At 42.9% G+C, this 288,358-nt stretch overlaps 13 protein-coding genes across 22 annotated transcripts; 6 read left to right on the top strand and 7 right to left on the bottom strand.

Annotated features, from left to right (window-relative positions):
• Positions 1-5,564: 5,564 nt before the first annotated feature.
• On the bottom strand, positions 5,565-6,821 carry LOC119660100. Its single transcript, XM_038068478.1, has one exon. The coding sequence runs from the start codon at positions 6,819-6,821 to the stop codon at positions 5,565-5,567; it is 1,257 nt and encodes a 418-aa protein (XP_037924406.1).
• A 1,845-nt stretch (positions 6,822-8,666) lies between these two features.
• LOC119660146 lies at positions 8,667-22,598 on the top strand. Its single transcript, XM_038068546.1, has 3 exons — positions 8,667-9,090; positions 9,320-9,571; positions 21,564-22,598. The coding sequence occupies exons 1-3, from the start codon at positions 8,961-8,963 to the stop codon at positions 22,097-22,099; spliced, it is 918 nt and encodes a 305-aa protein (XP_037924474.1). The 5' UTR covers positions 8,667-8,960; the 3' UTR covers positions 22,100-22,598.
• An 11,988-nt stretch (positions 22,599-34,586) lies between these two features.
• Positions 34,587-46,462, bottom strand: LOC119659158 (cysteine-rich hydrophobic domain-containing protein 2). Its single transcript, XM_038067108.1, has 3 exons — positions 45,637-46,462; positions 35,765-35,975; positions 34,587-35,549 (listed from the first exon to the last, which is right to left on the bottom strand). Exons 1-3 carry the CDS (start codon positions 45,756-45,758, stop codon positions 35,382-35,384), a joined length of 501 nt encoding a protein of 166 aa, XP_037923036.1. The 5' UTR covers positions 45,759-46,462; the 3' UTR covers positions 34,587-35,381.
• Positions 46,463-46,705: 243 nt separating this feature from the next.
• LOC119659159 (short coiled-coil protein B) lies at positions 46,706-58,015 on the top strand. Its single transcript, XM_038067109.1, has 2 exons — positions 46,706-46,892; positions 57,196-58,015. Exons 1-2 carry the CDS (start codon positions 46,832-46,834, stop codon positions 57,531-57,533), a joined length of 399 nt encoding a protein of 132 aa, XP_037923037.1. The 5' UTR covers positions 46,706-46,831; the 3' UTR covers positions 57,534-58,015.
• A 9,463-nt stretch (positions 58,016-67,478) lies between these two features.
• Positions 67,479-107,358, top strand: LOC119659074 (zinc finger MYM-type protein 3). The gene is made up of 11 exons (XM_038066986.1): positions 67,479-67,999; positions 80,832-82,169; positions 82,239-82,277; positions 85,659-86,307; positions 86,411-88,585; positions 88,762-89,189; positions 89,330-89,455; positions 89,662-89,783; positions 106,060-106,189; positions 106,251-106,347; positions 106,414-107,358. Exons 2-11 carry the CDS (start codon positions 80,855-80,857, stop codon positions 106,589-106,591), a joined length of 5,259 nt encoding a protein of 1,752 aa, XP_037922914.1. The 5' UTR covers positions 67,479-67,999; positions 80,832-80,854; the 3' UTR covers positions 106,592-107,358.
• LOC119660099 (tigger transposable element-derived protein 6-like) lies at positions 70,936-72,670 on the bottom strand. The gene is made up of 2 exons (XM_038068477.1): positions 71,326-72,670; positions 70,936-71,271 (listed from the first exon to the last, which is right to left on the bottom strand). The coding sequence occupies exons 1-2, from the start codon at positions 72,421-72,423 to the stop codon at positions 70,936-70,938; spliced, it is 1,434 nt and encodes a 477-aa protein (XP_037924405.1). The 5' UTR covers positions 72,424-72,670.
• A 9,044-nt stretch (positions 107,359-116,402) lies between the features above and the next one.
• Positions 116,403-117,984, top strand: LOC119659130 (protein unc-50 homolog). Its single transcript, XM_038067055.1, has 4 exons — positions 116,403-116,818; positions 116,883-116,948; positions 117,300-117,662; positions 117,719-117,984. The coding sequence occupies exons 1-4, from the start codon at positions 116,560-116,562 to the stop codon at positions 117,853-117,855; spliced, it is 825 nt and encodes a 274-aa protein (XP_037922983.1). The 5' UTR covers positions 116,403-116,559; the 3' UTR covers positions 117,856-117,984.
• Positions 117,985-128,728: 10,744 nt separating this feature from the next.
• On the bottom strand, positions 128,729-129,931 carry LOC119660149 (39S ribosomal protein L19, mitochondrial). The gene is made up of 3 exons (XM_038068549.1): positions 129,772-129,931; positions 129,404-129,718; positions 128,729-129,342 (listed from the first exon to the last, which is right to left on the bottom strand). The coding sequence occupies exons 1-3, from the start codon at positions 129,833-129,835 to the stop codon at positions 128,798-128,800; spliced, it is 924 nt and encodes a 307-aa protein (XP_037924477.1). The 5' UTR covers positions 129,836-129,931; the 3' UTR covers positions 128,729-128,797.
• A 10,936-nt stretch (positions 129,932-140,867) lies between these two features.
• LOC119658972 (transcription initiation factor IIA subunit 1) lies at positions 140,868-166,884 on the top strand. Of its 2 annotated transcripts, none has more exons than XM_038066851.1 (6): positions 140,868-141,414; positions 158,525-158,722; positions 164,828-165,097; positions 165,166-165,373; positions 165,498-165,742; positions 165,847-166,884. In XM_038066851.1, the coding sequence occupies exons 1-6, from the start codon at positions 141,391-141,393 to the stop codon at positions 165,952-165,954; spliced, it is 1,053 nt and encodes a 350-aa protein (XP_037922779.1). In that variant the 5' UTR covers positions 140,868-141,390; the 3' UTR covers positions 165,955-166,884. The 2 variants fall into 2 exon arrangements, with proteins under 2 accessions (XP_037922779.1, XP_037922778.1); XM_038066850.1 differs by lacking the exon at positions 140,868-141,414 and adding an exon at positions 152,340-152,396.
• A 4,654-nt stretch (positions 166,885-171,538) lies between these two features.
• Positions 171,539-174,782, bottom strand: LOC119659783 (DNA replication licensing factor Mcm2). Its single transcript, XM_038068049.1, has 5 exons — positions 174,611-174,782; positions 173,486-174,511; positions 172,736-173,422; positions 172,272-172,676; positions 171,539-172,207 (listed from the first exon to the last, which is right to left on the bottom strand). The coding sequence occupies exons 1-5, from the start codon at positions 174,614-174,616 to the stop codon at positions 171,683-171,685; spliced, it is 2,649 nt and encodes an 882-aa protein (XP_037923977.1). The 5' UTR covers positions 174,617-174,782; the 3' UTR covers positions 171,539-171,682.
• Positions 174,783-188,849: 14,067 nt separating this feature from the next.
• Positions 188,850-189,609, bottom strand: LOC119658913 (zinc finger CCHC domain-containing protein 10). The gene is made up of 2 exons (XM_038066729.1): positions 189,449-189,609; positions 188,850-189,385 (listed from the first exon to the last, which is right to left on the bottom strand). The coding sequence occupies exons 1-2, from the start codon at positions 189,493-189,495 to the stop codon at positions 188,917-188,919; spliced, it is 516 nt and encodes a 171-aa protein (XP_037922657.1). The 5' UTR covers positions 189,496-189,609; the 3' UTR covers positions 188,850-188,916.
• A 117-nt stretch (positions 189,610-189,726) lies between these two features.
• LOC119658911 (synapse-associated protein of 47 kDa) lies at positions 189,727-285,958 on the top strand. Of its 9 annotated transcripts, XR_005250301.1 has the most exons (9): positions 189,727-190,590; positions 227,458-227,745; positions 238,985-239,064; positions 239,129-239,229; positions 240,701-240,978; positions 247,497-247,618; positions 248,813-249,073; positions 260,349-260,411; positions 260,470-261,084. XR_005250301.1 is itself a non-coding variant. In XM_038066723.1 (8 exons), exons 1-8 carry the CDS (start codon positions 190,403-190,405, stop codon positions 284,262-284,264), a joined length of 1,428 nt encoding a protein of 475 aa, XP_037922651.1. In that variant the 5' UTR covers positions 189,727-190,402; the 3' UTR covers positions 284,265-285,958. The 9 variants fall into 9 exon arrangements, 7 of the variants coding, with proteins under 7 accessions (XP_037922651.1, XP_037922650.1, XP_037922649.1 ...); XR_005250302.1 differs by lacking the exon at positions 248,813-249,073; XM_038066723.1 differs by lacking the exons at positions 260,349-260,411; positions 260,470-261,084 and adding an exon at positions 284,053-285,958 and having other exon boundaries at positions 227,458-227,643.
• Positions 265,320-271,788, bottom strand: LOC119658912 (protein PIEZO homolog). The gene is made up of 2 exons (XM_038066728.1): positions 270,448-271,788; positions 265,320-266,359 (listed from the first exon to the last, which is right to left on the bottom strand). Exons 1-2 carry the CDS (start codon positions 270,904-270,906, stop codon positions 265,742-265,744), a joined length of 1,077 nt encoding a protein of 358 aa, XP_037922656.1. The 5' UTR covers positions 270,907-271,788; the 3' UTR covers positions 265,320-265,741.
• Positions 285,959-288,358: the final 2,400 nt, after the last annotated feature.

Genomic DNA, 288,358 nt, shown 5'->3' with positions numbered 1-288,358 from the left:
ACCTTTTCATTCATCAAATACCTTAGGCCGCGAATTTATCAGCCATTCCCGTAAAGTGGAAAGAGCGTCCATTGCAATTTTTGAGGGTTGAGTTCTCGATATTACATGGAAGCGTCAACAGGACTTTGTTCGGATTTTTCGATTAGATAATTTCTGAAAACGAAGTTTATTACATTTTAAAAGAGGGTAACAAACGAAATTGGAATGTGAACATACGCCCCCGTATCACAGCCAAATCCAGAGTATAAAATTTAAAGGGGACGAAGACGGCCTACGGTTTCGTACCAGGGCAGAGGCAACTCATCAGATGCTGCCTCACCTCGACCTTGGGAACAGCGTAATCGAAGTGATTCGCAGATGTTATACGCTCTTTTTTAATTTTTGTGTGAAACAAAACCTTATTAGAATCGATACGGTGTCTGTCTGTCCATCTGTCTGTCTGTCTGTCTTTTTTTTGTTTTTCCCGATGGAAGGTGGGAAGCTTCAAAAGCTACCGCAGGTTCCTGCCACACGGTTATGTGGGACTCTTACCCACTAAAACCACCTCCTTCTCCTTCCACTCTCCCCGCGGGACTCCCATTTGGTATTACGTCGCGGGGCTGGATCAGGATTTATTCTGCACTCAAGTCAACATTCGTGTTCCTCTCGCGTTCATTCTTTCGGATGACTTCCTCCTGCCTAAGCTTCTTTCCGATGGCTGTAATCAATTTTTCAACTTCGGTCCATATCCCCTTGGCTTTCACCATAAGCTCCATGGTATTTTCGGGTGTAAAGTGCTCCCCGGTTATAGCTTCTAATGTAGTCCTTTGGGTTTCGAATCTGGAGCAGTGAAGAAAGACGTGTTCTGCGTCCTCAGGAACGTTTGCACACTGTGGGCAATATGGCGAATCATCACGCCCAAATCGATACAGATATGCTCGATAGTCTCCGTGTCCGCTCAAGAATTGAGTTAGGTCGAAGCCTACTTCGCCGTGAGGTCGCTCGATCCATTTCCGGATGTCCCATATGATTTTGTGAGTCCAACGGCCTTTTTCTGACTCGTCCCACTTCTCTTGTCACTCCGCGACAGTTTCAGCTCGTGCGAACTATCGCCGACGGGCAGGAGATTCTCCGGTGAGGTACGTTCGATCGTAAAGTCGTTGTATTTCTTTCGCCAGAATCTCAATCGTGACCATTCCTGCTATCACGCAAGCTGCTTCATTGGAAGCGCAACATGTTCGGAGTACACTTATGCAATACGCAGCTCCAATCTTTTTCTTATTTATTATATTTTCCAGTGCATCTGCCCATACTGGGGCTGCATACAATAGGATCGAACTGACCACCCTTGAAATAAGGAGTCGACGGCTCGGCCTTGGGCCACCTATATTTGGTAGCATTCTCGCAACCAGCGCTTCGATGTTATATGCCTTGGTTGTTGCACCCTCCGCATGCAATCTGAAATTCAACCTCTGGTCAATCATTACACCTAAGTACTTAAGTGCAGGCTTGGAATAAATTGTTTGCGTTCCAACTTTGATCTTCATGGAAGTGCACTTTCGCCGCTTGGTAATAAGTACTACTTCCGTCTTATGCTCTGCGAGCTGTAGACCAGCATTCTCTAACCAGGATTTAATCTCATAGACTGCTTCATTTGCATAGAGCTCGGCGTCCTCGAGAAGGCGTGCAACAACCGTCACACCAATATCGTCTGCGAAACCAATGGAGGCCACACCAGTAGGAAGGTCTAGGGTCAGTACCCCGTTATACATAATTATCCACAAGAGTGGCCCTAGGACAGACCCTTGTGGAACTCCGCATGTCGTTTGGTAGGATTTCATTCCTTCATCTGATTCGCAGCACAGAATCCTATCGATTGGAAAGTCGGCAACGATACGCACCAGGTACTTCTGTCTGTCTTTTTTTTTTTTTGAGGAGGTGGAAATCTTCAAAAGACACTGGTCTGGACACACCAGCATGTGAGATTTTTACCCACTAAAACCACTCTCCTTCGACTCCTTCCCTGCCCCGCAGAACCACCATAAGGTATTACATCACGGGGCGGAGTCAGCTCACTCTAGCTTAGTCACCTTTCTTCTATACGCGGCGCACGTGACCGCGTTTTTCTCCTTTCCTCTGCCTTTCGCAATTTATCTTGAATCGATGCGATGGAGTTGACCGCATCCCAATTCTCTTGATGTGCTAGCATTTTCGGCACCAGCACCTCTCCTAGAGTCTCCTCTAGATTCCTCCTTTCTTCCACAAATCTCGGGCAGTGGAAGAATACATGCTCTGGGTCCTCTGGGACTCCATCACAATTTGGACGGTCGGGTGAGGTCTCCAATTTAAACTTGTGAAGGTATTGGAGATATCCTCCATGTCCTGTGAGAAACTGGGTGAGATTATAATTAATCTCACCGTGTCGTCTCTCCAACCACTCCTTGATGGCAGGAATGAGTCTATAAGTCCACCGACCCTTTCCCGAGCGTTCCCACCGCTCTTGCCATCTATTTATGGATCTCTCCCTCTCAGTGTTCTTCGTCTGCAATAAGGGAGAGATTGGCTTCGCATGGTATATATTCGCCATCTCATCTGCCAAGATGTCAATCGGCATCATTCCATAGATGACGAATGCTGCATCATCTGAGACAGTCCTGAAGGCAGAGCATACCCTCAAGGCTGTCCTCCTGTATACTGCACTCAGTTTGTTAGTGTTAACTGACATCTGCAGTGCCTCCCTCCAAACTGGGGTCGCATAGAGCATGATTGAGGTCACCACCCTGGCTATAAGCAACCTAGAGGTATGCCGTCGCCCTCCCACGTTCGGCATCATCCTCGCCAGGGCCATACTAGCAGTGGACGATCTATCGCAAACATACTGCACGTGTAAGTTATAAGCAGAGCTTCCCGTCTATCACCACCCCCAAGTATTTGATGGTCGGCTTGGAAGTGATGATATGATTCCCGATTCTTATACAGGCGTAGTTTCTCTTCCGGTGCTTCGTGATAAGGACCACTTCTGTTTTTTCCTCCGCCAGTGTCAGACCTGAGCTCTTTAGCCAACTTTTAACAGCACTGATTGCTTCGCTTGAGTATAACTCAGCATCTTCGAGATGCTTTGCGACAACAACCAGTGCAATGTCGTCAGCGTAACCCACCACTGTGGCTTCCTCCGGAAGGGGAAGATTAAGTACATCGTTGTACATGATGTTCCACAGTAGTGGGCCCAATACGGAGCCCTGCGGGACACCCGCGGAAACGACGTACTCCTGCGGTCCGTCATCAGTGTCGTACCAGAGCCTCCTTTCAGTTTAATAACTATCGACAATTGCGGCGAGATAGGCGGGAATACCAACCTTCGCCTTATTCGGTACTTCGTCCAGACCCGGTGCTTTATTGTCTCCTACTCTGCCGCAGATCTCCATCAGTTCGTCTCTGGTGACTGGAGGAATTGCCGTCACATTCAGAGGTGGTTGGAATATGTCGGTGCTCTCCTCTTGCTGGGGGAATAACCCCTGGATGATTTTCAGCAAGAGGGTGGGGCACGTGATCTGCGGTGAGGAACGCCCTCTGAATCGTCCCATCACGATTCTATAAGCACTCCCCCATGGGTTTATGTCGGCTTCTGAGCAGAGCTCTTTAAAGCATTTCCTCTTGCTTCGCTGGATGGCGAGCTTGAGGGTTTTGTGGGCTGCTTTATAGGCGCACTCTTTCTGCCCCTGACCGACACTACCTATCGACCTCTGAGTCGCTCTTCTGGCTCGGTGGCAGGCTGATCGAAGACAGGTCAGTTCATCATTCCATCAGTAGTTTGGTCTTCTATTGGCGAATGAGCACCTCCTAGGCATGGACGCGTCACATGCTTTGGCGATGCATTGAGCTAGATGGACGGCTCTTTCGGTAGAGGCGCCTGCCTTATCAGATTGATCTAACCACACCTCTATGAAGGTCTGCTCATTCAAAGATTTTGCAGACCAGCCTGACATCTTTTCCGGTTTCGGGCATGATAGCCTTTGCCCTGTGGCTCGACTTCTGTCTGTCTGTCTGTCTGTCACACCCGATTTATTCAGAAACAGCTTGATCGATTGTCACGAAAATTGGTGATAGTATGTGATCTGGTGTTCCCTTTACATGCAGTGAGTGGTGCCATCTTGTGTTAAGTTTAAGGGGGGGCTCTCCATACATGTGAATGGAGGGTGCAAATTTTTTTTCGCAGAATATAGCCGTGTGGAGTATCAAATGAAAGGTCTCAATTAGTACTTTTCGAATTTGGTTCGATATTTGATATTGGGTGAAACATAGGGGAGTGAGGGCTCAAAACATGACCCCCAAAAAGTGTAACAGGTCTCGTTCTCAGAACCTATCCACCTGAAAAATCTGAAAAAAATCACAGTGGTGCATCTCTACGAAATCTAGACCTCAAAATATATCCGGTTTCGATATCTGCACAAATAAAGTTAATAATAGTATATTTCCACATTTTAGAAATTTACTCGACACCTTAGGGTGAGCGTAATATCTATGGCTGTAATATGTACGTATGTCTGGTAGTTTGGCAATATTTTGCCAGGATTATGTTGGATTTGTAGCTATATACGGATAGAAAAATGTGCGTTGAAATTTCTTCCATAAGATGAACACAAAACCGTTATACCCGAAGCGGGAGCTTCCGACTTGTTTTAATTCGCAGACCACAACATGGGTGCGAATTATCATCATCATCATCAACGGCGCAACAACCGGTATCCGGTCTAGGCCTGCCTTAATAAGGAACTCCAGACATCCCGGTTTTGCGCCGAGGTCCACCAATTCGATATCCCTAAAAGCTGTCTGGCGTCCTGACCTACGCCATCGCTTCATCTTAGGCAGGGTCTGCCTCTATAAAAATAAAACTAGGTAGCTTGCTCCTACTACAATATATTTTAATAGTTAGTAAATACGTATTTCGAAAGCTACTTACTCTCTTCCTCAGTACTTAAGCTACTAAATCATTGGGAAGTTTTTCCTGATTTTTAAATAAAACAAATTAAAGGTCTGTGGGGACAGATTATAAAAAGTTGCTTAAAAGCTAAAGATCCGTATGTGGGTACAAATTCTAAAAGGTAAAGAGAAAAACGTAAAAAGGTCCACATGAAGGTAGGGATAATATTATAACTTTTGGGTTGATGGCCATCAATTATCAATAGTTAGTGGGTGGTGCGGTCCCTGTGTTTGTCAGCGAGTTTTTTGATTAGCCTTGATGCACAATTCCCTCCATCTGTTTTCATCAATTTTGCCGCATCCTTCCGCAATATTTCCAAGCTCTCCCATGCGTCCAAGGTGTGTGGCTTATTCACTTGTCGTACCAGCTCGAGATTTGCCCTCGTCACAGAATGCCCCTCCTCTATGACGTGCATCGCAACCGGAGAACGCACTGTGTTGGCTCCTCGTCTTTCTCCCTTCTCTACTTCCTTTAGGTGTTCTTGGAACCTAGTCGTGATGAGGCGTTTTGTCTGGCCAATGTAGACCATCTCGCAGTCATTGCAGCTGATCTTGTAAATCCCACTTTTTTCCCCTTCCGTTAATGGGTCCTTTTCGCTCCCTAGTTATCTTTTAAGGGTTGCGTCTCTGCTTGATCCGACCACTTTTATATCGTATTTTCCTAGGAGGGATTTTATTCTATAAAAGTCTTTGGATAATGATATGCTCACCCATTTTGTATCAGCTAGAGTGCTTTCTTGCTCGAACAATGTTGAATGTTGGTTCTTCCATATCTGCTCTTGCTTTCTCTTGATCAGCTTTTCGATTATTTCGACCGTGTAACCATTCTTGATAGCTGTATCAAGTATGAACATTCTTTCTTTATGGAAGCCATCTTTGTTTAGGGGGTATGTGCAGAGACGGTGCACCATTGAATTGTAGGCAGCCATTTTTTGTGTTGCGGTATGAGCCGAAGTTGCTGGTATCATTCTTTGGGTTGCCGTTGGCTTCCTGTATATCTCGAATTCGAGTTTTCCGCTATTGTTAGTTACTCGTAGGTCCAAAAATGGTAACGATCCATGTTCTTCTTTTTCTATTGTGAATTGGATCTTCAGGTGTATCCTATTAATTTCTGTTAACGTGTTGTCTACCCTGTCCTTTTCAACTATGGCAAATATATCATCGACATACCTGAACCAAATCCTCGGCATTATCCCCTTTTCTTCGATGATTGTTTCCACGTATGCCATAAACATTTCCGTCACCAGTGGTGACATTGGGTTGCCCATGGAGACTCCCGCTGTGGTTTTATAAAATTTTTCAGGAAATGTGAAATAATTTTCACCCATGCATAGTGATGCCAATTTAGGGTATTGTCTCACTTTGGCCCTCCAATCAATTGTGATGTTCAATTTATTCAGCCAAATTTCTAGTTGGTGAATAGCTGGTTTGATCGGAGTGTTTGGGAACAAGGATTTAACATCGAATGATACCATCATTTCGTTTGTGTTTATGTGCCCTGCTTCTTGTAGTTTGCTAGTGGGTTCACCCGTGTTCCTTATTGCGTATTTGCTCAATGTGTTTCCCAGGACTGAAAATTCGTGGACTAACCATTTCGCAATTTTGAAGGTTGGTGAGTTCGAGTCGGCGATTATCTCACGCATTTCGTGTCCTTCCTTATGTATCTTGGGCTGGCATCTGATGCGTGGTAACGATGGATTAGGCATTCTTAATTTAGTGATATCTTTGAATATTGTACTGGCTTCTTTGAGGGCTCGATCTACGCGTTTGATGGACTCGGGCATCGAGTCCTCACGCAGTTCAAAAAAGTTCCCATTTCTGAGTTTCAATGATACTGCGTCGTCGTAGTCGGTTTTCGCCATTATAACGACATTGTTCCCTTTGTCCGCTTTCAGGTAATATACTGGCTTATCTCTTAGTTGGCGGATCATTTTAAAATCATCCTGATACTCGTTTAGTTTTTTTCTTTTCTGTCTTTAAACTAATTTTTGATATCCCACTTCGAATCTCTTCTTTAGCCTCGCTGCTAAGCCATTTTATTCCTGCTTCGATGTTTACGATGGTTTCGTCTAATCTAGTTGTGGCTGATAACGCGTACCCTAGTCCATTGTTCAAAACTGTCAATTCTCTGGGGGTAAATTCTATCGATGATTTGTTAACCACGTAGTTTGCTAGTATAGGCAAGGGATTTTCCTTCTGCGTTCTGTGTTGTGTCAGCCGAGTCCATTTAATTTTATGCGCTTTTTGCTTCTTAGCTATCTCACATTCGAATGCTCTCTGGATTTTTACCAACATTTGATCCAGCGGGGCTCCAATTGATGTTGCTTCTTTGACCAATTTTAAATGGGTGCTATATGCCTTTAAGTTATGTTTTGCTTGTTGCGCGTAGAGACCGGAAATCGTGATATTCAGGGCCTGTAGTTCCATTCTTAGGCAGGGTCTGCCTCGTCTTCTTTTTCTACCATAGATATTGCCCTTATAGACTTTCCGGGTGGGAACATCCTCATCCATACAGATTAAGGTCCAATTATATCGAACGTAAATGTGCCCACTCTTCAAACCAAAGCTTAACCGGAGCTAGAACATTTTTGTTAAATGGATACGGACTTAGGACTCCTCAATCTCAAAATAAAAAGGAAAATTTGTTTATAGAAATACTAATTTTTGCCATTTAGAGCAGCTTCACATTCACAACTTCCAGAGTTGACGGTTGTTCAGCAAAAGAATCATCGGAAAAGTCGTTTACTAACGTCACTTACTGTACGAAATGCCAAACCAGCAAATAATCTCAACCACTTAGCAACGAACGTGTTGGAAACTCAGTGTCGAGCTCAGCCACTTATCGACTCATCGTAGTCAGGTTCGTTTTCGGTACAGCGCGGCGATGGAGCCCCCAATGTAAATATACGAAGCAGAGTTTCAATACGGAAAGTTTTTGACATCGCCAAGCATGCATTTGTCTCCACAATTCCCCGGCAGAGTTACGAGTAGCATGTCCGCCTGCAATGACTCCAATCATGCACCCGCTGCTGTCGTCCTTTCTTTGGGGGGAAACGTCAATTGCAAGGGTGCATTGCTTGCAACCCCAACTACCGCTGGAGTTGGCCAAAATCGGGGCGCGGACGAATGCAGCAGGAGCGGTGCTGTGGATGTAATCAACACCACTCGCGCTCGATTCGACACAATCCCATTGCAGGCATGAATGCACGCCATTTGGTCTTTTTCAATTTAGCTGATTACGACTGTCGAATCGCAGTCGTTATCGGACACCGAATTGGGCTCTTGGCAACACTCGCCTCTCGCCGCTCACCCGCTCGCCGTGTTCTCGGCCAGGAACGCGTATTGAATACAGCAACTGTATTCAATACACTCGTCGCGCCGTCCGCCCGCTCCGTCCCCGCGGACGGGGTGCGGGCACAGGTTGTTGACTGGTTTTTCTATGGCCGTTCGCGACGGCGGTGCTTGACATGGCAGCTTGGTCTAGAAGACGAAGACGCTGGTCCGGCTGACTCTGATGGCAATTGCCGCGCTTCCATGTGTGCGTTCAAAAGAGTATGTGAATTGGAAACGAGGCGACCAGCGAGCGGCGACGGTACCGTTTCTTCTTCTGTGTTGAATCGAGTATTGAAAATATGGCATTTCCACCGCTGCCTCGCTCGGGCTCGTGGCGACGAGCGTATTCAAACTCAACTCACAAAACTCGTTCAGAAACGCGAGCGTTTGTGTCGTGTCGAGTTGAGGGGCGAATGACTCGCGTCAGCACTCTGAAAACTTTGATTATTTTCCAAATTTGCGGGCGAGGCTTGCTTTCGTGCGGATAACAACCGCGATTTTGACATCCGGACGGAACTGCCGGCGCTTTTTTGAGCCTCTCAATCTGCATTTGCAATTGCGAGATCGGACGCAGAGTTGGATTTCAGGCTCTGACCCGGACAGTTCTCAGAATCGTTTTTGCAAGCGTTCGTCAGACCTTTGTAGCTTGGATCCAGATTCTGGGCAAGATGGAGCGCAACCTGTGGCGAGACGCCGAGATCAAGGCCCTCCTGGACATCATCGAAAAGGAGAAAATCCTGAACATGATAAACGAGAAGAAGTTCCGCAACGAGCAGATCTTCCGCTTTGTGGAGTCAGGTAACTCGCCGAGTACTTAAAACTTGTCATTTCTCCTGCTGCCAAGCTGCGGCGGAAATTCCAAACGCTATTTGCTAACTCAATGTTTTTGTTCGTTACTTCCATGTCTCCCGCCTGACGTCTGCTGCTTCGACGCCACAATTGACATTTGAATTGAATTGACCGGCCCCGCCGCTGCGCTGCGCCCGTCTTTGACGCTATGCAAATGGGCTCCCGTCCGCGCCCGCAGAAATGCACGCCCGCGGCTTCACCAGGAAAAACTACCAACAGATCTGGACAAAGTGGAAGTTTCTGAAGTCGTCGTACGTGACAACGACCCGCCACAATTCAGTGCCGGGAAACACGCCACGCACCTGCGACTACTATTTTCTGCTGGATCGGATTCTGCATGACGACTGTTGCCCGTCCGTGGTGGCTTCCGCCGCGACGCCGGGCCTTGACGTGAACGGCGGCATCGAGATCAAACAGGAAGTTGTCGACGGTGAGTACGCGAATTTCTGCGAAAGTTGAGCAATTGTAAATGAACAGCGAATGAATGAGTGCGTAATGAATGGACGCGGGCGGTAGCGGCTTGGGCGAGTTGATTGATAAGTTGAAGGCGATTGCCGGCTGATCAGTGGACTGTCGCGAAGGTGACAAGTGGTCGCGATCGGGTCGGAGGTTGGGGTCGTCGGCCGACTTTGTTGTGTGCAACTTGTTGCACAGCGACAAGTTTTGGGTCGCTTGCATAGCAACATGCATCGATGCAACGATGCGTGCGTGATAACTCATTTGTTTTCGGCGGCAGGTGCAATAGTTAAGGGAGTAGTGACGGATTGAGATTCGTGAGTGAAAATTTATATTTTTCCTATAATTTTTTTTGTATTTGCATTGATTGTGTTTGCGGAATAAGTGGTCACCATTTCGAATTGAAATAAAAATGCCAAAATTTTAATATACGGTTTTGCGAACAATAATTTTGTAAAATATTGACTAAAATTTTCCAGAGCAAAAGTAGGAATGGGACTGAAAAATAATCCTCAGAACTTTGTTTCTATCCCGAGGCAATGGAGTGCATTCAATGGAATTATTATTCTTCTGTTAAGGGAAAGTCGCACCGCGTCCTTGAAGAACTATTGTGCCCCTTTTACTGGTTATAGTGTACCTATTGATCATAGTATCTCAAGCAGGCCTGTAACCGTTAGGAACTTTAGTATGTTCCCTACTTCCAGATCTTTCAGCTTTGCATCTGGTATTAAGTGTTCTCCCAGATGTATCGACCTACTTTGCACAAGTGCCGGACACTGTCCCAGGACGTGTATAGAGATTTCGTCCTCCTCCTCACAGAACCTGCAGGCAATGTCCGTAGATATCCCTAGCTTCCCTAGGTGGTAGTTCAGCCGACAATGACCAGTGAGAATTCCCACTATGATTCGGAGGTTCTTTTTGGTGAGGTTTAAGCAATCCTTTGTGCGCATGAGTTCGTATCCCCCAATAAGCACCCTGGACTGCTCCATCCCTGGTAGGCCCGCCCAGTATAGTTCCCTCAACAGTTCCTCTTCTCAGATTCATAGCCATGCAACCGTTTCCGATTCCACAGAAGGATTCTGGCCCGTGTCCCTGCTTCCTTCTTGGATAGTTCATCCACTGCCTCTTCTTCTTTTTCTTCAGCCTTTATTCCGTTCACAAGCGGGGTCGGCTCGTCGTGATCGGCTTCGCCATTTGGCTCTATCGAATGCTTGATCTGGGTGCAATCTCGAGGCTTTCAAATCCCCATCCAGCGTATCAAGCCACCGTTGCTTAGGTCTACCTTTTGGTCGTTTACCATCGACGACGGTGTTCAGACCAACCTTGGCAAGTGAATTCCCGTTTGCACGAATTGCGTGACCATACCATCGAAGACGCCTCTCTCGCAACTTTTCCACGATCGGTGCAACCCCATAACGATCGCGGATATCCTCATTTCGGATGTGATCTAAACGTGTGACGCGACTAGTCCAACGTAGCATCTTCGTCTCCATTACCGCAAGACGCGGTTCATTGTCTTTTATGGTCGGCCAACACTCAGAACTATAGAGAGCGACTGGACGGACGACATTGCGGTAAATTTTAGATTTAAGACGTTCGTTGATACGTCGATCACAAAGAACACCAGTTGTGGAACGCCACTTCATCCAGGTTGCGTTAATGCGTGAAGCAATTTCATAACGCAGCTCTCCATTGGCTGATAGCGTTGACCCGAGGTATTTAAATTGCTCAGTTCTGGGCAGATCACTGCCGCTGACAGTGATTGTGCCTGTTTCATGGGGATCTGTCGTCAAAAATTCAGTTTTGTTTAAATTCAATCTGAGACCGTGTTGCATGAGGCGATCATTCCATTTTTAGACAAATTGCTCGAGATCATTTTTGCTATTAAATGCTAGGAAAACATCATCTGCATAAAGCAGTGTGTAGGACGCTGCACGTTGGATATCCCGTATGACGGTGTCCATAACAAGAACAAAGAGGAGTGGTGAGATGGCACTTTCTTGATGAACACCAACAGAGACACGAAGCGGTTTTGATACACCCGCCATACTTTACTTACATACATACTTTACTTTTCGGATCGTGGTAGAGCAATTGAACCCAGCGCACGAGTTCTTCTGGCACGAAGTGTCGTAAAGCATACCAGATGAGTTCGTGTGGTACACGGTCAAACGCTTTCTCTAGATCCAGAAAGGCAATGTAAAGAGGGCGATGCTTCTCACGGTGTTTCTCCATGAGTAACCGCTTGGCGTGTATTGCGTCAGTAGTTCCGCAGTTCTTGACAAATCCGGCTTGATTCACGGTTATTTCAACGATTTCGCGAATACGGTTGTCAAGAATGCGTTCAAAAATCTTCATAGTATGGGAAAGTAACCGGATCGGACGGTAATTTGAACATTTTGCTGGAATACCTTTCTTTTTCCATATTGGAACAGTGGTACTTTCTTGCCAGTCAGATGGTGTTCTTCCTTCCTGTATAACCCGGTTAAAGAATTCACTGAGCCACAGTGTTGGGTCCTAGCTCTTCGCTTTCCAGAGCTCAGATGTGATGTCGTCACGTCCTGCTGCTTTCCCCGATTTCATTTGTTTTATTGCCTCCTCGACTTCAGTTGCGCTGACTGGTGGAACTGCTCCAAATGTCGGCAATGATTGTGGAAGTGGAGAATGAACAAATTCTTCAGTTGAAATCTGCTCGAAGTATTCTCGCCGTCTATTCGTCGCGGCTCGACGATCAGTAAGCAAAGTACCGTTCTTGTCATTAACACAACAGAAATGTTCGATATCCTGTGTGCGTTCATCACGGCTTTTAGCAAGTCGATACAGATCTCTCTCGCCATCCCGAGTGTCCAGTTTATCGTAAAGATTTTTGAAATGGTTCGCTCGGGTGACAGCGACCGCTTTCTTTGCTTCCCGGTTGGCATTCTTATAAATTTGCCAATTAGCAGGCGTTTTATCGTCGAGAAATTTGTGGTAGAGGCGTTTCTTTTCACGGACCTTCATTTCAACATCATCATTCCAAAGCCAAGTATCTCGGTTGATGTACCGCTTACCCGGCTTGGTGACCCCGAGGGTTGCAGAGGCCGCTTTGTGGATCGTGTCTTTCATTTGGTTCCATGATTCTTCCACATTCGTAATGGTTGGCAATCGTATGAGTGAGACCGTTTCTTCTTTCTTCTCACCAAATCGCCACCATTTAATGCACGGCGTTCCTCACGCTGTTTTATCTGTGGCTTAATTCGCAGGACGGCAATCAACGGCCGATGTTGAGGTGCGATGGTCTCATAGGGAACGACTTTGCAATCAGTGACAGTGGTAAAATGTTGACGTCTTATGAGAATATAGTCGATTTGCGTTTTATTGTTCCCACTATAAAATGTGGGAAGATGAGACAATCGTTTGATGAACCATGTATTCATAAGTACAAGGTCATGGGTGTCCGCAAAATCGATTATACGCTCGCCACCTTCATTGCGCGCTCCGAACCCGTTTCCCCCATGGCACCTGTTACCGTCTGCCTTTTCACCCACATGACCATTAAGGTCGCCGGCAATGATTATGTAATCGTCAGCAGGCACGTGACAAGTCTTTTCATCGAGAAGTTGCCAGAAGGCATCTTTCTCGGCATCAGGTCGGCCTGTCTGTGGTGCATACGCGGTGAAGAGGTGAATAGTGCGATCAGCTGATATAATGGTGAGCTTCATCAGCCGATCATCAAATCGTTCGACTTCTTTAATGGCATCACGGAAACCCTCTGAGATTTATTTATTTATTTATTTAATGAGGACAATACACAGAAAGCAAATTTCTTATTACATATTGTCCTCAGAGGGAGGAGCAAGTAAATAACATATTTTGCGCTTAAAGCTAGAGAGGGACATAGAGTCAAATGAACCAAGCTGTAGGGCATTGTACGACCGGCAAAATCTCGGGATTGGAGAGTGAAAGTAAATCTCAAGCTCGGCGAAGGGCACATCAAAAATGTCCGCATTACGTGTGTCATGAGACGAGGCGATACGGAGAATAATATCCGAGTTGGCGGAGCAGTCCATCAGACCATTGCATAGTTTGAAAAGAGTACACATATCAAGGAAAATACGGCGTTGCTGTAGGGAGGGGAGATTGAGGGTGCGGAGTCGTGACGGATAATCAACCCGTGGAAGGTTCTTTTTGTAAAAGAGGGTTCGGGTGAATTTGCGTTGTACAGCTTCAAGAGCGCGGCCGTCACGGATGCGGTAGGGGGACCAGACTACAGAGCAGTATTCAAGGATGTTTTTGACAAGGGAATTGAAGAGTGTTAAGGAGGGCTGGATTGAGGTAAAGTCGGACGAGGAACGTAGGATAAAACCAGACATTTTGGAAGCTCTATTGATGATGTCAACGAAGTGGGAATTGAAACGAAGTTTATCGTCGAATATTACACCCAGGTCTTTGAAGGAGGTCAGTAGTGAAAGGGGTTGACCACTGAGAGAATAGGAAAAGGATGATGGGGAGGGTTTCAGGGAATAGCGCATCCAGTGGCATTTGTTGACATTCAGTGTTAGCTTGTTGAACGAACACCAACGGGCTAAATTATCAAGGTTGGATTGTAAGAGAGCACAGTCCAATGGAGAGGAAACAGAGGCAAACAATTTAAGGTCGTCTGCGTAAAGCAAATACGGACAGGTGAGGATGGAGGCGAGGTCATTGATAAAAAACAGGAAGAGTAGCGGGCCAAGTATAGAGCCTTGGGGAACACCAGAGGAAGGAGAGAAGGAACCAGATGAGTGACCATGAAAAGAAACTTTGCATGAACGGTATGAGAGATAGGAGGAAAGCCAGGAGATGACTGAGGGAGGGAACTCTAGCGAGAGATGGCAATGCCAACACCATATAGAGATGGCAATGCCAACACCATAGAGATGGCAATGCCAACACCATATTGAGTGTGTGGGTTACCAAAATAGAGAAGTTTGTAGCCATTTTTACCGCGTTCGCGTTCAATGTCGCAGCTTTTGGAACCAGACCATCGGGTTTCTTGCAGAGCGCAGATGTCAATGCACCTTCTCCGAAGGGCTCTTGCGAGTTCCTCGGTCTTTCCAGTTAGGGTACCAACATTTAGCGTGCAGACACGTATTTGTTTTGTTCGTTGTGTTCGGACTAACTTGCTTACGTCCTGACGCCGTCCATGCGTCAAGAACCCTTGCTCATTTCTCGACAGGACCGGGGCCCGTCCTGCCGCAACTGAGGTGGACGCCCTAGCATTTCTCCGAGGCTTGTGACTCAATCCGATCATCATGTTTGTAACGACATTGTATGCATTTTCTTGGTCGACCTGTCGCGGGGCCTGTCACCAAGAGAGATCAGGTAGGATTTAGCATAGTAGAATAATTCCAACTATACTCTATTTATCTCTTTCCCTGATCTCAGCATTTTATTTTTGTTTCACTGAGGATAGTACAGAGTACGTTGCCACAAACCCGCTTTGGCCTTCCCCACTGCGCGGGTCCAATTGTCTCTTACCTCGACGAAAGCTAGAAAGATTTCCCGCTACGCAATCCTTCTGAAGTTCCTGAAAGACAGCTGCTCTGCCTGAAGGAGAGATTTTAAATCCACACCCCACCAGAGTTTCTAGATCGAGCTCCTTCCATTTGATTTAAAAGTTGAAAGCGAGATTTGATTTCTTGATATGTTTTCAATACCAGTGGGAAAGTTAATTCTGGAAAGCCTATGATCTAGGTGAGAATGTCCGATTCTACACGCTCGTCTACTTTAGATAGGAATTGGCCAGTGGTGGACATTTGGCATCTCCTCTTCTAAAGCGTCCCAGAACCAGTTGGTCGAAACTGAATTTAAGATTTGTATATCCAGAAAGCGTAATTTCTGCCAACGCATAAACAACGCTAGATTCGCTTTCGCTGCCTTGTCTAAAATGTGGAAATGCAGTTATCTCAACACCAAGATCCAGTTGAGACTGTTCTGTGCTGATGTTCTTTCTATGTTGCTATATGGAAGTATTATAACATATGGGAAGTGATCTCCACTATTAATCAAAGCTCCGAAGTACGCTGACCTAATACTATTTCGAACAAAGAAGTTGGTCGGGGCACAGTGGGTGAGTACAATTTTCGTTAACAGACACTGTATCATTACTTCCTGTGTTTATTTTCCACGTTATTGTTCAGCTTTTCTTCCACTGCTCTGGCCGTTGCTAAAGTAAAATTTGGCTTATCATTTAACTGGTGGACGCAACCACAACCCCCATGAAACTTACAGTAGATCGCCAACCGCTAATAACCTGGCTGACAATACATGCCCAGGAATTCTCCTGAGACATTTGAAGTCAGAGGTTTATCCCAGTTCCCATAATACCAGATAATCTCTGGTAAAGCTTCGGGGTCGTGCGGACTCGGTTCTGATTGCACAAAGTCTTGGAGCATTCGCCTACTGCATCACGACCAGCCATCATTATAAATACAGCGTTTCCCGGTGTCACCACATGGAGGCCCAACATACGTTTAATGCGACATTGATGCAAAACAATCGGAAGTTGCAGAATTTAACTAGGATGGGAACCAACTATAGTCAATCTATTTGAAATCTGAGGATTAAATTTGATCAAGTAATGAGTAATATCCTAAGTGTGGGTTTCGATCTTAATGATTTTATTTATTATAAGGCCTACAAATAAGTTCTGTCGGTTTTCACAATAGATGGCGTAGCTTGTTTTTTATTCCATTGATCCACATTTCCAAACATTCATCGGAAAGCTACTGTCAATAGGCACAAATGTCAGTATAAATTATTTAATTGAAATGTAAACAACAATACTTTTTTCATCAACGAAAATGGCCAATTTTGTACCAAATAATGTGTTTTTGCGGGGAATTCTACTTCACTATTTCAATATGAAGAAAAAAGCAACCGAAAGTCATCGCATTTTGGTGGAAGTTTATGGTGACCATGCTCTATCTGAGCGAACGTGTCAGAGGTGGTTTGGACGGTTTAAAAGTGGCAATTTTGACTTGGAAGACGAAGAGCGCGCCAGACGGCCAACAATTTTTGAAGATGAAGAATTAGAGGCATTGCTCGACCAAGATCCATCGCAAACGGAAGAAGAACTTGGAAAAACACTTGGAGTCACTCAGCAAGCCATTTCCCACCGTTTAAAAGCAATGGGAATGATCCGAAAGGTCGGAAATTGGGTTCCGTATGAACTGAAGCCAAGAGACGTCGAACGCCGTTTTTTCACGTGCGAACAACTGCTCCAACGACAAGAAAGGGAGGATTTTCTGCATCGAATAGTTACTGGCGATGAAAAGTGGATCCATTACGATAATCCCAAGCGTCGGGCAACATGGGGATACCCCGGCCATGCCTCATCACGACGGCCAAAGCGAATATTCATGGTGAGAAGATCATGCTGTGTATATGGTGGGACCAACTGGGTGTGGTATACTATGAGCTGCTAAAACCGAACGAATCGGTCACGGGTAAACTCCACCGACGTCAAATGATGCGTTTGAAGATCATGCTGTGTATATGGTGGGACCAGCTGAGTGTGGTATACTATGAGCTGCTAAAACCGAACGAATCGGTCACGGGCAAACTCCACCGACGTCAAATGATGCGTTTGAGCCGCGAACTCAAGAAAAAAAGGCCGCAGTACCAGCAAAGGCATGATAAAGTTATTTTGCAACATGACAATGCTCGTCCACATGTTACACAGCCCGTTAAAACATATCTTTTTTTTTTGTGCGTACACGGAGGTGGAAAATCTTAGAAAGACACGTCCGCCACAGCTCCGCCGCCCGAACGCCGGAACTACAGCGGGCGCGTGTGGGATTCACACCCACTAAAAACCACCCCCGGTCTCTCCAGCCCCAGCCCCGCGGGACCACCATTCAGGTATTACTTCGCGGGGTAGGTTTGCTCTTAGGCACTCATCCTTCACTCATTTGCAGCTTTCCTCCTTCTCTGTTCCTTCAGCAACTCCTCCTGCATTTGGATGATTGCGGAGCTAACCGCAAGCGTTTTTGACATCCAACGCCACCACGGCACAGTAGCCGCCAGAAATCAGTGCACCTTTTGCCAGGTTTACCACCATGCCAATTGCGTCCACCGTAGAGTGGGCGCGTCGGAAACCAAACTGGCGTTCCGACAAACCATTGCTGGCTTCGACGATGGGCAGGAGTCTGTTGTAGATGACTCTCTCCATCATCTTCCCCATTGTATCCAACAAGCAGATAGGACGATAAGACGCTGGGTTTCCAGGTGGCTTGCCAGGCTTCGGAAGCAACACCAACTTTTGCTTTTTCCACTGGGCAGGGAATATTCCTTCTTTTAGGCACGCCTCGAAGGTGTTGGCGAAAAGGTCGGGCCTAGTCTTCACTGCCAGTTTCAAAGCTCGGTTGGGGATGCCATCCAAACCTGGGGCGTTGTTGTCACCGAACCTACCACATATTTCCCGCAGCTCCTCCACATTTACAGGCGGTATTATGCCGTCATTTAGCTGGACAAAAATTTGCCTTCCTCTATTTTCGTGGTGAGGGAACAGAGTGGTAACAATCTGTTTCAGGAGGCGCGGACAGGTCACCTGGGGTGATTTCCGCAGCCTTTTCATCACCACTCTGTAAGCCTCGCCCCAAGGGTTTATGTCGGCATGGTCGCACAGCTGTTTGAAGCAGTTCTTTTTGCTCCTCCGAATGGCTTCCTTTAGGCGGCCACGCAATTTGCTTGTGTGCCTCCTCTCGACCGTCGCCACCGGGTTTTCCCCTGAGCCTCTGGCAAAGCCTCCTTGCCCGAAAACATGCGGCTCGCAAACTTGCGATTTCGTTGTTCCACCAGTAGTTGGGTTGCCTACTGGGGAGCAATCGCCTTCTGGGCATAGTAGCATCGCATGCTTCCGTCACCCATCGAGTGATCTGCCTGGCTTTCTCTCCAGCCGTACCATTCAGGGATATGTCAGATTTGAGCACCGCGGAAAACGTCTCCCCCTCGAAAGCTTTCACTGTCCAGCCAAGCATACCACCCGGCATTCTGCGAGAAGTTTTTTTCGAGCTCGATCCGCCCTTGATCTCTATGCAGATTGCCTGGTGGTCGCTGTGAGTATAGTCCTCACTGACATGCCAAGCGATTCTACTGGCTAAAGTGGCACTCACGTATGTCAGGTCCACTATAGACCCCAGGCCCCTTCCCCGGAAAGTGTACGAAGACCCAACATTCGCCAGTACCACGTCCAGCTCCCCGAATGCCTCGAGGAGAACACGTCCCCTGACATTAGTTATCCGGCTGCCCCATTCAAGAGCCCACGCATTGAAATCGCCTCCTATTATGATCGGCCAACGCCCTCTTGCATCCAAAACAAGAGCAGCAAACATCCGCTCATACTCGACGAGTGTAGCGCTGGGTGGAGCATAGCACCTGTAGATGTGGATGCCCTTCACCTTCGCTCTGATGAAGCCCTCCTCCGGGTGCTCCATTATTTCCTGGAAGGCTTGTTCTCCACAAGTCCACAGCGCTGCTTGGCCCGTTTGGTCTTTGACCCAAACGCTACCACCGCGGTTTCGGTATGGTTCACTTAGTATGGCCACATCGATGTTTTTCTCGCGGATGTTTTGCGCGAGTAGATCCTGCGCCGCCTCGCAGTGGTTGAGGTTGATTTGTGCTAAGGGCTCTTCTGTATTCTGGGCACCTGCTGCTGCCCGCAATGTGCCGATGGTCCACACCCTGCTTTCCTTTGCACAGTAGACAATTTGGGTCAGCTCCGCAGTCCTTGCTGATATGGCCTTCCACTCCGCATCTCCTGCATTGCTTTGACCTGTCATTTGGGTTAGTGCATGCCTTCGCAATGTAACCAAAGCCAAGGCATCTAAAGCACCGTTTTAACGCCACCTGTTCCCCCTAAGGCGACACATAACCCAGCCTATTCTCACTCTCCCTGCTGCTAACAGTTTGAGTGCGTTCTCTACTGGTAGGCTGATGATGGCGGTTTGTGTTCCCCCATAGGCTTTCCTTAGCGTTTTCACCACTGACTCTTGTAGTCCGGCAAGAGCGAACTGTTTCTCCAACGCTTCGCGAACCTCCTCCTTCGTCGTGATTTCATCTATATCTTTGCAGATTATAGTGATCTCCTGCCTGCTAGCTCTTATGTCGGCTTCTTGCCCTAATGTCTTCTCGATTTGGCTTAAGAATTTGTCCGCGGTTACATCCTTGGATTTCCTAAGTTCCAACATAAGATCTCCCTTCTGGGACCGTCTAATGCGGCTGACATTGTCTCCCAAATTGGTGAGTTCGGGGTCTGCCTTCACTTTCCTGAGAATGTCGGCGTATGACCCTTCGCCCCGTTTGGAAATGAAAATCACCTCCGGTCTAATCTTCCTCCGATAATTTCTTTTCCGCGGTTCTATCTTCCTCCAAGCTTCCGCATCCGCCTTTGAAGGTTCGATCCCTTTTCTCGAGGTAGCCACTGCAGTATTTTCACTGGCAGCTTCGGACGTACTTTTCATGAACTCCGCTTTTTTGGGAGTTGGGTCCTTTTTTCTTGTCGGGGTTTGCTGGCCTGTTGAGTCATTCAGCTTCTCGCGCAACCTCTTCCCCGGTTTCTCCCCTTTTGTGTTTTGAACCGGCGTTACTTGAGTTGCCTGGTTCACTTTTCCAATCGGAGACTTTTCTACTCGTTCATCCTGGCCTTGCCGTTCGTCAAACGGATGCCTCTTATCACAGCTCCATGATCTTTTTACCGAGGGCAGTAAAGGCAGCTCCAGACTGATCATTGCCCAAAACATCGCTCGAGTGAAGCGGCGTCAGTGATTCTTCCTCATCCAAAACTCCCGCTATACGCTTCCCACTGGGGGTAGCGATCGTGGGGGCTTGTGCCCGTGTGGGAGGGGATCTGCGAAAAATCAAGCTCCTTCTGAACGGGTCCATCACTGGAGCCAGTTCAAGTTCCTCCCGTACCCTTGTAACATTAGGTGCCACAGTAGCCAAGGTTCCCACTACTGAGGCACTGCAGTCGTTGGATATCGACGGCCGGGAGCCCGTTTGCTCACTCCCAAAAACCGCCAGTACTGGGTTTCCGAAGCCCTGCACCGTAACTTCATTCTTCTTCTGTTCCTCCATGTTTGGTTTTATTTCTGGGTATCCTTCCCATAGCCAATTTTTATCCACGGGTGGGCGATTACTTCCCACCTACCCGGCCTGCGCATAAACATGCCCATACACGCACATCTCCGCATGCGTGCATGTGCATGGCCATGACACATTCGCCGAGTATTCCCTTATCCGCACGAAGGGACGCGCCTGATGGGAGATTAGGCAACTCCACACATATTAATGGTGAGAAGATCATGGTGTGTATATGGTGGGACCAGCTGGGTGTGGTATACTATGAGCTGCTAAAACCGAACGAAACGGTCACGGGCAAACTCTACCGACGTCAAATGATGCGTTTGAGCCGCGAACTCAAGAAAAAACGGCCACAATACCAGCAAAGGCATGATAAAGTTATTTTGCAACATGACAATGCTCGTCCACATGTAGCACAGCCCGTTAAAACATATCTAGAAACGTTGAAATGGGAAGTCCTACCCCACCCGCCGTACTCTCCAGACATTGCTCCTTCTGATTACTATTTGTTCCGGTCGATGCAGTATGGCCTGGCTAACCAGCACTTTTCCAATTACGACGAACTCAAAAAATGGCTCGATGAGTGGATAGCGACCAAGCCGGCCAATTTTTGGCGCGATGGTATCTATGAATTGCCTGGATAGATGGAAGAAAGTTGTGGCTAGCGATGGGCAATACTTTGAACAATGAATGTATAACCAATTTTTCACAATAAAGCTTCAAAAAGTTCGAGATCAGGTACAATTTTCGTTTACTTTTTTGCTGCACTTTACTCATTACCTGCCAGCATTTAATGTTCTAAACTATAAAATAAAATAAAAAAAATATTTCAAAATAAAACTATTCAAATTAATCTTTTTCAGAGCCTGAACCAGAGTCCATTTTGCCTGATCCCGAAATAGTTTCTACACCCGTACTCTCTCCAAAAGCAATCATACCTGAAATAATGACAAACGGTCATCTAAAAAGAAAACTAAACCACACCGTCCCCATTGTTAACAACAATAGCACAAACAACCATATCAACAATAGTATGAACAAAATGCCCACCCCGCCGTCACCTAAAGAAGAATATCCAGATCAGCTCTCATTCGAAGATCTAAACGGGGGTCTAGATGACGAGCCTTCCTCCAAGCGGAAACCTCTTCAAGGAAGCTACTTCCGTGCAATGAAAGAGCTTGCCAACAATCTAAGACAAATGCAACGGGATCTAATCGACGAATTCTTCAAGAAGCAGGAAGAGTTAATGCGCGAAGAACATGAATTTCAGAAGCAGCAGGACGAAGTGCTGTTACGAAGTTTCGAGGAGCAAACTAGACTTCTGCTGGATGGGGCTCGAAATTTGATTTCAAGTGGAGTCACTGAGATGCCTGATATTGTGTATATTAATGAAGATTAGAGTTTTTCTATTTAAAATTGAGATTTTAGTTTAGTTTCTTTTTGATTAACAGCTGAATAGGTACAGAAAACGTAATAATAAATTCTAGTAAATATAAGAATGTATATTTAAGCAGCCAAAGTGAAAGTATTGACGTTCCTAAGTGAGGAAAATAGAACTGAACTGAAAGTGTCGCTTCGCGATTTATTCAATCAACAATCAAAATTTCCATAAAATAATTTAGATAGGAACATTTGAAAAACTGTTGAGTTTGTATTGCTTCGGAAATTATCTCAATAATTTTCCATTGAATTCAGACCTAAGTTCGACTTTATTCTCATAACAAGAATAACTGCGTACCTTTTAGTAGAAACAATGCCCGCCTGGGTACTAATCGGAGAGCTTTACGATTATTGTTTTTTTTTTACTATGTCAAAGAGTTTACTCCCAAGAAAGTGATTTAGTTAAAACTAAGATTAATATAAAAATATAATAGAAATAAAAAGTTTCAACATTTAAATACATTCTACTGATTTACAAAAAAAAACCTACAAACCTTTACCTTTTTTCTTCAGCCTTTGTCCCGTTCACAAGCGGGTTCGACTCGTCGTAATCGTCGGTTTGGTTCTATCAAATGCCTGATCTGGATGCAATCGCGACGCTTTTAAATCCCCATCTAGCGTATCAAGCCGCCGTTGTTTCGGCCGCATTTTGGTCGCTTTTAGTTTAGTTTAGTTAATTGGGGGGAGCCGCAGCTCCGAGCACTCAGGCCATTATTAGGCCCATTGTACTATCCCCGTAAGTTGCCTATTCAATGGCTTCCCGCCTACGGTGTTCGCAGGCTTTAGCGAATCTTAGAACATTCTCCAGAGGCAGAAAGTGTGCAGATTCTTCATTGAAGAAAACCTTGCCAAGGTATCTTCGTCTGAGATCTGAGGATGCCGGGCAGCTGCATGAAAAGTGCAGGGCTGTCTCCTCCTCCTCCTCACATTGGCTGCACACATCCGAAACCACTACCCCAATCTTTTCCATATGGCAGTTTAAGGGGCAGTGTCCCGTCAAAAGCCCTACTAGGGTTTTCATGTCCCACTTCTTAAGGGACAACAAAAATGTCGCTCGAGTGGCCCTAGGCTCCTTCACAAGGATTTTCGCTTGCCGGCAAGAGTCCAAATTTCTCCACTTGGTTGCGTGAATCCTTGCAATTTCACCCTTCAGAGTAGACTTGGCAGTAGATGATCGGATTCCAAGAGCTGGTTCTGGCCCCACCATTGTGGATCCAGACCCTCGACGAGCCAGTCTGTCAGCCTTCTCATTACCGGCGATGTTAGAGTGCCCCGGCACCCACATCAGGAATGTTTCGTTCAGTCGGCCAAGTTTCAGCAGTACCTGATGACAACTCCACACCAACTGGCTTGATATGTTGTTGCCATTTAGTGCCGATAATGCCGCCCGACTGTCGGAACAGATTCGAATGGTGCGACCCCTCCATTCTTCCATTCTTCTGTTGCCAATGAAATGGCATATATCTCCGCCTGGAATATGGTCGTCATTTTTCCGAGGGGTCGGGCGAGTTCTATAATCGGATTCTCCGAGAACACCCCTGCGCCCGATCCATCCTCCATGACTGACCCGTCGGTGAAGATTATTAAGTCTGTAATCTGAAAAGACTCATGGCCACTTGTCGACCATTCTTCTCTTTCGGTGATTACGACAATGTATGTCTTTTCAAAGATGAATCTGGAAACCATATGATCGGTCGGCATCAGGGCTACCTGATGTTTTTCAAGAAATTTCCAGATAGACGCATGACCGTTTGATTGGCCGCCTTTCCACGCCCCAATGGTATCGAGCCTTTATGCGTAGTTGGTCGCTTTCCGTTTCACCTCCAAGTGAATGGGGAGTAAATTTAGGATAGCTTCAAGTGCCGCAGTCGGCATAGTACTCATTGCTCCAGTAATACTTAGGCAACCAAGTCTCTGAATCTGCGTTAGCAGCTTCCTGCTATTAGCAAAGTTCAGTCTTGGCCACCAGACGATGCATGCATACATCAAAAATATAATAGTTTTATTATGGATGTATACGTCCAATATATCCGTTTGGGTAAAAGTCCCCAGGTCTTACCTATCGCATTCCTACAGCACCAGAGCAATCTGCAGGATTTCTGATATTGTTCCTGGATATGATGCTTCCACGCTAACTTGGAGTCGAAATGTACTCCTAAGTACTTGACTGTTTGTGTCAGCTGGATTCCCGCCCCTGCTAAGGTGGGTAGCATATAGCTGCCCCACCTGACGTTCCTAGTGAACATAACTAGTCCAGTCTTCCTAGCGTTCACCGTGAGTCCATTGCGGAGGCACCAGCTGTGGATTACATGCAGAGTTGCATTCAAGTGGTCACATACTGTGTCCGCAAACTTGCCGGTAATTATTACGGCTAGGTCGTCCGCAAATGCTTGCGCGAAGACTTTTTTGTCCTCCTGGAGCCACAGCAGGGTATCTATCACCAAGACCCATAACAGTGGAGAGAGAACCCCTCCCTGTGGGCAGCCCCTGAGATATCCTGCTTCAATAAACTTCTGGCCGACCGATATGTGGATCTTTCTCCACTCTAGCATGTGAAGGATCCAACTGATTAGCAGCGGTTCGATTTCATGCTGTCTTGCCGCATCACAAACTGCCGCGAATGAGGCATAATTGAAGGCACGTTCGATATCCATGAATGCCCCTAAGGCGTATTCTTTTTCGGACATCGCCTTTTCAATTTTTGCCGTAAGTTCATGGAGTGCTGTCTCCGTGGATTTGCCTTTCTGGTAGCCGTGTTGCCTATGGCGAAGTGGCCACTTAGGAATATGTGTATCCCTTATGAACCGATCTACTAGTCCTTTTAGCAGAAAGGACGTTAGGCCGATCGGTCGAAAGCTTTTTGCGTCTGTGTAGATGGGTTTTCCTGGTTTGGGAATGAACAACACCTTCAGATCCCGCCATTTAATTGGAATATAAGCGTGTGCTAGGCATATATATTCCGAATGTGTAGACCCAGGGCATCCATTCCTTCTATTACTAGCGCAGGGATGATGCCATCGGGACCTCCAGACTTGTATCTATGGAACGAGTTAAATGCCCATTTCACTCGCTCCAGTGATACCACTTTGCATGCCAGATTCCAGTCTCTCGGTTGAGAGCTGTATGCACCTGTTGGCCCCGAGACTAGATTTTGGATACTGCCTGGGAAGTGTACTTCAAGCAAATGATTTCCCGTTTCTTCATCGCTTTCTGTATACTTCCCATTCTGTAAACGTAAATAACCCAGTTTCTGGCTACATTCTTTGACCAGAATCCGCTTCAGCTTTGAGGTTACCTCAAGAGAATTAGTCTCTTCGCAAAAGCGTCTCCAAGATGATCGTTTGGCCGATCTTATGCTCTTTTTTAGAGCCTTCTGTGCCTCTTTATAGCGATTCCAGCTAGTGCTTGATTCACCCTTCAGAGCACGATTGAGGAACATCCTTGTCGTTCTCCTCTGTTTTGCCAAATCCGAGTTCCACCATGGTGTTTTATCCTTCTTTGGCATCTTGAGTGGACAGCTTTCTTCGAAAACTTCTCTCATGCTAGTTGTGATCATCTGGGTTGTCTTCTCAATTCCAGCAATGGATTTGATGCGCTTCCCAGGGATCGTGACTCGGGCGCTCAATTCTGTTTGATACATTACCCAATCTGTCTTCCTCGGATTCCGAAATGGAGTGGGTGGAGGTAGATCCATGCCCATAACGAAATCAATGCCTCTGTGATCCGAGAGTGTGATATCGTTTGATACTCTTCACTCTCCGATCAGAGCCGCGATGTTAGGAGATGCCACCGTGATGTCGATGACCTCTCGCCTGACCACGTTGAAGAAAGTGGGTTCATTACCCACATTTAGGATCTGCAAATCGGTTCCTACTAGATACTCCAGTAGTCTCGATCCTCTTGCATTGATGTTCGAACTTCCCCAGCATATGTGGTGAGCGTTGATATCACATCCTGCTATTACCCCCATGCCTCTACTTTTGGCATATTGGATAGCTCTGATGAATGTTCCACTGGGAACATCTTCTGCATCGTAGGGGAAATATGCCGAGCACCATAGTATCTCTTTATCTCCCTGTTGACTTTTTATGGTTAGCTTAGCCGATGTGGTGTCGCCATCACAAAGGTCGTTAACCAGGTTAGCCTGGAAGTCTTTGGAGACTACCATGCAGGTGCGGGGTCGCTCGCTTCCATTGGCATACAATAGGTCAGCATGTTGAAAGTTTAGGCCCCTGACTGCCCCACCAACATCCCACGGTTCTTGTATGAGGTCGCTTACCATTGACTTCGATGCTCAGACTAATCTTGGCAAGTGAATCCTCGTTAGTGCGAATTACGTAACCATACCATCGAAGACGCCTCTGTCGCAGTTTTTCCACGATCTGTGCAACTCTATATCGATCGCGGATATCCTCATTTCGGATGTGATCAAAACATTTCACGCCACTAGTCCAACGCAACATCTTCGTCTCCATTATCGCAAGGCGCCGTTCATTGAAACAACCTTACAAACTGAAAAGTAGAAAACTCGCAGGTCAAAAACGCTTAATGTGTCAGTTGTGTCACAAAAAAGAATTAATAGAAACTGGAGCTCTTTTGTATGGGATTCCAGTTAATTTCTATTTTTATTGATTTTCAGTCTGTTCAGGCGCAAAGTTACCATTTTCTTGCAGAGACTTCTCTCATTTATGGGTACAAATTTGAAATTAAATTTGTCAAAATTCTAATGGTTTCACTCAAGAAAACTATACACAGGAGGCGAAACGGCCTAAGCAAGCCTTGAAGTTTTGCGGAACAAAAAATATAGCGTCCGGTGGGCGAGGCTTTTCAGTCAATATTGCAGTTGCGTTCTGCGCATCATCATTGGTATAGGTTCCCATTTGTGTGATGATGTTAATGCATCTGGGCACATTTGAAAAAATTGTTATATTTCCAGCTTGGTGCCAAAACTAATCCTAGACTGACCTTGCGTGATCGATATTTCATCAGTCTGCCACAAATCAATCCATCAAAAATGGACTGACGAACGGACGTGGTTAATATTGTTTAGTTTTAGCCCAAACGACATGACAAAAAAAAACATTCTTGTTGGATGTATTTAAAGATCCGAACTATTCAGAAGTCATGTTTCGATTAACAACACAATGACAGCTGCATTGCAATCAACTTATCATCAGTCCAGCCAGTCTGGCCGATTTTATTTAATAATTTCAAATTTTCATCAATTCATCAGTCATTACCATAAAAGTACACTAGACTTTCAGTCTGCCATAATTTTGTCATTCAGTCTGATTATTCATTTTTTGTCCAGCTCATCACCCTGCCTCATCTCTGCTCTGGAGCAGTCTGACCGAAAAAGGTTGGGGCAAAACAGTAGAGGAGGAGTGCGGGCGCCTCAAGAAGTCGTAGGGGATGCTGAAATGCATTTCAGGTAACCGTGAATGGTGAATTGCAACCATATAAGCTCAAACTTACTTAGGCTCTCAGCGCTGTTATATGGGCCTAGTACATGAAAATCGACCATCATTATTGCTTAGAAAGTTTCGAGCATTCATCAACTCATGTCTGCGTCGTGTTATCATGATACTCTGACCTAATTCAATAGCAAATGACGAGCTGCTCCCGTCGTAAGGGTTAAATGTCCGTGGACGTGTTAGTGAGAGGACGGAAATGGCGATTGATAAGCAGGATCATTAGGCCCCGGGACTAACGCATACATTAGCCCGCGATTACCATTCTACTGTTTTTATGTAGAACCAACTTTCAGAGGATACGTGTGAAAATTTCATGGCACTCGGTTTAGTAGCTCTTGAAATATTGTAGGCTAAGAGACGATAGATTTGTTTGATTAAACGACGGAAAAATACTGGGGGGAAAATCCCGTTCGAGCTGAAAAATGGTTCAAAAAGTCTTACCCAGAAAAGTGCCCGTCGAAAGCGGTCATTTTCCGATGATATGCGAACTTTAAACGTGGCCGAACATCTACCGAAGACGCAGCGTGCCCAGGTGGTCCAATTGCGCCTGAAAACATCCAAAAAGTCCTAAAACTCGTTATGTCCGATTGTAGAACGAGGTTGGAAGACATAGGTAAGATCCTGGAGATATTAAAGGACAGTGTGTCCAAAATTCTGCATGATATTTTGGATATGAAGAAATTTTGTTCCAAGTCGGTGCCGCGTTTGCTCACAGTGGAGCAAAAACAACAGCGGATTGATGATTCAGAGCGCAGTTTGCGCGGGATAGAAAGGATTTTTTGCGTCAGTACATAATAATGGACGAAACGTTGCCACTAAAGTAAAAAACCGTTTAAACAAAATGACGAAAGCGTCCGAAGATACAACAGCCAGCAGGCAAGATCATGGCCTTTGTGTTTTAGGACATTCACGGAGTTTTGCTTTTGGACTTTCCTTCGAAGGGCCAGCTGATGGGACTACTATATTGAAATATTGGATCAATTGGTTGACGCAATTAAGCAGAAAAGGCTTCACATGACAAAGAAAAAACCACTGTTTCACTAGGATAATGCGTCGATTCACAAGTCGATGAAAACGAAGAGGAAATTGCATGATTTCCGATTCGAATTCGTCCCATACCCCCCATATTCACAGATCTGGCCCCATCTGACATCTCAAAAGGAAGCTCCATAGGAAGAAATTCGGCTTCTATGGTGAAGCTATAGCCGCAACTGAGGTCTATTTTGAGGCTAAAAACACAGTGTTTTATAAGAAAGGCATCAAAAATTTAGAAAAACGCTGCAATGATTATATCGTTATGGAAGGCAACTATTTTATGGTTTTCATTGGTTAGTCTCGGGACTTAATGACCCATGTGTTAAAAAATTGAGAAAGGGCAACAACTCCACTGTGAGTTATGCTAGACAGTGTTACGCACTATCAAGCCTGAAACTACGTAACACAGGGATAATGCCTAGGTACGGTTGAGGCCCTACGCCCCATATAGGTGATTTCTGGGGATAATTTATATCTTTAAAGCCGTCCCGAAAGCAACAAAGGCTAAACAAATCAAGACATATACATATCTCTTTACATTTAGCTCATCTATCAGCGTCATATTCGGCCATCTATACCTAGATGTTCCCCCACCCTTGTCAAAACTGAAGGCAAGTTGGTGATCCTCCCCAAGAACAGTTATCCATGATTTGATATAGCCAGCAAAGGTAGATACGCCCCTGTACAGGTGTATTTTGCAGTCATAATTTATAGTTGATATACTCACGAAATATTGTATGGCGACGTTTGGTGGTTTCAGAAATATATCTGCAGTAATGCATCAAATGACGCAACACTCATTCTCACATAACCGAAAAATGTATCCAAGTGCTTTCTCAGTTCTTGAAAACAGGTTGCAAATTGACCAGATTCGTGACTTGCTTGGAGTCAAAAATAACTCCAGCATTTCTTTCTTTCCTTTTCTCCTTTTAAACGGTAGTATAAATAGATACTATCAGCGAACTCAACAAACAGAATGTTCCTCCCCTCCCCCTCTATTTACGCGGTTGGACAACTGCCAATCATTTCAATCGCGTCTCATGACTAGCCGCGGTACCACATCCTTAAAAAGTAAAAAGTAATGGCCGGGAAACATAGAGGATATAAAGATGAAAGAAGTTCCGCCTTTCTAATGCCTTTCAAGAATTGTAGCGGTCTTTCCTCTTCAAAAAGGCATGGCACCTCGAAGTGGGGCTATTTTTATGTCAAAACAGTTGGGTTTAAAGGGAAGATACGATCTGTACAGTGGAAGAAAAGACACTTTTTCAAACATTTTTTTTACAAGATATGAGCATTCCATATTTAATTAAAATATTACAATATTAAAGAAGCACAAGCTAAGAATATTTGCTGAAAATTTCAGTGAAAAATATTAAAATTTAATCCATTGGCAGCAAATCTCTCGACATGTCTCCACAAATGTTGATTTGCGGTGGCGGCTGTAACTGATGACTCGATCGTCTTGAGCAAAAAACTAAAGTGATCCTATTGGTATATAAGTTCCCCCCCCCCCGCTGTCGAGTTTTTCTTTTTGTAATGATTTCTCGATTTTTGGTAACATCTGAAATTCAAAAACCGCGATTTTCGCTTAAAAAATCGCCATATTTACTACTATAAAATAAAAAATAACAAATTTAAAAAAAAAACTCGGCATCGTTACCTCGTGAATTATACAGGAAAAGTGTGTACCAAATTTCATAAGGATCGGTGCAATAGAATATAGACTACAGCGATCACCGGCTTTGAAAATGTGAAGTGTGGGATAATCACTTTTAAACTTCAACAGATCTGGCGGAGCGACTCAGTTCTTCGAATGGTTAAAATATCTTCATATCTTCGTTAGTTTTGTTCCAATCGCTCTAAAGAATTTATCATAAAGAAAATTTTTAAAAATATGGGGAAAAAAATTCCAAAATCATACATTGAGCCCCCCACATTCCCCAATTTCGAACCCCAACCTCGCAAGGGTAAAAGAGGGAATGAAGGAAGAAGTATCTCTAAAGCTTCGTTAGAAAATCGCGGCGGTCAGCCCCCCTTAAAAAGTTATGACGTCTAAAAGGGGAGCGGGGAGGGGGATCATATCCGTGTTTGTCGCTAATCAATAAAGTACAGGCAAAACAATTCTTTTATCATTATATCATTTTTCACATGCTGACGTCCACTTCATTTGTGAATCGATTATGCATTGTTCGGCAATTTGACCGCCCTATTACGCAGTTAGACAAACGCCAGTCATTTCAACCGCGTCTTGGGGCTAGCCGCGCCACCCAACCGCGTCTGGTAGTTCGCCGCCCATTTTAAAAAAATATTCAACAGAACGAAAACGGTGAGTCATTCTTTGATTTTATTATTACTTCAAATCTATCGGTGTGTAACAGGGGCAGTACACCAACCTTCCATTTCCCCTGCTCGGAGAACTGTGACGGTTGTGAGGAGGTCCTTGATATCACCCTAATAACCGACAATGAGATTCTTAGGGTGAAGGACTGGAGAGTGTCTGACCAGAGATCCTTCTCTGACCACAGTTGGATACTCTTCAGTTTAGATCTCGCCGCAGAGGTCTCCAAGCCCTTTAGAGACCCCAGGAGGATCGACTGAAGAAAATTTGGTCAGGTAATCAAGAACAATCTCTCCGGTGCGCAAATTGGTAGGATTGATTGAAGTAATAAAAACTTGTTGTTTCTTTTTCGTTGGTGTGGGTATTTATTCTTGCAAATACCGATATTTCGGGAACCATAAGTGGTTGGTGGTAATAAGTTTTTATTACTTCAATTAATTAATCGTTGGAAACACCGCATAATTTCACTCTGATTGGTAGGATTGGCACGACAGACGAACTGGAGTCAAAGGTCGGGGCTCTGGAGAAGGCATTTGATACCGCCTTTAACGTCTCGTGTCCTACTAAGTACAGCAAAAAGACCCTACCACCGTGGTGGAATGAAGATCTCTCTCGTTTCAGGAAGCTGACAAGAGAAATCTTCAACATCTGCTACAGGCAAAAATACTGGCAGCAATACAAGGACTGCCTGAAGAAATACAAGTCAGCCATCAGGACCGCCAAGAGGCGGTCTTGGCTGGACTATTGTCAGAAGATCGAAAACACTAGTGAATCCGCGAGGCTCAGTAAGATTCTGTCCCAGGAACATAAGATCCCATTCTTCCTTAAAAAAGTCGGAAGGCTCCTGGACGGAATCTTCTAGCGAAACCTTGGAGCTGTTGGTTCAAACGCACTTTCCCTCCAGCGAAGAGGACTGTGAGTCAAAACCTTGCTTGGAGGGTTTGTGGCAACCCCAGCTGTGCCAGACTATCAAATCGGTAATTACCGAGGATAGGATCGGCTGGGCTATAAACAGCTTCTCCGCATACAAGTCTCCAGGCCCAGATGGCATAATGCCAGTCATGCTACAGAAGCAGCAGGAAAGGGTTGTGCCGTGGCTTGTTGAGATTTACCGGAGCTGCATCTCTTTAGGATACGTACCGCAGTCCTGGAGGCGCGCATAAGTGGTTTTCATACTGAAAGCGGGCAGGCGCGGTCATGAGTCTGCGAATGACTTTCGACCAATCAGTCTGGCCTCTTTCGTGCTGAAGACCCTAGAACGCGTCCTGGACATTCACTTAAGGACGATTATGGAAAGAAAACCTTTCTCTAAGTCGCAGCATGCCTACCTCAAAGGAAGATCCACAGAAACCGCCCTCCACGAGGTAATTGGCACGGTTGAGCGGTCACTGCAGTACAAGCAGTATACCCTTGCTGCCTTCTTGGATATAGAGGGAGCTTTTAACAACGTCAGTACCAATGCCATCAAGGAAGCCTTGACCGGTATTGGATTGGAGGGTTATCTCACGCATTGGATTATCCATGCTGAGTACCAAGATAATCCAGTCCGATCTGGGAGGCAACCACTTGACCAGAACTGTGAACAGAGGCACGCCCCAGGGTGGCGCCATCTCACCGGTGCTCTGGTTAATAGTAACTTTTACGTACATTGGACAGCAGCGGGGTGAAGGTGGTGGCGTATGCCGATGACTTGTTGATATTAGTATCAGGGATGTTTCTGTCCATTATGAGCGACATCATGGAAGGAGCATTGCGAAAGGTGTGCCTGTGGGCCGCAAGATGCGGACTCAGCATAAACCCAACCAAAACGCGACTGATGCTATTCACCACCAAGCCAAGGATACCTGAATTCCATCTACCACGGCTGAATGAACAAAGATTGGTTCTTTCCTCTAATGTAAAGTATCTGGGTGTAATCCTGGATCCTAAGCTAAATTGGAGGTTGAACATAGAACTGAGGGTTAAGAAGGCCTGTATAGCCTTGTATGCCTGCAAGAGAACTTTGCAAAGAAATGGGGTCTCCAGCCGGGGATAGTTCTCTGGATGTACACCGCTGTAGTGTGTCCGATCCTAACGTTCGGCTCTATTGCATGGTGGCAGGCTTTGAAGAAAAAATACAATAGAACGAAACTTAATAGGATTCAAAGAACCGCATGTGCAGATGCTACTGGGGCTCTGCAGTAGATGCTCTCAATATACTCCTGCATCTCCTCCCCCTAGACCTCCACATTAAATATGTTGCAGCGTGCAGTGCCGTCAGACTACGTGAATCTGGATGCTAGACAGCGAAGTCCTACGGCCACAGCAACATCCTAGATGATATACCTCGGAAAATCTGAGCATCTCCCACGGACTATGTCACACGCAAACTGAACTTCACACGAAACTTTGCTGTGGACCTTCCAACCAGGGCAAAGTGGAAGACCGGCGGCGTGTTGCAAGACTAGAACACGGTATTCTTTACGGACGGATCAAAGATGGCCTATGGAGTCGGCGCGGCGGTTACACACGGTGTATCCAAGTTGTATGGTCTCCCAGGTTTGGCCAGTGTATTCCAGGTGGAAGTACTGGCGATATTGGAAGTCTGTCGATGACTGGAGCGTGATTCGAGCCCCAAACGTAACATAGCCATTCTGACTGACAGCCAAGCGGCCATCAAGGCCTTGTACTCAACGCCGACATCTTCCCGGCTGGTGGGGCAGCGCAGAGACACGCTCAACCGTCTGGGCGGCACGCTCAAGGTCACTCTCCTCTGGGTTCCCGGGTATAGGAACATAGAGGGGAATGAGCGGGCTGACGGATTGGCCAGGCAAGGCTCTGCTCTTGACAGTCCCTCGGCGAATACAGTTGGTGTTCCGCTGGCGGCTGTCGGGGGCCGAGTCTACTCGCACTACCTAGCAGCCGCGGGCCTGAAATGGCGAAGGCTTACAAGCTGTACCAAGTCAAGGAGAATTTGGCCCGCTTATAACATAGCCCGATCACGAGAGCTCCTGTGCCAGAGGTGTGCAAATGCATTCGAGATTACGGCGGTCTGCACGGGGCACTGGCACATAGTGAACCATGCCGCTAGGCGCGACATACCCTACAACTCGCATTGCCGAAGCTGCGAAGAAGGAAAGGAAATCCTCATGCATTTTCTCTGCGAATGCCCAGCTCTGGCTAGAGTCAAGCTGCGGACACTGGGTAAACTATTCTTTGGGGACCTCAGAGAGATTTCTAGCTGCAGGGTCGGAGAGCTGCTTTCCTTCTTGAATGCTACGGACTGGCTCTGAAGATCCGAGCCGACTGGACTTTGCCTCCCTGCTCCCATAATAACAGTCATGGTCTTAGGAGTTTGTGGCATCAAAACGGCTCACCAAAGAGGTAATTGGGCTCCTCGGAGCGGCCACTGATACCTACCTACCTACCTACGAAAAGATTTCTTGTGATTCGTTTTTCAGTCTTTGTGAGGAAGTGAAAAAAGAACTCAAGCAAAGTTGACCCCCGACTTCGACTTCATGAATGCTACATTTAGGACACATGCAATATCGAATCGTTCTTCAATATTTGGCCAAACATAACATTGATTTAAAATGAACTTAATTGAAAAGTTTTCCATGTCATTTTTTCTCAATTCTCTTCTTTATTTTTACGAAACATATTCAATTTTGTCTCTTCAATTTCTTGCCCATGATCTCTCCTGCGATCACTCCGCTATAACTAATTTTACAGATTATTTTCTTCATCACTTGTTCGCTTCACATAAGTTACTAGTAAATATATACGTTCTATTTTTGTACAATAACAACTAAACCACTTAAAACGCAGGAATTAAAACGATCCCTTAGTAATTCTCATCCTCAGTTCTCTCTACTTTTTTTGCACTATCACCGCCTGCTCTCTCCCATTCGCATCACACATTCATCGTACAAAGAATTCATCGCATTTAGTCCTGCACTTAACGCTCCATTTACACACGTACTACACTTTATCTTACTGCTCGTGATTCAATTGTGTTACTTCAATGCGTTATCTATACACAATGGGTAAAATGTTTGTTGCATATCTTAAAATTAACACGATAAAGAATTCGATAAAATCGTTCTCACGCTAACGGAACAGGGGTAGATATAATTTTTTCATTTATTTCTTTTTTACAATTGCATGAATTCATAAAATAATGGACAAGATTCGGAGCACCACAGAAACTCCGCCATGAAAAATGATTATTAAAACTTGAAAGATAAAAACGCAATCTACACTTGTAGGAAAACCAAATAGAGATAAATAAAAAAAAAAGATATTTTCTTAAAATGCTACGTTTTGTAACTCTTAAACGACTATTTGAGGCATGCAAGCATGCGCGACTTCACTTGCTTAAAACCAATTACATTACATTTTTGCGCTTAGCTACTTTAGTCGGGTCGATAAATGGGCGTTTTCGGTATAAACTCGATCAAAATAACATATTCCATCATGGAACTCGTATCACATTGTTGTTTCGTCAGCCGCCAATGCAAGCCCAGTTTATGGTACAAATGGCTGTTTTCCCATTCCAGTAATTTATCTAAGGTTAGTTGTGTCTGAAATAGAAACAGCGAGCAGTGTTAGGATGGGTTGGAAATGGTGCGAGTAGCGATTGAATAAATTGATTGCGTGCTTGAGATAACAATTGGGCAAACGTACTATCGTTCAATCGATCAATGATGTTGATGTGAAATTTATATGATTTCGAACTATCAAATACGCTTACCCGCTCTCCTTTTAGTTATCTTGAAAGAGCGACAAAGACACTTACTCTTTTACTAAGGCATATCACCGGCCACAATGAGCAACCTAATGTACAACAACAGCAGACACAGCCGCAAAACAACCATTTTACATTAACTGGTAGAGCTTTCTTTAAAATACCATTTATCCGACCGATTGTGGCTTTGAATTCTTCAGGTGCTACACGCGAAACCAACCCCGAAGGAAACTCTGAATTGAAGCGATTGCTTAGGCCAAACCTGCAAATAGAAGAAACATTTCAGTTAATAAAGGCTGCGTTATCCAATCCTAATTAAAACTACCGACTCCGCCTTACAAATTCAATAAAAACGAATCTATATATATAAAAGAAAGTGGTGTTAGTTACACTATTTATAACTCAAGAATGGCTCCCCCCTCGGACACCACCTTGTCGTGGTGGGGGAGCCTGTAGTAGTTTACTACTACACTAAGGGTGTCCAAAAATATGAATATGGAAACGATGGATATAAACTCTCCAAGTGGTAGGAAGTCACAGACTTCGAATCCACCCGCGACCATGAGCAATCATGTCGCGGCCGAGGCGCGGATTTTGGAGGCCTCACCACATTCATACTCGCCCATAGAGCAATCTGTAGAAGGCATGCTTTCCGCCTCAGTGGAAAGTATGCATTTAGTGCCTACGGCGAAGTTAGCCAGAAAGGAAAGTACGGAAACTCTCAAATTGGGAGAAACTGGAAATCCGACTACGGCCGGCCCGTCCGCGGTACTACAGCCCAAATCTACCCACAAGCGGAAGAGGAAGGCCCGGCAGAAGGGAACTTCGGCCACTAAGGAGGAGGGGACTATAGGCTGAATCCTGCCTGTCAGAACCTTCTCCGCCATCCTTACCGGGAAAAGTGGAAGAACAGGAAGCTGGTGACGTGGACGCTACTGGTTCAACGCCAGTATGTGGAAATGGATCCAAGCGGTCCGAACACCGTGAACCTGGAAAGGCCCTAAACCGACGGCAGAAGAGAGCACTGCGAAGGAAGATGAAACACCTTGGGAATGAGGACATGGACGTGGCTGTACCACTAGACGCGGCAACGCCCAGAGAAATCGGACGCAAGGAAGCGGAATCTCCGGCGGAAGGAGGGGATAAACTGGAAACCCCGGTAAGATCCACACTGGACGCACCAGACTCTTCAGTCAGCGGTAATTCGCGCAAGAAGCGTAAGACCAACACATCTGCTGTGGCCGACGCTTTATTGTGCTCCGCACCAGGGCTTACATCCACGCGTCTCGCGGGGATTAGGACCGATGTGCCGGAAGGTGATCAAATCAGCGAGAGAGATCTCAATGAAGCTGGTCCCTCCCACAGGAATACGAACACGAAGGCGGAAAGGAAGAGGACGTATGCGCAAGCGGCGGCCTCTGTTCTGACTGCTGCCGTGGGAGTTTCCTCCAAGGATGGCAAAATGTCAGAGGGACAATTTACCATCCTCCAGGAATGCCTGTGGAAGAAAATGATGGAGCCTGGAACGAAGCCACGATTTAACGATCAAGGTTTTCGTGATGGGCTTCTCCATTTGGAGTGCGCTGACGAGGCTGCCTTAAAGTGGCTCCAGCAGGTAATCCCAACTTTGAGTTCCGGCGGTCGGCCCAAGTTCACTATTGTGAACACTGAGCTACGCAGGACAGAACATGTCGGATGTTGGCTACCGGGCCCTCGAAGGAAGGCAGAGGACATCATCCGCTTGCTGGGTGAACAGAACCCGGGCATTGACTTTGGGCACTGGAGGGTAAAGTTCATGAATGCCAGGAAGGACCAATATACAAACGTGGAGGGCTTCAACTTGGTATTCGAACTGGACCAACAGAGTCTGAATGTGCTCAGGGGAAGTCACCATATGGTGCTCCACTTTTTCCTATATAGACTGAAATTCAGTCATATCAGGAAACTGTAGGGCATCATCTCCATTTTGAGAGCGAAGAACAATGATGGTCTTCGACTCACACAACATAGAGCAAATTGCAGCATCTTCGGTACGCTCTCCCACAATGGAGACGTGCGCGGAGGATAGTGTGGGGGCTCGCACTGGGGAAGGGACTACAGAGTGAATCCTACCTGCTAGTAACTTCTCCTACACCTTCCAAGGAACAGGCGGAAGGAAGGGAAGCCAGAGACGTGAACGACACTGACTTGATGCCAGTTCGAGTGATCGAATCTATGCAACCCGGACACCGCAAACCAATTAAGGTGCTAAGTGGAGAAAACAGACGAATTCTCTGCGGGATGAGATGAGATCTTTCGTGGATGAGAACATGGGAATTGCGGTACTTCCAAGTACGGCTTTTCTCAGAGAAATCAATCACGAGGGGATCGAGTCGCTGGCGGTACGGTGTGGGGGCAACCCCGCCATACGCGGACTGCCGCATACGATTCTAACTGTTTTCCATAAGACAATAGACTAAGTTTATGTCGAAAAACATAAAGATTGGTCAAATCAACCTGCAGCATGCCAAAGCCCCCTCCTACCTGTTGGCAGAGAGAATGACAAAGCTACAGGATTTCCCCTATATCTTTCTGGTGCAAGAGCCGTGGGTTCGATTTAACAGAATCTGTGGCATTGGATCAGTAAAGGGGGCTAGGATCTTCTACGACGAAAGATCCATAAGACCGAGAGCTTGCGTCCTGATGTCAAGACGGTTAGAGGCAACTATGCTGAGAGAATATTGTTACCAGGACGGTCATCATACAATACCAGATAAATGGCGAGAGGAAAAACATCATAGTTGCCTCCGCTTATTTACCCCATGATTCTTTGTATCCTCCACCGACGCAAGAACTTAGGGATCTGGTGGCGTATGCAGAATCAAGTGGTCTCGAACTCTTAATAGGTTGCGATGCGAATGCTCAACATATTTGTTGGGGCAGTAGCAAATGCAATCCAAGAGGAGAGAAGCTATTTGATTTCATCACTTCAGCTGGTCTTATGACTGCAAACGTAGGGTGCGCCCCTACGTTCGTGGGACCGAGAAGAAGCGAAGTAATTGACCTAACAATCTGTACCCCAAAATTGTTAGAGTTGATTACACACTGGCGAGTGCTAGACGATGTCTCACTGTCAGATCACCGATATCTAGAATTCAATCTGACTATTGCGGGCGAACAGTCTGCAGTACAAAGACGGAACCCTAGGAAAACGGATTGGGCAAAGTTCAATGAACTTCTTGGCAATAAAGTACAGTTCCCTAGGCGACTAAGGACTCCTTTGGTGCTGGGAGATGAATTGAAAACTCCGAACTGCACACTTCTAGAGTGCTATGAAAAGGCTTGTCCTATTTCCCGAGGCCAAAGCGGTAAAACGGTTCCTTGGTGGAACCGAGAACTGCAAAAACTCAGGAAATCAACCAGGCGACTTCTAAATCGTGCTTGCAAAAGTAACAAGAACGAAGCCTGGTTAAATTTCAGGAACTCACAACGTGAATATAAGAGGCTCGTGAGGTGCTCGAAACGAGACTCCTTTAGAGCGTACTGTGAGGAACTGGAAGGCTAAAGGGAGAAGTCAAGGCTGAGCAGAATCCTCAAAAGGGATGAGTCGGCCAAGTCAAGTAGGGAAGGAGCCCGTATTCAGGCGATACATTGGCTCCTATAGCTTACACGGAAAAACAAATGATAACGGACTGCGGATTATTCAATTAGCAGGCTCACACGAAATGGTTGTTAGAAGTACCTGGTTTGCGCGGAAAGCGGTCCGCAAACATACGTGGGACTCTCCAGACGGGACCACTTTCAACCAAATTGACCACGTGTTGATCGAATGCCGTCACCTCTCAGCCTTGATGAATGTCAGGAGATATAGGGGGGCCAATATAGACTCGGATCACTATCTCGTTGGCATGGTGCTCCGAGCTCGAATAACAATACCACCTAGAATCCCCTCTGACAATCAGGTGAGAGTGAACACTGAAGCCATCTACAACACAGTCCTCCGCGACACCTATAAGAGGGAAATGGATGCCGCAATAACCGCAGTTAACAAAGGTCCTGGAGATGAAGCATCAACAAATGATCTTCACAACCACCTGAAGAACGTTATCATGGATACGGCCACAGACATACTTGGCCCCAGCCGCAAAAGGAGTCGGAACGGTTGGTTTGACGATGAATGTAAGCTAGCAATGGAACGGAAGAATACCGCATACCGAGTAATGTTGCATTCTCAAAGAACGTGGGCACACGCAGAGACTTATCACGAACTCCGTCGAGCGGAGAAGCGACTTCACAGACGGAAAAAGGAAACCTGGAAGAACCAACAAGTCTGTGAACTAGAAAAGTACAGGGAGCAACCGCACCAGGCGCGGAAGTTTTACCAACAAGTCAGCAGGATGAAACCTTATACACCTCGATGCTCATCTTGCCGAGACAAAGAGGGAAATCTGATTTCCGACAGAGTGCGCATATTGGAGCGATGGGTTGAGTACTTTGATGAGCTACTGAACAACCAGAACATCGGCAAGTTGGAGGTCCCGCCAACTGAAGACGACGGACAAATACTGCCACCACCAAGTTTAGGAGAAACAGTCCGTGCAATTCATCGGCTAAAAAATCATAAGTCGCCAGGAACCGATGGAATTACAGCCGAATTGGTTAAATATGGAGGCGACCAGTTACACCAAGTGGTTCACCGAGTTGTGCTCAAGATATGGAACAGCGAATCAATGCCTGATGATTGGCAACGAGGCATTATCTGTCTTATACATAAAAAGGGATATATCACACAGTGCAGCAATTATAGAGGTATCACGTTGCTGAGTACCATCTATAAGATATTCTCCACTATCTTGCTAGGCCGGAAAAAGGCCCCATACGCCCAGAACATCATTGGCCCAGACCAAAGAGGCTTCACTCCAGGCAAATCAGCAACAGATCAGATTTTCTCTCTGCGGCAAGCGATGGAAAAACGGTTGGAATATGGACAACAGTTGCACCATCTGTTCATCGACTTTAAAGCCGCCTATGATAGCATAGCCAGGGTAAAACTGTACACGGCCATGAGAGAATTCGGTATCCCGACGAAATTAATAAGACTGACTAGGCTGACAAATACAATAGAACGAAGCTTAATAGGATTCAAAGAACCGCGTGTGCAGGTGCTACGGGGGCTCTGCAGTCCTGCCCGGCAGATGCTCTCAATGTACTCCTGCATCTCTTCCCCCTAGACCTCCACATCAAATATTAGGTTGTTGCAAATGAAATGTCGGATATTTGAGTAAAATTTCAAAAAACTATAACTTTTATGAAAATTAATTTTATTAGTCAAAATAAGAACCAGCAGCTTCAATGCACTTCTCCCAACGAGATACAAGGGCATTTATTCCAGTTTCGTAAAAGTCTGGGTTTCTAGAGCTAAGAAATTCTTCAAAGGCACTTTTGACAGCTACTTCATTGCTGAATTGTTTTCCCGCCAAAAAGTGATCCAAATGCTTAAAAAAGTGGTAGTCGGTTGGCGAGAGGTCGGGTGAATATGGTGGATGAGGAAGAGTCTCATATCGTAATTCATTTAATTTTTGGACCGTCATTCTGGAAACATGAGGTCGGGCGTTATCATGGAGTAGTATCACTCCATCTCTGTTGACCAATCTAGGCCGCTGAACACGTAATTTCTCGTGCATTTCATCAAGTTGGGCACAATATTTCTCTGCATTAATTGTTTCACCACGCTCCAAAAACGAATAATGAATAATTCCAGATGCAGACCACCAAACAGTTACCATTACCTTCTTCGGGTGAAGGCTCGGTTTTGGCATGTGTTGTGGAGGCTGATCGGCATCTAGCCATTGCGCTGATCTGCGACGGTTGCCGTACAATATCCACTTTTCATCGCATGTCACTATTCTGCACAAAAAGGGATTGTTCCTGTTGCGGTTGAGTAGAGAACTGGATATTTCCATTCGCAGCGCCATGTTTTGCTCGTTGAGTTCATGCGGAACCCACTTATCAAACTTCTTCACCTTTCCAAGCTGTTGTAAGTGCCGAGATACTGTCGAATAGTGTACGCCTATTTTCTCTGCAATGTCACGAATCGATGATCGGGGATCAGATTCCACTATCAAACGCAACTCGTCGTTGTCGATCGATGGTCCTGGGTGTCCACGAGGTTCACTTTGGAGGGTCATGTCGCCTGATCGGAATTTTTCGAACCACCGCTGTGTCGTTCGTTCGTTTGCTGCGTCAGCTCCAAATGCTCTGCAAATGTTTCTGGTTGCCTCCGCTGCGTTGTGACCAAGTTTAAATTCATATAGAAAAAGTAGACGTTTTTGACTCCCTTCCATGCTTTTTTCTTTGAGTTTTACTTGGAACTTCAATGACGATTGAAACTGAAATGACTCCTTGATCGAACGAACGACTATTTATACTCAATTATCCCATACCACCAGAGTCACCTTGCGGCAGTTTTAAACATTAAAATCATAACTAACTTCACTTCATTGAAAAATCCGACATTTCATTTGCAACAACCTAATATGTTGCAGCATGCAGTGCCGTCAGACTACGTGAGTCCGAATGCTGGGCAGCGAAGTCCTACGGCCACAGCAACATTCTAGATGAAATACCTCGAGAAATCTGAGCATCCCCCACGGACTATGTCACACGCAAGCTGAACTTCACGAGAAGCTTTGCTGTGGACCTTCCAACCAGGACAAAGTGGAAAACCGGCGGCGTGTTGCAAAACTATGACACGGTATTCTTTACGGACGGATCAAAGATGGCCTATGGAGTCGGCGCGGGGGTTTTCTCGAATACACACGGTGTATCCAAGTCGTATGGTCTCCCAGGTTTCACCAGTGTATTCCAGGCGGAAGTACTGGCGATATTGGAAGTCTGTCGATGGCTGGAGCGTGATTCGAGCCCCAAGCGTAACATAGCCATTCTGACCGACAGCCAAGCGGCCATCAAGGCCTTGTACTCAACGACGACATCTTTCCGGTTGGTGGGGCAGTGCAGAGACACGCTCAACCATCTGTGCGGCACGCTCAAGATCACTCTCCTCTGGGTTCCCGGACATAGGAACATAGAGGGGAATGAGCGGGCTGACGGATTGGCCAGGCAAGGCTCTGCTCTTGGCAGTCCCTCGGGGAATACAGTCGGTGTTCCGCTGGCGGCTGTCGGGGGCCGAGTCTACTCGCACTACCCAGCAGCCGCGGGCCTGAGATGGCGAAGGCTTACAAGCTGTGCCAAATCAAAGAGAATTTGGCCCGCTTATAACATAGCCCGATCACGAGAGCTCCTGTGCCAGACGCGTGCAAATGCATTCAAGATTACGGCGGTCTGCACGGGGCACTGGCCCATAGGGAACCATGTCGCTAGGCTCGGCTTACCCTACAACTCGCATTTCCGAAGCTGCGGAGAAGGAAGGGAAACCATCATGCACTTTCTCTGCGATTGCCCAGCTCTGGCTCGAGTCAGGCTGCGGACACTGGGTAAACCATTCTTTGGGGACCTCAGTGAGATTTCTAGCTGCAGGGTCGGAGAGCTGCTTTCTTTCGTGAATGCTACGGGCTGGCTCTGAAGATCTGACTCTGCTTCCCTGTTCCTATAACAACAGTCACGGTCTTAGGAGTTTGTGGCATCAAAACGGCGCACCAATGCGCTAATTGGGCTCCTCGGAGCGGCCACTGATACCTACCTACCTACTAGGCTGACCCTGACCAATGTGCGAGGCCAGATAAAAGCATCAGGATCACTCTCAAGACCATTCGACATCAACAACGGTCTACGACAAGGGGATGCGCTATCATGCGTCCTCTTTAACCTGGCCCTCGAGAAAGTGATCCGTGATGCTGAGGTAAATGCAAGAGGTACGATCCTATGCTGACGATATCAACATCATGGGAAGAACCACCCGAGACGTACAAACTGCCTTCATTCAGATCGAGCAGGCGGCTAACGGGGCGAGATCTTGGACTGCACATCAATGAAGGCAAGACAAAATATATGGTGGTAACGTCAGCACCAAAGACGAATCAACCAACAACATCAAGCCGCACTGGTCAAACAGGAAGAATAAGGATAGGAGAATACAACTTTGAGACCGTTGACAATTTCTCCTGTCTAGGGTCGAAAATCACAACCGATAACAACTACGATGATGAAATCCGCGCACGGTTGTTGTCAACCAACAGAGCCTATTTCAGCTCACAAAGACTGTTCCGCTCGAAACGTCTCACCATAGGGTCAAAGCTCTTATTGTACTTGCCAGTCCTTATCTATTCCTTCGGGACTTGGGTTCTTAGCAAGAAGAATTGTGAACTCTTGGCCACGTTCGAGAGAAGAATCCTCCGAAGAATTTTTGGCCCCCTACAGTCGCTCTCTATGGTTCTGAGTGCTGGCCGACCATAAAAGACAACGAACGGCGTCTTGCGGTAATGGAGACGAAGATGCTACGTTGGACTAGTGGCGTCACACGTTTAGATTACATCCAAAATGAGGATATCCGCGATCGTTATGAGGTTGCATCGATCGTGGAAAAGTTGCGAGAGATGCGTCTTCGATGGTATGGTCACGCAATTCGTGCAAACGAGAATTCAGTTGCGTCGATGGAAAACGACCAAAAGGCAGACCTAAAGAACGGTGGCTTGATACGCTGGATGGGGATCTGAAAGCCTCGAGATCGCACCCAGATCAGGCATTCGATAGAGCCAAATGACGAAGCCGATCACGACGAGCCGACCCCGCTTGTGAACGGGACAAAGGCTGAAGAAAAAGAAGATGAGGATGGACGATTCCGTAGCCTACACAATGACGAAATCTATGAGGGATACCATGACCGTCCGGTTGTGGATAAAATCCAGCTCAATAGGTTACGGTGGGCGGGTCACTTAATCCGTATGGATGAGGATGATCCAGCCCGGAGTCTATAAGGGCAATATCTATGGTAGAAAAAGAAGACGAGGCAGACCCCGCCTAAGATGGAGCGATGCCGTAGGTCAGGACGCCAGACAACTTTTGGGAATTGGTAGACCTCGGCGCAAAATCGGGATGTCTGGAGTTCCTTATTAAGGCAGGCCTAGACCGGATACCGGTTGTTGCGCCGTTGATGATGATGACAAGTAAACGAAAGACGGCTGGGCGCCTCATCCAGCAAAACTATACCACGTAAAACATCTAAATGGCAACAGTAACTACGGACAAAAGCTAAGAAAAGCAAAATTTTCCGAAATACAACTCTCTTCCAAGCAAAGACACGCATTTTAAACTGTGTAATGCTTGACCTATCAAGAAGTAACGCATTAATCGTCCTCGAAAACTTAATTACAAAATTACTGCTGAGAAATTCATTTGAACTCGTCTCTTCTAAGAAAGCTCATCTAAGCAAGGAATTTCCGTCAGAAATCAATCGTGAGGCCGCCTCAGTACCCAGCCCACGGCCATATAAATAAAATATCAGAACAACTAAGCAATCGATTAATTCATTGCATAGAGCAACTAGCACTTTACAGCCTACGCACGGGCCGTCCATTACAAGAGGGGATCAGACAGCCCCGCGCCGCGGCTCTATCAAGAATGAAGACCGACAAACCAATTGGGTAGGCCGTGTTATCGCCCTACATCTCCCCGATAACCCTCTGACAGGCAGCGAACTGCGCCTATTCTCATCGGCTTCATTCGAGTGACATCCAAACATCCCACTGACCTAGTTCTTGTTTATTTTCGCGTTTCTGGACGTTTGCTCCACTCACGGGTTATCTCGTTCGGAGCGAGCAAAAACACGTAAATATTGTTATCTGCTTGACGTGACGTTGTGATCCCAACAGCTCTGGGGTCTCTGCAAGGCACTCGCCTAAACGTTCTTAGTGGGTGGGTGGGAGGTTCCTGGGCTTTCTATAAACCGAGGGTTTCCTGCTTCAAAACAAACAAACAAGGGGACCTACACTGTCATATTTCCAGCGCCTCGTATCAAAATCGGGTCAGGAACTGTTGGCACGACGGCGTGCTCGTCCAGCGGCTCATTATCCAATTGTTCTTCTTCGTAAATTGCATCGAAATCAGCCATGGTTGCGGGTATCAAACAATTCAAAGATTCCTCACTGTCGGGCGCAGAAAACCGAGCTAAGTCCCAATGTGTCACGCACGTCAAACTGTCAAACCGATGACATTTCGAAACGACTAAGCACCGACCACGGCTAAGGACGAACTTCCCAAATAAATCTCACACTTCCTAACGGCGCACTGCCCGCATTCCCCTGTGCCGCCCGTTTCTATCCTAAACTCGTCTGAATTAGCTTTTCACTTGCACTCCGACTCACGACAGGACCGTGCATCACTTTTCCTTGGAGTTTTGCTTTGTTGCTGCTGCGATCGCTCCTCGATGGGATTATTACAAAACAACAACAGACTCGTAACCACACACGTGCGACGGAGCGATAGCGAAACCAGGCAGGAGTGAGCGAAACGACGTGATGTCTATGTGCATATTTTTGTTTTTCCACACACTACTCTGAATGCCAAGTCCCGAGTGAAATTCGCGATTTAGATTCCATGCAGCGATCCAGCATTGTCACGGAAAATTCAATCGTAACGTCGCACTTTTTCCAGGAGTCACTTGCCAAACGATAGAAAACTTAAACTAGGAACAGAAATTCAAGAGAAAAGTGGGAAAATCGTCGATACGCCTCCACCGTCACGACAAAATACACAATGGAAAGTGAAGAAGACGAGCGAGACCACTCCGCGACGGACGACAGTTCCTTATGATTGTGTGTACGTCCCACTGGGCCTTTTGCGGGGTAATGTTGGCAAGAAGCTAGTTTGGGACAACAGGAAAAATGAAATGATCTACGAGTCGGAGGCGAATTGATAAGGTAGAAAATCCGCAAAACTATCTTAGGGAAACTCTGCAGCAAACAGACAACTCACTTTGACCGTTTCTTATCATAAATAAGCTATTATTTCGCATAACAAACATTTCAATCTGGCAATTAACCAATGAAATGCATCACTTTTCCCCTCTCCAATCGACTGTCAACCTGACAGCAAAGTACTTTGTCACCGTCGAATTCCAGTGTACAATCACCAATAATTTTCCTAATCGTAATACTCTTTTAGTGTCAGCAGTACTTAGAAAAGATGTCCTTAATCGGGAAGCTTCATGATGACAGCATTCCGCTGGCGGATGACGATCCACAAGGTAAGTTTGAAAAATGCTGATTTGACCGACCAATGTTTTCTTGGCTATTTACATCTCGAAAAAGTTTCTTGTTGGGGCCCCAATGGACCCAGAGGCCCTTTTATAATTTTTACTGCTGAAGTCGTATCTTATGGGCAGCATTTGTGTGGAGGCAATTGTGTTGAGCCCTAATCCCATTACCAATAAATATACACAAAGGCAGAGACCCTACGTGGGCAGTACCCTACATAATCACCGCAAAGTCGAGAAAATTTTGATACAAATAATGGTCTTTTTTTGGGGGTAGGGTAGGAGAATGCATTTACGCACACAGTGTTGGACTCCCGATTCGGTACATCGTCGGACTACCAACTAAACACCTCCCCATCGTCAGAGAGCTAGCCTGGAACCGTTTGTCACATTACTTCGGGCTAATCCCCGAACTCTCCCGCCTTGTGGAGCCTTCAAATCAGGGAATTCCTTTCACCAACGGGAGGGGAGAGGAGGAAGGGAACTGTCAGTTCAAGGAACCCCCTGCCATCCGGCTCCTCCACCGGTCGAGTTCTATCTTCTTAGCAACGAAAAGGGCCCGAACATAATGGGCAACACCGTTCCAGCTATCAGCAGTCCTCAGCATCTCTTCGACAATGTTGTCTGGAGAGAGATCCCCTGTGTTTAAATAGAGCTGCTGACGAACACCATCCCACCTTCCACAAGAAAAACAAGTGTGGTGGGCATCATCCACAACTCCATTGCAAAACACACAATCCGGAGAACGCGCCTTTCCAATCTTGTGTAGGTAAGACTGAAAACCCCCATGTCCACTTAAAAATTGGGTAAGGAAATAGTCAATCTCACCATGCTTCCGATTCAGCCACGCACCTAAGTTGCCAATGAGCCGCGCAGTCCATCTGCCTCTAGTTTCATTTTGCCACGAGAGCTGCCACTCGTCTAGAGTGCGTTGGCGTTCTTCGCGGGCAACCACCTCCCTTGCGCTCCCTTGGCCTAACGGTACGCAGACGCCACCCGCAAAGGTCCCCGTCTCTGTACCTGCACGAGGCGTTTACGATATACCTCCTTGTTAAGAGCGTCAGCCCATACCTCTGCGCCATAAAGCAGGACAGACTGCGTTGAACTCATCAGGAGTCGTCACCTGCTAGACGTAGGACCCCCAATGTTTGCCATTAACTTACTTAACGCCGAAACTCCGGCTGCTGCTTTGATTTGCTCAGAAAAGCTCATCTTTGAGTCAAGAGTCAACCCGAGGTACTTTACCGCTGATTTTGACTCGATTATCGACTCGCCGAACGATATGGGACGCAGGGTCGGAATTCCCTTTTTAGTCAGGATGACTACTTCGGTTTTTTCCAGTGCAAGGTTGAAAACATGAGTAGTCTTCCATCCGCTTACCCGTCGCATCAATATGCCGAGTCTGCTTTGCGCCTGTTCGACAGTGCGTCCAGCAACAAGCGCTGCGACATCATCTGCATAGCCGACCAGGCGCGACTCTTCTGGCATGCCGAGTTTAAGTAGACTGTCATAGGTAGCGTTCCAGAGGTCCGGCCCTAGGATGGATCCCTGTGCTACCCCCGACGTGACCTCCATCCACCTTTGACCCTCTAGTGTTTCATAGAGCTGGGAGTGGTTCCTCAGATAGTCCCTCAATATCCGTAAGAGATAGTTCGGCACGTTGAAAGTATTGTCTAGTGTGCCCAGAATGTCTTTCCATCTTATGGAATTAAAGGCGTTTCTGACGTCAAGCGTTACGAGTTCGGCGGCTATGTGCCTCTGCCCGTCGAACGACGTCCACGACTTGCATGACAGCATTAATTGTCGATCTCCCTGCTCTAAAATCAAACTGCCGGGGAGATAAATCTCCGGCAGCGGGTATCGCTTCAGCGAGTCTATTTCTGATGAGCTTTTCGAGCACTTTCCCAGCAGTGTCAAGCATACATAGTGGGCGGTATGAAGACAGCAATTCGGGATCGCCTTTCCCTTTAGGGATCAGCGCAAGCCTCGCAACTTTCCAACGAGCAGGGAAAATGCCCTCTTTCAGGCAAGCGTTGAATGCGCCAGGCAGTAGGTCTGGCCGGTGTTGGAATACCAGTTTGTACACCTCTGCTGGAATACCATCGGGTCCTGGCGCCTTCTTGTTTTTCATAGAGAGGACTGCCTGTTCCGACTCTTTTACAGAGAAAAATGGACAGTCCTCTGCGCTCTCCGCGCCGACGACGTCATCACCCCATACGGGGTGCGCAGGGAAGAGTGCCCTTACAATGCAGTCCATCTGCTCGGCCTTAAGTGAACAGGGTTTCCGCAGATCTCCATTCACCTCGTCGAACAAATCTTGCCAGCAGCGAGCTTTGCTCTTTTTTATTGCGCTGCGGAGTCTCCTTTTTGCTGATTTCTGCTCCATCATTATGGTACATGCCTCCTCCCGTTCGGCTAGACGTTGTGTTAAGCGGCGGAGCCTGTGACACTCCTTCCGGAGCTCTGTGATTTCCACTGTCCACCAATACATGGAAGGTTTGCCGCGTCTCGATATCTTCCTGGGCATGGAGGCTCCGCAGACCGTCGTTATCAGGTTCATAACTGAATATACGACAGTGTCAGCTGCGGCGCCATCGCCCCCAGGAATACCCTCCAGCGTGGCCCCACCTGTTCCCAGAGTTTCGACAAACTTCCCGGTGTTCACTTTCGCGACGTTCCATGCACAGAAAGATCGCCGGGGTGGCGTACACCGAGAGTTTGTGTCCACCACTTCGAAAGAAATGTATTGGTGGTCACTTGCCGAGAAGTCTTCCAGAACTCGCCAGCCGTCCACCAGCGACACCAGTGATTCCGACGCGAAGGTTACGTCTGGAATGCTTCCCTCGCAGCCCGGGCACCGGAACGTTGGAGTGGATCCGGTGTTTAGAACTACCAGTCCTGTTTTCGCCGCCATTTCCAGAATTCGTTTCCCTCTGGAATCTGTGTGTGACATGCCCCATTCAAGTGCCCTAGCATTGAAGTCACCCCCGACCAGGATCCGCCCATCCATGCTTAAGATAGCGTCCTCCAAAACATCAAGCCTCGGACGGAAGTCCGGCATCGTCTCATTCGGCGTAAGATAGACACTAAAAAATGTTATCCCTGAATACCGAATCCAGACAAAGCCGTCCCCTCGGCTCCGGTGCATATTGATTTGTAGGATGCGAATCATATTGACCGTGTCCTAGCTCTTTCCAGTTCTGCTCTGAAAACTGGACACCGCCCCGATCCGCAGTATGCGCAACGCTCTCATCAGTCGCGCCACGGTCCCTGCATAGGACGCAGCTTTCCTTTTCATTGCTCATGGCTTTAACGCTTTATGGCCTGCCTGACCGCATTTACGGCATGTTGCTCTTCTGTCAGGTCCCCGACAGTTTGCAGATGTTTTCCCATAATCCGAACATCTGTAAGATTTGGTTGGGGCGGCCCGAATTCGTATCCTACACACTACCCAACCAATTCTTATTTTCCCGGTGTTTAGAAGCTTCCTCGCGGATTGCTCGGCAACTTCCACCATAGCGAGTCTTTGGCCTCGAAAATTCGCGGAGGTGATACCAATCCGGACATTGGTTACCTCCAAGCATTCGTGTTTGATGGCCTCTTCTACCTCGTTCTTTTCCGGGAGACAGTCAAGGTCTCAGATTTCCAAAGAACACGTGGGTTCCAGGCTGGAAACCAAAGCTTTTTCTCCCAGAAGCCCCTTGACTGCTTCACAGAACGTGACTTTTTCTATAGTCTTCGGGCCTAGTTTGACTAACACTCCACCACCTGGTCTTTATTCAACCTCAAATGTACAATTTCAGAGTAAATGGGGCTTCGATTACTCTCTCAAAGTAATTTAGACGAATTTCCCAATACATGTTTTCTTAGAAACTTTTTGCTTCGAAATTTGCCCACTATCGATTACTTGCCCCCGATTGGCTTTGTTGCCTGAGCCCCTCGAGAAAGATTTTCATTTTCTTCCCGTAGTAACGTAGTAATGAAGCAATTATCGTGTTGCGCATGACATTTAATGTTCCTTCCTATTCCCTCTGCGAATGGGATGTGTTGCACATGTTTTCACATTTCGTCCTACGGAAAAAAGGAACGCAAGGAAGAGCTTCCAGTGACTTTAAAAGGACTTAATCTCCTTATTCAGTCTCCAGATTGTTATCTAGGCAATTATCCTTTCATTCTCCTTGAAAGTCGCGGCTCTCATATTTACAATACCTAAATCAGCTCGTTTGGGACCTACTTCGCTAACTGCACTCAAGCGATTTTCCATTGTTGGAAGTTGGACTAACACTGACCAACTAAGATTAAGCGAATATCTAGCAGCAAAGAAGAGCTGTCTCAGTCGTAAATTTGACCCTCACTCGTTCTTTGCTCGAAGGTAGTATCTTTTAACGTCCATAACCGCCCTCATGATGGTTATATGACTTGCAATTTCGTTCAGGGCAGAGGCAACTCATCAAACGCTGCCTCACTGCTACCCTGGGAGCATCGTGATCGAAGTCGCTACAAGAGGGTGCTCCCTTATATAAATTCAAAACAAATTCAGGCCGAAGCCTAACTAGATTGTTGTTTAAGAGATTGAGGGTATCCTAAGTCCGCCATCCAGATATTGGCGGCTGGATCAGTTGGGAAGCAACATACTTCCAACGTTGTGGTCCACGTGCTCCCCTTCTTGTTAAGTTTCAAAGGGAGCAAATACAACTTTGTAGACACTTCTGTCGGGCTGATCCTAAGGCAGAAGTGAGGCAGCGTCTGATGAACTACCTCTGCCCTGGTCAAAACTGAAAGTCATATAACTTTTGCAGCTCCGGTGCTTGCGAAAGAATGAGGGGTCCATAAACCCCAACGTTGAAAGTATTTTGCTTTCCAACTAGTCCGGTCCGCTATCAACTGTTATTACCCTCATATTGGACATTAGTACACAAACATACTTGGGCCTCTTCAGGCGAGGCCATTTTCAACCAAATTGACCACGTGTTATTAGAACACCGCCACCTCTCAGCCTGAATGAATATCAAGACAAGGAGGGGGACCAATTTAGACTCTGATCACTACCTCCTTGGCATTGTGCACCGAGCTCAAATAACAACACCGTCAAGAATCCCCTCTGACAATCAGGTGATAGTGAATACTGTCCTCCACAACAAAGACCTCCTATAAAGGGGAAATCGATACCGCAATAACCGCAGATAACACAGGTCCTGTAGATGAAGCATCGACAAATGATCTTCACAATCACCTGAAAAACGTTATCATTTGTACGGCCACAAACATACTGGACCCAGTCGCAAAAAAAAACTGGTTTGACGATGAATGTAAGCTGAAAACAGAACGGAAGAATGCTACTGCACCTCAAGGAACGTAGGAACGTCCGTCCAGTGAAGAAGCGACTTTGCAGACAGAAGAAAGAAGCTTGGGAGAACACAGAGGTCTGTGAACTAGAGTAGTACAGGAGACATCCGCACCAGGCGGAAGTTTTACCAATAAGTCAACAGGATCAGGCCTTATACACCTCTTTGCAGGATCCGTTCCGTTCCCAACTAAATGAAAGATGTGTTCTCAAATAAACTTAACTAATTTCACTTCACGCTAGTTGAATACAACTCAGTTAACAGTTAACATTTTAACAACGGGTGTGTGTGTGAGAGTGAGAAATGTCATTGTTGACATTTTTCCGCTCAGGTTCAGCGGAGCAAACCGGCGACGTGACCCCGCCAATGTGTTCAATGAGTGAATCTGACACTTCGCGGGCCCTTTTCTGAAGCTCGTCGGGCTCGTCAAACGCTTTCAACATCGACAAAGAGACCCACTTGGGTCCGCCTCGGACGTCGAGTTTGAACGAGTGCTCGCCTCGTTCCAAACCCCTAAAAGGGCCCTCGTATGGTGATTGTAGCAGTCTTCAAGGGGGGTCCACCCGAATAAGGACCTGTGAGCACCTCTCCAGATCCCGAGGGTGTTGACCTCCGTTGTCGCATGTCGGGAAGATGGAGTCAATAGCAGCTTCGAAACCGCGTCCCTGAGAAAACGCAGCATCCCAGAATCGCTTAGCCCTGCTCTGATATCAGCACAGGGTCACCGGGAGGCGCAGATTCTCTCTGTAGACAATCTCCGCGGGGCTGGCCCTGAACTCCTCTCGGTAAGCAGTGTGCGGAGGCCGACGAGGACGAAAGGCAAGGACCGCGACCACGACGGATCATCGCGAGCCATTAAGGCGGCCTTTAGCGTCCAGTGTCAACGTGCCAGCATACCATTGGACTGTGGGTGGTATGCAGTAGTCCTATGCCGTTTGAAGCCAAGGAGCTTGCCTAACTCTGCGAAAAGAGTAGACTCGAATTGCATTCCCGGGTCCGTGATGATTGTGGCTGGTACACTAAAGCGCGAAATCCACTCTCGACAAATGATTGCGCCGTAATATCAGTCAGAGATATTTCCTCAAGCAACTACGTAAACTTATCCATAACTGTGAGCCAATACTTGTACCAGTGCGAGTCTCGCAAATGGCCGATAATGTCGAGATGGATGGTGTGGAAGCGCTTGGTTGATCTAGGGAATACGCCTACTTCCTTTCGTACTCGTTTGTTGAACTTACACTTCTGGCACGCAATGCATTGTCTGGCCCAGGAGTTTAAGTCCTTACTCATAGACTGCCAGAAGTATTTTCCAGTGACTAACCGGTTCGTCGTCCTGATGTCTGGGTGCATAAGATCGTGTCTTGCGTGAAATGGGAAGCATTCATTTGCGAAAATTGGCCTGGGTCCCTTATCTGAGGTCTCGCAAAGTAAATAAGAGTTTGAGCCGAAAGTAAGAAACTCCTGGAACTTGTAGTTGGCATTTGCCTTCAGGCGGTTCTGAAACTCTGCTTCGTCTTTTTATGCCTCGGCGATTGTTCGACCCCGGCGGGGACTGTGACCTCAGAGATTCGAGACAAAGCGTCTGCGACATTGTCTTTTCCAGACACGTGTTGGATATCAGAAGTAAACTGGCTGATATAACTCAAGTGCCGAAGTTGGCGAGGGCACGATTTGCCTATGCGCGAAAGTAAGGGGCTTGTGGTTCGTGAACACGGCGAACGGCCTGCCCTCAAGGGAGAAACGGAAGTATTTTTTTGCGAGGTAACCGGTGAGTAGCTCACGATCGTAGACGCTGTAGTTACGTTGACCTGGGTTCAGTTGCTTTGAAAACAAGCTCAACGGTTGCCAGATTTGATTCACTCATTGGTGAAGAGCGGGACCTACCGCTGTATCTGAGGCATCGACGAACACAGCTAGGGGTGCATCTGGCCGAGGAAATGCCAGTAGTGTTGCGTCAACAAGCTGTTGTTTGACTGTGTCAAACGAATGGACGGCCTCAGCAGACCACGTAACCTCGCGGGAGTCTTTGGTTCTGGGCCCAGACAAGTAGGCATTAAGGATCGCTTGGTGGTGAGCGGCCTTGGGCAAGAAACGGTGATAGAAGTTTAACATGCCCAAAAACCTTCGCATCTGCTTCACCGTGGTTAGTAGAGGAAAGCTCTTAATTTCTCTTAATCTTGTCTGAGTCAAGTTGGATACCGTCAGAGGTTATCCAGTGGCCGAGAAGTTTTACCTGCATTTTTCAGCATTTAGGACAAGTCGGGCCTCAAGATGTTGAAAAATGCACTCGAAATGGTCCAAGTGCACAAATTCAGACGAAGAAGCGACCAAAACATCATCATCATAAACGAAATAAAAGTTCAAGTTTCGCAAGACAGGTAGGTTTTGCAGAATTAAAGTGTTCGGACGCGGTACAGGGAGAACCGACACCTCAGCACCCGTGTCGACCAGGAAGCAACACCTGCTCAGGGGGTCAAAGATCCGAAGGCGACGTGGTACTGCCCTTCGAGTAGCCGTCGCCGAGGCACCCAGCTGGCTTAATTTTTTGTTGCGTTTAACGTACATCCAGTGGTACATTTAGTGGGAAGCAGATCTCTATCGTGATTGTGATCGAGATCTACCCGCCGAATGCAATCTACTGTCCGCCGCTGTGAACTTTGTGATCGCGTCGTCCAGACTACGGAATCGCCCATCCTCGTGTAGGGGGCCAAAAATTCTTCGGAGGATTCTTCCCTCGAACGTGGCCAAGAGTTCGCAATTTTTCTTGCTAAGAACCCAGATCTCCGAGGAATACATGAGGACTGGCAAGGTCATTGTCTTGTACAGTAAGAGCTTTGACCCTATGGTGCGAATTTTCGGGCGGAACAGTTTTTGTAAGCTTAAATAGGCTCTGTTGGCAGCCAACAACCGTGCGCGGATGTCATCGTTTAAGCTGTTTCCTTTTGTGATGTTCGACCCTAGATAGGAGAAATTACCAACGGTCTTAAAGTTTTAGTCTGCAATCTTTATTATTCTCGTTTGACCAATGCGATTTAATGTTGTTTTTGGTTGGTTTTTGGTGCTGGCGTTGCCAGCATTGCTGTGCAGCCTATGATCTCGCGCCGCCTGCTCAATGTGGATGAAGGAGAAGCTTCACAATATCAAATGGAGACTACAAACTTTTAGAGAAGAATACTCTGAAAAATTTTTGCAACCTACATGAAGATGGACGATTCCGTAGCCCATATAACAATGAAATTTATGAGCGACACCAAGGTTGCGGTTACTAGGGGCTACATAGTTCGTATGGGTGAGGATAACATCGAATTGGTGGAACATAGGGTTAAATTGCTCTACCACGATCCGAAGGAAGAGCCCTCTCACCACTTCTCTTTGTTCTTGTTATAGAAACTGCCACATAGGACATCCAAGGTCCTGCGCCCTATACATATATTATGCAACTCAACGGGTGATCAAGCTCTTAGCATCTTTTAAAAATATCCGATCTGATCTCCTCCTGTTATGTCCCTTCTTCTCCTGCTTTCCTGCGTTCGTACCCAACTTGGATCACAACAGAGCTCCTTAATAACATTCGCTTGAAACATGCACTGCGGAAGAAGTTTTGGGCTTCTAAGAATGACACCGACCTTGCACACTTTAAGGCTATGGATTCCACTGTGAAGTGCATGATTAAAAAGCGCATAAAAGGTACTTGTTGAACATCGAAATTGCCTTTGCCCGCGGTAACCTGAAACCATTTTGATCTCACATTCGCTATTCCCGTAATTCCAGTAAAATCTCTCCCTTCTTTCATTTGTTTTGCTGACTCCAGTGTAAAATCCGCACAATAATCCTACAACTTTCTCTACTCTTACTTCTCTTCCATGTTTTCACCCTCGACCACTCCACCCTCTACACCTCTTCTAGCTGCAGACTGCTCCGAATCTTTGCCCATTCCTCTCCTTACGCCTTCCTTGGCTGAGTTTCCCATTGATATTCTTGACGCCTATGTCAGATCTGGTTCTGATGAGCTTCCTAACCTCTTCCTTCTTAACTGTAAAAAACACTTTTCTGCCCATCTCGCTTCTCTTTTTGCTTGCACTAAAATCCTCAATAGATACGTCAACGACTGGCTGACCACACACTTCGGTTGCCTAATTGTCAAACAGCAGCATGGTTTCTTGAAACATAGATCCACGGCTTCAAACCTTCTGGTCTTTACCAATTTCATTAATAAATGCTTTAATTTACGACAGGAGGTGCATGCTATTTATACTGATTTCTTCAGAGCCTTTGATACCGTTGGTCATAATATTCGCCTCTTCAAACTCTCTCTACTCAATTTCTCTCCGTCAATCATCTCCTGGCTTTCCTATCTCGCTTAATGTCAACAAATGGCACTGGATGTGCTATTCGCTCCTCAAGATCCTTCTCCTATTCTCTTAGGGGAGCACCCCTTTCAAGACCTGGGTGTAATATTGGATGATACACTTCGTTTCAACTCCCACTTCGTTAACATCATCAACCGAGCTTCCAAAATGGCTGCTTTTACCCTACGTTCCACTTCCGACCTTCTTAACACTCCCCAGAAACATCCTTGAATATTCCTCTGTAGTCTGGTCCCCCTTCCGCATGCGTTATTGTCGCGCTCTTGAAGTTGTACAACGTAAATTCACCCAGGTCCTTTTTTTTTTCAAAAAGAACCTTCCACGAGTTGACTATCCGTCACGGCTTCGCACCCTCAATCGCCCTTCCCTGCAGCAACGCCGCATCTGCCTTGATATGTGTACCCTTTTCAAACTCTCTGACCACTCTGATATCATTTTCCGCACCGCCTCTCATAATATACGTGGTGCGGACATTTTTGAAGTACACTTCGCGGAGTTCGATATCTTTACTTTTGTACCATTTAGAAAAGATACAAAACCCAATTATTTACAAATAACCGATTATTTTCTCTTCCTTTCCAGTGATCATCAACGATGAAAACGATCCCCAAAACATTCCAAACGGCCGCTCAATGGATTCGCTCCAATCATCCTACACAAATCGTAGCTCAAGCCCAGACATCCCGCACTCACTTGAACCCGATATCAGCCCCGACGAGAAAGAGGAAAAAGCTCGATTGATCTCGCAAGTTCTCGAGCTGCAAAACACTCTGGATGATCTGTCGCAACGCGTGGACAGTGTGAAGGAAGAAAATCTCAAACTACGTTCGGAAAATCAAGTTCTCGGACAATATATTGAAAATCTCATGTCCGCATCGTCCGTTTTTCAATCAACAAGTCCAAATGCTAAGAAGAAGTAAATGTAGGCGCAAGGCTAGCAGTAGCAAATCGATGTATATGAATTTATATGATATGAAAGGAAGCGCGCTCGTGCTGATCGTGCCAGGGAGTATTTAGATTGGAGCAGAACATTACAGTTATAAGGGAAATTTGAAGGTGTTATCGATGTCGCTAGGAGCTGAATAATTTTTCTTCACATCTCGAATATAATATAGACGCAACAATGCTTAAATTCCTAGGCGGCGGAACCTAATCAGTTCTGTGCCATGACAAATGATTGCTTTGGATGCACCGTCATTCTATTAGTGAGACAACAACTTTCAGCGACAATATTATTTCGTCTTTTACAGCGTTCAAATGCACTTCATGATATATACAAACATGATATTGTTCGATTTTTTTCTTATTTATTAAATGATTAAGTTATTATTCACTCTAGGTCTAACATTTGTAATCATATTGCTTATTTTACACGTTTAAAATATATACATTAAAGCTTTAATTGCCGCTAGAATTCCTTTCGATGTTAACGGGCCTCTGTTGATAACTCATAATAGCCTTTCGAGGCTACCATTTCAGAGGCATCAGGGGGACTGAAGTATTGTCTTAAAAATTCTAGGCCGATTTAGAAAAAGTTTACAGGACACGCTATACAAACAGTCCTTTCACTAGACTTGGAACGTTCAAATCGTCATCCCGGGAATGCGTATATATATAGTACTTCAATTTGATCGCAAAGCGCGAGTCAGGGTCGAGCGACCGAGACGATCGGACGTGTTGGCAAGTGTTTATACCGCGCGGTAATAACAGTGAGTTTTCGTGTGTGTGACATTCTGTCCACAACAAAACAAAGTGAAACGAATTGAAATAACTAAGAACAGTGAATAAGCAAGACAATCAGTGGAAAACAAGAACGGTGATCTTAAAGACTATGAGTGAGACCGAGTCAACCGGGTTCACGAAGGTGACTCGGAAGAAGCGGCGCAAGGCTACGGACAGCCCGACTAACGAAAATCAGCCGCTAAACTCCGACGACGGAATAGAGACCGCGTCGGAAGTTACACTCTCCAGCGACTGCGAGTCCGACTCGCAGACGAGCTCAGACGGGACGGTCCGAAGTTCCGTATCCGTCGGCGCGATCCGCGAGTCAGTTGCTCTGCGCAAGCAGAACAAGTTGCTACTGAGGCAACTCAAAGAAGCCCGCGAGGAGAACCGGCATCTGGCGACCGTCATCAAGTCGCTGGAAGCAACCATCGCCCGAACCTTCGGGACTCCCAGCGCCCCTCCGGCGCCTGCCGCGCCAACAGCGCCTTCCGAGGTGATGGACACCACCACCGAGGAATCATCACCGGCACCACTCGCCCTACCATCCGGGTCAAGCCCGGCGGCGAAGCGAAGAAGCGGTAGCCCGCCGTCGTACCGAAACCGCCAACACCTAAGCCGCAACAACAACAACAACCAAGGCCAGCCACTGCAGCCCCCGGAAAAAAGGAGGTAAGTCGAAAAATTCCTCCATTAGTGGTAGTCGAAGACGCGGCTAAATTCAAAAACATTAAATCAAATATATCCCGTGCCCTCCCCAACAACTACCTGATAAAGAAGTCAGGTAGTTCCCATCAAATACTGACCAAAACACCGGAGGATTACAATACCGCAAAGAAGGTCCTCGTGGAGAACAACAATAAGTTCTTCACTTATACCCTCCCATCGGATAAGACGACCAGCCTCATCCTACGAGGCCTCGATTCGACGTTCTCCCCTCAGGAGATCAAGCAAGTGCTGCAGTGCAAGAACTGCCAGCGCATCGGGCACGCGGCAACCAACTGCCACCTCACCTATGGGTGCGTCAAGTGTGACCAACTACACGGCCCTGGCGAATGCGCCAAAACGGTGGAGCAGGCACCGAAGTGTGTCAACTGCGGGGGCAATGATCACCAGGAAGTGCCCACGGTTCATCCAGGTGGTGGCAAGGAGGAACGCACAAAAACGTGCCCGTCCCTCACGCCCTCTACCCTCAACTACCTCCCGCCCCGCTGGTCGTCCTATCACGAACCCAGCCTTCACCCGTCCGTCCGTGTCCTTCGTCGACGCCGCACGAAGCGGAACCTCTCCCCGGGCACCCAAAAACGTTGCCCAACCCACCACCATCTCCAACCCAGACTTCCTTGAGTTCGCCAGGAAATTGCAAGAATTCTTGCAAATGTTCAACTCAATGGTCGGTATCTTGACATCCATTAATGGACGTTAAGATAATTGAGTTGAACATCAACTCAATCATCGGCCGTGCCCGCAGACATGAGTTTGAACTGTTCCTTGGCGAGCACAAACTCGATATAGTTCTCCTATGTGAAACTAGGTTGAACTATAGATACAATCCTTCCTTTCCCAACTTCAACCTCTTCCGGACTGACCGACCTCAGTCCAATCCTCAAGGCCGCGACACCTGCCCGCGTTTGGGCAAATCAGTCCAACAAAACGCGATCCTTCCCCAAAACATCCCACCCACAGAAAAAGTGAAAGTCCTCGCTGACCACTTCCTGCAAGCCCACCACTTTACCCTCCACTTCCGTGAACCAAGTTTCGATAACGAGGTAAACGGAAAAATCTCCCAACTCCTAACCCACCCTTCCTACCTCATTTCACAACCCACACAAAATCCTTTCACCCATGCCCTCGCCGACCCAAGTCAGCGAGAGAATATCCTCCCCATCCACTTTGTCAGTCCAGACTCCGTCAAGGCGGCCACCGCCGCCTCCAAAAACAAGAAATCAGTTGGGCTCGACAAAATCCCTCCATCGTCCTTAAGAAATGCGCCCCAAGCATTGCCCCCATTATGTCCTCCATCATCAACCACTGCCTCATCAACGCCGACTTCCCAACAGATTGGAAGAGTGCTCGAATTGTTCCTATCCCCAAAAAAAACCAAAACCCACTAAATCCCGATAGCTACAGGCCTATCTCAATCCTCTCATCCTCCGCCAAGATTTTCGAGCGGATAATCAAAGTTACTATCGACGAGCACTGTGACTCCAACCATTCAATCCCACAATTCCAATTCGCCAACCGTCCCAAACACTCAGTCGAGCATGCACTTCTCGTGCTCAAATCGGACGTCCTCCTCGACCTCAACCGGAATGCTCCGACCATAGCCTGTCTCCTCGACATAAAGAAGGCTTTCGACTCCGTATGGCAATACGGACTCGCATACAAGCTTTCTGAAGTCCTTTAGTTCCATCCGCACCTCTGCAAGCTAACTCTTAGCTTTCTTGATGGGCGGAAATCCCAAGTCCAACTCCGTAAACACCTCTCCTCCCCATATTCTAGCCCAGCTGGCATCCCTCAGGGGTCCGTCCTCTCCGCTACCCTCTTTTCCCTGTTTACCGCAGACCTTCCTAAACCAACTCCACACCCAAATCCAATCCGAATCTTTCAATACGCGGATGATCTCATCCTCTACACCTCCACCAGAAACATCCCTGCCGGTGAAGCCCGGCTGAATTCCTATTTGGACGAGCTCTACCGGTATTTCACCCGCTGGAAACTGTCCCTAAATCCACAAAAATGCGAAACCATCGTATTCTGTGGTACCGCTAGGATGACGCCGAAAATGAGGAACGACATTTCAACCCTATCCCTGAAGATCCACAACGACACCATCCCAACCGTCAAAGAAGTCACCTACCTTGGGGTGACAATCAATTCCCGCCTATCCCACGTCCCACACATCACGAAGGCACTGAACCGTGCAACAGATGCCTTCAAATCCCTCTACCCAATCCTAAAATACACTAGTCCAACTCCTCAGAAAGTCAAGCTGTTTTGCTACAAACAGCTTATCCGTCCCCTCCTCGTTTTCGGCTTCATCTTCTGGTCCGACGCTTCCCCTCACCAAATCGAATGAATCCGCCTCAAAGAACGCAGAATCCTCCGCCACTGCACCAACATATACAAGAACGAAGACCGCTCCAAATACATCTCCAACCAGATCCTCTACGACTCCTCTCAAACGCCCCGCATTGACGCCGTCCTAGCCCATCATGCCCTCAAATTCCTGGAAAAATCCATATCCCACCCAAATCCACTCATCTCCCAGGCCATGCAGATCGAGATCGTCGAAGAGAATCTTCTACGAACTCATCTGTTTCCGCAAATCCTCGTATCTCTCCAGGCCCGTAACCTTCTTTTCGACCCCGGCGGTAGAGTAATCTTCTACAACGGTGACCACTCCTCATCCCAGTTTACAAAACCTACCCATCCTTAGCGCCACACCTAGCTTCCTTTCCCAAACCCCTCCCGCGTGCCCTCCATCCCAACCCACATCCTAATTCCTTCCCCGCCCGCCCGCTTTTATAAAAAATTCAACTAATGGAGGTTTTTTTCGACTTTTCCTCCAGAGAACATGTCATATATTTTTTCATTTATTCTTTAGTGATAAGTTAGTTTAAGCCATAGATTGTACCTTAGATTAAGCTAGGCTGTTAAGGTAGTACATAAGTTAGGTTAATTTAGGTTAATAGGTTAATAGGTTAAATAAAAATTGTTGTTTTTCGATCGCAAAGCGCAATTGCCGTCCTTTGCGATCGACGTGTTTACGAGCGTCTCCAACTCAAAATTCAGCCTAGCGTCGCTGACCCTGTAGCCCCCTCGAGCTCCAAATGCTGACCGACCACCGATAGAATGAACCCCTCCTGGTAATAAATGTGAAAATGTTGCTCTTGATCAATGGCATAATGCGCTATAATCAAGTCCGAAATAAAGTATGGACACGTAGCCACCGCTAAGGCTAACTCGCTCGCTAAGATTGTCTGAAAATTTAAGTCGAATTATCGAATTGGTAGACCTCGGCGCAAAACCGGGATGTCTGGAGTTCCTTATTAAGGCAGGCCTAGACCGGATACCCCGGTTGTTGCGCTGTTGATGATGATGATAATCCTTTACGTGTAAATTGTGAAATTAAACGATTTCACTCTCAAATTGGACATTCCGGTTAAAACGGTGTACTGGATATAGCGACCAACTTTCCCGGTCCCTTCCGCGCTACTATATCCGCTTTTCACTGTATATCCTTTCCAATCAGATGGTAAGGCATGGCACTGAGAAAGGTCCACTTGAGAAACCCATCCACCGGCATTTGAGGAAACTGTGGAGCATCAAGGAATGGACCGCATACTGTAAATTTCGCGTTTTAAAGTAGCATGTACATACCCCGGATTTGAATCCTATAGAGAATTGAGAGATAACCCCAACGAAACACATTAATGAGCTGTGAGACTGCATATTGGATATATGACAATCGATATCGCCAGAATATGTTGCCAAACTCCATGATTCTATGCTAAATAGAACATTTGAAAAAACTAGGGAGGTATTTCACAAAGTACTAAATTTCCTAATCACTAAAGGTTGGTGCAAAACTGGACCAATGCCCTTTGATAAGGATTGTTCTGTTTTATGTAATGTCAGGCTTTGTTGGTTACTTAGTGCCAGAAGAACTCGTGCGCTTGGTTCAATTGCTCTACCACGACCCGAAAAGTAAAGTTCGAAGTATGGCGGGTGTATCAAAACTGCTTCGTGTCTCTGTTGGTATTCATCAAGGAAGCGCCCTCTCACCACTCTTCTTTGTTCTTGTTATGGGCACTGTCACACGGGACATTCAACGTTCAGCGGCCTATACACTTCTTTATGCAGATGATGTTTTCCTGACGTCTCATAGTAAAAATGATCTAGAGCAACTTGTCCAAAAATGGAATGATCGCCTCATGCAACACGGTCTCAGATTGAATCTAAACAAAACTGAATTTTTGACGACCAATCATCATGAAACAGGCACAATCACTGTCAGCGTGATCTGCCCAGAACTAAGCGATTTAAATATCTCGGATCAACGCTATCAGCCAATGGAAAACTGCGTAATGAAATTGCTTTTCGCATAAACGCAACCTGGATGAAGTGGCATTTCACAACTGGTGTTTTTTGTGGTTCGTATCAACAAACGCCTCAAATCTAAAATTTACCGCAATGTCGTCCGTCCTGTCGCCCTCTATGGTTCTCAGTGTTGGCCAACTATAAAAAACAATGAACGGCGTCTTGCAGTAATGGAGACGAAGATGTTGCGTTAGACGAGTGGCGTGACACGTTTTGATCACAACCGAAATAAGGTGCCCAGTGGTGGCGGGGAGGAGGACGTCAGCGGAACCAAAACCAAGTGACCAAGGAGAACCTCCATAGTGGTATAACCGGTAGACGCTGTATTGCATCAGCTTGGCAGCCGTGATGCAGTAGGCGAATGCTCCAAAGTCTGCACGGGGACTCATCTGAAGTGGCAATATTCACGAAACCTTACCAGGAGTTACTGGTACCATGGGCACCGGGATAGCCCCTGGACTCACATACTTCAGAAGAATTCCTGTTGTATGTGCGTTCAGCTCGGTTGTTTGCGGTTGGCCCCCTAGTGGGAGCTTCATGGGGGTTGTGGTTGCGTTCAAGCAAACAGAGACTTTCGGGTCTCAGCATGGTGTAGCGCTTCAACACGGGTGCCGAACTCCTTAGTTCGGTAGAGATTTAGGTAGGTCTTGCATCCACCAGTATGAAAGCTGAGCCATGCACTTGGTATAGGCTGCTACCGTTGTTGTTTGTCACCGCGGAGCTCTGATTGTGGTCACAAAATCAATCCGTGTCTTAAGAAGACTGTGGGATTAAGTCCACGAGACAGGTACTCACGTAAAAACCCCTAGGACTCAAATCCGAAATGAGGATATCCGCGATCGTTATGGGGTTGCACCGATCGTGGAAAAATTGCGAGAGAGCCGTCTTCGATGGTATGGTCACGTAATTCACTTGCCAAGATTAGTCTGAACATCGAAGTCGATGGTAAACAACCAAAAGGCCGGCCGAAACAACGGTAGCTTGATACGCTGGATGGGGATTTAAAAGCTTCGAGTTTGCACCCAGATCAGCCAAATGGCGAAACCGATCACGACGAGGCATACCCGCTTGTGAACGGGACAAAGGCTAAAGAAGAAGAGGCTTTGTTGGTTGAAAATGTAAATTATTTATCAATTTAACCTAGAAATCGCAACAACCATTTGTTTGGATTTGGGATATGGTAGAACCTGAGTCAACTTGATGTTGGACCAATATCTTACGTTTCTGATTCACATACCCCTTGTTTGGAGCATAGCACCCAAGCATTCAAAAATAGGCGCTAACGGTCATTAGACGCTGGCTCACCTCTGCCCTGGAGCAGCGTGACCGAAAGTGGCAACAGGTAAACCAAAAAACCTGGGAATAAGTTGAGAGTTAACTTTGAAGACGTGTAGACTCGAGCTTCCCCTGCGAGAAGGGTTAATTTGTTAGTCCAGGCTGATAAACCATCGAAAACCGTATCCTTTAAGTGTTATAAGGCTGAACCGCACAGGCAAATGAGATTGATACAAATCAATCTCAATCACTGTGAGGCAGCTCAGGACCTGCTCTCGCAAACCATTCGAGAGTCGAACGTCGATGTCGCGGTTATTTGCGAGCCGTACAGAAACTACGGCGGTGCGACTTGGGCGGTGGATGCGTCTGGCAACGCAGCAATCTGGGCGTGCGGAAGACAGGCCATTCAGGAAGTCATGGCCCCCCCGGCAGCCGGTTTTATAAGGACGAAGGTCAACGGGGTCCATATTTACAGCTGCTACGCTCCTCCTAGTGCAACCTTAGCACAATATGAGGAGATGTTAGACAGTCTGGTGTTGGATGCTAGAGACCGCAGCCCTAAAATCATTGCGGGCGATTTCAACGCGTGGGCCCTGGAGTGGGGAAGCCGATCGACGAACACCAGAGGTCAAATTCTGTTGGAGTCATTTGCGGAGCTGGACATCGTGCTGGCCAACGTTGGATGCGTGCCCACCTTTCGAGGAAGAGGGTCGGGTTCGATCGTTGGCCTGACATTTGTTAGCACTTCACTGGTGAGGGGGATGGCTTGGCAAGTGAGTGAGCACTACACCCACAGTGACCACCAGGCCATCTTCCTCCACATTGGGAACCGGGGAAGCAGTCAACGACGCTATGGAGGTGGAAAGGCTAAGGCGGTTGGCTGGTCTATCGGAGCTTTCGACGAGGAGACATTCCTGGCCGCATTGGAGGGAGCCCATGATCCGGATGGAACAGCGGTGGAAAGGGTCACACAGCTGTCTCAGCGTGTAACCGAAGCATGCGACGCTACGATGCCACGACGACGTTTGCACCACGGCAAGAGGCCAAACTACTGGTGGAACACGGAGATTGCTGCCTTGAGATCCTCTTGTCTCCGAGCGAGGAGACTTTCCCACAGGACAAGGGGAAGACCGGAGCACCAGGAGCGTGAGGAGGAATACAGGGATATGCGAAGCAACCTTAAGAAGGCCATTCGGAGAAGCAAGCGGGAATGCTACCAGAAGCTCTGCATGGAGGCTAATACGAATCCGTGGGGTACAGCCTTCCAAGTTGTAATGAAGAAGATCCGCGGGCGAAAATCACCTCAGGTGACACGCCCACGGCTCTTGTTGCAAATAATTGCAACTCTTTTCCCGCAGCAGGAGCAGGACGAAAGAGAACCCCAACTGGCAGCTCAGCAGGACGTCTTCTCGATCCCTGATGTTACCGAAGAGGAACTTTGGGAAATCTGCAGGCGTATTGGGGACAGCAAGGCTCCCGGATTGGACGGAATTCCGAACAGGGCTCTGAAGGTGGCGGTCAAGGCCAGACCAAGGTGGTTCGCAAGCACATTCGAATCGTGCATGGCGGAAGGAGTGTTTCCCGCCCAATAGAAGAGGCAGAAGCTGGTCTTGCTACCGAAGCCTCGAAAACCACCCGGCGTGCCCTCTTCATATCGCCCTATTTGTCTCTTAGACACCATGGGGAAGATGTTGGAGAGGGTGATATACAACAGGCTGCTTACGTTCATCGAGCTTGCGGGTAGTCTTTCAGAGCGGCAATATGGGTTTCGGCGAGCCCGTTCTACGGTCGATGCAGTAACAAAGGTTATAAGGCAAAGATACCATAGGGTCAAAGCTCTTACTGTACAAGACAATGATCTGCCCAGTCCTCATGTATTCCTCGGAGACTTGGGTTCTTAGCAAGAAAAATTGCGAACTCTTGGCCGCGTTCGAGGGAAGAATCCTCCAAAGAATTTTTGGCCCCCTACATGAGGATGGACGATTCCGTAGCCTAGACAATGACGAAATCTATGAGCGATACCATGACCGTCCGGTTGTGGATAAAATCCGGCTCAATAGGTTACGGTGGGCGAGTCAGTTAATCCGTATGGATGAGGATGATCCCACCCGGAAAGTCTATAAGGGCAATATCTATGGTAGAAAAAGAAGACGAGGCAGACCCTGCCTAAGATGGAGCGATGGCGTAGGTCAGGACGCCAGCCAGCTTTTAGGGATATCGAATTGGTGGACCTCAGCGCAAAACCGGGATGTCTGGAGTTCCTTATTAACGCAGGCCTAGACTGGATACCGATTGTTGTGCCGTTGATGATGAGGAAGGCAAAGATGCAAACCTGGATTCACGTTACCTTGACTTGTTGTATAAAATTCCTCCATAGTTTAACGGGATCCCTACTGCATACAAAACTTGAAAATAAAATCCAATGCAATATAAGTGCATCACTCTCGAATCTCCCTCAATCTTGTTTGCAAGGCAAACCCATTATGCTAATCAATCAATCAATTACGAAGGAACGTCACCTAATCTACCAAACGATGGGTATTCATTAACTTTACTCCACACCAACATATTCAATTCACACTTCCTATTAAGCAACCATATCGGGAGCAATAATTAGAATATTAGCCATTTATAAAAATCTAGGACATTTCAAATAATCTCAAATGTCAATGAAAAATACCGAATAGATTATGACTAGTACAATAGCGATGGCAATTTTGTTTCAAAAGGGAAATCACCAAACTCCGAATAGTAAAAATTATAATTTTGTAAGCATAGAAAATGGTTCCACGATAAATTTATCTACAATTAATAAGATAAAAAGTTATATTTTAAACAATTTATATCTAGATGACACTAAAACAAAGTCCTAGATGAACCATTTACTTCGTACTAGTTCATAAAATGGCTCGCGTTTGTTTTTGGCGTTTATTTTACGGTCGCAATTAGAAGGCAATTTTCTGCTGTCGCAAATCCAGACAGTAGCCTAAATTTCATCCAATTTAATTCTTCCGTAATTAAACTTTGCGGTCATACTATTTACCACTATCGCCGTTCGCGGAATAAACCGAATAAAAAGTCCGGGACAGTGACGTTTGGCGTGAAGAACGCGAGTGGAAAAAGGCATTTTTTGACGCATCATTTTGATGAGTGCCTGTTGTGTGTACAGTGCACATTAGAATTTTTACCTCGTTAAATATTTTCAGCGACAGTAATTCCCATCAGAATCCACATTCAAGCGATCCCCGGCTAATTTCAGCGAAAGTAGCCGGTGTTGATTTCAGTTGTGAGTTCGCCCCCTTGATTTGTTTTATTTGTACTGAATTGCCGGCGCTGGAAAATGGCAACGACGACAACGGCGACGGCGGCATTGGTGATAATCCCGCGCGATTTTCTCGTGTGGTATTTTAACGTATGGGCGATCGTTGGTGCCGCCGTTGACGGTGTCGCGTGCGAAGAATGCTTGCAGGGGGTGGGCGACTGAGCGATGGAAGTGAAAGTGATTCTATCCAAGATGCACGGGATGCAATAGCTGCGGGCGGGAAGTGGGCATGGCGGAAGTAGCCGAGGGTTTGGCTAGTCCAAGACAAGGTGAAGTAGTTCAGGCAGCACAATGCGGGAAGAATGTTGCTTGAGGCGTCTGCTCGTTGGTCGTTTCATGCGTTTATGTGTGCAAGAATTTGGGGACAGGTAGTCGCGGCTGTTCGTAAATACTCTCAGAGTATCGCGGAACGTAACGATTGCACTTTAAATTTGAAATGAAAATACAGTTGCAATCTTAGGGTTTTGTAGTCATCTTAGAAATTTTTTCAGTGCAGAAGGTACTCAAATATGGAGCACATGAGAAGCATGGCATTCCTCTATAAAGGTCCAAAATAGTACCATACCCACAGGAATGTTCAATCCTTAGTGCAGCAATTTCCTTGAAAAAATCCTCGAAGAACGAGTATTTCTCCACTTTTTGCCTAAGTTGAAACCAAAATGTTGCCTTTCAGTTCAACTCATGAATTGCATACCTTAACACATCGTTCAATAAGTCCCGGGACTAACTATGAAAACAACATTTTATCGGCAAAATTCTTTATTATTCATCAACATAATCCCCTTCAAGAGTTATACAATCATTCCAACGCTTCTCTAACTTTTCAATGCCATGTTTGTAGAACGATTTGTCTTTTGACTCAAAATAAGCCTCAGTAGCAGCGATCACCTCCTCATTTGAGCCAAATCTTTTTCCCTGGAGCATCTTTTTGAGATCCGCAAAGAGCCAGCAGTCGCTGGGGGCCAGATCCGGCGAGTACGGAGGATGAGGAAGCAGTTGGAAGCCTAATTCGTTGAATTTGGCTATCTTTTGAATGACTTGTGGCACGGTGCGTTGTCTTGATGAAAAATGACTTTCTTCTTCTTCATGTGTGGGCGTTTTTTCGCTATTTCGGCCTTCAAACGATCCAATAACACCATGTAGTAGTCGCTATTGATGGTTTTTCCTTTTTCGAGGTAGTCAATGAAAATTATACCATTCACATCCCAGAATACTGACGCCATCACTTTGCCGGCCGACTGTTGTGTTTTTGGACGCTTCGGGCGGCTTTTACCGGTCGTACGCCATTCAGCTGACTGCCGACTTGACTCCGGATTGAAATGGTGAATCCATGTTTCGTCCACAGTCACATATCGACGCAAAAAATCCTGTTTATTGCGAGTAAACAGTGCCAAACAGCTCTCCGAATCATTGATACGTTGTTGCTTTTGTTCCATTGTGAGCAAACGCGGCACCCATTTGGAAAAAACCTTTTTCATAGCCAATTTTTGGTGCGAAATAGTAAATGCACTACCAGTTGATATGTTCACCATCTTAGCTATCTCGCGCACTTTCATTTTGCGGTCACCCATCACGATTTTCAATACTTGCTTGGTGTTTTCGGGAGTTACTGCCTCATTTGGCCGACCCGAACGTTCCGCATCATTTGTATCAGCACGACCGCGTTTGAAGTCAGCATACCACCCACAAATGGTTGTTTTCGACGGAGTAGAGTCCGGATAACGTTTTTCAAGCCATTGCTGAGCTTGAACAGTGTTTTTTCCCCATTAGAAAACAATGTTTTATCAACACACGAAACTCGTTTTGGTCCATTTTTTTCACGATTGCAAAGGTAGCGTCACTTTAACCACTATAGCTTTCTTGGTTATGTTTCGAATTACATCAAATTTTGACACATCTTATCTGAAGGTTGGTACTTCTGAACCTTGGTATATACAGTATTTCCCGGTTAATTGAGCCAGCAAAATTTCACTAATTTCAACCCTCTTAAGCGGGGAACGCAATTACGGAAATCCCGGTTAATTGCGTACCTAACGCAATTACGGAAATCCTGGTTAATTGCGTACCTGATGCAATTATGGAAATCCTCGTTAATTGCGTGTCTAACGCAATAAACAACATTTTCAATAAGGTCACTGGATTTGAAGTAAACTCGCTTCTTCTCGCCTGTATTTTATTTTATTTTATGAAAAAAATTAACATAAACAAAAAGGAAAGAAATCCAATAACAAATCATTAATTTTAAACTAAAAAATTTAAAAACTCAAAGACATAAAAATTCATATTAAATAAAGGAACTCAAAAATCATAGAAATGGATATGAAGATTTAATAAAATAAAGGAGAATGCGTCAAAAATTTCATTCTGAGGAAGGAGTTTCTTTAAAATAATCAGTAATTTTCGACTGAGTAATTTTTTTTTCAAATAGTTTTTATAAACATATTCCTCAATAAAAAAAGTCAAGCGACGACGGCTTTACGGTTTCTTACCAGGACAGAGGCAAATCGTCAGACGCTGCCTCACCTCTGCCCTGGGAGCAGCGTGACGGTAGCGGCTCGCAGATGTTGAATGCTCCTTTATATAATTCGTAGAACACGACATGCCTACGAATTATATTGGCATGTCGTGGCATGTCGTGTTCTACGAATTATATAAAGGAGCATTCAACATCTGCGAGCCGCTACGGTCACGCTGCTCCCAGGGCAGAGGTGAGGCAGCGTCTGACGATTAGCTTCTGTCCTGGTAAGAAACCGTAAAGCCGTCGTCGCTTGACTTTTTTTAAAAAGTTTGGGTGCAAGCCCTAAGCTCGGGGTCCGTGGACCAGGAAAGAGGAAGTAAGTTGCTCCCCATTTGATCCGGTCCTGCATTAAGTTGATGCGGACTTAGGACCCCCTTCATTCTCAAAACGAATATTCCTCAATGTTTTCCAGCTCCTGTATGAACTCATTTTGAGGCAATAAAAACTTTCGGACGGTTGTTAGGGAATTTAGCACATTCGGAAGACTAGGAATTTCATCCTCTGCATCACTACCGGAGTAGTCTTCATTGTCTTCCTTTTCCAATGAAATTTCTTTAACTATCTCTTCATCTGTAAGTTGTCCACAGCACACCAAATTGTCGTCACAACGGATGTAGTTGTCGAATTCATCCCCTGATAAGTCACTGATGGTTTCAGTGATATCCTCCTGCTCATTTTCTGCAGATGGTGCTGCGTCACATTCGGAAATGAATTTAGCCTGAAAGTATAATACTTAGCTAATTCAAATGCACAACTTACTGAAATTATTTACCTTTTGGAAGCACCTTGTTATAGACAATGGTCTGACTAACCACCAAGCATGTTTAATTATATGCAATGCATTAAAAATATTTATAGATTTCGCAAATTCTCCAATAGTCTTTCCACTTTCAATAGCAGAAATCTGTTTTCGTATTATAATTTGCCTATAATACGCTTTAAAAGAGTGTATTATCCCTTGATCCAATGGTTGGATCAAGGAGGTAGTATTGGCCGGTAGATACTGAATATTAATGTTTTTCAGAATTTTTGTTCTTTTGTGAGATGCAGCATTATCCACGAACAGAATAATCTTACGGTTTTGTTTGGCCATCTCCTCGTCTAGAGAAATTAGAATACTTTCCCAGATTTCCCTCGTCATCCACGCTTTTTGGTGGGGATAGTATTTAAGAGGCACAATTTTATTTTTAAAACAGCGTGGATTTTTCGGTTTACCTATGATAATTACTTTTTTATAATCACCGGTGGCATTACATATGAAAAGCAAAGTTAAACGATCTTTTGACGATTTAAATCCATTATTATGACTTTCTTTTCTGCTTAGGGTTGATACCGGTAAAGCTTTAAAAAACAAACCACTCTCGTCGGCGTTAAATATATCTGATGATTTGTAACCTTCAATCAAATTCGGGAAAAGTGTGTTGATGAAATTATTTGCACTTTCCGAATCGGCAGATGCAGCTTCTCCATGAATTTTTTTCAAGGATATTCCCTCACGTTTCTGCCAACGCCACAGCCAGCCGGTAGTGGGATTAAAATCCTTGTTCAATGTCACAGCAAACTGTTTTGATTTTTCCAAAATCATATTTGTTGAAATGATTGCACCCGATGCTCTCATTTGATCAAACCAAATTGAAACAGCTCGGTCAACATCGTAACATGCACCATTTCTAATTCGCTTGCTTGACAGGTTATGCATTTTGGAGTTTTCTAAAATGTTTTTTTCATTTTGGATAATTCTATTGATCGTAGACATTGAGCATTTGTATTTGACACACACTTCCTGTTTGGTTTTTTCCTTACACTTGATTTCCTTAATGATTTGCATCTTTTGTTTTAAAGATAAGGTTACGTGTCTATTAGGACTCATTCGTTTCTGAAAAATATGCAAAGTTTTGCACTTTAGATATTATCACCATGTGTACATTTCTTAAATGCGTACCTACTTTAGATTTTTCCGTTATTTCACAAGAAATTTAAACACTTAACTTGCTTTATGAACTTGCAGAATCTTTATAAACGCTGGAAGCTTAAGTGACACATTTGACAGAAAGAAAACAACATTTCAGTGATGCCATATACATTTGTTGGGTTTTCTGTATTACAACTAATATTCATTTAAGTCTATTACGATTTCTTCAACCAATTTTTAGCTGTGCATTTAAGCGAGAAGACATGTGGACATTTTCTTAGGGACCAAAATTTGCTCTTACTTTTAATGCAATAAAAAGGGAAAATCAATTAAAAGGGACGCAATTAACCGAGAAATACTGTAAATGGCATTATTAGCGCCATTTCTACGCTAGTCCCGGGACTTATTGAACGATGTGTTATACCTCCTACTGTCCTCAAGTAGAGACTGTTTAAAAAACTTTGGTTCTGCTTGTGAAATTTGTTTATTTAATTCATTAGAATTTTAACTTCATTGAAGACCGTAACAGTACACTGTAGGAGGCAATGTGGTCAGCATTGCGCTCGCCCGAGATTTTTATACCACTTAGTAACTTTGAGCCAGTGCAGTGGCTCTTCGGTGCCCCGGAAACGATTATTTGTGTTTATTCACGTAACCACTAAGATGGCAATGAACCTCATCGCTCATAATAATTTTCGATAAAATATCGTCCTCCTCTTCGTTGATATTGAGGCTGGCTTGAACGTAGTTTGTACGCGATTGACGGCCAACAGATAACAAATGATATCTTCAAATCTTCCACCAAAATTCTGCGTATGGGACGTCGGCTAATATCTAATTGCGTCGCACGTCATCTGGTCGATATTCCGGGTTCCTTTTCGACAAATTGTTGTATAAAAAATGGAAACAATTATTCCGCGTTCTTGCAGAGTAAACTGATTCATGGCTTGTCGGTTTGTATTCTGCATATGTTGACCTCACAAATGTCAAAACCGAATTAACTATTGGCGCCATTGGCCCCCCCCCCCCCGCATACTCAGAATTATCCGATTTAAGTCGAATATGCGCCATTTTGTTCGCAAACTTGTTGCCATTTAGAAGGCAACTCCCGTATCCCCCCCTTATAAAACCCACCCTCCTTATTTTCAAAAAAAACTAAGACACTTTTCGTAAGCCTCTTTTGAGGCCAACTTAGTAGCGCCAAGAGCGTTTTGCATGGACCGGAAGAGATGGTAATCACCGGACTATACGGTGGGTGCGATAGGACATCCCATCCGAACTCCCGTAGCTTCTGGCGAATTATCAAAAATGTGTGAGGCCAAGCGTTGTCCTGGTGGAACACAACACTATTCCTATTGACCAATCCTGGCCGCTTCTGGTCAATCTCCTGCTTCAAACGGTCGAGTTGCTCACAGTAGAGGACCGAATTGAGGGTCTGGCCATAGTTGAGCAGCTCATTGTAGATGATTCCCTTCCAATCCCACCAAACACACAGCAAAACCTTCCTGGCCGTCAATCCGGGCTTGGCGATGGTTTGGGCCGGATCGCCGCGCTTCGACCACGATCTTTTTCGCTTGAGGTTGTCCTACGTGATCCACTTTTCATCACCAGTCACCATCCGCTTCAAAAATGGGTCGAATTCATTCCGTTTCAGCAGTGCATCGCAGGCGTTGATTCAGTCCAAGAGATTTTTTTCCATCAACTCTTGTGGCACCCAAACATCCAGCTTTTTTTTTTGGAATTCAATCTTCTGCAAATGGTTCCAAACGGTTTTATGGTCCTTACCCAGTTCCTGGCCAATCGAGCGAGTGCTCACATGCCGGTCTACTTGGATAATTTCGACGATTTTATCGGTTTCTACAACGATTGGCCTACCAGTACGGGGTGTATCTTCGACATCCACTACACCAGAACGAAATCGATCAAACCAACGCTGTGCTGTGCGAATCGTTACAGTATCGGACCCATAAACTTCACAAATTTGTTTGGCCGCCTTCGTTGCATTTTTACCTCTCAAGTAGTAAAAATTTAAAATATGACGAATTTCTTCCTTGGTGGACTCCATTTTTGACGCGCTATAACATGAGACTGAAACGTACGATCATAAAACTATCAAAGAGACGCCTGTAGCCCAGATTGTCGTCTTCAAATCGTCGTATAGTATGACCCAATGCGATAAGTACAACACAAGATATGTTTAATATAAGTGTCGCCATCTATTGACAAAATACGACATTACTTTTTCCCCAACCTAATATATACATTGCTCCCAGCATATTTGATACAGTGCTTTTTGAATTTTTTTTTTTTTTTTCAAAAGTTCAAAAAGGTTTTAATGCCATTTTAAAGAAGGTTCTTTTTTAATTAGGCATTTTTTAACTGTGTAAGAGCTCGAAAAACGTGCGACGTGCGACCAGTTTCAAATCAGCCAAGCTTGCACATTTTCGGAATTGTGCTTCGGATCATTATCTTGGTAAAATCGGATATTTTCCTGCACACCCAGTTTTTCGGCACTTTGCACTACATTTTTTAAGGTTTTCTGTGAAACAAAACATTAATAAAATCAATTCAACACCTGTCTGTCTGTCACACCCTTTATTTCGAAACTGCATCGATTTTTAAGATTTTTGGTGAGAACATGTGGTATGTATGTCTTTTTACATGCAGCGAATTTCAAGGGGGCCCCATGCATTTCTAAATTTTTTTTCACAGAATATGGTCATTTGTGTATCAAATGAAAGAGCTCGATTAGTACTTTTCGAAACTGATATTATTTCTGACATTAGGTGAAACATAGGGAAATGAGGACTCAAAATGTGTGCCCCAAAAAGTGAAAGAAAAGTGAATTCTCAGAACCTCTTATGTGTATGGACGGTGGGGTCTCTGGAGACAGTTTCACTTTTCTTTTCTAGCTTTTTTTTGGTTATCTGAATATCAGTATCAGTTACTGTAGACAGAGGTGTGTGTGTATACGTATATGCTAATGAAATTTCCCGGTAGTGTATATGTATGTATACTTTCGTGCACAGAGTAAAGTGGAAATGCGTGAATATGCGTTAGATTTTTTTTGTGGGCAATATTTATGTCTTTAATTTCTACGCACATACGCAATCATCATCATCAACGGCGCAACAACCGGTATCCGGTCTAGGCCTGCCTTAATAAGGAACTCCACACATCCCGGTTTTGCGCCAAGGTCCACCAATTCGACATCCCTAGAAGTTGTCTGGCGTCCTGGCCTACGCCATTGCTCCATCTTAGGCAGGGTCTGCCTCGTCTTCTTTTTCTACCATAGATATTGCCCTTATAGACTTTCCGGGTGGGATCATCCTCTTTCAATACGGATTAAGTGACCCGCCCACCGTAACCTATTGAGCAGGATTTTATCCACAACCGGACGGTCATAGTATCGCTCATAGATTTCGTCATTGTGTAGGCTACGGAATCGTCCATCCTCATGTAGGGGGCCAAAAATTCTTCGGAGAATTCTTCTTTCGAACGCGGCCAAGAGTTCGCAATTTTTCTTGCTAAGAACCCAAGTTTCCGAGGAATACATGATGACTGGCAAGATCATAGTCTTGTACAATAAGAGCTTTGACCCTATGGTGAGACGTTTCGAGCGGAACAGTTTTTGTAAGCTGAAATGGACTCTGTTACATACTTCAAAGTTTTTTTCGAGCTATTCAGCCGTTTCAATCAAGTTGCGCAGATGGGATTGCTTCAGAATTGCACGACTTTCCCGGTTCATCACGAACCTCACTAGCCAACTTTGGAGCAGCTAGCTTGGGGCTAAAAATTTAGTTGGGCTATTTTCTGGTTTTATTTTCAAATAACTCTTTGTGTACAAAATGCTCAATTATGTCCTGGACTTTAGAGGTACTAACATTGACAACTTCAGCAATTTTGCGAACACTGCATAAACAACAATTTTTGGGATTCCTCTTATTCGAAACTCGTTTATTGAATATGATCTGTTGAAGAGACGGGCTAAGTACAACTTCGATGACCTAAGTAAATTTTGACTGCCGTTAGGGCAAAGGACACAGCATAGTCGTCCACGAAAATTGATGAATATTAGCTGTACAGGTATGTCAGCATCTATGTACAGTTCAGCTAAAATGTGCCGTCAATTGAGGTCTACGCAAATATTCAATTACAGCGCTACATATTTATTCGAATGTTGAAAAGCTCCCTAATTTTAATTATGATTTTTCTGTCGAATAATGCCGGATAGCCCCATACGCCCAGAACATCATTGGCCCATACCAAAGAGACTTCACTCCAGGCAAATCAGCAACAGATTAGATTTTCTCTCTGCGGCAAGCGATGGAAAAACTGTTGGAATATGGACAACAGTTGCACCATCTGTTCATCGACTTTAAAGCCGCCTATGATAGCATAGCCAGGGTAAAACTGTACACGGCCATGAGAGAATTCGGTATCCCGACGAAATTAATAAGACTGACTAGGCTGACCCTGACCAATGTGCGAGGCCAGATAAAAGCAGCAGGATCACTCTCAAGACCATTCGACATCAACAACGGTCTGCGACAAGGGGATGCGCTATCATGCGTCCTCTTTAACCTGGCCCTCGAGAAAGTGATTCGTGATGCTGAGGTAAATGCAAGAGGTGCGATCCTCTTCAAGTCCACCCAACTACTGGCCTATGCTGACGATATCGACATCATGGGAAGAACCACCCGAGATGTACAAACTGCCTTCATCCAGATCGAGCAGGCGGTAATCGGCGCGAGATCTTGGGCTGCACATCAATGAAGGCAAGACCAAATATATGGTGGCAACGTCAGCACCGAAGACGAATCAACCAACAACATCAAACCGCACTGGTCAAACACAAACACGAAGAAGAATAAGGATAGGAGAATACAACTTTGAGACCGTTGACAATTTCTCCTATCTAGGGTCGAAAATCACAACCGATAACAACTACGATGATGAAATCCGCGCACGGTTGTTGTCAGCCAACAGAGCCTATTTCAGCTTACAAAGACTGTTCCGCTCGAAACGTCTCACCATAGGGTCAAAGCTCTTACTGTACAAGACTATGATCTTGCCAGTCCTCATGTATTCCTCGGAAACTTGGGTTCTTAGCAAGAAAAATTGCGAACTCTTGGCCGCGTTCGAGAGAAGAATCCTCCGAAGAATTTTTGGCCCCCTACATGAGGATGGACGATTCCGTAGCCTACACAATAACGAAATCTATGAGCGATACCATGACCGTCCGGTTGTGGATAAAATCCGGCTCAATAGGTTACGGTGGGCCGGTCACTTAATCCGTATGGATGAGGATGATCCCACCCGGAAAGTCTATAAGGGCAATATCTATTGTAGAAAAAGAAGACGAGGCAGACCCTGCCTAAGATGGAGCGATGGCGTAGGTCAGGACGCCAGACAGCTTTTAGGGATATCAAATTGGTGGACCTCTGCCAAAACCGGGATGTCTGGAGTTCCTTATTAAGGCAGGCCTAGACCGGATACCGATTGTTGCGCCGTTGATGATGATGATGAATGATATTTAATCCAATATCGTTTACATTTATGTGTTCCTTCCAATGGTATTTATGAAGGCTAACAATTAGTCTCCGAATAGCTCTAATACTTCAAAATCTAGATACAAACTGAACTGTTGTGTTACATACCAGAAATATGAATATATTACGTCAAAATTGTAAATTTTGCTCCCGATTTAGTCACAATCGGAGAGTTATTGATTATCCTAACAACACCAATGCTATTGCCCACTTTAAACTGACGTTCTCAGAAAGACAATAGAATGAAGTACGAAGCAGTATGAACTACAGCCAAAAGGGTTGGGCCACCTCGCCTCTCGTAATGCAGAGGACGGCAACAATTGAATTCTTTAGATAGTCTCTAGGAACGTTAGTGGCAGTGAGATAGAGGGGCAAAATACTTCTGAAAATGTTGAAGCGATCTACCATAGTGTCTAACAGATCCTGCGCGTCCCGTTCAAACTCACTCGCAGTGATTAACAGAGTTTTCAGTTCCTCGTGTTTATCAACCTGCATCCGTATTTTCATAGACATACAAATCTTGTGATATCCTTTTGACGTGGCCTACAACTTCATTTGCAGAGCAGGGTTAAGCGACTCTGGGATGTTGACTCTACTCAGAGACGCGGTTTCGAAACTGCGGCCGACTCCACCTTCCTGACACGCGACAACGGAGGTCAACACCTCCAGGGACCTCGAGACGTGTTCACAGGTCCTCATTCGGGTAGACGCTCCTCGTAGGCCGCTATAACCACCATACGAGGGCCGCTTTAGGGTTCTGGAGCGAGGTGTGCACTCGTCCAAGTTCGACGTACGAGGCGGTCCCAAGTGGGTCTCCTTATCGAGGCTGGAAGTGTTCAACGAGCACGTAGTCGCTTCAGAAAAGCGCCCGCGAGCGTCAAAAATGACATTTTTCACTCACTCTAATCTTGTCGTCCGGCCCGTTTGGGAGCAAATTTTAAATATCTAAATTATTACTTGAAAAATTAATTAAAAACATTATTAAAATGTGTCCGGATGGTTCAAGTGGTTAGAGCGCTGGGCTGTCGTAGCGGAAGGTGGCGATTCAAATCTCGCTGGGGGCAGAGGAATTTGTTATCGCGACTGGATATCGGATACCAGTCGGCTCAGCTGTGAATGAGTACCTGAGTCAAGTCAGGGTAATAATCTCGGGTGAGCGCAATGCTGACCACATTGCCTCCCACAGTGTACTGTGGTGTACCCTTACGGTCTTGAATGAAGTGCTCTAACACCCTTGAAGGCCCTGATCCAATATGGAATGTTGCGCCAACGATTATTATTATTAAAATTTGGGTGGGAGTGGGAGACCAGTCGAGGTGCGGAATGATGCGAATGCGCACCCTCATCCGTGAAGATCGGCGTTTAGCAGTTCGAATGTTGGCCTCGGAACTGGGTATGAACCGTGAAAAAGTCAGACAAATTTTAACAGGCGTTTTCGGGTTGAAAAAGTTGCGTGCGAAGATGGTTCCAAAGAACCTTTCTGAGGAGCAAAATCAGCATCGAATGATCGTCGCAGAAGACTGTTTGGAACAAATGGAAAATGATCCCACCCTGTTTGATCGAGTTACAGGTGATGAGAGCTGGTTTTTCTAATACGACCCGGAAACCAATGGTTGTCTTCGCACACCCCCGGTCGGGAAAAGATCACATGAGCAAGTCGAAAGTAAAAACGATGGTTATTATCTTTTTTGATAGCCATGGAATTGTCCAGAAAGAATTTGTTCCACCGGGGCAAACCGTAAATCAAGTCTACTATCGCTAAGTACTCGAAAGATTGTGAAAACGAGTTAACAGGGTGCGCCCAGACATCGCTCGTAACTGGATCCTTCATCACGACAAAGCGCCGTGCCATACTCTAACTGTGACTTTTTTTTGTTCGCTAGAACAAAATCGGTGGTCAACGGAACCCATTTTGAGTCGATTACGGACATCCAAGCGGCCGTGACGAGGGTGCTCGCGGACATCCCAGTCGAAGCGTTCCAGAAATTTTATGAAGAGTGGAAAACGCGCTGGAATCGCTGCATAGCTGCCCAAAGGGACTACTTTGAAGAGGATGGCAGACTTGTAGAATATTTTTTAAATATACGCTTTTTATGGAATCAGTCTCATTACTTAATTGTCTAACCTCGTATTTCAGAACACATCTTTCATTCAATTGGGGAATCGAATCCTCCAAAAAAGATTTCCTATTGCATTACGACAGCGGAATTGTGAAAACGGTCCGCATTGAGGAGTGCTTTGCAAACTCCCATCATCCCCCTTTGCTTAAACACAGAATTTCTAGCCAATATTGCCGAAATTATTTGGAAAGTTAGGGGAAGAGGGCATCCTCGGGGTTTCTATACCGTTGTCGAGGCGGTGCGCACATTCCAGGCACAATACAAAACAGTTTTCGATAGTCAAAAGTCTCAGTCGTTAAGTTGCTAACCCCAAAAATCTCTTTGAATCGTGATCATACTTCGAGAGTATTTTTTAATCCTAGCTCAATGGTCCATGCTTTTATTCGGTTGATCGAATATTGGCAAAGCGAAAAAAGGTGCAGAATCAATGTTTATAATTAGTTGATATTCTGAGAATTTGCTGTTCTTTGTTCTGTTGGTATTTTAAAGAAGAATAAAATATGCAAAAGTCTTGTTGCAAAGTCACTTATCCTCATTTTCTGTCAAATTTGTATTTATTCCAAGGAAGGAAATCGATGAAAGAACAGACGGGCAAGAAAAATTTACAATTTTCACTTGCTTTAATGATGAATAAAAATACGCACCATTCTTCAAATATCAAAGAAATTTAACAAAATATATTCTATCATTTCAGATTCAATGTAAAAGTTTGCAAGTATGGATGAAGATAAAGAACCACAAGCTCCACCTACCGAAAAAGATAATGCACCACCTTTAACAGACAAGTTTGCAGTGGAAGTGCATCCAGCAAATGAAGAAGATCCCAGTATTTCCTTCTCACATTCTAATTTGGAAGCAAGCTCAGCCCCGCCACTACAACTTCTCAATAATGAAAGTGAATTCAGCGGTGAAATCACTGAAATGCCTGAGCAAATCCTCGAGGAATCTGAACTGAAAGAGGAAGACCATAATGAGCTCCCACTGAGTGTTAACATCGAGGATCAATTGAAAGAATTTGATGGTTCTGATGACGAAGGAGTGGCGAGTAAAGAAGGCCATGAGCCTATTGAAAATCTTGTTGATGCGTTATGTGATAGCGAATCATCAAAACATGGGAACGAAACATTGGGTAGTGCAGAAGTTCATTCCGATGGTGAAGAGGATTCAAATCAGATTTCTAGCACTGATAAGGACGCGTTTGAGGAAGTTGATATGTCGTTGGTCGAGAAGGAAAAGACAACAACTTCTGAAGAGAATGACGTTCTTTCTGATGATAGAACACAAGCAATGGTTAGTGGATCGAAAGGAGATCACACTGATGATGAAGGCGATGAGTCAAGAACAGATTCCCGAATGGAAGTAGATGGCGACGACCATGAAGAACATGTGGACGAGGATCATGAAATGAGCCATGATCATTTTGAACATCAAGATGAGGAAGGCACTAGAGATAACGATCATGTTGAAGGAGAAGCTGGAGATGATGACCACCACGACGAGCACGAAGTGGCCGAAGAAGAAGATGCACAGGGCGAGAGAATCACCCCAAATAACGACGACGATGATGATGAACATGATGAAAACAAAACAAGCTCCTCTCCCACTGAAAAAAATAATGGCGAGGTAGAGGTGCAAAACGATGATGAACATGAGAACTCCAATTGTGTGGACGTTGCAAAATCCAATACGCCAACGGATGATTTGCCTAGTCAAGCCGATGGAGTAGAAATCACGGGGGATATTGAACCAATGGAAGTGGACAAATCGACTGTGCAAAATATCGACGTCTTGAAAGATACCAGTGGCAATTCAAAAGAGATCGAAAAAGCCAATGAAAGTGTGGGAACCAGTGAATCGGCAGAACATATCGCAAATACAAGATTGCGAAGCGAACGCAACAAAAATCCCAAAAATACACCTGACTCAGATGCAGGGAATCCCAGTCATGAGGATAATTCTTCGAAAATGAAAACAAGAGTGTCTCGAAGATTGTCACCGGAAACTGTTAGCGAGAATAGCAAGGATAAAAGCGGTAACTTTGAGAAGACTTTTTTTATTCACATTGGCATTTGCTTACCTGCTTCTTTTTTCAATTTCACAGAAACAGCAAAGCCCCGAACAAGAACTAAGACAATGGACGGTAAGTTAAAATTTCGTTTTTTTAACATGTCTCATAGGGATTGGGAAATATAAGTATGGTAGGTAGGTAGGTAGTTAGGTATCAGTGGCCGCTCCGAGGAGCCCAATTAGCGCATTGGTGCGCCGTTTTGATGCCACAAACTCCTTAGACCGTGACTGTTGTTATAGGAACAGGGAAGCAGAGTCCAGCTGGCTCGGATCTTCAGAGCCAGCACGTAGCATTCACGAAGGAAAGCAGCTCTCCGACCCTGCAGCTAGAAATCTCACTGAGGTCCCCAAAGAATGGTTTACCCAGTGTCCGCAGCCTGACTCGAGCCAGAGCTGGACAATCGCAGAGAAAGTGCATAAGGGTTTCCCTTCCTTCTCCACAGCTTCGGCAATGTGAGTTGTAGGGTAAACCGAGCCTGGCGGCATGGTCCCCTATGGGCCAGTGCCCCGTGCAGACCGCCGTAATCTTGAATGCATTTGCACGCGTCTGGCACAGGAGCTCTCGTGACCGGGCTATGTTATAAGCGTATCAAAAGCCTTCTCCAGAGCCCCGACCTTTGACTCCAGTTCGTCTGTCGTGCTAATCCTACCAATTTGCGCACCGGAGAGTTTGTTCTTAACTACCTGGCCAAACTTTCTCCAGTCGATCCTCCTGGGGTCTCTAAAGGGCTTGGAGACCTCTGCGGCGAGATCTAGACTGAAGAGTATCCAACTGTGGTCAGAGAAGGATCTCTGGTCAGAAACTCTCCAGTCCTCCACCCTAAGAACCCCGTTGTCGGTTATTAGGGTGATATCAAGGACCTCCTCCCAACCGTCACAGTTCTCCGAGCAGGGGAAATGAAAGGTTGGTGTACTGCCCCTGTTACACATCGATAGATTTGAAGTAATAATAAAATCAAAGAATGACTCACCTCTTTCGTTGATTTCGGAGCTGCCCCAAAGCGTATGCCTTGCATTTGCGTTGCAGCCTATCAGCAGGTTGGCTTTCTTTGCTGTTATGGTGTTCGTCAGATGTTGTAGTTCTTCTGGCGGAGCTGATCGGTCATGAGCCATGTACGCCGAGGAAATATACACGTTCTCTGCCTCCACCTACTCCAGCTTGACCACAACTAGGTCACTGGAACAGGTGCGGGCACAGGAAAGCGTGCAGACTCTTCCTCGCAAGAATACATGCTCTAGGTCTATCCTGATCAGCGTCTCCTGTGCTGTGGAATAAATTAAAATATTTGCTTTGGAGCCCTTTGATGGTTCGGTCGCTTCCGACCCAGGGTTCCTGTATTAATGCGATGTCGATGTCTTCCTCTAAGAGGAAGACGAGCAGATTAGCCGAGGCGCATTTCGAGTGCTGCAGATTTATCTGCGTTACCCTCAGCATGATCTGCTTGCGTGGGGGGTTTGTCAGCCCCCGTCGGACCGTCGATCGTCATCTCCTCCAACAGCTCGTTGGCGGCGTCGATTGGGTCAAGGTCGTCGTCCGATTTCGCAGAACGGAACACTTTTACTTTGGCATTCCTGACTCCGAACCACACTTTATAATCAGGCTTTTTCAGTGCCTCCAAGCACTCCTCGTTTATGCGGAGTAGTACGGGCTGGCTGTTTATCTGAGGTTCCTCCTCCTTTATAACAACCCAGTCGTCCATGGGAATCCCGGGGTTGTGAAGGCGCAGGAAATGGACGAGCTTGTCCTTCTCCATGCGGATCTTCGGCAACCAGATGCGAGCGACCGGTCTCCTGGGAATCTCGTCGTAAGGGATAATCTTGAGCTTAACGCCCTCCCAGGCGTCGCTGATCTTAGCGACACACGAGCCGAGAAAGTCCTTAGAAAACTGGTCCATGCAAGCTATTACGTGGAGCCCACGGACCCCCTGAGATGAATCAAAGTGGGGAGTGAGTCCCGGGTGCTTGCCTCCGGTCTGCACGAGATGTTCATGGAGACTAGGCTGTCGGTCATAGCCTAGCCTCCACACTGGTCCACACCTCCAGCGTTAGTTTGCCGCTAGCAGAATTGCCATCCGCCAGCGCCACACGTAAGTGACTCCTGGCCACGTCGCTGAAGGGCTTCGCAGTACGTGACCCGCCGGCTGACGGTTGCTGTACAATTTCTTCCGTATGTTGCTTAGCGTCTGCGCTCTTGTCCATGCTGCTCCGCTTCTTATCTTGTTCGACCTCGTCTTGAGATCGGTTGCGCTTTAGAGCGATGGGCTTCGCCTTCTGCTCGTCAGCCCGGCGTTTGCTGTTGTACTCATCAACAATCGCCTGGTATTTAGCGAGGTCTTTTTCATCCCGCCCGTCGACAGTACCGGCCTCCTTATTCTTGGCAATCTTGCCGAGAATATGCATGGCCTTCTGGTACTGGCTCTTGAGCAGGACACTCGTGGACCTTCGCTTCTTAGCCGGTTTCCGGCGACATTCTTGTCGGTTTTCGCTTTCGAGGGATCCCCCGACGCTGAGGGCTTCGGGTCAGGATTACTATGTCTGGTACTCGCTACACCCAGCTTGACGGCAGTGGGTTCTAGGCTGGAAGCCACTAGTCCGTCTGACGCCTCGCGCCGGGAGGTCCCTGCGGTTGGTTTCAGCACAACGGTGCTACGGCTGGCACCGAGTGTACTGCTCTCGACGGCCACTGTGTCCTGGCTGGAGGCCAGCAGCTCGTCCTCTGATGATGCGTCTCCTCTTCTATCGTCGTTTTAGTTTTTTTGTTAATTGAGTCCATGTCTTGGTCCCACGAGTAGTCCGGGAAGAATGTCCACCCTGGCTGGCCCGGCCCCCAGGGTAAGGGTCTTATTTGAAACTGAAGGTGCCCAAGGTATTCAGAGTTCGCATACTAAAGACCAAGCTCCCCATTGGCCACGCAGCCCTCGGCGTATGCTGTTCCACCTTGGCTTGGGGTTCTATTAGCACCTTCTCCGGTGCAGGGAGTACGATCCTCAGGCTGTTGCTTCAGTCCATCGCCCCGCCAGATCTACTTGCCCCTAACACATGACCAGCAGACAAGCAAATCCTCGTCAGTTGGACACACTCTTGGCCCGCCCGAAGACGGTTTCCAGCGGCCACCACGCGGAGGTCGTGTGAGGACTTGCCGAATTATGCAACTTTAACCTGAAGCATAATCAGACCAGGCGGCAGTATAAAAAGTAATCTGATTTAGATTAACTGATCGTGGCTATATGAAATGGGACCATCAACGACTTCTCATTGAGAATAATTTCTTGCAATTATTAGGTACGTCACGACGACGTGTACACTGAGGAAGCGAACAAGTGGTTCCCGAAATTCCGGCATTTGCGAATAAAATAAATCTACTAGCGAAAAAGCAAAAACCATCTAATTAATTTAAATAATTTAATCGTTAGAAACATCACAAGATCACACTTAAATAATATCTTCTTCCTAGGATCTGTGGAGCGGCCAAATCCTGGACACACTCCAACTCGCTCTAAAGCAGCAGTTGAAGAAGTTGAGGAAGTAGAAAATCACGAGCACAATGAAAACCTTGAATTGAAGGAACTTCAAATTAAAGAACTTACCGAAGATTTTCCCGAAGAAAAATGCACACGTTGCCGTAAGGTTCGTCAATGTCAGTACAAATACATGATGAGTGGGGAAATCAGATTCCTGTGTAGCCTCAAATGCACGAGTGGTTTCCGTTCGATGTGCAAAGATGTATTTCATTTGATCGCGCGAAAAGTTCCAATCAGTTTGGTATTTGATGTTCAGCAAGTCTGTTATATGTGCAAAACACGTAAAAGTTGTCGATACCGTTTGAAACGTCCTGACGACGAAACCCAATTCATTTATTTATGTGCGCCAAAATGTTATAATTCGTTTGTTGGAATGAATGTTGAGAAGTACTTCAAGAGGCGGAAAACTTATTTAGTGCAAGAGGTATCGAGCGAAGTGGCCGAAATAGAAAAGAAATGCATTCGCTGTGGTACTACGAAAAAATGCTTATACAGTTTTCGCGACGACGAGAATATAACACATTTTATTTGCGAGGATGCCTGTTTTGAGTTGCTGGAACGAGAGGAGGAGAATCGATTGAAGTAAGCGAAATTATAATTTTCTTAAAAAACCTTGAAACTAGTTAGAATCGGATTAGACTCAATTGATAAATAATAATTATTTCTTAATTAATTTGTTTCTCAGGTTAAAACGACGATCAGTTCGTGTGCGTGATTTGGGGGCACCACCTGAAACTCCCACCCATGCTGTAGTCCCACCGGCTCCAGCTCCTCCTCCACCGGTAGAGCCGCGAAACATAACTCGTTCTGAGGAGGAGGCTGAGCAAGCCCGTTTCGATCGAGAAGCCTCTTTAGTGCGTCGCTGTGGGGCATGTTATATGATCATATCATCAACTCGAGTCCTTCTCGAGTGGGAAACATTCCCATTCTGCAATGATATGTGTTTAGAAAAATATCAAAATATCATCGGATCAAATTGTACAAATTGCAATAGTTTAGTCTCATCCACTAGCATGGGAAAGTATTGTGTTCGGTTTGGTTTCGAGGTTCGCCAGTTTTGCAGTTCTCATTGTTTAGATACGTACAAGAAGAAGAATTTGAAAGAATGTGCGCATTGTCAGAAGGATATCTCACACGACAAAGATGGGTTCCTGGCACCCGTCGGAGATAAATCACAGTTCAAGGATTTCTGCTCGAAAGCGTGTGTGAAGAAATATGAAGATCTGTTGAATCCAAGGAAAAAGCAAAATACAGGAAATTGTGCTGTATGCAATTTGGATAAACAAGTCCGTGTAGATTTGTTACTGGATGATAAAGACTTCGAATTTTGTTCAAACCCGTGTTTTTCTGCTTTCAAGTTCGTGAATAACATTTCTCCAGATCAGTGCGCATTGTGCTTGAAATATTTTGAAAGAAAAAGCTCAAATGCGTTCACACTATACGAAGATAATAACCCGAAGATGTTCTGCAGTCGAATATGCTTGACCGTGTTCATATCACTAAACCGGAAGATCGTGTCTTGCCAGTGGTGCAAAGTGAAAAAGTATAATTATGATATGATATTAAGAAACAATGCTGGCCTGATAACCACTCTTTGTTCGACAACATGTCTGCGAAAATACTTGGGACCGGGGTCCATAAACGCTAGTAGCAGTGCGCTAGTAGTACGACTACAGAAAATCTGCGATCAGTGTCACTCGAATTGCAACCCAACTTTCAGTTTGGCTATGTCTGATTCTACGTCTAGGAATTTTTGTACACAGCAATGTGTCATCGACTTCCAGGCGATTCACAAACGTCCTTTAAATGATTCGATGAAAAATTCTGGACCGAAAAGTAAACAGGCACCTTATCCTGTGGGCCTACCTAAGAAGTTGCAGCCTAAATCAGATAAATCTATCGTTCGACCAGTACAATTGGGTCAACATTCTCCGCCACATAGTCCAATATGCAGCAATTTGCCCTCAACGCCAGCTCCGCCTCCGCTGGCTGTACTAACGCCGGCACCCACTCCGGTTCAACCTTCTCCTGAACCTGCAGAGCCACCACTACCGCCACCGCAAGCCCCATCACCGGATTATGGTCTCCCATCCCTGAAGCGTAGAGGTCGACCGAAGAAGACAATGGACTTGTCTTTTGATCATGACTCAATGGTGCCTTCACCTCCGACTCTACGACCAGTGAAGAAACGACACTTTGGAACCAACACTATGGAAACCGGTGGTATAAGATCCCAAATCATAACCGTACCCCCACCACAACCGCAAATGGTTAATAAACAGACAATGTGTCAGCCATCAGCAGAAGCACTAGCGATGCAAGCTCGTCGCCCTACGTGTACTGTCGAATTGCAAACCGAAGATTCTCTTGAGAAAAAATATTTCGTACCCGTTCCAGTGCCGATTTACGTTCCTCAACCTATGCACATGTACTCACAGCCATTCCCTGTACCTGTGCCGATTCCTTTACCGATTCCAGTGCCAATTTTCATCCCAACCACTCGCAATACAGCTGCTGGTATTATGAAAGAAATCAAGAAAATCCAAGACAAGATGCCAGCTGATCCATTTGAAGCAGAATTGCTGATGATGGCGGAAATGGTTGCGGATGAAAAGCGAAACGAATCAGATTCGGAACCTGAGGATGCAGTCGAAGATACTTCTGTTGTAGAATATGCCCCCGAAGGTGATGATATCTTCCAGATGGATTTGAATATTTCAACGGGATATGAGGAGCAACCAAATGTGGATATTGAAACAACTATGCCGGCAAATGCAATACAACAAGTCACCCCTACATTGGAGGGTGTAAATGATTACATGTCGCAGCAGCAACAAATGATGATGATGGATCCGCAGAGGTAAGTGACGTTTTAAAAGAACTTTTGATAAGAAGATAATCACTAAATATGGTTGATTAGTTTTGTCTAATTTGAAATGAGATATGGTAAATCAATATGCAACGCTACTTAAAGCCTAGAACTTAATATGGGCGGGAGCTTAATAAATATATCTAATCCTATGAAACTATCCTCAGACGACTCATGCCGGGCAACGTCAATACTCCTCGCAAGCGAGCTGCATCGCCAACCGGTCCACGTGGCCGGCTCTCCAGCACACCACCCCAAAAGCGACATCGAGCACAACAGCAGCAGCAACAACCTCAACAGCAACAGCAACTGGTTACACCTCCTTCGGAACCTATTCGTGCAACAGAACCTGCCGAACGACCCGATGCAAATATGTGCTTGAAGTACACATTTGGCGTAAATGCCTGGCGGCAGTGGGTTATGAACAAAAATGCCGATATCGAGAAAAGTACGATTCGACGGAAACCATTCAAAACGGAGCTACTGCAATTAACTGCCGATGAACTCAACTATTCATTGTGCCTTTTCGTGAAGGAAGTTCGAAAGCCAAGTGGTAGTGAATATGCACCGGATACAATCTACTATTTGGTTTTAGGTGAGTTCGAAGCAATTAATGCAAAATCTAGGACGAGAAATTCTTCCCCTAACTAGTATAGTTTGCCTTCTAACGAAGCTTTGGCAACTGCATCTACACGGATTTATACAGTGGTTCACGCTTTTGTTTTCTTTTTACAGGCATTCAGCAATATCTTTATGAAAACGGTCGGATTGACAATATTTTCACAGATCCTTACTATGAAAGGTTCACCGATTGTTTAGATGAGGTCGCACGTAAATTTTCCATTCTCTATAATGATTCACGTAAGTTTTCATATTTAGTTTACACAGTGCTAGGGCTGCAGCCCTTAAGTTCGTAAAAATCCTAAATGAAACGATTGATTGATTGATTTATTGAACCAGAGTGAAATTATGCGGTGTTTCCAACGATTAATTAATAGAAGTAGTAGTAGTAGTCTTTTCGATTTGTAATGAATTGGCACTAATGGAACTCTTTCAAAATTTTACAGAATACATTGTGACGCGTGTCGAAGAAGAACATTTGTGGGAATGTAAACAACTGGGAGCACATTCTCCACATGTTCTACTCAGTACTTTGATGTTTTTCAATACGAAGCACTTCAATTTAACAGTAAGTATTGATTTAAAGCTCTGCACAAGTTAATTGTTAATAAAGAAACAGTTATTGTTAACAAACTTAATGAGTTAGTTTAACACTTCAATGCAACTGCACAGATTACCTTAGGTGGATTTCTCTGCAGTCATCTTGAATATTGACGTTATTATTTATGGGGAACGCTCATTTTAGTCTTCCTTTGATAAGCCAATTTCATATGTACCGAAGTTATTAGCTCTGTCAGATAAGCTTCCCAAATGAAATTGTAAAACTTGTTTAAGGGGCATTCCCATAGAAGCTTAACAAATCTGGAAGCCGTAAACTGGTCGCTTCCGTTACGAAAAGTTTTGGGTGTTTCTTTCATAAAAATGTTTGAGTGGACATTTGTGCCGTTAGTACCTAGCACGTAATGTATATAGGGTTTATGGGTCCAGGAGATAGTATTAAAAGAATGATAGTTTGGTTAAACTAAAAGTATTTTATTGATTTAACGCGCTTAACGTATTACGTACGTACAGGATGATGGTGTGAATAGCTACTGCTGTTTTAATTACAATGCATTCTATTTATATCCTAAATCTAATTACCCCCACACGCTCGCATCTATTGCTAGGTACATGCTGTACTTGCGTGACCTACTTACTCAGGGTTTTCCTCCCGGGGGCTGCCCCACAATGACCAGATGTGATTGTCTGGGGGTTTCCCCATACTTAATGAGCGTCGCTCTAATTATACTCTACATACCACACGGCCATTCCTGACATATCGCCAGTCCCTGGCGATGTAATACAATAAACATTCATATCATACGACAGACACATATTACAACGATTACATACGTATACACATAATTCTGTGAATCCATCAAAGATTAAAATACAGTAATCAAAACAAGAATTATAGTATCAAAGGAAGTTACATATCATAAATATAGTAGTAGAACTAAGTGCAAAAATAGAAGTTACAGTAAATAATTAAGAGTTACATATTATAAATATATCGTATAATAGGGATATTATAAAGACATTTTAATTATTTCACGCGATTTCTTGATCTACTGAGATACTGTGTTCGCCTTCATCGGGTTCGAGGTCATCAGCAAACCCACGCCACAGCTTCATGTAGTCTGCTGCGGTTGTTGTTAATATTGGTCCTTCGACTTCACCGATCCTTTCAACTTCATACCTATCGCTGTCCTTTACTCTTACCACTTTGTATGGTCCTAAGAACTTGATGGCTATTTTTAGACCTGGTCCTCGTTGGGTTCTTCTGATGGCTACGATGTCTCCGACTGAATACTTGGTAGGTGGTCGGCGGTTTTTGCTATTTTCAGCCTGTGTTTTCTTAATTTGCTCTGCTGCCCTTTTTCTGAGTTCTGATCTTGTATCTATGAACCTTTCTTGTTTGGCCTCTTCTATATACTTTATGATCTCCATATCTTCAGGCATTCTTAATTTGGCACCAAACATAAGCTCAAATGGGGTGGCGTTTATTGAGCGATGATGTGTCCCATTTATGGCGTGTTGAACTCTCCTTATGAACTTGTACCATTTGTTAGGTTGGCCGAGAGAAACTTTGGAGAATACGGCGTTTGCTACCTGAATAACGCGTTCAACTTGGCTATTTCCTCGAGACATTCCGGTTGTAATAAGATGTAGATCAATCTTGTTTTCTTTGCAAAACTCGTCGAAATCCTTGGAATCGAAACCTTTTGCTCTGTCGGCGATGATGCGTGTCGGAGTGCAGAAATGTTGTTGCAATATGGAAAGTTTTCCAAGGGCTTCTTTGGTTCCTTTGGTTTTTGTGGCAAAAATCCATGTATATTTTGTGAACGCATCCACAATCACAAATAGGTATTTGTAGTTCTTGTTCGTGGATGGTAGTGGACCTACATGATCTATGTGCCAAGTGTGAAAGGGAGCCTCTTCCTTAGGGATTGGTTTGAGTAGCTCCTCTTGTTTGCCTTTCTTTCTTGAAGCTAAAATGCAGGTGACACAGTTGTTAATATAATGATCTACATGCTTTTTCATATTTTCAAATGCAAATTCTTCTTGCAATTTTTCCATTGTCTTTTTTGTGCCAAAATGACCGATGTCGTGAGCTTGCCGAATGATGTCATATCGCATTCCTTTTGGCACAACTAATAGCAATTTTTCGCTTTTCTTTTCGTAGAGCAGGTCGTTGTCCAGGGTATAATTTTTGTATGGCCCTACGTTAAGAAGTTTGCGAATTAATTGCAATTTTTCGTCGTGTTGCTGTGCTCGTTTGATCCTATCCAACAGGGGATCATGTATGAGAAGTATTGAATCCTGTCTGCTCAGAGCGTCGACGTGTTGCATCCTTTGAGCTGATCGATGTTCTATCTTAAAATCAAATAGCTCAAGGAACATGATCCACCTTGCGAATTTCGTTTTCAGCTCCTTGTTGTTCAGTGTCATTTGTAGAGCGGAACAGTCCGTTACTATCTTGAATTTAATTCCTTGTAGGTTTATGCGGAACTTTTCCAATGCTCTCACTATTGCTAAGGTTTCTAGCTCGTAACTATGGTAATTGCGTTCCGTCGGGGTAGTTTTTCTACTCATGTAGTAGACTGGATGGAAAGCATTGTCCTCAGGACACTTTTGGAGTAGAATCGCACCATAGTCATCCTTTGAAGCGTCGGTATGCAGCTCCGTTTCACGATTTGGCCTGTATAGTTGGAGGAGGGGTTCGCTCGTCAGAACGTGCTTCAATTGCAAGAAGGCTTTCTCCTGTTCTGGTCCCCATTTGAAGGTGGCATCCTTGCGTAACAAATTGCTAAGAGGCTTTGCGATGGTTGCATACCCCTTAACAAATTTTCTAAAATATCCCGTAAGCCCAAGCAGGCGTTGTAACTGTTTGGTTGTTCTTGGCTGAGGATAGTTTAGCAAGGCTTCCATTTTAGCTGGTCCTGGTGTGATCGTTCCTTTCTCTACTATGTATCCGAGAAACTCTACTTTCCGCTGTAGAAGCTGAGATTTTTTCCAATTGAATTGAATTCCATTCTTTTGCGCTACCTCTAACACACGTGCCAATCTTTCCACTGCTTGATCCTCGTCTTCAGCTTTCACAAAGGCGTCATCCACGTAGATTTCCATTATGCCTTCATTGATGAGTTCTTGAAAAACATTCAGTATGAACCTTTGGAATGCAGCTGGTGAATTGTAGAAGCCGAAAGGAGCTCTTTTCGGGATATATTGTCCCCATGGAGTGACGAAGGACAAGTATTTTTGACTCTCCTCAGATACTTCTACATGAAAGAAGCCATCTTGGAGGTCCAGTGTGGAGTGCACCACGGAGTTCGCAACTGAGTCTACGGCATCTTCTATAAGTCGCATTGGTTCTTGTTCACGTTCGACGACTTTGTTGAGAGGCTTATAATCGATGCATATCCTAGTGCGTCCGTCTTTTCGACGAGCAACGACAATAGCACTCGCATATTCGGAAATTCCAGGAACTACTACGCCTTTTTTCGTCCATTCCTCAAGTTGTTTTTTGACATCGACTTCATCGGCTGGAGATAGGCGCCTCGGTCGACATGCAATAGGCTGGGTGTTTTTTAGCCTAATCGACATTTTAACCGAGGTTTGAGGAGGCATAATTGCAGAATAATTTTCTAATAACTGCCTAATTTGCTCCCTTCTTGCCTCTGGTACCTTGATAATTGCTTGACGGACCCCATCTTTAGCTTCGCTTAACTCTTCCTCAATAAGCTGTACGAAGTCGTTGCCGATGATCGGTTCTATTTGTGGTCCTTCCTTACTGAGAAAAACCCTGGCAACGTCGAGTATAGGATCACCTAAGAGGATTCTTGATGGTAAATTTTCTTCTGGCACTACGGTATACTTTAGTATGTACTCTGTGCCATTGATCACCGTTGGTATCCTTACACTTCCCAATGTCCGAATAAGGCCACCAGCTCCGCTGAGTATTCCTTGTTCGCCGTTCAATGGGAAACGATCTTCGATGCGTTTGTAAAAATCCTCTCTCATTACATTGCGATCTGCGCCACTGTCGACTTGGCAATTCTCGATAACTCCTCCAATGTGTGCTGTAATCCGACTGCGATCACCACTTTTGTATTGCACGTGATTGATTTTAGGTGCAGAATTGTTTTGTGTTTTTCCTTTGTACTGGACGAAGTTTCGAGAATTGGCCTTTAGGCCCTCCTTGAAATTAGAAGGTCGTTCCTGGACTCCTGATTGTCCTAGACCTGGTCGAGTTGCTTCTAAAGTTGCCTCGGTACAGTCTTTTCGGAGGTGCCCGTACTTGTTGCAGTTATAACAACGCTTTGTACCTTGTCTATGGTGGTGCCGACGTTGATTATGCTCCTCCGACTCCCGAGCTTTCATTTTTTCATGAGACTCAAGTAGTTCCATGAATCGCAGGCGAGATGAAGCACCAATAAGTGTCAATTTAATAGATTGGTCATTCGTTACACCATTGACGATGTATTGCCTTATCTCGTCTTCGTCCAAGTTAGCCTGAGATGCTAGTAGTTCCATCTCTTGAACGTAAGCCAAAATAGTCTCATCTCTTCTTCTCTTCCGCTTGCTTAGAGCTTCATGTATGTCTGAAGATTTGACACGTTTTCCAAAGGATTCTATCATACGTGTTTTCAACTCTTCCCATGATATTATGCCTTTTTGACCATCGAGCCATTTCCGAGCGGTACCTATTAGTGCTCTTTTTGCCGCTATGAACTTCTCTACGGGAGACCAAGCATGAATTGTAGCATCTTCGTCGACTCTAACGATCCACGCCCGAACTGACTGGGTTGGAGAATCAGCACTGTATTTCTGCAGTTGTTCCATAGAGACTGACAGTGGTACGCGCCTAAAGACTTGCTGCAAATCGGATAATATTGTTCCTGCGTCAGACATGCTGCCTGTTGGTGCTCGATTAAGCTGCGAATACATCGCCCGATTGTCTGCGACCGGTGAAAATCCAGAACCGTTGGAATCATGGCGATTTTCCTGATTGTTGTTCGCCATGAGGACGCCAATAGAATTTCTATGAGTAGCTTCAGCTGTGACCATAGAATTCGATTGATCCTGTGTTGGAGTTGAGGCTGCGCCCGTCCCTTGCTCTGTTCCGGCCGTCGCTGCTGCTGCTGTTGCTGCCGCCGCCTGCTCTGTCACAGCCGACGCTGCTGCTGCGGCTGCTGCCGCCGCTGCTCGTTCTGCTGCTGCCGCTGTAGCCTGCTCTGCCGCGAGTTTATCCAACAGCAGACGCCGCTCGTTTATCCATGATTCGCGTTCATGCTGCACTCGAGCCAAAAATTCTCGATTGCTTTGAGCCTCGTTGCTGCGTTCTGCCTGCATCGCTTGAAATTGCTGTCGAAGTCCGGCTAAGGCGGATGAGAGCTCGTTAGCTTGTCGCTCGGCTTCTTCACGACGCTGTTGTTCCTGCTGAAGAAGCTGTTGATGTGTCATTGTTGTTGTCTTGGTGCTTCTTGGAGGCTGGAAGTGCGACGGGGCGATTACTGATTTCTTTTGATTTTCAATCGTGATTTTTAATTTTTTCGCACTCACAGAAACCACTTTTAGCACGATAATCACACCTATTTTCACGTATATTGGCTATTAAACAAACACTATTATTTAACTTTTATACAACTCGCGAGTATTCACTTGCTGCTCCACGAAGGAGTTCTCCACGTCAAGGAGATTTATTGCTCCACTAAGGAGATATGACGGCTCCACTTAGGAGAAATGCTCCACCAAGGAGAGATTACGGTATCCGCGAAGATTTGTGCACCAATCAACGCGAATATTAATCAAACTTCTACTTTACTACCTTAGGACGAGCCCCCATATAGGGTTTATGGGTCCAGGAGATAGTATTAAAAGAATGATAGTTTGGTTAAACTAAAAGTATTTTATTGATTTAACGCGCTTAACGTATTACGTACGTACAGGATGATGGTGTGAATAGCTACTGCTGTTTTAATTACAATGCATTCTATTTATATCCTAAATCTAATTACCCCCACACGCTCGCATCTATTGCTAGGTACATGCTGTACTTGCGTGACCTACTTACTCAGGGTTTTCCCCCCGGGGGCTGCCCCGCAATGACCAGATGTGATTGTCTGGGGGTTTCCCCATACTTAATGAGCGTCGCTCTAATTATACTCTACATACCACATGTATATGCATATATTAGGTGAGAATACCCACTTTCGGGAGATATTGACATTCAAAACCTTCAATTTGCAAAGAAACGAAAACTTTGATGTGTAATAACTTTGTTAGTAATAGAACGATTTCCACCAAACTTGGTAAGATCATGCTCTATATTATCCTTATCTATTTTATATATGTACATTGCTGGGAGATTTCGTGGTGCCAAAATCAACTTAAGAGGGGTTTGAAGTCAATTGCTAAAAATTGTAGTAATATACTATTATTAACTTTATTTGAGCAGATATTGGTATGGCAGGTATTTCGGAGCCTAGGCACCACACATGACCATATTTGACAAAAAAAATTTTCAATTTGATATTCCTAAAAATCTGTATGACGTCCTGGCTTAGACGGTGCCTGCCACGTCTTCTCTTTCTATCATAGATATTGGCCTTGGCGGCTAACCGGGTTGGATCGTCCTCACTCATTTATAAAGTGTCCCGTCCACCTGATTGAATGACTCGTCCCCCCCAATCTATTGAGTCGGATTTTATCCACAAGCAATTCCTCTCAAACGCAAATAAGAGTTTGTAATTTTTTTTCTAAGAACAAAAGTTTCCGAGGAATGCATAATCAGTGACAAGATCGTTATGTTGTACATTAAGAAAATTGACCCCTTCGTGAGACGTTTCGATAGAAACAGTTTTTGTAAGCTGAAATAGACTCTTTTGGCTGCCAACGGCCGTGCGCAGATTTCGCCGTTGTAGCTGTTATCGGTTGTTCTCTTCCACCCTAGATAGAAGAAACTAAAAAGGATGCAAAGATGCATAATGAGGCATACTCTTATCTTATGCCGTTATGGATTGTATCATAGGCGGCCTTGAAGTCGATGAAGAGGTGGTGCAGTTGATGGCCATATTCCAGTAGTTTTTCCATTGCTTGCAGCAGAGAGAAAATCTTATCCTTCATTAATTTACCTTGAGTGTCGCTTATGTGCCAATGATGTTCTGGACTATAGAGCTGTCCCATGGATAACAGATAATATCTTATAGATGGTACTTTGCAACGTGATATGTTTATAATTCGTCCACTGCGTGATATCCCGCTTTTTATGCATGGGACAGATAATGCATTAATCGGTATAATGCGCGGTATGTAGCATTCTTCTGTGCCGCTGCTAGCTTACATTCATCATTGAACAATTTGCTCCGATTTTTTTGCGACTGGCGCCAAATATGGATTTGACCGAATCAATGATAATGTTCTGCAGTTAATTGTAGTTGCGGCATCCATTTATCCTTTACATGTGTTACAGAGAGCTTTGTTGTGGTTGGCTTTAGTGTTCACTCTCACCCGATTGTCCAAGGAAATTCGAGGTGGTGTTATTCAAGCCCGGAACACCATCAACGAGATAGTAATATTCTCTACGTTGGTTCCCTTCTTGTCCTGACATTCATCCAGGCTAAGAAATAGTGGCGTTCAATTAAAACATGGTTAATTTGGTTGAAGTTGTCCCGCCTGGAGGCCTGGACCGCTTTCCGCGCAAAGCAGGTACCCTCCAATGACCATTCCGCTGTCCGTTATTATTGCTAAATTGTCGAAGGTATCCTTTTCCCACTCTGCAGTCTCCGCTGTAGGGGCGTGAACATTAATGAGGCTTATATTTTCAAATTTGCGTCGCAAGCGTAGAATACAAAGCGTTTTTTTTTTTTTGCTGATTAGGAAACCTACTCTACTTAACCGATCACATTGTGTGCTAGATGGCCGCTATAACATAAAGTGGCCCATTTAAAAATTGGAATTTAATTTTGCTATAAAAAATAGCTATAATTTCGGTCACATGACCGCCAAGGCTGACTTGGCAGTAGCCCATTCAGTCTACTCAGTTTTTGAGTCCATTTTTGATTATTTCGGGCATTGTCTCAGCAATAACAGCTTGATTCTCAGTATTGAGATCTTGAATTATTTTTCGAGTGTTGGGGTAAGATTTATATTTCTCCGCCCGCCAAAAATAATATTCCAATGGCGTCAAATCACAGCTTCTTGGTGGCCAATTCACATCAACGTTGCTGTTGATTATTAGATTTCCGAAGATAGAGCGCAACAAATTGATTGTTGCGTTCGCTGTATGGCACGTAGCGCCAAAATCAAATTTCATCCAAAAAATCAATCAGCTTCAATTTCTTCAAAAAATCAATCGGTCAACATTGTGCGGTCGAATTTCGAAGAAAAATGGGCCGACGATGCCATTAGACCAAAATCCGCACCAAACAGTCGCTAGTTGTGGATCGTGGGTGGGTTTTTCGTGCCCTAGATTCGACAGTTTATTCACACAACCACCGAGGTGCAAATGAGCTTCATCCGAAAAGATGATCTTTTGGTCAAATTTGCTATACCCGGCTAAACGATTTTTCGGCGCGATCTTCGCGAATCTTAGACGGCTCGTGTAATCACGAATATTTTCAGTTCAAAACAAATATATTATATTTTTACTATTTATGTTATATATGATTTTGTAATATATCTTATATAGAATTAGGTGTGTACTTTCAACTTTTGAAAAAGTTGTCATAAATTAATCACTTTCATTATTGCCGTGTTCGTCAATTTTTGGACAAAAAAAAATTGCTGACAATAGAACGTACTGGAAAGTAATTTTCTTAGTTTATTGTTAATTCATTCGGTTGTTAGGAAACAATTACCCGGGAAACTTGCTACAAAGAACTCTACTCAGAGAGTAGATGCTAAGGGACTCGGCATCCGATTCAGTAACACGAACCCCATTGCAAGAAAGAAGGCTAGCCAGGATCCACGATCGTCTGTACGTCCATATTGTGTGATAAGATCCATTTAAAGAGGTGTCCTCATATCTCAGATTAGGATGAAAACTCGTGGAAATTGGGAATCACGGCGGGTACGGCTAGAACTATTTTGCGGTGGACAGTGAAATTTGTTTTGTTATGACTTACTTGTGTTACGTTATATTGTCGTATGTCTTAGGGATGAAAAACCAAATGCTTTCCAACCGTTTCGATTATTTTGCCCCATTTCGCAGTAACAACTGCACAATAGTGCTGAGGCATAGAGTCAACAAACCCAAAAATCAGATCTATTCGAAATCTCGCACACTGTTATTCATTCGGCTGCAGTCATTAAACCCATGCCCTTAAACGTTGAGTCAACTATGCAACGAAAACCAAGACCATCCATCATAGAATCACCTCCATGTTTGACCGCGGGCTCTTGGTGTTTGACGTCCTTATATTTTCTAAAAGGAAGTCGAACATGACGAAGCTCTTCTATAGAAAAGAGCATCGATTTTAATTCGCCTTCAAAGTCTCGTGCCCTGCTAAGTATAGCAAAAAGATCCTGCCACCGTGGTGGAACGAAGATCTCTCTAATTTCAGGAAGCTGACCAGAGAAATCTTCAACATCTGCTACAGGCAAAAATACTGGCAGCCATACAAGGACTGCCTAAAGAAGTACAAGTCGGCCATCAGGACCACCAAGAGGCGGTCTTGGCTAGATTATTGTCAGAACATTGGAAGCACTAGTGAATCCGCGAGGCTCAATAAGATTCTGTCCAAGGAACATAAGAGTCCATCCTTCCTTAAAAAGTCGGAAGGCTCTTGGACGGAATCTTCTAGCGAAACCTTGGAGCTGCTGGTGCAAATGCACTTTCCCTCCAGCGAGGAGGACTGTGAGTCAGAACCTCGCTTGGAGGGTTTGCGGCAACCCCAGCTGTGCGAGACTATCAAATCGGTAATTACCGGGGATAGGATCGTCTGGGCTATAAACAGCTTCTCCGCATACAAATCTCCAGGCCCAGATGGCATAATGCCAGTCATGCTATAGAAGCAGCAGAAAAGGGTTGTGCCGTGGCTTGTTGAGATTTACCGGAGCTGCATCACTTTAGGATACGTACCGCAGTCCTGGAGGCGCGCACGCGTGATTTTTATACCGAAAGCGGGCAGGCGAGGTCATGAGTCGGCGAAGGACTTTCGGCCAATCAGCCTGACCTTTTTCGTGCTGAAGACCCTAGAACGCGTCCTAGACATTCACTTAAGGACGATTATGGAGAGAACGCCTTTCTCTAAGTCCCAGCATGCCTACCTCAAAGGAAAATCCACAGAAACCGCCCTCCACGAGGTAATAGGCACGGTTGAGCGGTCGCTGCAGTACAAGCAGTATACCCTTGCAGCCTTCTTGGATATAGAAGGAGCTTTCAACGACGTCAGTACCAACGCCATCAAGGAAGCCTTGACCGGTATTGGATTGGAGGGGTATGTCACGCATTGGATTATATCCATGCTGAGTACCAGGATAATCCAGTCCGATCTGGGAGGCAAGCACTTGACCAGAGCTGTGAACAGAGGCACGCCCCAGGGTGGTGCCATCTCACCGGTGCTCTGGTTAATAGTAATGGACAAAATTTTACGTACATTGGACAGCAGCGGGATGAAGGTGGTGGCGTATGCCGACGACTTGGTGATATTAGTATCAGGGATGTTTCTGTCCATTATGAGCGACATCATGGAAGGAGCGTTGCGAAAGGTGTGCCTGTGGGCCGCAAGATGCGGACTCAGCATAAACCCAACCAAAACGCAACTGATGCTATCCACCACCAAGACAAGGATACCTGAATTCCATCTACCACGGCTGAATGAACAAAGATTGGTTCTTTCCTCTAATGTAAAGTATCTGGGCGTAATCCTGGATCCTAAGCTAAATTGGAGGTTGAACATAGAACTGAGGGTTAAGAAGGCCTGTATAGCCTTCTATGCCTGTAAGAGAACCTTTGCGAAGAAATGGGGTCTCCGGCCGAGGATGGTTCTCTGGATGTACACCGCCGTAGTGCGTCCGATCCTGACGTACGGATCTATTGTATGGTGGCAGGTTTTGAAGAAGAAATACAATAGAACGAAGCTTAATAGGATTCAAAGAACCGCGTGTGCAGGTGCTTAGGGGGTTCTGCAGTTCTGCCCGGCAGATGCTCTCAATGTACTCCTGCATCTCCTCCCCCTAGACCTCCACATCAAATATGTTGCAGCGTGCAGTGCCGTCAGACTACGTGAGTCCGGATGCTGGGCAGCGAAGTCCTACGGCCACAGCAACATTCTAGATGAAATACCTCGAGAAATCTGGGCATCCCCCACGGACTATGTCACACGCAAGCTGAACTCCACGAGAAACTTTGCTGTGGACCTTCCAACCAGGGCAAAGTGGAAGACCGGCGGCGTGTTGCAAGACTATGACACGGTATTCTTTACGGACGGATCAAAGATGGCCTATGGAGTCGGCGCGGGGGTTTTTGTCGAATACACACGGTGTATCCAAGTCGTATGGTCTCCCAGGTTTCGCCAGTGTATTCCAGGCGGAAGTACTGGCGATATTGGAAGTCTGTCGATGGCTGGAGCGTGATTCGAGCCCCAAGCGTAACATAGCCATTCTGACCGACAGCCAAGCGGCCATCAAGGCCTTGTATTCAACGACGACATCTTCCCGGTTGGTGGGGCAGTGCAGAGACACGCTCAACCATCTGGGCGGCACGCTTAAGATCACTCTCCTCTGGGTTCCCGGGCATAGGAACATAGAGGGGAATGAGCGGGCTGACGGATTGGCCAGGCAAGGCTCTGCTCTTGGCAGTCCCTCGGGGAATGCAGTCGGTGTTCCCCTGGCGGCTGTCGGGGGCCGAGTCTACTCGCACTACCTGGCGGCCGCGGGCCTGAGATGGCGAGAGCTTACAAGCTGTGCCAAATCAAGGAGAATTTGGCCCGCTTATAACATAGCTCGATCACGAGAGCTCCTGTGCCAGACGCGTACAAATGCACTCAAGATTGCGGCGGTCTGCACGGGACACTGGCCCATAGGGGACCATGCCGCTAGGCTCGACTTACCCTACAACCCTCATGCACTTTTTCTGCGATTGCCCGGCTCTGGCTCGAGTCAGGCTGCGAACACTGGGTAAACCATTCTTTGTGGACCTCGGTGAGATTTCCAGCTGCAGGGTCGGAGAGCTGCTTTCCTTCGTGAATGCTACGGGCTGACTCTGAAGATCCGAACCGGCTGGACTCTGCTTCCCTGTTTCTATAACAACAGTCACGGTCGTAGGAGTTTGTGGCATCAAAACGGAGCACCAAAGCGCTAATTGAGCTCCTCGGAGCGGCCACTGATACCTACCTACCCTTAATTCGCCGAACTATAAGATGTGGCGGTTCAGCCTTTGACACTCCGTTCAACGCGCTATTTCGCGAGTCATAATCTTGCGTAACAGTTTTTTTCTGATGTTAATAGATTTCGAGTGTTTTGGAAAGCAATTGGTTTTGAATGCATCGAGGTACATCATAATGTCACATAAATAGATTTCATTGTCCATCGCGAAATAATTCTAGCCGTACCCGCCATGATTCCCAACTTCCAGTTGTCGTCCTAATCTGAGATATGCGGACACCATTTTAAACGGATCTTTTCACACAATACGGGCTTGCAGAGGGTCTTGGGTCTCAGTTGATTTCCTCGGATATCTGCTAGCCTTGTTTTTTGCAACGCGGTTCGTGTTAAGGAGTCGGACTGCGAGATGCTGAGTTCCTTGGCAACTGCTCTCTGACTAGAGCCCTTTTGTATCAATTTAACGATAAAGGACTGCAGCTTCTCGCGTGATTGTTTCCTAACAACACGATAAACTAAGAAAATTACTTCGAGCGCGTTTTTTCCTGACTTTTTTTTTGAAAAATCGAAATTGCACATATAATTTTATATAAGATATACTACAAAATCATATATAACATAAAGATTAAAAATATATTCATTTTTTGTTTAAAGATTGAGGAATCCTTAGCCTGCATCTACTTGATGTTGGACCGGACCCAATGGCGAGCAACTTCATCATCATCAACGGCGCAACAACCGGTATCCGGTCTAGGCCTGCCTTAATAAGGAACTCCAGACATCCCGGTTTTGCGCCGAGGTCCACCAATTCGATATCCCTAAAAGCTGTCTGGCGTCCTGGCCCACGCCATCGCTCCATCTTAGGCAGGGTCTGCCTCGTCTTCTTTTTCTACCATAGATATTGCCCTTAAAGACTTTCCGGGTGGGATCATCCTCATCCATACGGATTAAGTGACCCGCCCACCGTAACCTATTGAGCCGGATTTTATCCACAACCGGACGGTCATGGTATCGCTCATAGATTTCGTCATTGTGTAGGCTACGGAATCGTCCATCCTCATGTAGGGGGCCAAAAATTCTTCGGAGAATTCTTCTCTCGAACGCGGCCAAGAGTTCGCAATTTTTCTTGCTAAGAACCCAAGTTTCCGAGGAATACATGAGGACTGGCAAGATCATAGTCTTGTACAGTAAGAGCTTTGACCCTATGGTGAGACGTTTCGAGCGGAACAGTCTTTGTAAGCTGAAATAGGCTCTGTTGGCTGACAACAACCGTGCGCGGATTTCATCATCGTAGTTGTTATCGGTTGTGATTTTCGACCCTAGATAGGAGAAATTGTCAACGGTCTCAAAGTTGTATTCTCCTATCCTTATTCTTCTTCGTGTTTGTGTTTGACCAGTGCGGTTTGATGTTGTTGGTTGATTCGTCTTCGGTGCTGACGTTGCCACCATATATTTTGTCTTGCCTTCATTGATGTGCAGCCCAAGATCTCGCGCCGATTACCGCCTGCTCGATCTCGATGAAGGCAGTTTGTACATCTCGGGTCGTTCTTCCCATGATGTCGATATCGTCAGCATAGGCCAGTAGTTGGGTGGACTTGAAGAGGATCGTACCTCTTGTATTTACCTCAGCATCACGGATCATTTTCTCAAGGGCCTGGTTAAAGAGGACGCATGATAGCGCATCCCCTTGTCGTAGACCGTTGTTGATGTCGAATGGTCTTGAGAGTGATCCTGCTGCTTTTATCTGGCCTCGCACACTGGTCAGGGTCAGCCTAGTCAGTCTTATTAATTTCGTCGGGATACCGAATTCTCTCATTGCCGTGTACAGTTTTACCCTGGCTATGCTATCATAGGCGGCTATAAAGTCGATGAACAGATGGTGCAACAGTTGTCCATATTCCAATAATTTTTCCATCGCTTGCCGCAGAGACAAAATCTGATCTGTTGCTGATTTATCTGGAGTGAAGCCTCTTTGGTATGGGCCAATGATGAACTTACTTCCTCTTTTTTTGGTCCACGGACCCCTCTTTAAAGCTTAGTATCCAAACTTCAAAAATATTAGGCGGATATTAATCCTTAAACAAAATATGTTCAGCTCTGGTCAAGATTTGGCCCAAAGTATGGGTGGATTTACACTCAAAATAATTCGCAGTCATGTCAGGTTCTGCGAAGGTTGTCCGCGCTTTTGATAAATCCCGTCAACAACTGGCTGACGCTACACTCTTGGCATTCCCTCTACAAGATGCACCCCTAGTCATTTTTGTTGATGCCTCTGATATCGCAGTAGGTGCTGCTCTTCACCAAAAGGTGAATCAGGTCTGGCAGCCGTTAAGCTTCTTCTCTAAGCGGTTGAACCCCGCTCAACGGAACTACAGCACCTACGATCGAGAACTGCTCGCCGCGTACTTGAACATTAAATACTTCCGCTTCTCTCTAGAATGCAGGACGTTCACAGGGTTCACGGACCATAAGCCTCTCACGTATGCTTTGGAACAAAAGCCCGACAAAGCGTCCCCTCGTCAGCTTCGACACCTGAGCTTTATAAGCCAGTTTGCGTCAGACATCCAACACGTGTCCGGCAATGACAACATAGTTGCTGACGCTTTGTCTCGTGTCTCTGAGGTTAACATCTCCGTCTCACTCGATTTCTCGGCTATTGCCAAGGCGCAGGAGGATGACGCACCACTTCAGAGTCTCAAATCCAACCCTAAATACAAATTTCGGTAGTTGCCCATCTTCGGCTCAAACCTCTCTCTCTGTTGCGAAGACTCGGAAAAGGGATCTCGGCCATACATTCCGGCCACCTTTCGCAAGGAAGTGTTCCACGCAGTTCACGACTTGGCGCATCCAGGCGTCAGGACAACGAATCGGCTAGTCACCGAGAAATACTTCTGGCCCTTTATGAATAAGGATGTCAATTGCTTGGCCAGAGAGTGCATCGCATGCCAGAAGTGTAAAGTCTCCAGGCATGTAAGGAAAGAAGTGGGCTCATTTCCCCACACTACCAAGCGTTTCCACACGATACAACTCGACATAGTAGGGCCTTTGCGAGACTCGCACGGTTACAAGTATTGCCTCACAATCATCGACAGGTTTACGCGGTGGCCTGAGGCAATACCTCTGAAAGACATTACGGCGCAATCATGTGCCGAAGCCCTCTGTCGAGAGTGGATACCTCGCTTTGGCGTCCCTGCAGTGGTCATCACTGACCAGGGAATGCAATTTGAGTCCACCCTTTTCTCGGTGTTAGGCAAACTTCTGGGTTTCAAACGCCACCGGACTACGGCATACCGCCTGCAATCCAATGAGATGCTAGAACGCTGGCACCGGACGCTGAAAGCCGCCATTATGGCACGCGACGATCCGTCCTACTCGGCCTACGAACAACCCGCCGAGAGAAATTTGCTGCCAGTCCCGCGGAGCTGGTATACGGGGAGAACCCAAGGCTCCCAAGTGATCCGGTCTTCGACAAGAGATCGGATCTTACAGAGTCGGGATTGCTGCGCCTGCTGAAAGACAATCTTTGACGCATCAAAGCCACACCTCCCACCCGACACTCGTTCGCATCTGCCTGCGCGCCCAAGGGGCTGAACACGTGCACACAAGTCCCGGTCAGGACGGATGCTATCCGGAAACTACTGCAGCCTCCATATGAAGGCCTGTACCGTGTTCTCGAGCGGGGAGAGCATTTCTTCCAACTCAAGTTCGAAGGACACAAAAAGACGGTCTCCTTATCTAGGCTGAAGCCCGTGTGCGTCCCAAAACAAGGTCGCGTTCGCTTCGCGGAATGATGGGGAACACAGTTCCGGATTCAGTCGCTGAAACCCTTAGGTTTCATCTGGAAGCGGAGTGATGTGACGCAGCAACTTCATTTCCCAAAGAGTTGTATTGTCTTTTCGCTGCGGTTGAACTTTTAATTGCTTAGGTCCAGTTTTCAAGTGTAATTTATATATTTTTTGCTTTTACAAATTTTACAGACCGTCGATGAGCACATGCAGCTATCATTCTCACATATTATGAAACACTGGAAGCGGAACCCTGCCAGCAAGCAAAATCAAAGTACTCGAAACGTACTTTTACGTTTCTATCCGCCACAAACCACTCCAGGTATATGCGAAACAATAATTTCAAAACTTTTTTTTTTCCTCATTTCAAATTTGAATTTCAGATAATCCTCGCAAGAAGAAAGTCTACGAACAACAAGAGAACGAAAGTAATCCACTACGGTGCCCTGTAAAGTTGTATGAATTCTATTTATCCAAGTGGTAAGTTGTTTTCAAAGTTGTCTTAATCGGTTCAAGTGCAAATATGGAAACCCGTGTCCTTTTCAGTCCCGAAAGTGTCAAAACGCGCAGCGATGTATTTTATCTTCAGCCAGAACGGTCATGTGTCCCTGACTCTCCAGTGTGGTATTCAACACAACCTCTGAGTCGTGAATCTTTGAATAAAATGTTGCATCGTGTTAAGATGGTTAAAGAAATTAACGTAGCGCTACTTAGCAGTCAATAAGCTCAATGCATAACAAATAAAGAGGATTAAAAACAATCTGTAAGTTAGAGGAAACTAGGATAAAACATTCATTTATTTAGCATTCATTAAATGCGGTACGCAGTGACACAAATATGTGAAAATATTGTATATATACAGCATATTCCATAAATATCTTTATTTTTAGTCTTAACTGATATTCAGAGAGATGGTTACAAGGAAAATTTATTGAAAACCTAAGTTTTTTGCAATCATGATAAGATAATTGATTACTAGTTTCGTTAAACCTTTGTTTCGATAAATCCGTGCGGTAAAACATAGTTGTAGTTATTATATATAATTGAGAAGCAAATAAAAATTAAGTTTAAATATTTTAGAAAACAATCTGATTTGTATGAAGTATATTTTATATATTTCTGCAATGGTCACGCAGGAAGTGACGAAATTGTTTTTTTATGCATAAGCGAAGGTGATTTTGTCGGCAAGCAATCATTGCGACAACATTTTCTCACTTTTATGAGTTCCCCAGAAAAAAAAAGAGAACAACAAACAATTCATAAAATTTCGGCTGAAAATATACATTCTCATTTCATCATAAAACACGTACATATATAGATGCGTCTCATAAGTGCAACTTTCGTGAATATTAGAGAAACGTAATAAATCTCCCAAGAGGCAGTAGCACATCACTTCAAACAATAAATATATATTAAGAACTTAAGAACACTTATACACATCTAGCATTACAATAAATTTTCTATTTTTTTCTGGAATTGTATTATATAAAAGTCCTGTTTTTCTGTGCAGTGGTACTTTGGTGGAAGTGATTCAGATTCAATCTTTTCAAAATGCGGGAAGAAAACTACATCCTATATAATTTGCCGATTGATAGTGCGGAATCATTGACGGTTCATTTACAGTCTGTCAAGTAAGAGCGTGGTCGTGTTAATTTATAAAAAAATTTATTTGATCTTCTTCTTTTTCTTCAGCCTTTGTCCCGTTCACAAGCGGGGTCGGCTCGTCGTGATCGGCTTCGCCATTTGGCTCTATCGAATGCCTGACCTGGGTGCAATCTCGAGGCTTTTAAATCCCCATCCAGCGTATCAAGCCACCGTTGCTTAGGTCTGCCTTTTGGTCGTTTACCATCGACTTCGATGTTCAGACCAATCTTGGCAAGTGAATTCTCGTTTGCACGAACTGCGTGACCATACCATCGAAGACGCCTCTCTCGCAACTTTTCCACGATCGGTGCAACCCCATAACAATCGCGGATATCCTCATTTCGGATGTGATCTAAACGTGTGACGCCACTAGTCCAACGTAGCATCTTCGTCTCCATTACCGCAAGACGCCGTTCATTGTCTTTTATGGTCGGCCAACACTCAGATCCATAGAGAGCGACTGGACGGACGACATTGCGGTAAATTTTAGATTTGAGACGTTCGTTGATACGTCGATCACAAAGGACACCAGTTGTGGAACGCCACTTCATCTAGGTTGCGTTAATGCGTGAAGCATTTTCATAACGCAGCTCTCCATTGGCTGATAGCGCTGACCCGAGGTACTTAAATCGCTCAGTTCTGAGCAGATCACTGCCGCTGACAGTGATTGTGCCTGTTTCATGGGGATCGGTCGTCAAAAATTCAGTTTTGTTTAAATTCAATCTGAGACCGTGTTGCATGAGGCGATCATTCCATTTTTGAACAAGTTGCTCGAGATCATTTTTGCTATCAGATGCTAGGAAAACATCATCTGCATAAAGCAGTGTGTAGGGCGCTGGACGTTGGATATCCCGTGTGACGGTGTCCATAACAAGGACAAAGAGGAGTGGTGAGAGGGCACTTCCTTGATGAACACCAACAGAGACACGAAGCGGTTTTGATACACCCGCCATACTTCAAACTTTGCTTTTCGGATCGTGATAGAGCAATTGAACCCAGCGCACGAGTTCTTCTGGCACGAAGTGTTGTCGTAAAGCATACCAGATGAGTTCGTGTGGTACACGGTCAAACGCTTTCTCTAGATCCAGAAAGGCAATGTAAAGAGGGCGATGCTTCTCACGGTGTTTCTTCATGAGTAACCGCGCAGCGTGTATTGCGTCAGTAGTTCCGCAGTTCTTGACAAATCCAGCTTGATTCACGGTTATTTCCACGCTTTCGCGAATACGGTTGTCAAGAATGCGTTGAAAAATCTTCATGGTATGGGAAAGTAACGGGATCGGACGGTAATTTGAACATTCTGCTGGGCTACCTTTCTTTTTCCATATTGGAACAGTGGTACTTTCTTGCCAGTCAGATGGTATTCTTCCTTCCTGAATAACCCGGTTAAAGAATTCACTGAGCCACAGTGTTGGGCCCCAGCTCTTCGCTTTCCAGAGCTCAGATGCGATGTCGTCAGGTCCTGTTGCTTTCCCCGATTTCATTTGTTTTATTGCCTCCTCGACTTCAGTTGCGCTGACTGGTGGAACTGCTCCAAATGTCGGTAGTGATTGTGGAAGTGGAGGATGAGCAAATTCTTCAATTGAAATTTGCTCGAAGTATTCTCGCCATCTATCCGTTGCGGCTCGACGGTTGGTAAGCAAAGTACCGTTCTTGTCATTAACACAACAGAAGTGTTCGATATCCTGTGTGCGTTCATTACGGTTTTTAGCAAGTCGATACAGATCTCTCTCGCCATCCCGAGTGTCCAGTTTATCGTAAAGATTTTTGAAATGGTTCGCTCGGGTGACAGCGACCTCTTTCTTTGCATCCCGGTTGGCATTCTTATAAATTTGCCAATTAGCAGGCGTTTTATCGTCGAGAAATTTGTGGTAGAGGCGTTTCTTTTTACGGACCTTCATTTCAACATCATCATTCCAAAGCCAAGTATCTCGGTTAATGTATCGCTTACCCGGCTTGGTGACCCCGAGGGTTGCAGAGGCCGCTTTGTGGATCGTGTCTTTCATTTGGTTCCATGATTCTTCCACATTCGTAATGGTTGGCAATCGTATGAGTGAGACCCTTTGCTTCTTTCTTCTTACCAAATCGCCACCATTTAATGTGCGGCGGGCCAGTGCGTTCCTCAGGCCGTTTTATCGGTGGCTTAATTCGCAGGACAGCAATCAACGGCCGATGTTGAGGTGCGATGGTCTCATAGGGAACGACTTTGCAATCAGTGACAGTGGTAAAATGTTGGCGTCTTATGAGGATATAGTCGATTTGCGTTTTATTGTTCCCACTATAAAATATGGGAAGATGAGACAATCGTTTGATGAACCATGTATTCATAAGTACAAGGTCATGGGTGTCCGCAAAATCGATTATACGCTCGCCACCTTCATTGTGCGCTCCGAACCCCTTTCCCCCATGGCACCTGTTACCGTCTGCCCTTTCACCCACATGACCATTAAGGTCGCCGGCAATGATTATGTAATCGTCAGCAGGCACATGACAAGTCTTTTCATCGAGAAGTTGCCAGAAGGCATCTTTCTCGGCATCAGGTCGACCTGTCTGTGGTGCATACGCGGCGAAGAAGTGAATAGTGCGATCAGCTGATATAATGGTGAGCTTCATCAGCCGATCATCAAATCGTTCGACTGCTTTAATGGCATCACGGAAACCCTCTGAGATGGCAATGCCAACACCATATTGAGTGTGTGGGATACCAAAATAGAGAAGTTTGTAGCCATTTTAATCGCGTTCGCGTTCAATGTCGCAACTTTTGGAACCAGACCATCGGGTTTCTTGCAGAGCGCAGATGTCAATGCACTTTTTCCGGAGGGCTCTTGCGAGTTCCTCGGTCTTTCCAGTTAGGGTACCAACATTTAGCGTGCAGACAGGTATTTGTTTTGTTCGTTGTGTTCGGACTAACTTGCTTACGTCCTGACGCCGTCCATGCGTCAAGAACCCTTGCCCATTTCTCGACAGGGCCGGGGCCCGTCCTGCCGCGTCGACTGAGGTGGACGCCCTAGCATTTCTCCGAGGCCTGTGACTTAATCCGATCATAATGTTTGTAACGACATTCTATGCATTTTCTTGGTCGACCTGTCGCGGGGCCTGTCACCAAGAGAGATCAGGTAGGATTTAGCATAGTAGAATAACTCCAACTATACTCTATTTATCTCTTTCCCTGATCTCAGCATTTTATTTTTGTTTTACTGAGGATAGTAGAGAGTACCTTGCCTCAAACCCTCCTCCTTTACCTGGGCTTGGGACCAGCATACTATGTTAATAGCATGGCGGAGTTAATTTGACGGCGTAGTCTAGTGGCAAGGATCTCCAGATCCGACGAATTTCATAAGACAACTGCTTGAAAGTGTACGTGCGTCTTCCACGAAGCTTCCGTTTAATATGTGCCCACACATTTTCAATAGGGTTTGCTTCGGGCGACTGCGACGGCCAATCCAATGTAACGATGCCAGATTGAGTCTTCCACTGAGTACAGACCTTGCTGCGGTGTTTAGGATCGTTGTCCTCCTGCAGAATCCAATCTTCATTTCTTGTGATGAAACATCGTTTGGCAGATGGCAGTAAATTATTTTTGTAGATTTTTATCATTTTCTCGGCATTTAGGTTGCCAGTAAAGAGGTGAAAAGTGCCGAATCCCTGCTTTGAGAAGCGGCCCCAAAGATGCACCTTTATTCCATGTTTTACGGTCCGCTGAACAAGCCTATTGGTGGAAGTTGACCAGGCTCGCGTGAGGACAGAACGTGCCCATATAGAACATTCATCAGTAAAAATGACATTTTCAAAATCTCTATCAATATTCTCATGCGCTCAAGCGAGTCGCTTTGTCACATGTTTTTCAGTCAACAGAGGCTTCGTCGATATTTTGGGACCTTTCGGGTGGATGCAAAGGAACACAGCCTCGTAGCGCGACACGTACTTAGCACTCATGGCGTTTAACGTGATTCTCTTTCAAAAGATCAACGACAACTGAATCTTTGTTGACAATGCATCAAGGACAAAGCTTCCCTCTATCGGCTCGCGAAGGAATTAGAGCGAAATCTTAGATTATCTGTCGGTGAAGTCGACCACGCTCTTACTTGACAGACTGTACTTCCATTTGCTGGCTAGAGTCCTTTAGGAGTCATGCGATCATCAAAGGAAGAAATAGCTAAAAGAAACGAGAAAACAATTATGTTCCGTGAGATGGTGGACTTTTAAGGCACATCATGTAAAATGTAGATTGATATGTTATATGCGACCCAGACAGTAGAGCATTAGTTGCAAAAATTTAAACATTTCGAAGGATAGGTGCCGAATATCCATACTAAACTCTCAAAAGGACTGAAATCCACGGCAAAAAAGGTAAGAAGTGGCAGTGGCTTTTGACAGTAGGTGTGAGGACATTGACTCCATCGACGAAAAGGTAGAGCGGAGCCAAAGCAAAGTAGAAGGGAACGTTACGACTGAACCTTCTTTTTGGCTATCCACAACGGTGGAATGTGTGTGGTCTCAATAAGGTTTCACCACCTTTCTTCCATTTGATGCAACAAAAAAGAAACGATTATTGGCGAAAATGGTTGAGCTGCGATCAGTTGTACAGCAGTACATACTTGAAGTATACACATGAAAATCGACGAAGTTGAGAAGATGAAGATTTTCGGTCTAGATTAAAAAGACAGAAATAAAAATAAATTTTTCCCATGCTCAACATGATGGAAGTCATAATCACATATAACAAAATTCCTCAACAAACATCTGCCTGTATTTACTTAATAACCAAAGCCTCCTTAGAAACATAATTTTACTGCAATCTATAGTCCCCATAAACCCTTATGTGGAGTAGGTACGGAATTACCTCCCGCCTCGTTTAGATCGGACTCCTCTATACGCCCAAACATAAGCTCCGTTCGGGTTAAATCGAAAGTGCTGAAAATCACTATCTATCGCCCTCGCCGTTTCGGCGCGTATTATCTGCCCATATTATAGAGGTGGCGGTGAGAAAAACGGGTGAGCAACCCTGTCGGCCAAAGCAAAACAAATGGCCGAAGAGCACCTCCATAGTGGAGGCACAGGAGACGCTTTATTCACTTTGGTTTGCTGGTCATGATGAAGTAATCGAATGCTCCAAAGGCCTAATCAGAGCGATTACACCCGAGTCTGCACGGGGACTCATCTGAAGTGGCAGTATGTCATGAAACCTTACCAAGGTATACTGATACTATGGGAACCGGGGTAGCCCCTGAATTCACACAAGAAAATTCTTGTTGCATGTGCGTTTAGCTCGGCTGCTGCGGTTGAGCCCCTAGTGGGAGTTTAATGAGGATGGTGGTTGCGTTCAAGCGAACAGAGACCTTCGGGCTTAAAACGAGGTATTGTGTTTCAACCGTATTCCATAGTTCCGTAGAGATTTGGTTAGGTCTTGCCTCCAACACTATGAATGCTGAGCCATGCACTAAGTATCGACTGGCACCGTTGTGCTTGTCTTAGCGAGGCTCCGACTGTGATCACAAAATCAATCCTTGTCTCAAAAAGACCGCGGGATTAGGTCCACGAGACAGGTATTCACGTAAATCCACAGAGACGTAACTGAAAATATCATGGAAAGCCCATCCCTGGTAAGTTCTCCACAATGGAACAACACCATATCGACGCCGTTCATTGATGCATCGACGAAGAGACTCAAGTTGTGGAGCGGCACTTCACTCAGGCAGTATTTAAGGGTGAAGCTATTTCATGGCGTAGTTCACCATTAGCTGAGAGTGCCGTTCCGAGATACAGAAGTCGCTTATTCTGGGCAGGTAGCTGTTATTGATAGTTATATGCCATGCTTTGAAATAAAACTTCCTTAAGGTCAATGATTTTATTTCAATATTTCTACCTGGTCCATTGTGTGGTATCGTCTGTCCTTCTATTCTATTCTATTCTATTCTGACTTTTGGCTAGTTTATTATTATTCGTTCATTGATTCAGATTTAGTAGTGGACCCTGCTGCCCATGAAAAAAAAGAGGGAGAGAGGCGAGAGGGCACTGGGAAACATCTACTGGAATACGGCGCGATTTTAGAATACATACCTCGGATAGAGACTGAGCTCACGGTAACGACCTTTGGCTATCGTAAATGGACTACGACTGGCTACTGGAAAGTGCACATAACGACAACGATACCGAGGATCCTCAGAATGCTCGCTTTCTCCAACTTAAGCGGGAATCCCAGCGATATAAACTGGAAATTTTGGACCTAAGCGAAATAAGATGGTGGGACTCTGGAGGGTACTCCTCTCCCTCTTACGGCAATGTGCTTTTGTACTCTGGAAAGCTGAGTGATAGCAGATGCGGATCCAGTGTCGGGTGCTTTTGACGATTATCGCAAGGTACTTCCTCTTAACCTGGGAGATTTCGGTCAAGGTTAATAAAAATCACAATTGCTAGTTGGGTTTCAATTGACCGACGCCGTACAAGCAATCAGATTGACCACTTCGGGATCAGGATTTGTCTTCTGGATGTGTCTAACAAGAGAGGCGCTGACATCGGCCTCGAAAGGGATCACCATCTGATGGTTGCTTACGTTCACTTGCGTGTTACGTCCACTACTTTTCGCAGGGTTGGGGAGCTGCAACCCCCTAAGTTCAACATTAACCAATCAATCTGCGTCGTATCATCGGAGTACGCTGGCCTGACATTATCTCAAACGAGCAACTTGGTCGGCGCACAGGCTTGGCACTCGTATGCAATGTGATAAGAGAGCAGAAGTGGCAGTTGATAGGTCACATATTAAGGAAGGGCGATAATAACATTGTGGACCATGCCATACATTGGAATCCACTCTCCCAAGATGCCTGACGAGTGAGCCGCCAGGGACCCTTGGCGCAAAACAGCAGAGGAGCAGTGCATTTCATGTAACCCCGCGCGATGGCACGTAGTTGTAGTTGACGCGCTATACCCCACCAGGGGTATATGTATTAGAAATTACAAGGTCGAAAATATCGTTTACCTCCGTCGTATCGGTTGTCCACCCATTCGCAACAATTCATTAGAAGGCTAATGTGGCCTTGGTAAATAAAGCATGTTATGAACTGGCAGCATCACACTGTGAACACCGTTTCTAAAAAACTCGGGTGGTTTTAACATATTTTCGATACTAGCTTATTTATACTTATAATAGCGATTAAGAAATTATAAGAAAAATACGTAGCTCTATCACCTGCTTATGGGTTGTTTTTTTTTTTGCAAAGCGTTTATAATTGTCTCCAAATCAATGTTCTACTCGGTGTATCTGCTTGGCGTCTGTTTTGTTGAACGATTAGCCTCAATCAACAGATTTCAGATTTATTTATTGAGCAAAGAAAAGAAATACATGTGCGGTCCAAAAGGAATAATAACTTAAAAGCTCAAGCGTGACTAACTAAGTATGTAACGCTAACCTACGGAGATATCCGGCCTAGCCGGTTACATGTTATAAAGTGAAAAGGTGGTGCATGTCAGTGCTCATTTGGTATAACATGTCCTTAGACCTAAGGATAATTTATAACTTACAACTAAACAAACAATACAAAATAGTACTCCGTACTGGGAAACGGGAAAAAGGGAGTTTTTAGGCACCGGTGGACAGGATTGATTAACGGAATTGGAGTAAAGCGCAGTCCTTTCTCAATGGTGTTAGCATTCTGAGAAAGGGCTACCTTTTACTCGATTTGGGCCTGTGCGAGGCAGTGACCCAAGGAGAGAGGGATGAAAAGGACTGTGGGATTGTGGGGCTTAATTGGTAGAAGGAGGGACCTTAATTTAGGGAAGAAATTAATGCTTGGAGGTATTACATTATGTACAGGCTAATTAGTGTCTATTGTCTTAATCTGGACTAAGTAACGAAAAAATGATAGAAGGTGATCTACACCTGGGCGGGGGATTGACTGCCAGAACATTGGACTTACGCGGTTAGCCTCTGTGAAAGTCCGGGGAGGAGTTTTGATAAAAGGAGGGGAGGCGTGATGGTTGAGAGGAGAGTTAGTGTCCGAGAGGAGAGTCAGCCCTGACAAGTAGTACCTCTGCTCTCGTAATAGTGCATTGCGTTTCGCGAGATTTTTTATCAGCGGGTTAGGGTGGGGCAGCCACTTTTTCAGTCTGACGTGCGACAACTTGATCATGTGCGGAATTATGGGGCAAACCCCGGAAAGATCGTACAGAAGAGAGTTTTGGTGAAATTTTAGGTTTGGCCTTCTGTATTTGGCCTGGCTGAGTATCGTCCTTTCAAAGCGTTGGAGGGGTTCTGCTACGTTCGGTGACATGGTAGCCCATGCTGGGAAACCATAGGTCAGGATTGGACGAATGAGAGTCTTGTATAAAAGGGTTTTGGTGGCAGGGTACAGGGCCCGGGATGAGAGGAGGTTTTTTAAGGCAGCTGAGGCCTTAGAGGCCTTGGCGATAGCAGATCTAACGTGAGGGTTGGATTTGAGTTTGTTGTTGAGGGAGATTCCCAGGTATTTAATACTTGATTTCGGCTTGAGAGTGTGGTTAGCAATGCGTAAATGCAGGTTTTTGCTGTCTGGAACTGTGCGCCAGTGGCACTTCCCACTGGGGTTTCTGAAGCAAATAACCTCAGACTTAAGGGAATTAACGGTAAGGGCCCACCGGTTGAAATAAGCGATGACCCTATTGGTTAGGATATTGAGACAGAGGGAGGCTATTGAGGGCCTGAGACCACTCGCATATAGGATGGTGTCATCGGCGAAGAGGATCCCTCCTGACGCGGGAGGATCATTGTCGTTGGGGGAAGAGGGCGGGAGAAGGGCTGCCTGAGTTGTAATCAACTAATTTATATATCCTAGTCGTTGATATTCAATTTTCAATTCTTCCAATTCAGAAAGCTTATTAACAATAACCCTCTAGCACAATCTTCATATTTCCAACATCACTAAAATGTCATCCGAACAGCTGCCACAATGACAATGTATCCTGACGTTAACGTATCAGTGAATTACGCGAAAATCCAGTAGTTTTACGGATTACTGCAAATTGGAGCGTCTAATTGAAATTTCCGTTCAATTCTGACAGGTGTAGTTAGATAAAATGAAATATCCAACATCACCGACACCGTCAACGAGTACTTCGTTCGCGGGGACCGGTGGCTTTGCGTCGCGAAGTACATCTCCATTACCACCGCCTGCACAATATAGCGCTAATTGTTTGTCTGCCACATCGAAAAGCTATAGATTTCTACGGCGACTGTTCAAGTTTAACCAGATGGACTTTGAATTTGCATTGTGGCAAGTTTTATATTTATTTATAGCGCCACAGAAGGTCTATCGTAACTTTCACTATAGAAAGCGTAGGTTCCTTGATGTTTTGTCTTTTCCAGTTGCAAAGGAATGAAATGATTCGTTTTTCCATAGAAACAAAATCTCAGTTCGCACGGGACGATCCAGCGTTCTTAGTCCTGCTTGTGGTGTCTTTGTGTGGTAAGTAGATGTCAACGTTTATCTTATCTCGGGAGGAAAACTTTGTTTGTCAATTCCGGAATCCTCGGTCTACGCAATCCTCAGCGTCGCAAGGAGCACTATCATGTATTGGACAGAAAATATTTCTATTCAGGATGAACGACGCGTTTGTGGGAAATCTTAATCTGAAAGAAAAATCTGGTGAAGTTGAATGGGAACATCATATGTTTGTCGCCGACTGAAGGCATTATGCTTTCGGTTAGCTGCTCAGAACAAGGATTTTCTATCAAATTTTGGAACTAAGCAAGCCTGTTCCATTACTCCATTGCTGTCGTACTGTTTCTATATTGACACTGCGTTCTCTAATTCCAGTCACATCACTTGCATTCGCTGGGGTCCTAGGCCTCACCTTTGCCAGAACGTTGTGGTTCGTGTTCTATGTGGTTTTCGTCGATTGCATCTTCGCCGGAATAATCGTTGCAACATTTTTCTGGCTTGTAACAAATCGATTCCTGAGAAACAGCCAGCTTGATCCCGACATCGAGTGGGGCTATGCGTTCGATGTGCACCTGAATGCATTCTTCCCGCCCTTAGTCATCCTGCACTTTTTCCAATTGTTCTTCTACGGTTGGCTGGTGCTTCGGTCGGAGCTGTTTTTGTCAAGACTGCTAGGCAACACGTTCTGGCTACTCGCCTTCAGCTACTATATTTACATTACGTTCTTAGGATATAATTGTGAGTAGATATTTAGGGCTCGACGAGGCTGGTTGAACTAATTTAAATACTTTCAGGTATTCCACACTTGAAAAACACTCGCTACATTTTGCTGGGGTTCCCAATTGCATTCATCCTCTATGTGGTGACTCTCGTCATGGCCTGGAATGTCACTTACTCGTTCGTAGATTTCTATAAGTACAGAATTTACTAGTAGAAGGGTAGTCCTAAGTTGTTTTGCTTAATAAAAGAAAAATAATTGTATATTTTTTATATGTATCATGTAGAAGCAATATTTAATTATTCTTGTCTCCCTAAGAGTTAATAAACTGATAACAAGTAATCATTTGCACTTTTGCCAGCTTTGTGGGTGGTTTGGTAGGAAAAGTATCGAATAGTTCTCTCCAAGGCAGGAGTGCTGAAAAGTAGTACAAAACGGAAACTTACACAACTAAATTTGAACATAAGGGCTAAACCTTTTTCTTCAGCCTTTGTCCCGTTCACAAGCGGGGTCGGCTCGTCGTGATCGGCTTCGCCATTTGGCTCTATCGAATGCCTGATCTGGGTGCAATCTCGAGGCTTACAAATCCTCATCCAGCGTATCAAGCCACCGTTGCTTAGGTCTGCCTTTTGGTCGTTTAACATCGACTTCGATGTTCAGACCAATCTTTGCAAGTGAATTCTCGTTTGCACGAATTGCGTGACCATACCATCGAAGACGCCTCTCTCGCAACTTTTCCACGATCGGTGCAACCCCATAACGATCGCGGATATCGTCATTTCGGATGTGATCTAAACGTGTGACGCCACTAGCCCAACGTAGCATCTTCGTCTCCATTACCGCAAGACGCCGTTCATTGTCTTTTATGGTCGGCCAACACTCAGAACCATAGAGAGCGACTGGACGGACGACATTGCGGTAAATTTTAGATTTGAGACGTTCGTTGATACGTCGATCACAAAGGACACCAGTTGTGGAACGCCACTTCATCCAGGTTGCGTTAATGCGTGAAGCAATTTCATAACGCAGTTCTCCATTGGCTGATAGCGTTGACCCGATGTATTTAAATCGCTCAGTTCTGGGCAGATCACTGCCGCTGACAGTGATTGTGCCTGTTTCATGGGGATCGGTCGTCAAAAATTCAGTTTTGTTTAAATTCAATCTGAGACCATGTTGCATGAGGCGATCATTCCATTTTTGAACAAGTTGCTCGAGATCATTTTTGCTATCAGATGCTAGGAAAACATCATCTGCATAAAGCAGTGTGTAAGGTGCCGGACGTTGGATATCCCGTGTGACGGTGTCCATAACAAGGACAAAGAGGAGTGGTGAGAGGGCACCTCCTTGATGAAAGAGACACGAAGCGGTTTTGATACACCCGCCATACTTCGAACTTTACTTTTCGGATCGTGGTAGAGCAATTGAACCCAGCGCACGAGTTCTTCTGGCACGAAGTGTTGTCGTAAAGCATACCAGATGAGTTCGTGTGGTACACGGTCAAACGCTTTCTCTAGATCCAGAAAGGCAATGTAAAGAGGGCGATGCTTCTCACGGTGTTTCTCCATGAGTAACCGCGCAGCGTGTATTGCGTCAGTAGTTCCGCAGTTCTTGACAAATCCAGCTTGATTCACGGTTATTTCAACGATTTCGCGAATACGGTTGTCAACAATGCATTCAAAAATCTTGATGGTATGGGAAAGTAACCGGATCGGACGGTAATTTGAACATTCTGCTGGGCTACCTTTCTTTTTCCATATTGAAACAGTGGTACTTTCTTGCCAGTCAGATGATGTTCTTCCTTCCTGAATAACCCGGTTAAAGAATTCACTGAGCCACAGTGTTGGGTCCCAGCTCTTCGCTTTCCAGACCTCAGATGCGATGTCGTCAGTTCCTGTTGCTTTCCCCGATTTCATTTGTTTTATTGCCTCCTCGACTTCAGTTGCGCTGACTGGTGGAACTGCTCCAAATGTCGGCAATGATTGTGGAAGTGGAGGATGAGCAAATTCTTCAGTTGAAATCTGCTCGAAGTATTCTCGCCATCTATCCGTTGCGGCTCGACGGTTGGTAAGCAAAGTACCGTTCTTGTCATTAATACAACAAAAGTGTTCGATATCCTGTGTGCGTTCATCGCGGCTTTTAGCAAGTCGATACAGATCTCTCTCGCCATCCCGAGTGTCCAGTTTATCGTAAAGATTTTTGAAATGGTTCGCTCGGGTGACAGCGACCGTTTTCTTTGCTTCCCGGTTGGCATTCTTATAAATTTGCCAAATAGCAGGCGTTTTATCGTCGAGAAATTTGTGGTAGAGGCGTTTCTTTTCACGGACCTTCATTTCAACATCATCATTCCAAAGCCAAGTATCTCGGTTGATGTACCGCTTACCCGGCTTGGTGACCCCGAGGGTTGCAGAGGCCGCTTTCTGGATCGTGTCTTTCATTTGGTTCCATGATTCTTCCACATTCGTAATGGTTGGCAATCGTATGAGTGAGACCGTTTCTTCTTTCTCCTCACTAAACCGCCACCATTTAATGCGCGGCGGGCCAGTGCGTTCCTCACGCCGTTTTATCGGTGGCTTAATTCGCAGGACAGCAATCAACGGCCGATGTTGAGGTGCGATTGTCTCATAGGGAACGACTTTGCCATCAGTGACAGTGGTAAAATGTTGGCGTCTTATGAGAATATAGTCGATTTGCTTTTTATTGTTCCCACTATAAAATGTGGGAAGATGAGACAATCGTTTCATGAACCATGTATTCATAAGTGCAAGGTCATGGGTGTCCGCAAAATCGATTATACGCTCGCCACCTTCATTGCGCGCTCCGAACCCCTTTCCCCCATGTCACCTGTTACCGTCTGCCTTTTCACCCACATGACCATTAAGGTCACCGGCAATGATTATGGAATCGTCAGCAGGCACGTGACAAGTCTTTTCATCGAGAAGTTGCCAGAAGGCATCTTTCTCGGCATCAGGTCGACCTGCCTGTGGTGCATACGCGATGAAGAAGTGAATAGTGCGATCAGCCGATATAATGGTGAGCTTCATCAGCCGATCATCAAATCGTTCGACTTCTTTAATAGCATCACGGAAACCCTCTGAGATGGCAATGCCAACACCATATTGAGTGTGTGGGTTACCAAAATAGAGAAGTTTGTAGTCATTTTTACCACGTTCGCGTTCAATGTCGCAGCTTTTGGAACCAGACCATCGGGTTTCTTGCAGAGCGCAGATGTCAATGCACCTTTTACGAAGGGCTCTTGCGAGTTCCTCCGTTTTTCCAGTTAGGGTACCAACATTTAGCGTGCAGACACGTATTTGTTTTGTTCGTTGTGTGCGGACTAACTTGCTTACGTCCTGATGCCGTCCATGCGTCAAGAACCCTTGCCCATTTCTCGACAGGACCGGGGCCCGTCCTGCCGCGTCGACTGAGGTGGATGCCCTAGCATTTCTCCGAGGCCTGTGACTTAATCCGATTATCATGGTTGTAACGACATTCTATGCATTTTCTTGGTCGACCTGTCGCGGGGCCTGTCACCAAGAGAGATCAGGTAGGATTTAGCATAGTAGAATAACTCCAACTATACTCTATTTATCTCTTTCCCTGATCTCAGCATTTTATTTTTGTTTTACTGAGGATAGTACAGAATACGTTGCCTCAAACCCTCCTCCTTTACCTGGGCTTGGGACCAGCATACTATGTTAATAGCATGGCGGAGTTAACATAAGGGCTAAACCTTGAATACCATAAACTCATACGTTATTTATAAAGCAGGATTCTCCTAATTTATTCAACTATATTAAAGGTAAATATGCTGGTTTTTGAATTGCCGCGGAGCTTGATGTCGGCACACGACCTTGCAAGTAGTAGAGGGAGTGCGTGAAACCCTAGATGGATTACGTTCTTAGCATATCTTTGCAATTGATCCCTTCACAGCACATCCACCACACATTGGTATTCCGAAAATGTGTTTCCAGGACTTCCCGATAAACTTACCCTCCACTGACGAGGGCTTTCGAGTATCAGTAGCGGTCGCTTTCCATGCTTTGGTCCGAATAAAACACTGCATTGTATATTGTATTGATGTGGAACAATACCAATGTGATCTGGGTCTTGAAATCCATGTTTTCGAAGGTTCCAGACAAAAAACGGGCAGACGGTTTTAGCGTAGACTGACATTAAGACCGGGCGTAAGTTAAGGCGCAGTGTGATCCAGAGTGACGCAGGAAATCAGAAACTGAAACCACCTGCGCGCAAACAGAGCAAAAGTTGAAGTGGAGGTTGATCGCCAGTACTTATTTTTGACAGCGCACTATGTACGAGGACACCGCAATCTTTCTTGAAAAATAAAAACAGAAAATACAGAAATTCATCCTTAAGATCCGGTTTTATGATATAAATTTTTAGAAAAACATTAACATAGGGGCATGCTGAAAAGCATTTCAATCAACCGCGAATGATGTCACGTAGATGTGGTTGACGCGGTACACTCCACCAACGTGTGAATGGAAACCATATATACATAGTACAGCCATAAGTTCTGTCAGCCAACCGAGCGAGAAATGTTACTTCGCCGAAACTGGTAACACTGTGCACGGAGAGTACCTAACCATTCCCCACTTCCGTCAGACTTTCAGGTTTCGAAGGTCAGTAGCGCTTGAACGTCAACACGATGAAGTTCGGTAACTACGAAAAAAGACTCGCGATTACTGCGTTGCACCAATGTGGGAATACGCCGAAAAAGATTCATAGTTTGTTAAAAAAGCTGTGGTAAACGAAAGATTCGTTTTTAGGACACTAGGTCGATATCGCCAAACAGCTGATATGGATGACATACCACGGGAGGGGCGCCCGCGTTCCGTACATCGCCCGAATGTGGAGCAAGCTGTGCATGAACACGTTCGCCGCAATCCTCTCCGCAAGCAGGAACGAATGTCGGCGGAATGGGACGTTTCAACTCGAAGTATGAGTCGTATTTTACGAGAAAATATCGATCTGAAAACTGAAGGAAATACGGCGAACTCGGTGTGCTACTCTTCTGCAACGATTTCCCTGCAAAACATATCGTAAAATTCTATTTTCTGATGAAAAAATTTGTACCATCGAGAAAAAAATCAACCAAAAAAAATTATCGAGTATATGCTCACAATTGTTATGAAACCAAAGTAAAACGTCATCACAATCCGATTTCTGTCATGGTATGGTGGGGCGTCTCATATAACGAAGTAACTGATATTCATTTCTGCGAGGCCGGCGTCAAAACCAATGTACGAAAAGATGTCAGAGGATGTAGTCGAACCATTGAGTGAATCTCTATTCACTGCTCACAAAGCCATGGTTAGCGGCGCATGTTCCTGACTTCATAACCGCGGACGAATAGACCTCAGGCAGCCCAGATTTGAATTCTCTGGACTACAGCCTTTGGGCTAAGTTAGAGGAGACTGTTTGCGATCGAACTTACACCAATTTGGAGTGCGTGCAACTCGAGAAATGTCCCTTCATACCGCGCGTGAAGCGATCGATGCATGGTCTAACTACGAAATATTAAATGAAAGGTCTTGATTAGTACTTTTCGAGTTAGACATTAGTTTTAACATGAGTTGTAAAGTGTGCGAGTAGGGAGTTTAAATGTTCGCACTTTAAAGTGAGACTGGACTCATTTTCGGAAACTACTCAACCCAAAAATTCGACAAAAATTAGGATGGTGCGCTTAAATGAAATCTAGGTCTCAAAATATGTCATATTCCTCTATCTGCTCAAATAAACTTACTAATAGTATATTACCAACTTTTTGAAGTTGCCTGGAAAACCCCCCTTAAGTTTATCCTAGGAGTACCAAATTGCAGCAGCATAGGGGACAGCATCGCGCATAATACTGCCAAGTTTCATGGAAACCCGGCTATTACTATAAAAGTTAGGGCAATTCAAACTTATCAATTTCGCGCGAGTTGACTGCGTATTAGGTCATGCAAATAAGATGCTGACGTCTTAATTATCAAGAATAATTGACTATCGCGGTAATAGCCTCAACTTGATATGGTATATTGCATTTCCCGATTTTATATAAATTACTCAACGCAGGCTTAGCGCTATTAATGCAATAAGTGACGCCAATTTCGGTGCTGCGTCGGCAGCGGAAGCAACGCCTTTTAGATACACAAATTGATTAACGCCTTCGATGTTCACTTATTAATGCAAATAAGGATTGTGTGACGACCGATCAGATTGATAACCGTGGTTTTGCTGGGTTCTATCTTCAGTTCAACTCTATGTCCTTCAATCAAGGCAGCATGAAAAATAATCACCCTTAACGAAAAGAGAAAGTATCGGGGTCCATCGTCTACCAATTACTACCGACTTATAAAATTCGTCTTCCAGAAAGAAAATGCAAACCTGAATAGCAATTGCCTGGATCTGAATTCTACCGGCTGTTTGATAATGGATAAGCTTTCGTAGGCGTCCAGCTGGTAAATTTTTCTCACATGTTTTTACACTTTCAGATCGTCGATGCTGCATTCAACCATATGCTTAGCCACCATAGATTTTGTGGGTTTTCGAGAGTACTTGATAGCCAACTCTGCCTTCTTTGTATGCTCCCTAAATCTAGTGGTTACCAGCCTATTTGTTTGCTCGATATACACAATCACAATCTGAGCAAACGATTTTATATACTCCGCTCATCTCCTCTACTGTTTTTCGGTCCTTTTCACTAGCCAGCTGAGATTTTAGCTGGTAGATACGACTTGGTCTTACCAGTTGCATGTCGAACATTTTTAATGTGCGTTTTATATGCTTGGACAGATTTGAGATTTTAATGCGGTAGAAGTCGATTGTTGGCTGTACAGTGTAGTGTAGGTTCTATCCTTCGTACCTTCCTCTACTCCAGTCATGGCACTCACTTCTAAAAATGTGCATAAGTGTTACGCTCATTAATTTTACAACTCGGCGAACCATTGCCTTCAAGTCACTAACCGAGTTGTATACTGTTGCTAGATTCCTTGCCGTCCAGCATATGCCTGTTGCTATCTTTGTCCTGAACGGTCTCAAGTTGTTCTTGTCAATAACTCACTTCACCCTTTCTGTTTGCCGACTTATCACTTCTTGAATAATCATCTCCTCCGGCTTTGCACTGTCCTGCCAGGTATGCTCACTCTGCTTTTAAATTTCTTCCTTCTGTTTCGTACCTTCTCGCATGGCCTTTTCCTGTCATTTTACACCTTCTCTTATCACCCCTCCATGGTCTATTGTTTGTCAACTTCCTCCTGCCGTTTTTCAACCTCTTGCACCGTCTCTTCCATCGGCTTTGGAATCTCATTATTATTCTCACGCTGTACCACTTCGTTCTGTATACTTACTTCTTCTTCTTTTCATTCTGCCGCTCTACCACTACCTCTTATCTATCCGTACCTTTCTTGAGGCCATCCTCCAAACACTCTAAACCTTCTGTTTGTTGCTCTGCTACTACTAGAATGCTCTTTTGTTCTTCTCTCGCCTCCAACTTTCTCGTAAATTTCTTCATCTTTTCCATTAATTCATTTGAACCCTTCTCCCACTGTTTAGCATATGTCTGGAGGGCTACCATGATTTTCTTTATGTCTACGGTCTGTACTTTGACTACCTCCGTAAACTTTGCTAGCCTTTCGTTGTTACTTTCTAAATTCTTCCATTTTATATAGCTTGCACTGGAGCTGCTATGTCCTTGTTGTTTACCGGGGACGTTCCAGTTGCTTCCTTGCGACTCTTAACAGACGGTGTAGGCTCACACTGGGATTCACGTTCCTCGACATAAATACCTCGCGATTCCAAAGCTTCACGAAGTCTCTTCTGCAGTTCTGCTTTGGTTCTCGTCGTAGGGAGTCTAAAGCTAACAGCTCCCTTTTCAAGCCCTCGAATTTAACCATCCTGGCTTACGCAATCCCACCGCTACCACCAATTGTTACGTTCTTGCTCACGTTCCGTTACTTGCTTGATGTAGACTCGTATCACTAAATTGCGTACTAGACAAAAACCCTTTCTATAACTTTAATATAAGCGTTTATTTTACATTGAGTTGAGTGAGGCATATTCATAAACGACGGAGAATTGGATGTATTGGATCTGGCCCCAAAGTGGTTACCCCTTAATGCGAGATGATGCAGAAAGCAGCTACCGAACTTGTATGCTTCAATAGAAGTAATTTAAAGGCAAACCACAAATAATTTTACTGCACGATAATGCAAGACAACATATTGCAGCAAGTCAGCAAGATATAATAGAAATCCACTCGGAATTTTATATAGCTCAGCATTCATTGGATTTCCACTTATTTTGCTCTATTGAAAAATGTCTCCATGGAAGAAAGCAACGATGATCTCTAAAATCATTATTGTGTTTCAGCTCCGGACGCTCCACCAAATTCATATTTTTTTCATGAATACTGACGGAGGGCGATTTGTGAATTTTTGTGTAGAGGCAACAAAATCCGATGAAAACCGTCCATTGTTACTCTCCCTTTAAAGCGAATCTGATCTCAACAAACAAATGATAACGGACTGCGGACTATTAAATTAGCAGGGCCATACGAAATGGTTGTTGGAAGTACCTGGTTTGCGCGGAAAGCGGTCCACAAACATACGTGGGCCTCTCCAGACGGGACCACTTTCAACCAAATTGACCACGTGTTGATCGAACGCCGCCACCTCTCAGCCTTGATGAATGTCAGAACATATAGGGGGGTCAATATAGACTCGGATCACTATCTCGTTGGCATGGCGCTCCGAGCTCGAATAACAATACCACCTAGAATCCCCTCTGACAATCAGGTGAGAGTGAACACTGAAGCCATCCACAACACAACCCTCCGCGACACCTATAAGAGGGAAATGGATGCCGCAATAACCGCAGTCAACAGAGGACCTGGTGATGAAGCATCAACAAATGATCTTCACAATCACCTGAAGAACGTTATCATGGATACGGCCACAAACATACTTGGCCCTAGCCGCAAAAGGAGTCGGAACGGCTGGTTTGATGATGAATGTAAGCTCGCAACGGAACGGAAGAATGCCGCATACCGAGTAATGTTGCATTCTCAAGGAACGCGGGCACGCGCAGAGACTTATCACGAACTCCGTCGAGTGGAGAAGCGACTTCACAGACGGAAAAAGGAAGCCTGGGAGAACCAACAAGTCTATGAACTAGAAAAGTACAGGGAGCAACCGCACCAGGCGCGCAAGTTTTACCAACAAGTCAGCAGGATGAAGCCTTATACACCTCGATGCTCATCCTGCCGAGACAAAGAGGGAAATCTGATTTCCGACAGAATGGGCATATTAGAGCGATGGGTTGAGTACTTTGATGAGCTACTGAACAACCAGAACATCGACGAGTTGGAGGTCCCGCCAACTGAAGACGAGGGACAAATACTGCCACCACCAAGTTTAGGAGAAACAGTCCGTGCAATTCATCGGCTAAAAAATCATAAGTCGCCAGGAGCCGATGGAATTACACCCGAATTGGTTAAATATGGAGGCGACCAGTTACACCAAGTGGTTCACCGAGTTGTGCTCAAGATATGGAACAGCGAATCAATGCCTGATGATTGGCAACGAGGCATTATCTGTCTCATACATAAAAATGGAGATATCACACAGTGCAGCAATTATAGAGGTTTCACGTTGCTGAGTACCATCTATAAGATATTATCCACTATCTTGTTAGGCCGGATAGCCCCATACGCCCAGAACATCTTTGACCCATACCAAAGAGGCTTCACTCCAGGCAAATCAGCAACAGATCAGATTTTCTCTCTGCGGCAAGCGATGGAAAAACTGTTGGAATATGGACAACAGTTGCACCATCTGTTCATCGACTTTAAAGCCGGCTATGATAGCATAGCCAGGGTGAAACTGTACACGGCCATGAGAGAATTCGGTATCCCGACGAAATTAATAAGACTGACTAGGCTGACCCTGACCAATGTGCGAGGCCAGATAAAAGCAGCAGGATCACTCTCAAGACCATTCGACATCAACAACGGTCTACGACAAGGGGATGCGCTATCATGCGTCCTCTTTAACCTGGCCCTCGAGAAAGTGATCCGTGATGCTGAGGTAAATGCAAAAGGTACGATCCTCTTCAAGTCCACCCAACTATTGGCCTATGCTGACGATATCGTCATCATGGGAAGAACCACCCGAGACGTACAAACTGCCTTCAACCAGATCGAGCAGGCGGCAATCGGGGCGAGATCTTGGGCTGCACATCAATGAAGGCAAGACCAAATATATGGTGGCAACGTCAGCACCGAAGACGAATCAACCAACAACATCAAACCGCACTGGTCAAACACAAACACGAAGAAGAATAAGGATAGGAGAATACAACTTTGAGACCGTTGACAATTTCTCCTATCTAGGGTCGAAAATCACAACCGATAACAACTACGATGATGAAATCCGCGCACGGTTGTTGTCAGCCAACAGAGCCTATTTCAGCTTACAAAAACTGTTCCGCTCGAAACGTCTCACCATAGGGTCAAAGCTCTTACTGTACAAGACAATGACCTTGCCAGTCCTCATGTATTCCTCGGAAACTCGAGTTCTTAGCAAGAAAAATTGCGAACTCTTGGCCGCGTTCGAGAGAAGAATCCTCCGAAGAATTTTTGGCCCCCTACATGAGGATGGACGATTCCGTAGCCTACACAATGACGAAATATATGAGCGACACCATGATCGTCCGGTTGTGGATAAAATCCGGCTCAATAGGTTACGGTGGGCGGGTCACTTAATCCGTATGGATGAGGATGATCCCACCCGGAAAGTCTATAAGGGCAATATCTATGGTAGAAAAAGAAGACCCTGTCTAAGATGGAGCGATGGCGTGGGTCAGGACGCCAGACTGCTTTTGGGGATATCGAATTGGTGGACCTCGTCGCAAAACCGGGATGTCTGGAGTTCCTTATTAAGGCAGGCCTATAACGGATGTTGCCCCGTTGATGATGATCTATTTTGGGGAAACTTCTAACCCAATGAGTTCTTTATGCATTGTAGGCAAGTCATTACATCACGTACCCAAACTTCCCCTTCGTCTTTGTAACAAAATAAAGCCAAGATACGAAGAAAAAACGAAATATTTTATCCTAACAACAATATTACAATCTGCAATACAAATCCATCTTAGTCTACGCCAATTTTGTCGGTTTAATGAACGTTCGTTTGCGCTTCATCTTCTTCCTGGCCAATTCCAGCTGATGCAGCTGTGAATACACTTCAGCGTAAATTTCCTTTTGCTCTTCTTCTGGTATCGTCTTCCGATATTGCTTCATCAAATCGTATTTCTCCCAAGGTGTTTCGCGGGCTTTGGCTTTAAGGATGTGTTTCTCCTTCAGATGCTCTTCAATGTTTTCTACACCTTTCAGGTTCTGCCGCTCCCATCGTTCAAGCCACGGCCTCGGACGAAGTTTCACTTTGATATCATTCACGGGGACTGGAGCGCCTTCAGGCAAAAGCTCCGGTTCCATGTTCACGTCGAATGTACTATACTCTGGCAGCGCATCACGTAGATAATAGAGTTTATCGTCCAGACGTTTTTCAAGGCGTAGAACTTCTATTTTCTGAATTGCCGGGTCGTACATTTCATACTCCACTTCGATTCCTTGGAAGTCGATTACATTACGAAGGATGAAACGGGCCCGAAGGCCGCATCGATCACGGTCAATGCAGATTCCTAGAAGAAACAATCAACCACATTGAGGCAATTAAAGGTGATCCTTAGTCTGCAATCTTACCTACAAACCGACTCACTTTCCCGGCCGAATAGGGCTCAGAGTAGGTCACAGCCATTATCGACCCAACGTAGAATTCAGGGATGTCGATATGTTTGCGCCGATTGAGCATGTCCATTCGTTCTAATTTCTCGCGAATCGGATTACGCCATTCTAACTTGGGATCAGGGAGGAATTCGGGATAAACGAAGCGGTATTCCGACGGCACTACAGGCTTCCTTTGTTCAGAAGATGATGGAGAGTTGGATTGCGTTTGGGCTTGCGATGAAAGTGGCACCTTGCGCTCTGATTGAGCCGAACATCTTGGAACAGTGCTTGCTGAAATGATGGTGGGGATAAAGTTTGTTGTTGATCAACATTTCCTTACTTACCTATCCTTCGAACATTTGTCTTGTTTATTATTGCCGATTGGAATACTTTGGAAGAAATATTCATTTTTCTCTGGAACCTATCCCCCAATCTTCATAACCAAAGTCCCAAAACATAACCTGAGCGAATTGACAGCATCTTCTTATGAGGGTTGAGTAAATTTCGAAGTAATAAAATCGAATTATTCTAACAAAGTGTTATCGTGCTTATTTTTGTTTAATATTCAACGTCAAGTAACAAAATTGAATAATTAATGAATATCTGCGTTAGAAGTTCGATAGAAAGAAGAATATGAAAATTTGATTTTCAGCATTTTTTTTTTCTTTTTTTTTCATTCTACATTTTAATTAATTACAGCAAGAATTAGATCATTACTTAGACCTCTAGCTTACTTTGTTACAATTCTTAACCTAGGATTTAAGCGCTAACAGTGCCAGTGCATCTGTGAGCTTTTTGTTTAGAAAAAATTAAAAAATGGCCTCAAAGCATCATTTCTCAAGATTCAGGGTTATACCTGTGGAGATTTAGCACTGCCCGAGCTGATTATGTTGGATATGTATCTCTTTTTCAGGCTCCTGCGATAGTCCTTATAATTCTGATATCCAAAGGAAATGCCGACAAGCGATGTTAATATGATTAAGATAAGTTCAATTTGTTTTGACTGGACGTCTACCGGGTTAACTATTACTGAATTTATCACCTCGCCGGTATTGTCGACTTGTTTGGTTTGGCCGCCACCCATGTTCTTTGTGGTCTGTTGTTATGCTAATTGAAGCGGGTCTGTTCTGTTTAGTCTTATATACGGTTTGCTTTTAAGTATAGTTCTTGCAGTTACATTACGATGGGTCTGTATTTTATTAAGGTATTTACTGCTAACTTTCATGGCCTCGGCCTCAATCGTTGCGATATTTATGTCACGTTGTATGATTTTATTATTTACGTAATTTGGTGCGCCAAGTATTGCACGAATAATTTTTGTTTGAGTTCTTTGAATAATCGCTAAGTTGGATTTTTTTGCAGAGGCCCATAGTTGCAGTCCATATGTCCATATTGGTTTTAGTACCGTCTTGTAAATCAAAATTTTTGTTGTTGTGTTCAACTTTGATTTTTTGTTTAGTAGCCAGTATAGTTTCCTAAATTGTATGTTTATTTGTTCTCGTTTTTTGTTAATGTGCGTCTTCCATGTAAGTCGTCTGTCAAGGTGCATACCGAGATACTTGATTACTTTCGTTTGTTGGATTGGTTTATTATTTATGACAATTGGTTTGCATGTTCTTTTCCTCAGGGTAAAGGTAATCTGTTGGGTTTTTGCTTGGTTTGATTTTGTTTGTTAGTTATTGTAGTACCCTTGAGGCAGTTTGCGGATTTATATGGGAAAAGAGTATTGCACAGTTAATATTTTTGCACATGTTGGAAGATCAAAAGTGTATAGTAAGTAGAGAATTGGGCCAAGGACGCTACCTAGGGGCACCCCAGCTTTTATCTGATATTTTCTGCTTAGAGCCTCTTTGTATTTGACCTTGAAGGTCTGTCCTTGAAGGTAACTGAAGAGGATTTTGTGAAATTTCGTGGGGAGGTACCTGGCTATTTTGAGGAAGAGGCCCTGATGGCAAACCTTATCAAATGCTTGGGAAATGTCGAGGAAGAGTCCTATGCAATATTTTTTCTCTTCAAGGGCCAGTTTGATATAATTAGTGATTTTGTGAATTTGTTCAATGGTACTATGACCGCTTCTGAACCCAAATTGATGGTCGGGTATTATTCCATTTTCTTCTAGGGAGGGTAGAAGCTTATCTAACAAAAGTCTTTCAAAGAGTTTGGATAGAACTGGCAGCAGGCTTATTGGCCTGTAGGATGAGACTATAGATGGGTCCTTGCCGGGCTTTGGGATCATTGTGACCCTAGCATGCTTCCAACTGTTTGGGTAATAGTTTAAGCATAGAATTGCGTTGAAGATGTGTAAGATGGCTACTAATTCCATTATAGGTAATTTGTTGAGCATCTTTCCAGTGATACGATCATGTCCTGGGGCTTTATTGGGGTTTATTTCGGAAAGTTTGCTACGTAGCTGGGGGAGTGAGAATTTCAAGGGCCTTCCCTCATGTATGGTCGGTGAGTCTATGTTTGGTTCAAGATCCGTGTCCTCTTGGCTGAAAACTTCGGCTAAGTGCTTAGCAAATGTTTCGGCTTTTGCTTCGTTATTCATTACCCAGTTTCCTGCAGTGTCTTTTATAGGTGTTTCCGTTTCTACTGGTTTTTTAATTTTCTTTGTTGCTTTCCAAATTGAATAATTGGTATCGGCTTCGTTGGAAAGGCCACTGATAAAGTCCTGTATTTTGTTGTTTCTGTCTATATAAAGCTCTTTTTTTAGGTTCCATGAAGCTTTATTGAAAGCTGCTTTAGCTGCTGGAGAACGTGTTTTCTGCCATGCAGCTTTTGCCTGACTTTTAATTCTTAGTAGGTCAAGAATTTTTTTATTGTAGTGACATGTAATTCGGTCATCATTGGTAGTAATTGTAGGTATTGCAATATTTGCGCTTTCGGTGATGGTGTCTGTTAGGTAGTTCAATGCGTTGTCTATGTCTTCTTGTGTTTTCAGTCTAATGTGAGGGCAAAAGTTTTTTTCAAAGTATTTCGTGTATGCAATCCAGTTTGTCCTTGCGTTAGTCAGTCTGATTTCGTTATTTATAAGCGTTGGCTCAGAGTTAATAGTAATAATCGTGGGTAGGTGGTCAGATGAGAGTTCACTAGTAGTTACTGCGCTAATAAGCCTTGGGCTGACGTTTTTTGCAACTCCGAAATCGATTAGATCGGGAATTTTAGATCTGTCTGTTGGCCAGTAGGTTGGTGAGCCACCAGAAATGCAGTGAAGATTATTGTTATATATGGACTTTAGGAGTTGCTTTCCCTTCGGGGTGGTCAGTCGAGAACCCCAATGAGGAGACTTTGCGTTGAAATCGCCTGCCGTGAGGAATCGCGGTCCCAGGGTTCTAAAGAAATCATCAAATTGTGCGGAGCTTATCGTTTGCTTGGGGGGGGGGGGGGGCAGTAAATTGCTGCAATATTAAGTATAAGTATAGTAACTATCTTGCATGCTAATAACCGTGTGGTGGATATTACTGAGTTGGGTAGTAGGTAATGGAAAGTGTTTTATCCGATTTCTGATCAGAATCGGTGTACCGCCGTAAGGTTTGTCCTCGGGGTGATTATTGCTATAACATGTATAACCATAAATCTTAAAGAAATTTTTGCTATTGAGGTGGGTTTGTGAAAGTAACATTATATCAATACTATTTGTGTGAAGAAACGTTTCTAGTTCTAACTTATGTTTTAGGATACCGTTTGCATTCCAGTGTGCTATTGTTATTTTCCTCATTATTTACAGAGTAGCTTTGATAATATCTCTGTCTGCTTGTTGAGAGCTGCTTGCATTTGATTCATAGTGCTGGTTAGCTGTTGAATATTGGTTGTTAGTGATAAGAGGATTTGCATGATATTACCTTGGAAATTTTCATTTATGAGGGGGGGCTGCTGTTGGTTACTTTGTTTCGCTGATTGATTGTCTTGAGTGTGGTTTTGGCTTCTCACAGCGTCCGCATAGCTAGTATACTCGACAGGCCGGTGCTCGGAGTTTTGATGGAAGTGGGTGATGTTAGTTTGCAGGTCGTATTTCAGGTTTCTTTTGTTTCCAATGTTATTCGTGTTTCTGTTGAGGGCTACGTATACTGGGCATCCACGATAGTTAGCGGTATGGTTTCCTCCGCAATTGCTACACTTTCTGGTTGTTGGGTCATCCTTCTTCTTTTCGCAGTCTTTTGTTGGGTGTAGATCTCCGCACGCTACGCAAACGTTCAATAGTTTGCAATTGGATTTCGTGTGACCAAATTCTTGACAATTTTGGCACTGTACCATTGTTGTTCTTTTATAAGGCTCATCAATTGTCACTTTTCGATGGAGTATGTACTTGAGATGGTATATTGGGTGTATCTTTCCTTTTGGTATTTTGCTCGATTCGGGGGTTAGTTCAATTTTGAACATGGGCTGTGGTATCTTGGATTTGTTAAGTACATTATGGGCTGTTTTTACATCAAAACCTTTCGTTTTGAGGTCACTGATTATGTCGTTTGGGTCGACATCTGAGTCTATTCCCTTAATGATAACACGAAGACCTTTTGCACTTTTTAATTGATAAGTGTAGTAGTGACTTCCTTTGCCATCAAGCCAGCTGACAACCTGGCAGTATTTTACTTCATCTGATACCTGGACTTTTGTTTCTCTTATCTTGCCTCTTTTCAATTCAACAAGATAAATTTTTCAACATGGTCATAAACTTTACAATGGGGGTCAACTGGGAACTCCACCTTAGAGAAAGTCTCAAGCTATTTCGAGGGATTTTTAGACCAATTCTTAACTATGCCTCCTCTTCAGGATTCACTCTCAAATAACTTGAAAAGAAAACTGAATCTCTCATTGGTGCCTTCCAGAGGGGCAGTCACAGACATTCTCAATGCCAAAATGTACAAACCATCCTTTTATGCCCTCATCAGGAACAATTGCATCACTTCCAATCCTAGAAAACTCATGTGCAGACGTAACCCCCACCCCGTTCAAACAGTTTTCCATATTAAACGCCTATGGGGACGACGATGCTCAAAAATGGCAAGCTCTAGGTTTTACAATTCTGGCCACTGATACATCGGTCGATGTTTCAAACGCCGAATGTACGAGACAGACACAACCTCTGTTCTCTCGGCTGAGCTACTAGCCATTGTCCAAGCAATCAAACTGTCAGGTACAGCCAAGCTAAACAAAATTAAGGTTTTCTTCACTAACTCTTTTCAGGCCATTAAAGCCATCATTAACAAAAGCTCAGTCAATTATCTAGCTGCCCCCACGATGAAATGAGAAGAGCTCGTCTGGAAGAAATGCGGATCCACTGGGTTCATGGGCATAGCGGAAATTTTTACAACAAAATAGCGGGTGATGCCGCCAGACGAGCAAAAACGGCGAGCACCTTGATTCGCCCATGCTTTTTCTGACGTCTTGCAGTTAACACGTAGCAACATTCTTCTTGAATGGAACGAGGCTTTCAAAGCCACTTCCTTAGGTAAAGGTAAATTTTTCTCTTATATCTTCCACAAATATACCCCATAAAATCCCGGTTTCCGCCCCCCTCCTCCCTCCTCAACACGACGACGGCGATGTCAGCACCCTAAACAGAATAGTCTCTAATTTTTGTAAAGTCCTCCTGGCGAAGATTGGCGTGGCTCCCTCTCCAATCTGTGATAGCTTTGGTGAAGACGAGACGAATAATCAATGCTGAACTAAACCGCCAGTTGTTTGAATCTAAATTTGACTAAAGCCAGGTAGCTGTTTAGGATATGCGGGATCTCAAATTCACTTCTACATGGACCAAATGTTCAATATAATTCGCAACCTTGTCGTGTTTTTGCGATGATATAAAGAAGCATTTTTCCACTTGTTGCCACACGAGTTCGCTCCGAGCTCTCGAAGCGAACGGTCATTAAGAGCAGAGCTGAACAAGAATCCAGAAGGAAGTATACGTTCTGGACAGTGGTGCCATTCACGTCCGAAAAAGGGTAACTATTATAAGAACATTAAATTAAAAAAATATTGTTACATTCCAGAGCTGCTGCGCACAACAGCAAATACGGGCTTGGGGACAGGATGTCCGCCAAGAGGTGTAAGATGATACACCCCGAGGAGATGTCATCGGAAGAAGAAGGCAGCTCCCCAGAGCTGCAAGCAATGAACGCGACCCTCCTCGAAAAAATCGAGGGGCTAAAACAAGAAAAGGCTGCGATGGTCCAGCAGCTGGACTGTCAGCTAAAAATTATAAAGCGGCTAGAGGATCGCTTGGCATCCCTCGAAGGGAGGATGCCAATCACAACGTCGGAGCAGCAGCAACGACAACATCATCGTGAACAACATCAACATGAACAACAACAACAGAAGGATCAACAACATCATCAAGATGGAGAGATGTGCGTCGTCATCCAAGAAGAGGAAGGCGACGAGTTCAACTTCGTCCACCGGAGGAAAAAGAGAAACAAAGAAAAGGTGAGTGTAAGTAGAGTTAATGCCCCTCCAGCAAACCCTCAGGCACCCTCCCCCCAGGCTACCCGCCCAAAAAAGGCAAAAATTCCGCCCATCACTGGGTATAAAATTAATGTTCCTCAATTCTTGAGGATATTAAAAGAGAAAGGGTTAAAAGCAACCCTAAAAAATACGAGGGCCGATAGGACCCTCATTTTTGCTCAAAGTCTTGAGGATCATGCAGCGATCTTCAACCTTATTAAGGAAAAGGGACTGCATGCCACGACCAGTACCCCTCCGGCTTTAAGGACTCAGTCTTTGGTCATCCGTGGTCTTCATAGAGAGACTGAGCCGGCTGACATAATGCGCGAACTCAACGAAGAGTACCCGCACCTAAAGTTGAAAAGTGTTTCAAATCTAGTCACACGAGCCGACAAACTGGCCCAGAGCCTGAACCCGGCGCTTCCATTGAAGTCGCAATCGGGGCTGTTCATGGCTACTTTCGAGCCAGAACAAGATCTAAACGAAGCATTTAAGGTGAAATATATCCTTCACCAGAAAATTTCGCTTGAGAAAGTCAAGCCGTTTCAAGAAGTGCAGTGCTACAACTGCCAAAACTTCGGGCATATCGCCATCAATTGCTCCATCGTACACCGGTGCGTGAGGTGCACGAAAAACCATGTGCGAGGGGAATGCTCAAATCCCACCGCAGACAAACCAACTTGCTGCAATTGCGGCCAGGCCGGACACTCCGCCAACTACCGCGGATGCCCGGCATACAAGGACATGGTTGCCAGAAGGGAAGCTGGCAGGGCGAAAAAAAATGCCGAGACCATGAAAGCCAAACATGCGGTGACTCAGATGTCACAAAGCTTGGCCAAACCGGGCGTTTCTTACGCTCAAGCAGCTAGGAATACTCTCCCTAGAGCTGCAGCCCCCCAAACTCCTCTTACCCAAACAACTAGGAACACTATTCCTAGAGCTACAGCCCCTCAAGTCCCTCAAGGCAACAAATTGGCCTTCCAAAACTTGGTCGAAACTCTCGCTTCGGCCCAAACAAATGAACAGCGACAATTAGCCGCTATCCAACTTTTGATAAGTTCATGGAGTTAAAAGTCGTCACATTTAACTCCGCGTCCTTGGTCTCACGCGCCCAACGTGCCACCGCACAAGAGTTGATCGATTCCCTGAAAGCAGACTTCTTCTGTGTTTCAGAGACACATTTAAAAAGCAGGCACAACGTTAATTTTACCGGATATAACATTATCCGGGACGACACCAACAGCGGTTCCGCCCTTTTAGTCAGAAAAGACTATGTATTTGAGGAAGTCTCCATCAAAAACCTGCAGACCTGTTCCGCGGCAGCGGCCTTAGTTAAAACTAACGACAATAGACGCATCTTAATAGCTGCAGTCTACGAGTACATAAAATGTAACTCTTCCTCTGAACAACTGGGCCAAGACTTAGAAATCTTGAGCGATCTCCAGTATAAATCTAAATACCTAATTTTTGGTGGGGACTTTAACTCACGGCACACTTCCTGGGGCGATTTGGCAAACAACCGAAATGGGGTTGCCCTCGAAAAATGGATCCATAATGAAAGTCCATTAAACCAGCTTGAGATGATCTTGCCAGACACACCCACAAGGCCTGCAAGTCAGTCAATACTTGACTATTTTCTAATGTCCGCAGACGCCACTCTCACACTGCAGGTGTTAACGTGCAAAACTTTACCAGGGATGTCCGATCACTTCGCAGTTGAACTTATACTTTCCCTAAACTCTCAACTGCAAAAGCGAGTACCCAGCGCAATAAGATCATTCGCCCATACTAACTGGGATAAATTCAGGGCAGAATTAGCACCACAGCTAAACCTGAAAAAAAATCACTGTCTCGCAAAACCTAACGGACAAAGAAATCGATGAGGCCATCATCTTGGCTACTGATGCCATCAACTCTGCTACACGCAGAAACACAAAGCTCCTCAAAATCGATGAGATTCAGTTCAATAAACTGCCGCACGAGATAATAAAACACCTGAAAGTCAGAAAAATCTGGCGCAGAAATCTCAAACGAAACTTCCACAAAAATGGCAACAGAACTAACACGGAATATAAAGTGTTAATTTCGCGGATTAACTGCCTTAGCACATTAATCCGTCAAATGGTGGAACAATTCCGTAGCAAGGAACTCACTCGCCAGCTAGCAGATGTGAAACCCGGATCTAATATGTTTGTACATATAAATAGGCTGACAGGCCGCATCAGATCCAAAAACTTCGTTCTTACCAAGAAGAATGAAAACATCGGCAGTGACGCTAGGAAAGCTCAAATACTCGCAGAGTCTTTCCTAAATCAACTAAACTCTCCTTTACCTAGTAACAACCGAGCCGTCAGTTCGATTGTAGACACGACAATCAAAGACTTTCTTCATGAGCATTCACTCAAACTAACTACCTTCTCCACCTTTAACCCATCCTGCAAACCAAATGACCCAAAAACCTTTTTGAGCTTATCACAGCTCGCAGCCATCACTAAAAGCCTTAACGGCAAAAAATCAACTGGACCAGATGACATAGCTAATATTGTCATCAAAAACCTCCCTAGGGCATCAATGAAGTTCCTTCTTGCAGTCTTCAACAACTGCATCAATAATGGTTACTTTCCCACTACTTGGAAAGTAGCAAAGATAATCGCCATTAAAAAAAAGGCGGCTCCCACGAACCACAAAACTTCAGACCCGTCTCTCTCCTCTCCAACTTGGGCAAGCTCTTCGAAAAAGTATGGACAGTGGGATTAGTCCAACATTAGCAGACTTAACGTCAATAACAAGTCCACAGTAGTGTGTGCATTAGACCTCGAAAAGGCATTTGATTCCGTGTGGGTCAACGGACTTATCTTCAAATTAATCAGCCTTGATTTCCCTATCCCGGTGATCAGACTTATAATAAGTTTCTTCGAAGATAGGCATTTTTACGTCAGCGTGAGAAATGATTATTCCGATCTCCTACCGGTCACTTCTGGAGTACCGCAGGGACCCATTTCAGAACCTACACTCTACAACATTTTCACGGCCGACGCTCCAATCCCAGAGAGCGGCACATTACAGTTCGCTGATGACACGCTTATCCTCTAGTTGAGCCTCCGACCCGGTAAGGCAGCTAATGCTATAGAGAAATACTTAACAAATCTCTGCAAGTACTACCAGACCTGGGGGATAAAAATCAACGAGGCTAAAACACAGGTTATTACTCTTCGGAGAAAATCCAGATACTTGGGGTCTAGATCTATCCATAGAAAAGCTAAACGCTTAAAGCTACGCATCGGGAATACCGTAGTAAACAGTTCACAACAAATGAAATACCTGGGAATGCTTTTTTCATGAACACCTACGATTCGACCCCCACCTTAATCTTGCTCTCAGCAGAGCACGCGGTGCACTAAGTAAAATCTACTCTATTCTTCGTAAAAGAGTAGGACTTTGCACTAAATCTAAACTGATTCTATACAAAGTCCTCATAAGACCGATTCTTTGCTACGGAGCCCCTACATGGATCTCTTGCTCGACCAAAGCTATGAAGAAGTGCGAGTCCTTCGAGCGCAAAATTTTGAGACACTGCGTCGGCTTGTCGTACAATTGGAAAACCAAGAAGTGCGGCCGCAATGCCGAAGTGTACAGGCGAGCAAAAGTTAAACCTTTTCGAGAGTTCGCTCTCAACCTGTTAGAAAGATTCTTCGAAAGAACGGAGAATCACCCCAATCCATTCATGAGGCAACTTTATCTGGAAGGTAACTCCACCCCATTGGCCACATTCTTAAGGCCTTGCCAAATTGTGAGCTCTGCATTAAAACCCGCCATTGTCTCTCCCTTCGACACTCCTTGCCTGGTAGGGGTGCACAGAGGTTAAGCGCGAAATTGTGAGCGCTATAAAAACATTAGTTATAAGAATTAGATTTAAGTATTATTTATTAGATTAGATTAGGTTAGAATAGGTAAGTAAATAAGCCTTCTCGTGCTCTAGGTGCAGGCGCAGTTTTTTTTTTCAAATATATGTCCAGTCTTTTAATCATGAATTGTCAAGATCTATGTGTAAAGTAAATACACCGAAAAAAGTAATGTCAGAGAAGGTCGGGCAGGCCAAACATTGTAATAGCCACCCGTTTTTTTTTTAATTATGACACATAAGCTACATTTAGGCTAGTAATAAGAAACAAACGCTATGTATTTAATGTAAGTCACTGGTTTTTAAATAAATGATTTTAAAAACAAAAAAAAAACAAAACACTTGTTGCCACTTTCGGTCACGTTGCTCCTAGGGCAGAGGTGAGGCAGCGTCTGAAGAGTTGCCTCTGCCCTGAATGAAACCATTAGTCCTTTTCGGTTTTTTGATTTTTGAATGCTAGCCCCAAACTAGGGATCCGTGGACCAAAAAAAAGTGGGAGTAAGCTGCTCCCCATATGTGGATGTGAGTTTAGAATCCCGCATATCCTGAACAAATTGAAATACTCCATTTCCTTACATATTCAAAAATATAAAAATTTCGTAATTTTGGTTCTAAATAGCAAAATAAATTAAAATTTTTACTTTAGAGTCAATTCTCCGCAAAATACTTAGGTAGTCTCGCTAATTAATATTCTAGTTTGAACATTTTCCGAAAAGAAATCAACATTTCATGTAAGTCAGACCAAGGCATTGATGACTTCTGAAATATAGGTGAATTAAACTGAACAAGTCAAAAACAAGGTAATTTTAATTTTAAATATACATTTTGTGTCCCATAGTTTTAAAAATGAAATTTCCATAAAAGAAAATGTATCTCTTATGCGTGTTTTCTAATTTTTTTCAATTTTGAAAGGCAATTTAAATTAAAAAATCTCAACTTCCTCACATGTTATTGCATTTGACTCATATAAACTAGTGAAATGGTATGCATGTGTGTGTCGGATAAATCGGTATGAAAGTATAAAAGCGCTCGAAGAACGCAAACAGATGACTTCGCATACGTGCGAAGTCCATTGGCGAACGTCCATTTTTCGATTAGACTTTCGTGGAAAGAAGACGCACGAGACGTTTCGCCCGTCACAATCTGCCCTCAATTGAGTCTGACCGTACATTCGGGTCTGTCTTTACCTACAAAAAGGAAATAGCAGTTTTTTTCGGAAGAATTTTCTTATCTTTCGTTTGCGTGATAATTATTTCAGTTGTAAATTGTCAAGTCGAACCGCGAGTGACATTGCACACAGGGTGTACGACGTCCGTCGTTTTGCCAGAATTTCCTTGATTTTGAGTCAGATTAGGTTCTTTAATTTAGCTTGAGTGTGCGACTAATCGCAGGTGATTTGGGAAATTCCACCCTCGCACACAATTCCCGAGCGCCAGTTGTCAGTTTTTAGAGGAAAACTCACTGAGGCTTCGACGGGAGTTTCCATCTGGAAGACACCTAATTAGCGATTTCGAAAGCGGCACTTCCGATTTTGCAGGCAAGAGTCTAAGAAGCGCCGACTGCGCGTTTTCCTCCCTCATATTGACTAAAACTCGTTAAAATTCAAGCCAAAACGGATAAAATGGCTTTGTGTCAGGCGTCAGTGGTGAGTTCATTTCTATTTAAAAGATTGTAGAATTTTAGTATTTCTTCCCTGCACCAAGGGGGAAGTGTGTCCTTAGAATAAAAGTAATTCAGGGTGAGGCAGAGAACTTTCATCCGCGGCCCAGCCAGGGGAAATTGTAAACAAATTACTCGCCTGATCTCAGATAAGTGCAATCGAAGATTTACGCCTTGGGATTCGCCGTCTGTCGATACGGTGCGGGTGGGGAGCTTTTGGTGCGGTCAATTTTCTCGCAAACTGCAGATGACTACGTGCGGAACTTGCTTGTGAGCTACCACCACCATTTCCTCAAGCTATTGGACAGTTTTGCTAGCGAGCAAAAACTGCTGTTGGCGTCGTGACGGCGCATTTAGCAGGTACGAATGTGCTTGCATAAACTCTCATTGCACACCGAAAATTGCAGCTTTGTGCACTTGGCTTTTGCCACGACAACACGCATTGTCTGAAAACCTTGTAACCGCAAGGTTCGACGACGAGCTCTACTGAGCGCCATATCGCTTGTACGCTTCGCCCGACTGAGGCAACACGCAATTACTTAGCAAGAAGTGTTTTCACTTTTCCAGCAAAATCTGTTGTCTACATTCGGTTCAATATCAATTAGGTGATAACTGAACCGAGCAAGTTTGAACATTGAATGTTATCAGCGGCGGTTAGCAGACTAGATACCTAGCGTAGTCCCCCGGGAGGGGCCTAGTTGAATCGACACTTTGTTAGGCGAAGTTTGCATTCACTTGAGACTATGATGATTTGTTGGAGCATTGACGCAAAGATGGGCAAATGAATAGAATAGTCTTGGCGGAATGTAATTAAGTTTGTGGAGATATTCCTTTGTTACTGTTATCGGTGCATGACATTCACATTGAGCACAGTAGCAGTAACGATTCGATCATTGGTCACGGTGGCGTGATGAGATATGGAGTTGGTAGAGAGAGACAAAAGCGGGATAGATTGGGAAGCAGGAGTTAGTGCGGCAGATGCACTAGCTTGGAGGCTATCCAGAAAAACAAGTGGACCTTTCTGATGCACTAGTGCCATGCGCAGGTCAATATAGAAATCCTTCACATAACACATGGGTCGGTAAGTGCCCAGACTAACCAACACTTTATTCATGAAGATAGTTGGCTTCCACAGCGATGCAATCACTCCAAATTTCCGATGTCTTCAGTCGTTGCGAATATAAATTCACTAGAAGAGCTGAATCTCTTTCCCTCGAACTTCTTTTTGAAATCTATCAACAAACAGAAGCCAGATGGGGTCCGATCTGGTGAATACAGGGAGTGTGTGAGCAATGCGAATCGTAAATCGTGCAATTTCCCCATCGTTTTTATCGACGTGTTAATCGGGGCATTATCCTGGAAACAGCGGTTTTTTCTTTGTCATGTGAGGCATTTTCGACTTACATTATTGCATCAACCAATCGATCAAATAATTCAATATAGTAGACGTGATTGAACGTCTGGTCCCAACCAACGGCTCTTTCTCACCGCTAATTCTCCACCCTCGTGGCGAGTTGTAAAGTGAGTGGAGAGTTCCGCGCCATCTACCCGTCCGCATCCGCAACATACGAAATAAATTTCGAATGCTGCGGATCCTGCCGCGCCACATCACTCCGCCCCCAGACGAAACCTAGGGGGTTTCGGCGACCGATCCCGGAACTTCGTTCCCCGTTAAACCACAAAGCGGACACGACGCTGCTTCGGGACGCACGCGGATTTCAGTCTGGACAAAGAGACCGCCTTTTTGTGTCCCCCGATCTCGAGCTGGAAGAAATGTTCTCCCCTCTCGAGAACGCGGTACGGGCCCTCATATGGAGGCTGCAGTGGCTTCCGGACGGCATCCGTTTTGACCAGAACGTGCGCGCAAGTGTCCAGTTCCTTGGGCGAACAGGCAGGTGTGGGCGAGTGTCGAGTGGGTGGTGGCGCTTTGATGCGTCGGAGATTGTCCCTCAGCAGACGCACCAACCCCGACTCCGTTGGACCCGATCTCTTGTCGAAAACCGGATCGCTTGGGAGTCTTGGGTTCTCCGCGGGGCTGGCAGTAAATTCCTCTCGGCGGGTTGTACGTAGGCCAAGTAGGACGAAAGGCAAGACTTGAGTCCAGGACGGGTCGTCGCGTGCCATAATGGCGACTTTCAGCGTCCGGTGCCAACGTTCTAGCATCCCATTGGATTGCGGGTGGTATGCAGTAGTCCGCTGGCGTTTAAAACCAAGGAGTTTGCCTAACTCGGAGAAAAGGGTGGATTCAAATTGCATTCCCTGGTCAGTGATGACCACTGCAGGGACGCCAAAGCGAGGTATCCACTCTCGGCAGAGGGCTTCGGCACAAGATTGCGCCGTAATGTCTTTCAGAGGTATTGCCTCAGGCCACCGCGTGAACCTGTCGATAATTGTGAGGGAATACTTGTAACCATGCGAGTCTCACAAAGGCCCTATTATGTCGAGGTGTATCGTGTGGAAACGCTTGGTAGTGCAGGGGAATGAGCCCACTTCTTTCCTTACATGCCTGGAGACTTTACACTTCTGGCATGCGATGCACTCTCTGGCCCAGGAATTGATATCCTTGTTCATGGAGGGCCAGAAGTATTTTCCGGTGACCAACCGATTTGTTGTCCTGATGCCGGGATGCGCCAAGTCGTGAACTGCGTGGAACACTTCCTTGCGAAATGTGGCCGGAATGTATGGCCGAGGTCCCTTTTCCGAGTCTTCGCAGCAGAGCGAGAGATTTGAACCGTAGATGGGCAACTCCCGAAATTTGTATTTTGGGTTGGGTTTGAGGCTCTGAAGTGGTGCGTCATCCTCCTGCGCCTTGGCAATAGCCGAGAAATCGAGTGAGGCGGGGATGTTAACCTCGGAGACACGAGACAAAGCGTCAGCAACTATGTTGTCCTTGCCGGACACGTGCTGGATGTCTGACCTAAACTGACTTATGAAGCTCAGGTGTCGAAACTGACGAGGGGACGCTTTGTCGGGCTTTTGTTTCAAAGCATACGTGAGAGGCTTATGGTCCGTGAACACTGTGGACGGCCTGCCTTCTAGGGAGAAACGGAAGTATTTGATGCTCAAGTACGCGGCGAGCAGTTCGCGATCGTAGGTACTGTATGTCCGTTGAGCGGGATTCAACTGTTTCGAGAAGAAGCTCAACGGCTACCAAACTTGATCCACCTTTTGGTGAAGGGCAGCACCTACTGCGATGTCAGAGGCATCAACAAAAACGGCTAGGGGTGCTTCTTGCAGAGGAAATGCCAAAAGTGTAGTATCAGCCAGTTGCTGTCGGGATTTATCGAACGCGCAGGCAGCCTCTTCAGACCACACAATCTCTCGTGTGTCTTTTGTTTTGGGGCCAGACAAGTACGCGTTCAAAACGGACTGGTGATGGGCGGCCTTGGGCAGGAAACGACGGTAGAAGTTTAGCATGTCCAAGAACCTCCTCAACTTCCTCACTGTCTTCGGACGCGGGAAGCTTGTAATTGCTTGTACCTTGTCTGGGTCGGGCTGTATTCCTTCAGGGGAAATGGAGTGGCCGAGGAATCTCACCTGTTTTTGAAGGAATTTGCATTTCTCAACGTTTAGGACTAAACCGGCCTCAAGGAGACGTTGAAAAATGCACTCGAGATGGGCTAAGTGCTCAGACTCGAAGAGTCCAAAGGCTGTACATATTGCCGTCTTTGGAATGTCTTCAGGAGCTACTGGGATTTGGTGGTAAGCCTTGGCTAAGTCCAAGGTCAAAAAGATGCGGCAATTCGCGAGGTGATGCGCAAAGTCGTGGATGAGTGGAATTGGATATCGGTCAGGGACAGTCTGTGCATTTAGCCTTCTGTAATCCCCACAGGGGCGCCATTCGCCATTAGGCTTAGGATGTAATGGGGAAGACCAACAGCTGTTTGAGGGCCTGCAGATACCAACAAGTTGTTCAAATTCTTTCCGCGCAATAGCCAGTTTCTGGGGTGGTAGAGGACGCACCTTCGAGAAGATCGGGGAACCAGTAGTGTTAATGTGATGCTGCACATTATGCTTCACTGGTCTTGAGAGACTACACTCGGTAGTAATCTGGCTGAACTTTTGGAGGAGTGTCCGAACACGAGAGTCGGTGATGTTTTGCAAAAGAACGGAAAGGTTATTGTCAGCGTGAGATACCATTTGGCCCGACGAATTAAGGTTGGTCGTGGGGTCTATAAGGTACTTATTTTGCAAGTCCACCAGCAACCCATAGTGACACAAGAAGTCTGCGCCTAATATGGGGAAGCTGATATCCGCCAGGATATAACGCCACGAAAACTTCCTAGGCAAGCCAAGACTCACGTCCACTTGCCTGTACCCGTATGTGTTGATGCGGGAGGAATTTGCTGCCGCCAGTTTGACGGGTTGTGGATAAAGTCGATGATGCCGGGGTACGGGAAGAACCGAAACCTCCGCACCCGTGTCGACGAGGTAGTTGCGCCTGCTGAGGGGGTCGAAAATAGTTAGGCGACGTGGCGCTGCGCTCTGGGTGGCCGTCGCCAAGACCCCCCGCGGACCTAGTTTTTTGCGGTAGGCGCGAATTTACAAGGTAGCGTACATCTTGTCGCTTTATCTCCGAACTTACGATGGTACCAGCAAATACCTTTGTCCGCAGGCTGTCTTGACGACCTGCTACCCGAACGCCCTTTTCGTGTGGCAGACGGTGAGCGAGCTCGCGATCTGGCACTCGAACGCTGAGCGTCCAACGTCGCCCGCATCTCGGCCACGCTGGCTGTTAAAGCGGCTATCTCGCGCCTTAAGTCGCCCACCTCATCCGACGGTGGTTGGGCGTACGTACACCTCCTGCACCTGGTCGGCCGTCGCTGCCAGTTCCTCCAAGGAACCGGAGACGCAAGCTAGGATCGCCTGAGTGCCCTCCGGGAGCCGTCGCAGCCAGAGCGACTTGATGAGGTCATCGCCAATCTTGCTCCCACCCAATTGCCTCATTTCGCGAAGCAACTGGCTGGGAGTTCGATCACCCAACGTTAAACCCGCCAGCAAGTGGTCTAATTTTGCCGACTCGCTTGCCGACAGGCGCCTGATCAACTCGCTCTTGAGCTGCGTTTATGATGCCGACTTCACTACGACGGACACCAGAAGAATCGACTCTTCGTCCAGGCCGACCACCGCGTAGTTGAAGCGGGTCGCGTCCGATGTGATGCCGGACATTTGGAACTGCGCCCGCAATCATCGATTCGCTGTTGTTTTTGCTCCACCGTGAGCAAACGCGGTACGTACTGTAAACAAGATTTTTTCATATCCAAATTGTCATGCACAATTTTGAACACAGTGCCCTTAATTTCTTCAGGATCTTACCAATGTTCTCCAATCTCGCTCTACGATCGGACATAACGTTTTTTAGTACGTTATACGGCGCAGCCACCTCATTTGGGCGTCCTGGTCACCCTACGTCTTCGATAGATGTTCAACGACGTTTAAAGTTCGCATATCACCGGCAAATGGTTGCTTTCGACCGGTATTTTTTCAGCTTGGACGGTATTTTTTCCCCATTAAAGACCAGTGTTAGATTAACACGCGAAATTTGGTTTTCCGTCGTTTAAATAAACATAAAATTATCGCAACTTATCCTTGAATATCTCACGAACTGCTAAATCGGATGCCACGAAATTGTGACATGTTTCTGTTACGTATGCAACAACTGTGTCAACCCAAGTTGGGCCCCGATTCTGTTACGTTGAGAGTCCAGCGTTGCATCACCTTGGCACCAACACGGTCACCAAGGTTGTCAACTAACCAAACTCCCATAACAAGTTTGCTAGTCGTGGACAGCGACTGCACGAGATAATATATGTAACCGGACGGCACGTGCTGGGGGTGGAGTTCGGCGAGATGTGGGCCGGGATTGTTGGTTCTCGCATACCACCTCGCCGTCAGGACACAGATTTAATCACGTGCCTTGACTCAGAAGTCAACAAAACAAAACCCTCCTGGGGTAAACTACACTTAATAGAGACGTGAAGTCTGAAGGCGAAGGGATACCACCGAGAATTTCAATCCCCAAAGAAGCTAAAATGTGAAACGGCCTAATAAGGGGAAGGACTAACTTATAACTAGTCGGGAAACCGGAAGCTGGACGAAAGGTTTTGTGTATTTCTTTTATTAAGCCATTTGATTGTGCATTTGTCCCATTAGTATCTAGCACTTAATATGAATATATTATGTGACAACTTTGGTCTATTATAATTGTTAGTTTCCCTCGAACTTAATAAGATTATGCACTTTATTATAGCCTACATTGCTGCAAAACTTAGTGATTCTAGGATGAACTTAAGGGGAGTTTTGCAGCCTATAACTGAAAATCATATTTATATTCTATTATTAACTTTATTTGAACAGATGTCGACATGGAGGGTCTTTCGATGCCCAGGCACCATATAGTGGCAGCCTCTTGATTTTTTTCAGATTTTTCGGTTAGGTAGTTTCTGAGAATGGGTCCACTAAAGAAATTATTACTTTCGATTCCAGCACTCCCCAGTTTTCCAACAAATGGCAAAATTAAGACGGGCGTCCGAAATTGCTAACGAAGACCTTTCATTTGATACCCCGCATGACTATATTGGTGAAAAAAGAAATTGCACCCCCTTTAATTTGACATAGAATGATGTAAATTGCTGTATGTGTGGAGCGTTCACACTCCGAGAAAAATGTGTGTGGCAGACATAGTAAACCGATTCTTATAAGGTTTTGTTTTACACAAATCCTTAATAATCTAGCGCACGAGGAATGGACGGGGAAGGATCAGATGCCCGAAAATACGGCCCGATCTAGAACTAATCGGATCGATTGAAAAAAAGAATTTTGCCTTCTTTTAAGAAATTTGATTTCAAAATCGTCCTTATATTACCGAAAACTTCGAAAAAATTGAATAACATAAACATCAACAATTCTCGGAGATTTTTGTTCGGGCCATAATGACGAGTATTACGATATTTTTTTATAATCGATGCAGTAGTTTCTGGGAAAAATAAGAAGTTTTGGAAAACGTGGTGTCAAGATAAACGAGCTCAAGGTTTCTGAGGTCGCAACCATTCAAAATGGAAAACCCTATTAGGTTTAAATGTAGTTTTTTAAAAGCCATAAAGTAATCTGCATGAAATTATTTCAGGTGTTGCAACTTGAAATACATTTCTTATTCGTCACTAACTTATTAAAGCCCATTTATGTATCAGAACTGGTCGATCGGGTTAGAAAATCAGTCTCAAACGTATCAGACGTATCATGTATGGTTGCAATAAACCCGTACGTGGGACAAAGCACGTCAATCAATTTGCTTCGCTGTCTCCATGATTTTGCGTATAGTGTTTTTCTATTTCATGACATAACCCACAATGGAGTTGTCGTCCTTTCACTTAGCAGCACGTCCACGGGTATCTGGCCCGTACGCCAACCAAGTTCTTCATTCGTTGTTGCCTTAAGACAAAATCCCCGAAGACATGTGAATGAATGATGGTGATATACTAGCACAAGAATTACCCTAGTGCCCCTCAACTTGATGTTATTGGTGAGATAGTGGCAGTCCAAATTTGGACAAAACAACGAATGCGGATTTGGTGTTTTTAATGCGTCGAGCGAATTTCGTACCATCGTGGGCAGAAACAATGCTTCCTAGGTATACAAATTGATGAAGGTCCGAGACGTTCTGCTCATTAAGGAAAATAGGAACCTCTGTTGATGTTTTTCATGTCCGAAGACCCAGAGCCATTTGGCCTAGGTCCATGATTGGACGAGGGAGTAAGCTGATGTCATTAGCACAGTTGTGGGTGTTTGAGGAGGGTTGCTATCGTCTATTGAACTCCTACGTCCATCGAGCCAACAACGAGAAGAAAAGGGATTCGGTAAGATGTAACCCCGGCGGACCCCCGTTTTAGAGTTCAAGTTCCTCTGAGATTTTAACTTGCGGCACCCTGATGATAGCTTCTGATAGTTTCTCTGGAAAGCAAGCCGTCGAAAGCTTTCTCGAAAACAATAAAGAGCAGGTGACCCTTTTTCATGTATGAGGAGCTCCGCTTAAAATCAAAACACAAAATAGGGCCACTCGCCATATGAAAAGCGATTCATTGACCACATCTTCCCATCAAATTTCGTGACAATTGATTCAGCCGTTTCAGAGTAAATCGGGTGTAACAGACATACATTGAATCGATTTTAATAAGGTTTTGTTTCACACAAAACCTTAAAAATAGGGAAGGCGAAGCAGGAGAGCCGCGTCCAATATCGCGGCGTCAAATGTAACGACATGCACGGACTAGATAAGGGCCCCTAAATACAGGACAAAATTGCCAAAAGCGTGAACTACGGCGAAAGCGACCATACCGCAAACCAGTAGTCCTAACTTCGTTGAAGTTATAACGGAGTTGAACGCCCAAAGAGGACATCTTCGTCCTAGCAAGCAAATCACACTAAATTATAATGCCCTCATTCAGCAACGCCAACCTAACAGCCGTAACTGTGCTAATCAAGCCATCTCAGACCTCAGTTCGCCACTACCTCGATATGTCGTTCTTAATCAAGTTCGTCCGTATTTCGGCAAAGAATTCTTTGGAGTAGACTATTCACTCAAGCGAAGGCCAGTTAACAGCAGAAAAGGACTGGCAATTACAAAAGGAAGATTGCGAGATATACTGCATGAAATATAACAACTGCCCCAAAGCATACATACACAGCCAAACAAAAAGGTTGGTTCAGGCCCGAGTTAAGGAGCATTGAAAGGAGACAAAACTAGCCACAAGCCAGAATAAAAAACACATTAGATCATCCATAACAAAGCGTATTATAGAAAAAGGACATACAATGGGCGTGGTGGAAATATTGATAGCTTGACACCTACGAAAATTTTTATAAATAGGCAAACTCCGGAGACCAATTTGACTACCGATCTAGGAAAGGCTCATCCCCTGCTCTTGGAATTAATTTCTGGGTAGACTTAAAAAAAAACAAATGGATATTATAATTATACAGGGTGCGGCAGCATAACTTCCTTTTTTCAAAACTCAATAAAAACTATTGTATGCATCCGAAAATATTTATTTATTTCTTATAATGTAGGTATATGTCTAAAGTTTTTATTTACATTGTTTTGAAGATCAAATCTGTTAGGTGACGTCCCCCATTCTCCATACATTGCGTAAACCGATTTCTGGCGTTTGTCATGACTCTTGTTAGCATAGCAAGTGTTATGTTGGCAATTTCTTCTTGGATGTTGGTCTTCAAATCTTGTAGGGTTCTTGGACGGTTCACATAAACACGGGATTTCAAAAAACCCCATTGAAAAAAATCACAAGGGGACTGATCTGGAGAGCGTGCCGGCCATTCCAAATCGCCTCTAATTGAGATAAGGCGCTCTGGAAAGTGTTCCCTCAAAACGGCCATCGATGCTCTTGAAGTGTGTGCTGTTGCACCGTCTTGTTGGAACCAAGTGTCCCCCAAATCCAAATTTTCTAGCCGTGGGAAAAAAAATTCTGTAGCATGTTTACATACCGGTCCGAATTCACTGTCACTGTAACCTCATTTTCCTCAAAAAACCAGGGACCAATAATTCCAGCTGAGGAAATTGCACACCACACTGTGACTTTGGGTGAATGCAAAGGCTTTTGATGCAATTCTCGAGGGTTGGTGTCAGCCCAGTAGCGCATGTTTTGTTTGTTAACCGACCCACACAAATGAAAATGGGCTTCATCGCTAAAAAAAACTATAGCACCCTCGGGAACGACATCAAGAAGAAGCTCACACGCGTTCATCCGAGAATTGAAGTCACGTTCTGAAAGTTCCTGCACTATCGCCATCCTATAGGGATGAAAATGAAGATCATCACGAAGAATTCTTCTCACAGAACGATCGGATAGTCCAAGGGCAGATGTGTGTTTGCGCGCAGAACGCCGTGGCGATCGCAACATTGGCGCCCTCACTGCTTCAATGTTCTCAGGTGATCTAACGGGCCGAGGGACTCCAGTTCTTCCTTTTGTCGCACTTGCAAATTGTCTGAATGTAGTGACCCATGTAACAATTGATTTGCGGTCTGGGACGGGAGCCAACGGGGCTAAATTAAAGCGATTCCGAAATGCACGCTGTGTTGCAATAACCGAACATCCGCTTGAAAAGTAAACCTCAACGGCAAAGGCACGCTCCTCACTATTCCAACGCATGATGGCCACTGAACCGTGTCGGGACAAAACTTTACAGTATCCCCTCTTGAACGAGACCACTAGCGCTCCGCTATGACATCAACTAACTGAGTGGCGCGCATTTTAAAAAAGGAAGTTATGCTGCCGCACTCTGTATAACTTTTAAGGATTAAGATCGTATGAAATTCATAGCATATGGAGTAAATCTTCAAAGCCCACTGAAAGAAGGTATGATGTAGCTACTGAAAAAGACCTCTGGACAAATAAAGTAAATCACCCACAACAAACATATTAGCTAGTTCCCGGAAAAGTCGAATTATTTTGTATGATTCGAATTCTGAATGAAGTGCTATTTGTCACATCCTCTATATTTTTTCCTTGAAAATGGTCAAACATACTTCACGGAAATAACAAAGAAAAATTTTCTACATAACTATATTAGGTGGAATTTTCTTCTTACTTAAAATATCAATTTATAATCCAGATGAATACACATTCTTCCCAATCTGAAATATTTTGTATTTCGTTGAACACTCACTCTCTCTTACAATATTTCCTAGAAACATTTCAATTTGTTGGAGGGCTAGAGAATTACTCAATCGATAGCAGTAGCACCAACTCCCACTCTAATAATCTGACTGGATTATCTTCACTGAACTCTGTACTAACGGTACAATCAAATTTTTGTGAGGTAACCGAAATTTTTCCGCGTTTGAATACTCTTCAATCGTGTTTTGCTGAGAGCAATGTCTACTTTTATTCCGATTCTATAGTTACAATTCTGCACCAGCTAGGAAGAATGTACAAGGTCCGTGTGTCGTCTTCGGTGAGTTAAGAAATGGATATGAAATGTTTAATTGTGGTGATAGTGAAATATTGTTTAGTAATTGCCGAGAAAATTTGTTCGAGGGTTTTGTGATAAATTTTACACTTTACCCCCCACTACAAGCTCCAAACCTGCCCTGATGTTTTGGTTGTTGGTGACTTTACACCGTTCAATTGGTATTTCTTCGAAATGCTTTGTTAAATATTTATAAATAACATTTTGAATACCCCATTTTAGTTCAAGTCTACATTGACGTTACTTTGATCTAGTTTGGATAGTGTGAAGAGAGTTCGAAAAGAGTATTTTTACGTGTATATATGTAAATTTGTCTGCAGTTAGTCGGGTGCAAGCATACTCTGATGACTGAAGAGATTGGAGTATAGCCTTCCTCTAGCTGCAAGATTGCTTACAGTGGCGCTTCAATCGATCTAGCGATTTTGTCTCTTCACCTCGCAGGTGTTTCCTCAATTTTAGGGGCGGTGAATTTCATTACTACTGTGACTAACGAATTAGATTTGATCGAATATCAGTTAGCAGTTTTGCTTTTTCTTTCTCTTCCAAATCTTGCCGGAACTATTAAAGGAATTAATATTTTTAGTTGACTCCCTACTTTGCATGAAACCCAATTATTTTATTCCCCAGCAATTATTTGAGTCCTCGGATTCGTTTCCCTATTTATTGTATGAGGTCTCACTGGACTAGTTCTTTCTAATCCATACATTGATATTATCCTCCACGAAACTTGCTATGTCGTAGTTCACTTTTATTGTGTACCGGGAAAACCTTTTCCAGACCGATTCCTCTTTTCCAGACTTTGTCCCGTTCAGAAGTGGAGCCAGCTCCTCTTAGTCTGTTGCGACATTTTTCCTGCCAAAGATTTGATATGAAGTCGAGAGACTCTCAAATCACCGTGTAGAATATCAAGACATCATTATTTCGGCAGATCTTTTGTTCGTTTGTTATCGACTTTGATGTACCGACCAAGCTTGGCAAGGGAGTTCTCGTCAGCGCTAACAACATGTCCGTAACATCGAAGGCGAATCTCGCATTTTTTCCATGATCGATGCAAGCTTATATCGATCGTGACTATCCTCATTTTGGATGTGATCACGGTGTGTTACGCAACATTTTTGTCTCCATTGTCGTGAGGCGCCATCCATTGTCTTTAATAGTTGACCAGCACTCAGGACCATAGAGGGCGACAGGGCGAGTGACACTGCACTAAATTTTGAACTTGAGACGTTCGCTGTTGTGTCAGTCACGAAGGATACTAGGAGTGCCTAAGAATGTGAATCGATCATGTGCTGTTTTTCCTACCGATGCCCTTTGTATCGATCAAGCAGAAATAAGAGTCACTCTTGTAGTCCTTAAGTTCACGCCAACCCATGGCAATATCATTCAATATAAAAAATATGCCATGTGAATGGTGAGAATTTATTACTTCGTGCAGTATCGCATTATTAGTTCCGAAAGTTCAAGAAGGGTCAAGATGGTTTCAAAGCTAAGTCACTTTCAAGTCCACAATCTAGGTGGATGCCGAAGCTTTGTCCATCACAATCGAGGTCAATTCATCAACTGGCAGTTGTAGACTTGAAATCGATACTCCTTAAATGTCACCTACACGCTCTTAGGAAGATCTGGAACTGCTGAAGGAAAGCGTCTCCTATCCTAACAGACAAGTAAGCTCAAAACCGTATCGACGCATGCCGAAAATTAATAGACATGACTATTGATTTATTTAATCATGATTTATTCATTTCAATCTGCGATGAAAAGTGGAGGACGAAAAACCAATGGTTGAAATCCCTCTCTTTTCTCATCCCAAGGATGTCAATCGCCTTAGTTAAAACTTATCGTTCGACCTACTTAAGGAGTATTTTTAAAGCATTACTTGCCGTAAAATGACTAACATTGGAACTAACTAACATCAGAATCAGTCAATAACGGTCGCAAGGTATTCTCTGAGCGGATTCCAAAATTTCTTCTTAATCCATGTCACCCAATTGATGGTTATCTTTAGTGAGGCATTTGTGAATATCAGCCTTATCCATTATGATATAGCTTTGTAGAATTTGGATTTGATTAAACAGAGGCAAGATATCAGGGTCAGCGTCCATTTCGATATAATTTCCTTCATCATTTTTTTCGACATAGGCCAAATTTCGATTTCAAATGTGCAGAAACGTCGTACAAACACTTTGTCATAGTGCAGCGTCCATCTGTCCGGATTTTTGAGTCGTATAGTTAACTAGAAAAGACCGTAAACTCAAGTGTTTGAAGGCACTTGGCTTCCATGATATACCTATCGCAAGATGGGAAAACCAATAGCCCCCATTAGCATTACTAGAGCTACGGTTAACTTCTCTTTGGACTGCTTAAATCCATTCACATCGTGCTCCTGTCTAGAAATATGGGTTTTTCGTGGGAGTATTTTGTAATTAAGTCCCATTTCGTCGATGTTGACGGACTGCTAAATTAACTCATTTTCTCTAATAAACAAAAAGTTTTTTCTGGCTCGGGCCAAGCTTTGGTCTGAAGTGTGGGCGGATTTACGTTCGATATAACTCAAAACTATCTTTTGCTTTGCAAATTATAAAAAGGAGAGTGTGACACCTGCGTACCGCTTCGAAAACTCTCCCAGGACAGAGGTGAGGTAGTGTCTGATGAGTTGCCTCTGCTCTTTTAATTTTTGAACCTTGTGTGGTTGGGTGTACCAGGAGTCCGCTGATCAAAAAGAGCGGGCGAAAGTTGCTCTCCATTTGGTCCGGTCCGACATGAAATTTGTATAACTAAAACTTGTTTCGTCAATGTTGTTGGGCTGCCGAATTAATCCCTTTTCCCTACAATCTACTGTTTAATGAAATGTTTGGCAGTAAGATGTTCCGCAAGTTGCTTTTCTCCAGAGATTCTGCGCCGTTTCCACTGTTCCAGCTTCTCCAGGTCTTAGACGTATATGGGACCCCATCATTTGCTCTTTGATTAATGATCCTGTTAAAGAAATTTCTTTTTTCCTCTTCTGGATAAACCTATTCTAAACCTCTAGACATTAATATATTCGCAAGCAAAATAAATTTTATGGATTTACTGTTACATACACTTACCCTTTGAGGACTCTCATCTTTATCTAGTCTTTCGAGTGCTTCTAATTTTGTTCCTACTGACGAACATTTTTCTTTGTGAGATTTTGTGTGAAACAAAACCTTATTACAATCGATTCAATGTCTGCTTGCTTGTCACAACCGATTCACTCGGACGACTGGACCGGTTGTCACGAGAATTTGGTGAGAGCGAGTGACACCATTTTACGTTGGAATAAAGGAGGGGGGGGGGGGGGGGTGTAATTTTTTATATATCTAGTCTTTAATATGAAATGAAAGGGCTTGATTAGTACTTTTCAAAACTGATATTTTTTTTTTTAAATTGGGTGATGCGCAGGGAGTGAAGACTCAAAATGTTTGCCCCAAAAAGTGATACAGGTCTCGCTCTCAGAACTTATCCAATCGAAAAATCTGAATATGGCAGTGCGTGAAGATGCGTTAGGACAATTTGGATACCTGCATATATACATATGTATACATCAGTATGCCTAAATGGACAACGTTTGTTTATTTAGGATGAGCACAATTTTATGGGTTTAAGAGACTCCACTGTATATAAAAAAATATTCTTCATTTTTCGCTGTGTTGCTTGGCATCATCAGTAAAAACGTTTACGCCTAAATTCCTCAATGAAAAAACGAAGATCTGAATATTGTTCTGTATATTATTCTTCCCGACTTGAAACTCAGATATCTGTATGGCTCATCTTCCACTTCCACAATCATTGCCGACATTTGGAGCAGTTCCACCAGTCAGCGCAACTGAAGTCGAGGAGGCAATAAAACAAATGAAATCGGGGAAAGCAACAGGACCTGACGACATCGCATCTGAGCTCTGGAAAGCGAAGAGCTGGGACCCCACACTGTGGCTCAGTGAATTCTTTAACTGGGTTATTCAGGAAGGAAGAACACCATCTGACTGGTAAGAAAGTACCACTGTTCCAATATGGAAAAAGAAAGGTAGCCCAGCAGAATGTTCAAATTACCGTCCGATCCGGTTACTTTCCCACACCACGAAGATTTTTGAACGCATTATTGACAACCGTATTCCCGAAATCGTTGAAATAATCGTGAATCAAGCCGGATTTGTTAAGAACTGCGGAACTACTGACGCAATACACGCTGCGCGGTTACTCATGGAGAAACACCGTGAGAAGCATCGCCCTCTTTACATTGCCTTTCTGGATCTAGAGAAAGCGTTTGACCGTGTACCACACGAACTCATCTGGTATGCTTTACGACAACACTTCGTGCCAGAAGAACTCGTGCGCTGGGTTCAATTGCTCTACCACGATCCGAAAAGTAAAGTTCGAAGTATGGCGGGTGTATCAAAACCGCTTCGTGTCTCTGTTGGAGTTCATTAAGGAAGTGCCCTCTCACCACTCCTCTTTGTCCTTGTTATGGACACCGTCACACGGGATATCCAACGTCCGGCGCCCTACACACTGCTTTATGCAGATGATGTTTTCCTAGCATCTGATAGCAAAAATGATCTCGAGCAACTTGTTCAAAAATGGAATGATCGCCTCATGCAACACGGTCTCCGATTGAATTTAAACAAAACTGAATTTTTGACGACCGATCCCCATGAAACCGGCACAATCACTGTCAGCGGCAGTGATCTGCCCAGAACTGAGCGATTTAAATACCTCGGGTCAACGCTATCAGCCAATGGAGAGCTGTGTTATGAAATTGCTTCACGCATTAACGCAACCTCGATGAAGTGGCGTTCCACAACTGGTGTCCTTTGTGATCGACGTATCAACGAACGTCTCAAATCTAAAATTTACCGCAATGTCGTCCGTCCAGTCGCTCTCTATGGTTCTGAGTGTTGGCCGACCATAAAAGACAATGAACGGCGTCTTGCGGTAATGGAGACGAAGATGCTACGTTGGACTAGTGGCGTCACACGTTTAGATCACATCCGAAATGAGGATATCCGCGATCGTTATGGGGTTGCATCGATCGTGAAAAAGTTGCGAGAGAGGCGTCTTCGATGGTATGGTCACGCAATTCGTGCAAACGAGAATTCACTTGCCAAGATTGGTCTGAACATCGAAGTCGATGGTAAACGACCAAAAGGCAGACCTAAGCAACGGTGGCTTGATACGCTGGATGGGGATTTGAAAGCCTCGACATTGCACCCAGATCAGGCATTCGATAGAGTCAAATGGCGTAGACGATCACGACGAGCCGACCCCGCTTTTGAACGGGACAAAGGCTGAAGAAAAAAGAAGAAGATATCTGTATGGAAAGTATAAGATCAAATCGACTTACTTTTATCTAGAAAGTACAATCCAGATCTGATTTGCTAGTCCGTACATCCTGATACGATCTTTGGGGGGGAAATATTGCTGGTTCTTGTTCGTTTGTGGGGTATTAAAATTCTTCGGAAAACTGACTGTCTCCGATCGCACGGGCCCTCAGGTACCGACAACAAAACAAGCTCCAACAATCTGTTCGGTTGTGGAATTATATCATTTCCTCAGACGGTATATACGAAGTTCTAAATAATTTTCTTGTTACCATTAAGAAACTGGTTTCATTGCTGCATCGTATCATGAACAGATGACCAGCTCCCTGATCCGCAAAATCGATAGAACTCGGAGATCGTGGGGTTTTTTTGTGTATATTTGCAATTATCGCCTTACAATCGGTTTATAATTTAAGTAGCTCAATATATACCGAAAATGAGAGTGAATTTTAGTTACAATTTATAAAGGAGCGTTTTCCATCTGATGCCACTCACGGTCACGCTGCTCCCAGGGCAGAGGTGAGGCAGCGTCTGAAGAGTTGCCTCTGCCCTGGACGAAACCGTTTGTCCTATAATTTTTGTAATGTTTGGGTGTCATGCCCCAAACGAGGGATCTGCGGACCAAAGAGACGTGGGAGTAAGTTGCTCTCCATTTGGTCCGGTCCAACAACAAGTGGTTGTGGACTTAGGATCCCTCACTTATCCTAAACAATTAAAAATTTTATTTTATACAAATCATGTATCAAATTTATAATTTTCTTCTTTTTTTTTTTCAAGCTGAAATTATATCATGCTGTCATCGACGACGTTATAGCGAGTGTTCGAGATGCATTTCTTGACGAGGGGGTTGACGAGCAAGTACTCCAAGAATTGAAACAAATTTGGACGAGTAAACTTTTAGCTAGTAAAGCAGTGGAAATAAATCCAGAACCACCGGAGCCTCAACCGCCACCAATTTTAGTCAACAATCCAAAGGTAAGTCATTTGGTCGACCATACCCACGGGGTCAAAGAAGAATGTTGCGACATATCAATGTGTGTTTTGCCTTTTAAAGACCTTGGTATTATATAATTTGGCATAACTAGTTTAATTCGATTTAATAAGTTTTCAATGCCTGCGAGTACGGTAACGAATACGCCCGCACCCCTCTCACAAACAGAACAGAAGATATTTAAAGACAAAAAAAAACTTATGGAAGATTTCAATGTGGGTGTTGCTTGAATTCTTTTCGTCACTTAACAAAAAACTCAATTGGAAATGAGTTACATAGATTTTAGATGGCTGGACAAAGATCCCATACGAACTTCCATACCCCATAGTACTGTATTCGGTTTTTATTACCTTCACGAATTAACATCCAGCAAACGTTTTTAACGAAGATCAAATTGGAAAAACTCGCTGGTAACTAAAAAATGTACACATTGTTCACTAATGATGATACTTGGCTTTGGATGGCGATGTCCAAATTAATGACCTTGGGAAGAAATACATCTATGACAGGGTCTCGTCGATAAAACGTTGGCCGATTGGCAAATTTAAAAGAATGCCAACCGAGAAGCAAAGAAATCGATCGTTGTTACCTGAACAACTCACTATTCAAATCTTTATGATAAACTGGACACTCGAGGCGGTGAGGGAGATATGTATCGACTTGTCAAAAGCCGACACCATCGCATACAGGGTATTGAACGCTTCTGTTGTGTTAATGAAAAGAAGCGATCGGCGAATGGCGACGAAGAAATGGCGGGAACACTTCGAGCAGATTTCAACAAATGAATTCGCTCATCAATTATACCTGTCAGCGCCACATAAATTGAAGAAGCTATCAAAAGAAAATCAGACAAAACAATAAAACCTGACAACATCGCAGTTAAGCTCTGAAAAGCGACAAGTTAGGACTTAACACCCTGGCTAAGTGGGCTCTGCAATCGCGTTATTGCTATTCTAGCATTTAAATGGTAAGAATGCGCAATAGTCTCAATATGGAAAAAGGAAGCAGTCTTTGATTCGTCAAGAACTGCGGAATTACTTGTGCTGTGGAGAAACAGTGTGAAAAGTATCGCCCTCTCTACATTGTCTTCCTGGACCTAGAGAATGAGTTGGACCACGGATTGCCACAACACCTCATTGCAGAGGAATTCACATCCTAGGTTGAATTTCTAATCGCTCCGTGTCCCTGTAATCATTTATTAAGAAAGCGCTCTGTCATCAATCCTCTCTGTTCGTCATGGACACCGTCACACGCTGGTCGGTGGATTTTCGGCCTTGATGATATTTTTCTAGCGCCTAATTTCACATCTGATCTGTTGATCGTCTTGTCTAAAGTTGGAATGATCGTCTGTAACTGAATATGGATAAAAAAGTATTGTTGATGATTGATTCCTAATAAAACAGGCACTATCACTCTCAGTGATTGAGACTTGCCGAAAGCTGAACCATTTAAGTCTTGAATCAATGCTCTCCACCATTGTTTCACACCTAACCTAGATAAAGTGGCGTTTTATAACTGACGTCCTTTACGATCAATGCATCAACTAACGTGTCAAATACAAAATTTACCATAGTGTCGTTCACCCTGACGCCCTCTATGGTCCCAATTGCTGTGAGGTTACCGAAGAATATGAAAGCGGCATGATCATGCCCGAAATGATCTATCAGCTATCTATTAGCTATTCTATCAGCTTCGCTGACTCTGCCAACTCTTCACAACAATCCTGCGACCTTCTCCGCACCTACTTTTCTTCAGTGTTTTCGCCCTCGAGCCCTCCACCCTCTACACCTCTCATAACTGCAGACTCTTCCGAATCTCTAGCCATTCCTCTCCTTGCACTTTCCCTGGTTGAGTTCCACATTGGTAATCTTGACCCCAATGTCGGATCTGGCCCCGATGGACTTCCTAATCTCTTCCTTCTTAACTATAGAAAACACATAATCTACAACAAAAGTCTAGATGAATGCTACTTTCTCCGACTCTGGAAAGAGGCGCTACCTTCCAGAGCGGAGATCCTTCCCTTGCTGTGAACTACCGCCTCATTTCTCTTCTCTCCTCTTGCTCCAAAATCCTGCAAAGATACGTCAACGACTGGTTGACCGCGCACTTCGGACACCTCATTGTCAAAGAGCAGCATTGTTTCGTGAAACATAGATCAGTGGCTTCAAACCATCTGGTCTTTACCAAATTTGTTGCTAAATCCTTGAATTCACGACAGGAGGTACATACTATTTATACCGATTTCTCCAAAGCCTTTGATACCGTTGACCATAACGTTCTCCTCTCTAAACTTTCGTTACTAGACTTCCCTCCCTCAGTCATCTCACTTTCCTCCTATCTCTCATACCGTTCCTGCAAAGTTTCTATTCGTGGGTACTCATCTCGTTCCTTCTCTCCTTCTTCTGGCGTTCCCCAAGGCTCTAACACATCGTTCAATAAGTCCCGGGACTAACTATGAAAACAACATTTTATCGGCAAAATTCTTTATTATCCATCAACATAATCTCCTTCAAGAGTAATACAATCATTCCAAACCTTCTCTAACTTTTCAATGCCATGTTTGTAGAACTATCTGTCTTTTGACTCAAAATGAGCCTCAGTAGCAGCGATCATCTCCTCATTTGAGCCAAATCTTTTTCCCTGGAGCATCTTTTTGAGATCCGCAAAGAGCCAGTAGTCACTCTGGGCCAGATCCGGCGAGTACGGAGGATGAGGAAGCAGTTGGAAGCCTAATTCGTTGAATTTGCTCATCGTTTTGATTGACTTGTGGCACGGTGCGTTGTCTTGATGAAAGATGACTTTCTTCTTCTTCATGTGTGGGCGTTTTTTCGCTATTTCGGCCTTCAAACGATCCAATAACACCATGTAGTAGTCGCTATTGATGGTTTTTCCTTTTTCGAGGTAGTCAATGAAAATTATACCATTCGCATCCCAGAATACGGACGCCATCACTTTGGTGGCCGACTGTTGTGTTTTTGCACGCTTCGGGCGGCTTTCATCGGTCATACGCCATTCAGCTGACTGCCGACTTGACTCCGGAGTGAAATGGTGAATCCATGTTTCGTCCACTGTCAAATATCGACGCAAAAAATCCTGTTTATTGCGAGTAAACAGTGCCAAACAGCTCTCCGAACCATTGATACGTTGTTGCTTTTGTTATATTGTGAGCAAACGCGGCACCCATTTGGAAAAAACCTTTTTGGTGCAAAATAGTAAATGCACTACCAGTTGATATGTTCACCATCTTAGCTATCTTAGCTTTTGCGGTCACCCATCACGATTTTCAATACTTGCTTGATGTTTTCGGGAGTTACTGCCTCATTTGGCCGACCCGGACGTTCCGCATCATTTGTATCAGCACGAGCGCGTTTCAAGTCAGCATACCACCCACAAATGGTTGTTTTCGACGGAGTAGAGTCCGGATAACGTTTTTCAAGCCATTGCTGAGCTTGAACAGTGTTTTTTCCCCATTAGAAAACAATGTTTTATCAACACACGAAACTCGTTTTGGTCCATTTTTTTTCACGATTGCAAAGGTAGCGTCACTTTAACCACTATAGCTTTCTTGGTTATGTTTCGAATTACATCAAATTTTGACACGTCTTATCTGAAGGTTGGTACTTCCGAACCTTGGTATATAAATGGCATTATTAGCGCCGTTTCTACGCTAGTCCCGGGACTTTTTATCAATGACCTCGTCTCCATCCTCACCTGCCCGTATTTGCTTTACGTAGACGACCTTAAATTGTTTGCCTCTGTTTCGTCTCCATTGGACTGTGTTCTCTTACAGTCCAAACTCGATAATTTAGTCCGTTGGTGTTTGGTCAACAAGCTAACACTGAATGTCAACAAATGCCACTGGATGCGCATTTAAAAAGCAGGCACAACGTTAATTTCACCGTATATTACATTATCCCGGACGACACCAACAGCGGTTCCGCCTTTTTAGTCAGAAAAGACTATGCATTTGAGGAGGTCTCCATCAAAAACCTGCAGACCTGTTCCGCGGCAGCGGCCTAAACTAACGACAACATACGCATCTTAATAGCTTCAGTCTACATAAAATGTAACTCTCCCTCTGAACAACTGGGCCAAGACTTACAAATCTTGAGCGATCTCCAGTCTAAATCTAAATACCTAATTTTTGGTGGGGACTTTAACTCACGGCACACTTCCTGGGGCGAATTGGCAAAAAACCGAAATGGGGTTGCTCTCGAAAAATGGATCCATAATGAAAGTCCATTAAACCAGCTTGAGATGATCTTGCCAGACACACCCACAAGGCCTGCAAGTCAGTCAATACCTGACTATTTTCTAATGTCCGCAGACGCCACTCTCACACTGCAGGTGTTAACGTGCAAAACATTATCAGGGATGTCCGATCACTTCGTAGTTGAACTTATACTTTCCCTAAACTCTCAACTGCAAAAGCGAGTGCCCAGCACAATAAGATCATTCGCCCATACTAACTGGGATAAATTCAGGGCAGAATTAGCACCACAGCTAAACCTGAAAAAAATCACTGTCTCGCAAAACCTAACGGACAAAGAAATCGATGAGGCCATCATCTTGGCTACTGATGCCATCAACTCTGCTACACGCAGAAATACAAAGCTCCTCAAAATCAATGAAATTCAGTTCAATAAACTGCCGCACGAGATAATGAAACACCTGAAAGTCAGACAAATCTGGCGCAGAAATCTCAAACGAAACTTCCACAAAAATGGCAACAGAACTAACACGGAATATAAAAAATCCCCAAAACCCTTTTCCTGTTCTCTCAATGGACAGCCCCTTTCACTACTGACCTCCTTCAAAGACCTGGGTGTAATATTCGACGACAAACTTCGCTTCAATTGCCACTTCGTTGACATCATCAATAGAGCTTCCAAAATGTCTGGTTTTATCCTACGTCCCTCTTCTGACTTTACCTCAATCCTTAACACTCTTCAATTCCCTTGTCAGAAACATCCTTGAATATTGTTGTGTAGTCTGGTCCCCCTTCCGCATCCGTGACTGCCGCGCTCTTGAAGTTGTACAACACAAATTCACCCGGACCCTCTTTTACACGGAGTGATTATCCGTCACGACTTCGGGACAAAGTCTAAAAAACGCATCTATTTATCAATGAAGTTTCGTTGAGCGAGTACCCGAATCAAATCAGGGCAATGACCACGGGCGAATGCATTGCTGACGACTTTGCCTTCTTGTGAGGGTTTCCGGTCTTGAATCAAGTGCTCTAGCAGACTCATTTCGATTTTCCTACTGAAAGAGTAAATATTACATGGGATATTTTCGGCCACTTTTGTCGATTTTCATGGGTAGGGTAGGTAGGTATCAGTGGCCGCTCTGAGGAGCCCATTTAGCGCATTGGTGCGCCGTTTTGATGCCACAAACTCCTAAGATCGTGACTGTTGTTATAGGAACAGGGAAGCAGAGTCCAGCTGCCTCGGATCTTCAAAGCCAGCCCGTAGCATTCACGAAGGAAAGCAGCTCTCCGACCCTGCAGCTAGAAATCTCACTGAGGTCCCCAAAGAATGGTTTATCCAGTGTCCGCAGCCTGACTCGAGCCAGAGCTGGGCAATCGCAGAGAAAGTGCATGAGGGTTTCCCTTCCTTCTCCGCAGCTTCGGCAATGCGAGTTGTAGGGTAAGCCGAGCCTAGCGGCATGGTCCCCTATGGGCCAGTGTCCCGTGCAGACCGCCGTAATCTTGAATGCATTTGCACGCGTCTGGCACAGGAGCTCTCGTGATCGGGCTGTGTTATAAGCGCGCCTAATTCTCCTTGATTAGGCACAGCTTGTAAGCCTTCGCCATCTCAGGCCCGCGGCTGCTAGGTAGTGCGAGTAGACTCGGCCCCCGACAGCCGCCAGCGGAACACCGACTGTATTCCCCGAGGGACTGCCAAGAGCAGAGCCTTGCCTGGCCAATCCGTCAGACCGCTCAGTCGATTTTCATAGGTACACAAGTTGCAAAACAGTCATAATCTGGAAGAACTTGTAAATCTTTTATGAAAAGTTGGATTTTCTTAATTGTATTTGATATAATCTTTCACAGTCTAATTTTTTACCATTCTCTCTCGTTCTAACAGAGCAACAGCAAAGCGAAAAATGCAAGACAAAATGCCGCGGCTGCAACTGCTTCAAATAACGAAAACAGTACCAATAATTCGACAGTGAGTCAAGGAAATCAAATGAATGGTGGCCCTGTAAAGCAAGTGGTTACACAACAAAAAACTGTAGCACAAACTACAGCACCGGCACAACCGCAGCAAACACAGCCGCAATCAACGCCCCAGCAACCACCTCCAGCCAATCCGGCCGTTGCAGCTCTTGATCCCAACAAGATAATTCCAGTAAATGTAAGTAGACAAACAACCCGAGAGGAAAAAGTGGATTGTAAACTACAAGAAACCATCCAACATTACAGATAACCTTACCCGCTCAACCAGGAGTTGTTAATTCAGAATCTCGAGTGCTCACAATTCATGTGGCTGCCTCGGCCCTTCAAGAGAATCAATTAACTCAAATATTAACAGCTCAACTGATTTCATCTATAATGGGATTACCCACGCAGTTAGCTTCCTCAGTGTTACAGCAACATGTGAATGCAGCGCTACAGAGCTCAGCAATGGCTAGTGAGTATTGTTTGTAGGAGGTCTCCCATGTGCAGTGGAAAGTTTTTATTATCTGCAACCAGCCAGCTACTAGCTTTTGCCCTCTTAGTTGTAATTATATTCTTACATTTGTTTGCTTCCGTAGAAACATTGAACACGGCAAAGCAATTGGATGGCACAGCGGATACTTCCGACGAAGAAGATAGCGAGGAAAGTGATGGAAATTTAGATAATGATGACGAGGATGATATCGATCGAGATGAAGATGAAGACGTTGACGGAGAAGGCGGGGCTGAAGAAGAACCGCTGAATAGTGAAGATGACGTTACAGACGAAGATGCCAGCGACCTTTTTGAAACTGAGAATGTTGTTGTTTGCCAATATGATAAGGTAAGGATCAACTAATTAATTGTGAACATTGAAGGGTCATTTAATTGGTACACTTCCTTGCGGATTTCAAAATTTTAATTTTTTATTGGAAACTTTTATTTCAGATAACACGATCCCGTAACAAATGGAAATTTTATCTAAAAGACGGCATAATGAATATTGGAGGGAAAGATTTTGTTTTCCAAAAATCAAATGGTGATGCTGAGTGGTAGTAGTAGCCCCAGAAGGTATCGTGCAGCTTCAAATTTCATATGGAAGATTCCATCTGTAGCAACTAGAAATCACCAGATTTATCAATTAGAACATGCAAACACACAAAGTCAAACTCGAAACGTTGCACGGGTGTCAGTATTCATGCAAACTTAGAATTGAACCATGAATTTCGCTAGGAATATTTCTTCAATACAATGAATTAACACAACAACAATAGAAACGTTAACAATTTAAATATCATTACAAAAGTGACAAAATGTACTTATATATACGGAAAGCATCTAACATAAACTATGCCACCCACAACAGCAGAGAGCATCTACCAATCCGCAGTTATAGCCTTTTTGCAACTGAATTTAATCAGACTATTTACGTGTTTTATATATTGTAAAAAGTAATTTTAAGATTATGCTAAATACAACATATTTCTCCAATAAAAAAGCATAAAATTATCTGTGACGCTTGCCTTGAATGAAGTTAAGGAGAATGCAAATATAAAGGATGATTTTTCTCGTACATTTTCCATGTATTCGTCCCCAATAAGTTCAGGGGGGAACGGTTAAACTTGATTTGTTATTAAAAAAGGAAGCAAAGGACACATTGAAGTACTGAGAGAAATATTTAGGACCACAGAGTTTTGAGAAAGTAAAAGATGCAAATAGAAATTATGTTTGATAGTTTGGATCTCTTAAAAATTGATAATTGTGTATTAACAGAAATTGGACATAAATGTTTACTCAACAATTTACTTATGTTTGTTATATAAATGGTGTTATCTTGAACTTTTGTATGTGCTTATACAAAATTAAAAAGACGTGGTGCGGCGGATATTATACACACATTTAATCTAGTACAAATGTGAAATTATGAGAAATTTCTCTACTGTTATCCTATTCATGTATTGTAAATATACATATATTTTTCAATAATCATACTTGCTTGTTTCATTTGAGTCGAATGTCGAATACTGCAACATCTAAATGAAGGGTTTATCGCAATAGTTTTGCAGGTCCGGTCTAGGCCTGCGTTAAAAGGGACCTCTAGACATTCTGGTTTTGCGCCGAAGTCTACCAATTCGATATCCCAGAAAGGTGTCTGTCGTCCTGGCCTAAGCTCATCTCAGGTAGGGTCTGCCTCGTGTTCTTTTTCTACCATAAATCATCATCATCAACGGCGCAACAACCGGTATCCGGTCTAGGCCTGCCTTAATAAGGAACTCCAGACATCCCGGTTTTGCGCCGAGGTCCACCAATTCGATATCCCTAAAAGCTGTCTGGCGTCCTGACCCACGCCATCGCTCCATCTTAGGCAGGGTCTGCCTCGTCTTCTTTTTCTACCTTAGATATTGCCCTTATAGACTTTCCGGGTGGGATCATCCTCATCCATACGGATTAAGTGACCCGCCCACCGTAACCTATTGAGCAGGATTTTATCCACAACCGGACGGTCATGGTATCGCTCATAGATTTCATCGTTATGTAAGCTACGGAATCGTCCATCCTCATGTAAGGAGCCAACAATTCTCCGGAGGATTCTTCTCTTGAACACGGTCAAGAGTTTCCAATTTTTCTTGCTAAGAACCCAAGTTTCCGAGGAATACATGGGGACTGGCAAGATCTTTGCCTTGTATAGTAAGAACTTTGACCCTATGGTGAGACGTTTCGAGCGGAACAGTTTTTGTAAGTTGAAATAGGTTCTGTTGGCTGCCAACAACCGTGCGCAGATTTCATCATCGTAGCTGTTATCGGTTGTGATTTTCGCCCCTAGATAGGAGAAATTCTCAACGGCGCGGAGGTTTTCTCGAACACACACAGTATATCCGAATCGTATAGTCTCCCTGGTTTCGCAAGTGTATTCCAAGCGGAATTATTGGCGATACTGGAAGTTTGTCGATGGCTGAAGCATTATCCAAGCGCCAAACGTAACATAGCCATTTTGACCATCAACCAAGCAGCCATTAAGGCCTTGTACTCAGCGACGACATCTTCCAGGCTGGTAGAGCAGTGCAGAGACGCGCTGAACTGTCTGGGCGGCACGCTTAAGGTCATCCTCCTTTGAGTTCCCGGGCATAGGAACATAGAAGGGAGTAAGCGGGCTGACGGATTGATCAGACGGGGTTCTGCTCTTGGCAGCCCTTCAGCGGGTACAGTCGATGTCCCACTGGCGGCCGTCAAGGGCGGAATCTACTCACACTACTTAGCAGCCGCGGGCCTTAGATGACGAAGGCTTACCAGCTGTGTCAAGTCAAGGGGGATTTGGCTCGCTTATAACATAGCCCGATCACGGGAGCTCCTATGCCAGACGCGTGCAAATGCATTCAAGATAACGGCGGTCTACACGTAGCAAAGGCCCAAAAGGGACCATGCCGCCAGGCTCGCGTACTCTACACTCTCACTCCTCACGTTGCGAAGTTGCAAAGGAAGACCCTCAGGCACTTCTTCTACGATTGCCCAGCTCTAGCTAGAGTCAGGCTACGGACACTGGTTAAACCATGTTTCGTGAATGCTACGGGCTGGCTCTGAAGATCCAAGCCGGCTGGACTCTGAATATTTGAATATAAGAAGGAAATAGTTGGGCAGCGTTGCGGATGTGCGGATGTTTTGAGGTTTCTGCAATGTGTTATGAAAGAAACGAAGTCAGCATAGGCCTCAGAAGGCAGGTACTTCTTCCTAGCAGGAAGTTTTTGATGCAATTTTTTTTTTGACTTCATTGGTGAGCCAGACACGGTAAAAGCACAGGATACGTCCCCAGAGAGAAGGGGACATATCAGTGAAGAAGATGTGATCAAATTGTATAGGAGGGGCTGAGTGCTTGATAACACGTTAATGGTGAGATTGTCAAAATTTGCCTCACGAAAGTTGAACTTGATTGGCTTTTGTACGACAGGGAAGTCGAGTCGGGTGGTCTGAGCGTCAAACTCGAGAGAAGGATGATGGGTGTTGGAAGCAACATAAGAGGGTGGATTGGGAAAAGCAGCGCACACATATTTTTTAAGTCAGATCCAAGTAAAAACGTGGATAAAAATTTAACTTTTTTTTTTAAATGTCCATAACATGATTTATTTTTGTCCAAATTCATTCTAATTAAGTATGATTTCGTAGTCTGAAATCGTATTATCCAACCAGGTTTCAGTCATGCATATGACTTGATGCTGAAATGCTAAGACAGATAACTTGAAAATCTACAGCTTGTTCTTTGGACTTCTTACATTTTGGTAAGTCTTAAATTATGAAAATCATTCAAAGTCCGCGAGGCAAACGGGCGCACTAGGAGGTTGATTTTGTCGAAGTGTGGGTCGTTAATTAGCACTGAACCCTTAAAATATTCTTGTCACTTGAAAAATGTATGCTTTATAGCAATCATCGTAAACCGTGTTGAGAATAGCAAATGTTTCAGTGGTAGATTGACCAAGTTCAAACAAAAAACTTCACAACTATTTTTATTTCTTTAGTTCATTCATTCTGAAAATTGACGAACAAAAAAAAGTGCATTTTATTGAAAACCTCAGCAAATTATTGACACCAAGCCGATTTCCCGGATATCAACTCAGAGTACCCGCTGTTTTTAAACAGACTTGGCATTGTGCTTCTTTGATGATATCTATCACAACTGTAGTTGGTCAATCCTATCACCAAATTTTAGGATGTGTCGTACTTTCGCCTCGTGTTATTAGATGTACTCCCAAGTGTTTTTTTGTTCTGCACAAGCACCGGACCCTGTCATAGATTATGCTCTCTTTAAAGAATCCACAGAATATCGTTAGATATGCCTAGTTTTCCTAGGTTTTTACACACCATATTCGTGGAACAAGATTTGGGTGTTCGATATTTTCAGGCGAGAGAAAACTTAGTTTAGATTGTCCAAATTGATTATTTCCGCGGCATTCGGAGGCAGCATTGGCAGAGGATCCGTAATTATATTAAAAGCTATCGGGTTTAACATTCCTTTTCGGAATCTTAACAAATGATCGTTAAGATTCCGAAAACTTAATGGGAAAGCTTCCCCGAATTTACGAATAAAAGCAGAAACTGCGGGAGCTGCGTGGAAAAGTTCTGCAGAGAAATCGTCAAGGCCGGTTTTACTCCGTTTCAGTCCGTTGATGGCAAAGATTTTTCTTGTTTGGAGTCGTAGTCCGTATGTGCATGATACGGCGCTTTTACATCACCGGATGTTATACGATTCAGGAAAATAGTAAAGTGCTGCTTCCACTTCAGCTGTTCATTATTGTCGATGGAGGCTTACCGACCACCTAAAGGCTTACGACTATCTGTAAGTTCGTTCTGATCCAGTATATGGTATGACCCATTCTCTTCATCTTAACAGTACAGTAGAGGAATTCCTCTTGTTGCGGCGCACATTGCTGGATTTCTCGTATCTTTTTCATGGTAACCGAGTTCCTTTCGAAGTCGATGTCGGCACCTTTATTGTAACGGGCATTCAGAAGGTAGCCGCTCATTGCACAGTCAAACCCCAACTGACCTTAAATGGCAGGCCCTGTGCTCGGACACTATCCACCACACTGATGATGACCAGACGGTGGACATTGCACAAGTCTACAAATCTTTCACCGTTGTGTGTTTCGGTCACTAATAGCATATTATATGCTGTCAGAGCACACCTGACAAGATCGGCAGATTTGATGATAACTTTAATAGACATAATTTAAGATTCGCCTATAATATGCCATTCACCCCTTGGTGGTGTATAGCGCGTCAACCACGGCTATGAGCCGTTGGTCGCGGTTATCTGAGATGCGCTTCAGCATCCCCCACGACTTTCCGACACGCTCGTCTACTGTTCTGCACCACGTGCCGTTGGAGCGACCCACTCGTCGACCATCTTGGGAGTGGATTCCACTGCATGGCGTAGCTTGCAATGTTATTGTCCCTCCTCCTTAAAGTGTGAACTATCCATTGCCACTTTCATCTCCCGATCACAATGCGTACGAGTGGCAGGTCTGTGCGCAAGTTCATATTTGGCTTGACGAAACTATGCCGGAAGATTGGCTCAACAATTTCATTTGGGATCAGGGGTTGAATGAGTTCAGATATACAAGGTAAAGTTCCTGATCGCTTTTACGTCCGAAGAGGCCAGTACCGATCCTTGCCCATGTATGGTTCAAGTCGACATAAACCTCCCAGCGATAGTCCTAGTCGTATCATAACTCATTCTATCTGTTGTGCTCTCCAATTTTGCCAGACGCAAAGCACTACTAACGTCCAAAATATTTCATTCTTCAGTCTCTTAAAAAGTTAAATAGCAAGCTCTAACCAATCAGAGCAGAGATCAGTTTTCATTTGAGTTGTACTTTGATCAGACAATTCGCAGACAGGCAATTATGAAATTAGATTGCTATTCTCTAACGTCCTTTTATCCAATTCTTCCATGTTTTATTCGTTATATCAGTCTTACAGAGAAACATTTTCACTGATTGTTTACTGCAACGCGAGCGCAGTGGCGTTCGCTGGCTGGCATTCCGAACTATTGTTTCTTTTCCATAATTGCCAGGTTTGTAGGCGGGCGTATCTCTATTTGCCAAAAAAACAAACCGAAACCAAAGGCAGATAAATGATAAATACTTGCTGAATTGTCCATACAAATGTATTGAGAGCAGATTACAAACGATTAATAGTCATTTAAATATATAAACTTATGTCTAAGCGGTAATACGCAGTGAAAAAAAATAAACAAATTCTTTGTACTGGGCGATAGTAAAAAGTGCGGCTCTTACATCTCAGCGCCGGCGGGCACGATCTGTAGTAACACTCTCCGTTGTGGGTCATACGAAAATCCATTCTTCTTAAAAACATCACTTTCATAAAACGGTTTCAAATCGTAAATGTCCAACTGTTTCGCCCGCTCGATCAAATCCCTTTCCATGACTTCGACATGTGTTGCACTCGGGCCATCCTTGCAACGGATATACGCCAGTTGGTCGAGAGTAAGCTGTCGCAGCATAAAGAAAAGCAGTTCCGAGTGGTCCTTTTGGAATGCCAGATATTTTTGGAAGGTTTGTCTCATGCGTTTCATCACACTGAATTTCTGTGCATCTATGAAACTTTCCAGCATCATTCTGATCGCCATGCTCACATCACACTCTTGTACTGTTTCACGCAGATGAATTCGCGCATGAGCCTCGGCCATTCGGATTACACTTTCAATGTGTCGAACTGTGATGGGTAGCGATCCGGTTGCGTACGATTCTTGTCGGAGTTGGGAGTACATTTTTGCAATTTTATCTTCGTCAATATTCTGTAATTAAGAATCAAAGTGAATGAGAACAAAGGAAAGGAGCAAATAGCTCTAAAAAACCTACAGTTAATTTCGGTCTGACATTCTCCTTTGAGTACACAATGTATTTCTTCAATAATTCTTGCGGAATTTCCATAGCGCCTTGTTGTTGAGAGTCTTCTACGATTTCTTCATTCGACGGGTGGTGTTTGATGTGTGACTCTACAACGAACTGTGCCAGATGCTGGTCCTGCATTGGATCAAACTCATCCTTCACCACACATAGTACATCAAAACGAGATAAAATAGGTTCAGATAGATTCACGTTTTCGGAGAACGTCATGCTGGGGTCGTATCGTCCTCCGATTGGATTGGCAGCGGCGATCACTGTGCACCGGGCACGCAGAGATGTAACTATGCCGGCTTTTGAAATGGAGATCGACTGCTGCTCGAGGGCTTCGTGAATTGATGTTCGGTCTTGGTCATTCATCTGGTGGAATTAAGAACTGTTAAGCAAGTGGCGGAAGACAATCCGTTGACAGAACTCACCTTATCAAATTCGTCAATCAAACAAACTCCTTGATCGGCCAACACAAGTGCTCCAGCTTCAAGGCACCATTCCCTTGTTTGGGGGTTTCTTCGCACATAAGCTGTCAGACCAACCGCACTGGCTCCCTGGCCAGTCGTAAAGACCGCTCTTGGTGCGATTTTTTCTGTGTACTTAAGAAACTGCGACTTGGCTGTGCCTGGGTCCCCGCAAATTAATAAGTTGATGTCACCTCTAACCTTATGTTTCTCCCCAGGGTTTTTGGATTCGCCACCAAATAGAGCTAGAGCAATGGCCCGTTTGATGAAGTCATGACCATAGATCGATGGGGCCATGCTCGTAACCACGCGATCGAAAATCCGTGGATCCTTGCTCAGCTTCTGGATCGTAGCAATATCTTCGTCAGTCAGAGATTGCACGACTTGCTTGCTGTCTTTCACCACCAAGTAGTTTGCGATGATCACCGTTGCGAAAACAGGAAAACCTTGCTCGGTGTTGAGCGAACCATCGTAGTTATTAGTGTAAATTCCCGTAACTTCCACCTCGTCGCCTGGCTTGCACATGTCGCACAGATCGGCCAACAACACTACATCCTTACTACGGGGAATCCGACCTGCAGGAATACGTCCCGGTGATTCTTGTAAAGTGATCTTTTGGTAGTTCCGATAAACTGTTTGCTCCATATTGATCTACATCGAAACATTCAGTTTTAATTTGTATCCGTTGAAATATGTAGAGAAATCTTAACTTACATTGAAAGGTCCCATGCTCTGACACTCAGGGCACGACCCTGGCTTAACTTCAGCGTTCTGAGTTTGAACGAACGGTCCCAGAATGTAACCGCACTTGACGCAATCGTATTTAACGACAGATAGCTGTGGGAGGACGCCTGTTGTGGCTGTAACAACACCCAACGTTCTAACCAATTGATTCAAATGCAATTTTCGGAAAGTGCGCAACTCCTCAATTAGAGGAAGCTCGGAAATTCGTACGTGGATCTCATTCGTGACGCGCTCGTAGGTAGGGAAGATACTTAAAACCATTTCCTTAGCCACTTTGTCGAATATCTCGAGCATTTGAAACGGGGCTTCGGGGAGGAAATAAGCGAGGACGTGTTCTTTATTAGCCAGGTCGGTGTATGACACGACAAAGGACGATTTATTCTGTTCGCACATACGACGGATTCGCTCTCGGTACGTGTAGTGTCCCCTCTCATCGACGAATGTACGCAAGAAGCTCTTAAAGCGGTTGGCGATTTCTGTCCTGGGACCCAGCATTGAAACCCATTCCTTTGTCGAGTGCCCCTTCGTATCCTCCAAGTTCTCTATGGACTCAATCATCTCCGCATCCTCAACCTCACCAGTGGCAGCTTTCTCGGCCGCTCGCCTCTTTGCGCGTGGCATCTCATCCTCATCATCGCTGCGGTCGAATCCCAGATCGCGATCATCCCTATGGATCCCCATGGCACGATCACGACGCCGCATTTCAGCTTCAGCAGCCGCGCGATCAGCCATCGACAAATCGCTGTATTCTTCCTCATCAAGCAAGTTCGAATCATATTGATCGAGCTCGGGCATCGGTCGATAATCATTCTCCATGTTGTCACCGAAGAGCTCCTCGCCTTCATCTTCTTCGTCATTGCGTACCGTGGTGTCGCCTAGAAGTTCCTCCTCATTCTCGAAGGGCTCATACTCGCCAACTGGGGAGGTCATTGTGGATCGTTGTCCGCGACGCTCTGCATCGCTTGTGCTTCGAGCCGGCGATGATGTAGGAAAATCCTGCAAATATTCAAGGGTTGAATGAATGGTTGCATTTAAGTGGGCAAGGGAACTTCCGGTTCTTCATTTTCAACTATGATTTTACTTTTTCGTACTTACCGACATTGTCACGTTTTAAGAGTTAACAGCACGAACTTATATAAACTGATTTTCAGAACAAGAACAAAGCAACGAACTTGAGACCAAAACACCGCGACCAGCTAGAACGCATGAAAATATCAACGTTTGGCGGGAAAATTGACACCCTAAGCGGAGTACTACCATACGTAGACCGGGAAAGAGTTCAGCTCTTCTCAAACTGTAAGTTTCACCCGGTCCATATGGCTATGTTTTTCAACCGTTAAATAGCAGAACAACGTATTTAACTGATTTAATCTATCAATAAACCCATAAGCGTGATAGGGGCATTTTTACTTGATCGATATTAAATGTTTAAATCGCCATTAAGAAAACCATAGAAAGTTGATATTTTGATGGTCAGCCATTATAAAATACCAAAATGGCTGCAGCATGTGCCTGGCGTTGCAACACTTGTCATCGAAAACTAAGATATGTGCCTACTAAAATCCAGCCAAAAATATCTATCAAAAACCAAAATGCCAAAAAACAAATCTACTAGTTTTGAGTAACTGCTATTGTATGAACCTCAATTTAGACATAAAAGTGGAAAAAATGCAAGTTCATGCGATGGACAGATGATGTATAGATATGCATAAAAAATTTGGGGTAAGTCACTAGTTCAAGTTTTTTTTCAAATTCTTCTGGTTCTCACAACAAAAGTTTGTTTCAAGAAAAACTCGTTAGCAATTTGTAATGTCGTAAAGAGAGGACAACCCCGCGCTATCTTCTAAGTGCTATAAAATGAAAATGAAAATAAATATCAATTTAAGATCTTCAACGAATATTCTTGATGTATTTTTCTACCAAAACAAGTGAAAATGTCAAGATGCAAATAAATATTTAACAGTAGGCTGCCCACAGCAAAACATGGAAGGCCCTTCCATTCTCCTAAATGAACTTTATGGGGGAACAATCCTTCATAAAAAATCTGTAATAGTATATTGCAAGGTTGACTGCTTCTCCATTAATCGTGGCAATGAAATCGAAGAAATGGCTTAAAATATACTCATCATCATCATCATCAACGGCGCAACAACCGGTATCCGGTCTAGGCCTGCCTTAATAAGGAACTCCAGACATCCCGGTTTTGCGCCGAGGTCCACCAATTCGATATCCTTAAAAGCTGTCTGGCGTCCTGACCTACGCCATCGCTCCATCTTAGGCAGGGTTTGCCTCCTGTTCTTTTTCTTCCATAGATATTGCCCTTATAGACTTTCCAAACGGGATCATCCTCATACGGATTAAGTGACCCGCCCACCGTAACCTATTGAGCCGGATTTTATCCACAACCGGACGGTCATGGTATCGCTCATAGATTTCGTCATTGTGTAGGCTACGGAATCGTCCATCCTCATGTAGGGGGCCAAAAATTCTTCGGAGGATTCTACTCTCGAACGCGGCCAAGAGTTCGCAATTTTTCTTGCTAAGAACCCAAGTTTCCGAGGAATACATGAGGACTGGCAAGATCATAGTCTTGTACAGTAAGAGCTTTGACCCTATGGTGAGACGTTTCGAGCGGAACAGTCTTTGTAAGCCGAAATAGGCTCTGTTGGCTGACAACAACCGTGCGCGGATTTCATCATCGTAGTTGTTATCGGTTGTGATTTTCGACCCTAGCTAGGAGAAATTGTCAACGGTCTCAAAGTTGTATTCTCCTATTCTTATTCTTCTTCGTGTTTGTGTTTGACCAGTGCGATTTGATGTTGTTGGTTGATTCGTCTTCGGTGCTGACGTTGCCACCATATATTTTGTCTTGCCTTCATTGATGTGCAGCCCAAGATCTCGCGCCGCCTGCTCGATCTGGATGAAGGCAGTTTGTACATCTCGGGTCGTTCTTCCCATGATGTCGATATCGTCAGCATAGGCCAGTAGTTGGGTGGACTCGAAGAGGATCGTACCTCTTGCATTTACCTCAGCATCACGGATCACTTTCTCGAGGGCCAGGTTAAAGAGGACGCATGATAGGGCATCCCCTTGTCGTAGACCGTTGCTGATGTCGAATGGTCTTGAGAGTGATCCTGCTGCTTTTATCTGGCCTCGCACATTGGTCAGGGTCAGCCTAGTCAGTCTTATTAATTTCGTCGGGATACCGAATTCTCTCATGTACAGTGTACAGTTTTACCCTGGCTATGCTATCATAGGCGGCTTTAAATTCGATGAATAGATGGTGCAACTGTTGTCCATATTCCAACAGTTTTTCCATCGCTTGCCGCACAGAGAAAATCTGATCTGTTGCTGATTTGCCTGGAGTGAAGCCTCTTTGGTATGGGCCAATGATGTTCTGGGCGTATGGGGCTATCCGGCCTAGTAAGATAGTGGAGAATATCTTATAGATGGTACTCAGCAACGTGATACCTCTATAATTGCTGCACTGTGTGATATCTCCCTTTTTATGTATGAGACAGATAATGCCTCGTTGCCAATCGTCAGGCATTGATTCGCTGTCCCATACCTTGAGCACAAGTTGATAGACCACTTGGTGTAACTGGTCGCCTCCATATTTAACCAATTCGGCTGTAATTCCATCGGCTCCTGGCGACTTATGATTTTTTAGCCGATGAATTGCACGGACTGTTTCTCCTAAACTTGGTGGTGGCAGTATTTGTCCGTCGTCTTCAGTTGGCGGGACCTCTAACTCGCCGATGTTCTGGTTGTTCAGTAGCTCATCAAAGTACTCAACCCATCGCTCTAAAATGCCCATTCTGTCGGAAATCAGATTTCCCTCTTTGTCTCGGCAGGATGAGCATCGAAGTGTATAAGGCTTCATCCTGCTGACTTGTTGGTAAAACTTCCGCGCCTGGTGCGGTTGCTCCCTGTACTTTTCTAGTTCATAGACTTGTTGGTTCTCCCAGGCTTCCTTTTTCCGTCTGTGAAGTCGCTTCTCCACTCGTCGGAGTTCGTGATAAGTCTCTGCGCGTGCCCGCGTTCTTTGAGAATGCAACATTACTCAGTATGCGGCATTCTTCCGTTCCGTTGCTAGCTTACATTCATCGTCAAACCAGCCGTTCCGACTCCTTTTGTGGCTGGGGCCAAGTATGTTTGTGGCCGTATCCATGATAACGTTCTTCAGGTGATTGTGAAGATCATTTGTTGATGCTTCATCTCCAGGTCCTCTGTTGACTGCGGTTATTGCGGCATCCATTTCCCTCTTATAGGTGTCGCGGAGGGTTGTGTTGTGGATGGCTTCAGTGTTCACTCTCACCTGATTGTCAGAGGGGATTCTAGATGGTATTGTTATTCGAGCTCGGAGCACCATGCCAACGAGATAGTGATCCGAGTCTATATTGGCCCCCCTATATGTTCTGACATTCATCAAGGCTGAGAGGTGGCGGCGTTCGATCAACACGTGGTCAATTTGGTTGAAAGTGGTCCCGTCTGGAGAGGCCCACGTATGTTTGTGGACCGCTTTCCGCGCAAACCAGGTACTTCCAACAACCATTTCGTGTGACCCTGCTAATTGAATAGTCCGCAGTCCGTTATCATTTGTTTTTTCGTGTAAGCTATGGGAGCCAACGTATCGCCTGAATACGGGCTCCTTCCCTACTTGGCTGTTAAAATCCCCAAGTATGATTTTGATATCATATCTGGGACAGGCTTCGAGGGTTCGTTCTATTGCCTCGTAGAAGGTATCCTTCTCCGACTCTGCAGTCTCCTCTGTAGGGGCGTGAACGTTTATGAGGCTTATATTTCTAAACTTGCCTTGCAAGCGCAGAGTGCATAGCCGTTCGCTTATGTTTTCAAAGCCGATAACAGCAGGTTTCATTTTTCGGCTGACTAAGAAACCTACTCCGAGCACATTATATTTTGTATTAATTTGCTAATGGAATATGAACAACACAGCAATTACAGACTACATATGTAAAGAAAGGAATTCCTAATCCCGTCGCTTCAATTAACACCACGATTTTTCTAGAAGCTTGCATTCGACCTCCACTTTTATACGCCATTTGCTTCTAGCGCAACCCATTCGTCGGCCATCCTGAGATAGTGGATTCCAGCGCGTGGAATAATCCGCAGCGGAATGGTCGCTCTTCCTGAATGTTCCACTGCCACTTACTCTTTTTCTTCAGTCTCTTTTCCGTTCAGAAGCTGGGTCGGTTCGTCGTGATCGGTTGCGCCATTTTATTTTATCAAATGCCTGATCTGGATGTAGTCGAAAGGCCGTCAAATCACCGTCCAGCGTATCAAGCCGGCCTTTTGGTCGCTTACCCTTCACTTCACTTGGCGAGCAAGTTCTCTTTAACACGATTTACATGACCATACCGTCGAAGACGCCTCTCGCGTAATTTTCAACGTTCGGTGCAACCCCATAAGGATCGCGGATATCCTCATTTCCGATTTGATCAAAACGTGTTACGCCACTAGTCCAACACGACATCTTCGTCTCCATTACCTCAAGACGCCGTTCATTGTCTTTTATAGTCGGCCAACACTCAGACTAATAGAGGGCGACAGGACGGACGACGTTGATACATTGATCACAAAGAACACCAGTTATGGAACACAGGGTGAGGATAACATCTAAGGCTGTAATATGTACGTAGGTTTCATTTTTCGGCTGACTAAGAAACCTACTCCGAGCACATTGTTTACTGGATGACCGCTATAATATATGGTGTAGTGGCTCTTCTCCAGGAAACCGGTCCCTGTCCATCGCATCTCTTGCAACGCTGTTATATCAGCCCTATATTGGGACAGGGTATCGGCTAGCTGCTGGTCAGCTTCATCTCTGTACAGGGAGCGCACGTTCCATGAGAAAATGCGCAAATCTTTATTCCGTGTTCGTTGCCGGGTCCGTCGTTTTAAAATCCGTCCTGTCCGAGGCTCCTGTTGTGGCTTCGTAACAAGTTGTTTTCCGTGTAGGGTTGTCAGCCCTACCCAACCCCCAACCTGGAGGACCAGTTGGTACAATTTGTCCCGTTTTTAGGCGCGGGAGACTCGCCTTCATCCTTCTCCGTCTGCAGCTTTTCGTTAAGAAAGAGCTCCCAGCGGTCACCACGTGGAGGTGGAGATAGGGTTTGGTAGTAGAGCTGTTGGTGTTGGTTCAGCAGGCATTTCCCAGGTTTTATGCTCCATCGTGGGTACCAATTCACGTTTCGCCCTGGGACCTATACTACCCTTTGAGTAAAATATACTCAATGGGAACACAAAGATAAGGAGGCAGTACCCAACAGCATTCGCAGTCACTCAATAACAGATTTCAAATTTATTTATTGAGCAAAGGAACAGAAATGCATGTACGGTGCAAAAAAATATATATAGTGATCAAAAAAATTTGTCAACAACGGTAAACAAGTCGGGAAACCGGAAGCTTGACGCTTCAGGTATAAAAGGTTTTGTGCTTCCCTATGTGAGGAGCATAACGTAGTTCTCCATTGGCTTATAGCATTGACCCGAGATATTGAAATCGTTCAGTTCTGGGCAGGTTACTGCCATTGCCAGAATTGAGCGATTTAAGCATCTCGAAGGGCAGGTTACTGCCATTCCCAGAACTAAGCGATTTAAAAATCTCGAGTCAACGCTATCAGCCAATGGAGAACTGCATAATGAAATTGTTTCACGCATTAATGCAACCTGGATGAAGTGGCATTCCCCAACTGGTGTTCTTTGTGATCGACGTATCAGCGCACGTCCCAAATCTAAAATTGACTGCAATGTCGTCCGTCTGCCGCTCTCTATAGTTCTGAGTGTTGGCCGACTATAAAGGACAATGAACGGCGTCTTGCGGTAATGGGGACGAAGATGTTGCATTGCACTGGTGGCGTGACACGTTTTGATTACGTCTGAAATGAGAATATCCGCGATCGATATGGGTTTGCATCGATCGTGGAAAAACTGCAAGAGAGGCGTTTTCGATGGGGTGGTCACGTAATTCACGCTAACGAGAATTCAACAACCAGTATTGATCAGAACATCGAAAGCAATGGTAAGCAACCAAAAAGCCGGCCTAAACAATGGTGGCTTGATACGCTGGATGGGGATTTAAAGGTTTCGCGATTACATCCTGATCAGGCATTTGATAAAATAAAATGACGAAACCGATCATCACGAACCGACCCCGCTTGCGAACTGAAGGCTGAAGAAAAAGAAAAAGATGTGAGGAGCGACGAGTGCACACCAGCTCCGTGTAATATATTATAGCTAAAAATTCCATTGCCCTCTATTTTCTGGAAAGCGATTTAAATAAATCATTTGATGGAAAGCCCTGTGTTGATAATGGTCAACCTCATACGCTTCACGCCCTCAGGTTAATATTATTAGCGAATGAAAACAATTTAACCAACATCAAATATAAAAAAGGGCTACGGAGAATTAGATTCTTCTTGAATGGAATTTTAATATTTCACTCGAATTTCAATTATTCTCGTTAATTATGACGTCAGCATCTTATTTGTATGGCTTAGAATGCTGTTAATTAGCACGAAATTGATAAGTTTGAACTGCTATAACTTTCCCACTAATAGTTGGATTTTCATGAAACCTGGCATGTGTATGCACGAGGCTGTCCTCTATGTCGGTGCAAAATTTAGTACACTTAGGATGAACTTAAGGGGAGTTTTTTAGTCTATTTCTAAAAGTTGATAATATACTATTAGTAAATTTTTTGAGCAGATACCGGAATGGGACATCTCTCGAAGATTAGATTTCACATAAGTGTTTTACAAAAAACCTTAAAAAGGGCTGCAGATAAATAGATTCTTCATAAATGTGACTTTAATATTCCACGCGAATGTCAATTATTCCGGGTAATTATGACGTCAGCATCTGATTTGCATGGCTTTGGAAACAGTAAACTCGCGTGAAATTGCTAAGTTTGAACTGCTATAACTTTGGTGTTAGTTGCCTGATTTCCATGAAATTTAGCAAATATATACAAAATATTGTCCCCTATGCTGGTACAAAATTCGGAAGTCTTAGGATGAATTTAAGGGGGGTTTTTCAGTAAATTTCTAAAAAGTAGTAATATACTATTAGTAAGTTTATTTGAGCAGATATCGGAATGGGACATATTTTGAGGCCTAGATTTCATCTAGGCGCACCATCCCGATTTTTTTCGGATTTTTAGGTTGGGTAGTTTCCGAAAATGAGTCCTGTCTCACTTCAAATGCGTACATTTTGACTGCTTACTCACGCACTTTGCAATTTATGCCAAAACTAATGTCAGTTTCGGAAAGTAAAAATCGAGACCTTTCATTTGATACCCTACACAACTATATCCGGTGAAAAAAATTTTTGAATCCCCCTTTTGCATGTATGGGGAGCCCCCCTTTAAACTCCACCTAAATTTATACCACTCGCTGTATGCGTGGGAATCCATAGTTCCCATCTGTCCACCAAATTTCGTTCGGATCGTGAACGTTTATGAGGCTTATATTTTTAAACTTGCCTCGCAAGCGCAGAGTGCATAGCCGTTCGCTTATGATTTCAAAGCCGATAACAGCAGGTTTCATTTTTCGGCTGACTAAGAAACCTACTCCGAGCACATTGTTTACTGGATGACCGCTATAATATATGATGTAGTGGCTCTTCTCCAGGAAACCGGTCCCTGTCCATCGCATCTCTTGCAACGCTGTTATATCAGCCCTATATTGGGACAGGGTATCGGCTAGCTGCTGGTCAGCTTCATCTCTGTACAGGGAGCGCACGTTCCATGAGAAAATGCGCAAATCTTTATTCCGTGTTCGTTGCCGGGTCCGTCGTTTTAAAATCCGTCCTGTCCGAGGCTCCTGTTGTGGCTTCGTGACGAGTTGTTTTCCGTGTAGGGTTGTCAGCCCTACCCAACTCCCCAACCTGGAGGACCAGTTGGTACAATTTGTCCCGTTTTTAGGCGCGGGAGACTCGCCTTCATCCTTCTCCGTCTGCAGCTTTTCGTTAAGAAAGAGCTCCCAGCGGTCACCACGTGGAGGTGGAGATAGGGTTTGGTAGTAGAGCTGTTGGTGTTGGTTCAGCAGGCATTTCCCAGGTTTTATGCTCCATCGTGGGTACCAATTCACGTTTCGCCCTGGGACCTATACTACCCTTTGAGTAAAATATACTCAATGGGAACACAAAGATAAGGAGGCAGTACCCAACAGGATTCGCAGTCACTCAATAACAGATCTCAAATTTATTTATTGAGCAAAGGAACAGAAATGCATGTACGGTGCAAAAAAATATATATAGTGATCAAAAAAATTTGTCAAGAACGGTAAAAAAAATGAAAACGGGGGTAAAACTATGAGAAAAATAGGTTGAGTATGCCCAAATTGTTGGTAACATACTAAAGAAACATGACTAAGTACATGGGCACAGAAAAAAAGAAAAAAATGAAAAGCAAAATGACACAGTAGTAGAAGAATTAAAACAAAGTCTAAATTCACAATCAAAAAAAGTATGTCAACATAAAAGAATTGTTAGTACGCTATGTTGTGAATGAGGTTTCCAATCGATGGCTAAAGCCGATAACCGTACAACACAACAAAGTACCGTTGTGAGAGATGATTGATGCAGTTTATGTGAAATTATTACCCAAGGGGCAGTTTAAAATTACAAAAGATGAAAGATGTCGTGTAAATCCTGTGATACTTCATTTGAAAAGCGCGAGTTGGTTGTTTTTTAATTGGGAAAAAGTTTATCGGGTTACAAAATTTCAGAATTCGGTAGCAACGGGAAGGTAAAAGTCTGGCGAAAATCAAACACTGAATTTAATGAGAAAAATGTGAATGCAAATATTAAACATAATAGCGGAAATGGTATGGTTTGGGGTTGTTTCGCTGTGTAAGGGGTAAGCGCACTGCAGTTTATTGAAGGAATGATGACTGCCAAAGACTACATCAACATTTTAAAAGAAAATCTGCATCAGAGTGCTGAGAAACTAAGCATCTTAGACTCGTTTCAGCTTTACCAGGATAATGATCCGAAAGATAAAGCGTATGCAACCCGAGCATGGCTCCTTTACAATTGACCTAAAGTAGTAGCCCCACGCCTCCCCAATCACCGGATCTCAATCCCATTGAAAACTTATGGAACCAATTATACCTCAATATTCGTCAGCGCCCACCCGTCACCAATAAAGCAGAAATGAGAACGCGACTCCTCTAAGAATGGATTAATCTTCCCACGCATTACCTTCGAACCCTGATGGAATTGATGCCTCGTCGGTTGTTAGCCGTAATTAAATCCAACGGTGGATACACGAAGTATTAAAAACTGTTTTGATCCTGTTTTTTTTTGGGTGCGATTGATCTCATTATTTGTAGTGTTGACATACTTTTGACTGTGAAATTGGATTTTCTTTCATTTTCCTACGGCTGTGCTAATTTGATACATTTATATCCATTTTGTGTATTGAGTAATGTTTCTTTTGTATATTACAACCCATTCTGGCATAATAAACGAATTGTTTTCCTACATTTCCCCACGTGTTCATTTTATTGGGCGTTGGTGACAATTTTTTTTTACCACTGTATCCATATCTTAACTTGAAAACTCAACCCTGACAAATTAACAATGTAACGCAAACCTACGGAAATACCTGGCGTAGCCGGTTACATGATATAAAGGGAAAAAGTCGTGAATATTAATGTTCATTTGGCGTAGCATGTGTTTAAACCTAAGAATAACTTAGAACTTACAATTAAATAAACAGATAACGCAAAAGAACACAAAATAGTATTCCGTACTGGAAAACGAGGGTCCAGGGACCGGGGGACAGGATTGAGCGACGGATGTAAAGCGTAGTCTTTTCTCGTTGGTGATAACCCGAGAACGGGCTACTTTTTATTCGATTTGGGCCTATGCAAGGACAGTGACCAAAGCCGGCAGGGATGAAGACGACTGTGGGATTACGGGACCATGGATTGTGGAGCCTAATTGGACGGAGGAGGGAACTTAATGCAGGAGAGACGTTAATGTTTATAGATATCACATATTGTCCAGACTAATTGATGTTGATTGACTTAATCTAGGCTAAAATATCATCTACACCTGCGCGAGAATTGACTGCCGAAACATTGGCTGACGTGGCTAGCCTCTGTGAAAGTCCGGAGCAGAGAGAGAGTATACTTTTAGTAAGTTTATTTGGACAGATATCGAAATGGCACATGTTTTGAGGCATAGATTTCGTCTAAGCGCACCACCCTGAATTTTTTCGGATTTTTGCGTTGGGTAGTTTCCGAAATTCAGTCCTGTCTCATCTTAAGTGTATACATTTTGACTCCCTACTCGTGGACTTTATAATTCACGTTAAAACTAATTTGAAATCAACCCCGCTTTGCATGTATGGAAAGCCTCTTGTTAAAATCCACCTATGACACTGTATGCGTGGGATTTCATAGTTCCTATCCACCAAATTTTGTTCGGATCGATTTAGCCGTTTTGCAGAAAAGTGTGTGTGACAGACAGACAGATTTGTTTTACACAAAACCTTAAAAAGGCATCATAAAGTACGCAGACAAGTAGATAGGTAGTTTCGGCGTCGTCGTCCATATCTATTTCTCATTACTTTTCATAAACTATGATTCGAATCAAAGAAATACTAACTGCTATTCTATCTTCTCACGACCACGACGCCAAGTGACCTCTCATTATGCGTATCGTAAATTGCGCCTCTACCGCATCGTAGATTTCCAGTGGAATCTCGCAAAGTACAGACATTGGACCCTTGACTCATTCATTTTCCTCCAACTAAGTCAGATTCCCAGACAGAACGTTCTTTATCAATATCGAGTAGCAATGAGAAATAATCGAGGTGTTCTTCCGACCAGCCAACAAATTTTCCAAAAAGTCTCGTTTGCACGAATTGCGTGACCATACCATCGAAGACACCTCTCTCGCAACTTTTCCACGATCGGTGCAACCCCATAACGATCGCGGATATCCTCATTTCGGATCTGATCTAAACGTGTGACGCCACTAGTCCAACGTAACATCTTCGTCTCCATTACCGCAAGACGCCGTTCATTATCTTTTATGGTCGGCCAACACTCAGAACCATAGAGAGCGACTGGACGGACGACATTGCGGTAAATTTTAGATTTGAGACGTTCGTTGATATGTCGATCACAAAGGACACCAGTTGTGGAACGCGTTACTGCGTAAAGCAATTTCATAACGCAGTTCTCCATTGGCTGATAGCGTTGACCCGAGGTATTTAAATCGCTCAGTTCTGGTCAGATCACTGCCGCTGACAGTGATTGTGCCTGTTTCACAAAGCAGTGTGTAGGGCGCTGGACGTTGGATATCCCGTGTGACGGTGTCCATAATAAGGACAAAGAGGAGTGGTGAGAAGGCACTTCCTTGATGAACTCCAACAGAGACACGAAGCGGTTTTGATACACCCGCCATACTTCGAACTTTACTTTTCGGATCGTGGTAGAGCAATTGAACCCAGCGCACAAGTTCTTCTGGCACGAAGTGTTGTCGCAAAGCATACCAGATGAGTTCGTGTGGTACACGGTCAAACGCTTTCTCTAGATCCAGAAAGGCAATGTAAAGAGGGCGATGCTTCTCACGGTGTTTCTCCATGAGTAACCGCGCACCGTGTATTGCGTCAGTAGTTCCGCAGTTCTTGACAAATCCGGCTTGATTCACGGTTATTTCAACGGTTTCGCAAATACGGTTGTCAAGAATGCGTTCAAAAATCTTCATGGTATGGGAAAGTAACCGGATCGGACGGTAATTTGAACATTCTGCTGGGCTACCTTTCTTTTTCCATATTGGAACAGTGGTACTTTCTTGCCAGTCAGATGGTGTTCTTCCTTCCTGAATAACCCGGTTAAAGAATTCACTGAGCCACAGTGTTGGGTCCCAGCTCTTCGCTTTCCAGAGCTCAGATGCGATGTCGTCAGGTCCTGTTGCTTTCCCCGATTTCATTTGATTTATTGCCTCCTCGACTTCAGTTGCGCTGACTGGTGGAACTGCTCCAAATGTCGGCAGTGATTGCGGAAGTGGAGGATGAGCAAATTCTTCAGTTGAAATTTGTTCGAAGTATTCTCGCCATCTATCCGTTGCGGCTCGACGGTTGGTAAGCAAAGTACCGTTCTTGTCATTAACACAACAGAAGTGTTCGATATCCTGTGTGCGTTCATCACGGCTTTTATCAAGTCGATACAGATCCCGAGTGTCCAGTTTATCGTAAAGATTTTTGAAATGGTTTGCTCGGGTGACAGCGACCGCTTTCTTTGCTTCCCGGTTGGCATTCTTATAAATTTGCCAATTAGCATGTGTTTTATCGTCGAGAAATTTGTGGTAGAGGCGTTTCTTTTCACGGACCTTCATTTCAACATCATCATTCCAAAGCCAAGTATCTCGGTTGATGTACCGCTTACCCGGCTTGGTGACCCCGAGGGTTGCAGAGGCCGCTTTGTGGATCGTGTCTTTCATTTGGTTCCATGATTCTTCCACATTCGTAATGGTTGGCAATCGTATGAGTGAGACCGTTTCTTCTCACCAAATCGCCACCATTTAATGCGCGGCGGACCAGTGCGTTCCTCACGCCGTTTTATCGGTGGCTTAATTCGCAGGACAGCAATCAACGGCCGATGTTGAGGTGCGATGGTCTCTTAGGGGACGACTTTGCAATCAGTGACAGTGGTAAAATGTTGGCGTCTTATGAGAGTATAGTCGATTTGCGTTTTATTGTTCCCACTATAAAATGTGGGAAGATGAGACAATCGTTTGATGAACCATGTATTCATAAGTACAAGGTCATGGGTGTCCGCAAAATCGATTATACGCTCGCCACCTTCATTGCGCGCTCCGAACCCCTTTCCCCCATGGCACCTGTCACCGTCTGCCTTTTCACCCACATGACCATTAAGGTCGCCGGCAATGATTATGTAATCGTCAGCAGGCACGTGACAAGTCTTTTCATCGAGAAGTTGCCAGAAGGCATCTTTCTCGGCATCTGGTCGGCCTGTCTGTGGTGCATACGCGGTGAAGAAGTGAATAGTGCGATCAGCTGATACAATGGTGAGCTTCATCAGCCGATCATCAAATCGTTCGACTTCTTTAATGGCATCATGGAAACCCTCTGAGATGGCAATGCCAACACGATATTGAGTGTGTGGGTTACCAAAATACAGAAATTTGTAGCCATTTTTATCGCGTTCGCGTTCAATGTCGCAGCTTTTGGAACCAGACCATCGGGTTTCTTGCAGAGCGCAGATGTCAATGCACCTTTTCCGAAGGGCTCTTGCGAGTTCCTCGATCTTTCCAGTTAGGGTACCAACATTTAGCGTGCGGACACGTATTTGTTTTGTTCGTTGTGTGCGGACTAACTTGCTTACGTCCTGACGCCGTCCATGCGTCAAGAACCCTTGCCCATTTCTCGACAAGACCGGGGCCCGTCCTGCCGTGTCGACTGAGGTGGACGCCTTAGCATTTCTCCGAGGCCTGTGACTTAATCCGATCATCATGTTTGTAACTTGGGGTATGTTCTAATTGCGCTCTTGGGTATTAAAACCGTTTTGATGCGCAAGACAGACAACACCTTGTTCTTCCAAAACCAAAAAAGATTTTATGCAGATCGCACCGAATGGGGTCGGGAAAGCAATCTTAATCTGTTTGAGGCAACAGGTTTCTGATGAAATGTGTAAAGCTACGCCAGCGACTGCAACTCAGAATACGTCTGGCTTCCATATTTTACGCGTTCATTTGGCCCCCTGGATTGAAGTAGTGTTTGGAAGAACAGATAATAGGAAGACATGAAGGCACCAGGAATTGATAAAATGTTCAAAATCTGGGTAATGTGGGTTAAGAGATCTCATATCCTATTGGCAGATAATTTTAATAAAATGTACAAATTACGAAAACGAAGGCGGCTAGAACGTCGCTTCACAAGCATCAGGAGAGATATCAGTCAGGTGTGAAATATACCAACGCGACTCCTTAAAGGTGCACTCCTAGCGGCTACCTAACTGGTGATGGTACGAAATGCCACTATAAACGCTTTGAACTCTTACTGACAATGGTAATTTCGACAAAGAAAGATTTCTCCAGATGCATTGCAACATATGAATGGCAACCGTACTTTTTATTGGACCTAAAATGAAGAAGCATGGATGGTGGATTACCTCCCATTCCACTTTTTGTGAAGTCCAGTTGGATCTCTTGATAGAAATCCAGCATAACTCCATTTTCTGCTCATTAAACCCCGATTCATCTGGTGTGGGAATACACAATGGTCCCACTTTGCAGCCTCCACACATGCAAGGAGAAACAAGTCTGCCAAAATACAAAGATTTACTTTCATACTTAAAAAACCTAATCTTTATTTACATCTAATGCTCTGCACACATAATATCTTATTCATCGTCAGAATTAGAGGAGCTGCTGGAAGCGTCCGAAGACGATGCAGACTTGCTCACTTTTCGCTTCTTTTTAGTTTTTCCACTTCCTTTTTGACTGCTTCCAGACGAGGACGATGACGACGAACCTGATGAAGAGGACGACGAGTCACTTTCGCTGTCCGATGAGCCAGAACCTTCAGACTCTTCACTTTCTGACGAAGATGAGCTGGACGAGGAGGAGCTATCGTCTGAGTCGGAGGATGAAGAACCAGAATTCTTCCTCTTACGCTTGGACTTTGTGCCAACCCCACTGTTCGCGGATGCTTTCATCTGTTTTTCCTCGAGGTTTTTATTCAGTTGCTTCGTGCGGGATGTACGATGGAGATATTTGCGTTTGCCCGTGCATTCGTAGCTCCAGTGGCCGTACTCAAGGCATTTCTGACATCGGGCGCCTTTTGGGAAGGCAGCTGCGATCTTCGCTTCCCTGAAACAAACAATTTTCTCATTACAAATCAATAATAAATTACAAAGATTAAATAGTACTCACTTCTTTTTGAGGGCGAGTTTCCTCGCAGTTAAATTCAACAGCGTCATGACCTAATCGTCCAAAACACTACAAACGTTTGACAGCAAGTCCATCTGACGTCGGCATTTGACGTTTCAAAATTAGAGAGAGCGGAGTGGAAAACAGATGTTTTTGAGAGAGGCGAGAATCTGTTCAAATGAGTACGTTTAATGACCCAATTTTGATTGGCCTTGACAATTTATACACAGATCAAAAATTCTTTCTATTCAATTATCAGCTGTTGCCAGTGCTTTGTACAATATTTACTGCGAAATCAATATAAGCTTGAACAATTACCATTTAAAATTTCTCTGCAATTAGTTTTCAATATAGTACAATTGTCTTCACATTGCATTATCGCGCATTGTTTACAGTACGCATGTGTGAAGTGCAGGCGCATTAGAGTTTTGACAACTTTCGAAGTGATTTTTCTTATTGGATTGCTACTCGATAGCTTGAAAGGATTCTCGCTACGTACTCGAGTTCAAAAAAGGACGTGGCTCCCAAGGAAGCTAGTCGTCGTCGAGCTGGCGTCGAATAAATTCAATTCAAATTCAATACTCAATTCTTCTGTTCCTTTGTGCACATTTGAAATTGTAGAGAAAAAGAAAAGAACTGCCTGAGATACTTGTGCTTTGTGATTTGACGTGATTTTTTCGTTTCCATCTCACAGTGAAGGTGAACATCTGAAATTTATGGAAAATCGGTGCCACTGAGTGACTTCGAGGAGAAGTGGGTTGTTCACGTTACGTTAGGTAATAGCTGGCCGAATTGCAGGACGATAGACGGCTGAAATCGCGTTGGCAGAATTCATATCATTGACAAGATTTCAAGGATCCGCACGGAAGAGGATTCTCGTTGTTCACGCGTGAAAGTGTCCGTGACGCTTGAGTTGCTACCTCCTAGATAGTGTGACAAAAAGGTTTTCCATACATAATGTTTTCAGGACTTACAAATCAGATGTCCTCTTGGATGGGGCGGCAGCCTCAAGACGAAGAGGTCCCCCCTCCGGAGAACACAAATCAATCATCCGCCGTAGCTCCTGCCGAAGCGGAACCACAGCCAGCACAGTATACTGAGCAGCCTGTTGCCGAAGGGCTTGAGGACGGCGACAAGAAACAGAGGTTAGTAGGAAACGTTTCTTTTTTATTGCTATTTGCTATCGAGAAAAGTCGAGCTATCAGGCTTCATCCTGAAAGCCTAACACTCACAGGGGGATTGCTGTCCGACCATGTCTGTTTTTACATTTTGCCCTTGCCCAATAAACCTAGGATAAGTCTGAACACATTTTTGCACTCAGGAAAGTACCTCGGGAGCCCGGGGTTGGTGGAGAAGAGAATAATGTTTGCACGTTGGAATTGATTTTTTTGCGCATACAGAAGCTTTTGTATGGATTTGGTCGACGTGGAGAGCGGGGGCGGACGTTGCGCTCGATATTCGCAAGTCGTTGGAGTCTGAAGGGCGTCTAAAAAGGGGTAGCACGGGAAAGAGGGGAAGCGCTGCGATGAGGAAGGGGGCTGAGTGTACGACGAGGACGAGGAGTGGAGCTACTACGTCCACGTTGGGTGGTTAGCAAGCGTAGAGAGAACCTTCCTGCATGCTGGTGTTCTTGTCTTTTTTCAGATACCACTATCGCCTCCCGCCACGGATCGATACCAAAACGTCATTTCTGCCCTACATCACAATATTACAGAGAGGACGGAGATATGTGTGTAGAAGCATTCCTGGCACTGCTTTTTTGGTGCCAATTAGAAGGATTATATCTGCTTTGCATGTTTGCTTAGTGATCCCAGTCAGGAAGGCTTCAATAGACGAGGACGTTTATCCATGGCGTGAGCATGCGATAGTTGTTCTCTTGGAATTCCGTTCCGAATTGACCTCTAAGATGTACTGCAACAATGAAAATAATCATTCAACTCTGCTGCGCCCAGTATCGATCAACTGTGAACAGTTACACAAGTCAAAGAAGTTTCTCCTTAATCGAGCAATCAACAGGTTCCGTCGTCACATTTTCCCCGCATGAAAGTCGAGGTTCTGTAGGTCGCTACTCGCGACACCTAATCTGAATTCCATACGCTTGGGGCGTATTCATCCCGTGTCACGATACATGAAACATGAAAAATAAGCAGGTCATTCATAGTTTTCATTCTTTCTTCCAGGCTTTGCTTTCGCTTTCCTGAGTTTCGTACGTTACGTCGATTTTCTCCCAGCAGGGACACAGGACGAATTAGCTCAATCATCTGCTTGGCAATGATTTCGATGAAAAGAGACAAAATTTGTGGAATTATCGGATTTTACTCCCATATGGCCTGTGTCAATTGTCATTGCTTCACACTGCCTCTTATCCATATTTGCCAAATTAACTTCCTTTCAGTAGTAGCAGTGAATACTCAAAACTAATTAGAGCAAAAACATTCATTGAGGTTTCCTACTAATTCTCACAATCCCCGAAAAATCCTTGCATTTCATACTTAGAGAAATTGAAGCATTGAAAAGAGTAGGCAATTGTTATGTAAGCAACTCTGAATTGTACTTGGTCTGGTTTGCTGTGGTGCGCGGCGAGCAGGACGAGTTGCTAGTGTGCTTCTGGTATGGTGTGGAGTGATGGAGGTGGTTTGGAAATGACGAGGCTACGGGCATGTCGCTTAACGTGAAAGGCACGAGTATGTGCGCTTCCTTCAGATGTAGTTGGATTTCGTTTTAGCTTAACATTCATGATATCTGGCCTGCTGGTGGCTGTTTTTCTACATATATTCCTTTTCTGGCGGAGATGCTTTCGAGTGGATGTGATGTCCTTGTTGCCATGTCTTATTCATAAATTTTATTGTGTTAAGCGTTTTGACACTTTTTATCGGGAACAAGTTCAAAAAATTGAATTAAGCTGGTGAATCGTTGCGAGAATCAGGAAAGGCATAAGGTGGTCGTTGTGATTTTTAGGAGGACAATGTCGCGTATGGGTTGTCCTTGGTTGCTTGGAACTGTCGGAAAGTTTTCGGAGCAGCGAGATTATGGTCAATTGGCACGATTCAGGGTAAACTCTGAATTCATAAGTATGGATGAAAAAATAATTTAACACCATCTCTTCAATCTTTGGGTGATAATGTCCTCTCAATGAAAGTTCTGTAAAAAATCACCCTTTCGCAATTATGGTGTTTTCCTAATGTGGCATGCTTCGCACTTTAATATTCTTTTTCATTTGGTTTTCGAAATTGATTCGACGGAATTAATTACATGAAAATTGGAAAATTGAATGCCAATATTTGCCCAATAAAAATCTATACATGTTGGAATGACGGGCATGGACGGCCCATGCAGTGATAAAAACAAATAAATACGAGTGTATGCATCTCGTAATTTCAGTTCCGCATATCTTTCTTCCTACATTTTCTGGGACGAGTTTTTCACTTGAATCGATAACACATATACGATATGACTCAACTGGAAAAGTAGTTGAAACACTGTTGGCGACTGAAAGTGATAAGGGAAAACAAGTTTGTCTTCTTTTATAATTATGTACGATTTACCCGGGCGTCCATATATGTTGAAGGAATCTTAAATTAAAAGATAAGATGCTTTGAGTTTTTTTTTATTAACAAAAGCAGCAACTAAAGCTTCGATATAAATAAAGCGTCAATGACTTTTTGTTCCATTTTGGAAAAGTTATAAATACTTTCTGATAGTTTGAAATGATATGCAATTCGTACAGAAAGCAAATTGGATACAAATCCCGGTGCCACCAGCGAGATTTGAACCGCGGCCTTCCGTATTATAACCCAGTGCTCTGACCACTGAGCTATTCGGACACAGAATCTTCTTCTTTTTCTTCAGTCTTTGTCCCGTTCACAAGCGGGGTCGGCTCGTCGTGATCGGCTTCGCCATTTGGCTCTATCGAATGCCTGATCTGGGTGCAATCTCGAGGCTTTCAAATCCCCATCCAGCGTACCAAGCCACCATTGCTTAGGTCTGCCTTTTGGTCGTTTACCATCGACTTCGATGTTCAGACCAATCTTGGCAAGTAAATTCTCGTTTGCACGAATTGCGTGACCATACCATCGAAGACGCCTCTCTCGCAATTTTTCCACGATCGGTGCAACCCCATAACGATCGCGGATATCCTCATTTCGGATGTGATCTAAACGTGTGACGCCACTAGCCCAACGTAGCATCTTCGTCTCCATTACCGCAAGACGCTGTTCATTGTCTTTTATGGTCGGCCAACACTCAAAACCATAGAGAGCGACTGGACGGACGACATTGCGGTAAATTTTAGATTTGAGACGTTCGTTGATACGTCGATCACAAAGGACACCAGTTGTGGAACGCCACTTCACCCAGGTTGCGTTAATGCGTGAAGCAATTTCATAACGCAGTTCTCCATTGGCTGATAGCGTTGACCCGAGGTATTTAAATCGCTCAGTTCTGGGCAGATCACTGCCGCTGACAGTGATTGTGCCTGTTTCATGGGGATCGGTCGTCAAAAATTCGGTTTTGTTTAAATTCAATCTGAGACCGTGTTGCATGAGGCGATCATTCCATTCGGACACAGAATAATAGTCCTAAAATAAAACAACTCGGAATACCGGAAGCTCGTGCTTCGAGTATAAAGGTTTTGTGTTCATCTTATGTAAGAAATTTCAACGCACATTTTTCTATCCGTGTGTAACTACAAATTCAACATAATCTTTCATATTTTTCCAAACTACGAGACATACGTACATATTACAGCCATAGATATTCCGGTCACCCTAAACAAACAAACTGTATATTTCCGAATACTGTACACATATATGCACGTATATAAATGGATCATACCCATATTTCCGATTTACTTCTTACATCTATTTGAATTAGGCACTACCCGCAAAGTTCATTAGCACGCATATATTATATACCTACATACACACATGTTTGGTTGACAAATAACTAAAAAACTAAAACAAAATAATTCTCTGTGACCCAATTCATAAGAACTCATTTCGTTGTGGTATGACGTCATGCAGGTTGTAGAGTGCACGAAATTCACAAAAAAATGTGAAGTTTCACCCCCTATAACTTTGTGAATAATAGTTGGATTTTCTTCAAACTTGACCAAACTGTGCATTACACGCATGCCAAATTTTGTACTTCTGGAATGAACATAAGGGGGGTGCCGGGTAAATTTCTAAAATGTGGAAATATACTATTATCAACTTTATTTGTGCAGATATCGGAATCGGATATATTTTGAGGCCTAGATTTCGTAGAGATGCACCACTGTGATTTTTTCCGATTTTTCGGTTGGATAGGTTCGGAGAACGAGACCTGTTACACTTTTTGGGGGTCATATTTTGAGCTCTCACTCCCCTATGTTTCACCCAATATCAAATATTGAACCAGTTTCGAAAAGTACTAATTGAGATCTTTCATTTGATACCCCACATGGCTACATTCTGTGAAAAAAAAATTTGCACCCTCCATTCACATGTATGGGGAGCCCCCCCCTTAAATTTAATACAAGATGGCGCCACTTACTGCATGCAAAGGGAACACCCGATTACATACTGTCATCAATTTTCGTGACAATCGGTCCAGCCGTTTCTGAATAAATCGGGTGTGACAGACAGACAGACGGACAGACAGACACCGTCTCGATTCTAATAAGGTTTTGTTTGACACAAAACCTTAAAAAAATAAGCGTTTTGCACAGCCAAAAAAACTTGGACACTTTAAATTTAATACAAAGAAAACCAATTTAAGCCAACAATATTTTATGTGGTCTTCTTCTTTTTCTTCAGCCTTTGTCCCGTTCACAAGCGGGGTCGGCTAACAATATTTTATATGGTGACCATTAGTTATCTTCTCTCTCGTCTCTTCTCTCGTCTCTCACTTGCTACAAGTTTCTGGGTAACTTCTGCAGGAATAGGCGTCTAGTTATCCTTTATGTGATTTTTCTGGTCCTTTATGCTCCTTACTCCTCTATCATGTATATCGTTTTTGATGTGTGCCCACAGATGGTCTATCGGATTTCAATCCAAGCTTTGAGCTGGATGAGGATTCTTTTTAACATTATAGAGAACCCATTCCTTAACGACCTGGCTGTCTGTTTTGGGTCATTGTCATGAATTAATATTACGGCTGACAACCCAATATAGCAACCGCAGCTGGTCTACTTTAGTGAATTTTTTTTGGATTATCTACACTAACCTTGGTCCTTTAGACGCTATAATACTCTGCACCTTGATGCTGTCACCGCTATTTTTAACTGTTGGTTTAATATTACAATCTTTTTAGGTCAATCTTCACTACACTTATTGCGGGTCATCGGAACCGGAAGTATTGAATTTAGACTCGTCGCAAAAAATAATGGTTTTCCAGATCTATTCTGTCTTATTAACAAACTCTTGAGCATATTCAAGTCGTTCTCTTGGAGTTGTTCTATATGTCACTCAAAATCTGTCGTTTTGTGAGAAACGAAGCCTCTTGCTTTAAAGTTTTTTACTTTGTAATGAACAGTAGACTTTAGCTGTTTTGCTATTTGCACTATTTTCTGAATGCTATATGATATTCAATGATCAGCTCTTTTGAGTTGTAGGACGACTGCTTACTTTCCATTTTCAGCCCTTTAACGCATAATACTTGTAATGGATGTCCGGATAGCTGAGTGGTTTGAGCAGAAGACTGTTATATGGAACGTCGAGGTTCAAATCTCATTGGTGGCAGTGGGATTTGTATCGTGATTTGACGTCGGATATCTGTCGACTCAGCTGCGAATGAGGGCCTGAGTCAAATCAGGGTAATAATCTCGGGCGAGCGCAATGCTGACCACATTGCCTCCTACAGTGTACTGTAGTGTACCGTTAAGGTCTTGAATGAAGTGCTCTAACACACTTCAAGGCCCTGATCCAATATGGAATGTTGCGCCAACAATTATTCCACGTGGCAGCCAGGATCGGAAACTGAGGTACGACGTTCAACCATTTCGGTCATCTCAATGAGTTCCTTACATAATTTATAAGCCAAACTATTGGCTATGCGTAACTTTTCATGTGCCTCTATGCGGCGGCGAGAACCGAAACTATTGAACAGAGATCACAGCAAATTTTGGTCCTGGACATAGCCAATAATACTACTTTCAAGTGTAAACCAATAAAAAAAACAAGCCCTAAATGTTTTCAGTCGCTATTTGAAATTGACATGCCCTTTTATATATGAGTCATAAACTTGGCAAATAAACCCACGTATGTGTCAACATATAGCAATAAAGTAATATCTCCTTCGAGCGTATTATCCCATTAGTCCTGCAAAATATCTAAAGGCATCACATCAACAGAATACCGAATATTACTGAATGTATTCCGAATAACACTGAAATGGGATGACGACGAAAACAAACGGGTGCAAAACGACAGTACGAACCGAGAGTCGTCAATTGGAAGGGACATTTGCAGACAGCAAACAGAAAATATGATATGTGAATAAAACATGAAGGTATTATTTGGCATTTAAAAAAAAAGTTTCGAATTGTTTGCAGGAAATTTATTTACTCCTCTAAATTCTCTGTTGGATTATTTGGAGCTAGTTCAATTTTGGCTTCTACGATGCATCCCCCCGCCTTCTCTTGCCATGTTCAACTGTGATTGCGTTTTGCTGTGTTCTATTTGATAGAGTTTAACATGTAAAAGCTGCAGCAACCAAGCGAAAAGGGATGGAAATGTGTGTCACTAATGGATCGATGATAGTGTCAAGTCCTTTTCTTTTAAGTGGAAACCAGGGCTGCGCTTTTCTCTGCCATCGGTGTGCTGGTAGTGTACTGTTTGCTATATTATTTGGATTTGGATCAGGAAATGCGACAAATGTTGTAACCTCTAGTTTTCAGGCAAGAATGTAGCGAGTGGACATAGTTAGCTAGGTAAAATCCTTTGGAATACAAGAATTGGTAATAAACCAAAGGGAGTAGCTTGTGAAAAACGGATAATGCAAAGGGAGGGAGGGGAATTCCCAAAAATCGATGTGAATTCGGTATTTGTGAAACAAAGTTATTTACCCTAATCGACTTACGGACAATCGGTATATATTATAGTAGAGACGAGAAATTAGGCAGAAGCCCAATGCACTCATTCATTCAAATGATTATTTTCTTTTTCACTTGCATTCGATTGGGATAGGACTCAAATGGTACAATTTTAAAGATATACATCTACTCTCCCATTTTGATGGGGCCAATATGAATGTCCGCAGTGCTGGCATAAGCCCAACTTGATTTTATGAGAATATTTATCAAAGTCATTGAAGCAAAACATTCAAATGAGATTCATGACTGTGCGTATTATCAGAAGGATAAAGGTCGGATAAATCATTTGAAAAGCAATCATATCCAGACAAATTAAGTTGGTCGCTACGAAAAGATAACAATTGAAAAAAAAAGTAATGCGTGGGGAATGCATTTTCAGGGAAAGATCAATATTTGTGCCCTTTCTATAAGTAATTTTTATATTATCTGTTTGAAAGGAAAATGCTGAAAATTGGATCATCATCATCATCAACGGCGCAACAACCGGTATCCGGTCTAGGCCTGCCTTAATAAGGAACTCCAGACATCCCGGTTTTGCGCCGAGGTCCACCAATTCGATATCCCTAAAAGCTGTCTGGCGTCCTGACCTACGCCATCGCTCCATCTTAGGCAGGGTCTGCCTCGTCTTCTTTTTCTACCATAGATATTGCCCTTATAGACTTTCCGGGTGGGATCATCCTCATCCATACGGATTAAGTGACCTGCCCACCGTAACCTATTGAGTCGGATTTTATCCACATCCGGACGGTCATAGTATCGCTCATAGATTTCGTCATTGTGTAGGCTACGGAATCGTCCATCCTCATGTAGGGGGCCAAAAATTCTTCGGAGGATTCTTCTCTCGAACGCGGCCAAGAGTTCGGAATTTTTCTTGCTAAGAACCCAAGTTTCCGAGGAATACATGAGGACTGGCAAGATCATAGTCTTGTACAGTAAGAGCTTTGACCCTATGGTGAGACGTTTCGAGCGGAACAGTCTTTGTAAGCTGAAATAGGCTCTGTTGGCTGACAACAACCGTGCGCGGATTTCATCATCGTAGTTGTTATCGGTTGTGATTTTCGACCCTAGATAGGAGAAATTGTCAACGGTCTCAAAGTTGTATTCTCCTATCCTTATTTTTCTTCGTGCTTGACCAGTGCGGTTTGATGTTGTTGGTTGATTCGTCTTCGGTGCTGACGTTGCCACCATATATTTTGTCTTGCCTTCATTGATGTGCAGCCCAAGATCTCGCGCCGATTACCGCCTGCTCGATCTGGATGAAGGCAGTTTGTACATCTCGGGTGGTTCTTCCCATGATGTCGATATCGTCAGCATAGGCCAGTAGTTGGGTGGACTTGAAGAGGATCGTACCTCTTGCATTTACCTCAGCATCACGGATCACTTTCTCGAGGGCCAGGTTAAAGAGGACGCATGATAGGGCATCCTCTTGTCGTAGACCGTTGTTGATGTCGAATGGTATTGAGAGTGATCCTGCTGCTTTTATCTGGCCTCGCACATTGGTCAGGGTCAGCCTAATCAGTCTTATTAATTTCGGCCTAGCAAGATAGTGGAGAATATCTTATAGATGGTACTCAGCAACGTGATACCTCTATAATTGCTGCAATGTGTGATTTCTCCCATTTTATGTATGAGACAGATAATGCCTCGTTGCCAATCGTCAGGCATTGATTCGCTGTCCCATACCTTGAGAACAAGTTGATGAACCACTTGGTGTAACTGGTCGCCTCCATATTTAACCAATTCGGCTGTAATTCCATCGGCTCGTGGCGACTTATGATTTTTTAGCCGATGAATTGCACGGACTGTTTCTCCTAAACTTGGTGGTGGCAGCATTTGTCCGTCATCTTCAGTTGGCGGGACCTCCAACTCGCCGATGTTCTGGTTGTTCAGTAACTCATCAAAGTACTCAATCCATCGCTCTAATATGCCCATTCTGTCGGAAATCAGATTTCCCTCTTTTTCTCGGCAGGATGAGCATCGAGGTGTATAAGGCTTCATCCTGCTGACTTGTTGGTAAAACTTGCGCGCCTGGTGCGGTTGCTCCCTGTACTTTTCTAGTTCATAGACTTGTTGGTTCTCCCAGGCTTCCTTTTTCCGTCTGTGAAGTCGCTTCTCCACTCGACAGAGTTCGTGATAAGTCTCTGCGCGTGCCCGCGTTCTTTGAGAATGCAACATTACTTGGTATGCGGCATTCTTCCGTTCCGTTGCTAGCTTACATTCATCGTCAAACCAGCCGTTCCGACTCCTTTTGCGGCTGGGGACAAGTATGTTTGTGGCCGTATCCATGATAACGTTCTTCAAGTGATTGTGAAGATCATTTGTTGATGCTTCATCTCCAGGTGTTCTGTTGACTGCGGTTATTGCGGCATCCATTTCCCTCTTATAGGTGTCGCGGAGGGTTGTGTTGTAGATGGCTTCAGTGTTTACTCTCACCTGATTGTCAGAGGGGATTCTAGGTGGTATTGTTATTCGAGCTCGGAGCACCATGCCAACGAGATAGTGATCTGAGTCTATATTGGCCCCCCTATATGCTCTGACATTGATCAAGGCTGAGAGGCCAATGTATGTTTGTGGACTGCTTTCCGCGTAAACCAGGTACTTCCAACAACCATTTCGTATGACACTGCTAAGTGAATGATCCGCAGTCCGTTATCATTTGTATTTTGGTGTAAGCTATGGGAGCCAACGTATCGCCTGAATATGGGCTCCTTCCTTACTTGGCTGTTAAAATCCCCAAGTATGATTTTGATATCATATCTGGGACAGGCTTCGAGGGTTCGTTCTACTGCCTCGTAGAAGGTATCCTTCTCCGACTCTGCAGTCTCCTCTGTAGGGGCATGAACGTTTATGAGGCTTATATTTCTAAACTTGCCTCGCAAGCGCAGAGTGCATAGCCGTTCGCTTATGTTTTCAAAGCCGATAACAGCAGGTTTCATTTTTTGGCTGACTAAGAAACCTACTCCGAGCACATGGTTTACTGGATGACCGCTATAATATATGGTGTAGTGGCTCTTCTCCAGGAAACCGGTCCCTGCCCATCGCATCTCTTGCAACGCTGTTATATCAGCCCTATATTGGGACAGGGTATCGGCTAGCTGCTCATCAGCTTCATCTCTGTACAGGGAGCGCACGTTCCATGAGAAAATGCGCAAATCGTTATTCCGTGTTCGTTGCCGGGTCCGTCGTTTTAAAATCCGTCCTGTCCGAGGCTCCTGTTGTGGCTTCGTAACAAGTTGTTTTCCGTGTAGGGTTGTCAGCCCTACCCAACCCCCAACCTGGAGGACCAGTTGATACAATTTGTCCGGTTTTTAGGCGCGGGAGACTCGCCTTCATCCTTCTCCGTCTGCAGCTTTTCGTTAAGAAAGAGCTCCCAGCGGTCACCACGTGGAGGTGGAGATAGGGTTTGGTAGTAGAGCTGTTGGTGTTGGTTCAGCAGACATTTCCCAGGTTTTATGCTCCATCGTGAGTACCAATCCACGTTTCGCCCTGGGACCTATACTACCCTTTGACAATTGAAAATTGGATGTTGATAAAAAATTGAAATAATTTAGATTGAGTGGATTGTAGGAAGTTTTTTTATTGTTCGTATTCTGATTCAACTTGGAATATTTTCCCCTATTGACGGGAATCACGGATATTCGAATGAAGGAAATGCCAAATAAACAATGTCTAATTATTTACCTATAAGCAAAGTTATTAGATTCTCTATCAGCATTTAGATTTCCACATTTATTCTATATGCTTTGCGTAGGTTCTACAGAGATTGGGTGGTTGAGTGCCAGCGTCATGATTGCTTGTTTGTGTTTGGCTTTGCGTTTGCTCCATTTTTGTAAGGTTTTCATTTACAGAGCATTAACTGGGCTGATAATGAAACTGAGATACGATTCCACTGGAAATGAGGTGGAGGGAAAGTTACAATAAGGAAAGAGTAAGCATAGCATGTGTGACCTATCCAGAACAAAATCACTAGCGAATATGAAAAAAAATCGTCCCATTTTTTCCATTTAATTTAATCGCTAGAAACATTGTGGGCATACATTTAGTTGGACTGCTATTCACATACGAAGTTTCTGTAATAATTTATCGTTTCTATTAATGAGTTTGGTATGGAAATTTTCATGACTTTGGTAGGTTTCGTCCGGGAACGCTATGAAGCTATCGCTATGTTCTTTATAAACTCTTATATCGCTTTTGCTAGCTATAATTTATTTAAAAACCTCACCATTCTGTGCGGTCTCGTCTACCTTTGTAAAGTACATATGTCGCTTCTAACCACATCATCTAGACGAACAGTGCTGTATGGAACTGAAGATGTTGCAACGAGAGGATCCATATGGGTTTAGAGGTTTTCTCGAAATAACGTCATCATTTATCTTCTCTCTTTTATTTTTTTTTATATTAACATCTCCTATTCCTTCCCGATTTCTCACTATAGTCCCCAAGTCTCTCAGTAATGTTTAGTAGTAAACGAGTCTAATTTTCCACCTGCAGTCGAGATAGTTCTTCCCAATCTTGCATCTTTTGGCTCTATTCGTTCTGATTCGTCATATTTCCTGGAAACGTTATTTCTAAAAAAGAATAAGAATAATCAATCAATTTCCTCTGTTCATCAATCCGCTTCCACTTTTTCACAATCAGTCAGGCCTAGTATTGCCCCTTCGGAGGCTGCTCAACCACCTGCGCATTACGGCGCTTGAAAAAAGGGCATTTCTAATATTCAAGCGAACTTTTCAAGAAAAATGGCCTCCTACCATTAAGATTATTCTCTTCTGCAACACTCATCCGAAGGCAAGTGATTATGAGTAGATAATCCCTTCCGTCAGTCGATGGATCCCACAATCCCAGTAAGCCTCTCCTGGACTGCGTCTATCAATTTGATGCAATCTCAATAGCATATGTTTCATGTTCAAAGATTAAGAAATATAGAATTTGAAAAGACGGGCTTCCCATAAGCCTCAACGACATTTATTTGCTTCCATAAACTATAAAAAGATGCTAAATACGTTTCTAATTAATGGTTCCATGATTCTCCTGTATATTATAAAAAAAAATTTGAGACGCGTTTTTTTTTACTAAAAATCCTTAAAATTTTCATTGTTGTAGCTTCCTTATCGTCACGGACCCACTTGAAAAATTTATGGAACAGTACATTAGAGACGCCATAATGTCTAGTTCAATGTCCTGAGGTTTATCGCATCACTTATATCAGAATGTATTTTGCTTTTATCCTCGTCCTAGTGCGCTCATTTCAGAACATTTGTACGAGATACGTAGGCTGTCTATAAACACTGTTCCTACAAATCAATGGGAACTTTCTGGTTGGAAGTGGGGCTAATGCTTGGAATTGAAATGAGCCAAGAAGTTATTTTATATTACATCCCGTGGGCTATAAATTGTCAACGTTGCCAGAGGAATGGATCAATAAGATATTTTGTCTGTTTCCAACGAGAACCATAAAAAAGCACAAACATTTCGGTTCCATGGATCTGGCAGGAAGTTGGCGTTATATAAAAACCATTTTATGTTATCAGGTAGTCAGTGTGGGGATGCTTACGTAATGTATACAAAGCATTTCCATAGTATGGCGAAGTTGTTGACTTTACTTTTTATTGTGAAAATTTTCGAATATTAAAGACTGAGAGTACTTTACAGAGTGTTCAGAACGAGTGTGGTCGTTAGAATATGTTTTTGAGTATATCGGAAAATTTGGAGTAAAGTAAAATGTCTTTTGTTCTCAGAAAATGAAGTGAATTCTTTTTTAAGGTTTCATGTAAAACATAACCTCATTAAAATCAGTTTCGTGTAAAACATAACCTCATTAAAATTGGCTTGCATTTTTCTCAAAAACGGTTATACCGATTGACAGCAATTTGGTGGGAAGGTGGCATCACCAACTTAAACCTGAAACCTGGCTGGATGACAGGATTTTAGATTCTGAGCTCCTCGAAGGTTACTCTGTATTTCATTGTGACAGAGACTGCGTTGCGCTTGGCAAGACAACTGGCGGAGGTGCCCTAGTAGCTGTTAAGTCCCCTCTCCGTGCCGAAATCATCTTTTCCTCCTCCTCCTCCTACGATTCTGTTACCATACGTGTCTTTCCGCCAAACATATGTCCCTTTATCATATCGTGTGTATATTTTCCCTGCCTAAGCCCGCCTTCTCTGTACGAGGATTTCTTCGACAGATTATCAGAGGCCCTAACCGTTTTGTTTCCCTCACTTCCTTTCATTCTCTGTGGTGACTTTAATCTTCCTATGCTTTCCTGGTCCGTTACACCTGGCCTTCCCTCCCTCCCTAATAACTCGACCCACCCTTCCCTTCCTCTCCCTCCCTTCTTTCATGTACACTTGTGGGGCCCTCCAATTTAATCTTTCTAGAAATCAATTAGATCGCACTCTTGACCTTGTCCTCTCTAACCTTCCTGTACGTTATCTTTCCCACTCCCTTCATGCTCCGTCTTACGTTGCCCCTGACGCCCTTCATCCTGCTCTCGAGTTCGATGTTCAGGTATCCCGACTCCACTCTCCTGTCGCTCGCAAGCCTACCAAGTTCAACTTTCGTAAGGCGAACTTCGAAGGTCTGAACTCAGCCCTGGCGTCAATCAACTGGGTCCCCATGCTCTCTCCATTTACATGTGATCAAGCACTCAACACTTTCTATACCATATTATCTGATCTTCTTCCTTGTTACGTTCCCTCCTCTCCTAAGTGCTTACGCTCTTACCCCGTCTGGTTCACCACTGAAATTCACAAAAAACTACGTCAAAAACAGACTGCGAGAAAGAAGTTCCTGTCTTCTAGAAACGTTGCTGACTTAGTTTTTTTCAAATCCCTTCGTTCCTCGGTCAAATCTTTAATACGTAAGTCCAGACACGAACATTTGTCCAGCGTGGAAGACTCACTAAAGCGCGGAAATCTGAAACTTTTCTGGTCCCACATTCGCAACTCCCGCTGCCCCGCCCAGTTATCCCCTCCGTCCATTAAATTCTCTGGCTTCTCTGCTAACTCCCCCCAACGACCTTGTGATTTACTCTGCCGCTACTTTTCGCCAGTCTATGTTCCTCCTCCTTCCTCCGAATCCCTCCCGATAGTAGATGTAGCCTGCCCCGCATCGCCTACCATTCCCCTTCTTACTCCTATCCTTGTCGAATACCTCATTGGCGAACTTGATGCCAAGGTCGGACCTGGCTACGATGCTCTTCCAAACCTCTTTTTGCTCAAAACTGGTAAGTCCATCTCCCTTCCCCTATCTCTTATTTTCAACAAAAGCCTTGAAGAGAATCATTTTCCCAGCTTGTGGAAAGAGGCTCTCATTATCCCCATTCACAAAAGTGGCGATCGTTCGCTTGCCGAGAATTACCGTCCCATTTCCCTCCTCTTCTCCTGTTCCAAAATCCTGGAAAGATATGTCAGCCACTGGTTGTCCGCCCACTTTGGCCAACACATAGTGAAAGAACAACACGGCTTCGTTAAACGTAGGTCCACTGCCTCCAACCTGCTTGACTTTACCAACTTTGTCGCCAAATGTCTAAATTCACGGCAAGAAGTGCATACCATTTACACTGACTTCGCGAAAGCCTGTCAGGCTTTATTCTTCGCTCCTCCTCCGATTTTGACTCCATCCAACCCTCCTTAGCTCTCTTCAATTCCCTTGTAAGGAATACCCTCGAGTATTGCTCCGTGATCTGGTCACCCACTCGTAACTGTGATTGTCTTGCCCTTGAAAATGTACAACGTAAATTTACCCATTCTCTTCTTTAAGAAAAGCTTCCCTCGTGTGGATTACCCCTCCCGCCTCCGCTTTCTAAATCTTCCCTTCCTACAACAGCGTAGATCCTATCTGGATCTATGCACATTCTTTAAACTTTCCTCGGCCCTGATGGACTGCTCCGCCGCTGACGAGATCACCTGCCGTCCTGCGTCTTATAATACACGTAACGCAGATATTTTCAACGTGCCTTTCGCGGAGCTCGAAGTCTATTTTCATTCCCCGATTCCCAGGCTTTGCCGAAATTATGATATAATGCAAAACAGCTTGGTCCTTTTAACTTCCCTACTTTAAATAGTTTTAAACGTAGAATAAGTTTTTTGCTTTCTCCTCCTCATGAGGACAATAATTAATTGGAATTCTTTCTGTTTGTTGTCCGTTAATTAAATAAATAAACACAAAACCTTATTAAAATCGGTTTACCGTCTGTCTGTCTGTCCGTCTGTCTTTTTTTTTTTTTTTTTTGTTGAGGAGGTGGAAATCTTAAAAAAGACACTGGTCTGGACACATCAGCGTGTGGGATTTTTACCCACTAAAACCACCCCCGACTCCCTCCCTGCCCCGCGGAACCACCATAAGGTATTACATCACGGGGCGGAGTTAGGTCACTCTAGCTTTGTCACCTTTCTTCTATACGCGGCGCACGTGACCACGTTTTTCTCCTCTCCTCTGCCTGTCTGTCCGTCTGTCTGTCCGTCACACGCATTTTTCTCGGAAACGGTTATAGCGATTGACACCAAATTTGGTAGAAGGGTGGGAGCTGTGAACGCTCACGCATATAGTGAGTTACATCCTTTTACGACGAATTTAAGGGGGGGGGGGGGGTCCCCATACATGCAAAAGGGGGGTGTACATTTTTTTTTCATCAAATATAGTCATGTGGGGTATCAATTTAAAGGTCTCGGTTAGTACTTTTCGAAGCCAGTCTTAGTTTTGACTTTTGTTGGAAAGGTGGGGAGTGCGGGGGGTTGAAAGTGGTAATTTTTTTAACGAACCCATTCTCAGAAACTAACCAAACTGAAAAAAATCAGGGGGCTGCCACTATATGGTCCCTAGGCTCTGGGTTTGAAAGCTTTCTTTCTTTGCATCAGATTTATGTTCACAACACAAGCTTTGATCGGTGAGTGTTAGCTTCATCTACAGTAACAGATAATCTCACAAATTGTTTTATTTCTCTTCTAGAATGTAGTGGTTGTTTCAGAATATCAGAGAAATCGATTTCATTAAATTTGCACTTGTGCATAATTGGGGGGAATGAATATAGACAGACCAGAGAAGAAACATTTGTTCGACAAGACGATTAAAGCCGTGACAGGTTGTGGTATGATCCTTTGATGTTCCTTAGGAAATTGACAAAGTATCGAAGTGTTTGCATTCCACGTAGTAAGTCACGGCCCAAACACAAAAATGAATGGAAATTCCTCTTTCTCTGTGTGATTTATATATAATTTTCTTTTGTTTCCCTTACCGTAAACTGAATTTCCTGGATGCTCCAATGAGATTTATTGAGGGATTTGAAAAAAAGGCCTATTGTTTATTATAACACATCGTTCAATAAGTCCCGGGACTAGCATAGAGATGGCGCTAATGATGCCATTTATATACCAAGGTTCAGAAGTACCAACCTTCAGATAAGATGTGTCAAAGTTTGATGTAATTCGAAACATAATCAAGAAAGCTATAGTGGTTAAAGTGACGCTACCTTTGCAATCGTGAAAAAAATGGGCCAAAGCGAGTTTCGTGTGTTAATAAAACATTGTTTTCTAATGGGAAAAAACACTGTTCAAGCTCAGCAATGGCTTGAAAAACGTTATCCGGACTCTACTCCGTCGAAAACAACCATTTGTCTGTCGGTGGTATGCTGACTTGCAACGCGGTCGTGCTGATACAAATGATGCGGAACGTTCGGGTCGGCCAAATGAGGGAGTAACTCCCGAAAACACCAAGCACATATTGAAAATCGTGATGGGTGACCGCAAAATGAAAGTGCGCGAGATAGCTAAGATGGTGAGCATATCAATTGGTGGTGCATTTACTATTTTGCACCAAAAATTTGCTATGAAAAAGGTTTTTTCCAAATGGGTGCCGCGTTTGCATTATAATATATAAATGACTTTTGTTCCAGTAGCGACATATCAGCACATAGTCGAGATGCAATTTCATCATTGATTTTTGACGAATACCGAACTGTGAGAAATGCTCGACAAATCCTTGTAGAACGAGGGGCGATATGATGTTCTAGTTGGCCCTGGCATTGTAATTTCTTAAAAGGAGCCGATGATAAGGAAGTTCGTTTTCTCTGTCCGTCTGTGTTGTTTACACGATTCTACTGAACTGGTCGTCATAGATTCTGATGAAGTAGCTGTAGCCATGCTCTCGATAATGGTGGGGTGTAGAGGTCCCAAACACTCTACAATTAGCGATTTGTATAATGTGCTGTTCATAACGGAAGGCCGATCCAGTCACCAAGTTAGACGGGTCGTGCTGGTATTCGTACCGGATTTTAAATTTCATTTTCTTCTCTGAATTGATGATGTATTTTATACCTGATTGCCGGGTGTCGTGATAGATTCAGTGAGTAGTCTGCATTGATTGATTTCTAGCACTTTCCTATTAGCCTTTCTCTGTTCTCCTTTCTTGTTATTCCTTTATACTCGATATGATATGAAATTGTTGAAGCTACTGTGAAACAGGTTAGTTTCTTGTGTCGGGAGTATAGGAGACGCTTCTTGCCTTTCAGGTCGATATATATATCATTTGAGATCATTAAACGCATTTGTATTTTAGGCTTTTTCAGTTTGTTGTTCATTGGTTGTAGTTTGTATCTTGAGATGCTATATTGTTTTGTTAGTCCATTTGCCTTGTAAGTTGCTTCAAATGCATGTCACTAATGATGAATTCATGTTTTTTTTGCATGTTCATAAATATTTTCATCTCATTCCGTCACTTGAAAGTTCAATGGCTATTTCCCACTTTGCTAGTACTCATTCTCTTCGAAGCTTGTTGTTGTTAGGTCTGGGGAAATCTGACGTTAGCTTCGATGACGCCTATGGATGATTGACAAACTAGCTCCCATGTAGAAGTTTTCGGAGTCAATAATTCCTCTTTGATTGTGCTACGACCCGATGTGGGGCCGCCTCAAACCTAACTAACGGACGAATTGTAAGCCCAAATCAATATGCGGTTCTCAGACACCGGAAACGCCGGGACCGAGAATTCTCAGGGTCGAACACAACTTACCCTATCGCAGTGTAACCTATTGACACATCAACTCTCCAGCGTGAGGACCAGTAAGATTTTTCGGTCTTGAAAATTATGTTATTGGGGAATTGGTGTTATTAAATTTAGCTTTCATCCAGATCTCCAGCGTTTTACTTTTTTCTACAGCTCGGTAGATCCTCTCGGTTCTTTTTTGCTAAAAGGTGATCTTAGGTTCAGCGCTCCAAGTTATCATTGTGTGGGGTAAAGTCGACAGCATCAGTTGCGTAACCAGAGACCAGGTACAAGAACCTAGGCTCAACCCTTTTTCCTTCAGTTTATCAGTGGGTAAAACACCCACCTCGTCAAGGTATAGGTATATTAGTACAGTTAGTAGTAGTCAAATTTGGCAAATTCCAACTAACCGCAGTCCGGAGTTTTGGGTTTTATCTAAATTTAAAACGTAAGAGGCTATTCTTTTGGGGCGATTGTGGGTATTCACATAAGTCTTGTAGAATCTGGACGTCCATGAATTCCATCCAGTGTATATCCGATTTCTCCACAAACCGTTTTAAATACCTTATCGTCAACATTCACGTTCGTATCTAGCCTTCTTACCCCATTGTTACTTAAATCATGAAAAAGGATTAACAACCGAGACCGCTTTTGATACGTTGAAAGGCATCCTTCAATGTAATCTGATATATGCTTTACACGTAATTAATGCCCCAAAAGAGAAACTTTACCTCCATGCGCTCCAATGAATTTCAATAGAATTTTGGTGAGAAAACGCATAGAGTGAGGAATTCTCATTCAATGTTAATTGGAATCAGTTGAAATCTCTCAAGGTTTTTTTAAATATATAAACAAAAATTCAGGTAAAAGTAAGTAAATGTCTGGAATACTTTTCCGATTGCGTGTGAATTTGGTTAAAGAAGGCAAGTTTCCAAAGAGAAACAAGAAGATATGTCCTGGGTTCTTTAAATCCACTAGAATACATTGAATAAAATTTTATCATCAACTTTCACCTTGAATTTGCCAATCACTTTTCCCACTTAGTCGATGAAGTAATTACTCTGAAGGGTTTAAACCATAGTATACTTTACATGGTGGGCTTTACTCGGCCCCCTTGTATGTTGTAAGTAGAGTGTGGCGCGGCAGGATTCGCGGCATTTGAAATTTATTTCGAATGTCGCGAATACCAGCGGACAGATGACGTCACCGGCGCTCTACTCAGTTCAGAACTCGCTACAAGAGTGAAGAACAGAGTAGGTGACGAAAAAAACGTCAGATAGGAAAAATAATAGTTGTTTGGCAGTCACGGTAAAAGGAAAGATTTTCGCGCAGAAAGAATACAAGAAGAAAGTTACATACGGAAATCAGTATTATTTCTAATATCTCGGAGTTATAATAATAGTAATTTCTTGAAATTGTGTATTGAACTTTGCAACATACGAAAAATATGTCAAAAACCTATTTCGAATAATAATAGAATAAAAGGTTAAATACAAGCTCCTAAATTTGACTGAGAACTCTTATAAGAGTATGGTGTAATCAAGGTTAAACTACTACTACACAATGTGTACATAGATCCAGCAGATGAAAATCAATTTTCATTATTATTTTCTCTTATCCTATCTTTTCCTGTTTATGTAAATATTCCCCTTAAACTCCGTTTTCTTAATTATCCTTGAGGGAAATTAATCCGTTTGTTCAAACTTGGAAAACTTTGGGGGGAGATTAATTCAATTGTTTCTATTCAGTTTTTTAATTAGGACTTATTAAATTGATGAAAATCGGGTTATTGCTAATGTCGTTCAGAGATTTTGAAATACGAAGGAAGTAGGAGCAGTTTTAGTTTAAAAGTTAAGACCAACTCTTGTAGTAAATCACAGATAGAAAATTTATTCGAAGTAAAAATTACGACCAAAACTTGTGATGATGTGAAAAACTTAGAAATACAAACCTATTCCATCAGTACAACACACATATGGAAACCTTCAAAGCGTAGGTCATACGCTCTAAGAAATTGTAAATTTGGGGGAAAACCAAATGAAATTTCATTAGGGAAAAGGTTTAAACGTTGAATGTTGCTAACAATAGGGCAAAGAATCTTTCCATATTGAAAATCTGATTGTCTAGAATCTTGTTCTGCAAGGGATCACAGTTATTTTCCCCAATTTTATAATAAAATGTTCTTTTGCAATGACAGAAAGGATAAGGCGACGAAGGATGAAGAGTTTTGAGACGAATAAATGCTTGTCCTGTTGGGGTTCAAGTCAACTTGATAATACCTAAAGGTTTATGACTGACAGGAATGGGAATGGCGAGTGAAAAAACATCCCTCTTGATCTCCCTCTTACTCGCATTAAATCGGATGGATGATGAAAACATAAACGAATTTGCAGACATTTCACATTAAGCTGTAGATGGGTGAACGAATGAAGTATCTTGAAAAAAATCAAGAGTACAAACTCTGAATCTTGATGGTCTTTTCTGAGGGCGCTTTAGAAATTTCAGTAGGATCAGTTTGATACTTTTAAATACTAGAACAAACAGTTTGTTGGTTAAGTTGGAAGTCGCAAAGCTGACGGAGTATTGCGAGGAGAGGGCGTTACCACTTCTTCTCGGCTGCGATGCCAACGCCCACTACGAAGTGTGGGGAAGCAGCGACACTAATCGTAGAGGTGAGTACCTTCTCGAATTTATTCTTAGTAATAAGTTAGAAATATACAACGTAGGGAACACTCCAACATTTGTGACCAGCACCAGACAAGAGGTACTAGATATAACTCTAGGAAATACCCGAATGAACGGGATGGTCAGGAATTGGAGGGTGTCGGATGAACCCTCAATGTCTGATCACAGGATAATCAGATTCGACATTGAGGGTAACTCCGAAATAAAAAGAATAATAAGGAATCCCAAGAGAACGGATTGGGAATCCTACACAACGCACCTGAGCAACAACATTGCCCACCTTCAAGGGGGCGGTGACATCAGGAGCGAATTGGAATTAGAAACGGTTGTGGAAAACCTCAACACAATCGTTATTGAGGCATATGAGGCCAGCTGTCCGGCGAAGACAGTCAAGTCATCAAGGGATGTACCATGGTGGAACAAGAACCTAGCCAGAATGAGAACGGAGGTACGAAAACTCTTTAACCGGGCAAAACAAACCGGGGATTGGCGGAGGTATAAAAATGCACTGACTGCGTATAGCAACGCGATCAGGGAAGCGAAACGGAACAGCTTTAGGGAATTATGTGAAGGGATTGAACAGATCACAGAAGCAACCAGGCTGTACAAGGCTGTAGCCAAAGACTGTAGCCAAAGACGGGGGAATATCCTCTGTCTGTTTGAAAAAGGAAGATGGGACATTCACCGAGAATGAGGAGGACAGGGTACACCTGCTTCTCAGAACTCATTTTCCGAGGTCCTACCCCTCGGCGGCAGGCGACAACAATCTGCCTGACACCCCAACAACGAATAAAAGGGGAAGGAAAGAGAGCTGGAAACTAGCAAAAGAGGTATGCTCAGAAGCTAGGCTAAGATGGGCAGTGGGAACTTTTAAACCAATGAAATCTCCCGGAGTAGATGGCATTTTCCCAGCACTTATCCAGAGAGGCCTAGGAATTATCTTAGAGTCTCTTCTGAGGGTGGTAAGGGGGAGCATAGCACTGGGTTACATACCAAGGGCATGGAGACGGGCAAAAGTGGTCTTTATTCCGAAAGCGGGTAAAAAGGATCCTTTTCACCCTTAATCTTTCAGATCAATCTGCCTAACATCGTTCGTACTCAAAACGGTGGAGAAGGTCATAGACAACTATATTAGAACTAACGTTCTAAAGCGTAATCCCCTACATCACTGTCAGCACGCTTACCGGGCAGTACGGTCAACTGAAACTGCTCTGTATCAGTTGACAGAGGTACTACGGGACGCCATAGAAACAACAGAAATTGCACTGTGCGCGTTTTTGGATATCGAAGGAGCATTCGATAACACATCGCACACACAGATACAGGATGCCCTGAGCCGCAAAGGAGTGGGAAACACCCTGGCACTTTGGATGGGCAAAATGCTAGAAAGCAGACAAATAGAGGTACAAACAGGTACAAATTCTATTATCATGAACACCACTCAAGGCTGTCCACAAGGTGGAGTACTATCGCCGCTGATGTGGAGTATGGTAGTGGATGAACTCCTGGACGTTTTAACTAATACTGGAATACAAGTCCAGGGCTACGCGGACGACATTGTCCTAATCTGTAGGGGCAAATATGAAGATACCCTATGTGACAGAATCCAAATTGGATTAAGGGTTACTAGTGCCTGGTGCAGGAAGGTGGGACTGCGGATCAACCAAACCAAAACCACCATAGTACCATTCACTAGGAGGCGTAAGCTGAATCACCTGAAAGCCATAACATTATATGATATGGAGGTGAAACGAGAAACAAAGGTCAAATATTTGGGAATCATGCTAGACCAAAAATTACTCTGGAAGACACGTGTACTACTTTGGATATATACTGCAATAGTAAGGCCAATGATTACCTATGGAGCGGTAATCTGGGCAGAAAGAACCCAACTCAGCACACAAGCCAGGGAATTACATAAGCTCCAAAGACTGGCTTGCGTGTGTATCAGTGGGGCAATGAGGGCATGCCCAACGGCATCCCTGGAGGTCCTTCTGGGATTAACCCCTCTCCATCTGCGCATACAGATGCAGGCAAGGAGATCAATATTCAGGATGGCCGGCAGTATGAGTGAGGCGGGGAGCTGCCTAAATCGAAGGAAGATTGGTATCCTTTCTAGGCGGTATCCCGAATTACTGATACCGAGGGACAACATGACAACGAGGTTTCACTTCGATAAGAAGTTTGAAACACGTTGGAGTAACAAGGCAAACTGGGAGAGCGTGGCTGCGACATACGGCTTAAACCAGCAACTAATTACTTGGTACACTGACGGATCCCTCACAGCAGAGGGAGCGGGTGCCGGTGTCATTGATCCAAGGAAAATGTACTTTGAGCCAATGGGCAGGTACACTAGCATATTCCAGGCGGAAATTTACGCTATAGACAAATGTGCCTCCTTTAATCTGCAAAGGAACAACGGGGGGCAGAACATAGCTATTCTCATCGATAGCCAAGCAGCGATCAAGGCACTTAGGTCCAACCAGGTGAACTCTAAACTGGTATGGGAATGCCTTGAGAGACTGAATACACTCGGCTCGTCCAACAAGGTCTGGATACTTTGGGTTCCAGGCCATGCTGGGTTGGAAGGCAATGAGGCAGCGGATGAACTAGCCAAGAAGGGAGCAGGGATGCCTTTACACGAGCCAGAACCCTTCTGTGGAATCGGAAACGGTTTCATGGCTATGAATCTAAGAAACGAAGAGAAACGGTTGAGGGAACTATATTGGGCGGGCCTACCAGGGATGGAGCAGTCCAGGGTGCTTATTGGGGGATACGAACCCATGCGCACAAAGGATTGCTTAAACCTCACCAAAAAGAACCTCCGAATCATAGTGGGAATTCTCACTGGTCATTGTCGGCTGAACTATCACCTAGGGAAGCTAGGGATATCTACGGACACTGCCTGCAGGTTCTGTGAGGAGGAGGACGAAACCTCTATGCACGTCCTGGGACAGTGTGCGGCACTTGTGCAAAGTAGGTCGATACATCTGGGAGAACACTTAATACCAGATGCAAAGCTGAAACTTCTCGAAGTGGGGAACATACTAAAGTTCCTAACGGTTACAGGCCTGCTTGAGATACTATAATCAGCAGGTACACTATAACCAGTAAAAGGGGCACAATAGTTCTTCAAGGACGCGGTGCGACTTTCCCTTAACGGAATAATAATAATAAGTTGGAAGTTATAGTAGTTTCTTTCTACAAAATCAAATTTTTTGTTGATGGGGTTTCGTTGGGACTACATGGAAGTTATTACGTCTTCATCGGGAGGAATACTGAATCAATTTTGCAAGTGATTGCTACACATTTTTCCTTGCTAAACTTAAAATTTCTCATGTGTCCTGAGATGATTAAAATGTACCCTTCTGACTGTCTAAATTTGCTTTCAATTGATCGCATCCAGCCCTTACTTAGATTTTCAGCAAAAGCAAGATTAGTGTCTAGGCCGGTATATTTAGGTTCTCCAAATATCTCCAAAGTTTTTTTCACATTCAAAGTACCGAAGAGAAATGGTACTTTGAATGTGAAAAAAACTTTTATCTGGTCTCCCATCTAAGTACTAACCTCCGGATCTTCTAAATGTTGATGAAGCCAATGAATGTTCTCAGGGATTTCTCCCGTCCCTGTCCCTTCCAATCCAAGTTTTACTCCGGGATTACGATATACTGTCTCTTATATACAATCAGGAAATTGAACCAGTTGCTGTAATAAAAAGACATCGGGTTTAGCAATCTCTACGTGCAGTTATGCTTTGATTTAATAGCAAATGTTGGTGCAATCCCCAAGGAATACCAGACTTGAAAGATAGTTATATTTGCATTTCTGGATAAACATTTCCTTTGAATTCATCAGCATATTAGCCATTCCTCACAAAGGTACAATTCATTAATCGCCATATAATAAAGTATTTGCGCCAATCTCATTATATCTCTATTAGCCAAGAAATGAATGGATTTGCAGGACGACAGACGAGAATCGAATCCATAAATTTTCACGGATAATCGAGTGTGCAATTGCTTTAAAGCAGTAACAACTAACCAACCGGGCTGGGCTGATGGCTAGCAAGGGTTGTGTTATGTAGCGAAGCCATTTACCAATTTGACCTTTTCCTTTCTTGTGACTTTGGAAGAAAGAAGAGATATGAAAATAAATGCTCGCAAAGTACCCTTTTCAAGTATTTTATCTAGATGAAGACATATTTTTACGATGCTATTCATAACAAGCATTAGAGATGGAGAGCAGTTTAGGTTCCAAGGCATGTCCTGTTCATCGTCGTTGTTCGAAAATATATATGGGGGAAACAGGAAAGGATGTAATATTTTTATCTGGGTATTTTTATAGGAAGGTAATTGTTCCAAGTTAGGATGTAGAAAATGATTCATGCAGTTTAAGAAGGCAATGATAAAACTGAAGAATGAAAGCAGTTTCTCTCTAAAAATATTGGATTGGTTTCAATTTATTCATAAATCAGAAGAGAAAAAACCTTAATCAGTTCCTAAAAGGATGTCGGTTTAATAAAAATCAGTTCGAGTAATGTAACGAACCAGAACGAGTTACCCCCAGGATAAATTTTACTTGGATTTAGCCTCGCTTGCTCTTTTCCCAAACGCTACAAGATCTGGCTGATTGTGGAATCTTAGAAACGGTTCGATGAATAGAAAGGATTGCTGAGAGTGTTGTCAAACGTGACACGAACTTCGATGCCGTGCGAAATCTTGTACGGACTCGTGGGAATCCGAAATCTTTCAGAGAGAGAGTGGAAAAAGGAGATGATCGCTAAGATATCGAGAAGGAATATCCGTGTTGATTGCGATAATTAGAAGGGTATTTGCTGCTGCTTTCCGTCGCCGAGATGATAGTTGAAATAATAAAGAAAGCAGGCTAGTTTCCACTCCGGATCCTTCTGTATTGACCACATCAGATCATGTTGGAGCAGTGTGTGAAGTTCAGACCTCAGGTTCACGCCCTTCATCGAAAACTCTTTCGACAGTGACAACAGGGACTGTATCTGGAATGCTCTAGGCAGAGGGGTGGGGGGCATTCCGAAGAAACTACAATATAGCGACGTGATGCAAAATGTCACATGCTGGACCTAGGTAAAATATCAGAGGAATTAGAGGTTAAAGTGAAGTCCGCCAAGGCAGCATCTTTTCATTTGTATTAACCTAGTCCAGAGGACGTGGAAGGCTTTAATGGACCATGGCATCTTTCCAAAGAAGTTTTTCTAGCTACCTAGGTAGCTACCAACAGCATTCTTTGCTATATTGTCAAATTATAAACGTATCATAGATATACTGAAAATGCTTATCAGGTTCTTTTCTTGGCATAATTAATCGAGGAAAGGACTGACTCTATCAGCGCACCTTCTAGTGACTTGTTAAATCTTCAATCCAACCTAATGTTCTGGCATTCTAGAGAGCATCCAGCCGAACTAGACTGCTGGAGGAGTTGTTACGTGTGAATTCTTGTTAAGCTTATTTGTTAAATAAATCGGCAATTTATTTTGTAGACGCCTTTACGATTACCAGTATTGCACTGCCTTTATCGGTCCTTTTAAATACATTCTCGGTAGTTTACTTTAGTTTCTTATTCAGTTAAATTTGGAAATGTGAAGATATCTGATTAATTGATGATGATTTCGGTGATTTCGTGACAGATTTTACTGATGTACCTTACTTTCTGGTACGGTCTATGAAAGGGCTAGTAAGAAGTTGAACTTTTTCCATAAGAATATAGAACCATACCTTCATGAGTGTGCTGCCGCTACTTTATCCTTCCACGCAGGATGTAAAGATTAGAATTTCTTCTTGCGCATCAAATAAGAAATTACATTCTAAAGACTAACACATCGTTCAATAAGTCCCGGGACTAGCGTAGAAATGGCGCTAATAACGCCATTTATATACCAAGGTTCAGAAGTACCAACCTTCAGATAAGATGTGTCAAAATTTGATGTAATTCGAAACATAACCAAGAAAGCTATAGTGGTTAAACTGACGCTACCTTTGCAATCGTGAAAAAACGGACCGAAACGAGTTTCGTGTGTTGATAAAACATTGGTTTCTAATGGGGAAAAAACACTATCCAAGCTCAGCAATGGCTTGAAAAACGTTATCCGGACTCTACTCCGTCGAAAACAAACATTTGTCGGTGGTTTTCGACGTGAAACGCGGTCGTGCTGATACAAATGATGCGGAACGTTCGGGTGGGACAAATGAGGGAGTAACTCCCAAAAACATCAAGCAAGTATTAAAAATCGTGATGGGTGACCGCAAAATGAAAGTGCGCGAGATAGCTAAGATGGTGAACATATCAACTGGTAGTGCATTTACTATTTTGCACCAAAAATTGGTTATGAAAAAGGTTTTTTCCAAATGGCTGCCGCGTTTGCTCACAATGGAACAAAAGCAACAACGTATCAATGATTCGGAGAGCTGTTTGGCACTGTTTACTCGCAATAAACAGGATTTTTTGCGTCGATATGTGACAGTGGACGAAACATGGATTCACCATTTCACTCCGGAGTCCAGTCGGCAGTCAGCTGAACGGCGTACGACCGGTAAAAGCCGCCCGAAGCGTCCAAAAACACAACAGTCGGCCGGCAAAGTGATGGCGTCCGTATTTTGGAATGCGAATGGTATAATTTTCATTGACTACCTCGAAAAAGGAAAAACTATCAATAGCGACTACCAAATGGTGTTATTAGATCGTTTGAAGGTCGAAATAGCGAAAAAACGCGCACACATGAAGAAGAAGAAAGTCTCTCACCAAGACAACGCACCGTGCCACAAGTCAATCAAAACGATGACCAAATTCAACGAATTAGGCTTCCAACTGCTTCCTCATCCTCCGTACTCGCCGGATCTGGCCCCCAGCGACTGCTGGCTCTTTGCGGATCTCAAAAAGATGCTCCAGGGAAAAAGATTTGGCTCAAATGAGGAGGTGATCGCTGCTATTGAGGCTCATTTTGAGTCAAAAGACAAATCGTTCTACAAACATGGCATTGAAAAGTTAGAGAAGCGTTGGAATGATTGTATAACCCTTGAAGGAGATTATGTTGATGAATAATAAAGAATTTTGCCGATAAAATGTTGTTTTCATAGTTAGTCCCGGGACTTATTGAACGATGTGTTATACATATGTTTGCCATTCACTTCTTAATGGTACATAGCGTGTCAACCACGTCTACGCGCCATCGTTTGCTGAAACGCACTTCAGCTGTATCCAGGACTTCCCGAGATGCTTGTATTCCTCTTCCACTGTTTTGCGCCATATGTTTCTCGGGTAATCCACTCGACGCCCACCTTGGGATAGTGGATTTCGCTGCATGGCGTAGCCTTCCTTAATATGTGACCTTCACTGCCACTTCCGCCTTTTCGTTAACACGTCCACCGGTAATCGTGGACATGCAACAAGCTCCCGTTCTAAATTTTATCATGCCAGCACACCCCAATGATACGTTGCAGAACAGTGCGGATGGAGGTTTGGAATTTTGGAGTATCAGTGATAACAACACAGAAGGAAAATTAACCCAGAAAAGTCTCAACTTGGTGTTAGTAATTTGGTGGTTTTTATCTTCAGTCCAACTCTGCTTATCTCCCTCGCCAAATTCATTTGGGCAATGTCCATGACTCGGTGAGAAAACAAGCAGATGTCATCAGCATAATGAATGAAGTTAGCAAGATACCGTGCGGTTTGCGTCAAAGAATATACACTGGGAAAAGCTGGAAGAAGCATCGGAATCCATGCTGAGCATCGACGAGTTATCAATGAATGAAAAAGTTGATGTTTTAGAAGCAGCGAAGCATTGAGGTATTGAAAATTACAAGTTGAATCTAGAGAAGACAATCATGGTTATCACGGGCAAAAGATTTACCAGGATATGGTGCAAGGGGCTTTGGAAATTCTCAAGTCTTCCAAAGATTTCAGTAAGTATAAAAGGTTTATTATTAAACGAATTTAGCGGATGGTTTTCATCAGTGGTCTATTAAAAATTAGCACAATAAATTCGCCTGATAAAGAAATGCAATGCAAAAATGTTACCAGCTGAGTCAAACAGTATTATAAACCGTTTTTACGGTTTTGTGTAAACACAAAACCTTATTAAAATCGGTTTACTGTCTGTCTGTCTGTCTGTCCGTCACAAGCATTTTTCTCGGAGACGGTTACAACGATTGACACCAAATTTGGTAGAAAGGTGGGAACGCTCACGCATATAGTGAGTTACATCCTTTTACGACGAGTTTAAGGGCGGGTCCCCATACATGCAAAAGGGGGGTGTAAATTTGTCATTGTCATTGCCATGTGGGATATCAAATTAAAGGTCTCAGTTAGTACTTTCCGAAGCCGGTCTTAGTTTTGACTCTTGTTGAAAAGGTGGGGAGTGCGGGGGGTTGAAAATGGTCATTTTTTTAACGAACCAATTCTCGGGAACTACCAAACCGAAAAATCTGAAAAAAATCAAGGGGCTGCCACTATATAGTGCCTAGGCTTCGAAATACCCTCCATACCGATACCTGTTCAAATAAAGTTAATAATAGTATATTACTATAATTTTTAGTAATTGACAGGAAAACCCCCCCCCCCCCTAAAGCATGATTCTGCCAAATTTGGTGAAAATCGCAATATTACTAACAAAGTTATACTAGGTCAAAACTGTCGCTCCTCTGCAAATTCAAAACTATGAATGTCAATATCACTTGAAAGTGCCAATTTTCATATAATATGTGCATATTTTACGTGCTACATGCTAATGGGACAAATGCACACTCAAATCTCTTTATAAAAGAAATACCTTCATACCTGAAGCGTCTAGCTCCCGGTTTCCCGATTTGTTTTTTATTTGTGATCCCCTCCTGCAAAACTGGATAGCTCTTCTTGCTGCGGGCAAGAAAACGTGAATCGACTAATCCATACTAAAACGAAGTTGAAACCTAACGAATACTTGACATTCCAATACGTCATCATGATCCCATCAAAGTTAAACCCGGTGTTGACTTAACTGTTTCTTTCTGGTTGATGCTAATCCCTTTAATAGGGAAATTAAACTCTCACTAAGTAGCTTCTCGCACTGTTGAATAAGCGAACCAAATTGACAAAAGGTCGTTTAAGCTCATCACTCGTCAGTTGTCTAATAAACAAACAACCGTATTCAAAACTTTCATCTAATATCTGTCCAATTTTGAGGATTGTCTTCGCTTTCCGCCATCACGCTGTCAGTCATGATACCAGTGGTATTGTTTTAATCATCGTACCCGTGATAGAAACGCATTCATTTCGACCCCTAAAATCTGATTATTTTCACTCTAAATTGCTGTCCTTGTTTCCGTGCTTTTTCCTCGTACTAGTTCAGCCTTTCCTGTAAGGAAGCCGGCTTTGCCGCTTACCCAATTCTTTTATATCCGAAAGATTTTTCAACTCGCTTAATTGCCTTTAAAGTGTAATTTTGTGCCTAAAGCATTTCGTAATTTGCTCGTTGTTACTGTTTCTATTCTACATGGACGAGTGACGATAGTAGGACAAAAGGAGAGCGTAGATAAGAGCAAGAAATATAGAGAAGTATTAGGGTAAAGGACGGACGGTTGTTACCTTGAAAAATAAGTGGTTGGATGGGTGATAGAGAAAGGTTTCTGTGTTAAGGTTACTTGCTGTGGAGATATCTTGTTCAATTTGTGACTTTTTGTTAAGAACTTTGTGGATAAAACTTTTTATTAGGACAGAGATACCATAACTTTGTTGCCTGTCTATTGATTTTTGTAAAAAGGATTAAAGGTTTTGAGTTATTTTGAGTTATAGTGAATTTTTTGTAAGTATTTGCCGAGAGGGTTGTAGCAGTTTGATGTACCAGACCAATTAGTGTTTCTGCTTATTCCTTAATGGACTATAGGGCATCCAACCAGTGTCTTTGTTGATATTGTTTTTTTTCTGCCCTTCATTTTTCAATGAGACTGTGCTTCAGTTTCATTATCACCATAGTTAACATTTTGCAAGTGTTAAGCTCACAGAAGCGACCAGATTTGGAATCTCGACGTATCTTCCTTTGTACCTCAAAAGAGATAATTCTTTCTGAGTGGAGTACCCTTTTGGGTTCGCCACTATAGCATCTATATAAGATCGAAACTGAATGGGTTTTGTTTTCAAAAGGGGATAATCGAAATTTCAGCACTCAAGCCTTTGGTAGACATTATTTACTAGGGTAGGCCTTTGATAGACCTTATTTTTTTCTAACTCCTTTAGATAATGACAAACATTCATGACTGTGGCCACTCGAAAGCGGGGTGCAACGCCAAGATCACGGAACCCATGCCTCAGTCGCCACGGTCACGAACTACCATGTAGTTAGTTTCATAAAACGAGGCCTTTGGATCGTAATAAGTAGTACACGTAATTGTACTGCTTCTTACGTGCAAAGTCGATAAGAGATAATTCATCAAGTCAAGCAATCTTCTGAGTTTTTGACAAGAATATCTGTTTCGCTTGTGTCCAAGACCGGTATTTACAGAAGCAACTTCCTATAGTAACGCAACAGGGAAAGCAACAGGACCTGACGACATCGCATCTGAGCTCTGGAAAGCGAAGAGCTGGGACCCAACACTGTGGCTCAGTGAATTCTTTAACCGGGTTATTCAGGAAGGAAGAACACCATCTGACTGGTAAGAAAGTACCACTGTTCCAATATGGAAAAAGAAAGGTAGCCCAGCAGAATGTTCAAATTACCGTCCGATCCGGTTACTTTCCCATACCATGAAGATTTTTGAACACATTCTTGACAACCGTATTCGCGAAATCGTTGAAATAACCGTGAATCAAGCCGGATTTGTCAAGAACTGCGGAACTACTGACGCAATACACGCTGCACGGTTACTCATGGAGAAACACCGTGAGAAGCATCGCCCTCTTTACATTGCCTTTCTGGATCTAGAGAAAGCGTTTGACCGTGTACCACACGAACTCATCTGGTATGCTTTACGACAATGCTTCGTGCCAGAAGAACTCGTGCGCTGGGTTCAATTGCTCTACCACGATCCGAAAAGTAAAGTTCGAAGTATGGCGGGTGTATCAAAACCGCTTCGTGTCTCTGTTGGTGTTCATCAAGGAAGCGCTCTCTCACCACTCCTCTTTGTTCTTATTGTGGACACCGTCACGCGGGGCATCCAACATCCAGCGCCCTACACATTGCTTTATGCTTTATGTTTTCCTAGCATCTAATAGCAAAAAGGATCTCGAACAACTTGTCCAAAAATGGAATGGTCACCTCATGCAACACGGTCTCAGATTGAATTTAAACAAAACTGAATTTTTGACAACCGATCCCCATGAAACAGGCACAATCACAGTCAGCGGCAGTGATCTGTCCAGAACTGAGCGATTTAAATACCTCGGGTCAACGCTATCAGCCAATGGAGAACTGCGTTATGAAATTGCTTCACGAATTAACGCAACCTGGATGAAGTGGCGTTCCACAACTGGTGTCCTTTGTGATCGACGTATCAACGAACGTCTCAAATCTAAAATTTACCGCAATGTCGTCCGTCCAGTCGCTCTCTATGGTTCTGAGTGTTGGTCGACCATAAAAGACAATGAACGGCGTCTTGCGGTAATGGAGACGAAGATGCTACGTTGGACTAGTGGCGTGACACGTTTAGATCACATCCGAAATGAGGATATCCGCGATCGTTATGGGGTTGCACCGATCGTGGAAAAGTTGCGAGAGAGGCGTCTTCGATGGTATGGTCACGCAATTCGTGCAAACGAGAATTCACTTGCCAAGATTGGTCTGAACATCGAAGTCGATGGTAAACGACCAAAACGCAGACCTAAGCAACGGTGGCTTGATACGCTGGATGGGGATTTGAAAGCCTCGCGATTGCACCCAGATCAGACATTCGATAGAGCCAAATGGCGAAGCCGATCACGACGAGCCGACCCCGCTTGTGAACGGGACAAAGGCTGAAGAAAAAGAAGAAGAACTTCCTATAGTAACGCTACGTGTCTCAATATACATAAGCGCCTATTTATCTAGCATGTACATATAAGAAAGAAAGAACTCCAAACCATATCTATATGTGCATATTTAGACAAAAGGAATTAGGATCTTCGAAGAGGAATATAACTGAGTCAGCTTGCTCTATTTCCTGGTCTATATTTTGCCTATCCAGTACTAATCGATAATAGAACCTGTAAACCATATATGTAAAACTACCACACGAACATAGAAGCTTTGTTGAAAACTATAATTCTATAATCCCCTCACACAGGAAAGGACTCAACTTCCACTTCTATCCATCTCATCACTATCACGATGATAAGCACAATTGGTGAGAGCTAAAAACCGCTTTTGCTTTTTCTCTGCTCTTCAGCGTTTTCATAGGGAGAGGGCAAGTCAATCGATATCATCAATAAGAATTTCACCAAGATATTGAATTTTATATCCGAAAGAAAATTTCATGCTATTTCTTCTTACGAATTCCAATTTGAAGGTCTTATCGATTTCGTGTGTAATTTAATGGCTGGCATCGGGCCATGAAGGAGCAAGTGAAGTGTGGATGAGATGAGAGTAGAGTGAGAATAGATAGGACGTACATAATTGACGAGTCGAGTTGTGTGTGGGGTGGGGGTAAATTCGAAAATAAGATGTTGTTAATTTATCAAGTGAAATTGAGTTTGAAGTAAAATCATCTTTTTTTCCGGGTGACTGAAAAGGTAGAGGATATAACTTGAATAGACGCAGTCACCATACACCCAGCTACGTTTTGATAGGTTCGTTTTAATTCCTCCCCTTAGAGGGATGCTTATGGAAAGGATACTTGAAAATAACCTGCCACAGGCATTTAGTTATTGTTAATAGGTGGAGGTTTGCTGAACAGAGAAGCACGATGATATTATTTAACTGTTTTCCTTTGTAGCAGTAGTTAGAGAACCCAGAAGTATAGTGGCAGAAATCTACGTGCAAGCAATATCCTCTATTGCCGTCAGAGATCTTAAGTTTTTTTTTTTTTTTATTTATATGTTTGCCAGTTGTACCATCATTGTACCTCTCTGAATTATATTATTACATCGTGTGCTTTGAATTACATTCTATGAATGTGGGCCACCTGTTGACCGACTGCGATCTTATGTCTCCCATGTACTGTACTTAGATCCGATTTCGCTCAGTGAGTGCGTGCTTGCTCATTTCTCGTCAGCACCATGGTCTGTTCTGCTGTCTCGACTTAGATGTAGTATTTTTTATCAATGTTCCGATTTATAAAAAAAACGTTGAATGGCTTTTTTAGGGATGGGTTTTGAATGGGTTTTCTTGGTCGGCCTGTTGCGGGACCTGTGACCAAGAGCGATGGGCTAGGATTTAGCCTACTTGAGTAACTCCTACTATAAGGCCTACAAATAAGTTCTGTCGGTTTTCACAATAGATGGCGTAGCTTGTTTTTTATTCCATTGATCCACGTTTCCAAACATTCATCGGAAAGCTACTGTCAATAGGCACAAACGTCAGTATAAATTATTTAGTTGAAGTGTAAACAACAATACTTTTTTCATCAACGAAAATGGCCAATTTTGTACCAAATAATGTTTTTGCGGGGAGTTCTACTTCATTATTTCAATATGAAGAAAAAAGCAACCGAAACTCATCGCATTTTGGTGGAAGTTTATGGTGACCATGCTCTATCTGAGCGAACGTGTCAGAGGTGGTTTGGACGGTTTAAAAGTGGCAATTTTGACTTGGAAGCCGAAGAGCGCGCCAGACGGCCAACAATTTTTGAAGATGAAGAATTAGAGGCATTGCTTGACCAAGATCCATCGCAAACGGAAGAAGAACTTGGAAAAACACTTGGAGTCACTCAGCAAGCCATTTCCCACCGTTTAAAAGCAATGGGAATGATCCGAAAGGTCGGAAATTGCGTTCCGTATGAACTGAAGCCAAGAGACGTCGAACGCCGTTTTTTCACGTGCGAACAACTGCTCTAACGACAAGAAAGGAAGGGTCTTCTGCATCGAATAGTTACTGGCGATGAAAAGTGAATCCATTACGATAATCCCAAGCGTCGGGCAATGTGGGGATACCTCGGCCATGCCTCATCATCGACGGCCAAACCGAATAATCATGGTGAGAAGATCATGCTGTGTATATGGTGGGACCAGCTGGGTGTGGTATACTATGAGCTGCTAAAACCGAACGAAACGGTCACGGGCAAAATCTACCGACGTCAAATGATGGGTTTGAGCCGCGAACTCAAGAAAAAACGGCCGCAATACCAGCAAAGGCATGATAAAGTTATTTTGCAACATGACAATGCTCGTCCACATGTTGCACAGCCCGTTAAAACACATCTAGAAACGTTGAAATGGGAAGTCCTATCCCCCCGCTGTACTCTCCAGACATTGCTCTTTCTGATTACCATTTGTTCTGGTCGATGCAGCATGGCCTGGCTGACCAGCACTTCTCCAATTACGACGAACTCAAAAAATGGCTCGATGAGTGGATAGCGGCCAAGCAGGCCAATTTTTGGCGCGATGGTATCTATGAATTGCCTGAAAGATGGGAGAAAGTTGTGGCTAGCGATGGGCAATACTTTGAACAATGAATGTATAACCAATTTTTCACAATAAAGCTTCAAATTTAAAAAAAAACGACAGAACTTATTTGTAGGCCTTATATATTTACCTCTTTCCGAGCATTTTTTTTTATTTTCCGGAAGATAGTGGAAAGAACATTGCCTCAAACCTTTCTCTTTTATCTGGGCTTGAAACTAAAACCTATCGATGGGGGGAAGTGAACATCTTCAAAAGATACTGCCGCATATCTTAGCATTGTTCTTGATTGTAAGCAACTTAAAAAACTTTCTATCTCCTGCTCTTTTTTCCGTGGAAGTGTTGAGCAGTGATACATGGTGTGTTCTCGCAAAAACACCTTCTTCGTCTTTTCTATTTCCCTCAGCCTGCATTGAATGAAGACTACTAAGTAGGTAATTGCATTTCAATTTTCCTGACAAAATCCTGGAAAATAACATACCTACTCTCTTCAAAGAGATGTGTTCTTCAAGGCAACACATAACCCATCTATTACGGACTTTTTCTATGGCGTCTGTTTCCTATCATTTGTTCCACTAAGATTGTGCATAAGCGTCATTTGTAGGGCCTGCACTTTGAATTGCTGCGCAGTAAAAATCTCTGCCTCAGTTCTGCCATCGGATAGGTGTTTGGACTGGAATCGGTTCCATGGGGGCACTTTTTGCAAAACAAAGCTTTATTAGAATTGATTCTATGTCTGCCTGTTCGTCTGTCCATCTGTCTGTCACACTCGATTTATTCGGAAACGGGTAAGGTTATTGTCACGGAATTTGGTGCGAGCATGTGGTCTGTGAATCCCTTTAAAAGCAGCAAGTGGCACCATTTTGTGTTGAGTTTAAGGGAGGCTCGGCGTATATGTGAAAGGAGGATATAATATTTTTTTTAATGAATATGGTATGGTCACGTGGGGTATCAAATCAAAAAGCTCGTTTGGTACTTTTCGAAACTGATCCTATTTCTGGTATTGGGTGAAACATAGGAGAATGAGGGATCAAAATGTGTGTCCCAAAAAGTGCAACAGGTCTCGTTCTCAGAGTCTAGGAAATTTCTCACACAAGATGAACACAAACTCTCTTTATCCGAAGCGTCAAGCTTCCGGTATTCCGACTTGTTAAATTTCTAAATCAACATGTACATATTTTTTGAAATTGCCAAACAAATCTGCTTCCTTTGCTAAAAAACTAGACCATATGATTGCGATTTTTTCATCGAATATTATTTTGAAAATCTCTGTGATTTTTATTATATTTGAAGGGCAAATGGAAAACAATTGAAGTTCTCTCATCCTGAATTTTTTTTTTGTTAAGGATATGACGGCAATGGGAGTTCGAGTACTATTTATTGAATATCATTTCATAATAATCGGTTTCGTTGTTTGAATGGTTCGTGATATAATGGAATATAAATTGCTATCGGAAAGACCCCAGGGAGGATACCTTCCTTGCATACTAGAACGAATTATTGATTAAAGTTTGTGCCATCGAACACAAGATGAAATAGGGATGTAGTGATTGTTCTAAAACAAAACAAATGCAGTTGCTGCTGTCAATACCTTAACCTAGATAAATTCCAAACAATTGATTATGAAACCAAGTTCCTCTGCAATATTCATTCTATTTTTTTAATTTCTAGTGATAGGTCTTTCCAATAAGTTAATTTAAAATATTTAGACTAATAATATTTCTTTGTTATCTTTTAATTGCAGTCCAACGAAAGCTGGCGGGATGTTCTCAAATGTAAAGTCTCAAATGACAGGATGGTTAGGAAATGCTTCGATACCATCAATGCCATCTATGCCGGCGATGCCATCAATGCCAGCTATGCCGTCAATTCCATCGATTCCAGGATTGCGAAGAGGTGGCGCTGAAGGTGGTGAGGCAGGTGCTGATGGGTCAGTATTGGGTGAACAAACACAAGGTGGTATTGGTGGAGGTGTTGAAGATGTATCAGGCGTTGGTGGTGGTGATGATGAAGACAAATCGAGGTACATTAGGTATGGGCCTGCATTTAATGACGGAATAAATGGTTTAAACTGAAAGCCAATAATAAAGCCGTATCGGTTTTTCTTACTCTGATTATATCGTTTTAAATTTGTTTTTATGCTGTTCAGCTTTATTTTGTGTTTCTCACGATTGAATTTAAGTTTATAAGACAAAAAAAAAATGATGCAGATCGGGATCAGTTCACTACAGATGAAGCTCTGAATAAGGGCTCAAATTATACATGTTACAACATTAAATCATCTTTAGCTTTTTCTTAAAAATATTGAGAACTGACTTCCCGATTTGCCTCTTAGAAATTTCTTCCTTCAACAATTTGTTGTTTTCCAAGTTTACAAGTTAAAATATTCGTTAATACTAGAACTCTCAGTTACCAAGTTTGTAGAGCTTAAGGGATAATCATATTTTAACAATATTAACAAATAATCTGAACCAACAATAGTTTGTTTATCTTTTATTCTAGAGAAGTTAGTAGCTTAGTAAAATTCAATTTAATTGCAATTTTTTTCCATTGAGAAGAAATATACAATATTTATCAGCATTTATCATTTACAAAGAAACAAAGCAGGATGAATGGCTGCCATTTTAATTCTAGAAGTTCCTTGCATTGATTATACATATTTTGTTTTATTTACTATATAAATAACATTTTATTATTATTGATTCATAAAAAAATTCACTAATTCACTTCTTCACTTTGCACCTTATAAATTAATATTGAAAAAGTTGAAAAGATCTATAAGAAATATTTTTTGATCGCATAGGGACGCTCTATTATAATATACACTTACACAACCAGGGTTCTGATAGGATGAACGTTTCGTTTTGTGAAGAGACCAGACCCAGACTCATCCTATCTTCAGTTTTGACTCCGCACCTTATTTTACCCTATGACTTTTAAGGGGGGGGGGAGTAAGGTCAAATCGTACAAAAAAAGCCATGTTTTTGTGATTTTTTTTCTAACGACACAGTTAAAATTTATTTACTCAACCAATGGTACATTAAAGTATGACATTCGAAGAATGTTTCATCAAATTTTTACAAAGAAATATTAAAAAATACGGCAATGGCAGCAATTGTTCGGACGTGTCTCGAAAAAAAGTTGAATTGCGGTGCCCCTCATAACTTGGTGCTGGATCATCCGAAATCAAAAAATCAAAGTTCATTCGTTAGATAATAGTTTTCCCCAGGTAACGCTGTCGAGTTTTTTTTTTCCCAAATTTTTTTCATTTTTTCGAACACTTTAAAGTGAAAAACACAATTTTGTGGAAAAAAATCGGCTAATTTGTTATTGTAAAATCAAAATTATGAATAAAAAATAAAGGTATAAAAATACTCATAACTTCGTCAATTTTGCTCCAATTGACTTGAAAATTTAACACAATATTCTTCAGATATTACGGATTTCGAAAATAAAAAAAAAATGGAAAAAAAAATTAAATACCTTACCCCCCCCTTAAGGGGTTTCGATGTCTTGCTTGGACTGATGCTCTGAATTCCGGCTCTATGAACTGGTATTTTCTCATTCTGATTTTAACTATTTTGAAAGTGAGCGCACTGGTCTAAATATCATTTAAATATATAAGGAAAGTTACGAAGAATTTGTGCTTTCGGTTGTTTAAATATCTGGGAGTTTTTGTTAATTTGTTAATACTTTCATTTTGTTATCTGTCGTGCTAGGATCGATCAAGTCGGCTCTTGAAATCATCGAAAGCTTTTCTACATATCCTTTTCTGTGAAACACTCTGCTTTTCAGTTTTTGGACCCGTCGAATTGCTATATATCGAAGTAATAAAAACTTGTTGTTTCTTTTCCGTTGGTGTGGGTATTTTATTCTTGCAAAAACCGATATTTCGGGAACCACTTGTTCCCTTCATCAGTGCAAACAAGTTGTTTCCGTTGGTGTGGGTATTTTATTCTTGCAAATACCGATATTTCGGGAACCACTTGTTCTCTTCATCAGTGCAAACAAGTTATTTAATTAATTGAAGTAATAAAAACTTGTTGTTTCTTTTCCGTTGGTGTGGGTATTTTATTCTTGCAAATACCGATATTTCGGGAACCACTTGTTCCCTTCATCAGTGCAAACAGTGCACACCAACGGAAAAGAAACAACAAGTTTGTATTACTTCAATTAATTAATCGTTGGAAACACCGCATAATTTCACTCTGCTATATATCGTTTTTTTCCCAGCTGGTGACTGGACTGCAAGAAGAGACTGATTTTTTTATGTTTAGTTTAAATCCGGAAAAATGTTTAATTTGTAATTACTATGTGCGAACAGCTGCTCTTTCCCGTTCCGTTCCGTTCAATAAAAATCAGATATTTTGTTCATTATATTCATAACATAGTTGTGACCATAATATTCAAATAATTATCAACTTCCATGGATAATAATAAATATTTCGTTTAGCTAGGTTTATTGTACTTCTTGCTTAGAAGAAACTATTTTTCTATTGTACATTCCTCCCAAATTTCCCGTTTGCGCTGAATAATGGTACTTCTATACTATGCTTTTATGTTTGCATTTAAGTGTTCCAAAGATTTAAAATGGGGTGAAAAAAAAGGAATCGGTTAGAAGTAATTATTTTTTTTTTCTCCAATTTCTTGTTGATTCCATGATCTTTATACTGTTTTATGGTTAATCGCTTTCGGTCCGTTCTAGATCTAAATAATATGGGACTTTGTCGCCTCCAAACGCTGGAAAATATATTGCACAAGAGAAGCCAAATTTCTCCTACAAAAAAAATTGACATGAGGGTGGGTTAGAAATCCTATGCTTGTTTCTCTAATCCTTGGTTGGATATACTCTTTCAAAAGCCCTGTTTTAGCAATGGTTCCACCCGGTACCCGTAGTCAATTTAAGGGGGTCATCCCGTGTGAAGGCCGTTTTTTTGCCTTTCTTTGAAAAATTATTTTGAAGGACTGGATAAAGATAGAAACGTGATTTTTTCACCACATGTTTATTGACATCTCTAGTATATGTGATAAATTTTTCAGCTTGATTTCGTAGCTAATTTTCGGAATAGGTGTTAATTTATGCACCCATCTCCAAAAAAAGGTGTTTTTCTGTTGCCACGCTGGAGGGCGCTGTGTTCATCTGAGGGAAAAAAAACTAAACGGCATTTTAATGTGGACAATATTCCACGGTCCGCAAACTAGGATAATTAGAAAATATTAAAAGGTAAATTTTTGGTGGGCTTTTAAACTTAATTTTTTGGATTTTGGTGTTTTTTTACGGCTTTTTTTATGAATAAAAAAAACTACCCGTCCGATTGCAATTATCCTAGTTTGCGGACCGTAGAAATATGTACTAAAGAATCCGTGAAAATTTCAAAGAATTTGGTTGGACAGATTTCGAGCTATGGTGGCAGCCGATTTTCAAGATGCAGTTTCGAGAAAAACGCATTTGAAAATTTAAATGTGATTATCAACAGTAAAATTTCACCATTAATCTGCTATACCTGGTCCATAGAGATCACCCTCCGTTTCTTCAAAAAGTCTGGTAAGGCTGATTGTTGCTCTCTGGTGTCAATTGTGGCTCTTTTAGCGAGGTCAGTCGATCGTCGTTCGGACCGCCAAATTCGCACTTCATTACGGCGGTCGGCATAAACCTGACATATGTGACCAACTTGACATCCCATTGTCACTAGGATTTGAGAATGCCATTGAATCCTTCATTGAAAATAATTACAGCCAGAAAAGTGGCTATTTCTACTACCTTGGCACCAGAATGAAGGTGTTTAGGAGCGAAAGTTCAGATCAATGCATTTAACGACTCATTGTTATTCTGGGTCTCTGCTCCTAAACATCTGTTCAAAAGATCATCTCGTGACAAATCTTCGTAGATTGGTTTGATGACTGTTTGAACTTCTTTAGTCGAAGGTGCCTTCTCGTGGTGGAAACTATCCAGTTCTCCTTTAAATTGCGCTTTGCGCCATTTGCACCAACTGTCCTCGCCTTTCGTCTGTAGAACATTTATGAAAGAAAGTTGCCCAAATTTCTTGCTTCATTCCTTCTATCGAATTTGCGTGTCGACGAATAGCTAGCCCAGAAAATGTAGTGAGGTCCTTATCAGTAAGTTTTCCAGCCCCTTTTCCACCAATGCCTTTGTGATTCTTCTTTGCATTTCTAAACCGCGTTCCCATTCTTTTCTCGACATGTCCTACGTATTCCTTTTTTACTACAACATATATTTTATTATTTGCAGAAATTTGCAGAAATACCGGAGAAAACTCCAGCAAAATCCAATATACAATATACAAAACTTGTCGCAATTGGAACATCCACGTTCATGCTTGCTAAAAGTTTCTTTGCTGATGTTGATGCGAAGTCACTTTTCTTCTCTGATAACTATCGATTCCCATGAAATACTCGTTTTTTAGTGCGAGCATGACGTTGAACGTTGAAGCGATCTCCCTTCGTACGATCCATTTAAATAAATCACTGAATACATAAACAGCACAATACTTACAACAAAATATAACTGAGTATAACTTGAACGCCTTTCAGTGCTCACTCTAGACTGGATTATCCTTTTTATTCGAAACAGCAAATAAGTTTAGACAATTGATTGGTTTTCCATCTTTTTATATTCATACCTGTGTTCGAATTTATAAGGCTCAGGTAAAAAACTAACAGGTAAAAAAAGATTCGATGCTCTTTCTCATCGAGTACTCTAGCCGCGGCTGCAAACTCCTTACCTGTTTAACCCTGTAATTTCTGAAGGACTCGGAATATCGGAAAATCCCTTTGCCCACATATTCTCCACTATATATAGATACAATTCATGCAAAAAAAAATCGATTTCTCCAGCCCGACACACGGGATGACCCCCTTAATTCTTAGTAGTTTTCTCGGTAATTTCATTGAACTAATCCCAAAATTAAACATAACAAAACTATTGTGAAACGTTTGTGTTCAGAGATCAAATACTACTCACCCAATAAACCATAAAATTTGAACATTCAATCACCCGGATTCAGTGCAATGTCCAAGAGCTAAGAAATCGTGGTGGTTTATTTGCATATGCAACCACTCAATAGAAAACAATAGTAGTATGTACATAACATATATCTAAGATATTTTGCAGATGATATTTTTATGAGAAAGACAAATTTTAAGGGAACACAAAACAAATAAATATAATCTAAACATCTTACACTTTGCCCGTAACTAATTTTTAATTTCTATTTAATAAACAAAACACAGAAAGTGTAACATCATTTTCTTATGATTTTAATTCAAAATCAGCCATTTACACTGATTCTAGTTGATTTACATTACGGAATAAATACGTTTATTCGGTATTATTATTGTGATCGGAATTATCTATGATTATCCACTTTTGAAATCATGAAATCACTTTAAAATATGAAGATCTACTTTACATTTTCAACATTATAGCTTAATCGACAATCCCAGTAGTTGTCATATTTGGAAAAAAAAAAAATTAATTGCAAAAAACCATAACAGAATTCCATCATTTATGTACGGCCCATCAAAAACCATAACTCATTCTAGTAATGTAGAAATTTAATGTGTAAAAATCTCCCTTCTTTATTGAATTGTAAACGATATTATTTCATAAATGTTTTACTTTCCATAATTTAGAAAAAAAAATTGTTAGTAATATTTTATTTTTTGAGTAAGCTATTATTTGTTATGGTTTCGTTCAAAGTTCCTTCAAGCCACTTTTCGCCAGCTTTTAATTTACGATAGCATTTGTATTTATATAATCTGATTCTGCGTGAAATACTATCCAACTCTATTGCACTATTTTTAATTTGAAAACAATTTTGCATGTCTTAATATTTAGTAGAAAATAACATAATTTCCTTTCTTCATAGCATCATAAAGTTACTTAAACATTTTTGGATATAAATCTTCCCAAGCGCCAAATAATTGATTCAATTACAAAAAGTCATCATGTTTCCAATCCGTTACTGATGAAGCCTCAAAATTACAAAAAAAAAATGAGATAATCCGCTGACATTCTGTTTTTATTCAATTCTTCTACACTTTTACCAATTGTCAAGTCTACCAATAATAGCGAAATAACGTGTCTACTTGGGAACAGAATCATCCCCCATTCTTTTTGAAATCCTCTCATCTTGTGAACAAACGTGAATGGTCCCTGTCCCAATATATTCTTGTGTGTGAAGCTTTTCCTTCTTTTTCGCAGATTAATGAGGGCTTTTTCAGGATTAAGAGCACGTACTAAATTAATTATTCGGTTTTCGTCTATCATCTCCTCATATTACATGCACTATATGTGTGTGGGGGCTATATGGAACATACGCAATATTATGAGATATTATCATTGAAAACAATGGGGGGTATTGATTTTCTCCATTCGAAGGCAATGTCGTTATGTGAAGATTCCTGACGATACGGAAGAGCTAAGATTCTGTATTGGGGTCAAGTTTTCATTGTAGATGATATTACTTTCAGAGATGGTTGAGTTCAATGGCATTATATAGGACAGGCACTTGGATGCAGATTGTATAATTCACGTATGGTGGAAAGTTGAGAATGGAAGAGAAGGGATATTACGGAACAAGCTATATGTAAAATCCCCGGATTATATAAAATCAATTCACTTAAACAAAATAACTACCATTATGTTCTTCACTTGTTCCGTCAAATTGTACAATATATATATATATATAAACTTGCGGTATGCTCCAATCGCATCCGTAGGTATCATAAAAGGTTTCAGCGAAGGACAGACAACACCTTGTTCTTCCAGAACCAACGGGGATTCTACAAAAATCTCACCAACTCAAGTCGGGAAAGCAACCTCGATCTGGATCAGGCAGAAGACTTCTGGAGAAGTGTTTGGAGCGAATCCAGCCGTTGCAATTTAGAAGCAGCGTGGCTCCCACATCTTATGCGTTCATGCGAGGCCCCCCCCCCCGAAATGAGCATGCCTGACGTAACTGAAGTCGACGTTGAAGCAGCCCTTGACAAGGCAGGTAACTGGAAGGCGCCAGGAGTTGACAAGATTCACAAGTTCTGGCTGAAGCGGTTCAAGAGCACTCACAGGATATTGGCAAATCAATTTAATCAGATGATTGCCGATCCTGATTTAGTTCCACCATTTTTCACCAAGGGGATAACTTTCCTCATCTCCAAGGAACAGGGTGTCTCTTGCCCTTCAAAATGTCGACCAATTACTTGTCTTCCTACCATCTACAAGGTTTTCACTTCAGTTCTGTGCGCGAACATCTCAAAACATCTTGATGTTCATAAATTGATAGCTGAGGAGCAAAAAGGATGCGCAAAAGGCTCCCGAGGCTGCAAAGAACAGCTTATAATCGATACGGTAGCTGTAAAGTAGGCTGTCCATCAGAAACGAAATATCTCGACAGCCTACATCGATTATAAATCAGCCTTTGACTCCATATCACATTCGTGGTTACTACAAGTGTTACGCTTGTATAAAATCAACCCGAATGTCGTTCTTCTTCTGAGGACATTAATGAAGAATTGGAGCACGAAGCTATCGGTATCCTCACAAACATCAGGAGAGATACCAATCAGGCGTGGCATTTTCCAAGGCGACTCTCTAAGCCCACTGTGGTTTTGTTTGGCTTTGAATCCGCTATCCCATCTTTTGCATGAAAGCAAATACGGGTTCCAAGTCAAGCATGGCATATTGTCGAAATGTACATTAAGCCATTTGATGTACATTGACGACATCAAACTGTATGCCAAAGACGAGAACCAACTTCGCTCCTTGCTGGACATCACCATCCAGTTTAGCAGGGATATCGGCATGCAGTTGGGTTTGGAGAAATGTCGCATAAAAACAATTGTTCGGGGAAAACACACCGACAACGAAGGATACAGCCAAAATAACATCCGAATTGAGGGCATGGATTCGGACGACGTGTACAAATACCTCGGCATATTGCAAGCAACAACACCTGCTGTGGCAATAATCAAATCTAAGTTGCTGGGGGAATTTGAACGGCGTCTGGATCTTGTCCTTAAAACTGAGCTGTACGGAAAAATAAGATCATGGCAATCAACACCTTCGCCATTCCCGTCCTTCTATACACTTTCGGTGTGATACAGTGGAGTAATACTGATTTAGAATCTGTCAATAGACGGGTAAGGGTAGTTCTTGCAAACAACAACATGCACAATAGAGCTGCCGAAAAATTGAGGATCACTATCCCACGTCATCAGGGAGGAAGGGGGGGTACTTGATTTAAAAACGTTGCACTACAATCAAGTGCATTCTCTTCGTGAGTTTTTCTATGAGAAACAATCCTCTAGCCAAATACATCAGGCTACCGTCATGGCAGATAATAAATTATCTCCTTTGAACTTGAGAAGCAGAGAATGGGATCCCATGTCGAATGTTACTTCAGTCCAACAGAAGATCGACATGTGGAAAGAGAAACCCATTCACGGTGGTCATATAAAAAATTTGTTGTTGTCAGGCATTGACATCGAAGCCTCCAACAAATGGTTGACAAATGGTGTACTTTTCTATGAGACCGAAGTGTTCCTAACTTCAATTCAGGATGCTTCGCTCCCAACAAAAAATTATAAACGGTACATTCTTCATGACTCCTCAATCACCAACTCCAGTTGTAGGTTATGCAACTGTGAAGAGGAGACCATCCAGCACATAACATCTGCGTGCAGGATGTTGAGCAGTATCGAGTACACCAATCGTCATAACTCCGTCTGCAAGATTATCCATCAAAACCTTGCGTTGAAGTATAACTTAGTGGCAACCTACCATCCTTACTATAAGTATACTCTGCAGAGAATCTTGGAAAATGATCGGGTCAAACTACTGTGGGATCACACTATTGCCACCGACCGCAGTGTTAATCATAACAGACCCGATCTAGTTCTGCTTCTGAAGGAAGAACGAGCGTGCTTTATAATCGATGTAGCCGTACCGTTGGACCGGAACACTGTTGAAAAACAGCACGAAAAAATCCGGAACTACGGCCCCTTGGCAGACGATCTGAAGCAGACTTGGAGACTACAAAAGATCGAAGTAGTCCCAGTGATAATTTCAGCGACGGGATTAGTCCCGCAGAACTTACATAAAGCGCTGAAAACGCTCGATCTTAGGGCTGGACTATACATGGAGATGCAAAAAGCGGTTATCCTTGCAACCTGTGCTATAGTCCGAAGAGTCCTGTCCGGTAACAATCTGACGTAATGGGTTTCAGTCTTGATCCGCACTGTCTTCAATATAAGATCCATGTCTCTGTAGTGTAGAACCTCCGCGTCATTGGCTGAAGTGTTTGCGACAATCGGGATGTAGCAATACATTTTCGCATGGTCGCACACACTTTGCGTTAAAACGCATCATCGCTGTGATGCGGGCCTTTGGATGTTGCCTTCAGCCCATCCTTAGGTTGGTCGCCCCTCGGTCCGGTTGGGCGAGAAGAGGGTCCGTGGGCTTTTTTAACTATATATGTTTCAATTTCTGTAAAACCAGTAAGTGTTGGCTAGGTTAGAACTTCTCAGGGAGTTTGTAGTTCATTTCAACTGCCCCGTGTCATTCGTGGACAGATGCATTTGTGAATTATGTTTCGAATATACTGGTTTGAGCTAATATTCCTTTTTGACGCAAACTTGTGGAATAATTATGTTATTCTCATACAACCATGTGGAAAAAAATATTCAAGCAGAAGAGTCCCAACTTGATGTGATTCTCAACCCGAAAATGTAGTTTCAATGTTTATACAACACTACAAATGACGCTATTAACCGAAAGGAAGAGTGCATTGATCCGTTCGTCAGCGCTGCTTATTTTATTTGGTTGAGTTTCATCAACTGTACCTAGGTTTAGGCCTCTGATTAGAGCTTTCAATTTCTTTATGTTGTACTTTCTTATTGATCGTGATACTAACATTTGACTAAGTGTTTCACGACTCTCGAACTACTAACAATCGAAACTTTTCTTCACTAACTTTATAGTGATCTATTTGTCGGCTCCACTGGGATAGAGAGTCATGAAAATGCCAGCAATAACATTGGCACCAATTTGTGAATATGTTGTTCCTGTCTTGTGAAATATCGAAATTTCTTGAAAATAATAGTTGCCGCGAGAATCCAATTGGATCAGGGTATTGATGCGTGTTAGAGCACTTCATTCAAGATCTTAACGATACACTACAAGGCTATAGTACATTGAAGGAGATAATGTGTGATTTGACTTAGGTACTAATTCTCACTGGTATCAGATATGCAGTCGCGAAAAAAATTCCTCTGCTACTAGTGAGATTTAAACTGTGATCTTCCGCACAGCCTAGCGCTCTAATCACTGAGCCTTCCGGATCTTAAGATTTCAAATTTCATGCTGAAATGCAGCATTTTGTGTATGTGTTTGTTTTAAAGTTCTTTTCCTAAAGTGTCGGTAATCTACTCTGATTAATCGTTACGCTGCTTCAACAAGCGTGCCACATCTCCAGTGGAGTCTGCATCTTTGCTAATATCCGAATATTGTCTGATTTCCAGGAGATGTGATTGCGTTTTATTTTTAAAGGTTTTGTGATAAACAAACTCAACTCAATTAGAGAGTAACCTTCCCTCTTTTTATTCACGGATTCCTTGTTTTGACTTAAGCAAGCAACTTTTTAAAAAATATGACAGACGATTTTACCCAGAGCGGAGGCAAATCGTCAGACAATGAACTCCTTTAAATTCAAACTAAGAGTGCAGCCTTATGGACCATAATATTGAATATGACACTCGAAAGCTTGGCGAAAGTCCTATTATCAATGTTATAATGGATCAAAATTGTCTTTGTCGCCTAACTTTGCTACACTCTAAGGTGTCATATATGCATAGAATGTATTATGGTACATTAAAGTGAGCAATCGAACGTACAAATGGAAGTAAAACACAAAAACGTTCATACTTAAAGCAACGAAATCCCGTTCCTGATTGGCTGGTTTTAGTGTCCCTTTTGGTGATAAATCTTCATAAATTTGGCTGCGTTATATCCCCTTAGCTAACTTAGGCTGCACTGTTTTTTCTCCTGCCTATATTTTATCAACTTTAATGCTATTTGTGAAATTTTTCCAAAAGTAAAATCTTTTATTTTTTCTTTGTCATGCTTTGATGTATCGTTTCATTTCTAGAATGCGTATGTTAGTTGTAGAGTATAACCAGATTTTAGTAGTTGGATGTTTCTGTTGTTCGAAAGTGGCTGGTTCAATTGGTTATAAAAATTTGTTTTCTGTCAACAGTGCTACGGAAGGAGCTGACTCACGTCCGATATCAGGTGGAGGAACCCCAACTGAAGATCAAGCTGGGCAAATTGGGAATGGTAATGTACTTAATATACTCTTGTAGTATCGTCTAATAAAAATTGCTTCTTTTTTAAATTATAGTAACCACAAAAGTCACTCAAGGTGCCAAAACATTTGGATCATTCTTATATTCTGCTGTAAATAAAGCTGGAGCTAAAATAAAGGAAACTGTTAAGGATAATGTAAGTTATTTATTGTTCCAAGTCCCCCTTATTGCTCCCCAGATACCTTCAGTATGCATATTAGGTCATGATCAACTGAATCCCGCTCATCATAGAAATTCCTACCATAACTCCAATTCATTCGATTACACCCAACCGATTATCGCATGTTTTTACTTCGAAACTCCATTACCCATTCTCATTGAAGCTTGAGACCGTAGTTTGTTTCAAAGTTTTCCAGAACATTTATCGTTCATAAACCAAGAAAATAACTTTCATTCACATTCGCACCTAAACTTTTGCCTGGACTTGCAAGAGTAAATTGTTTTATAACCCTAAAATTCAATCATCCTTTCAAGAGAAATATCCAAGGAAGTATACATATATAATCAAAGTGAGTTTTCAACGTTATTTTAATTAAAGTGAAAATCCCGTCTTCATGCTATCCTTACGCAAATCACGATGAAGTATGTTGGTATGCACGATTATCAACTAAATTCGCAAGGCACCCATTAATTTCCATTAATTTTGGCTGGTGAAATTTCCACGCCATTAGGTTCTGCTAATTTGTTGATAATATTTCGGCATTTTATCATAAAACTGCGTCTATCCCGAAATGTATCCTTCCCTGACCTAGTACGCTTCCCAATTTGACTTCATTGTTGTTGGGGATTGCCTTTAACAAAACGTTAGTGTGGTTTGAGAGAATATCGAGAAGAAGTTTTATGTTCTTGATTTTCAACCAAATTAAGTGGGTTATGTCGTAAAGTTTGAAACCCAAAAAGTTGTTGGCTTGGTCGGATGTTTATTTGGCTGAGAGTGTTGCCCGGTTGCTTGATGAACGTGCCATTTTTTCTACCAGTGGTTTTGATTCACTTGCATACAACAAAGCGCGAGGTCTTAAAAAGTAAGGTTCAAAGTTCTTGCCCTTATTAATTATTCATAGTTTCTGTAGAATCGAAATAGAACAACATTTTTATCTCCCATTCGAATTAAAGAGCATCGTTGATTTTTACCCTCTCATAAATTATCCAAACATGATTGGGCAACGTTTGTAACACTAAACACTCCTAATATATTCTCCCTATTACACATTTTTAATGGGAAACATGAGCTTTGAATCTTTTTTATGATTATGTGATATGCATTTTTATTACCTTTCATACTGAGCCAGCTCGCTGCTCAGCTTCTTTTTATTCCTATATTGAAGAAGCAATACGATATCCTTACTTGTAATATGAATGCTTGCGATGAGGGGTCAGGGTGCTATGCAAATAGACCTGCTTTTATGATCACCTATTGACGTTGCGGAAACATTCACCTCTTCTCTAGCAGGACATAACCTGTTTAGATTTTATGAAGTCTGCAAGATTACTGTATTTTTATTCGATATAAAAATAATTGTGTCTATAAATCGTTTATAAATTCACTGCATCGATTTTGTAAAAGACTCTTTTCAGTCAACATGCAATATTTTCATATTCCTCCTTAGACTATTCTCAGTGAATTCAATAAAGAGCAAGATGCGTTCATCAAAGGGCAAGCTAACAGATCTGATGCTGGTGTGGCACCTTGGATTGGCCACAATAACGAGGAGAAAGTCAAAGAAGAAATTTTGGGATTATCACAGGATCGTCGTAATTTCGTGCGAGCACCTCCTGCCGGAGTTGATTTCCAATTCGACTATGATCAGTCATATCCAGTGGCGTTAGCTATTATGACAGAAGATAAAGAACTTGAAAAGATGCGTTTCGAGTTAGTTCCAAAAATGTAAGTATAAATTTGTAGATGTATTTCAATGAGCGCTTAGAGTAAATATGGAAAAGGTGAGATTTGTCCACCAAAGGAATTGCCATAGGGGGAACCAAGTAACCAATCTGACACCTTGGTAACATTTTTAATCTACTTCAATAGAAAATCCCATAAAGGTAAGGTAATCGGGAAACCCGTTCACACTGATCTACTTCGACTGTGTTTAGCCTTTATACAAATAATTTTTCAACCAGAAATTGCTGATTGAAGTAGGAAGGAATAGGCAGTCTCACATATCGCAATGCTATGAATTCATTTTCTCTAGGAGATCTAAATTATGAAATAAAGTCCTTGCGTAGGAGAATGCTGGCAGCCTAATATGACAATTGTTGCTAAGTACCACTGGGCCTCATTTTCCTCAAGTCCTTGCTCTGAACAATATCATTCGGGACTCGATTCTTTATCATCAAGCTCGACGATTTCTATCCTTCTTTTTCATGCTTAGTCGCTCCTAATACCACATCGTGAAGGAAGGTCCGTCCTTTAATCCCATTTCAGTATCATCTTCACTCCATTACCATGTTTCGTTATTTAACCTCATTGTCCCCCTTTGAAAGGTCAAATTTTCCATTGATACATCTTGATTCCTTGTTTATTTTATTATCCTTCTCTTTTTTAGAATGAGCCAGAGGCACCGAGGGAATGAATTTAAAATTGAAAAAAGGTGTTGATTTTCAATTCATCAGTGTGATTTTTAGTTTGGCAATTCATTTTATTTGCTTCGCCGACACTCGAATGACTTTTTAAATATACAAGGTATCTTCAGTAAATTTACGTTTACTTAGGATCGCAATAATAAGTTTATATAAGGAAGAAATTTTTCGAATCACGAAAAAATGAATAAAATATAAAAAAAAATATGAACTTTCATCTTAGCATTATAGTTTTTCATAAACAATTAAATATTTTACCGCAACGTTCTGGGCGCGTTTAGGCAGCCGTGATTTCTAATAGTTTTTAGAATAAATTTATCAGGTTGTCCACAAAGTTTTCGCACAAATCAAAGACAGAATTCAGCAGATAAGTTTATAAAAACCTTTAATTATTTAATCTAATATATAATTGCCTCCATTAGATACGACTTCCCTCCATCTATCGGGCAACTTCAAAATCCCCCCTCTATAAAACTCTTCCCCCTTCCCCTCAAAGTACGTGCGAAGTGCACTTTGGAGGTCAGCTTCAGAAGTCATTTTTTTACCATCCAGAAAATGTTGGAGGGACCTGAACAAATGGTAATCAGAAGGAGCAAGGTCGGGACTATACGCAGGATGACTCAAAACTTCCCAGCCAAGCTCACTCAATTTTCGCTGAGTAGTTAAAGATGTATGCGGCCGGGCGTTATCATGATGAAAGACAATATTTCGCCTGTTGACCAATGCTGGTCGTTTCGAACGTAGCTGGGTGTTTAATCTGTCGAGCTGCTCGCAGTACTTATCGGCGGTAATGGTCTCGTTTGGTCCCAAAAGCTCGTAGTGTATGGGGCCACGAACGTCCCACCATATACTGAGCATTCGCTTCTGCTGATGAATAGACGGCTTTGCTACCGATGGACCCGGTTGATCTCGATGAGTGTAGGCTCGTTTCTTCGCTACGTTTTCGTACACAATCCATTTCTCATCGCCAGTTACCAATCGATTCAAAAAAGGGTCGTTTTCGTTCCGTAAAAGGTTAGCGGAGCAAATTCTCACTCTATCGGCCAGATTTCGCTCAGTCAGTTCGTGCGGTACCCACTTTGTGCTCTTCAAAACATATCCAAGACGCGTAATGGCTACTGCTACTCCTGATTTTGATACACCGAGATCCTCTGCAAGCACACGTGTCGAAAGAAAAGGATTCGCTTCCAGTTTGTTGCGCAGGATATCGTCGTCAATCGTATAGGGTCTTCCTGAGCGAGGTTCATCTTCAAGTGTCAGGTCTCCGCTGTAGAATTTTTCGAACCAATCGTAAACTGTCCTGCGCTTTACCTTTCCTTCACCGAATACCTTCGACAAATTTTCAATCGCCTTCGGCACCTTCGTCCCCATTTGAAACTCGTACAAAATGCAATGACGAAAATGTACTTTGTCGAATTCCATGTTTATCCTTGAATATCCTTCAAGGATAATTTACCATGCATTTTATAGTTAGGACTCTGACCTTTCCATTGAGATATCACATGTTGTACCTGCTGTTTTGGTTTGTCTGCTAATTGCTTTTTAATTGTCACATTAATATTTGTGCGAAAACTTTGTGGACAACCTGATAACATTGCACCGCCCAATTATTAATGATTTTGTAATGAAGTTAACTTTTGTCAACTTTCGGGTGGTTGTTTGTCGTGTCGCCATCTTATGGCACTCAGAAACATTGATTTGTCATCTATAGAACAGAAGAAACAAGTTATTAGGATATAGCGATTAGATTTAGATTTCAATACTGATAATGTGTATTTAAAGGAAGACTTCGTAACGAGGAGGGTTCATTAAGTCGGTGAGTTTTCCTTGTCGAGGAGGATTTTTTATGTCTCACAGGGGTTTGAGTTTGAGGGAGTGTGCTAAAACTTTCATGGAATGCAGTGTGTCTGTATGTTTGCGACCGTTTGCTTCTATAGTCAATGTTTTGGAACCATATTTTCACTTCACAGGGGTTGAAACGAATCATGCTCACTAATTGTTCACGTCTAACTGTACTTAATGGTGGCTTTCTTTATGAAAGTTTTGCTCCAGTTCAAAGGTTTACCCTCGCTGCAGCAGATATAAGAAAGGATGGCTGAGGCGTAGTTGTAACTATTTTTTACTTTTACTGAATGTCGAGTTCGTCATGTTGTTTACCTACCATTCATGTTGTGCTGTTGATTGAACGCCATTTTCATGGGTTTGGGGAAGACAAACCCTTGTTAAAATCGGTCTAGTGTCTATCTATTTGCCTGCCAATCGAAAATGATTTTACCTATTAACATGAAATTCGATGAGGATAATTAAAACGATGAACTCAACTGATGCACTGGAAGGGCATCATTTTATGTTGAGCTAAAAGGGGATCTAATAACTGAGTGGTTACTTTCTTCCATTAATATTTTGTATCTATTTCAATTGAGAACAGAACTTGTTAAATAAGACTTAATTCTCACTGTGAATTCGTGGAATAAAAATTTTTTTGGTGGTAATAATTGAATTTTCAGCTACGTACAAATGAAACAATCTAAAGTTCCGAAAATAGAAGACAACCACCAAAATCCTTCATTTCCTGTAGCTTCCTATTTCCAACTTGTTTTATTGTTGTTATTAGGAGGGGCTGGGATAGTAGTTTTGTCGAAAAAATCAAATTAATTGCTGGGGTCATCCCATGATTTAAACTGTAATCGACTGGTACCTTTTTCGCTGATGTCTAAGTTTAAAATTTCTGATATATCACATCTAGATAGCTAATATGATGACCAAAATGTTTGGCAGACAAATAGTGTGTTCTTTGGAATTGATAAGGCATTTTTTTCACTTCTTTCCGGCACTTTCGAAACATTTCCAGCCTGGAAGCTACGAGGAGGTGTATAGTGCTATTGGTATCCCTCTTCCCATGGATGCGATATCATTCGCATTTATAAGCCCTTATTGTGTAATTGTTAGGTAAAATTGCTGCTGATTCGTGAGTGCGCTTTCAGAGGCATTTGTTTGTTCAATTGATATTATTATATGATTCCTACAACACAGTCAGTTTATTTTCTTGTTAGTTAGATTTTCATGGTCTAGTATGCTGATGCCAGCAAAAGGTCATTGCAAAGAGTGTCTCCAAATAAATCAAGTAGCGTTTCGCTTAACGATAATTGCTTTTTATCCGTTTCAGAATGGCAACATTTATCAGATTCGGCTTATATATTCGACTTATATACTTGTTGGGACTTGTTTTTTATTACACAACTGTCGAGAGTTTTGTTCCCTTTTGTATTAATATGGCCTTCTCCCACAAGGTATTCCAAATACAGTGCTTTATCTTCGCCATTATCTTGTTTTTAGGGAGAAAGGAATTTTGACAATTTACTTGGCAGATATAAGGTCTACAAATAAGTTCTGTCGGTTTTCACAATAGATGGCGTAGCTTGTTTTTTATTCCATTGATCCACATTTCCAAACATTCATCGGAAAGCTACTGTCAATAGGCACAAACGTCAGTATAAATTATTTAATTGAAGTGTAAACAACAATACTTTCTTCATCAACGAAAATGGCCAATTTTGTACCAAATAATGTGTTTTTGCGTGGAGTTCTACTTCATTATTTCAATATGAAGAAAAAAGCAACCGAAAGTCATCGCATTTTGGTGGAAGTTTATGGTGACCATGCTCTATCTGAGCGAACGTGTCAGAGGTGGTTTGGACGGTTTAAATGTGGCAATTTTGACTTGGAACACGAAGAGCGCGCCGGACGGCCAACAATTTTTGAAGATGAAGAATTAGAGGCATTGCTCGACCAAGATCCATCGCAAACGGAAGAAGAACTTGGAAAAGCACTTGGAGTCACTCAGCAAGCCATTTCCAACCGTTTAAAAGCAACGGGAATGATCCGAAAGGTCGGAAATTGGGTTCCGCATGAACTGAAGCCAAGAGACGTCGAACGGCGTTTTTTCACGTGCGAACATCTGCTCCAACGACAAGAAAGGAAGGGTTTTCTGCATCGAATAGTTACTGGCGATGAAAAGTGGATCCATTACGATAATCCCAAGCGTCGGGCAACGTGGGGATACCCCGGCCATGCCTCATCATCGACGGCCAAAGCGAATATTCGTGGTGAGAAGATCATGCTGTGTATATGGTGGGACCAGCAGGGTGTGGTATACTATGAGCTGCTAAAACCGAACGAAATGGTCACGGGCAAACTCCACCGCCAAATGATGCGTTTGAGCCCCGAACTCAAGAAAAAATGGCCGCAATACCAGCAAAGGCATGATAAAGTTATTTTGCAACATGACAATGGTCGTCCACATGTTGCACAACCCGTTAAAACATATCTAGGAACGGTGAAATGGGAAGTCCTACCCCATCCGCTGTACTCTCCAGACATTGCTCCTTCTGATTACCATTTGTTCCGGTCGATGCAGCATGGCTTGGCTGTCCAGTACTTCTCCAATTACGACGAACTCAAAAAATGGCTCGATGAGTGGATAGCGGCCAAGCAGGCCAATTTTTGACGCGATGGTATCTATGAATTGTCTGAAAGATGGAAGAAAGTTGTGGTTAGCGATGGGCAATATTTTGAACAATGAATGTATAACCAATTTTCCACAATAAAGCTTCAAATTTAAAGAAGAATCCGACAGAACTTATTTGTAGGCCTTATAGTTTGCCAGTCCTTTACAAAATTTCCATCTTCCATGGGGCTTCATGCCGATCGGGTCTTGGTTTTTCATAGGATACGCTCTCATTCATCAAAGTTGTTCACCTACATTCTTCAATTTGAAAAAAAAAATCATTTGACTGGCCTGGGCAATCGAATATACCTATCTGTTTCACAACCCCCACCTCCCCCTCTTCCTATTTACATTATTCTTCTAAAAAGTGATGTGGGAATCCTCGGTTTGTCTAAACGTGTTACGTAGTCGGAGGCTTCCGGTTAGGTAGTTGGAGGTTCCCGGCTCATCGTATATGGCATACATCTTGTTATCATCTGCTATCCTCGTTCACTGGACCATATGTTCGATTGACGACTCATCGTTCGAATCCACTCACCGTCTTTGCTTCGACTTTTTTCATAGTCATTCCTCGCTGTAAAAATACAGGACAGTGCGAATTAATGTCTGCTTTATTGTCAATTTCGTTTCCCTTAGTTATTGTTCGTGAGTATAGGCAACATGAAGTAATCGAGTTTATTTGCAAGGCTGATTCGTTTATGCATCGTTACAGTGACCCCGGCCGGACGTAGATCATTGGTTCAAAGGTGTAGTCTTTTGTTCTCTCTGTTTTCCAGACTGCATTACCATTTTCATCTTATTCTCAGGTTGTCTGTATAGGCCACTATTTGAGTTATTTTGTTGAGTAGGTGCCTCTGAGATTATCCAATGGTTTCTGAGTTGCGTACCATAGATCAAGGTTGAAAGAATTTGGTGCCAGCCTATCAATTGGCCTTGTATTTTCATCTGGGCTGATTATTGGGCCAATTATCCTTCTAATGAGTTTGATTATTTCGACGCGACTCAAATTCAAGTAATATTGTGTATAGTGCTGCACGATTAATATCTTATTTTAATCAATTGCTAAAGAAGTTACTTTCTCGTTTTACATTAGATCTCCATTTCCACTTCATTATTTGGAATATTCTTTCCTTTTATAATTTGTCAGTTAGTTCTACGTTACTTGGTGTCACTCATTACTTACACAATTTATACAGCTTAAGCTGTAGGTATATTTTATAATCAATATTTAATGAATTTAAAATCAATTCGCGTTTAAGATAATGAGTTAAACATAGAAAAGACACATTTACATTTTCATATTATTCTCTTTTCAGAATAACTGAAGAGAATTTCTGGAGAAATTACTTTTATCGTGTATCTTTAATCTGTCAAGCTGGTGAATTAGGTACTTTAGGAGCGGATGGTTCTATAATGGGCCAAGCATCTAGTGAAGAAGGTAAGAATTAGCATAAGTGATGAATTTGTTTGTTTCTATTATAGTAGGAGTAAATCGAGAGGACTAGAAAGTCTTGTGATAAATTTTATATATTAAATAATTTAGTTTTAAATTTGAAATCTTGTGACTCCTATTTTAGATACCTTAGATGTTTGTTTTCGCTGTTGACTGTTAATGATAATGAAGCAATTTTCATATACGCACGGATGATAATTTAAAGCTGAGCAACTTTAAAAACCATTTTCAGAATGCCTTTTTTTATTTGTATATTTCTTTGATGCGAAATGCACCTAATTAGTAATTTTAATGAGAATCATTCATTATTTCAAAAGAAATGTAACCTAATAACAATCAAATTGAATGCTACTGAAGTTAGTTAACGAGGTATGTGGACAACAGCATCCATAATCTCACATAAATCTTAGTTGATCAATTATTCATGGGTACACTTCATCACTTCTTGACGTAATCGATTACCTTGGTAAATCATATTATATCGCTGATGGCGGCACATGACATACATGTGTATGATTTCTTTAACATTATCCTTATCTAAATTATATAACAACCAGAGCTTTTCAGAAAATAACGTGTAACCTGTTTGTCCCATTTTGATCGATGATGAATATGCAAATTTCAATTCATTATGTATTTCAAGTCCCATCTTACCTTGAAGCGAGAGATGAAATTCGTTTTAGAGGACGATGTACTTCTTCTGAAATGATGTTTAGATTTCGAACGGATCGATAGTGTGCGTATATGAAAGTTGTTTCGAATCCTAATGAAATGCATTTGTATCAAACACGTGTACAGTAAATCTGACAATCGAGAAAAAGAGCTTGTGAGGGAATTTATTCCCCATTGCATTTATATCCTTGCACATTTATAAAGAGTATGGTGGTACACATTATCTCCTAAAGTAAATCTACCATAATCGAGCATCCAAATTATCATTGATATACTTTAAATGTTGTTTACCTTAATTTTTAGCTTAAAATCAGTTTCGTTCAGTTTTTCACTGAATTTTCTATTCATATTTTTACTTCTTTTGTTTATTATCTATTTTATTTCCCCCTAAAAAAAACACAACAATACAAAAACGAATACTACTCACGACTACACACCTAAACAAATATAAAACTTAAACAACGGATTAAAATCAAATAACATAAATGTCAAACAATGAATATGAAGTAAAATCGTTAAAGTCCGAAACAAATTCAAACGAAAGTCACATTGAATCGAAAGAATTAGATAATTCGAAGGATACTTCGGAAACGTCACATCCCTCTGAAAAAAATGACCAAATAAAGAAAGCAGGAAGACACAAATTGAGTGAATCGGAATTTGTTTCGGATACTTTCCAAACTACAGAAACGGATCTAGAAGAAGTAAAAGCAGGAATGCGAAAACTTGGTATCGACAGTTTGGCACAACAGGCTGCCGTCGATAATGGTAAGACAATAATATTAATTTCTTTTTTGTTTGAAACAACTAAATGTACTTACTATAATGATAACGTGATAATTTGCAATGATAACTTGCATTTACTTATTGTTAAGTTTCATTCAATTGTTTTTGAACAATAATTAACTAATTTTGATGGTATTGGTTTTCTTCGCGGTACGTTGGTTGCATTCTATTTACTTTTGGTAATTTATATTTTTTGGAATTTCTTCTTTTTTTTATGCATCTTCATACTTGCCATTCTTAACAGATCTTTCGCTAGTGAGTGTTGTTCCATCATCGTACATATTCTATATGTTCGCCTTGCATCTTTCCTGAAACACTAAAATTCCATTTATTTAAGAGCATCTCATCGCACATAGTAAATCATTTAATGAATTGGAATCAACTGGAACTTCAGTCAGTCAGAACGAAATATTCTCCAAATTGCAATTCTATAGTTTATTGAGTCATAGCCTTAGTTCGCTTTACCTTCTGTGTTTGTCTATCTGATATTGTTATTGTGATAAACCGCAAACTTTATGCAATGTAGGGATTGGATGGCTTTAACGAATGAGCTGATTAATTAACACTTGTACTTTTCAACATTGTAAGCGATGTTAACTATTCCTCTCTATAAAGTTAATTTCCGCTTCTTTACTGAACAATTAATTTTTCGAGTTGTGTGCTTTCACTCCGCTCCTACGGTCCCATATGTGGTACAAAGCGCGTTAACCATGCCCACTCGTTGTTATTGCAGGTGTAGATATTCCAAATTTCTCCACAGAACTTGCGAGGGGCTTACTTAATGTCTTATTCAAACTGAATAGGACAAGTAGTATATGAAATACATAGTAGATCTGCACTACGAATTGGTGTACACTTCTCTCCGATTATGTTTGAAAAACAAAACAAAAACACATTTTAATAAACTCTTCAGATTTATTTTCGGAAGTCAATTGCACAAACGAAATTAGTGATGTAATTGGGATTGATTTCAGCTTTGGGTTGGTATGCATATGTCCTTTGAGATGGATATTATTAGTAATTAATTTGGCTTAACCAGGAATTCTTTGAAGTCCCATGGTAGAAATCGCGCACACCATCTTTTTGGCATAGTAACATATTTTCCATTTATGAGAACAGTGCACGTTGGAACTTTTTTAATGACTGTACTGTAATCTCTGTTATGAATGCCAACTTACTAAACAATATGTTTTCCGTGCCTATTTTATGAAAGCCCGAAAAAATGTTTGATTGTTCATATTATCCCTTGGCATCTGAGAAGATGTGCAAAGCGATGACCTTGTTTGACCAACGTAAGTTTTTTTTTGGGGGGGGGGGGGGGAACACCGAATCAATGCCTGACGAGGCATTATCTGTCTCATACATAAAAAGGGAGATATCACACAGTGCAGCAATTATAGAGGTATCACGTTGCTGAGTACCATCTATAAGATATTCTCCACTATCTTGCTAGGCCGGATAGCCCCATACGCCCAGAACATCATTGGCCCATATCAAAGAGGCTTCACTCCAGGCAAATCAGCAACAGATCAGATTTTCTCTGTGGGGCAAGCGATGGAAAAACTGTTGGAATATGGACAACAGTTGCACCATCTGTTCATCGACTTTAAAGCCGCCTATGATAGCATAGCCAGGGTAAAACTGTACACGGCCATGAGAGAATTCGGTATCCCGACGAAATTAATAAGACTGACTAGGCTGACCCTGACCAATGTGCGAGGCCAGATAAAAGCAGCAGGATCACTCTCAAGACCATTCGACATCAACAACGGTCTACGACAAGGGGATCTATCATGCGCTATCATGCGTCCTCTTTAACCTGGCCCTCGAGAAAGTGATCCGTAATGCTGAGGTAAATGCAAGAGGTACAATCTTCTTCAAGTCCACCCAACTACTGGCCTATGCTGACGATATCGACATCATGGGAAGAACCACCCGAGACGTGCAAACTGCCTTCATCCAGATCGAGCAGGCGGCGCGAGATCTTGGGCTGCACATCAATGAAGGCAAGACAAAATATATGGTGGCAACGTCAGCACCGAAGACGAATCAACCAACAACATCAAACCGCACTGGTCAAACACAAACACGAAGAAGAATAAGGATAGGAGAATACAACTTTAAGACCGTTGACAATTTCTCCTATCTAGGGTCGAAAATCACAACCGATAACAACTACGATGATGAAATCCGCGCACGGTTGTTGTCAGCCAACAGAGTCTATTTCAGCTTACAAAGACTGTTCTGCTCGAAACGTCTCACCATAGGGTCAAAGCTCTTACTGTACAAGACTATGATCTTGCCAGTCCTCATGTATTCCTCGGAAACTTGGGTTCTTAGCAAGAAAAATTGCGAACTCTTGGCCGCGTTCGAGAGAAGAATCCTCCGAAGAATTTTTGGCTCCCTACATGAGGATGGACGATTTCGTAACCTACACAATGACAAAATCTATGAGCGATACCATGACCGTCCGGTTGTGGATAAAATCCGGCTCAATAGGTTACGGTGGGCGGGTCACTTAATCCGTATGGATGAGGATGATCCCACCCGGAAAGTCTATAAGGGCAATATCTATGGTAGAAAAAGAAGACGAGGCAAACTCTGCCTAAGATGGAGCGATGGCGTAGGTCAGGACGCCAGACAGCTTTTAGGGATATCGAATTGGTGGACCTCGGCGCAAAACCGGGATGTCTGGAGTTCCTTATTAAGGCAGGCCTAGACCGGATACCGGTTGTTGCGCCGTTGATGATGATGATGAAGTTTTTTTGAATACAAAAGGAGCTTTATTTGCGAGGTTCAGGATCTTTCTTATATGAGACAATCATTCCACTGTTGCAGAAAACATGCACAGGGCAGTATGTAGGGCGCTGAATTTTGCAGATGGGATGAGAGGGTACTTTCTTGGTGAACGGAGACACATTTTGATGTCCCTGCTATTTTCAAATCCTGCCTCTTTGGTTATGGTAGGAGAATTAACTCAGCGTATGGATGACAAACAGTTAAGTGCTAATCATCGCATCAACTTTTTGGAGCATTTATACGAGTGTATATTGTATGCTGTCTAATTTACAGAGTTGTATGTTTGTGGTTTTCGATATGTGAGGAATACAATTTTTAATTTTTTTTTTGTTATTTGTTTTATAGATTTCAGTAAATCTGGGACTTAAAAGCAACTGACCATTTATTGTCCTTGATGGTAAAGATTCAATTCCTTCGCACGCTTGAAATGGTCATTTGTATGACCTGTTCTATAGACTGACTTAGATACAAAATCTGATCAGTGACCAGAATAATAGAATAAACAAAACACAAGATTGTTTCATTCAAGATAGGCTTATGGATTCCAGCAATGAGCCTCGGAAACTAGTTGTATTCGGGAAAGCACCCTAAAGATATATGATTACGTTCAATATGTGCAAAACTCAGAATGTTTATGATTTAAATGAATTTAAGATGTTTTCCTTCTGGAACCAGCAAATTTTCAATGGTTCAATATGATTTTCCATTTAATTCCTTTCGTACTTACGCATATTTCCATTTCGGTATTTCATAATTTTCCTTCTACCCAGCATCGCTGCATATTTTGAATGTTGACTTACTAGATACGCTGGTTGCTAATATTGGCGGTAACTACCTCCGTTTCTAGAATGGTCGTGTACCATCAACCATCATCCTGAAGGCACGATTGGGTAGTTTCGCCTCACTTGTTCGATTTGTGTGGTTTATTCATTACTTCCTCGAATTTCTGTTAGCACTCTTATGATATTTCCTCCATATGAGATTTGCACTTTAGCTACTGAGCCTAGCATTGCTTCAAGGTCATTTTACCAATTATTAATGAGCCCATTAGAATTCCAATACATTGCAAATGTATGCCAGTAGATGTAATTCGCACATAAGGGCATAATCGGCTTGGAACAGAATTACTGGTGCTTCTAGAATATCTCAACATCACCGACATCACCGCTTTTACTTATGATGCTGGTTCGTTAGCTGGTGACTCAACTCGAGTTGCACATCATCCTGTTTTAGTGATAAGAAACATTCGTTGAATTATTCAGTCACAAAGGTCACTGAGTAATACGTTATGTTACTTACAGGATAAATTCAAAATTGGAAGAATGAACGAGAGAGATTAATTTACTTATCTTCCAGGAAACTAAAGTTCAAATCAAAGCACTTATCTAACTGCTTAATTGTTTGCGCTTTGATCGCTTTGTTGCCGATTTTATCAGGATGGATTCGATTGGGTATTCAGACCGAAATTTTATTTATTTTCTAGGACACCAAATAGCAGTTAGAAGTCATTTTAAAATTGTCTAACTAGTGATGGCTTTCATCTCTCATGGCCAATAAATTTGTTCTCATGGAATGGCCTTGTAATTCTCGGTGCTTAGGATTTTGATTAGTTATTTTTGTGTAGGTATTTTCTAGCTGAGTTTTCAAAGGTTGAGTTGGTTTGAAGTCCAGAAGGGACCTTTCAATTATGCTTTTTAAGGATGTAGATGGAAAGGAAAATGGTGGGATAAGGACTAGCCTAAAATAGAAGCGTCGATTAGACAAAAGGACAACTTCTGGACATACAGTCAAATGAATAAAGAAGTGACAGTCATAAATACGCATTATGGATAGTATGTAGGTAAACGTTGTTTGCATTCAGGTCCAAAACCAGCTTTTCACATTACTTTATTTTGGTGAAACAATAAAACCTAACCCACTACTTATTCTCCAAAGTAACATAAATATTTTTGAAACACAAAGCGAAGATTTAATAAATCAAAATATTTCACTATAGGAAACTTGTTGCGCACTGAGGTTATTGAAAATACATTTTCCTAACTTTCCTTCTACCTTTTCAGAAAAAAAAAAAAACTTTTTCTCTCAAGCCACACACATTTCTGCACCTTCGCAACCATTTTCGTAAACTTTCTCACCCAAACGCATTATTCCATATTATAGTCTTTCATTAAATGTAAATTTACGATGTGTACATGTTTCACCCAAGATGCGTGCATACATAATTTATAATATTCACATTTTATGTGGTATTTGCCAGCCCCATAGGTTTAACCTAGTGTAAAGGTGAAGAAAATAAGTAAAATCCTTAGCAATTCCTCTAAATATGGGCAAGAATGCGTGTACGTGGAACATTCATACATGTTACATATATATATATTTAATATCGGATGTTGCATGCTTTTATTTACTTTCTAAATAGGAAAGATGTGAAATGCGAAAATTCTGGTATTTTGAACAAAAATTGGAAGTGTGTGCGTGTGTGATTATTTTGTTCTTATGTATAATTTTACATATGAGTTTTCGTTGGAAGTTTTTTTCATTTCAACGCTTGTATTAATTAATTAATTTAAAATAGTCAATGTAATATGAAGAAATCACATTGTGATACATATATATAAGCGAAAAATACGTTCAATAATTCCGTAATGCATTACTGAGAATTCAATAAAAGTCATTGTTGACTATTGGTAGCCTACTCCTTTTTATTAAGGTTTTGTGTAAAATAAAACCTTATGAAAATCGATTCAATGTCTGTCTGTCTGTCTGTCTGTCTGTCACACGCATTTTTCTCCAAAACGGTTAAACCGATCCGAACGAAATTTGGTGGACAGATGGGAACTATGAAATCCCACGCATACAGCGAGTGGCATAAATTTAGGTGGAGTTTAAAGGGGGGCTCCCCATACATGCAAAAGGGGGATTCAAAAATTTTTTTCACCAGATATAGTTGTGTAGGATATCAAATGAAAGATCTCAATCTCTGTACTTTCCGAAACTGACATTAGTTTTGGCATAAATTGCAAAGTGCGTGCATAAGGAGTCAAAATGTACGCACTTGAAGTGAGACAGGACCCATTTTCGGAAACTACCCAACCTAAAAATTCGAAAAAAATCAGGGTGGTGCGCCTAGATGAAATCTAGGCCTCAAAATATGTCCCATTCCGATATCTGCTCAAATAAACTTACTAATAGTATATTACTATTTTTTAGAAATTTACTGAAAAACCCCCCTTAAATTCATCCTAGGAATTTTGTACCAGCATAGGGGACAATATTTTGTATATATGTGCTAAATTTCATGGAAATCAGGCAATTAACGCCAAAGTTATAGCAGTTCAAACTTAGCAATTTCGCGCGAGTTTACTGCTTCCAAAGCCATGCAAATCAGATGCTGACGTCATAATTACCCAGAATAATTGATATTCGCGTGGAATATTAAAGTCAAATTTATGAAGAATTTATTTATCTGCAGCCCTTTTTAAGGTTTTGTGTAAAACACGTATGTGAAATCTAATCTTCGAGAGACGTCCTATTCCGGTATCTGCTCAAAAAATTTACTAATAGTATATTACCAACTTTTAGAAATAGACTAAAAAACTCCCCTTAAGTTCATCTTAAGTGTACTAAATTTTGCACCGACATAGAGGACAGCCTCTTGCATACACATGTCAGGTTTCATGAAAATCCAACTATTAGTGGGAAAGTTATAGCGGTTCAAACTTATCAATTTCGTGCTAATTAACAGCATTCTAAGCCATACAAATAAGATGCTGACGTCATAATTAACGAGAATAATTGAAATCCCAGTGAAATATTAAAATTCCATTCAAGAAGAATCTAATTCTCCCTAGTCCTTTTTTATATTTGATGTTGGTTAAATTGTTTTCATTCGCTAATAATATTAAACTGAGAGCGTGAAGCGTATGAGGTTGACCATTATCAACACAGGGCTTTCCATCAAATGATTTATTTAAATCGCTTTCTAGAAAATAGAGGGCATTGGAATTTTTAGCTATATTACACGGAGCTGTCGTGGACTCGTCGCTCCTCACATCTTTTTCTTTTTCTTCAGCCTTCAGTTCACAAGCGGGGTCGGCTCGTGATGATCGGTTTCGTCATTTTATTTTATCAAATGCCTGATCAGGATGTAATCGCGAGACTTTTAAATCCCCATCCAGCGTATCAGGCCACCATTGTTTTGGTCGGCTTTTTGGTTGCTTACCATTGCTTTCGATGTTCTGATCAATACTGTTTGTTGAATTCTCGTTAGCGTGAATTACGTGACCCCACCATAGAAAACGCCTCTCTTGCAGTTTTTCCACGATCGATGTAAACCCATATCTATCGCGGATATTCTCATTTCAGACGTAATCAAAACGTGTCACGCCACCAGTGCAATGCAACATCTTCGTCCCCATTACCGCAAGACGCCGTTCATTGTCCTTTATAGTCGGCCAACACTCAGAACTATAGAGAGTGGCAGACGGACGACATTGCAGTAAATTTTAGATTTGGGACGTGCGCTGATACGTCGATCACAAAGAACACCAGTTGGGGAATGCCACTTCATCCAGGTTGCATTAATACGTGAAACAATTTCATTACGCAGTTCTCCATTGGCTGATAGCATTGACTCGAGATATTTAAATCGCTGAGTTCTGGCAATGGCAGTAACCTGCCCTTCGAGATACTTAAATCGCTCAGTTCTGGCAATGGCAGTAACCTGCCCAGAACTGAACGATTTCAATATCTCGGGTCAATGCTATAAGCCAATGGGTAATTACGTTATGCTCCTCACGTAGGGAAACACAAAACCTTTTATACCTGAAGCGTCAAGCTTCCGGTTTCCCGACTTGTTAAACAAGTCGCAGAATACCACAATTCACTTCATCTCTCCATGCACTTTTGCAAATTATGAAACCTGTGAAGAAAGTTGGCCTAAATTAAATGTAATTAATAAAGTTGTTGGAAATAAACTTGGAATTTCTTCTTCTCTAACACTACATTGAATCGTTTCGGTTCATTGGCATCTGGTTCCTCAATTGAGCCTTCTCATGTCTTTCTCAGCTCCTCAATATACAGAACAATATGAAGTTTTCCCTTATGCAGTTTTAGTTGCGCTCCAGTGACAAATCTTGAGTTTATTCGTTTCTTCTCTAATAGGACCTTTAGCCTATTTCTTTTACTTTTGGAGCATTTCCTGCGTTATGCTCTATGTGGCGTTTTCCCTTTCCCCACTTATTTGAAATTCTATGACTGTGCCTGTTCCCATGAACTGGTGTTTTAAGTTTACTTACATTGCTCACGAATCAAAGATTTGGCTAAACTGACATGCGATGAATTTTAATGGAGTCTCCAATGAGTTGTGTCGAACGGTTTTCTGAGTTAAGTTCGATTGTAACGTAGCTTTCAGGTTTTTTGATGCTATACTTTGCCCTTAATTTATTAGTTGTGGTCCCGTGGTTAAATCTCCTATTTACTATTTTTTTTTGTTATTTGAGAAATCCCTTTTTGCGAAGGAGTGGGGGAATGAACAGAGAATTTGATGATACAGGATCATGTTAGTGCGATTTTCTTGTAACCGTTGCTTGAATTGGTAAGCACATTGATAGACCTTTAGTTCCAAATAACATGTAATCTTGAACACTAAGAAAAATAATCTCTTTTATGTTTTCAAGGCTATTAAAAAATAAGATAAATAAGATATCCTCTGACCTGGGTTTGAAATAAAAATTTGGTAACATATCGCATTTTTTCGAATACTGTTGATGCTAGGTTGTTTAGGATCTGCGGGATCCTAAGTCCACATCCACGTGATGGTGGACCGGACTAAATGAGGAGCAACTTACTCCCACGTTTTTTAGTCAACGGATCCCTAGTTTGAAGCGTAGCACCCCAAGCATTAAAAATCGAAAAATCAAAAAATTGACTGACGGTTTCGTCCAGGGCAGAGGCAACTCATCAGACGCTGCCTCACCTCTGCTCTGGGAGCAGCGTGACCGAAAGTGCCAACAGGTGGAAAGACGCTCCCTTTTATCATCGCAAAAACACGACAAGGTTGCGAGTTATATTGGACTTAAAACGCCAGTCGTTGTAGTCTAAGCTAGACTAAGGCTAAAGCTAGGTTGTTGTTTAGGATCTTCGGGATCCTAAGTCCACATCCACGTGATGGTGATCATGATGGCTATCATAATACAAAGTGGATTTCAGAAGTTTTAAGACTACGCTTCGAAAATAATTTTTAGAAATGCAAAAAATTTGAGAGGGTTATTTTTATTCAAAATAATCTCCGTTGACACGAATACACTTATTGGCTTGATATTGTAGCTTAGGAAACTGGAAGCGCTCTCAACTTGGCCGCTACAGTTACAGAAATTTTTTTGAAGGCGGTGTATTTGGACCGCACCATTCTGCACTCTGGCGCTTTGTTTCCGGATCATAGGCAAAGCACCAACTCTCGTCACCAGTTATTATCGAATCCAAAAGATTAGAATCATTTGCCATCACTTTGAGCAGATCTCTGGCGTGAGGGAGGCGCTGTTCCTTTTGTTCGGCAGCTAACGCATGCGGCACAAAACCCGCGAACACTTTTTATCTTCTACAAATCTTCACGCAATATGCGTTGAATGATGGTTTCTGGCATTCCCGTTTTTTCCTGTATCAACTTGCACGAACATTGACGATCGGTTTTCAAAACATCGGCTACATGGGTCCGTTGTCGTGTTCACTGTTCGGTCACTCCTCTCTTCGTCTTTCATATCCTCTCTGCCATCGGTAAACGCAGCATACCAACGAAATGTTGTGGCACGAGACAACTGATTCACCATACACTTTTCATATCAGTTCGTAAGTTTTGATATGGTTAAACTCGGCTTTACAGCAAAATTTGATCACGGCACATTGTTCTAAATTTTTGTCCACGTTTTTAATGGCACAATAGAAAAGCATACGTTACAGAAACACGCAAAAACTAATACTAAAATAATCGGATTGAACTGAAACTTGGCATGTGGGAAGGGGAAGGTTCATCAGAAAACTTCAGTAAATTTCATAAAGATCGCACCACTGTACCATTTTTTGAAGCGTAGTCTCAAAACTGACCTGGTGTACCCCCCTTTTAATTTGATCGCTAATAGACATTACTTTTTTCAATTTACTTCTCGATTTAAGTAGAATGGGAAATTCTATAAGTTTACAATAAAATCCAAAAAGAGGTAGTTAGCCAGGAAGAACAATTTATTTGATTGGTTCATCATCAGCAACGGCGCGGAATAGTTGTCTAAGGTGAAATAGGCTTTACTGGCTGCCAACAACCGTGCGCGGATTTCATCATTGTAGCTGTTATTGGTTGTGATTTTCGACCCTAGATAGCAGAAATTATCAAGGGTCTCAAAGTTGTAGTTTCCTATCTTTATTTTTCCCGCTTGACCAGTGCGGTTTGATGTTGTTGGTTGGTTGGTTTTTGGTGCTGACGTTGCCACCATATATTTCGTCCTGCCTTCATCGATGTGCAGCCCAAGATCTCGTGCCAATCAGAGCCTGCTCGATCTGGATGAAGGCAGTTTGTTTGTCTCGGGTCGGTCTTTCCATGATGTCGATATCGTGAGCATAGGTCTGTAGTTGGGTCACTTAAAGAGCATCGTACCCCTTGCATTTACCTCAGCATCACGGATCATTTTTTCCAAGGCCAGGTTACCAGGTGTTACTAATCTCATTCATCTTCATCTACTTTTTACATATTTTCTTTCAAGCTCCTTCCTTGGGTAGTGTGACATCATCGTGCTGGTAGTTGTGACAATGATTCGATTGTTTCTTTTGACCAAATTTTTGGGTAGGTCAGAATCTTTCTTCTTGTCATTGCCAAATTATGCAATTCAGGCGAATTCTTGGGCCTGGGAAAATTTCTTTTTGAGGAAATGGTTATATTGGCACAACTTGGGTTGAGCATTTGAATTAATGAAAAGTTTGTTACTTCGATTTGCTTTCCGCGGGAAGAAAAAGGCAATCCTTTGTCTCTAAGAAGGATGGTTTCCTTATCAAGTTTTTACATACTCTCAAGTACGCGAACAACTATAATTTAAAGGCTACCTGACCTATCCATTGAAGTAAACGTAGAATCTGAGGCAAAGTATAATGCATTCTTTAAGTTTACATTACTGTTGTGTGAAGCCATGAATAAAACTATTCGATATTTTCTTTCCTCATGTTGCACTGATTTGTTTTAGAATTACGTAGCAAAAGTAATATTTTGGACGTTTTTTTTTTAATCAAATCGTAACATTTTTTTTTATTGACTTTTTAAAATTATTTCAACTTCGCTCTTCATTTCTTAAATAAGTAGCTAATATAATATAGTATATTTATAAGATAATAGACTCAAATAAAAAGTAGTAATATGTACATATCTATGGAATTACGTTTGAATTCAATTTTTACATCTTATTTTTTTCTTGAACAGCTTAAAAAGAAGTGTTTCAACACATTCGAAAAAGCTAAACATAACATTTAAGTGAAACCATAAGTATTGTTTAAATGAAAAACGTAACGCATTAGTATATAAAAAACAATTGCCATTGTAGCGTCTCAGCATTTTAATAAACGATAGCAACATATAAAACGGTGGAAATAGACGAACAATATTGTCCAAAACTTCGATGAATAGAGAGAAATGTAACCAAAAAAAAAAAACAAAAATACAAATATCAACAAGTAGACAACAACATTGAGAACACATATTTTAGCAAAATTGTATTGTCTGGATATTGATTTATTTACTTTTTTCTTATAAATATATATTTTTTCCTTTCTTTTTCAAGTCTTATTTTCCTTTAGAACATTTTACTCTATTCTTTTCTTCCCAGTATCTTGAAACTCTTAAAAATTATCACAATTATAAAGTAGGAATCAAGTAGTATGTAGGACAGCAAAATATTTTGCTTTTGCTTTAAAAAATAGTGCCAGTTTGCATTTATTGCCTAGAATATATTGCAAAAAAAAAAGAAAAAAAAAACTAGAGAAAAATGAACACGAAAAAAGATAAAATAAATAAACGTTGTGATGATTGGAAATGGAAAGTAACACTGAAAATAAACAGCAATAAAAATTACTATTACTACTAGCTTAATGATGTGCTGGTTGTTAGATGCATAAAAGTGTTAAATTGATCTTTAATATGAGTAAGATGATAAGTGTAACTTCCGATTGTTGATATTTTACAGCCATGTTACACTCGTTATTAGTTTTATAGAGTTAATAGCAGATGGAATTTTGGGAAATTTGTGATGATAGGAGAAGGGCGTGGGAAGTTTCAAATGGAAAGTTTGAATGAGTGTTGTTGATGTATTGATATTTTTCTGCACAAGTTTGATAAGTACATTTTAGCACCGAAACTGTTATTTACAGGACAAGTATTTGCTTTACTGTCTTTAATTTCGGTTAGAATGAGCTTAGTAAATGAATCTATTCTCATAGGAATTTGAGTTAAGTGCACACACAATCACATCTCTGGAAATTAGAAATTTGCACAGGAAAATATCGATATTTGGATATTTGGTGTGACTGCATTTTGTACCGTCTTGGAGGAATACACATTCATTTACATTTTCCATAAAAGCTATTCGTGCTTTTTGAGCTCCAAGGTTTATAGTTATCACAAACTTTAATATTATTTGCAGAAGTGAACATCATCATGAATATTTTTTCTTGATTAATTCCATGAAATTACTAAAAAGAGTAATTTGATAGTGGAAAACATTGAAACTTGACTGACCTTGAGGCTTTTTACATCGAGCTTTGTCTCTATATTATTCGATTTGAAGATTTCCCAGACTTCTCGTTACTTATTATGAATCATGCGATAGTACAATACGTTTTAAATTTAGACCGTATATAGAGCATGAAGATAAATTTCCCCCTTTCCCATAAATTTTGCCATTAATTTTAATAACGAATTAAAAAATAAGTTTAAAATATTTCCTAATTTTGAGAAAGTGAACCGATCCTTCGGATTGAAAGAACAAATTCTTCGTTTCATTTATCATTCAATAATTTTTTGACATAAGCCAAAAGAACTGCAAACTCGAGAAATGCTTGCAAGATTTTTATGTCAAATTTTTCCTTCACCTTGGCTGCAAAGTGTGGCCTATCGGTATCAAGTTAATGTCCCATGTCTAGCATTCCACTGCCCACTTGACTTCCAAGCCCAATTCAAGCGTATAGACTGATAACAATATCAGTCGTAAATAATGATTTAGAATGGAGTTAAATGTCTGTTATTTATAAAACTTCTCTGGCCTACTACACGAACTGACGGCTATAGAACTCAGTCAGTAATATGACTTCGAAACAAAAGTTTCCTGAACCTCTTTTAGTGTTTTTCTCTTTTAAGTTGTGGTATTAGGCTTGCTTAGCTTCTCATTAACTCAATAATAAAAGGTGGTCTGCAACAAATTGCCACTAATTGATAACAAATGCTTAAACAAACTCCCAGACTCTCCTCACTCCAAATTTAAATTTGACGAATACATCTGAGTGTAATTCTGCGGTATTTCTAGGGAGTAAATTATTTAAAATAATAAAATCTTGTTTTTTCTATTTGCTAGTGTTGATTTATATTTTTCAAATATCGATATTTCCGGAACCACTTGTTCCCTTCATCAGTGCTAACAAGTCTATCCCAAATGCATATGCAAATTGTTAATTCCTCCTTACTTGGGAAGCTAATATTTATTGAGCGTCAGATAAAGGCATGTCTTAGATAACATTGTTTAACTTACTGTCTCAGTAGTCGAACTTTTTTTCAATTTGAACCTACATATTTGTCTTAAGGTATTGAATATCGTTCCAATCTTTTTCCCCTTACAAAGTTGTTAATTAATTGAGAACAAAAGACAGTATCCTAAGCTACAAAGAATACTAAGCGAGGATTTGGACCTCCTGATGGCAAAGGTACATATTTGTTCCGTGATTGTGTGTCAGATACTGGTCGATTCAGCTCCGGGGGGTTCCGGAGTGAAATCACAGTAATAATTCGAGGCGAGCGCATTGCTGATCATATTGCCTCCCAGTGTACCATTACAGTCTTGAAGGCTTCAAGGCCTTGATCCAAATTGAATTGGTATGTCATCGATTATTATATAATTTTGTTTATGCTCAAAAAGTCTGGAAAATATCGAAAATAGATAAAAATAAAATTAATATTATAGATTGAATAGCTTTGGGTTTATGTAAAAGAAATGCAGATTTTGAAATGTTAAGTTGAATTTGGTCAAATTGAACAGAAAAATAACTTCAATAATTAAAATTGGAGTCATTTGAATGAACACATTTTCCACATGCGAATAAAGTTTTTGCACTGATACCATAAAACCATTGAATTTGTGACACATTTGCAAATTAATTGAGTAATAGAATGTTTTGTTGCTGATAATTGAGACGTACGTGCTATTTATCATTGTATGGCAAAATAGATGCTTCAAGGCACAATGACAGATCTTCAGCGCAATCTTATCGAGTGTATTACAATGCTGGTATTGTTTCTGGTTAGGAGTAACAATTCTGAAGTCGAGCCATATAGCATACGCCAGTCGTCGTCACCGATTTCCCCTTTAAGACCTATTAGGAAGCTTAGAGGATTGTTTTCATCATCAATCATTTTCGCGTGGCGATTATTCGAAATCGTTTTAAGGGCGTGATAGGTCGCTGGAAGGTGGTTGGAACAAATTTGAGGGCTTCTTGGACAATTACCGAAGATTTTGATGCTTCTCCGCGTATTGAATGACATTGATCATCTTCTCCAAAAAATATTGCTAAGAATTCATTTTGAATTTACTTAGTAGTATGGAAGAAGCTATGAATGATGCACCTACTCATGCAGCACGAAAGCGCATATGCACTCACGCGTCGTTTGTGTGATAGGCATTAGGCGTGTTTTATATGCCATTTAATTTTGCTTCCCTTTTACGCCGATTTAACTGCGGTACAGCTTTAAACAGGAGTTAAGTCAAGAAAAATTTCAGTATTCCTGCCGCCGCAACTACTCAACAGCTGATTTTCATTGACTTTAGAGAACCTTGAAAACATGTATGAGCCATGTCCACTATGAAATAGGAGATGTCATGCCGAATGCACACGAGTTGTATTAAGCATCCAGAATTCAAACCAAGATCAAATCCTTGCTTCGACTAACAATGTAAACTTTCTTTTGTTTGAACGAATTTCCAATTGATACGAGAGATTAGAAATGACTTAGCTTCACTCTTTCGAGTGTTTTGCGGTCCACCTACTCATTCTGTGGGAACATATCTCATCTTTATACACCTGATGAGTGGAGAACGCAAATTTTCAGTAGTACATACGAGGGTAGTTCAATAAGTCTTTAGAATAAAGTGTAAAAAAAAATTTTTTTGAGTAAATTTTTTTTTATTTTTCAACATAATCTCCTTGGAGCTCTATACACCTGGTCAATTGTTTGTCAAGTTTTTTTAATCCTTTAGAAAAGTCTGTTTTCGGAAGTTCCTCAAAATAAGCGCTTACAGAGGCAATGACGTCTTCGTTGTCCGTAAATCTCTGTCCACCGAGCCATTTTTAAGGTTTTGTGTAAACACAAAACCTTATTAAAATCGGTTTACCGTCTGTCTGTCTGTCTGTCTGTCCGTCGTACTATTACTAACAAATTTATAATACGTCGAAGTTGTTGCTTCTTTGAAAATTGAAGACTATCAATGCCAATATCACCCGAAAGTGGACATATGCATATATTACGTGCTACATACTAAGAAATACACAAAACCTTTCGTACCTGAAGCGTCGAGCTTCCGGTTTCCCGACTTGTTTCAAGTTTGAAAATAAGAAAAAGTCACTGGGGGCTAAATCTGGTGAATACGGTGGGTGTTTGACAAATTCAAATTTTAATGCTTCAATTTTAGCCATTGAAACGAAGCACGTGTGAACTCGGGCGTTGTCGTAATGAAAAAGAATTTTATTTTTCGCCAAATGTGGTCGTTTTTTTTTAAATTTCTTCTTTCAGCTGCCCTAATAATGATGCATAATACTCACCAGTAATTGTTTTACCCTTTTCCAAGCAGTCAATAAGGATATTTCCACAGGCATTCCAAAAAACTGTAGCCATAACCTTACCAGTTGACTTTACGGTCTTCGCCTTCTTTGGAGCTGGTTCACCCGTGCCGTTCCACTGTTTTGACTGTTCCTTCGTCTCAGGAGTGTAGTGGTGTATCCATGTTTCATCCACAGTCACAAACCGACGAAAAAATTCCTCAAAAGAGCCTCAGAGGTGACCACTCTATTTCATTTATTCTCAGCTGAGAGCAAACGCGGCACCCATCTTGCTGATAGCTTTCTCATGCCTAATTTTTCATGTATAATTGAAAAAACTGCACCTATTGATATCCCTCTGGCTACAGCTAACTCGCGCACTTTTAATCTTCTATTCTTCAACACCATATCGTGGATTTTATTGATGATTTCGGGAGTAGTCACTTCTACGGGCCTTCCTGAACGTGGTTCGTCACTTGTTGATTTACGACCACGCTTCAATTCATTTACCCAATTATAAACCGTTGCTAAGCCGGGGGCAGATGTGCCATGAACCGAGTCTAATTCATTTTTTATCTCATATGGAGTTAAGCCCTTTAAATGAAAATGTTTTATTACCGCTCTGAACTCGTTTTTTTCCATTTTTTTTAACAAGCAATTTTTTTTTTTTTTCAATTGATTATAAAAACATGTAAACTCAGAAGATGTGGACTGTGACTGCACTATATATCTAGTCGGGAGTGGCGCTGACTAAAAACAGATGATTTAAGGCGATTCGCGCGCCATCCGTTGGTCATTCTAAGGACTTATTGAACTACCCTCGTACTTATCATTGGATGAAATTGTAGGACATTGCCTACAAATATCCTCATGTTTCTTGTTTCCAGCCTGTTCCTTTTGAAGAATATGTTCACTCTTTGATTTAACCATACTAAATTTTCGGAACCTAGCTGTGACTGTAAGGATCATTAGAAACAATGCATGCAAGGCACTCGCCTGTTCCTTGCTATAAAAATAAGCGCGTAGCGAATCGACTTGGCGGTGATGTTGTGCGAGGTTACGGGGCAGGCTCATCCAATCCATGGCAGAATTTGGATGATGCATTCGGAATTTGAGCGTAGTAGTCCATATCCGCCACTGGAGGTTATCCAGATCATTCTTCATCCACGGCAATATTAAAAATGCATACGCCAGTGAAGAGATAGCGAATATATTCAACGCGCTCGTTTTATTCTTCCCCGGGAGATGCGATTTTAGCACCAGCTTCACACATAGCTGGAGTTCGGTCAGCAAAACATCCTTCAAAGCACCCACTCGAGCATGGGTTCCTTGCAGAATTCCAAGGTAATTGTAGAAGTCTGCCCCCATCATATTTTGAATGTGAAGGTCACCAATGCTATATCCGGATAGCTTGAACTGAAATGAAAAAAAAAAACTTGGGTATTTGCTCTTGTGATAATTTTCATTTACTCAAAGTTCTATTTTCATAAAAGCATATTTTCTCTCCTCACTATTGTGACAAATGCTTAAAATACCTTCAGGACAAGGAGACTATACAGGAGCAAATCCAGCGGTGAAAGTGCACGGAAAGTCAACTCGCTCGTGACCTATGTGTTTAATGGTTTTATTGTGTGTTTCCCCATCTTTTTTTTTTTTGCGCTTGCACTAAAAGCGCCAGAAGGCATCACTTACTTACTTAAAATACTTAAAACTAACTAAGTCTAAACTTAAAACTTATTCTAACAATAAATACTTAACCTACTATATACAATAGCACATTACATGTCTTGTGCTTAGCCTCGATGTACCCCTACCAGGCAGGGAGAATCATATAGGGAAAGGATGGCGGGTTTAAGAGCTTCGCTCACTATTTGGCAGGGCCTTAGGAAGTTGGCCAATGGGAAGGTGCTACCCTGTTGGTAGAGCTGCCAGATTAGTAGATTTGGATGATTCTCCGTTCTTTCGAAGAACCGTTCCACCAAGTTGAGAACGAATTCTCGAAGAGGTTGTACGTTGGCGCACCGATATACCTCGGCGTTTTTTCCAACCTTCTTGGTTTTCCAATTATAGGAAAGACCAGTGCAGTACCTTAATATCCGGCGTTCGAATGCCTCACATTTGGACATGGTTCGGGTGGAGCAAGTGATCCACGTGGACGCTCCATAGCAGATAATGGGTCTGATCAGGGTCTTGTAGAGAGTCAGTTTGGCCTTGGTGCTGAGTCCTACGTTCTTTCGAAGAAGGAAGTAGATCCTACTGAATGCACCGCGTGCCTTACCGATAGCGGGCTCAAGATGTGGCTTGAACTTAAGGAGTTCGTGAAGTTTAACTCCTAAGTACTTAATGCTCTGGGAATTGCTCACTATAGGGTTTCCGATCTTCATTTTCAAGCGTTTAGCTTTTCTATGGATTCCTCTAGAACCTAGGTATCTAGCTTTCCTCCGGAAGGTGCAGAATTGCGTTTTGGCCTCATTAATCTTAATGCCCCATGCCAGGTAATATTTGCCAAGGTTTTTCAAATATCTCTCGACCGCTTTGGCTGCCCTGTTGGGGTGGAGGCTTGAAGCGAAGATGAGAGTATCATCGACATATTGAATGAGTTCGGTGCCGGTCTCGGGAGTTGGGACGTCAGCCGTGAAGATATTATAAAAGGTGGGTCCAGAAATGGATCCTTGCGGTACTCCCGATGTTATCGACAAGAGATCGGAGAATTCATTCCCCACACTGACGTAGAAATACCTGTCTTCGACGAAGCTTAGTGCAATTCTAATGATCGGGATTGGGAACTCAAGATCTATCAGTTTGTAGATTAGTCCGTTTACTCATACGGAGTCAAAGGCCTTTTCTAAGTCTAATGCACATGCTACGGTCGGTTTATTATTGACGTTAAGTCTTGCTACGACGGTGTCGTGAAGGTAACTAAGTGCATGTTGAGTTCCGTGCTTGCTGCGGAACCCGAACTGATGGTTCGGTATAATCTCTTTGAGGTTGCAATATTGGACTAGCCCGATTGTTCATGCTCTCTCAAAGAGTTTGCCTAAATTGGATAATAATGAAACGGGTCTAAAGTTTTTAGGCTCAGTAGAGCCGCCTTTTTTTCGGATCGCAATTATTTTAGCTACTTTCCAGGTGGTGGGAAAGTAGCCATTATTTATGCAGTTATTAAATACTGCTAGCAAAAATTTGATGGAGACTCGGGGAAGTCGCCTAATTACGTAATTAGGAATTTGGTCAGGTCCGGCTGATTTTTTACCGTTTAGGTTTGAGGTCAAGGCGGTGAGTTGTGATAAACTCAGGAATTGTTGCGAATCCGTTGGTTTTACCGAGAAGTTCGTTTGAGAGAATGTGACTAATCTATTTGAATGCCTAGAGACAAAGTCGGCGATAGTTGTTTCAACCATCGACACTATTGCCGGGTTACTTTGAGGCGGAGGGGTATTGAGCTGAGACTCAAATGATTCCGCAAGGACTTGCGCCTTTCTGGCGTCTCCGCAGATTGGTTCCTTGCTCTTGGTAAGAACGAAATTACTGGACTTATTTTTCCCCGCTAGCCTATTTATATGTTGAAACATATCTGGCCCGGGCTTAATATCTGCGAGATTACGGGTTAATTCTTTATTGCGGAATTGCGCCACCATTTCCCGGATAATTGTACTCAGGCAATTAATCCGGGAGAGCAATGCTTTGTATTCAGCATTAACTTTATTTCCATTTTTATGGATGTTGCGCTTGAGGTTCCTGCGCCAAATCTGTCTGACTTTCATATGTAGCATGATGTCATGCGGGAGTTTGTTGTATACAAACTCATCGACTTTGATCAGCCTGGTATTTCTGCGTGTAGCAGTATTGATGGCGTCCTTGGCCAAAATGATTGCTTCGTCGATTTCTTTGTCCGACAGATTGCGATCTGTAGCGAGTTTCTTCAAGTTTAGCCTTGGTGCTAAATCTGACTTGAATTTGTTCCAATCAGTGTGGGCGAATGATCTGATGGTTACCTGGCGTGAAAGGGTCGTGGATCCAGTTATACAGGGTTTTCCCATTTAAATTTTCTGCCTTATCGCCCCAGGATTTGTGCCGTGAGTTAAAGTTGCCACCGAAGATAAGATATTTTGATTTTAACTGGAGATCGCCCAAAACTTTTAAGTCATGGCCCAGTTGCTCACTTGGGGAATTGTATTTGAAATAAACGGAAACTACCAAAATCCGTTTATTATCGATAGTTTTAACTATTGCCGCTGCAGCGGAACAGACTAGTAAGCCCTCGATGACGACTTCTTCAAAGTGGTAGTCTTTTTTGACTAGAAGGGCAGCGCCCGTGTTGCTGTTATGCCGAATAGTGGTATATCCGGTGAAATTGACATTATGTCTGTAGTTTAGGTGGGTCTCCGAAACGCAAAATATGTCTGCTTTCAGAGTATCAACCAACGCTTGGGCAGTGGCACGTTGGGCGTGTGAAACCAGGGACGCGGAGTTAAATGTAACTATATTTAACTCCATAAGTTCATCAGTAGTTGGATTGCGGCAATCTGCCGCTGCTCATTCGTTTGGGCGGAAGCGAGACTATCGACCAAGTTCTTGAAGCCCAGATTGTTGCCTTGTGGAGCTTGGGGTGCAGCTCTAGGAAGAGTATTCCTAGCTGCTTGGGCGTATGATACACCTGGCCGGGACAAGCTTTGTGACATCTGTGTCACCGTTTGCTTGGTCCTCGCCGTTTCTGCATTTTTTCGCGCCCTGCCAGCTTCCCTTCTGGCAACCATATCTTTGTATGCCGGGCATCCGCGGTAGTTGGCAGGATGTCCGGTCTGGCCGCAATTGCAGCAGTGCGGCGCCTCCGCCGATGGTGTGGGGCATTGCCCGCGGACGTGTTTTGTTGCGCACTTCACGCATCTGTGCACAATGGAACAGTTAGGGGCAATGTGGCCGAAGTTCTGGCAGTTGTAGCACTGCACTTCTTCAATTGGCTTGACTTTCTCAAGCGAAATCTTCTGGTGAAGTATATACTTAATTTTTAGTACTTCACTGAGCTCTTGGGAGGGCTCCAAGGTGGCTATGAAAAGTCCCGATTGAGACCTCATCGGAAGTGCCGGGTTCTGGCTGTGCAGAAGCTTAATTAAATTGGTGACAGTTTTCAATTTTAATTGCGGGTAATCTTCATTGAGCTCCCGCAATATGTCTGCTGGATCTGTCTCCCTGTGGAGACCGCGAATAACCAGCGACTTGGTTCTTAGGGTCGGTGGGGTGCTGGTGGTGGCGTGAAGCCCTTTCTCTCTTATGAGAGCGAAAATTGCAGCATGGTCTTCAACCGTCTCGGCGAAGATGAGGGTCTTGTCAGCCCTCGTGTTCTTCAGGGTTGCTTTCAACCCTTTTTCCTTCAGAAGTTTCAGGAACTGCGGTACATTTAGTCAGTACCCAGTTATCGGGGGAATTTTGGGTTTCTTAGGGGTGGCTGCTTGGGGAGAGGATTTTGGGGTGGTTGGTGGGGCACTTACAGTGATAGCACTAACCTTAGTCTTATTTGATGCCTTCTTTTTTCGGACGACGAAGTTGAAGGGGTCTCCTTCCTCCTCCTCGATGATGACCTCCGGGCACATGCCGTCATCTTCTTCGCTTTGCTGCTCCTGTCGTTGCTGCTGCTGCTGCTGTTGTCGCTGCTGCTTCCTCTGCTCCTGCTGTTGTTGTCGCTGTTGCTTAATTAGCTGCTGCTGTTGCACTTCTTGCTGTTGGACCGGCTGCTTCGCGGCCATGTTAGCTGCTTTTAATTCAGCCATCTGCTGCTGCAGCTCCTTGATGAATGCCATCTGGCACTCCAACTGCTGCGCCATGTCGGCCTTTTCTTGTTCCAGCTCCGCAATTCGCATGAGGAGGCTCGAGTTCCCCTCCATCATCGTTGTAGGGCCCGTGGTTCCCTCCTCTTCAGACGAAATTTCGTCCGGCAGAATCAGCTTTGTCCTCTTGGCGGACATTCTGTCCCCAAGCCCGTCTTGCGTGGCTTCCTCCTGTACTTCACTGAAAAGATAAAAAATGTCACTAGTAAATTTATCACTTCGCTATGCAGTGTCTCAATAATCTTGAGCTGCACTGTATAACGAAACAGAACGATACTTCCTTGAATATCTGCTTCTCCCTGCAGTTGTATGCTTCTCTGTTCGTCTTGTCACGCACTACCACCACACTGTCACCACTCACTATTAATTTTCAGAATTAATTTTCTGTCAGCGCCGACGTCTGTTCACTTCGATGGCTCGGAGTGAACTCTTGTGTTTGGGCGGAAGCGAGGCAAGTCATAAATAGGTATGAAATGCCACATGCCCGATGCTACGCGGGTGCAAACCAATGCACTGCATCACATACATGGTACCAACACCAGACCTCATGCGCGGAATTTTCTTGTCCTCATAATATTTTGAACAATGCGCTGGGAGTTGAATCTCCTGTATACAGTGTTGTTACTTCAGGATAAGTTGTGGATGGCAGGGTATAGTGCTTGTATCGTGGAGAATATTAAATAATCTTTTAAAAAAAAATATAAGACTGTGTCAACGTTGTTATTTAATGTTATTAAAAAATTTTATCTAAAAAGTGAAAAAATCTGGCATTTCTTTTCATCAACCCAACAAAACAGCTTCGGCATTTTATAAAAATTATAATCTTGTAGGTTCTAATTATGTTAAGGTACCTCATATCAAAATTAGTGAATAATGAGAATAAACAATTTACACAGAATATAATTAGAAAAATAAATATTTTTTTTTTGTTGAATTTTAATTTTCCAAAAATAAAATCCAATGCTAACAGCCAAAAAATTGATGAAACAAAAATTATTATCATTATTATTGTTCAATATCTTTCAGAAGATTGAATGGGTTACAATTTTGTGTGGTAAGTTTACTACCTACGTATTCTAGAAATTTTCATTTCTAAATGGTTTTTCATCAGATGGATAATTTTGCAAGTATCCAAAACAAAACAGTATCAAACTTAATTAACATAGTGAGAAAAACTATTTGGAGCTAGTCAAATAAAAATTTTAAAACAAAAACCGCAAGAAAATTTTGAAAATGTGTAGTAGTAAATTCTATTTATTTTTTTGTTTCTGAAATATTTTTTATTTCACTAAATGCAATGTTGATTTAAAAAATATATATATATTTTTTGTGGATAATTATTTAATGTGTGTAATTTTTGCCTATGAATGTAACATTAATATTTGAGAAATGATGGTACATTACGTATTGACATGCTTTTTAAACAAAATTAGCGCAATTGGATTTGTTTGCATTTGATTTTTCAATTGGATACATTAGAGTTGTAGCTGCAGTGTTAGAAAAATTCACTAAGTTTGCGATGGTTATATTATTTTTCGATGCAAAGTTTAAATTTGTTACATACATTTTTCAGTTGCAAAAATTAAGCAAAATTATAGCGACATTGGCTAAAAGATGGCGCATCATAGTCACCTTTATTAAATTTTGTGGGAGCTAGAAATATTGAAACTGCCTGCACAGTGTCCCACTTTATTTCAAACAAATATAAAAACCATTTTTTGATTTTATTTATTGACTTCACATCAAATATTTATTTTTATACCGTTTCTGTATGTTAACCCTCCTAATATTTGGAATTGAGCATCGAAGCAGTAATTATAATTTAAATTCTGAATAATTTACGAAATTTGAATGTGCATTGACTAGGAAAATTGATGGAGTCCTTGAAAAGGCTATGGATGGGAGAATATTACCTACACTGGCAGCGACCATTTTAATGTTTATATATATAAATCGGCAACAACCATTAGAATGTATCGAGTTTGCGTGAAATGTCAGCTATTTGTTAGTAATATTTGGAAAAGCAAACAGTCTGTGTCTGTTTATTTGTTTTAATTTATGAAGAATGGATTTTATTTAGAATTTGAATGGAACGTTAATGCAAAATATAAAGTTAGGTGTCTGTATATATAAAAACTTGTTAGGATTGAGTTAGCTCATAATTTTTGGCAATGGCAATACAAATGAAATACAAGAAAAATAATAGAATTTCGAGACATTCAATTTCACATAACCTGCTTTAAATGCTTTACAAATAGCCAAATAATTGTTCAAAAGGCAATATACACTCCGACAACTTCTAAAGAATATGTTGCCCAATAAAATTACCAACAAGAACTCACCACACAAAATACGTCGCTAAAAACTTAATTTTTATATATTTTCTTCTGTGTCAACTTGATGTATGTAATATTTAGTTTGATTTTCGGCGCAGTATGTGATAAAAAAAAAATAATATGAAAGGTTTTACACCGCTTCAGTTCCAAGTGAGAACTTATGAAGGTGCCTGTAAATTTTCAGTTTTATTTCCACACATTGAGTACGCAGGCAATAGTGTTGTACAAACAGATAGTAGTATTTGATTCACAATGCACTTGATTATATTAAAAGCTCCCTAATTAAAAATTCTATTCATTTTTTAAATTGCAGAAATATGAGATGGTCATAATTTTAGCAATAAGAACCCGCACTCCTAGTTAAGAGAAATAAATAGGTGCCTAAGTAATTCACTATCTAACTTTAAACATACAGAGAAATTGATAAATTAAATGTTTAAAGTTATCCTTCTGCTTGTTATGAAGTAGAGCGATTCTTCGCTTGTATTCTGTAATTCCCACATTTCAACTAGGTTCATTTGACCCTACGCTGCCTTCTAGCAGTTAGCAATCTCTAAATCTTCTTTTTCGGCTCGTCGTGATCGGCTTCGCCATTTGGCTCTATCGAATGCTTGATCTGGGTGCAATCTCGAGGCTTTCAAATCCCCATCCAGCGTATCAAGCCACCTTTGCTTAGGTCTGCCTTTTGGTCGTTTACCATCGACTTCGATGTTCAGACCAATCTTGGCAAGTGAATTCTCGTTTGCACGAATTGCGTGACCATACCATCGAAGACGCCTCTCTCGCAACTTTTCCACGATCGGTGCAATCCCATAACGATCGCGGATATCCTCATTTCGGATGTGATCTAAACGTGTGACGCTACTAGTCCAACGTAGCATCTTCGTCTCCATTACCGCAATACGCCGTTCATTGCCTTTTATGGTCGGCCAACACTCAGAATCATAGAGAGCGACTGGACGGACGACATTGCAGTAAATTTTAGATTTGAGACGTTCGTTGATTCTTGATCACAAAGGACACCAGTTGTGGAACGCCACTTCATCCAGGTTGCGTTAATGCGTGAAGCAATTTCATAACGCAGTTCTCCATTGGCTGATAGCTTTGACCCGAGGTATTTAAATCGCTCAGTTCTGGGCAGTCTAAAATTCCATGATCATCTCTGGCTAGGTCATGTTGGCTTTTGCTACGTTTTCATTGGTATATCACACTTAGTTGTTATAGAAGTTGCCGGCAAAATTCTTAGCACCAACTGCTATCTCATTTCTTCCTTCTGGATTTAGTTGTCTACATTCAAAGATGGAATTTATATGTAGCACGACAAAAAAAGGGGGTTTAATAATTTTGCCAAACGTCTATCCACACTCAGTGATGGATATAATCAAAAATGCGGATGAAATGTTCTACTTAGAAAAGCGCTTCAAGTGTTGTATGTGCATGGTCGTAGACGAAAATTGATCAATTCACACTATTCCACAAATGATTATCAATATGTTTTTCGAACACAACTTTGCGACCACCATAGTTTCTGAAATTGTCCTTTAATAATATTGAAGAATTAAATTTAATTAGCACTATGTGTATACATTTTCCGGAGGGTTTGGTTGTTAGAGCGCTGGGCTGTTGCAGCCTTTCAAATCTTACTCTTGGCAAAGGCAATGTATCGTGACTGATTGACGGGTACCAGTCGACTCGGCTGTGAATGAGTACCTAAGTCAAGTCAGGATAATAATCACGAGGGAACCCAATGTTGGCCACATTGCTTCCTATAGTTTACTGCAGTCCTGCAGTGTACAGTTACGGTCTTGGATGAAGTGCTCTAACACCCTTCAAGGTGCAAATGAAATTGGATTATCGCACCAACGATTATTATTATCTATGTGTAAGTACTGAACGATTAGATTCCGGAAAAATATTGAACACTTGTCTCCTGTTCTTCTTTTTCTTCGACCTTTATCCCTTTCACAAGCGTGGTTGGCTCGTCATGATAGGTTTCGCCATTTTATTTTACAATATCAAATGTCTGATCTGGATGCAATCGCGAGGCTTTTAAATCCCCATCCAGCGTATCAAATCACCGTTGTTTCGGCCGGCGTTTTGCTCGTTTATCATCGACTTCGATGTTCAGACCAATCTCGGCAAGTGAATTCTCGTTAGCGCGAATTACGTGGCCATACCATCGAAGACGCCTCTCTCGCAGTTTTTCTACGATTAGTGCAACCCCATATCGATCACGGATATCCTCATTTCGGATGTGATCAAAACGTGTCAGTCCACTAGTCCAACGAAACATCTTCGTCTCCATTACCACAAGACGCCGTTCATTGTCTTTTCTAGTTGGCCAACACTTGCTTCCTGTTGAGCGTAGATAACCCCTACTACAAGGTCCACTTCCTGTGAACCTTGAATATAATCACATAAAAAAATCGCAGAAATTACAGAAACCTTCCTCCGCCTTCCTCGCACATTCTATTGTTATCGGTAAACGAGACAATTCATCTATGAGAATAACTGTCTTTATCGTAGTACATAGTTCATAGTTTCTTGGATCCATTGCAGTTTTCTTTGTAGCTGTTCTATTGAGACTAAAGATTTTCTCCCCCCTCTTGTGGATCTCTTTATTTTTAAGAAGTTGTTGACTTGTTGTGTTCAGGATTCCATATCGACGTCCACATCACATTCTGGTAAAATATATGTGGCTAACGTGACGACGATCAGCCTCCCCAGAGTTTTCGCCATTGCTCTCTGCGAAGTATTTCCTGTTCTTATGGCCATCCGTTTTATTTTTTTTAGCTGTTTGATAAAGGAGAACGCTCTGAATCGTTGAATTGAGCATTCTTCCTTTTCTGGTCCTATAAAAGCGGCATCCCGAAAGAAATGAACAGATTGTATTTAATTCTTTCAACGCTTGATTCAGAATCCACCACTACGAAATGGCTGATGCTTGTTTTCAAGTGTTGCCCTTCAAATATCTTTTATAGTATTATAAAGTTCTAGAAGTTTCGTTGAAGAACGACAATTAATTTGCTTGTAACATTGTCATGGATTGGGAAGTATACACCCTTGCATTGATGGTCTACCACCTGCGAAATTTTCACCTTCTTTCCTGAACTTGATTGATTTGACGTCGAATACCAGTCGACTCAACTATGAATGAGTACCTGAGTCAAATCAGGGTAATAATCTTGGGCGAACGCAATGCTGACCACATTGCCTCCTACAGTATACTGTAGTGTACCGTTACGGTCTTGATGAAGTGCTCTAACACACTTCAAGGCCCTGATCCAATATGGATTGTTGCGCCAACGATTATTATTCCTGAACTTATAAGTTCTTCTTTCTTACAGATTGCTAAAACCATAATACCATTTTAATCTTTTATTATCGTTACGTATAGACGTAACTCATTGCAGAACTTTTATTTCCAACCATATCAAAACTATTTCGGAACAAAAAACATTTAGTGACCTCTAACCTTGATTCGCCGTTAGGGTTCATTTTAGGCCAATGATTCTTTAAATCGTCATCATACTCGGCGAAAGTAGATGTGATTCTTTGTTACCAATGTCTTTGCTTTCCGAGGATTACCGTTCTATTTCCTTCCTCTACTCTATCTTGGAAAAATATGTCAGCTACTGGTTGTCTGCCCACTTTTTATAGTGAAAGATCAACACGGCTTTGTTAAGCGTCCATTGCCTCTAACTTGCTCGACTTTACCAACTTTGTTGCCAAATGTTTAAATTCACGGAAGGAAGTGCATACCATTTACTTCACAAGATCCCTCTATCCAAATCCTCGTCTCAAAGCGTTCCCATATCACTTGTTTTATGTTTTGCTTCTTATCTTCCTAACCGATTCTGCCGCATCTCTTTTAATGGCTGCACATCTCCCTCCATTTCCCCCTCCTCTGGCGTCCCGCAGGGATCTATTCTTGGTTCTTTATTATTTTTATTTTTTATCAACGACCTTCTCCTCCTCCTTACTTGTGTCCCTGTTTGCTCTATGCCGACAATCTTAAGCTCTACCAATTCTACCAAAATTATTTCGCAGACAACCATTATTGTCGTCCACGGGCATGGAGCCAAGGAATAATGATGCGCCGTAGTAGCACTCAGGTCCATCATAAATAAACCAGCAATTTTGCGGAAGATGGGGTTACTGATAAACGACTCCTTAATTTTATGACATGCTAAATCTATTTTTGGTCTTCAGGATATTCCAATTCTATCAGTTATATGAATCTTACTAAAAATTTTCTTGTTTTTCTGGTGTCCGGCAGTCCTGTGCATTTTCAATGTATCTGGAAATATTCCTGTCAGCTATCCATTCCATGTAGACGTGTCATTGCAGCTTAGATATTTTGTAAAGGTTGATGCTACTGTTAAAAGACAAAACTCAGTAGCAAATTTAGATTTCGAACGAGGCACGCAATGCAGTTCTCCTAAAAATTAGAGCACGGAGGACTCTCAGATTTGAAAAAATCGTTTTATGAATTATGTTATATGCCACAATATGGCTCAGCCTCTTGAAATTTGAATGAAGAGGTCACCCAAGGTGAGAAATTGCATATATTAATAATATATTAGGACTAATGGAAAAAATATTGAGTTGGCTTAACGAACCTTCGTCTGCATGAGACTAACTAGTAACTAGTCAAGAGGCAATTTTGTCCTTAAATGCCTGCACCATCTAAGATTTGTAAGCATAACTACTGCTCTTTGTCCATAAATGGGATATGTTTCTATGAAAATGGCTGCTCCATAGATAGATATTAGAAAAGTCCACTCAACTTTCTGCTCTTTGGCTTAAAGGAGTGAAGACGCGAATAAGGTTGTTTCCCAATTTCATCGGTTCGATTGCGATATCGTGTTGAGCATTGTTGTCCTGTTAGCTATTTAGAGAAAGAATTTTGTTTACATAATAGTAATAAAGGATTTCTGTCATAAAACCTTATTACATGAACGATTGGTGATAACATACAAGGATACAGAACCTCAAACATTTTGGAAAATTATTTCCACAGCCACGCAAGTCTTCCAATGAGATTTCGTCCTACTCCTGGCGTAGTGATCGCTTCAGTGAATTGGCTCATTTTTGGCGGGGCTTAGCATAGGCCTTGTATCTGTCCAACATACGTTTGAATCTATTCGATTTAGATAAAGGTGAAAAGAGCGAAGATTCTATCGAGGTGTCATTTTCGCTCTGTGGATTGGCGTGGTGTCCTGTTGAAATATGCAATTCATATAACCAAATTGCTACTGAGGCGCAAGTATTTCGGCTTCGAGGACACTGCGAGGATACGCCTTTGGGTTGTTGTTAATTTCTTGATCCACAAAACTGGGTGATATTTTACGGATGACACAAAATCCGGCGGCAAAAACCAAGCAATCGCGGTATGACCTTAATAAACCTGATGACTGTTTTTTTTTTTGTGTCATAATGTACTTTTTTTCGTTTCTGTTTACTAATTCTGCACTCTAATGGGTGACTAACTTCTGTTTCTTAAGAGATATATTAACTGGTTTAAATTAAGTTTAGCGGGTTGTCAAGAATAGGGCAGAGCTAGTGTAAATTATCTTTAATTTCGCCTGTGTAACTTAACTCTAGTTTAAAGCTTTTCAACTTTTTAAAAGGTAATATATGTATTCGTATTTAAAACGCAGGTTCCCCTATTTAAAGTAGGTTTTTGCATTTTTCTATATCTTCTCGTATCATTTTTCTGTAATATATTCACTGCTTATTTCTTTCTGCTTCACTTTCACTCTAAATTTTATTTATTGCTTTCCTAATACGCTTTTTCAGAAGCTTGTATCTAACAGTTTACTAACATTATTTATGCTGCGTGGCTTCAAGTTTTGTTCAATTTTTGTACATTCATATACAGTGTAATACTAACAATTTAGCTAAATACTACACTTTGAAAAACAATCTAAACATAGAAGATACATAGATTTTGAGGATTATGCATTTTAGATAAGAGCGGCTAGATTCAACTTGTCCAATTTCGTTCATTAAACATTATTATGGAACTTTATGAAAGAACACGAGATATTCTGTTTAATTTTCCACATGTTTTCGGGATCCTGGAATTGATATTTGTTTTTTTGCGAAGAAATATGTGGGCTATCTGAAAGAGTTTTATTATCAGATGAAGAAAAGCATTTCAGGTGAAAAATGACGCGCATTCAAAATTACCTGTTGGCTGTGTGCTAGCTGAAGGGCTAAAATGCCTGAAAAATGCTTACCGCACTTTCAATTGTAACTAGACACCAATCCCCCTATTTTATATATAATAATTGAAAAATGATATACAAAACCGATTCACCTGCGTGCATTGGCATGGTCGCTGATACATCCGATTTATTGTTTAGTTTTGTTTCTCTTTCTGAAAGATGAATGTTCGCTACGATTTCAAATCTTTCAGATTGGATTCAAGTTTGAATTTTCTACGCTGGTCAGTTCTGATATTGTGACATCCGGTTAGGATTCTCTCGATTTCACCGTGAAACTCGATTTGGTTAACCAATGAATTATCGACAACACTGTTCTATTGCACGCCTTCACTATTTAATGATTCATAATCGTATTGTGGCGCAGCAGGATTCAGGATTTAAGAGCTTATTTAGCACTTAATTATATACAACATGAAATTAAATTAATATTAATTGCCGCAATAGCCAATCTCGAAGACAGAAGACCCTATTCTTTTTTTTGTACGTCCTGCTGTCAAGTCATGGCACTCTGCTCTCCACTCCTGTGGCGAGGTCTAAACTGAGTGGAGAGCGCCGGTGGCGTCATCTGTCCGCTCGATTCGAAATAAATTTCGAATGTCGCGAATCCTGCCGCGCCACAGTATCGTCAGTGGTTCACTACGTTCATTTGGGTAGTACAATATGCTGAAAAGTTAGTACTTTTCTGATAGAATGTTTAGTAAAATGATCATTCCACAACACTGAGTCGTCTATACTAGAAAGAGGATAGATTTTTGTGTCTTATGACCAAGCAGAGGACCGGCTCCTTCTCCCACCTGATTGCTCTTTTTTGAAGGTAATTGAGAGGAATCTATAGCAAATCGAGCAAAAAAAAATCGAAGCTTCACGACTTCAGTGAGTGGGAAAATTAGGTCGCAAATTCTTATATTAAGAATAATCTCTTCATAGTTGCTTTCTCATTTTGTTAAGAACCTCGCCTCCTCTTGTAAAAAATCCCTAACTGAAGATCGTCTTGATATCTTTCTGATATGGCTAAGGATTTCATATTTGCGACTATCAACACAATAAATTTCTACAGATTTTTGTAGGTCGCCGGGTCATGATTGTGCTCATCTTCTCAGCTTTTTCGATTTTTTGCAATTTCATTGCTACTTTCTCATATGAAAATGGAAATTGAATGATTGAAAATTAATTATTTCTGCTGTAATATTAGGCATTAAAAATTTCGCTTTTTGAATTATCAGCCTTTGTCCCCCCACAAGCGGGGTCGGCTCGTCGTGATCGGTTTCGCCATTTGGCTCTGTCGAGTACCTGATCTGAATGCAATTTCGAGGCTTTTAAATCCCCATCCAGCGTATCAAGCTACCGTTGTTTCGACCTGCCTTTTGGTCGTTTACTATCAACTTCGATATTCAGACCAATCTTGGCAAGTGAATTCTCGTTAGCACGAATTGTGTGACCATACCATCGAAGACGTCTCTCTTGCAATTTTTCCACGTTCAGGGCAACCGCATATCGATCGCGGATATCCTCATTTCGGATGTGATCAAAACCTGTCACGCCACTAGTCCAACGAAACATCTTCGTCTCCATTACCACAAGACGCCGTTCATTATCTTTTATACTCGGCACTCAGAGAGCGACAGGACGGACGACATTGCGGCAAATTTTAAATTTGAGACGTTCGTTGATACGTCGATCACAAAGAACACCCGTTGTGGAACGCCACTTCATCCAGGTTGCGTTAATTCGTGAAGCAATTTCATAACGCAGTTCTCCATTGGCTGATACCGTTGACCCGAGGTATTTAAATCGCTCAGTTCTGGGCAGATCACTGCCGCTGACAGTGATTGTGCCTGTTTCATGGGGATCGATCGTCAAAAATTCAGTTTTGTTTAGATTCAATCTGAGACCGTGTTGCATAAGGTTACCATTCCATTTTTGGACAAGTTGTTCGAGATCCTTTTTGCTATTAGATGCTAGGAAAACATCATCTGCATAAAACAATGTGTAGGGCGCTGGACGTTGGATGCCCCGCGTGACGGTGTCCACAACAAGAACAAAGAGGAGTGGTGAGAGAGCGCTTCCTTGATGAACACCAACAGAGACACGAAGCGGTTTTGATACACCCGCCATACTTCGAACTTTACTTTTCTGATCATGGTAGAGCAATTGAACCCAGCGCACGAGTTCTTCTGGCACTAAGTGTTGTTGTAAAGTATATCAGATGAGTTCGTGTGGCACACGGTCAAACGCTTTCTCTAGATTCAGAAATGCAATGTAAAGAGGGCGATGCTTCTCACGGTGTTTCTCCTTGAGTAACCGCGCAGCGTCCATTTAATGCGCGGTGGGCCAGTGCATTCCTCACACTGTTTTATCGGTGGCTTAATTCGCAGGACGGCAATCAACGGCCGATGTTGCGGTACGATGGTCTCATAGGGAAAGGCTTTGCAATCAGTGACAGTGGTTAAATGTAGGAAGTTGAGACAATCGTTTGATGAATCATGTATTCATAAGTACAAGTTCATGGGTGTCCGCAAAATTGATTATACGCTCGCCACCTTCATTGCGCACTTCGAACCTCTCTCCGCCATGGCACCTGTTACCGTCTGCCTTTTCACCCACATGACCATTACGGTGGAAAATCTTTTGTCAAATGTCGAAATGATAGATTGTAATGTAACCATAAAGTGGCCCGCACGATTATTTAAAGTGAGTCCGGTCGAAAGTCTATTAACGTTATCCGTGCGTGATTATTACAGGAACATTACATTAGCCCACATATGCTCATTCAGCTACAAAATGAATTCCATGCTCTTCCAGATGTCATAATTAAAAATTGAATCCCTAGCAATAAAGAACCATTGCGAAATTACAAAGCATGTGGAAATTAAAATCTTTACCCCGCATATATCAGTGGTGGTAAAATGAACTTGCATAAACTGATTAATAATGCCCGAATCGCGGTGGAAATGCCATTTATTATTTGATATGTTTCAAAATTTGGATCGAAACTTCTTTTATTTTTTAGTTTAGGGGCATTAAGTTTTTTAGCTCTAAAAATGTGAGTGATCTTACATTCGCAAGATATACCGCGAATTCCCATCGAAGATAGGAGAAAACACTGGAATCTTTGTAAAACTAGAAAAAATGGATATTAATACATAGACATAACACATCGTTCAATAAGTCCCGGGACTAACTATGAAAACAACATTTTATCGGCAAAATTCTTTATTATTCATCAACATTATCTCCTTCAAGTGTAATACAATCATTCCAACGCTTCTCTAATTTTTCAATGCCATGTTTGTAGAACGATTTGTCTTTTGACTCAAAATGAGCCTTAGTAGCAGCGATCACCTCCTCATTTGAGCCAAATCTTTTTCCCTGGAGCATCTTTTTGAGATCCGCAAAGAGCCAGTAGTCGCTGGGGGCCAGTACGGAGGATGAGGAAGCAGTTGGAAGCCTAATTCGTTGAATTTGGTCATCGTTTTGATTGACTTGTGGCACGTTGGTTTGATGAAAGATGACTTTCTTATTCTTCATGTGTGGGCGTTTTTTCGCTATTTCGGCCTTCAAACGATCCAATAACACCATGTAGTAGTCGCTATTGATGGTTTTTCCTTTTTCGAGGTAGTCAATGAAAATTATACCATTCGCATTCCAAAATACGGACGCCATCACTTTGCCGGCCGACTGTTGTGTTTTTGGACGCTTCGGGTGGCTTTCACCCTTCGTACGCCATTCAGCTGACTGCCGACTTGATTCCGGAGTGAAATGGTGAATCCATGTTTCGTCCACTGTCACATATCGACGCAAAAAATTCTGTTGAGTGCGAGTAAACAGTGCCAAACAGCTCTTCGAATCATTGATACGTTGTTGCTCTTGTTCCATTGTGAGCAAACGCGGCACCCATTTGGAAAAAACCTTTTTCATAGCCAATTTTTGGTGCAAAATAGTAAATGCACTACCAGTTGATATGTTCACCATTTTAGCTATCTCGCGCACTTTCATTTTGCGGTCACCCATCACGATTTTCAATACTTGCTTGATGTTTTCGGGAGTTACTGCCTCATTTGGCCGACCCGAACGTTCCGCATCATTTGTATTAGCACGACCGCGTTTCACGTCGAAAACCACCGACAAATGGTTGTTTTCGACGGAGTAGAGTCCGAATAACATTTTTCAAGCCATTGCTGAGCTTGAACAGTGTTTTTTCCCCATTAGAAAACAATGTTTTATCAACACACGAAACTCGTTTTGGTCCATTTTTTCACGATTGCAAAGGTAGCGTCAGTTTAACCACTATAGCTTTCTTGGTTATGTTTCGAATTACATCAAATTTTGACACATCTTATCTGAAGGTTGGTACTTCTGAACCTTGGTATATAAATGGCATTATTAGCGCCATTTCTACGCTAATCCCGGGACTTATTGAACGATGTGTTATGTCATTGTCATTTTAGTATTTTACCAATATTCCAACAAGAGAAAGCTAAGGAGTTCCCCACGAAACAATCTATTGCCATTCCCGAAATGAATCTTTGAACACGATAAAATGCATCATCCTCGAATATCTACTTGCTCAAAGCACAATCACGCGAGTAGAAACAATAATACATGATTCACAAACTAATACCATAAAAAGTGAAAAACAGAAAATAATTGATAACAACAACACACCACATTTCTAAACCATGGTTTAATATTACATAACATCAATGGAATCTCAGAGGAACAGTGGGAGAAGGATTTGGAAGCTGAATTACAAGAATACGAGGTTGTTAATAATGGAACATCATCGGCTGCATCTGGTGGTAGAACTGCGGACGGCAATGACGCTTCAACGGCAACAGGAACCAATTTTCGAACACGATCAAGCCCATCAAACACCGATTGGGAACAGTATGCCGACATTATCGATGAAGCCGATGATTTAAAGTAATTAAAAGTTTATATCATAGTTTCTTTTAAAATATCAGTGAGAATATTCGATTCAATTAGCCTATTATATCATATATAAATATTGAAAGAGAAGAAACGAAATACAATAAATAAGTCTTTGACACCATTCCAAATGAAAAAGGAATAAATCTATGTTTTCCAACACATACAACACAAGCTATATACATAGATATTGATCGAGTTAGATTTTTAAATTGATTTTGTTACAATTTTGTTAACTATTTGATTAACATGTATTAAATATTAAAATATTAAAGTCATTGCATAAAACCTCTTAAGCAAATATATTATACCTAGTTAAGATCTAAAATTGATTTGAAAAAATTTTAAAGGGAAAAGTGTATAAATAAATCATTAAAGACAATGTATTATATAGGGATATACATTTAAAGACAAGTTCAACTAGAATATATCTAGATATTTTCATTTTAGCAACAACGTTTCAAACACCTTACAATGATAATAAAGAGAAGTTGAAACAATAGAATCTATTCTTAGTTCTTTCTGTAAATATCAATAACACGACAACTGTTATCGCGGTGCTCTCCGCGCCTGAGCGGGGTAGGAAGTTGCAAACCTAGCCCCCGACCGTCATCAATCAGGTCGTTATCCTTTCAGCTAAATTCACCTGAATCGAAGAAGTACTGACGTGCTGGTTCAATTGTCTCAGTTACATGAAATAGCGCAATTATAGTTTAATATAATGAAGGTAAATTTATTGATAATGAAAATATGGTTAGTTTCCTGGCTGTTAGATTAATTAAAACAAATTCAAATATATATTAAAACCATTTGGGAAGTAATGATTAAAGATTAAATTATTAACAAAAAAAAAAACGAAAGCAAATTACATACATATTCTATACATATATGCAGTTATATGTCGATATGAAAAGTTAAATTTTTACAAAGAACAATTGTGGAAATATAAAATTTGTTGCTTGATCGAGTTAATCTAATTGTCTTCTAATATTCATTGTTATTTTGAACGGCCTCTCATGATATACACATAAGCTTAGTGATAGCTCAATTAAAAACCTTGAAAATATTCAATACCCCAAGAACTTACTTTATTTACAATATCAAATAATTTATTTACAGTGAAAATAACATCAAATATACAATTTCACTGATTTTTTGTGTTCTTACTCTGATGGAAAAGAAGAGTAAGTCAAAGTAAAAAGCATATACATACGCGTACTTATACATTCAAACATATATACCTAAACATACAATTGAAACGCCACGTTTTTATGATTATATTGCTATTCTGTAAAGAGATTATTATATTATTATTGAGGATATTTCGTGTTATATGTATTATATTTAAAGATAAAAAAGCAAACATCCTATACTCTTCCTCTCATCTCTTATCTATCTGTATTTCTTGTAAAATTAACTTTGAAAATAAATAAAACCAAAAGAAGAAAAAAAAAATAACATGAAAGGCATATAGCAGTCATTAGAAGAATAACTGCGACAAACATCATATTGAAGTCGGAGAAGTAAGAAAACATCAAATGCCCCGTTAATAATAGAAACATATACAGATCATTTGAAAAAAAAGAAATATATATATATAGATTAGAGAATATATTGTATTTCAAGGAACACATAACAACATGCAAAAGTGACAGAAAACTGAAGTAAATAAATATGTAACTATTCAAAAAAGACGCTTTGTTTTATATGGTTGAAACTACTTACAATCCTAACCACGGTCCAGGATTCTTTTCCATCCATGATATACTAGGTTGGGGGAAAAAATAATGTCGTATTTTGTCAATAGATGGCGACACTTAAACATATCTTGTAGAAACATGAAAAGGTACGTTTTTAGGTTCTACCCATTTATTCAAATTCGAAAACAATTAAGTTACAAACGCCGAGAAGGTCGAGAGAAAGAGTGCGTAAAAGAGTCGGATGGCGTCGAATTTATATCCTTGCCGATCCATATAGTAACGTTACTTTGTTGAGCATATCAGCTGTTGAAAGGCGTTGCCATGTTGGTGCTGTCATGTCATTACCATGTCGCTACACTGCTCCCTCCTGAGTAGTTTTGACGGTTAACGGCTGGAAAACTACATATCGAATATTACTCGTCTCTCACTCGCTGGTTTCGCTCTTGGTCCTACATACGTTTTGTGAGCCAAACTTATTGGTCGTTGGGCTGCTTCCGTTGGATCAGATGTTACTTCGAAATAGGCAGGTTTTAGTCGCTCGACGCTGATATTTGTTGCTTTGCCCTGAATTTCTATTTTAAAAACGTTGTCGGAAAGTCTTTCTAACACCTTATATGGTCCTTCGTACGGATGCTCTAGCGGCTTCTTCACTCGATCAATCCGCACGAACACGTGTGAGCATGTAGAAAGATCCTTGTGGACCAACACCTTCCTTCTATCGTGTTGAGAGATTGGCGTTGCACGAACTTGCGTCATATGGTGACAAAATTTCTCAACGAAAAATTTCGGATCAGGAGGCATTTCCTCGTCAAGAAAGAACTCTCCAGGAATGCGAATCGTTGTCCCATAGACTACCTCAGCAGCTGTTGCGCCAATATCCTCCTTAACGCTTGTACGAAGACCGAGCAAAACCGTTGGCAACACTTCGACCCATTCACGGTTATTGTGGCACATAATAGCTGCTTTCATCGATCGGTGCCATCGCTCAATCAATCCGTTAGAAGCAGGAAGATATGCAGTGGTTCGAATCTTTTTGCAACCCACTAAGTGCGTCAGCGACTGGAAGATCAAGGATTCGAATTGGGATCCTTGGTCCGATGTTAATATAGTAGGTGCTCCAAATGGTGTAGAATGCGTCTGCGATAACATCTGCCGTAATTGATCGTATCGGAACCGCTTCAGGCCATCTCGTAAATCTATCGATCATAGTCAATACATACGAGTGACCTTGTTATTGCGTTAGCGGTCCGACAATATCGATATGTACGTGACTGAATCTCGTGTCCGGCATATCGATTTGGGCATGCGATGGTTTTGCATGTCGTCCAATCTTACTTCGTTGACACGCTAGACATGTTCGTGCCCACTCGAGAATGTCCTTGGACATACTAGGCCAGACATATTTTCGGCAAATCAGCTTCTTCGTGACGCGTCCGCTTGGATGAGATAGTCGGTAAGTAATCTCAAATATTCTCATCCTGAGAAGTATTGGGATATACGGCCGTATTTGGGAAGTTGACACGTCGCAGTACAACATTGTATCCTTGTCGTCAACTCGCAACTTTTTCAAATCCAAGGTCGTTTCAGAACGCAGTAGATGTTGGAGTTCCTCATCGTTTCGTTGCGCTGTAGCTAATTCTTCGGGCGTTATAGCAACCGGCAATGTAACAGCACTAATTCGGGACAAGGCGTCTGTTGTAACGTTCTCCTCGCCAGTGACGTATATGATATTGGTCAAGAATTGGCCGATACAGTCCAGTTGCCTTAATTGCCGTGGACTAGCTTTATCGGCTTTCTGTTGGAAGGCAAACGTTATCGGCTTATGATCGGTTTTGATTAATAACGGACGACCTTCGACCATGTAGCGAAAATACTTGACTGCACTGTAGATTGCTTGGAGTTCTCGATCGTAAGTGCTGTACCTACGTTGTGTATCGGAGAACTTCTTCGAAAAGAAACCGAGCGGTTCCCAAACATCGTTGTTCCACTGTTGGAGAACCGCTCCCATAGCCGCGTCCGATGCGTCTGATTTGATGGCCAATGGTGCATTCTCAATGGGATGTCGTAGTAACGCAGCGTTGGCAATTTGCTGTTTGCACTTTTCAAATGAGACATCTGCTCGTGGATTCAATTCGATTTTGCGTTTATCCCGTTTCCTTGCACCAATGAGATACTCGTGGAGAGGTGTTTGAATTTCGGCTGCATTCTGCAATGATTTTCTATAGAAATTAACGGCTCCTAGAAATCGTCGCAAATCGGCAATATGCAATAAAATTGTTGACGGTTTTCCGAAATTCAAAATGGTTTCCACTCGACCCGCAAGGGGCTTGATGCCATTTTCGCTCACCAAATATCCTAAATATTCGGCAGAAGATGTTCCAAAGCTGCATGT

This window comes from Hermetia illucens, chromosome 6 (genome assembly GCF_905115235.1).
Source record: "Hermetia illucens chromosome 6, iHerIll2.2.curated.20191125, whole genome shotgun sequence".
Taxonomy (NCBI): Eukaryota; Metazoa; Arthropoda; class Insecta; order Diptera; family Stratiomyidae; genus Hermetia; species Hermetia illucens.
The sequence above is the reverse complement of the archived record's forward strand: the minus strand, read 5'-3'. Positions and strand labels throughout refer to the sequence as shown.

Coding starts and splice junctions, on each gene's coding strand:
- LOC119660100 (XM_038068478.1), bottom strand. CDS start 6,821: ATGGCGAAAACCGACTACGACGACGCAGTATCATTGAAACTCAGAAAT.
- LOC119660146 (XM_038068546.1), top strand. CDS start 8,961: ATGGAGCGCAACCTGTGGCGAGACGCCGAGATCAAGGCCCTCCTGGAC. Junction 9,091..9,319: donor CTTCCGCTTTGTGGAGTCAG/GTAACTCGCCGA, acceptor CCGCGCCCGCAG/AAATGCACGCCCGCGGCTTC. Junction 9,572..21,563: donor CAAACAGGAAGTTGTCGACG/GTGAGTACGCGA, acceptor AATCTTTTTCAG/AGCCTGAACCAGAGTCCATT.
- LOC119659158 (XM_038067108.1), bottom strand. CDS start 45,758: ATGGCTGATTTCGATGCAATTTACGAAGAAGAACAATTGGATAATGAG. Junction 35,976..45,636: donor GGCGCTGGAAATATGACAGT/GTAGGTCCCCTT, acceptor TTCTATTTGCAG/GTTTGGCCTAAGCAATCGCT. Junction 35,550..35,764: donor TGATATGCCTTAGTAAAAGA/GTAAGTGTCTTT, acceptor TTTCTATTTCAG/ACACAACTAACCTTAGATAA.
- LOC119659159 (XM_038067109.1), top strand. CDS start 46,832: ATGTCCTTAATCGGGAAGCTTCATGATGACAGCATTCCGCTGGCGGAT. Junction 46,893..57,195: donor GGCGGATGACGATCCACAAG/GTAAGTTTGAAA, acceptor CTTCCTTTCCAG/TGATCATCAACGATGAAAAC.
- LOC119660099 (XM_038068477.1), bottom strand. CDS start 72,423: ATGAGTCCTAATAGACACGTAACCTTATCTTTAAAACAAAAGATGCAA. Junction 71,272..71,325: donor TAACAAGGTGCTTCCAAAAG/GTAAATAATTTC, acceptor TTATACTTTCAG/GCTAAATTCATTTCCGAATG.
- LOC119659074 (XM_038066986.1), top strand. CDS start 80,855: ATGGATGAAGATAAAGAACCACAAGCTCCACCTACCGAAAAAGATAAT. Junction 88,586..88,761: donor ATGATGATGGATCCGCAGAG/GTAAGTGACGTT, acceptor AACTATCCTCAG/ACGACTCATGCCGGGCAACG. Junction 89,784..106,059: donor CGAAGCACTTCAATTTAACA/GTAAGTATTGAT, acceptor CAAATTTTACAG/ACCGTCGATGAGCACATGCA.
- LOC119659130 (XM_038067055.1), top strand. CDS start 116,560: ATGAAATATCCAACATCACCGACACCGTCAACGAGTACTTCGTTCGCG. Junction 116,819..116,882: donor TAACTTTCACTATAGAAAGC/GTAGGTTCCTTG, acceptor GTTTTTCCATAG/AAACAAAATCTCAGTTCGCA. Junction 117,663..117,718: donor TACGTTCTTAGGATATAATT/GTGAGTAGATAT, acceptor AAATACTTTCAG/GTATTCCACACTTGAAAAAC.
- LOC119660149 (XM_038068549.1), bottom strand. CDS start 129,835: ATGAATATTTCTTCCAAAGTATTCCAATCGGCAATAATAAACAAGACA. Junction 129,719..129,771: donor GACAAATGTTCGAAGGATAG/GTAAGTAAGGAA, acceptor CCATCATTTCAG/CAAGCACTGTTCCAAGATGT. Junction 129,343..129,403: donor GAAAGTGAGTCGGTTTGTAG/GTAAGATTGCAG, acceptor TGTTTCTTCTAG/GAATCTGCATTGACCGTGAT.
- LOC119658972 (XM_038066850.1), top strand. CDS start 152,370: ATGTACAAGGTCCGTGTGTCGTCTTCG. Junction 158,723..164,827: donor TTTTAGTCAACAATCCAAAG/GTAAGTCATTTG, acceptor TCGTTCTAACAG/AGCAACAGCAAAGCGAAAAA. Junction 165,374..165,497: donor ACAGAGCTCAGCAATGGCTA/GTGAGTATTGTT, acceptor TTGCTTCCGTAG/AAACATTGAACACGGCAAAG.
- LOC119659783 (XM_038068049.1), bottom strand. Junction 173,423..173,485: donor AGAGCATGGGACCTTTCAAT/GTAAGTTAAGAT, acceptor GTTTCGATGTAG/ATCAATATGGAGCAAACAGT. Junction 172,677..172,735: donor TGATTGACGAATTTGATAAG/GTGAGTTCTGTC, acceptor TAATTCCACCAG/ATGAATGACCAAGACCGAAC.
- LOC119658913 (XM_038066729.1), bottom strand. CDS start 189,495: ATGACGCTGTTGAATTTAACTGCGAGGAAACTCGCCCTCAAAAAGAA. Junction 189,386..189,448: donor AAACTCGCCCTCAAAAAGAA/GTGAGTACTATT, acceptor TGTTTGTTTCAG/GGAAGCGAAGATCGCAGCTG.
- LOC119658911 (XM_038066721.1), top strand. CDS start 190,403: ATGTTTTCAGGACTTACAAATCAGATGTCCTCTTGGATGGGGCGGCAG. Junction 190,591..227,457: donor GACGGCGACAAGAAACAGAG/GTTAGTAGGAAA, acceptor TTTTAATTGCAG/TCCAACGAAAGCTGGCGGGA. Junction 227,746..238,984: donor GACAAATCGAGGTACATTAG/GTATGGGCCTGC, acceptor TTCTGTCAACAG/TGCTACGGAAGGAGCTGACT.
- LOC119658912 (XM_038066728.1), bottom strand. CDS start 270,906: ATGTCCGCCAAGAGGACAAAGCTGATTCTGCCGGACGAAATTTCGTCT. Junction 266,360..270,447: donor AGGCATCAAATAAGACTAAG/GTTAGTGCTATC, acceptor TTTTCATTTCAG/TTCAAGCTATCCGGATATAG.